Raw genomic sequence first — 288358 nt, forward strand, 5'->3', positions numbered from 1 at the left:
GGATGAGTTCCCAGCAAACCCTCACCACACTTATCAGTTCAACAGTGTTGGAAGAAACAAGAGCATAGTAAGACTATAAGACAGAGGAGTAGAATTAGACAATTCAGTCCATCAAATCTGCTCTGCCATTCCATCATGTTTTATTTATTGTCCCTCTCAACCCCATTCTCCTGCTTTCTCCCCATAACCTTTGATGCCCTGACTAATCAAGAACGTAACCTCCACTTTAAATATACCCAATGACTTGGCCTCTACAGCCAGCAGTGGCGATGAATTCCAGATTCGTCACCTGTACAGAATATATAGTCCTAGACTCCCCCTATATAGGAAACTTCCTCTCCACATCTAATGTATCTAGAGATCTCTTTTGTTCTTCTAAACTCTAGTGAGTACATGTTGTGAAGGCCCTGGTCTCTCATACACTCTAGACAGTAGCACTGTAAAAAGCTCGACAGTGTGGTGGTGTAGAGGACTGAATTTGGGATATTCTGCATATGAAACAGCATCTTCACCCCATCCTCGAGGCGAGCTGTTTCTATCTCAGCAAGAACAGACTGCTAGAGGCACTCAGTGGGTCAAGCAGCATCTGTGGAGGCAAAAGGACGGTTTATGCCTTGGGTTGGGATGTAAGGTCTCAATCTAAATTGTTGACCATCCCTTTGCCTCTATAGGTGCTGTTCGACCCGGCGGGATTTTCAGCCGTTTCCTGTTTGTTCTGGATTCTGGCGTCTGCAGTCTGTTATCTCCAGTCCACAATGGACATCATTCTCCTCCCAGCCCAGACTCGGTGAGCTTTTAGCTGCGTGGCATTCATCTGGCAATGTATTCCCAAGTCAATCAGAGGGCTTTATCAGAATCAGATTTATTGTCACTGACATGTGACGTGAGATTTGTCCTTGTACAGTTTAAAGACATAAAAATCTATAAATTACAAGAATAGTGCAAAAAGAGAACAATGAGACATGGACTGGTCAGAAATCCAATGGTGGCGGGGAAGAGGCTGTTCTTAAATTGTTACATGCTCCTGTGCATCCCCCCCGACGCCCGCACGTAATACGGAGAGCACACCCAGGGTCCTTAACGATGCAAAGTTATTTCTTCAGGCACAGCTTGTTGAGGATGTCCTTGATGCTGAGGAGGGTTGAGCCCATGATGGAGCTGGTTGTGATCCTGTGCACTGGAGGCTCCATACCAGGCAGAATGCTCTCCACCATGTATCTACAGAAATGAGTAAAAGTCTTTGCTGACACACCAGATCTCCTCAGACCCAGTGGTATGCTTTCTTCGTGATTACATCAATGTGTTGGGTCCAGGATAGATCCTCTAGGATGTCGACCCTCAGCAACTTGAAGCTGCTCACTCTTTCCACTACTGACCCCTCGATGAGGACTGGTGTGTGTTCCCCTGACTTCCCCCTCCTGAAATCCATAATCCAAGTCCTTGGTCTTGCTTGACTGTGACGTAGTTGTGACACCACTCAAACCGTTGATCTATCTCACTGAGTATTGTACCAACAATCTGCCACCCGTTTATTTCAATGTGGCCACGAGGCAGAGAGCTGTTACTGTGCTGCTTGACAACCTGGGGTTCCCCGACTATAACACAGATCAAACAGCTCCTGCTACCCCACTAAGCACACAGCTCGATGGCTGGGGTGATCCTGGCCTCAGTGATGTAGACTCATTCATCCTAGGCATTACTTCCAGCCCAGCTGGACCTCAGACCCACCAACGTGGCTGACTTTTGACTTACAGTCCTCAGTTCTGGGGTGAGTAGAAACAGACAATAAATTCCTCCAGCATTGCAACAGAAGCCAATCTACTGGAGGTGCTCTGTTGCTACAGTTTGTTAATGATCCACAGTACAGCAGTGTACGAGACCAATCAGGATTACATCAGTCCCGATCTGGGACACCCCCGCTCTCTCCAACCCTGCTCAAATCATAGTGGAAGTCCAGTTGATTCCTCTGGAAACCTCAGAACTCGACCTACAGTGGTGAGGTCTGACCACAGGAATTAATGTACCAATGAATGTTCAGGAGATTGAAAACAGGGCCATTCAGCCAAAATAAAGGGAGTGCATCCTAATCTCCCTTTCTCCAAAACCTTCCGTTGCCCATTTTGCCAGGTCATGTCTTGGATATGATTTCACTTCAATGACAAGCCTTGGATGAGAGGACCAGTGAAGTAGCTGAGGTCCAGGTGAGTTTGGGGGGGGGGGCCTGTAGTGGTGGAGAGGTCCACGGGGCTGAACTGGTTGGTTCTAGGAACCAGGTGGACTTGGGTTCCTGCTGAGGGCAGAGTTCATCACTCCCTGGGTATGCGACCATTGGGAAGGGGTCAAAACTCAAGGTCTTAAAATCACAGTGGCACACGAAGACCCTCGGTACATGCTAACCCATTGTAGATAAAACCCGTCAGTCCCATTCCCCCTAATCTCACTTAAGAGCCCAGCACGTTAACTCCCCCTTTGATCCCTGGAGGAGCCGATTCTGTCCACAGCCCGATCCACCCGATTCTTGGAGCAGCTTCTAGCTAATCAACATCCCTCAGCCAGTCGGCCCCAGTAGACCCTAGGGCTGCTGAGAGGGCCAGAGGTGGTGCAGGCCCCGTGGTCCTGTCACACACAGAGCAACAAGGAGGGAGAGGCAGGAAAAGCAGAGGGTGAGCAACGTATCAGACGGTAAACAGAACAGAGAAACCAAAAAGGCAAATAAAGTGTTAAAAGGAATTTAATCATAGAAGGGTAAATATGAGAATAACTACAGGTCAATTTTAAACCTCATAAACATTTATAAAATGGGGAAAAAAAACATTTCTTTTTTTAATTAAAAAAGTAATAAATTAGGCAATAGTTTTTCTCATGCACACACAGCCTGGTCAGGGGCAGTACACCTTGAACTCAACGGCCACTGAGAATCCACAGACAAGGATGGCCCTCTGCGGCCTCACCCAACACCAGCCCGCCTGCACCCACACAAGTACCCCCCCTTGTACAACAGAGTGGCTTTCACGCTGCCTGTGAGATGCACATCAGCCGCGCTGGAAATGTCGGCACTTTGAACACTCGGACGAAGAACTTCCACTGCCTGCCCCCAGCCGCACTGTTGACACCCTCTACCTCAGGAAGTCTCCTGCCACCCCAAACACCTGCTAGATGCAGACCAACATGGTGTTATGAGGTTGGGGTGAATGAATCCAAGTACATTCATGAGTGAAAATAGAGCCTTTATCATGAAGGCACAGGTCTACATAAGTGGGCAAAGAATACAAACAGTAAGAGAGTCTTTTTAAAAAAAACACACAGGCATTGTCACCCAGAATGTTCTAGATGGTTGAAGAAAATTCATTTGCACCTTTCAAAATAAACTCCATAAGGAAAGGCTTGTGGGGGATCTGAATGACCAATGGGCAAGCATCCACCCTGTGGGCCAAATGGTCACCCCACCCCAGCGTGAGGTCCCGTGCTCCCTGAAGCTGATCTTGTGAACGTGAGTCTGACAGAAGTGGTAATGGGGCCGCAACGCCTGGCTGTGAAGACAAGATTCGTAAAGCGACGCTGTGGAGGGGCAGCTGTTTACAGAAGCAGCTCTGACTGCATTCCCCCCCCCCCCCTCTGGTCACTGATCACAGCGCAGTCCCTGGTCAGTCTGGGGGTGGGCTAACACTCGCTCTGGTACACACGCGATCGTCCCCATTCACATGGACCCCGCTGCGTTCTCAACCCACTCCCTGGCTAAGAGGTTTAGCTGCCAACATTCTCGGAGTCTTTAATTTACTTTCCCTTGGCTGGCGATTAAGAAAGGCAAGTGGTCTCGAGGCTGTACAACAGCTGCGCATGTTATTGCCTGCAGAAACACAGTAAGGTCACTCCTTAGAAGATGCAGACCGACGATGATTCAATTACTGGGACTGTGATCGATGCAAAGACCAACATTTCTGCTGATGGGGGGGGGGGGGGGGGTCCAAGGCAGGAGTGAACTTTGGAAACTCTTTTACACGCGCGTGTGTGTGTGGAGTGGGACGAAGAACTCTTCCACCATGGCAAGCACCGGTTCTGGGTCTGAGTCTCAGACCAACAGTTTCAGGCACTAAGGGCGAGGCAGCCGATCAGAAGTCGACAATGGATCAACCTTGGTCTCATTAGAAGATGGGACAGGCTGAGAGGCCACGTCTGAACCTTCCACCACCTGGGAACTTGGGGCACTGGGGCGGATTAACCTAAGCCTGCTGACTCTGCGGGGAGGGGGCAATGTCTGAGGGAACGCCAGCCGATGCTTGTGCTCCTGACTCAGGAGTTGCTTGGTGTCTGACGGTAAGTGGTGTCTGCCTGGTGGAGGAGTATGGGGTTGGTGGTCACCAGGGTGATGTGTGGGGGCTGGGTTGGGCTACAGATCAGCCGGTCACCTGGGTGAGGTGCGTGTGTGTGGGGGGGGGGGGGGGGGGATGAATTTGTGGTGAGGAGGAGGTCAGCCAGGGGAGGGGAAGAGATCAGCAGAGTGAGAGGAGGTGATCAGCCCTAGTTCGGCACAAAAGTTGAAGCTGATTGACCTCCACAGTCACCATGGCGACCAGTCTACCATCAGGGAAAGGACAAATCCACCCCCTCGCAGAAGAAAGATTTTCCTAGAAAACTGGGAGAGCCGGCTGAGAAGTGGCAAGGTCAGGGTGGTGTGGTAGGTCACACCCTGTGGGAGAGGGGCAAGGGGTACGGATGGGGCTAGGATGGAGGCTCAGAAGGGATGGACAGGAGGTAGGAGATGGAACTGGGAGCGGGAACAGGCTGGAGATGGGGTAGAGAGTCTGGAAGGGTCACAGGTAGGGAATGGGAGAGGGAAGGGATGGGATAGAAGGTATAGATAGGAGTTGGGAAGAACGGAACTGCAGATGCCCCTTGGGCTATCCTACTGGTCCATACCATCTCAGGCAACACAGTCCTGGCCAGTGGTAGAAAGGACACCAGAACTAGACCCAGTGACCCAACAGTGAAGCCAGCCAGGAATCCCTGGTCTGACACACTGTTCCACCACGTCACAACTCCATTACCCTAGCTTCAGCAGCAGGTAGGACGAGATCGTCACACCCTCCTCTGTGAAAGCAGGGAGGAAAGCCTATGAGCTGGACAAATGCACGAGACAAGCCCACTCTTCCAGGAGGATCACGGTAATCTGCAGCCACAATATTCTGGCAACAATCTTGTTAACTTTACAAAAAAAAAATTCATGTAAATATATTTATATTTATACATATTTGGCCATATTTACAAGGCGTGCTCCCTCATCATCTGCGCTCATGTTCCTGCCTTTAGCTCTCTCTCTCCAAAGCACGCAACACATCTCCGAGCCACGAGTCCCCTGTTGCCCCACTTCAGAGGCTGGGCAGCGGGTACAGTGCATCTCCCCCATGCCCACCCGAGGGGCGGGGAACAGGTAGGGAGTGGGAGAGAGCTGGCAGTTGATCTACTCTGCTGGGCCGTTGTCTGGTGCCAGTCACTGTTAAGCCCAGTAAGGTCCCGACTGACGGTTCACCCAGGGAATGGCTCATTTCTTTGACTTTTGTATGCAGTTGTCGGTTCGAGGACAGGAACCACCGAGTGGACGAGGCTGCCGTACACACAGGTGTGTGTAGAGACCAGTTCGGACCCGTCGATCGGCGGGATTGACTTCATGGAATGATGTCCTGGGGGAGTTCTGCTCCACCAGATCCAAGGGGCCCCCACCTTTAATGCTTCCTCTTCAGGCCCCCGTTGGCACGTCCTGGGTACTTTGGGAGGCACGGCTCCTCGGGTAGAGGGTCGTGGGAGAAGACCGAATCCTCACCGGAGGAGCAGGTAGAGCTCCTGGTGTCCGGGAAGCTGGGGGAGTACTGATCCAGAGACACCGACAAGTCAAGGTATTCCTGCAGAGTCAACAGACAAAATAAACCGTGAGCAGGAACTCTGAATGCCCCTGACCAGGCGGGAACTAAAAATCTCCGCTGGGATGTCTGGTGCGCAGGGTTTTCTGAAGTGGGTTGGCCGCGAGCAGCAGCCTCTGTGTGCTTTCTAACCGCCACCATCTCTCTGTAAAATGCTTTCTATTGACTCCTTTCACAGCTGCACAGTTAATCCACTCTCTGCAGCTCTGTTCATGGAGAACAGAAAGCCTGCTTAATTCCCTTTTCCAAAACCAAATATTATTTCAAGAAACTTGGGAAATGGAAATTTTCCTTGAGTGTCGGGGCTGAGGACGGTGGGTCAGGTACAGACGTTATGTGCCTTCTTTGCTCTCCTGAGCTTCCAGAATTCCTGCAGGCTTGTTACCTTTGGGATATTTCCCTTTGAGCCTCAGCCCAGTGGGTCTCAGACCGCAATGCCCATCAGCACTGCCCCAATTGAGGCTTAGAGGAATCAGGTCCTCATCCCACTGCAGAAGTAGCTGTGAAATACCTAAGCAGGTAGAGTGGAGGAAGTTAAAGTTCCTTATTAATCAGTATCAAGAAAATCAGAGAACTGAGAACCACGTGTGGAGGAATAGGAGAAGAGACAGGGATCCTACACTTCCTATGGGATACTCCGAGGATGTTCACGGATGGGACAAGCGTTAGCCACGTCCTACCGTGGCCAGGCATTAGGTCACCTGTCAGGCACGGGCTCAGGAGGGGTGCGCGCTCCCGGAAGGGTGACCCTCTCCCCCCTCCTCGGCCCCGCGCTCTCACCTGATTCGACGTCATCGCCAGAATCCTGTCCAGGTCTTCGACCAGCTGCTTGAAGGTGGGGCGCTGAGAGGGCATGACGTGCCAGCAGTCCCTCATCGTCATGTAGCTGGGCAGGAAGAGAGGGAGGCAGCTCAGTTAACAGCGACCCGCGAAGGAACAGTGCATCCCCAAGCAGCAGCCTCAGAGAAGAAGGCACTCCATTTAAATTGTGATGGTATCCCAGAAAGGCCTTAGCGTTAAACTGGATTCTATAATAGATGCTCTCAGGTTGTTAGGGAACCAATTTAACGAGGAAGGTTAAGAGGGAACCACTGCGAGAGGGGCTGTGTATTGATTTTTTGGTTTATTTTTGTCACATCTACCAAGACAGTGAAAAGCATGCCATCCGGACAGATCACACAAAGAACCTTCAGGTAGAAGCTGTTACAGGGAGAGTGTATTGCAGGCAGGCAAACTGCAAGGGTCACGGTGAGGTAGACCAGGAGATCACAAGCTCACTTTTAAATGCAAGAGAAGCTCGTTCAAGGGTCTGATGACAGAGGGATAGAAGGTGGTTCATCTTACCCCATCCCCCAGCCACCCTCCTTCCCCCTCGTCTGGTCTCACCTACCACCTGCCAAACTTGTACTCCTCCCCTACCCCACCGTCTTCTGCCCCCCTCCCATTCCAATCCCGATGAAGGGTCTCGTCCCAATATGTCCACTGATTATTCACTTCCACAGATGCCGCCTGACCTGCTGAGTTCCTCCAGCATCTCGTGTGTGTTGCCCCGGATTTCCGGCATCTGTGGGATCTCGGGAGTTTATGGCCTGCTGGCTCACACTCTCAATCTTTTGTATCTTTACGCAAAGCGGTGGGGGAGAGGGGAGAAGTGCGAATGACCATGTGAGGGAACCACTCTCACGGAGGATGTAAGAGCAACGATGTAATGCCCAGGCTTCCTGGGGCACTGATGAGACCTCACTTGGAGAGCCGAGCAGCTTTGGCTGCCTTATTTAAGAAGGGATGTGCTGATGTGAGGGTTCGGGAGAATGGTTCCGGCTTATCGTATGAGGAACCACTGATGTCTCTGGACAGGATGCTTCCTATTGTGAGCGAGTCTAGGATCAGAATCGAGAGACGCCCATTTCGAATGGAGATGAGGAGGAATTCCTTTAGCCAGAGGTGGTGAAACTGAGGAATTCATTGCCACTGGTAGCTGTGGAGGCCAAGTCATCGGGTATGTTAAAGGGAGAGATTGATAGGTCCTTGATTAGTCAGAGTGTCCAAGGTTACAGGGAGAAGGCAGGAGAATGGGAAATCGATCTGCTGTGATGAAATGGTGGAGCAGACTCGACGGGTTAAACGGCCAAATACTGCTCCTGTGTCGTATAGTTATGTGGTCTCCCTGGAAGGGCCTGCTTTTGAGCAGACTCTCTACGCCCCTGCCACCTGGGAGTGTCTGGGCCTCCAGAGGGACTGTGGTTGACTGATTTGTGTCGGACCCCTGCTCACGAACGGATCAGGCCCCACTCTCTGTACTCACAGCTCCTGGGTGCAGTTCGAGGGCTTGTCCATCCGGTGCCCCTCCTTCAGCAGCTTGAAGAGCTCTTCCACGGGAATGCCAGGGTACGGCGACCCCCCCAACGTGAAGATCTCCCATAGCAGCACCCCGAAAGACCAGCTGGCGAGCAAGAAGAGTCGGGGTTAGCAGACAGACGGTCATCGAGCAGCTCCTCCCCTGGCTCCCCAGTCCACGGGCAATCACCTAGACCGATCTGGCTGGGCCGCCGAACGTGGGGGTGTGGAGCGACTCTACCCTGTTCGGGGAGGAGCACTGAGAAACGCTGTCGGTTTTCAGGTGGCTGTTCCCCCTAACAGAGTCTCGCCCTCCCATTCCTGAACAGCAAAACCCCACTGGGAATTTGAGGTAGAACAGCCCTTCCCCACACACCCCTTCAGCGATCCCCACGGTGGGCACTAACCGGAGTACAGATACGTCACTACCTGTGGGACTCCTTCAATCCTAACCGCACGGTTTGGTCACGTGCCAGCTTCCCTGCATCAGAGTAACTCCGTGAGTCAAATGGCCCCCTCCAATTGTGAAATGTGCCGGCATGTAATTGGTGGAAGTGAGCTGCCAGCTGGACGGGCTGAACTGCCCCTAGAGCAATCCCATTGGCTCCTATTCTGCCTCAATCCCAGCAGCTTTCTCCACACTTCCACCACCCACCTAAAACGCAAAAGCAACTAACGTGGACAATTAATGTCTTTGGGATGTGGGGGGAAATCGGACCACCTGCACAACACCCACATGGTCACCGGGAGAACGTGCAAACTCCACGTAGACAGCACCTGAGGTCAGGATTGAACTGTGGAGCTGTGAAGCAGTGTTTTTTTTTAGCAACACTGCCACTCTGCGCCCCCTCGCTGTCTATCTCTCTATGACAGCCGCCTTGAGCTCTCCCTCTTTTCAGGGGAACTCTTGGTCGCACCCTCACTGGTGGCACGTCTCACCGTCTACCGCACAGCCAGGACGTACAGACTGCACCATCACCGGCCGGCGGGTCAGACGCCTGTACTTACACGTCACTCTGGTGAGTGTAGATCCGGTCGAACAGAGCCTCTGGGGCCATCCACTTCACAGGAAGACGGCCCTGGAAAACAAAGACAGCACATGACAGTAGGGCGAGACTGAAAGGTCACCCCTGGGCTCCCATACACTTCTGCACCCAGAGCCACAGAAACAGGACGCAGCAAGTTGGAAGATCTCTTGCAGGGAGATTTATGCCGGTTAGAAGAATGGGCTGAACGTTGGCAGATGGAGTTTAATGCTGAGAAGTGTGAGGTTCTACATTTTGGCAGGAATAATCCAAATAGAACATACAGGGTAAATGGTAGGGCATTGAGGAATGCAGTGGAACAGAGAGATCTAGGAATAACAGTGCATAGTTCCCTGAAGGTGGAGTCTCATGTAGATAGGGTGGTGAAGAAGGCTTTTGGAACGCTGGCCTTTATAAATCAGAGCATTGAGTACAGAAGTTGGGATGTAATGTTAAAATTGTACAAGGCATTGGTAAGGCCAAATTTGGAATATTGTGTACAGTTCTGGTCACCGAATTATAGGAAAGATATCAATAAATTAGAGAGAGTGCAGAGACGATTTACTAGGATGTTACCTGGGTTTCAGCACTTAAGTTACAGAGAAAGGTTGAACAAGTTAGGTCTCTATTCATTGGAGCGTAGAAGGTTGAGGGGGGATTTGATCGAGGTATTTAAAATGTTGAGAGGGATAGATAGAGTTGACGTGAATAGGCTGTTTCCATTGAGAGTAGGGGAGATTCAAACGAGAGGACATGATTTGAGAGTTAGGGGGCAAAAGTTTAAGGGAAACACGAGGGGGTATTTCTTTACTCAGAGAGTGATAGCTGTGTGGAATGAGCTTCCTGTAGAAGTAGTAGAGGCCAGTTCAGTTGTGTCATTTAAGGTAAAATTGGATAGGTATATGGATAGGAAAGGAGTGGAGGGTTATGGGCTGAGTGCGGGTAGGTGGGACTAGGTGAGATTAAGAGTTCGGCACGGACTAGGAGGGCCGGAATGGCCTGTTTCCGTGCTGTGATTGTTATATGGTTATATGGTTATATGGTGAGTAACTGTTCCTCTTAAAACAAATCCCTTCTTCCCAGGAATCAATCCAATGCCTGTGAGCTACCTCCAGTGCAAGTGACTGCTCCTTAAGCAGTGCTTCAGATGGGTTGGAGGAGCCTGGAGACATGAGAGGGGAGAGATTACACGGGAGGGGACACAAAGAGGACATATTTCCAGCAGATGCTTTAGTAGCATTTGTTAGTACACCCCCTCCCTTTTCAAGGGCAGTTAGGGCAATAAATGCTGGACTTGCCAGCAGCTCCACGCAGTGCAGAATGAACAAGATGCAGCAATAATCACGTTGTTTTGATGGTTGTTTGCCGGACAGAAGGGACCTGCCCGGTGGACACTAGCCTGCTCCCTCCACCCCGTGCCAACAGGACACTCACGTTTGTCGTCTTCTTGTAGTAGTCGATGTGATGGATGTCTCGTGCCAGCCCGAAGTCGGCAATCTTCATCACGTTTTCTTCCGTCACCAGCACATTTCGAGCCGCCAAGTCCCGGTGTATGCACTGCAGAGAGGAAAATCCGCCGTCACCCTGGACTTGATGACCCAGCGGAGGCGACACTTCCACCACTAAAGAACCAGAAGGCCATTTGGCCCTCAGCCTGTTCCTACTTTACAAGAGCATGGCTGAATCTTCCACCAAACAATGCTCCTTCCAGACCAATCCCAATTACCCCTTACACACGCATCACGTCATCAACACTGATTTATGGATTTTTGCTAAAATGCCACTCAATGCTTGGGGTACATAATTTCTCGTTGCACTGAATAGCCTACTGTTCTCCGTACAAAGGAATACTTCACAGCTAAAGCTGCACGATGCATTCTGTCTAGCCTTGCTTTCATGTAATTTTGTTTAGCAGGATGTTTTTCACGGACAAACCCCTTCCGCAAATTGAAGAATGTCTCTTCAGCAACTCCGTCAATCTCACCCTCGAGCGAGAAAACCCCGGAGATCCACAACCCTTTGCTGAGAAATTCCTCACGTAGATACAGAACACCTTGAAACCTCACCTCCTGCCTCTAGAAACACGAAGAACTATGAATGTTTCAACCTAAAATCCAGACGCACTTTCCAGTCAGTCTCTCCACTGCATTCCCTTGAGGCAAGTAAAACCTTTATGGAGTCCAAATCAGTATACAGTACTCCAGATGTGGTTACAACATGCTCCACATAAATCACTCTCATTAAACATTAGCAATAAAGAATCACATACAAACCTGACTACTAATTAGTGGCCGTACCCAATGTTGACTCTTGTCTGAGCCCCAGCTTCTCTGGGTCTCTCAATGTGTAAGAAATATTTTGCTGTTTTCCTGTTCTTACCGAAGAGGATAATGGCACTTTTCTCTCAACTTGATAGGTTAATGGGTCAGACAGCAGCTATACTAACATGCCTTGAATTTCCCAGACGCAGAGCACCCAGCATAGCAGGCTGGCATGAGGGAGGCCTTGTTGAGCGACTGGGCAAAGTCTTGTCAAATGAAGTTTAATGTGGGGAAATCTGAGGCTGTGCGCTTTGGTAAGAGGGGTCAAAAAGTGGGTAATTGTAAAAACATGGGGAGAGTGCAAGTGAGTGAAGTTCGGAGGGATTTAGGTGTTCCAGTGTATGAGTCAAGTTAGCAGGCAGTTCAAATGGCAAATAGCATGCTGGCCTTTATTGTAAAGGAGTTGGAGGTCATGAATAGGGAGGGTGCATTACAGTTGTACAGTGTTGGTGAGGCCACACTTGGAATACTGTGCACAGTTTTGGTCACCTTTTCGAGAACCACTGCAAATTGTCCAAAGGAGCCCAGCTCCTGGGGTGAGAGGGTTGTCCTATCAAGAAAGGCTGGACAGCGGGTCTGTTCTTCTTGAAGTTTAGAAGAATGATGGGGCGACCTTATTCAAGCACCCAAGATCCTCAGGAGCTGGACAGGGTGGCTGAGGAGATGCTTCTCCCCGTTGAAGAGCCACGTACAATCGGATGTAGCTATCAGATAAGCGGCTTCTAAGGTCATTTAAATTTGGGGTGAGTATGAATTTCTTCTCCCAGACAGCAGTAAATCTGGAATTCCCTGACTCAGGATGGTGAATACGTTAAAGGTGAGAGATAAATATTTGGAAGGTTGAGGAACTGAGTATTATAACAAACTGATGCAGAAGAGGAGTTGAGACTAGCACTTACCACTAAACCCAACGCATCACACCCCCTGTGCATGCACGCAATGTACACATTGCTGTACACATCTCCAAGTCCCTCCTCATATAACAAATTGCCTAGAACCAGGACATGCCCAATTAAACTGACACAAGGAGGAATTTCTTCTCTCTGAACATTGTCGACCTTCGCAATGCATGATTTATAATGTGGAGAAAAGTGTCCTGAATCACTCTAGCAGAAGAGTCTGACCCAGCAATTTCCCCCTCGTTGTCACTGTGGACTGACTGGTCCTTTAAACCTCAAACGTGCTGATCTGACGTGTACACCAGTGTGAGGGACACGAGGTACTCGAGGCCAGCTTACCAACTGAAACCACATGGGACCTGACAACAACTCTCAAGATGGCTTGTACATTCAAATCACAAACAAGGGAGAATTTGCAGATGCTGGAAAGTAGTAGATGTTGCCTATATGGACTTCAGTAAGGCCTTTGACAAGGTTCCACACGGAAGGTTAGTTAGGAAGGTTCAATCGTTGGGTATTAATACTGAAGTAGTCAAATGGATTCAACAGTGGCTGGATGGGAGATGCCAGAGAGTCGAGGTGGATAACTGTTTGTCAGGTTGGAGGCCGGTGACTAGTGGTGTGCCTCAGGAATCTGTACTGGGTCCAATGTTATTTGTCATATACATTAATGATCTAGATGATGGGGTGGTAAATTGGATTAGTAAGTATGCAGATGACAGTAAGATAGGTGGCGTTGTGAATAATGAAGTAGGTTTTCAAAGCTTGCAGCGAGATTTAGGCCAGTTAGAAGAGTGGGCTGAAAGATGGCAGATGGAGTTTAATGCTGGTAAGTGTGAGGTGCTACGTTTTGGTAGGACTAATCAAAATAGGACATACATGGTAAATGGTAGGGCATTGAGGAATGCAGAAGAACAGAGTGATCTAGAAATAATGGTGCATAGTTCCCTGAAGGTGGAATCTCATGTGGATAGGGTGCTGAAGAAAGCTTTTGGTATGCTGGCCTTTATAAATCAGAGCATTGAGTACAGAAGTTGGGATGTAATGTTAAAATTGTACAAGGCATTGGTGAGGCCAAATTTGGAGTATCGTGTACAGTTCTGGTCACCGAATTATAGGAAAGATGTCAACAAAATAGAGAGAGTAGAGAGGAGATTTACTAGAATGTTACCTGGGTTTCAGCACCTAAGTTACAGAGAAAGGTTGAACAAGTTAGCTCTTTATTCTTCGGTGCGTAGAAGGTTGAGGGGGGACTTGATAGAGGTATTTAGAATTATGAGGGGGATAGATTGAGTTGAAGTGGATAGGCTTTTTCCACTGAGAGTAGGGGAAATTCAAACAAGAGGACATGAGTTGAATGCTAAGGGGCAAAAGTTTAGGGGTAACATCTTTACTCAGAGAGTGGTAGTTGTGTGGAGCGAGCTTCCAGTAGAAGTGGTAGAGGCAGGTTTGATATTGTCATTTAAAGTAAAATTGTACAGGTATATGGACAGGAAATGAATGGAGGGTAATGGGCTGAGTGCAGGTCGGTGGGACTAGGTGAGAATAAGCGTTCGGCATGGACTAGAAGGGCCAAGGTGACCTGTTTCCGTGCTGTAGTTGTTATATGGAAATCCAAGTGACACACACAAAGTGCTGGAGGAACTCAGCAGGTCAGACAGAATCTGTAGAAAAAAAGTACAGTTGACGTTTCGGACTGAAACCCGCTGAAGGCTCTTGGCCCGAAACATCAACTGTACTTTTTTTTCCCCTTTAGATGCTGCCTGGCCTGCTGAGTTCCTCCAGCTTTTTGTGTGTGTTGCTTGGCTTGTACATTGTTGGGATGGGGCCAGGAGGGGCTGGGCCTCTTCAATAAATCTGCTACTGCTTTGAGGTGTGTCTGTTGAAAATATTCTAATATGTGCACATCTATCCCACTGTTATCAGACTCATGAACTGACTTCTTGTATAAGACAAGCCTCACGATCTACCTCATTATGATCTTGCACTTTTTCAGTAGCTCTGATACTTTATTCTGCTTTGTTATTGTTCTCCCTCAATGTGTAATGATCCAATCTGAATGCGAGACAAGCTCATTGCTGTACCTCGGTACTTGCGACAAGAATAAAACAAATGCACCTGCCAATTCCTCTTTACCTTTAAAGTATTCTACTTTATCTTTGTTGCAGAGTTTAGCAAAGCTGACGTTAAACTTACAGCAGGAGCTCGTACCTTTTTCGAGGCCAGGTATTCCATACCCCTGGCCACCTGATAAGCACAGGACACCAGGTCCTTGAAGGAGAGCTGCTCTACAGGCACGTGGGAAGGGTTATAACAGTACTCCATACCAGGCGGACGTCGGGCTCGCAGGTACTCACGCAGGTTCCCCTTGGAAGCAAACTCGACAATAACGTAGAGCGGACCTGCAGAGAAACATCGAGGTCAAACACACACGCCAACTGGGAGCAGGAGTAGGCACTCAGCCACTGGTCTGCTTTGACATTTAGTAAGACTGAGGTTGATCCGACCGTAACCTCAACTTGGCATACATGCCCAACCAGGCAACTCCTTGCCCAAAAAATTCTCCTCAGGATTAGGCCATTTGGCATATTTGGACCCTGTGCAAAAGCATTCCAAAGCCCCAAGACACCCAGAGAAATTTCTTTTGCCCCATCTCAGTTTTAAAAGAGCAATATTTATTTTTAAAGTGACCCTACTTCTAGATCAGTGGTTCCCAATGTGGGGCGTATGCCCCACAGGTGGGTAATTTGATTTTTAAGGGGGGCAATTTGAGAATGAGTTATTAACAGTGAATTTTTCCTAGTAAGTCTGTGTGAGTATGAGTGTGTGTGCGAGTTAATACATATGTGTATATACAGTATGCATACATAAAAATACTTGTGTGTATGTACATGTGTAATTGCGTATGTACTGTATATATAGTGTATCACCATCATTACAACCATCAAATGGCTTTCATAATTAAATTAATGAATTGACTGATGTAGGAAGGAATGAATGAACAAGTCCAAACGCGTAAGAAACTCGTATGAGGTCGTGCCAATGCTGCTTTTTGCAGTAGCTTTCGGTTCTTGGTGGTGTGAAGGTGTGTACATTGCGTCATCTCTTTTAAACGGCGTATCTGTCTTTGTGTGCTGTAGAAACGAATCGGCATTGTTTTATTTATTTATTTATTATTATTATTTTAATATCACTTAATGTTCTTTTTTTTTTTACAATTTCTTAGTAATTTCTTCCTCAGAACTTTAACAGTCCTTTGGTTCTTTTATTTTTCTCTTTCATGAATACCATGTTCTTTGGAAGCTTGTTTAAACCAAGTTAATGGTCTTTTAGGCTTCCTCCAGGTGAATAGGAGTTCACTTTTTGAATAATAAGAATTATATATCACCACAGGGGGCAACAGGATTTTAGAGGTGATTAGGTGGGGCATGGCCAAAAAAAGGTTGGGAACCACTGTTCTAGATTCTCCCTCAAGAGAGAGCATCATGCTAACATCTAATGTCCGGTTCTCTCAGGAACATGTTTCAAGCAAGCCTTTACCATTTTTCTAAACTCCAGATTCCTTCCACCCTTTCCTATCTTTCCCAAAGGAAAGTCTGTCAGTTTGTGGTACTAATCTGGGAAATCTTCCTTGAAAGGCTTTCGACACATTAACATCCTTTGCTAACTAGAGAAACCAATACTGCGCGTAAGCCTCCAATTGGCAGGTGCAATTTAGTGCAGACAGTTGCGAGGTTTTTGCAGTTTGGTAGGACCAACCAGGGTAGGTTTTACACACTGAACGACAGGGCACTGAGGACAGCGGTAGAACAAAGGGATCCAGGAATACAGGTCTACAGTTCATTGAAAGTGGCGTCACATGTAGATAGGGTGGTAAAGAAAGCTTTTGGCACATTGGCCTTCATAAACCAATATATGGGTTACAGGAGATGGGATGTTATGTTGAAGTTGTATAAGACATTGATGAGGCCTAACTTGGGAGGACTGTGTGCAGTTTTGGTCACCTACCTACAGGAACAGGTCCTTCAGCCCACAATGCTGTACCGAACCAAATAAATTAGTAATCAAAAGGCCAACTAAATTAATCCCTTCAACACACACAAAATGCTGGAGGAAGTCAGCAGGCCAGGCAGCATCAGGCCGAGGCCCTTCATCAGGACTGGAAAAAAAGATTCACCTCTTGCCCATATCCCTTCAATTTCCTCACACTGATGTGCTTATCTAAATGTCTCTTAAAAGTCCCTAATTTATCTGCCTCCACCACCACCCCAGGCAGTGCATTCCAGACACCCACCACTCTCTGCAAAAAACCTGCCCCTCACATCTCCTTAAAATTAACCCTCTCACCTTATTAGACACTTCAAGCCTTGGAAAAAGATACTGTCTCCCTGTCTAATCTATGCCTCTCATTATCTTATAATCTATTTTTGATAGAGATCTCCCGTCAGCCTCCTCCGCTCCAGAGAAAACAACCCAAGTTTGTCCAACCTCTCAGTATTGCCAATGCCCTCTGACCTTTATGTTCATGTCTGAGGAGGGACTCGAACCCACAACCTACTGCCTCAGAGCCAAGTGGGCAGCCCGCTGGTCTTAGATGCTCTCTGTCCCAAACTCCACCCCCCCCGCGCACCTCGGAACGTGCCCTTCCCTCACCTCAGCTGTTGAGGCCCTGGTCTCAGCTCTCCCTATCCTTGTTCCACTAGCTCGACAGCTCTGCAGTCCACAGTGTTTCTCCAGCTCTGGCTCCTTACCACACGATATTTTTCCACTTTGTCACTGCAGCCTGAGCCCAACCTGAACCCCACTCACTTCCTGCTCCAAGATGCACCTGAAAAGCCCAGTTCATGACCATGTTAAAACTCACCTGAACTAATGCTATGTGGTTCACTCAGCTTGGTTTGATAAGCTCCTGCAAAGTGGTTCGTGATGTTTTACTTTCTTAAAGGCCCAACATAAAATATCCCAAAATGAGCTTGAGATATCTCGTGTGATAGACTAGATAACCTGCACAGACAAGGTCTAGCAAACAGCAGATTCAAGCCCGTTCTTGTTCTGCTGCAGTCTGTCTGGAGAAAGCACAGTGCACCCAGCACCACGTAGGGTTGGTGTTCCAGGAATCAGACCCAGTGACGATAAACACCCAGGAATGTACTTCCCGGTATCCGAGTCTGACGGGAAGGGCAGGAGCCTGCAGGTGGGGGTCGACCCTTGCAGCTGCTGCCCTCGACCTACTGGGCTGTAGAGTTGGTGGGTTAGGGAGGGGCTGTCACAGTTACCTGGATGAGTAGCTGTAGTGCTCCCTGCAGCCACGGTGTGGCGGTAGTGGGGCAAGTGAGAGAAGAGGATGCCATTTCTATGCAAGTAGTCCCAGCATAGGCAACCCTTTCCTGTGTCCCACAGTTGCACAGAAAGGATTACAGAGTGAGAGAAAACAAAATGGGAGGGTCCTGAGGAGCTGTCATCCAGGAAGCAGGTTAATGGGATTGTGGCACAAAAACCCTGAAGCATACAGGAGTGGTTTAGCTGGGGCGGTGACGGTGTAGTCATCGCACTGGATTGTCGCTTGGTACACACCGTCCTGAGTGCAGGCTCCCAGTAGGTTAATGATGTTCTTGTGTTTGCCAATCATCTTCATCATCTCCATCTCCGAAATGAGGTCCGAAAGGTCCTTCTCCGTGGCGTCGGCTGTACAAAGAGAGAAGCGGGAAGAGGATGAGTCCGTCGGCCAGAAGCTCCAGGGAAATGACTCGGGGGGCAGACAGATTGATGCCCACTCAACCTGGCACAGGGCAAACCCAGCAGTGACAGGGAGCAGGGCAGAGTTCCCACTATTCCCCACCTGACATCCTACACGATGAAGGGCCACCAATCACCTCCAACATTCTCCTTGCTCCGTTTTAACATATTTTTACGCGATGCGGATGTCACTGGCAAGGCTGGCATTCACCTCCCAACCCTAAACGCCCTCTGAACGAGTTTCCCACATACATCAGCACTTAGGGTGAAATGCGTTGCTGTATCGATCAGCAACTCAGTCCGAGGACGTGCAGTGGAAAGCCATCAAATGTTACCACATTTCTGGCACTGATGTACCATGCTCGCAACTTACTAACCCTTACTAACTCGTAAACCTTTGGAATGTGGGAGGAAACCCGGGCAACCATGGGGAGAACGTGCAAACTCCTTACAGACAGGCAACGGGACTGAACCCTGATCACGGGTGCTGTAAATCGTAAGTCAGCCGCTACGCCACTGTGCTGCTGGTACTTGTACTGTTCATCACCGTTTGCGCCCTGGTTGCCAGCCTTAGCTCATTTCTATAATTATTCATAAAATTCCATTGTATTTCTTTTTGCCTGTACTTTCCTGCAAGAAACTGAATCTCAAGGTAGTTTATGGTAACAAAGACATACCCTGGTGATAAATTTGCTTTGAATGACAATCTGCCACCTCCATGGGCACTGTTACTGAGTGGCAGTCAGTGGTTCTCTGAGAGCAGAGATGTCTGGGATGGGCTGGCACTCACCTTTCAACATTTTGACGGCTACAGTGACCGGTTTGCTGGGCTTCTCCTTGTCGATGCCAACGGTTTCTCCCATCACCACCTGCCCGAAGCAGCCTTCGCCGAGGGGTTTTCCCAAGGTCAGCCTGGGGGTGATATGCAAGAACACACAGAGGCTGAAGTGTCTGCAGATGAGCTCTGCTGAGTAACCAATGCCACGTTTATCCACCCATCCCACACCACAGCGTCAGGCAGGGAGGACTGCAGAGGAGCAGCTGGTCACAGCGGGCTCCTGTAGCAGGTCACGCACTCAGGGGAATAGGACGCTCCACATCACTGGATTTGGAATCGGGGACACTGCTGACGTCCAAGAAACTTTTCACCGAAACATCACATGGAGATGTGAAATTAATGATAAAAGGCTCTCAGACTTCGGTCTCCCAGCTCCCTTTGGATCAGGAGTTCCCAACCTGGGTCTACGGACTCCGTGCTTAATGGTATAGGTTCATGAGAGAGGTTGGGAACCCCTGCTCAAGATGTTCTACACTGTAGCGTAATCCAAATATTTTTCACTTTATGAACAATTTTCTTCTTTACCGTCATACCCACTTGACTACTTCTCCCTCTGGGCTGCGTTTGCTCATCTCGTAGGAAGCCAGTGCAGCATTCAACACTGGCCCAATTTCCAACCGACCACAGAGAGGAAGAGCGAAGGAAAACAGGAGTAGGCCACTTGGTCTTTCAAGTCTTCATTGCCTATGATGACGGCTGACTCGCCCCAGTGTTCCAGCTCCCCAAAGACAAGCATTCCATGATCTTTGAAAATAACACCCTCACTGATCTGGCCTCTACACCTTCTGGGTTAGGAAATTCTGGAAATTCAACCCCCTCCCCACCCATGATAAGAATTTCTGTGCCTCTCAGTCTTAACTAACTGCTCCTTCCTTACTACTACGTTCCCTTCTGCAAGACTCTCTCAACTAACCGCGTGCAGTTCTGGTCTCCTCACTTGCGGAAGGACATTACTGGCTTTGGAGGCAGTGCAGAGAAGGTTCACCAGGTTTATTCCAGAGATGAAGGAGTTAGACTTTGAGGAGAGATTGAGTCGCCTGGGACTGGACTCGCCAGAATTCAGAAGAATGAGAGGAGATCTTATAGAAACATATAAAATTATGAAAGGGATAGATAAAATAGAGGCAGGAAAGTTGTATTTCTTTGATAGGTGAGACTAGAACTAGGGGATATAGCCTTAAGTTTTGGAGGTGTAGATTTAGGATGGAGGTGAGGAGGAGCTGCTTTTCCCAGAGAGTGGTGAATCTGTGGAATTCTCTGCCTAATGAAACAGTGGAGGCTAACTCAGAAAATATATTTAAGACAAGGTTGGATAGATTTTGCATATTAAGGGAATTAAGGGTTAATTCCCCTCGGGGAAAAGGTGGAAATGAGTCTAAGGCCAGACCAGTCTTAATCTTATTGAATGGCAGAGCAGGCTCAATGGACTCCTGTTCCTATTTCTTATGTTGTCATGACTTCCACCAGGATATAAACATGTTTCAATAACATCACCCCTCGTTCTCCTTAGCTGCAAGGAGTACAGATCCAACTTCCTTTGTTGTTTGTGACAATGTTCTCAACCCACATATTAGCCGAGTCTTATCTCTTTTGGACCAGTGTGTCGTTTTTCAGATAATGGGACCAAAACTGTGCACAATACTCCGGGTGTGACCTCACCAACACCCTGTACAGCTGGAACCCAACCTCCCCTGTACGTAAACCCAATCCAAGAAAAACTAACATGTCATTTACCCTAATTACTCAGAACCTCCGGCTAACTTCTGCTTTACACCCTCTAAAATTGCAACAACAGTATTTCTAAACTCCAACCCTCTTGCAAATAAAGACCAACATGCCGTTTGCCTTTGTAACCACTTGCTGCATTGGTCATTTATTTGTACAGGAACAGCGAGACCCTCTGTACACTTGTTTGCAATGTACCTCCTTTTATATAATAGTCTATCTTCTGAAACGCCTGACCTCACATTTTCCTACATTAAAATCTGTTTGCCAAGTTGTCACCCACTCAACTCAATCTATTTATATCCTGTTGTGGAGTCCAAATATCCTCATTGCTACATGCCCTCCCACAAGTTCTATGTCATTGGCAAACTTGGACATATTAAACTCTACCCTCTCGCCCACATCATTAATGTAAATAGCAAATCACCGAGGGCCAGGAACTGATCTACTAATTACATCTTTCCAGTCTGAAAACAACATATTTATAATGGCTCTCTGTATCCAACTTCAAATGGCAACACATTCCCACAGCGCCTTGCTGCTATAATCTCCTCGATCAACCTTTTATGAGGCACCTTGTCAAGAGTTCTGGAAAACCAACTACAATTTAACTATGGTAACACTTACAAAATGCTGGAGGAAGTCAGCAGGCCAGGCAGCAACTATGGAGAAGAGCAAACAGTCGACGTTTCAGGCCAAGACCCTTCATGAGTCCTGATGAAGGATCTCAGCCCAAAACGTTGACCGTTTACTCTTTTCCGTGGAGATTGCCTGGCCTGCTGACTTCCTCCAGCATTTCCAGCATCTGCAGATTTTCTCGTTTGTGAAGTTACCTATGGGTTCTCTCCATCAGTTCAATTTGTATTTGTGTAGAACTTCTGCAGATATGTCAATGAAGGAAGATTTAGCTGGTATAAAACCACACTGATCTGACTGCATTCAGCTTTTATTTTTATTTAGCTATACAGTGCAGAGAAGGCCCTTTGGCCCTACGTTCCATGCCGCCCCAGCAATCCCCCGACAAACCCAATTAACCCTAACCTAATCACGGCACAATTTGCAATGACCAACTAACCTACCAACCGATGTGTCTTTGGACTGCGGGAGGAAACCAGAGTACCGGGGAAGAAACCCATCCATTCCACAGGGAGAACGTACAGATGGTGCCGGAAGTGAACTCTGAACTCTGGAACGCCCTGAGCTGTAACAGCGCTGCGCTGAACACTATGCTACCAAGGTACCCTTTTCTAATGACTATACTTCATCCTTGATTATAGACTCCAGTAACTTGCCATCAATAGACGCCAAGTTTAACAGGCCTATAGTTAGCTGCTTTTGGTCTCCAGTCCTGCTTGGACAGGAGGTCACAACTGTGGTTTTCTCATCTGTTATTCCCCCACAGGAGTTACTAAATTCTGCAGAATTTCATCTAACAGTTCTATTACAGATGCAACCACTTCCTTCGAAACCCTTGGGTGCCAGCAATCCCTTTAGTTATTCCAATTCCTTGTGTTAGACTGTAAACAAGTCCTTCCCAACTACTTGAAACCAGCCTATCTGCTATTTTTGAGATACTGGCAGCCTTCTCCATTAGGTACTGAATTACCAGACATTTCCTTTTATTAGTTTTCCTGTCTCACCAACCAGGACTCCCACACCAACCCCAGCTACCCACTTTCTATTTTTATCTATCTGTGTCAGTTTTCTTGCACCATCAATTTATGTCTTAGCCCTCTAGCCACACCCTGCTGGCTCCTGAGAAATTCTCAGCCCTCTGGTCTACCACCAATCCTTTCTAAATCTGTAATCTTTCATTTTTGATTTAGCATTTTTCTTGAGCCCCGCCCCTCCCTTGTTAAGCAAGGATAGTTATTTTATGCCTGGGACTTCTCTTTCAAATTGGGATAAGTCTCTGCTGGGCATTAGGTACAACCTGAATAAATATCTGCCACTGCCTCACCTTTGAGCCCCTGGTGGTGTGAAGCAGGGCGGTCTGTGGGCACTGAAAGAACTCTCGAGAAGCACAAACTGTGGTGTGCAGCAGAGCAGGCAGCCAAGAAGAATGATGCACGGAATGTCACATGCATGAAGCAGCTGTTTGTGCTGGATTTTATCAGCTGAATTTTGGTACGTGAAAAGTAAACAGCAGTAAGTTTTGTCGTGCAAAGAGCTCCAAGTATTTGGAATAATCAGGCAGTGGATGTTCGGAGGCAGTTGGATGATTTAACTCAGGAGATGGATGGTTCTGAACCACAGTTGATGGAGGAAAAAAGGTTTAGCACACTCACTCAATGCCAATTCAGTCTGTAAGTCCCATCTGGGGGCTCAAGACATTCAATTTTTAATACCCCTCACAATAAATTCTGCATCCAACATCCTCCAACTACACCCTGCATTTAACCACTTCCCAAAACACCCTGCATTTAGCTACCCCCAAAACACCCTGCATTTAGCTACCCCCAATACATGCTGCATTTAACACCCTCTCAATAAATCTTGCATTTAGCTACCTCTTAATACACCCTGCATTTAACACCCCCCATTACATCCTGCATTTAACACCCCCCAATACATCCTGCATTTAACACCCTCTCAATAAATCTTGCATTTAGCTACCTCCTAATACACCCTGCATTTAACACCCTCCTGATACATCCTGTATTTAACAGCCTCCCATTATATCCTGCATTTAACACCCTCCGAATACACGCTGCATTTACCACCCTGATACATCCTGTATTTAACAGCCTCCCATTATATCCTGCATTTAACACCCTCCGAATACACGCTGCATTTACCACCCTGATACATCCTGTATTTAACAGCCTCCCATTATATCCTGCATTTAACACCCCCCAATACATCCTGCATTTAACACCCTCTCAATAAATCTTGCATTTAGCTACCTCCTAATACACCCTGCATTTAACACCCTCCCAATACAACACCCCCATGTGTTGTACATTGAATGGCACCCAATATTCTCCCCATTTATCTCTCTGCCTACAATGCATTACTTCCAGACAGGCCCCTGTACTGAGACAGTTTCTCTTCCCATTCACGCTGAGTATTTCTCTTTATCAGCTGGCTGTGTGGAAAGATAGCTGCAAACACGAGAGAATCTGCAGATGCTGGAAATCTGAGCAACACACACAAAATGCTGGAGGAACTCAGCATGCCAGGCAGCATCCGTGGAAAGTCGTACAGTCGAAGTTTCGGGCTGAAACCCTTCGGCAGGACAGATAGCGGCTGACTACTGTGGTCCTTGCTCTGGCTGCCAGCACTCTTCAATAACCCCCAAAACAAGGCCATTGGCCTCAATCACCATGCAGCCAACAAATGCCGCTCAACAAGAAGCTCAGAAACGTAACCCATTATGCAGGAAAATCAGCTGTTTCTCCTCAAACCTCAGGTGTCACGGTCAACGTAGCATGGCTGTTTTCATGTAACCCCACCCTGGTAAACACAGGACAGCCCCAGGCACAATACTGTGCCACACTGTTCACATTACAAACAGGAGCCAGCGCTTGGGAAGGAGGTCATCACCTTTGGTCACAGAGTTTGGGAACGCTCACGCCTTACCCTAACTCCAAACCCAGGTTTGCCCCAACAGTGCACCAGTTCCCTGCCTACAAACGCGTCCCAGACCTGCCACCTCCTAATTCAGCGACACACACACAGTCCCATCTTGGGTTAAAAGCTGGGATCGCCTACGTCTGACAGGATCAGAATCATCACCTTTTCTCACTGATGGATTAACAGTAATTGCTTCTTCAACAAAAATTTTAGTTTGCTTAGTTACAGTTTTAAGGCTTTAAAAGCTCGGGTTCCTAACCTGGGGTCCACGCCATAAGAAAGGTTAAGAACCACTGCTATAAAGACACATTTTAGTAAAAAAAAAATCAGGATTTCTTATCCTTGATCCACTCAATTGTCTGGGATCATGCTGGCTGCCATAGATACAATGCCCTCTCTATTTCCCTGTTGCCCTGTAAATAACTCTCCCTCACAGACGCCCCTCAACATCTTTGCTGTAAAACTAAGAAAAATCTACAGTTGCCAACTCACGTTCCAATCCATGTCTTTCGAAAGTGGGAGGAAACTGGTGAAAGACCCAAATGGTGGCAGGGAGAACAGGCACGCTCCACACGAGCAGTCCCAGACTGAACCCAGGTCTCTGGCAGTGAGGAAACTTTTCTACCTGCTGCAGCTCTGTGCCGCACAGAAGTCAGGCTGGGCCTTGTGCTCCCAACCCCGCAGGCCGAGGCTGACCAAGCAACCCAGTCTTGTGGTTTGGGACATTCATCAGCCCTGCTGGACAATGACCGACTGACCAGCTGTGACGGTCACTACCATCCTCGATGGACCGACCAGCTTTGACAGACACTGACACTGACCAGCAATGGACGCTGACCGATTGACTGGGCTTGAAAGGACACTGACTGACCAGCCTCGCTGGGCACTGACCGACAGTCCGCGCTTGAAAGGACAGTGACACTGACCAGCGATGGACACTGGCTGATCGACTGGGCTTGAAAGGACACTGACCCGTCTCGCTGGATGCTGGCGGACCGAACGTCTGAGGTACTCACTTGTCCCGGGAGAACTCCCAGCGGGGGTCTTCAGGCAGCTCGTACTCCGAGACTCCGGCCAACATGGGAGTACCGCTGGAGGAGTGGCGGGTGGTCCGCACCAGTAGGACCCCTGAGTGCATGGAGGAGCTGGAGTCGACGGACACCTGTAGGGAGAGCAGGTGAGAGGGTATGGCGGTTAGAGTCTGCAGCAATGGCCTCTGACCTCAAGACTGCGCCCAGGGAACAGGTGCTTGGAACTTTAGCCCCTATGCCACTCCCCCCACCGTCTAATTTCCAAAGGAACAGTGCAGGACAAAGCCTCGGGACAGGAGGGTTACCCTTTGGACAGCTGTGAGGAGGATCTCAACCCTCTGCAGCCACCCCTTTCACTTATTCCCAAAGTCGCTGCGTCACACTCCGATTCCAGACCCAGGGGTCACTGCTTCTGCCGGCTGTCCACTTACGTGCATCGTTGGGTCTTCTCGGCATCCGTGGGGGGGCCAGAGGCTTCCAACTAAGCCTGTCCTTGTTGTGTGTTTGTGCCACAAATTAGGGTGTAGGTGTATGCACGTGAGAGATGCATGTATGTAACGTGTGCACGTGATGGGTGTGCATGACATGCATGAGATGCACGTGTACATGTATGATATTCATGCAGGTGCTTACACTTGACTTATGCCAGTAACTGAGTGTAAGATATGCCCATGTTTAGGGTACATTTATTTACATTTATTGAGATACAGCGTGGAACAGGCCCTTCGAGACGTGCTGCCCAACTTAACCCTAGCCTAATCATGGAACGATTTACAATAACCAATTAATTTGCCAACCAGTATGTCTTTGGCCTGCGGGAGTCAACTGAAGCACTTGGAGGAGACCCACACAGTCATAGGGAGAACATACGAACTCCTTTACAGGCAGTGGTGGGAATTTGTCGTAGTCACCCACCTCCGATACTTTGTGAATACGATGTGAGGGACAGGGGTGTGATGGGTCAGGGCGAAAGCAGATTAGCTGTGAGTGTTTGGGGCCTAACGCTACTGCCAGGACCCTCACCCCCGGCCGCGGTTTTGGCAGCCCCCTTCCTTCCTCCGGATCGCTTCCCGATTCAGTGCTGGGGCAATCATCGCTCACACTGCATCATGCCGCCCGCTGGGAAGGCCAAGGTCAGGAAGGTTGATGGGCCACAGTGCTAATCCCACCTCCCCGCGGCAGGCTGCAGCTGGATGGCAAGGTGAAGCTCTGGAGTGGTGCCAGAGAAAGGGAGGTGGTGGTGTCCATGCTCCGCTCAACAGCCCCAGCAAACCAGGCACTGACTACAGGTAACGCACGCACAGTGCTGGAGGAAGTCAGCAGGCCAGCCAGCAAACTATGGAAAGGAGTAAATAGTCAATTTTTTGGGCCGAGACCCTTCATCAGGTCTGTCTCTGTCCACCGAGGGTCTTGGCCCATAATGTCAACTGTTTACTCTTTTCCATAGATGTAAGCCTGGCCTGCTGAGTTCCTCCAGCATTTTGTGTGTTATTACTTTGACTTCCGGCACCTGTAGATTCTCTCTGGTTTGTGAGGTGGCCACCCTCAGCTCTCCTGCCCACTGAGACACTCCGGACTGGCCGAGCGTGGGCAGACTCCCCCGGCTGCCGTGAATCCCGAGATCAGCCCTCCCTCCCTATCTGTACCCACTGAGATCCCCGGTGTGGCAGGGGCATTTATTCAGCGACACAGCGCAGAGTATGCCCTCCCAGACCTCTGGGCCATGCCGCCCCAGCAACCCCATTGGGGGGGGGGGTCAGCCCAAGCTGGAGGTCAGCCACAGCCGGGGCATTTGTGAAGGCTTTGATAGGGATGCTCTGCCCTCTCTGGGGATGGTGGACAAGGACCAAGGTGGGGAGGCTCACTGACTGAGGGATCAGGCATTTGGCACTGAAGTGGGAAGAAGTCTTAAAGCGTAAGGGATTCGGCAGAAGCTGGAACTCTTGAGCAACATATCCAAAATGCTGGAGCAACTCAGCAGGTTGGGCAATATTTATGGAAGGAATAAACCATTGAGGTTTCAGGCCAACACCCTTCTTCAGAACTGGAAAGGAAGGGGGACAGAAGCCGGAATACTGTAGAGGGAGGCAGGGGAAGCAATTCAAGCTGACGGGGGGGGGGGGGGGGGGTAGGTGAGACCAGGTTGGGGGGAGGGGGAGTGAATGGGGGAAGGGGCGGTGATAGGGGGAAGAGATAAAGGGATGAGGAAGGAAGAATCCAGTTGGAGAGGAGAGAACCCAACAGGAGGGGAAAAGTCTATCAACTTGCTTGTGCATTCCGGCAGGACCTCCACCCAGATGTTGGAGAGAATGAGGGAATCTGGGCCCTGACCACCGCCTCTATCCAGAGAAAGCACCAGCTCTTCACCAGGGCTGAGGAGGTGTGGGAGGGGGTGAAATCCGTCTTGGTTTACTCCTGGGCTAGGCCACGTTGGTCTGGGTGATGGGGCTCAGAAGGCTCTGCCCAAGCTGACTGCCTGCCCTTCTTCCAGGCTTTTGTCTGGGCCTGCGTATCCCTGAAGAAGGAGCACACCATATCCATGGACACCATGGGGAATTTCTGGGAACGGTGGGCCCTTCCTGGGCTCAAGCGTGCTTGTAGATAGTAATAATTGCATTTTATATTTTTAACTATAAAGCATTTATGAAGGCCTGGTTATTGTGCAGTGCTTTTGCTGTTTGAATAAACTTTTGTAAAAAACAACGGGCGGGGTGGAGATTTAGCTGAATGACATGGCCATGGACTCCTGCCTCCTTCACTGCAAGAAGATGGAGGGAATCTTGAGCCAGGAGTAAGTCAGACTAAATATAAATTTGCGGAGAGTGAAATAAACGCGATTTGAGAATTATCAATCCATTAATTTTAGTGTGTTAACGGGACAGAAATACTGCAGATTCAGCAGCAGCCGTGGGTGGCGGTTCCAGAACTCCCTGGCTCCTCCGGGTCCTAAAGTCCACCCTCACGGCACAATTTCTTTGTGTGCTAGTAGCAAGAGACGTGTGTGTGGCAAACACCTCAGAGGGAACACTGCTTGGAAGAGATGCATTAAAAAACCAGTAGATTAAGGTTGGGCCAAACGGCCTGTCACTGTAGACCAAATCTGACACCTCAGATGGGAGCTGTGTGCGTCACCGCTGATGGGAGACCATTCCCTCTTGGCTTGGGGCTAGTCCAGTCTGGCATTGTGTAGCACTAAGTCAGCTCTGGGCCAACCAAGCCATGAGGATCCTGCCCCTCACCGAGGATCCTCATCACTGAGAGCCTGCGGGTGGCTGAGGGCACATGGTGGGATAGGGCAGGTTTGTCCCTACGAGGTCCAACAGAGGAATGTGGTCCTCAGCGATCCTATTGCTCTCCACCGAATGCTGCATTCACCACCAGTAACAGAAGGAGCCCACCGGATGCCCTAACCCTGGAACAGCCGCTCTGCGGGGATTGACCCTCAGGAGTCAGCAGACAGCGTTTCCACACTAGGCTTCCCACCGCTCAGCAGTACCACCCCCACAACCCGAGCCTCTCCCTAGTCTGGCCCCTTGCCGAGTCCTCCTGCAGGACTACTCGCAGACGTAGGGAACTGGGGCGAGCTCCTGTAGGCAGCTTGTGGATGGGCCAAAGGGCCCTGTTTCACTGATGCACGACTCCAACCAGCAGCAAGGCCCAGTCACAGCCGCTTGACCAACGAGAGTCACCGCGGCCGAGTCCATCCCACCACCATCAGAAGCCGGACTCGATGCCCGGCGAGGCAGGAGGAGCAGGGGAGAGACCCAGCCCAAGCCCGGTGGCACACACACAGCCCCAGGAGGTTTGGTCCCTGCTTGATGCAGGCCCAGCTGAGCTCAGTTCCTTGGGGGACCTCAGCTCCAGCCGGAAAGAGCACCTGGGGGCCACAAGCTGGGCCTCCCATCGAGGTGCCTGCTGAACTGGCGAGGCCTCTCCATCCCACCCGTAGGGGCCACGCAGCAGGTCAGCTGGAAAGCCAGCTCAGTGGGGGCAGGAAAAGGGGGAGGGAGGGTTTAAAAATTTCTTGGACTCTTTATTTACTTTCTGTTACCTGTCTGCGCAGGGGGATGCTCTTGGCCAGTTTGTGCACGGCCAGCTGGCTGTTGAAGTCAGGCTTCTTGGCCGTGCTCTTCATGCGGATGACGATGGCCGTCACAACCATGCAGGACGTGAGGAAGGCCCCGGTGCAGTAGATGATAATCTCCAAGTAGACCGGTGACGACAGAGTGGAAGGCTTCTCCTCCGTTTCTGGTGGGGTGGGGGTGTGGGGAAGAAGAGCTCACTTAGTGGAGGGGGACACAGGGGGAGACCAAGAACAGACAACCGCGGCTGCAAGATTTTAATGCAGGAGAGCGACGGTCACATAGCAGACCAGCATGCGTCAGGTGCAAGCTTGCAGGACTGAAGGGGAGCTCGCTGCAATGGACAATCAGCCCACTACTGCTGTTCACATCTTCTCCCGCCCTCCGTCACCCCTTACACATGCCATTTCATGGGACTCGCTGTCTTATTGGGGTGGGTGATGTGACAAGTCCAAGGGATCTTTAACTTCCCACTGCCTTTCACTTACCGTTATTAGAAACATAGAAAACCTACAGCACAATACAGGCCCTTTGGCCCACAAAGTTGTGCCAAACTTATTCTGTAAGACCATAAGATATAGGAGCAGAAGTAGGCCATTTGGCCCATCGAGTCTGCTCTGCCATTCAATCATGGGCTGATCCAATTCTTCCAGTCATCCCCACTCTCCTGCTTTCACCTCATACCCTTTGATGCCCTGGCTGATCAAGAACCTATCTATCCCTGCCTTAAATACATTTAAATATTCCTGACCCCCCCCCCCCCCGCCCGCCCGGCGTTCGCCTCCCGAAAGTACGGGACAGGAACTGCCTAGCCAGCTGGGCTCACTCCAAGGGCAATTAGGGATGGGTCAGTAATGGGAATGGCAGTGGGCAATAACCACCTTGGTTTTTCTGCTCCTGTAGACACGAAGGGAATCACGGGGGTTGATTTAGCAGGGTAGAGATGTGGCGGGACTGAATGAGAGAACAGGTTTGAGCAGCCATGTTTCTTACGTTCTTGTGGCTCTGCGGCAAGGTGAAGCACTGTTCCATTCACCTGCCTCAAAGCCAGTAATGGCAGGCGACTTTGCACGTGCTCGTTCTTGCAGGGAATCTAGTAGGCCAATCGCTCCTTGCCCAAAACCAGCACCACCCACAGTCCCTCCCCACCAAATCTTCCCTTAGGGAGCTGCGTGTGTCGGCTTTTACTGTCTTGCCGGGCCATTTCACATTGCTGAGCAGCTGAAGTCACAGATGGGCCAGACTGGCAGGGATCCCTAGCGGGACCCCGGGTGGTTGACCAACAGTGAGCTGGCCTGCAGGTGAGAAGGGACGCGCTGGCAGGGATCCCTAGCGGGACCCCGGGTGGTTGACCAACAGTGAGCTGGCCTGCAGGTGAGAAGGGACGTGCTGGCAGGGATCCCTAGCGGGACCCCGGGTGGTTGACCAACAGTGAGCTGGCCTGCAGGTGAGAAGGGACACACTGGCTGGCCAGTGACAGACGCCTAGGGAAGGGACTAGATCTCCAGGAATTGGTCCTGCAGACTTGGCAAAGCACGTCACCTTTCTTGAGGAGGGTGCGTCAGGTATGTCTCCACTCTGCTGGACAGGTGATGCGAGTGGCTGGGGTTTGTTACTTTCTGAGGAAGGCTGAAGCCACAGATTCCCTCACCGAGGTGCATCCTGCCTGGCCCCAGAGGTGCCCCATTCCCATTCCTTGGGAGGCTTCGCTGTTCCTCTGCCCACAGCTCCTACCCGGCCCGCTGACTTCTCCCAGCATCCTCCAATGACCACTACATTCCGTTCTCCTCTCTTCCTCTCCCTACCTCCTCTTCCACTCAGATCAGATGGAACCCACCAGCCTCCAGCACCCTCCCTCAGAACGTCTTCTTGCCCTTCCCCCACCTTCTCAGTCTCTTTACCCTCTCCATCACCTCACCTTTCCTTTCTACAGTATGTTTGATTTCTCACTTATCCTTGCATGATGGAGTCATCACTCTGAAATGTAAACTGCTTCCATCTCCACAGGTGCTGTTGGACCCACTGGGTATTTCTACCACTGCTTCTAATCCTCCATTTTGTCCCGTCTCGCACCATTACCAATTTTGCTTAGTTCCTCCCACTTCCTCCTCTAACTCAGCCTTCCTCTTGACCCGACTGAAGCCCTGCTCAGCTCTACAGTCCCCCTCCTCGCCCTGTCCCTGCTAAACTTGAAAGCTTTGAGATTTACGAGCAGCTGACACTAAACACATTGTGCAGATGCATCGATGAGTTGCCCTTTGTCACCAGGGTTCACCCCATTGGAATCAATGGGGCAGAGCAGCAGAGAACGATGCTACAATATGGGGCGTTGGACATCAGGGACCAGAGGTCAATCTCCAAAGGAAGGGGGGGGGGGGGGTGTGTGGTTTCATTCTGCCCACGTGGTGACATCTTCTGATGTTACTGGGGATTAATGGTGCCGTCTCTTCAGCTCTTTTGGGAGTCTGGCCACATGGTCACCACTGTGCCTATCTGCCTCCGTGGTAGGGTTACTGCTGCCAAGGCTTTGAACGACAGCCGTCCCTGCAAGTGGCAAAATGCATCTGGGCTCCCTCCAAGAGCTGGCAAGCGCTGGGCACGGGAGGTGGCAGTAACAGTGAGAACAGAGTGCACTGGCCCTCCAGAGGGTCACAAGCAGGAGCAGCACCCTGCACGGCCCAATATCACCGCGACACCCGAAGGACTCCGCCCAGGAGCAGAGCTCACTTCCAAAGGGTCCAGGATGCGGGAGTGGCATCTCTACTCCTTAAACGAATATTAACTCAGCTGCGAGAACAGATAGGAGACGGTACCTGGAAGCAGGAGTCCAACCCCGTAGGTCGACCTTTGCAGTGAGACACTCCTAGTCTACGTTTTAAAAAGTTGCCCTCAACGGAGAATATGCAAGATTCAAAATACAACACGGTACAAAATGCAAATACCCACCCCCACCCCTGCCCCCACCCTCGGCTCAGGTTGCAACGAGCAGACCTGGAACGTAGGAAGTGAAGCGAACCCTGTAGGTTAGAGGCCCGCCCCTCCCTAACCCCAGAGAGGCCCACGTTCGGCAAGTGTGACAGACGCTGCTGATAATTGAGGAAGATTAGCCCATGCTGGACCCTGCATGGCAGCTTCCCCCTGCTGCCAATTATCAGCCCTTGCCAACGTGCCATTGATTGCCACTTGCACAGAGGACTGAAGTGGTATCAATCGGGCATGCCCGGGAACTGGGTATGCTTTGCAGGAAGCAAGTCAGTTTGCACAGAGATCATGCATAATAAAACCCACAACAAATTAAAGAAAATGCATTTATTACTTTTTTTTTCCAGCAAAAACCACAAGCACTTCAAGGCAAGCTAACTGACACGGTTTTGATAACTTGGTCCAGGAGTCAGGCGGCTGTGGACACCAAGCCACCTTCCTCGTGGGCCAAGTTACCTTTGCCGGCTCTGTTGAGCGCCGAGTTAGCTGGCCTTGGAGTCTGCACACTGCTTCTTGAAGCAAGGAGCTCACATTCACTGGTGCTGAAGGCAGCAGATGTGGTCAGTTTGGTCCCTGCGAAAACTTCCATGGTGTACATCTTGGGAACCGGCTACTAACAAGGGGCTGAGACTTCTAACTGAAGTCGATGTGGCTTTTGGAAGTTCGCCCTGTCAAAGTAGGAGCCTACCATGGCAAGTCAAAACTTTTGTGACGCAGCTGAAACTTTTCAACTGCTTGGGCATTTTACAATCCCCTGGCTCTGATTCCCGAACTACACAGCTTCAACTGGCTGATGCCTACCGAGTCCTATTCAAGCTTCATTTCCCCAGAATTTCTGATCCTCATGTACTAACCCTCAAGTCTGAGCCTAGTTCGGTCTAACACTGTGTTGGTAGAATCCTGAACCCTCACTGTGGCCTCCAGCAGTTATGGAGGAAGGAAATTAACCTTATAGCTGCCTGTGACACAAGTTCAACAAGAATCCAGAAGCAAAGAAACAAACTGCTGGAGAAATTCCAGCAGGTCAGGCAGCATCTGTGGAGGGAAATGGACAGTCAACATCTTTCCTTTCCATTTATCTCCTGAGATGCTACCTGACCCACCGCTTTCCTCCCGCAGTCTCTTTTTTGTTCCAGATTCCAGCATCTACAGTCTCTCGGGTGTCCAGGAGACATCTGATGGGCTGAATGGATATCCTCTTTCAATGTAAGGCAAAACTTTTGCATATTACTAATCTTTTGCATATTAGTTCACTCCACATCTGTCAGTCAGTGCACTGAGGCATGGATGGCAGATGGCTGGACTTCGGGGTTTATCTGACTGAGCTTTCGCCCTGACCCATCGCACCCCTGTCCCTCACATCGCATTCACAAAGTATTGGAGGCAGGTGACTACGACAAATTAAATGGCAGACCGTGAGCAAAGCAAATACTCAGAATAAGACCTACAATTTGTAGTAATAATCCTTGGGCATGTCACAGTGTTCAGTGGAGCGCAGCTGACTTAGGAAGTGGCCGTGGACTTAACAGAACACAGATGACCACCCAGAAATGTCACTGGTCTTTTAAATCTCCAGATAGAAGCCAAGGTAACGCACGGGGGGGGGCGGCTGTTCTGCGGAGTAAACAGCAGCACACACTGTGCTAGTTGTGGGAGCACTCAGTTTGTCAAGGAGCAGACATGCTGTGCTGGCTTACGACCAGGGAACAGAGGCCACAGAATGGATGGTAAAACGAGTAATTTTTTTTGGAGAAAGGTTTTATTTTTTTTTCTTAATGATCCGCTCCCGCTTTAGAAGCAGTGGATAACATAGGCTTTTGCTCGAAGTGTTAATAGTACAGAAAAGAGCCATATGTACCTTGAAGAACTGTCAACCATGCAGAGTGATGGGAAATCCCAATAGAATTACCCGCCAAGCACGTATACTGCCCTGCATCCTCAAAAGTAACATTCCGTAAATAGAGAGCTTCCATTTCTTTATCCGTTGTATTAACACCAGCCGTCTAGAAGAGAGAACGGAAGCAAACGGGACAAGCAGACCAGGTGAGAACTGTGGAGAGACGCAGCTAGAGAAACCATTTTATTAGTCTCATTGGCCCACCCCTTGTGAGGTCCATGGGCTTTGAGTTAAGGTGACACCTGGTTCACAGGTGACCTTCCAGGACTGCAGGAGTCCACACCTGTCCTAGGAAGCAAAAAAGGTCTTCAGTTACGTGTTAAACCCACCACCATTTTGTTTGACCATGCCCATCTCCACATGCGAGCGATGGACCTCATGGAGAAAATGGACCCACAATGCACAGAACGAGCCAGGGAATGAGGTGGAGAGGTGGCAGAGAATGGAGAGAGGGAAGTACAGGCGGTGGGGGCTGACAGTACACAGATCAGAAAAGGAAAAGGGGAGACAAAGAGCAGGGCAGCTCATCAAAACATGGATTGGATGAAATCTGAGGATTAGCTCTTGGGAATTTTTAGATGCATTCTCATTGCTTCCTTTGGGATTAGTGCCAGTTGTCACCTCTGCACCCACTGCTGATCGATGCTCAGAATGAAACAGGCCCACGATGCGGGTCTCTGTGCCAGCAGCTCCCCTCCATCACACTAATCTTGCAGGCATGGTTAACCTCCAAAGTTCCTCACACCTTATTTGGTTTTAAGAGGTACCAGCTTGTTTGGGGAGAAGAATTTAAAATTCTGAGAGCCCTCCTAATTTAGAGGGTGAGCAATAACCACAGAAGGCTAATCTTCTACCTCAGGATCCCTCTTCCCTTCCAATACTCATTACCCTCAAAGATGCCTGAAGCCCTACAATCATATTGTTGATCTTCACATCCATCGAGGGGACAGAGTTCCACCCCATTGAGTGAAGAACACTGAGAAGCCTCAGGTGACCAGTTCTTGAACCTTTGCTCCCAGCTCAGCAGCCAAAGGAATCAGACTCCCGACATCGAACCCACCAACCCCTGTGCATCTCCTCTCTCATCATCTTAACAACGTGCTTTAATGGTGTGTGGGGCTCACCCGATGCTCTGAGCTACATAACCCCAATGCCTCAGTAGCGTCAGGATTCGGCCCTGACAGATTAACTAGCTGATCAGAGACACAAGCAGGACATGGACTGGGGAATGCCAGGGCAGTTGCTGGCTCAATGGAGACGGAAAGTTCTAGGGCGATGTTGTAGCTGGTTGTCTGATATCATTGAGGCAGTGAGTCTGAGGCAAGTCTTCCTTTAGTATTACACAGCATGATAAAAAAAAACACTGATTTCTCCAACTTCCGGTAATTTACTCCCCCCCCCCCCCCCCCCCCCCACTTCTTCAACTCTGCAATCTGGCCTGCATTACCTCTTCTCCTGATCTACCTATCACCTCCCTCTCCTCTCCCCGATACCACTCCTCCTTCCCTTTCTCCCATAGTTCACTCTCCTCTCCTATCAGATTCCTTCTTCTCCAGCCCTTTACCTTTCCCACCCATCACTTCCCAGCTTTTCACTTCACCCACCCACCCGGCTTGTACCGCTGCCACAAGACAACACATGCCAGTGATGTTAGACGTGACTGCGATTCAAAAGGCTTCAGCTTCTTACAGAGCGGATCCCAGTAGCACGGGGACCCTGGAAAAGCAGAGGAAAGCAAGGGAGGTGGCAGGAGCAGATGGCCGTCCTTCAGAATTGTGGGCATTTTTCCATGATCATCATTGGGTTTGCACATGAACAGCAGAAAAAGGGGAAAGAACAAAGACGTATACCACCATTACAGAATGGAACAGTTCACCCAACTCTCTCAAGACGAGTTAGCCCTCGCTAGCCCCTTTCTGTGAAGTGTTTCTAGCTGAGGGTTTACCTTCCAACTTTGGCCTGGTTACTGTGAGCCACGCTGACTGATTGGCCTCACCAATATAATTGGAAACTTTACAAATATACTCTCCGCTGTCAACTTCAGTCACATTGAACAGGGTCAGCAGTTCCGCATCCGAACTATTAATCCCCGAATGCTAGAACAAATCAATGAGAGAACGATGATCGGACCTGCGAACAAGAGACTTCAGTGAAACACATCCCTGGGCCGCCCTCCACTCACGGGTCACCAGCGAGTGCTGGAAGCTCTCCCTGCCCGTTTTGCTTCGCGGGGATGATGGAGAGGCTGTCTACACGGGTTAGTCATGGGGTGACATACTCAATGGTGGACTGGGACAAGTGAAATCTGATGTCAAGTCTGCTTCTGGGAGACGGTCTTCCCTTTGCGACGGCATTCCCACTCAACATGGCTGCCACTGAGGTGACCCAGTAAATCACCTGGTGCTTGAACGGTCATCGCTCGAGTGAACTGTCCAACTCCACCACCGTTTCAGCGCATCAGGGATGGGGCAAAATGGGTTCTCACCAAGGGCTCCTCTATATTGATTGGGCAGAATCAACCCTTCCTGTTCATCTCCCGGTGCCCTTTACCTGAGTGTAACATGAACACACTCTCCCCACAGGTACAACCTGACCTGCCAAGTGCTTCCAGCTTTTTGGGCCGTGTATGGTATTGCCCAGATTGTGTAAGGATTACGGGCTTCCAGTCCTAAAGGAATTCACTGAACCAGATAAATCTGGATCTCTGGATTTAGGTTATCTCCAGTGATGAGACGTAAACTCACTGCCAGAACCCTGGGTACCAGGGCAGTATCCTCACCAACTGGCTACTGTGCCCTCCCTTAGATATCCCGAGATCTTTAATAAAAAGCCATGGTTAGGACATTGAAGTTGGCACAACCAGTCAAACACGACAGAGGGAGCTTGTGTCTGTGCAGACATATCACCCACTGTTCCCAAGACACAGGTCGATGTCAGCGCAGAGTCCAGACTCTGAGGATGAAAATGACTGTCCTTGTCTAGTGAGATTACCTGATGAGTACAGGGTCAACTCTTCCAATATTAGTGGAAGTGAATCATTCGCTTAACTAGTGGACGCTTGGGGGAGAGATGGGGACACGTGACTTCACTGAGCATGGTGGGACTGCAAAACTCAGTGCCTGAGAGTGGACTGGGGGCATTAACCTTCCCACAGGTTTGGGGGTGTCCCTGAAGAACTGTGACTTGCAAGGCTGCTGGACCCAGTGGGTTTGGGGCGAGGCGGTCCTTCTTGGTCAGCACAGAACTGGATGGGCTGAATGTCCTCCGTGGGTGTTGTACATTTTTCTACGATTCCACGGTCACGCCAGAGTGTGGTGGGGCTTGCTGAAGCCATGTGAAGGCACAGCCACAGTCCTGGCAAGGTCGCGGACTGTCAGAAGGACATCACGGGTCACTAGGACTGGGCTGGTTACCACACCCACCTCCCCACCAATGTCACTGGGAAGACTGACCATCTAAAGTTAACTAGCAGGTGAGCAACGTCACTGACATCCGAACAACCTGGCCACATGACCCTGGCTGCTGGGTGCAGTCAAAACAGAGGCTCATGAGGTTTAATGACTTAATAACCTTTGATGCAGCTTTATCCGAACCCAGGCTTTACAGCCGGGTAAGTAGGCTGCAAACATCCAGTGCATTTACAAAGAACACAGCTCAGTTAGAGAGAGAAATGGAGTTAACTGACAGGACCAAGACTATTCTGACAAAAGATCATCAACCTGCGACGTTCTCCCTTCACGGATGCTGCCTGACCTGCTGAATACTTCCAACTGCCTCAGATTTTATTTTGGATTTCCAGCACCTGCAGCTTGTCTTTTTAATTTAAATTTTATTTTAGAGACACAGCAGGGTAAAGAGCCTGCACCACCCACGTGACCAATCAACTCGTCTATACGTGCCCTTGGAACGTGGGTGGAAACCAGATCACCTGGAGGAAATCCAGGGAAATGGGGAGAAAATACTACCTCAATACAGTCAGTGGCGGGAATTGAACCCAGATCGCTGGCACTGTAGTAACTTTGTGCTATAGAGCCACTCTTTGGCTGTCTGCTCGCTGAGGAGTTTGTACAAACTCCTACAGGTGCCATCTCGCACTGCTGGGCCATTTCCATGCAGACACCCTTGGCTGACGTCTCCAAGGAGTCGTCGGTGCTTCCAGGACAGAGAAGGGAGGCGGTGATTTTGGGTACAAAGGGAAGTCCAGTGCCGTGGTGAGTTGAGGTGTTGGGGAGGAAGGTCTCAGTGTGCTGAGGAAGTCCGAGTCACCCAGCTCTCAGCAGGAAGGGACTTGAAGGCACTGACATCCCAAAGGGGAATAAAACCAAAGTCTCCATGTGCTCCCTTAACACTGAGTGAGTGCAGCTGCTAATGTTGAGAGAGGAATGCTTTAACTCTCTCTCTCGCATTAAAGGGTTAATGTCAGGGTTTGGTGTGTCAGAGAAAGCAGCAATGTGACGATTCTCTTGTAGCTTTCCTGCCAACAGGGATCGGAGGAGTGGATGAAGCACTCCGGCCAGTCTGTCCCCTCCTGTACCCCAACGACAGGCCAAAGAAGACTCCCGGGTAGTCTTTACACCAGAGTCATACAGCATGGAAACTGGCCCATCGGCCCATTGCTTCAATGTTGGACGGTGAGCACCCATCTGTATTCACTGTGCCCCCCCCCCGGGGCCCCTGCTCGTCCGCAGACAAAGACGCACCTTGAGCACCTGGACGTAGGGGGATCCGTCAGGGCCCATTCTGCTGCCGTTCACCCTCACGTGCTTCAGCCACTGGATGTGGGGCTGGGGGTCACTGTAGACCTTGCAGACAAACTCCACGTCACTGCCCACCGTCACCGTCTTGTTGGCGGGGAGGCCAGCCTGTAGGATTGGTCGATGAGGAGAGCGTTCTGAGAGAGAGAGAGAGAGAGAAAAAAGGAGAAGGGGCACGGATTGAGAGACAGGATGGCACCATGACCTGCTTCGATACTGGATGCTTGGCAGGGCTCCTGGGCAAGGGAGCAAGCAGCTGAACTAAATCCACCCCCCACACCAACGGTGGGTACCATCTGCAATCGCGGTAAGGTGGTGTTGCTCATCAGGAGGGGAGGAAGAGAGGGAGGGGAGGGGGTGAGAGGGAGGGAAATGGGGGCACAGGGGAGAGTGGGGGGGAGAGAGAGGGGGAGGTGGGAGAGAGGTGGGGAGAGATGCATGAACGAGGGTGGGTGTGTAGGGGCGTGTGGGTATGTGTTGGAGGGGAGTGTTGGTATGTGTTGATGTGCTGGAGGGGAGTGTGGGTATGTGTTGGGGGAGTGCGGGTATGTGTTGGGAGTGCGGGTATGTGTTGGGAGTGTGGGTATGTGTTGGGAGTGTGGGTATGTGTTGGGGGGAGTGTGGGTACGTGTTGGGGGGAGTGCGGGTACGTGTTGGGGGGAGTGCGGGTACGTGTTGGAGGGGAGTGTGGGTATGTGTTGGGAGTGCGGGTATGTGTTGGGAGTGTGGGTATGTGTTGGGGGGAGTGTGGGTACGTGTTGGAGGGGAGTGTGGGTACGTGTTGGGGGAGTGCGGGTATATGTTGGGAGTGCGGGTATGTGTTGGGAGTGTGGGTACGTGTTGGGGGGAGTGTGGGTACGTGTTGGGGGGAGTGCGGGTACGTGTTGGGGGGAGTGCGGGTACGTGTTGGGGGAGTGCGGGTATATGTTGGGAGTGTGGGTATGTGTTGGGGGGAGTGTGGGTACGTGTTGGGGGGAGTGCGGGTACGTGTTGGGGGGAGTGCGGGTACGTGTTGGAGGGGAGTGTGGGTATGTGCCGGAGGGGAGTGTGGGTATGTGCCGGAGTGGAGTGTGGGTATGTGTTGGGGGAGTGCGGGTATATGTTGGGAGTGCGGGTATGTGTTGGGAGTGTGGGTATGTGTTGGGAGTGTGCGTAAGTGTTGGGGGGAGTGTGGGTACGTGTTGGGGGGAGTGCGGGTACGTGTTGGAGGGGAGTGTGGGTATGTGTTGGAGGGGAGTGTGGGTATGTGTCGGAGGGGAGTGTGGGTATGTGTTGGAGGGGAGTGTGGGTATGTGCCGGAGGGGAGTGTGGGTATGTGTCGGAGGGGAGTGTGGGTACGTGTTGGAGGGAGTGTGGGTATGTGTTGGAGGGGAGTGTGGGTATGTGCCGGAGGGGAGTGTGGGTATGTGTCGGAGGGGAGTGTGGGTATGTGCCGGAGGGGAGTGTGGGTATGTGTCGGAGGGGAGTGTGGGTACGTGTTGGAGGGAGTGTGGGTATGTGTTGGGGGAGTGCGGGTATATGTTGGGAGTGCGGGTATGTGTTGGGAGTGTGGGTATGTGTTGGGGGGAGTGTGGGTACGTGTTGGAGGGAGTGTGGGTATGTGCCGGAGGGGAGTGTGGGTATGTGTCGGAGGGGAGTGTGGGTACGTGTTGGAGGGAGTGTGGGTATGTGTTGGGGGAGTGCGGGTATATGTTGGGAGTGCGGGTATGTGTTGGGAGTGTGGGTACGTGTTGGAGGGGAGTGTGGGTACGTGTTGGGGGAGTGCGGGTATGTGTTGGGAGTGCGGGTATGTGTTGGGAGTGTGGGTATGTGTTGGGGGGAGTGTGGGTACGTGTTGGGGGGAGTGCGGGTACGTGTTGGGGGGAGTGCGGGTACGTGTTGGAGGGGAGTGTGGGTATGTGCCGGAGGGGAGTGTGGGTATGTGTTGGGGGAGTGCGGGTATATGTTGGGAGTGTGGGTATGTGTTGGGGGGAGTGTGGGTACGTGTTGGGGGGAGTGCGGGTACGTGTTGGGGGGAGTGCGGGTACGTGTTGGGGGGAGTGCGGGTATGTGTTGGAGGGGAGTGTGGGTATGTGTCGGAGGGGAGTGTGGGTATGTGTTGGAGGGGAGTGTGGGTATGTGCCGGAGGGGAGTGTGGGTATGTGTCGGAGGGGAGTGTGGGTACGTGTTGGAGGGAGTGTGGGTATGTGTTGGAGGGGAGTGTGGGTATGTGCCGGAGGGGAGTGTGGGTATGTGTCGGAGGGGAGTGTGGGTATGTGTCGGAGGGGAGTGCGGGTATGTGTCGGAGGGGAGTGTGGGTATGTGTCGGAGGGGAGTGTGGGTATGTGTTGGAGGGGAGTGTGGGTATGTGCCGGAGGGGAGTGTGGGTATGTGTCGGAGGGGAGTGTGGGTACGTGTTGGAGGGAGTGTGGGTATGTGTTGGAGGGGAGTGTGGGTATGTGCCGGAGGGGAGTGTGGGTATGTGCCGGAGGGGAGTGTGGGTACGTGTTGGAGGGAGTGTGGGTATGTGCCGGAGGGGAGTGTGGGTATGTGTTGGAGGGGAGTGTGGGTATGTGTTGGGGGGAGTGTGGGTTTGTGTTGCAGGGGAGTGCGGGTATGTGTTGGAGGGGAATGCGGGTATGTGCCGGAGGGGAGTGTGGGTATGTGTTGGAGGGGAGCAGCAGACAAATAGGAGAAAAGACAAAGTCTGAGCAGAACAAAAAGTTGAAGAAATATCTGAATCTCTAGATCTCCAAACAGTTTGAAATTAGTGACTGATTGGGGATTGAGACAGAGTCCCAGAATTGGAGTCCTAGTTCCGATTCCCATGTACGCACAGACGATCCCCACACACAGCATTGTGAAAACCAGGCAATCCCTATCGTCTAGCGCATGCACCGCCCAACGGTCGCCCAGAACTTTCTCCCAAACGATTCCTACGTTCTCGAGCATAGACTGCGTTCAGGATTGACGTCTCCCTCGGATGGTGGTACTCTCCCTGCTCTGCAAACTTTATGCTCACACCTGTGGAGTGGCGTTCACGCGCGTGTGCGTGTACACACACCACACACACACCCCCCCCCCCCCCACCCCTCAGTGTTACCGGAGCACTGACAGACAAACAGACACAGCAAAGACCAGACACTTTGTTGTAAACACTGATGAAGAGGTGACGGAGAGGAGGAGGTGGAAGCTTCCTGACAGTTGAAGATAAGGCTGAGCAGAAGTAAACTGCAAGCAATGAGAGTCCATTCAAACACCAGCACAGCCAAACATTAACACAAATGCTTCCTTTCCTGATACCAGCCAGCAAGTGACCCATCAAGGACAGAAAATAAACATCCTACTGATTCATGGGGAGGGAATGGTCAAAGGCCAAACCAAGCAAACACAGGCACAGTCATTTCACAAAAAGCCTGTCCGAGTTGCATCTAATCAGCATTAACAAATAGGCTTTTTGCCCTGTTTGGGCCAAGAATTCCTTGCCTTAATGGAATGCAATAAAATTCAAATCAGTTTTAACTGGCTCGAGTGTGCTGCTGGTGGCAGCAGCCTGCACGTGTGACGAACATTGTTACACACCACGCCAGCTTTGAGCACATTGTTTCACACCACACCATTACATCCACTCCGCCTCAGCCTTGCATACATTATACACAGCACTTTTGCACACAACATTAACCACCAATATCATTCCATATCATCAGAGTATTACGCTCCAATCCAACCTTATACACCACACTCTTACACACTTTGTCACGCATCACTAGTGTTACACACCACTGTTACACACATTTTCGCACACCACTTCACTGTTACACACATCATTACATACCAGCAGTGTTACACATTATCCACTCATTACACACCACCTCACTGCTATACACACACTATTATACCTCACCCTCTGTATACCCATGACTGTGTCATCTCCCACAGCTCCAATCTGCTAATTAAATTTGCTGACGACACTACACTGATTGGCCTAATCTCCAATAATAATGAAACAGACGACAGAGAGGAAGTCATCACCCCGACACGGTGGTGTAAAGGAAATAACCTCTCCCTCAACGTCACAAAAACAAAGGAGCTGGTTGTGGTCTACAGAGGGAATGGAGACAGGCTAACTCCTATTGACATCAGTGGATCTGGGGTTGAGAGGGTGAACAGCTTTAAGTTCCTCGTCATAAACATCACTGAGCATCTCACGTGGTCTGTACCTACTGGCTGCGTGGTGAAAAAGGCACAATGGCGCCTCTTTCACCTCAGACGGTTGAAGGAGTTTGGGATGGGCCCCCAAATTCTAAGAACTTTCTACAGGGGCACAATTAAGAGCATCCTGACTGGCTGCGTCACTACCTGGTATGGGAACTGTACTTCCCTCAATTGTAGGACTCTGCAGAGAGTGGTACGGACAGGCCAGTGTATCTGTAGATGTCAATTTCCCACTATTCGGGACATTTACAAAGACAGGATAGAAAACGCCCAGCATGCGGTCCTGCTCTGGCCAACTGCGGTCTGTGGAGGACAGGCTGAGTTGGAACTCTACTGTTCAGTACGTCCTGACTCAGGAATGGAACAGAACAGCACCAAGACAGGCAAGGTAGGGGAAAAGATTCAAGACTGTTAAATGCCAGTTTCAGTACACAGCTACAAAGGAGAACAAAACAATTGTTACTCCGGATCTGATGCAGCACAAAGCCTCACAACCACAGTAAGATAAAGAACACAATGATGAAACAAAACCCAGAATCAATATAAACACATTAGATAATAATGATGCAGAAGGGGTCCTTAGCTCAATGTTGGTGCATCCATGCATCAGACATTCTGCACTCACTAGAAAGAGAAACAATGCACCTGGGCTTGGAGGCAGAGAACAAGCTGAATGTTCGGAGATCAGTAAGGCCAATGCCGTTAATAAACAACACCACTTATTCTGTTAAAACGAATGCCCGGGTTTCCTACCGACAACGTCCAGCTGGTAGGTGTGGTTGATGCTGCCGTACTGGTTAACCACCACGCAGGTGTAATTGGCCTTGTCTGAAGGTACAACCCCCTCCATGATGAGACTCCAGTGCTGCCATCGGACCTGCGAGAGAAGGCAACAACGTGAATACTGGAGGCAGCCGGGTTAAACCAGCTCACCCAGGAGCTAACAGCCCTGACCCGGCCCAGCCGAGCTTCCGCTCCAGTGCATGCTAGTGCTCTGGGGCCGGCTCAGGGCCGTAGGCATCGCACTCTCCTTGTAAGGAAAAGGGCCCAAGCCTACAGTTAACAATCAAATGAAACAAGAGGGAGGGTCACCTTCATTTCTGTGAACTACTGAAAGACAGTATCAAGGTGAAGGTGCAGAAACTGCTCCTCATTCTCAGTGGCCGGAATCTTGCAGGGCTCAGCACTGGGTCCAGTGCTATCCAAGTACACATGCTCTGGGCACAAAACAGTAAAAGAACATCTGGAGAAGCAAGAGGTCATGGATTTAGGGAGGGGGAACGGTAGAATGGGAGAAATTTTGGTGAGGGACTATATGATAAATGGTTGAAGACTTGAGCATTGAGCGATCAGGGACAACTTATCATAGACCTCTGTAACAAGACAGTTAGATGGAGTGGATAAAACGGCATACAGGATACCTTCCCTTTATTGCTCTTAGATGAGAATACAAGGACCACACGAAATACAATGAGACTGTGTCTGGAGGGCCATCGATGGTCTTGATCACCTCACCATGGGAAAGGGGTCGGCTCGCTCTGGGAAGGGTGAGGGCAGCAGGGAGACAAACAAGGATGCCGGAAATGCAGGAGAGTTACGAGGATGTAACTGGTTGTTCTGTGAAGGAGAAAGGACCATTAAATTGTGGTGTATAAGCATGACCATCTCCATGAAACAGATCAGGAGGCACAAGCTTGACAGGATCAAACAGGAGTAGGTTTTGTTCCGACCTAGATGGCCAACGATCAGGAGGCGGGGAGAGCATGGGAAGTTCCAGAATGGCAACTACAGTCTGTAGCTGTCCACGTCTCGAGGATGGCCGGTTACAAGGCACTCCAGAATCTCGCCGTGGACACCTGGAGCTCTCCAACTTCATCTCAATTCCAACAGCCACACCTACACAACTGTGCGTGAGCTGCAAGGAGCAGCTGGCTAGTTTATGCTTCATTGCCTTGTTACAGCGTGACAATAGCAGGTTGCTATTATGGTACAAAGGGATCTAATGTAAAGATCCAAATAAACCTAGGGAACTGAATAGCTCTCCCTGGGATCAGCAGAACCCTTCAGGAATTTGTAACTTCTGAGACATACAGTATATTTAAATATCTCACTTACTTCCCAGCAAATTAAGCTCCTATATATTCTGGTTTGACGGTGATGAGAGCATAAATTTTAATGACACCAGGGAAAATATTGGCCAAGGCCATGGGGTGGTGAAGGGTTAGTCCTACAAAGCCTGTCCTGCAATGAAATCAGTAACTCGCACCCTTGGGTTACTGGAGACACTGCAGTGCTCCCTCTGTCCTGCACCTTAAGATAGCTGAACACATCTCTATAACGGGAGCCAAGCCCATAGCTCTCTCCTTCACAGAGGGGTGAGGGTGAGCCAGAATAAATCTTGAAAGCTGCTGGCCTTGCTCAGCCCCACCAGCTGGCTGGAGCAAAGAGAGGGCTCCAGCGTCCACGAGCAGGTCAGGGGAAAACTCACGGAAATGAGAGCAAGAACTTCAGAACATACTACAAATGCCAACACAGACAGACAGACACACGTTAATTCAAAACCTGCTCTACCGAGCTCCCAGTATCCTGCTTTATGACTGAATCAACTCGGAGTTAGAGAGCAGAAAAGGCCCTTCTGCCCACTGTGTCAATGCTGACTGCCATGCCACGTGATTACACGGTTTTGATGTCCTGCCCATATGCCTCTCAAATATTGTTACCATTCCTGCCTCCACCACCTCCTCTGGCAGCTCACTCTGGATAGAACTACACTGGGTGAAAAATGCACCTCTCATATCTCCCTTAAACTGCCACTCTCTCACTTTGAGCCTGTGCTTGCAGGAAGGAAGCCAATGGGCACTGCAGGGAGCCTCTGTCACTGGGCGACCAAGGCTGCCACTGAGGAGATGACAGCTGGTGTAGCTTTCTTTCTGTTGTGATTTGCAACTCCAAAATGTTAAACTAATTAGAAGAAAAAGGGAGCTGGAAGATAACTCATGTATGTTGGCATGCACCAACATGTGAGGCACACGCGTATGACACATGTGGTGTGATGATGTATGCCATTTTCATGTATTTTGCACATAGAACCATAATGAATTAAGTATATCACAAATAATGCATAATCAAACAACATATTTACAACATTACTCAGGTATTACTGAAATATTGAGTTGGAATTTATGCTTCGCTATTAAGTTGTCCCATTCAGGCCTAAAGATTTAATCACTGTGGAGGCTTCCTTACTCTTGAGGGATGTTACTCTGCTTGACAGGTGAGTCTTGTGGCCGTGAAAACTATTTCAGGTTCTGGGGCTCCTCCATGGTAGTTGCAGGAGTTGACTCTGAGGTTGCAGGAAGTGGTTTTGACAGTTCTGGATGTACTTCGATCTTTGATTCTGTCCGGTCTGGCTTCTTTCTCCTTATCCCAATCTTTTTCTTTCTCACTTTCCTTCTCTTTCATGCCTTTCTGTTTTGCTTCTGTTCTTTCTCTCTATCTTGTCTCTTTATTTTCAACTTCTTGTCTTTTTTTCACCTTTTTCTTCTTTGAGTTTCTTGAGAGTAACTCTGCATTTGTTAATTTATCAAGAAATAAGGTCACGTTTATCCTTTTTTCTTCCCTCTGGGATGTGCATCTTGATCTTGGGAAGCATTCAGCTCACTGGAGTATTCTCTTATTAATCCCTCTATTGCTCCCTTTACGATCTGATCTCTGCTCTTGGTTTCCTCATCCACAGCATCATCTGATGAATCCTCTGTTTTTGATTTTCCATTAACTCCATTTACTGCCCCTCTGCTGTGCCTATTGTCTTGTTTATTATTTATTGTACTGACTGCACTGTTCTCTGTATTTTATGCAGTCCTGGGTAGATCTGTAGTCTAGTGTAGTTTTTGTATTGTTCTTGTAGCACCATGGTCCTGAAAAACGTTGTCTCATTTTCACTGTATACTGTACCAGCAGCTATGGTCAAAATGACGATAAAAAGTGACTCGACTTGATTTTTACTGTATTCAATATACATATACTGCAGCTGATTTATTTACTAATTAATTTTTTATCTTTTTTTCTCTATTATGATTTGCATTGAACTGCTGCTACTAAGTTAACAAATTTCACAACAGATGCCAATGATAATAAATCTGATTCTGATCTCAAGGGTGGGTAGGTGGACTTTTCAAAGGCCTAAGCCTTATGAATGGAGGCACTTCACCCATCTCTGAGCTGAGGTGGGCAGCTGCAGCAACCCATCTCCTCGACAGACCCTGGACAGGGCAAAAGGCTGTGGAGGAGCAGTGTAAGTTCTTAAACCTTGGCCGCTGATGTTCAGCACAGAGGGGTTAAATGCTGCAGAGGCAGACCGAATGGAACCTTACTGCTCCCTGGGAATGTACTGGGGGTTGAATGCGACACTGGACCACCTTCCCTCTGACCACCCCCTCCCCACCCTCCGGCCGGTGACCCTGGCTCTGTCTGTGAGCGACGGAATAATCTGTTTCATCCGCCATGCCACAGGCCTGCTGTTGCCAGAGCTGTGACTCCAGCACATCTGGCTGCTGCTGGTGTCAAACAGCTGAGCCTGTAGAGCAGGGGCCCTTTCATCCCAGCCAAGCTGTAGAAACAATCAGTCTCGAGGCCAGTGTTAGGTTTCACCTGGGTCTCCGGCTGAGGCAAGGCTGCATGGCTTCCGAAAAATCTTGCTGGATTAGAGACTCGGGGGGGGGGGGGGGGGGTGGGGCGGTTAAAATTGGCTGCGTGTTACTGGGACAGAAAACGTCTAGTCCTCATTAAGCATTCCATGTCCTTCTGGGGGAAAAGAGTACTCTAACTCAACATCCACAAACTTCCCCTATGGCACTCAGCATCTTCGATCAACATTGCTATTAGTTCAATATCGTGCAGAACTAATTAAAAGCCGAACCAAACTAATCCCTTCTGTCTGCACATGGTCTGTATCCCTCCATTTTTAGCACATTCATGTGCCTATCTAAGATCTTCTTAACACCTGCATGGTGCCTTCCATCATCACCACACCTGGTAGCGCAGTCCAGGTTAAAAAAAAACCCTGCCCCGCACATCTCCTTCCAACTTATCCCCCTCCCACCTCAAATCCATGTCCTCTGGTATTCGACACTTTGACCCTTCGTCCACTCTATCCACGCCTCTTGTAAACTTCTGACACTTCACAGGAAACAACTAGAGTGTGTCCAACCTCTCCTTACAGAACATAACCTCTAATCTGGGCAGCATCCCGGTAAACCCTTCAAAACTCTCCCCAAAGACTTTTTCCAAATCCGTCCTATAAAGGGGCAAACAAAATTGAATGTAATACAGCCCCACCAGAGTCTTTAATAGATTGTGTTCCTGTTTCCATCTGCAGGAATGCACTGGGTCCGAGTGCATTTGGCACAGCGGGGAGTTTGCACGTTCTTCCTGTCACTTCACGTTTCTCTCAGATGCTTCAGTGTCCCCCACCTTTTTTATTCTGGTGTCTTCCCCCGCCCCTTTCCAGATCTCAAGAAGGGTCTCCACCCGAAAAGTCAACTGTTTGTTTATTTCCGTAGATGCTGCCTGACCTGCTGAGCTCTTCCAGCACTTCGTGTGTGTTGCTTTGGATTTCCAGCACCTGCAAAAGGTTCTTTATGGTCTAGTTTCTGTCCGTAAACCAAAGAGGTGCGAGTTGTTAGAGTGATTGGCTGCTGTAAATTGCAACCCCACCCCTCCCGGCGATGTGTGAGTGAGGAGTAGAATCTGGGGGGAGTTGATGGGAATGTGGGGAGGGAAAAAAATGGGATTAGTGAAAACAGGACAGTATGGAGTCAGTGGGCTGAAGGGTCCACCCATATTCATAAATACAACAGAGGAGTGGTTTTCAGGATACAAGAATCCTGCAAAGTTCCGGCAGTCCAGATGAAACACTCTCACAGGTAAAGGCCACCAATTTGAGTGGCAATGAAGTGCATTACAGATTTCAAGGGAGTTTATTAGAAATGGTGAAAGGGCACACCATTTTTAATAAAATCCCTTCACATCCTGAGTGGGGTGATCCATTATCTGGATTATCTCAGCCGTGTCATTATACAGAAGTAATCCAATATCATAACAATTGGATTTACTCTTGCATCTGCGGAGCTGTGGGAAAAGAACTTGACAAGCGGAGCAAATATGCAGCAAGTAGCTAGTAGAAGTATGAAGGGACTCTGGTGTTGTTATTTGAACATGTGGACCCTCCCTCAGGATGACCCAAGTCCCACTTGGAGACTCACTAATGATACCTCCAACATCAACACCAAATGTGGACCCAGCAACACTGTTCCCAGCCCTGTCAAACTTGCAACTCCCTTATAAACATCACAGGACGATGCCTAACTGGGAAATCTACAAGAGGTCACTGTTATCCTGCTGTCAGCAAACTCTTGAATGGACCTCTTGATCTCCCAATCTAACTCATCATGGCTCTTGTACTTTATTGTCTACCTATACCGGGGTAGCTTTCTCTGTAACACTCTACTCGACAGTGTTATTTTTCACCCTTTGTTATACCCTCATCAACACTCCCTCTGATTTTATTTTACAGATGCACAGACTAACCACTGCTCTGAGCAGGAAACTTCTACATGGCCTGAAAACTCTGTGACTCTTTAAATGTTTTATTATTATTATTTCAAAAATTGATGGATTATTTTCATTAATACAAAATTAATGACAGGGTATTTGAAAACTATATTAACATGATATAAAAGAAAATTCTAGCCGCATGGCAACAAAGGCTATGTGCACGGGAGTATTTCAGTTACTGTGGGGCCATGCACCTACGCAGATTGGAGGGAACAGTGACTTGGACTTGTTTAGGGAAAGATGTGGGTGGACAGTATGCAAAGTCTTTTCACTGTATCTCAATGCAAGTGATAATGATAAACAACTTACTACTGCAGTTATTTGCCAAAACTAATCTGACACTCTTTCCGACTTGATTGCTCATTTGATTTATTTATTATTTATCTGATGTTTGTTTATCTGCTTATTTAGAGATACCACATCGTACCAGTTCTTTCCGGCCCACTGAGCCCAATTACACCTATGTGACCGATTAACTCAAATCTTGGGACGTAGGAAGAAACGGGAGCATCGGGAGGAAACCGTCACGGTCATGGAGAGAAGTTACTAACTCCTTACAGACAGAGGTGGGAATTGAACCTGGGCTGCTGGCACTGTAAGGCGTTGCACTAACCGTGCCGGCCCAATATGTTGCTGGCTCTTCATTGTCACTGGGCCAAACTCCAGGAGAACTGAGGGAGCACCTTCACTGTCACCCTTCTCAACATAACCTCGGGAGAAGCTCTTTCCAGAGGTGACGCCATTCTGAAAAGGGAATGCTTTCAAAATTATTGAGCGCCATCTGCGGAAGCTTGCTGCGCGCTCTAGCCACCTCCGTTCCTGCAGTACGACAAGGACCTGTGCTTCTGAAACAGCTCAGTGACTTCTGGGAAGGATTGCGAAAGGTGTTACGGAAACCCAAGAACATTTTGCTTCACTTAATCCCTTGTTATGTTCGCCAGCAGAGAAAAAACAATCCAACAGTCTCAGTTTCAGCCCTGTGGGCAAGGGAGCTCAGGGCTGCTGCGGGGGAGCCAGTGCAGGGCACCAAACACATCACTCTACGCCGGCACTCAGTCCGGCTCGCCAACGCTCCCCACAGCACCTCTTCGCCAACCTCCTCATTGCTCAGATTTACGCGCAGAACAGGCGCTCAAGTACCTTTGAAGAGTTAAATAAAACAAAACTCCGACAGTTCAGCGCAGCACAGATCAATTCAAAGAGTTGGCGGGAATGCAGTCCATTAAAATGAAACAAAAGAAGTTGGCTCATTAAAGATGAGTGCTTTTTATGGAGCACTAAGCCTTTGCTGGAGGCACTGATATCTGATGCACAGAGCTCAGCAGCCAGACAACTCTACAGCAAACCTGCTAGGATTTGCTTTAACTGGCACCTGGGATTTTATTACTGCATCCTTGGCTTTCAGAACACTTAATCTCCTCTTACACCTGGCTGCTAAGATCTATACAGAAGGCACTATCCTCCGCCACTGGCCCCTCCCACCTCCAACACCTCCTCCACTTCCCCAGCCCCCTGCACCTCTTTTGCCAAGGCAGAGCAAACTATAGACCATGGGATTAGTATAAATGGTGCAATTATATGTAGAAATCTCTTTCCTACCTACATTTCCCACCTGCCCCCAGACCTGGAATTCTCTCCCCAATCCTCTTCAGTGCAAGATGTTCCTCAAGCCCTCTTTGACCGATTGTTGGACCATCGCTAAATGTGACTCAGTGCCAATCCTGTCATTGAGTCCCATATAGAAGCTGGCTCTTTCAAAATTAGATACAGAACACTCATTCTAACTAATAAAACTCTTAGAGACCACGGTGGCGTAGCTGTTAGCGCGTGCTGTTACAGCTTGGAACGGAGTTCAGAGTTCAATTCTCCCCATGACCGTGTGGGTTTCTTCTGCTCTGGCTTCCTTCCACAGTCCACAGTCAGTTAGTTGGTCATTGGAAATTGTCCTGTGATTGGGCTGGTTTTAAATTGTTGAGGTGTTGGGCCGGAAATATTGTTCCACGGTGTTTCTCTAAATAGGTAAATAGATGGACAGATGGCACACATGAGACTGCAAACGGTGGGATCAGGAGCAACAAACTATCTGCTGGAGGAACTCAGCAGGTTGAACAGCATTCGTTGGGGGTGGGGTGGGGAGGGGATTGTCAACGTTTCCATCTGTTCTGAGGGCTCCCCTGACTGAGGACTCTACAGCCAGGGAAACAGAGAAAGGGGATGGCCATTTGAAGACGGAGGTTTGGAGAAATTTCTTCACAAAGAAGGCAACGAACCCTTGGATTTCCCTAACTCTCGAGGGAGGAGGAAGTGAGATCAGGAGTGTAAAGCTATGCCAGTTCCAGAACGGTTCCTACAGATGCCATAACCACAACTTTTAAAGGCGGAGGAGAGAAAACCATCGGATACTGCTTGTGAGGAAAATGACGGAATATGTGTCACTTAGAAAGTAACACAAAGATTGGACAGAGTCAGCATGTTGGAAAGGGAACCATCATCTGCTGGGTTTTTTTTGGGATTGGAAAATATTTGATAAATGTGATGCGGTGTATTTGGATGTTCTAGATATCCGGAGCTACTGGGAGTAACGTAGCTTTGAGGATCGGTCAATGGGCAGAAAACAGAGAGAACGAATCATTAGCTGGCTCTCAGGTTAGGAGACCGTGACCAGCGGGTGCCACAGGATCAGTGCTGAGTAATATATCCAAGCTCACTGACATGATCAATAACGGGCAGCATGCAACATGGAAGGATATGAAGTTATCCACCATGAAACATACTATAAAATATTATAAACAACACCCGTCGAACAAAAAATTTGTCAGATGCAGTACTCTTTAAACGCCAAGAGATTGAAAAGTGTTGGTGATCCAGGGAAACCAAAGGTCACTGCATAAAGGGCTGGCGGTAAAATACCAACCACCATCTTATTGAAGAGCAGAGCAGCTGAAGGGGGCCACATGCCAGTTCCTGTGACTGAGCATCTCCTCCAGGTAACAGGGTGAATTTCCCACAGATGCTTAGTCATTCAAAGCTGGCTTCAGCCTGAAGTGTGTCTGCGGGCAAGGCTGCTGCTAGAACCCTACCTTGTATCCACCGATTCGGTGATCTGGCTTGAAGTCTTTGCCATTCTTCAACCAGCGGAGAACAGGTGGTGGGTTACCAGCTGCTGGGCACCGGAACTTCACCGTCTTCATCGCCGGCACAGCATGGAGTTTCTTCTCCATCTTCTCCGGTTGAACCCAGTACGGGGACCCTGCCAAGAACAAGGAGACATGTCACTTAGCGAGAGCTCATGGGTCCTGCCTGATGATGGCACGTGCTGACACCAAGACATGCTCATCCAGAGCCAACAAGGTTCACATTTTAGCTGTGGGGTGCGCTTTACATTCAATGCTGATTTTTGTAATGGAGAGAATGATGTGTAGGTTACCACCGGTTTGGAGCAGGTCACACAGGATGTCATTGTATCAAAACTGGCTGAGGTACAAGGGCTGTCTCCTGTTCCATTGAGTCAACAGCAAAACACCTTCCTCTCACCAACCTTCACCACCTTTCAATTCGGTGCCCGCTGGTGTGCCCTTCTTGCCCCCACCTTCAGTAGTCCTGTTGTCTAGCCACCAAGCTGCTTCCCCCCTTCCCCCCCCCAAACAAAGCTCTTTGCCTCGCCCTCCTCCCTCAAAACCTGTGCCTTTCAGCCAGCTGATGGCTCTCATTTGGACGTGGTGAGTGAGCACCCATGGAGAGATGACTGAGGGCGTTCTCACACTGACACCTGCCTCTTGCACTGACATGCGCTCCTCATAGAATTGTTCCTTCCTGCCATGATGTTGCCTCACTCTGATCAGGCTGCCTCATCCCAGAAAATCCAATGTTCTTTCCAGCCCTACACATCCCTTTGGTAGAAGATCACATCAAGAGCCTCAAGAGCCACCTGGGGGTGGGGGTGGGGTGGGGTGGGGGGGAGAGGATTAACCTGAGCAGAGCTGAGTGGGGCAGCCTGGGCCTAGTTACAATCGGCTGTGTAAGTGATAGCCTAGAGCAGGGATCATGAGTCTTCCTGGCCCCTTCCCCCACCTGCCATTGATCCTTCTGACATTCCTGAAATAGTATTGGGTTTTATTTCTGCACTGATACGTGATTAAGATCAGGAGATGACAAAGCTGGTTCCAGCTCGGCTCCTGAGCCATCAGTCAGAGCTGCCAGCGGCTGCTTGCAGCTGTCATCTTCAGCGAGCACAAGGAGACGGTTGTTTTAATCCGTCGCTGGACGGGTTTACGCGTCCCAGCTTGCATTTTAAACCGCAGCCTTGCCGTGCGAGATGGGCAAGAGCACGAACGCAAACCCTGGGGCTCCGTGCACCCGAGACCGTGTTCAGCGGCTGCTTCAGGCCCTGGACGGCAATCAACTGCACAATACAGGAGCAATGGCATCACATGTGGGTCAAACACAGGCAGACGGGCGGGCATCCTGGTCAGCACAAGTTGGGCTGCACTGTACGACTATGACTACCAACAAAGAGCAAGAGGAAGCCCATAACACTTTCTCTGTAGCTTTTACACTTTATTTGGCACAGTTATTGCTTTACCTTGTTCAATTGCAGCGTACTGTGGAATGAATCGATCCGTGCGAACAGAATTGAAGACAAGCTTTTCACTGTATCTCAGTACAAATGACGATAGAATACACTGCCCATGCTCCACACTTCAATAATATTGTAGCCAATCCAACTCTGCATTCCTGCCTACTCATGGTAAACTTTCAATCCCTCCCCAAGAACCCACCTCCCTCTGCCTTAGAACACCCTGCCCCTGACGCTTCTAACACAATGGAGCTCCAAAGGTTCTTAACTAACAGGGGATAAACTCTGTCCCAGCTCAAAGTAAATTTATTATCAAAGTACAAATATAATCACCATATACAACCCGTGAGATACTTGTTCTTGTGCTCATTCACAGTAGACACAAGGAAACACCATAAAATCACTGAAACAACGCACACAAGACGAGCAAACATAACCCGTGTGCAAAAGACAACAAACTATGCAAATACTATAATAAATAAATAAGCAATAACTATTGAGAACATTTGATGGAGAGCCCTAGAAAGATGGTGAATTCGTGGAATTTGTTACCACAGGCAGCTGTGGAGGCCAGGTCATTGGGTGTATTTAAGGCAGAGATTGATTGGTTCTTGATTGGGCACGGCAACAAACGTTATGGGGAGAAGTCCGGGGAGTGGGGCTGAGGAGGGAAAAAAGGATCAGATGGGCCAAATGGCCTAATTCTACTCCTACGTCTTATGGAAAGTGAGTCCATGGGTATTGGTAACAGTTCAATGTTGGGGTGAGTGATGTTAACCCCCCTGCGGCTCAAGAACCTGATGACTGAGGGGTAGTAACTGTTCCTGAACCTGTTGGTGTGAGTCCTGAGGCTCCTGTACTTCCTCGCCGGTGGCAGCAAGAAGAAGATAGCATGACCTGCGTAGTGGGGGTCCTTGATGATGGATGCTGGATTTCTGCAACAGAACTCCTTATGGATGCGCTCAATGGGGGTGGGGGGTGAGGAGGGCTTTATCCATGATGGACTGGGCTGTATCCATTATTTTTTTATATAGGCTCTGCCTACTGGGCAACTGTTATCTGTAACCAAGGACGCACTGGCAAGGAGAGCTTAGCCCATGGGACAGGTGTTTTCAGTCAGTTCCGGAACTGTTCCAATCCCACTGCCAGAACTTAAGGCACTCAGGGAGGCAGGTTGAAGCTTTCCTGGCCCCAGCACTGGCTTCCATCCTTCCACAGGATTCCACCTTGGATAGGACGTTTCCAAAGAGGAAACTCCAGCGTCTTCGCACTTTTTTTTGATTCCCCCCCCCCCCCCCCACTAAACAATGGTACAGAAGAGGGTCACACCATTCGGTGTCTTTGCCACCAGCGCCAGGATCAGCTCCAACAAACGGCTCACGGTCACCCGCAGGAGCTGTGGGCGTCCAGCAGAAGTTCACGGGAATTCAGAGCCGGAAGCTCCGTCTGGGAAGCGGAGCCCGCCTGTGGCGGGGCAGCAGGACAGCTGCACGGGGCACGGTGGGCTGGGGCTGAGCTGTCAGCCGGGCACCAGGGCGCACGCACATTCGTTCCTGCCCAGACATGGTGACCAGCTGAAGCAGGAATCCAGCCTGCTTCAGCGGGGCAGAGTGGGCACCAACAGAAGAAGGGAGGTGAATGGTCAACCCAGAGGGAGACCGGTGCCATTGGCTGGTACCCCCGATGAAAAGCCTCCTCAAGTAATCCGGTGCCTGACCTGCTCCCTGAGATTAAAAGCTAAAAGCACACTGAGCGCCAGAGCGTACTGACGGGGCTGAGCTGGACGTAATCTCATCACTGAAAGGACCATCTTCTCCACCCAATTCACCACCGTGTGGTGGTCAAGACGGTGCAGCATTTAGAGCTTCAGCCCCACCTGGGTTCAGTCCTCAGCTCGGATGCTGCCTGAGTTTGCATGTTTTAAATTTTAAATCTTACTCAGAGATACAGAGCGGAACACACACTCCCAACGGGCCGCACCAGTCAACATCCCACCTATTTAACCACAGGACAATTTGCAATGACCAATTAACCCACTAACTTTGGACTGTGGGAGGAAACCAGAGCACTTGAGGAAACCCATGTGGTCATGGGGAGAACGTACAAACTCCTTACAGACAGCGCTGGAATTGAACTCCAATCCTCCGGGCTCTAGTAGTTTCGCGCTAACCATTACTTCTCTCAAAGACCGTGTGGGTTTCCTCTGAGCTCCGGCTTCCTCCCACATCCTTACAACGGGGGAGTTAGGTGCAGTTGTAGAGCACAGAAACAGGCCCTTCGGCCCATCACGCCCATACCGACCACTTTGTCCACCTGCACTATCCCTGTTTGTTTGCACCAAGAATCGGTACTACGTCCTGATGATTCAAGTGTCTGGGCTGGTGCTTAATTGGTTACTGCTAATTACCCCTGATGTAGGTAAGTGGCAAAGAACTCCAAGGGGAATAAATCTATTTTAGTTAAGCTGCAGACGTACAGGGAGATGAGAGGTGTTACAGAGTGAATGGGAATACTTCTCTGGAATCCAGGGTGGAGTCTCCGCCAGGTTTATAATAATTAGCTGCCACTGGACCCAGTGGCCTGGATCAGTGAAATTACTAGCAGACAAGGTGGTCAAACCAGCATACCGATGGGGCAGTCACGTTTCAGGTTCCATCTGGACAAGTGTGCAGGCTCTCAGTCCAGATGGAGGTTCTTGACCCCCAGAACACCGCCTGTCCATTTCCCTCCACAGATGCCGCATGACCTGCCGACTCCTCCAGCGGTTTTGCTCGTTGCCCTAGATTCCAGCACGTGAGGTAAAACTAGGCTCAGTGACTTCCACTGGGAAATGAAGCTGGCCATCCTTACGTGTTATGGGCCTGTGCGTGAACCCAGATCCTCAGCGTCTTAACTGCCCCTGAAACAGCCCCTGTATCCACACACAGTTCAAGGGCAATAAACAGACCCTTCAGTGACAAGACAAAATTAATAAATTCCCTTTCACTGACAAGCAGGTTTCCCTGCGGCAAGGTGGGAGACAACTCGTTTAATTTTTAACCTTAGTGACGAGCTTTAAATTGCCATTTCAGGCACACTAAACAAGGATTCACTGTGCACCTGTGAATGCCATTGTCTCATCTCTGCATTCATTACGGAAATCACACACTTCAGAATGGGCTGACCTTACGAAGAACCAACAGGCAGATTAATCAAGAGAGCCAGAGGCACAGTTAGGTATAGAGTTCCAGCGTTCGCTTCTGAAGGCAATGAGCATTCAGTCAAGATTACCAGCCACCTGGTAGGAATCATCTGGCGGGGAGGGTGAGGGCCGGGAGATGTAAAATGGGTCACCTAAGATCAGGTCCCTTCTCCCCTATAGGTGGAATACGTTACATCCGATAACTCCAGCCAGCATTCATGTTGGGAGCTGTTCTCGGTTTTAGCCGCTGCTCACTTGAGAGGCAGCTTTGCTGGTGGCGACTGAGCCCCTCTTTCAGTGGAAAGGCATCGGTATCCCGAGAAAGACGAAATCTGCAGATGCTGGAAGTCCAAAGCAACACCCACAGAACGCTGGAGGAGCTCAGCAGGCCAGGCGGCTCCTATGGGAGAGAGTAAGCAGCTGGCACCCCGATGAAGAGCCTCTGTCCGAAACATTGGCTGTGTACTCTTCTCCAGAGATGCTGCCGGGCCTGCTGAGTTCCTCCGGCACTTTGTGCGTGTTGATGAGTGTCCTGAGCTGCCTCAAGAGGTCCGGTTGGAAAGCAATGATAGACATTGAATTCAGGTCCCTGATTCTCTGCTGTAGGGGAGCGATGCAAACCTCTGGCCAAAACTGTGAGAACTGACAGGTTCGATCGATATTACTCAAAGACACATGCCTGCACGCATATGAACACACAGACAAGCATGGTTTTCCACTAACAATTTGATAATCAGACGTGTAGATCTCAATCCCATTCATAAGCCAGCGCGGGCAAGATTCCAGACAATGTAAGAGTTCACCATGCAATGAGCCCCTCTCCCTACGTCACAACTGGGTTTCTGTAATGATGACCCATCAACTGATCGGTAAGTGTATAAAAGCCAAGTTTCGTCACCGTGCGAGGACACACCCAAGTGACCAGCGCACTGATGATGTCTCCTCGCACGGTGACGAAACGTTTGCAAATGGATTGCCAACCCAACCATCAACCACCCGAGCTACACGTTTACCAAGTTACTTCCATAAACACAAACACACTGAATAAACCCATTTCCCTTCAGCTTTTGGCCATCCCTACCACGGTCTTCCCGGTTATGACGCGGACCCCGTGGTACACCTGCTGTGGTTCTGTGGCATGTGCTTCCACTTCCAAGTCTGATGGACCTAGGCCCAAGGCCCACTGTTGTCTCTAATATCCAGAGCAAGATACCCAAAGGTAGGCCACTGACACTACCTCAAGGAAACAGAGGGGGTTCTCCTTGGCACCCCATCTAACATTTAACCCTCAGTAATGCTTTATTTTGACTGTGGGAGCTTGCTGTGCACAAAGCGGTTGCTATGATTACAGTGGTCACTGCACCCATTTTTTGTAACCGGCTACGGGCCATCCCAAGGCGAGGAAGCTGTCCGGAGGCAGAAGCCGCCGCACGTCTCCCCCCCCACCCCACCCACCCCGTTAACGAGCTTGCTTCTACACCCACTGGCTCAACAGTTAACAATTAAGTGAGAGTGAACGGCAGACATCAACAGACCCAGCACGTTCCCACCCAATCCGGCTTGAAACAAGAAACACGACACCATCATCTGTCAGCTAGTGCAGCGCGGAATTCTCTTCTTTTGTTTCAAATCTCTGCTGCCTTCCAAAAAAAAATCAGTCTTGGGTTTTGTGGCGTTCTCCTGTCTGAGCTCTCCAGCTATCACCTGTCAAGGCTTCCCACCTCTGTTGGTTGGAAACTCTTGAGAATTTTAACTTGAATGCGTTAATGATTAATGATAGAGTGGCATAGCAGTGTAGCAGTTAGGATGACACTTCATGTGTCACAATCACCAATCAGGGCTCAGTTGTAGGAGCTTGTATGTTCCCTCTAGGACTCCATGGGTGCTCCACTTTCCTCCCATATTCCAGAGGCGTACGGATGAGGGTTAGGGATTGAGCTGTGGGAATGCTACGTTGGTGCTGGAATTGTAGCAACACTTATGAGCTTCTCCCAGCACAATCCTCAGAGTTGGTCGTTGACGCTAATGGCGCATTTCACTGTGTGCTTGGATGTGCGTGTAACAAATAAAGCTAATCTTAAACACACATAAAGCTCAGCAAAGTGAGGTCCGCTGCGTTGCTTCTTTATAGCCCTCACGCCGACTACTGCTCATGCTCCGATCATACTTGGTAAACATCCGCTATCGTCCTGTCACAGTTCAGCACCGGTGTCGGGAAGTACAGAGCACTGTGACCTGATGCTCCACAATCCTCAGCTCTCTTAGAACACAAGCAGAGCAAAGTCACTCTACTGAACTCCCCAGGGATCAGATAGTCATCTCCCACAGCGTGACTGGGACCCAGGACCCAGAAAGAAATAGAACAAGGGTGCAGCAAAAAAGTGGACAAAGGTTTAAGGTGCGATGGAAGAGGCTTAGTGGCGGATTTGGGAATATGTTTTTCACCCAAATGATAGATGGATCAGAGAATCTCACAATACTGAAGAATCTAGACAAATACTTGAATTTCCAGGGCAGAGCAGACTATAGGCCATGGGATTAGTATAAATGTGCATGGTTTTTACTTGTTTTATATAGAGATACAATGTGGAGTAGAGCCTTCCGTCCCTTCAGGTCACGGTGGCACCTAGCAACCCCCGACAACTCTACCATGGGACAATTTACAGTGACCAATTAACCTACCCAGTACGTCTTTGGTCTATGAGAGGAAACTTATGCACCCGGGGAAAACACATGCATTCAACTGGGAGGACAGGAAGAGATTTCTTACAGAGGACGCCAGAACTGAACCCCAAACTCCCACACCCCGACCTGTACTAGTGTTTTGCCAACAATGGTCAGGATGGGCTGAGAAGCCAATTTACCTGCAGTATGGCTCAATGAATCAATCCATGATCGGATGATTCCTATTGATACCTTTGATGCTTTTTGTCACTTACCTACACTGGGGTAACTTGCAGTGGCTATTCGATCCAGGGAGCACCCAGGAGAAACACATACAGTTGTAGGGAAGAGGAACTGACTCCGTACAGATAGTACTAGATGTCAGGATTGAACCTGCGACACTGGAGCTTCAAATTAGCAGCAGTAACAGCAGTACCACCAGTCCATCCTGGGATGAAGGAGCTGCCTCATCAGGAGCTAAATAACGCGAGGCTCCTTTATTAAAACACACAAGATTCCAAGGGAGAGAGCAGGTTGGAAGCTGAAAAAGAATGCTTTCACCTCATGGGTGAGTCTAAAACTTCGGGACGTAGATTCAGAATATGGGCTGCCCATTTTACAGCATGGAAACAGGCCCTTGGGCCCAAATGGTCCATGCTCAACAAAATGCCCAAACAAGTTGGTCCTAATCGCCCATGTTTGAGGAAGACTTTCTCCTCTCAAGGGGGAGTTCTTGGAATCCTGAACACCAGAGAGCTGTGGAGATGCAAGTCCCTGAATAACTTTATGGCTGATTTTTGGTTTGCAGTGGGACAGGGAGATCACCAACACTGAAGGGCCAAATGGCCTTCTCCTGACTTCCTTTCTTCTGCTCACAACAGCACAAGTGGGCTGACCCTGTTTTTCTTTCCGGAGCTGCTGCATTTTTTTGGTTTTTGGGGAAAAAAGATCTAGAACGTTCCCTGCAAACAAATGGGCTCTGCATGCAAAGTGTTACGGGAAACCATCCAATATCCCGGCAGGATTACAGAGAGCCCTGGAATCAGAGAGCACCGACAACCATTCAAGTGCAAACACGGCTCTGCCCTGAGTCATAAGTGCCAAGTTTAGCACTGTAGCTTGAAAACAAAAAGAAAAAAAAAGTCATTGTTGCTTCACTGACACACCTTTAGGGGCTGAGAATGAGATCAATTTTTAATCAATCACCTTGGAACAAAAGAGGCTGTTGTGTCAACAGGCTGCTCGCAGCAACAGTTGAGGGGCAACAGGGAGAGGAGAACGAGCACGACCCCGAGACGACGAGAAGCTCAAGAACTTCACTATCACCCCCCCCCCCTTTTAACTTGCATCCTCCCAGAGCTGCAACACCACTTCACAACTCGGTCAGATCCCCAGTAACGTTATTACTTAATACCTGAGGTTTTTTTTTAATAAGTACATCGAGGGGATGAAAATAGGTAGAGGGGAACACATTAAGAGACAAGGAAGAGTGAAACATCAAGGCGAATGCAGAGGGTAAGTGCCGGCTGCCTGTCTTTTGATCGCTGGTGGGATCGCTCTGCTGCCAGGGAAGGGAGACTGCGTGTCCTGCCACTGTGCCTGAAGAATGGTACCCAGGCACAGTGTTCTGTGTTTTCTGTGTTTTGGATATGGTTATGGATAAGGACTTTTTCAGTCTTATAGTTTTTTATATTTTGTGTTTTTCTTTCTTATATCTCTCTCTCATTGTGTGTGTATGTGCGTAATGTGCCTTTTCCATTTTTGTTTGGTTTTTGTTGTGTGGGCAGGGGCGGGTGGGTTGATGATCATCCTTTCTTGGTTTCATGGCTATCTGGAGAAGGAGAATCTCAGAGTTGTGTACTTTGGTAATAAATGGACCTTTCAGCCTTTGAAAAGAGAGTTGGCAGAGGGATTGGAATTGGTATTAAGGACCCTCACTTGTCACTTCTCAGTACTAGCATGAGGAAGGAGGTCTGAAGACCTACACAACATATTAGGAACAGTCCTTCCCCTGTCAGTCCGTGAACTCTATCTCACTATTCCTCTTTTGCAATATATATTTTTTAAACATTGTAACTTATAGTAATTTTGTATGTCTTGCACTGTGTAGTTGTCACATAACATATTTCACGACATATATCAATGATAATAAACCTGAATCTGATTCTGTTATTGTCACTTGTACTGAGGTATAGTGTAAAATTTGTCTTGAATAGTTTTCGAGCAAATTAATTCATTACACACTGCACTGAAGTAGAACAGGGTAAAACAATAACAGAATAAAGTGTAGAGATCATAATGAGGTAGACTGCGAGGACAAGAGTCTAGCTTATTATACTAGGAAACAATTCAATGGCCTGATCAGAATGGGGTAGAAGCTGTCCTTGAGTCCTGGTGCTGTTGTGCTTTCAGGCTTTCTGCCTGATGGGAGAGGGGAGAAGAGATAATGTCTTTGGCGGGGGGGGGGGTCTTTGATTAAGCTGGCAGTGAGAAGTACAGACAGAATCCATAGAGGGGAAGTTGGTTTTCGTCAAGTGCTGAGCCGTGTCTACAACTCTCTGCAACTTCTGGTGGTCAGGAGCAGAGCAGCTGCCAAACCGAGCTGTGACGCACCCTGATAGGTGCTCTCTAAGGTGCATCTATAAAAACTGGTGAGGGTCGATGAAGTGTTGGGGGTGGGGGGAGACAGGGAGAAAGGTAGAGTGATGGAAAACAGTGATAGGTGAGAGGGAGAGAGGGGAGGGAGGAGGAGGGAGAGAGGGAGAGTGTGTGTGTGTGGGATATGAGAGCGAAGTAAGAACAGAAAATGCAGGTAACACTCAGTAGGTCAGACTGCACCTGTGGGAAGAAAAATTGGGTTAATTTTTTGGGTCGAAGACCCCTCATCAGAACTGGGAGGGAGATAAAAGGTGGGGGAGGGGAGGTGAAACTGACTCCAGCAGGTTGAAGATCAAAGATTGAAGTCAGGGTGTCTGGAAGTCAGAGGTGCAACGTACACAAGTCTGGGCCAGTGAATGAAAGTTGGAGGTCTAGAGGCAGCCTGCCCCAGAAGCGTATCTGTGTGTGAAGGTGGGAGAGAGGATAGGGGCTAGCATTATTGTAGTTGCTTGTGTGGTTCTGCTGAACATTGTGGGTATTGTGGGTACCCAATTTCCCTCGGGATCAATAAAGTATGTCTGTCTGTCTATGCTACATTGGTGGCAGAATGGTTGATGGCACTAGCGGGCTGCCCCCAGCCCTCCTTGGGTGGCGTTGGCAGTTTCAATGCTCAAGTGATAAATGAATGAATCTGAATCTGTAATACCAGGGTGATTTGTACTTCTGCGTATGGGCTATACCGTAGCCTATGCTGTAACGAGCATGTGTTGGTGTGTGCCAAAACGCTAGTTGGTGGTAAATTCATAGTACACTAGAATGGAAGAGGTGCAAGCCATTTGCAGCTTCACCTGGAAAGACTGGACGGTGGGAGTGGAAAAACTGTAATGTAAAGTGTTGCACTGCGTTTGGGGAGGGGCTGTGATGAAGAGAGAGGCTGATGGGAATGGGAGAATGAGTCGTGAAGAGAATGGTCCCTGTGAAATGCTGAAAGAGGAAGATGATCTCTGAGAGGGGAGTGAGAGAGGGCAATTGGCCTGCACTAATCCTCTAACCTTGCATTCTCTTTGGAAGAGGTAGGGCATAAGCCTGCTGTGTTGCAAGAGTCTAGGCTCTTCGTCAGAGATCCAGGACTGCGAGAAGCTGGATGCTACCTGTGCCAACTTACCCCGTCCCTGCCAACTTGCCCAACTAATGCCGTGACATCAGCCACTCACTTGCTTCCTTCTTGCTCTTTTCATCTGACTCGTTCCTTTCATCATCATCCGTCTCTACATCATCGTCATCATCCTCGTCCTCATCATCCTCTTCCACCGAATACACAGCATCTGTTGGAGAGACAAGAACTGTGTCAGGGACCGGAGGTGAAAGGGGTCGCAAGCAGCACCCAGCTCCCTGCCCTGAGCCCAACCAAAGCAGAACCACATGCATCAACATTACATATACACACTGACAGGCCATTTGTATTAGGGACAAGAGGGTGTGAGTGTGTGCACAAAGTGAGTAAGTGTGCAAAGCCAGTGTGTGTTCAGTGTAATGACCAAGTTCCTGGTTTACAGGTGTCTATAAGCCAATTTTGCCTGTAGATCAGAAGGTACTCCAAAATCTCTGGGTATGGTAACCATACCTCCACAATACTGCAATGAGCTGCACCAGAAGCACAAGGGTGTTAAGGAGGGACAATGACTACAAGAAGCGAGAGAGAGAAAGAGGGAGAAAGTGTTAGAGAGAAAAAACTAGTTTTGTTGTTCGTAGCAATGTAAGTTTGCATATACATCAGACTCTTGAACTTGATATTGTGGAAGGTCATTCATATAAAGGGGTGTTTATAAGACAAGTCTTCACAACCTGGGGATGGCCTGCACTGGTGAAACAGTCAGGGTGTGTGACACCTTGTTGTCTACCTGCATTGGGGCCAGTCTGGTTCAGCATTCCATCCAAGTGAGGATGGTTTGGTTCAGCCTCTGGATTTTAGTTAGGCAGATGACTGAGATCGCTGTACTTATGGGTTAGGGATAACCCTGTCTCCTCATGCTCAGTTTAGGAACAACTGGTGGTTTGGACTCTAAACTCTCTACACCAGGGGTTCCCAACCTTTTTTATGCCATGGAGTCTTACTATTAACCGAGGAGGTCCACGGAAGCGTGGGTGAGCTTCGCCAGAGTGGCTCCTGGCGAAGCCTCCAGTACGTGGGGAACTCAGCCATTCCAAGGCAGTGTTCCCCTGAACAAAGGAAGTGAAGGGTGACTCCACTGACAGGAAGAAGCAAGGGTGACCGGCCAGGGAGTGCAGATCGAGAGACAGACACTGAAAATGAGGCTGAGGTCTTTCAGAAGGGAGGTTCTGAAAGAGTCAAGGTGGGGGTGGGAAGTAGAGTGGGGAACTGTCTCTCACAGCCGATGGTCAGCACAGGTTCAACTGCTGGTGTGAAAATTGAGATTGTTTTCCAGAGAGAGTGGCCACAAAGCGGAACAACTGGGTAGGTGGGGTTAGTAAGGGCTGGCACAATAGTCTCCCACTGTCCTTAAATAAGGCAGCAGTACCCACCGCTGGAAGACATGGCTTTCTGGTCAATGTCATCCAGTGAGGAGGCTCCCACCAGAGACTGACTACTAGTCCCAGGGAGCAGCGCCGATACCCAGGCATGGGGGCTTGGTTGGGACATGGACCTGGACAACAACTCTTCAATGTAACCTGCCCTTTCTCGACAACTGAAGAGCAACACTTCAGACTCTCATCAGGATCCCACCAGATCCAAAGACCCCTAGGATCCCTGACACCGAACACTAGGAACCCAGAAACCAGGACCTCAGGACCAGAGATGCCAAGATGCGAGAATGCCAGGAACCCAAGCACAAGAAACTCAGGACGAGAGATGCCAGAATGCCAGGAACCCAAACACCAGGATGCCAGAGTGCAAGAAATCCAGGCCCCAGGACCTCAGGAGCAGAGACGGCAGAATGCCAGAAACCAGGACCTCAGGAACAGAGACGCTAAGACGCAAGAATGCCAGAACGCAAGGAATCTCAGAACATGGGAACCACTTGCCCTGTCCCAGCTGGGCTCTCACGTACCGGAGACGTTGACGGCAAAGTGCGAGGTCTCGCTGCCGGAGGGGCCGCTGGTGATGCAGGTGTAGCGGCCAGAGTCCTCGCGCACCGAGTCGGTGATCTGCAGGTACTCGGCCGTGATGTGGGTGCGGTTGTTAGTGGGCAGCTGCACCCCGTCCTTGGTCCAGGCGATGCTCTGGATGTCCTCCCGCAAGCGGCAGCGCAGCTCCAGGGAATCCCCCAGGTGCGTGGAGTAAGGCTCTACTTCCCCGCTCTGCTTCAGAGACACTGTGGAGCCAGGGGAGAGGCAGTTAGCACAGGGCACACCCGTCCCCTCCCTAACGCAGCGGGTAAAGCCGCTGTCTCACAGTTCCAGAGACCTGGGTTCAATCCCGACCCTGGGCGCTGTCTGTGTGGAGTTTGCACGTCACCCCCCCCCCCCACCTCGCTGAAACCACATGGGTGCCACTGCCCCCGCCCCATAAGCTCGTTTCCCCTCTCATTTCAGAAACACAAGGGCTGGCAGCTTCACTCAATCTTCATGCCTGCAAGAAAATGAATCTCAAGGTAGTTATGATGCTTAGCAGAATAATGAATTTACTTTGAACTTTGAGCAGAAGGCTGTGAATTTTCCCAGCATGTGGTATGACCTGGAGGTGGGGGGGGGGGGGGGGTGGAGAATGAAATGCGTTTTGTGTAGCTACAGTCTGTGGGAGGAAGCAGCGTCTGTGGAGGGAGGAAAGGAACTGTTGAAATCTCAGGTTGGGACACTGTGTGTGCATGAGTGATGGGGGTGTGTGTGTGGGAGAGAGTGGGGGGGAGGGAGCACCATGGAAAGCATTCTATCTGGATGTGTTTATTTTTCGTACGGCAACGGTGCTGCCGTGACCAGAGGAAACCGCGGGGAGTTCTGCACACAGCCCAGCACATCATGAAAGCAGCCATCCCTCTCTGGACCCATCTACACTTCATTGAATTCAGTGATCAAAAACCCACCTGACTTGGACATTCCCCATTCTCCCCTCTCCTATCTGGCAGAAGGGGCAAAGGGCAGAAAACTCGTACCATTGGGCTCAGGAATAGCTTTTAAACCGCTGCTGTAAATGGCTCCCTAATGCAATAAGACAGACTCTTGACTCCACAATTTACCTCATTATGATGTTACACCTCATGATTCACCTGCACTGCACTTTCTTTGTAGCTGTTACCCTTTATTCTGCATTGTTTACCCTTGATTTACCGCAATGCACTGTGTAATGGTTTGACCTGTATGCAAGACAAGCTTTTTACTACACCTCAGTACACGTGACAATAATAAACCAATTCCAATTGAGTGGGGGGTGGTGGGGAAGAATATAGACCAGAGGGATGGCTGATGTACCTGGCCTGAACACACTGCGGGGCTGTAGTGACTGCACTCACTCACGTAACAAAGTGACCAAACTGCTTGCTCCCAACAATAAAGGCATTGAAGAACCTGCCCTCCCCCACCCTATTCTCTTCCAGGGGCTCTCGGCTGGGGAGCTGCTGAAGGCATTTCCTGACCTGAGGTGCACATGCCAGTGGCTCTCTCAATCCCACGACAGGAAGTGTGCTGCCGATTCAATGCGGCATGCAGTCCTTGTACAAATAGGCTCTGCGTGAAACAGCAGGTCGCGGCCAGCTTCCATACAAACCACAGTGTCTGACTCATTTAATTAAGGTAAAGTGGCTCTCTCTCTCTAATTCTCTTCACTCTATCACCATTCTTCTTCTCTTTCCTCTTTTAATGTCTCTTTATCTCCTCCGTCCAACTCTTCTTCTCCTTTTTCTCTTCACTTTTCCTCTTTTTTCTCTTCCCTCCCTCTCTGCCATCCATCTTTTCTGCCACCTCTAGCCAGAAGAACTTCATGTACCCTCCCCGACTCCTGTCCCAGTGATCACAGGTCACTGGAGGTAGCGACTGCTGGCAGGCGGAGATGGGTCCTCCATCATGCTTGGGCTTTCGAGTTTTTGGGCTTGGGAGAATCGTCAAGACACCCACACATTGGTAGCTGGTGGGCTCTCTCCTCCTGTGGAGCCGCAAAACCTGCCCACAGCTAGTCCTACTAGCAGCCCGAGGTACAGGACAGGAAGACACACCCCAGAACCACGAGGGGTCTCAGCCACCGAACGCACAGTGGAAGAAACATCACGAAAGTGAGAAGAGGGGCTGGGGGGATTTGTGGAGCAGCAGAGATGGAAAGGTGGAGATCACAGAGGATCAAATGGCTTTGAGAATCTTCAACTCGGAGGCCACTCGTCCCACCTTGTCCTTGCCAGACATAAACAGATGCTTGCTGGGATTTTGGAGAGCTGGAGATTTCCAGGGTCTGGAATCCGGTAAATTAGGGAATGCCGAGGATGGAGGGGCTGGCTAGGGGATCGAGTCTGGGCAGGAGCACCTGAATAATGCTGCTGAAACCCAACCGACAATGTGTAACCTGGCGATGGGAAGGCCATCTGAAGGACAGGCATTTTGGTAACTGATACACTTTAATCACAGGCCATGGACCCCTCTCAACTCAGTAAGAGGGCAGGCAAACAAGCACGATCAGTAAAGCAGTTTCAAGTATTTGTACAAATGATGAGGCTAACACATGAACTGCTCCCAGGATCTCACCGTGTATGGTATCCCCTCGAGTACCTACTCGTACCGTGCCAAGTCTGTCTTATGTTTGTGCCTCACGTATCTATAGAGAAGGCACCTGCCTTCTGAGTTCCATCAGCAAATGGGAACAGACCAGCCAGACACTTGATGGAGACACCAGTATCTCTGCTTCCTCTCAGCAGGACTGGGCACCTGAGAGGAAGGATGTACCTGTGTCTTGGGTCAGAGAACCCTGTACTAACTCCTCGCCCACTACTTTGGTGCTTTGTTTGGTCCAGTTGGAAAAACGCATCCTCCCCAAGTTACAACGGGGTTCCACTCCTCTGAGCTGTATGTGACCTGGACAGACTGCAGGTCAGAAACGCCACCGCGAATCGAGCGCCCAGCAGGCAGACGATGACTGCAGACCTGCAGCACTTCCTGCCCTCTCCCAAGCGCTCAGCCGCAAGTCAGGAAGTCCAATTTCAAACCAGAGTGCGCTCAGGTTGACACCTGGGGCTGCCAGAGAGCCACCTTGTCAGAGGCACTGTCTCTAGGGTAACACACTAACTGATCAAATTGGTTTATTACTGCCGTGTGTGCTTTGCATATCTTCAATTTCATTACAACACAGCAGTGAATGAAGCACAAGGGAAAATAGTAACAATGTGGAATAACATGTTACAGTTAGAGAGGAACTGCAGTGCAGGTAGACAATACGGTGCAAGGCCATAACGAGGTAGATTGTGAGGCCAATCTTATCATAGTAGGAATCTGCTGAATGGTCTCATTACAGTGAGTTAGAAACTGGTAGTATCTTGTGCCCGTTGGGAGGGAGGAAATAATGTCCGGGGTTTGATTATGCTGGCTACTTCACCAGAGCTGTGAGAAGTGTAGACAGAGTCCACGGAGCGGATTCTGGTTTCTGTGGTGTGATCAGATATGTCCGTAACTCTCTGTACTTTCCTGTGGTCTCAGTTAGGAAGTCTGTTTCTGTACAAAGCTGCCGTGCCTGGCGCAGAAGGAAGAATCTGTCACTCCTCTTGGGACACTGATAGCCCATTACTTGACAAAGTGATGGGCAGTCACTCACACAATGGTTAACTGGCAGAAGACCATTTGGCCCATACTGTGCATGCTGGCTCTCTACCAGACCAACTCAAGTTTCACCCCCTGACCCCGCTCAGTAGCCTTGAAATTTCTTTCCTCCCTTGAGGGCAACATTAATTGCTTCATTCAGTTGCAACACACAAGATTGTGGAGGAGCTCAGAAGGTCAAGCAATAGCTATGGAAAGAGACAAGCAGTCAACATCCTTTATCCGCAGTCTCGTGTCCCCATGTGTCGTTCAGTAATCCTACATTAATCCCTTCTTATTTTTAATCCCCCCCCCAACCCCTGCACTCACATTTTCTTTAATGAATACACAAGACAGAGAGGAGGCCAATTTCTTTCTCACAGAGTGGTCAAATTGTTGGAACTCCCCTCCCCAAAGAGGAGTGGGAGCAGAGGTTTGAATGTTAAGGCAGAGAGAGATAGATTATAGATAAGCAAGGTCACCAGGGTAGACAGGAACACGGAGAAAGTGACGTTATATTCAGATCAGCAGGGAAGTTAAGTGGAGGGGTAACGCAGCTTCTAACCCAGAGCTCGCTCAGCAGAAGACAAGCCCCATTGTGTTCGACTGCAGACTGCCGCAACACCCAGGGACTTGGTCTAGATTTATTTTGTGTGATTGTATTTTACTGCTTTGTGCTGTGTATGACTGTTGGTTTTGTGTTTTGCACCTTAGCCCCGGAGCAGTGAACGCTGGGCTGCATTCATGTGTATTCTTATATGGTTGAGATGTTTGTGTTTCTCACCCTTCCGGTTTCTAATACAGTGGACACCATTCGTCTGCCCCACTGGTCAGTACTGGTAAACATACACCAGGCTCTCCCCATTGTACTAGAAAAGACCCTCTTCATGAGCCATACAGAAACGGGTGCCCTCCTCCTCAGAAACTGCCCTACTCAGTATTCAGGTGAAACCCTTGTCAAGATGACCTTGACCCTTCCACCTGCACTCACCCCTCCCCTCCTTGAATCCCACAAAGTGCTTGCAATTTGGCCCACTTAGTGGGACGTCTTCCAGGCCAAACATCAACGGTCTGGTTTTAGTGGTAATGACTGGCCATGCTAATGGTGGTGGACAAACTATGTTGGCATTGGAATGTATGGTGCCCCCAGCACATCAGAAGGTTGTGTTGGTTGTTAATGCATCCGATGCACTTCAGTGTAGGATTCTCTCAATGTATATGTGGTAACTAAACAAATCGGAATCTGGGAGACCAGCACCACTTTCCTCCCGCAGAATGGTGGCCCTGACAACCATAGCAACACCTGATGGTGTTGCACTCCCTCTGCATGGCAGGGGGCAAAGGTCCAGTCTCCTTGGCTGACGTCTTCTCTGGAACGGGTCTTGAACCCACAACCTTCTGACCTTGAAGTGAACACACAGCCACAGTTGAGAGCACGTGTTGAGCGTTACGCACACGAGCCCCAACTGGGGAATACACAGGCTGTGCCGGAGAACATATGGAAATGGTTCCGGCAGAGTGGAGACTCATGAACACTCAGCCCCTTCCCACAGCAGCAGGCCCGAGTCCAAGCGGCTAATTGAGTAGGGTGATATATCATTGAGTGGTTGAAAGAGTAGGAAAGGGGGGGGGGGGGGGAAGAGAGCGCGAAAGGGGGGGGGGAGCAAAAGAGAGGGGACTAAAGAGAGTGGGGGTACTGAAGAGAGAGAGAACCTGAAGAGGCAGCAGTGTGACAGTGTGAGCTAGTGCTTTTTTATTTTAAAATAAATTTTTTAAATAACAAAGAATCCAAGAGTAAACCATGCATTCTTTTTCATTCGTACTAGTGCTGTTCCAGTCTGGCTTGTGAAGTCAGCTTCACCGTGCCAGTACAATTCCTGATGAGCAGGAGTGATAAACCGGTTACGTTGTTGTTAGGATCCAAACTCTGAGCTGCCTGGGGTGGAGTGAAAGAGAAAAAGAGATGAGGCCCCTCTGGAGGCTAATCTGAACGATGGGTGCCAGTGTGAGTGACGTCCATGGGCTCAGGAGTGTTGAGAGTACTTCCTTCAGGCCCCCGTTTGAGTATTAACCTGACAGCCAGTCCCTTGTTGATCCTTTACCACGTATCAGTGCTGCAGAACAAAAAGTCCCATTGTTTCGCTCAGCTAATCATTCTCCAACCCTCAATCAGTACCTTCACCCTCTGTTTACAGTGATGGGACACATTCCTCCTCCCCTCCCACCCCCGAAGGGCCCCCGCACTCCGGAACCATCTGCAGGGACTGCGTCACAAATCTTACAGCCCAGCCGCAAAGGAGGCCCCTGTCTCTTTGCTCCCCTCCTGCCCAATAACAACACAAAGCCCCTGTGCGAGGCCTGGTTGTTATTGCAGGCGGGCGAACACCTGGGAATTCCAGCCTTCCTCATGCATCAATGCCAGCAGATTATCCGGAGAGAGCAGTCTGCCTTAAAGGGGCCACGCATCTTCACCAAGTCCCAGCCTTGTTTTGGGGTAATCTCTTTAGCGCAGGCTCAAACCCAGCCGGGGAGATGGGATTCACAAAATATAAGTACAGGAGCCTGAAGACCAACACTCAACATTTTAGGAACAGCTTCTTCCCCACTGCCGTCAGATTTACGAAATTGTCTGTGAACACTGGTTCATTACGGGTCTGTTGCCCTACTTTTTGAACTTTGTAACTTAGGGTAAGGTTTATGTCTTGTACTGTACTGCCGTTACGAAACGACGACTCCACCACATATGGAGTGATACAAACTTGATTCCCATTCCTCCGAAGGGTCCCGTTTACAAAATGCTGAAGGAACTCAGCAGATCAAGCGGCAACAATGGAGGTATATGGTTGGTCAATGTTACGAGTTGAGTCCCGGCGTCAGAATACAACTCCTGCTTCTCGCTCTCTCTGCGCGAGTCCTGATTCAGGATCTTAACCCAAATCGCCGACCATCCCTTTGCCTCCTCAGATGCTGCTCGACCTGCTGAGTTCCTCCACTGGTTTGTCTCTTTGCTCCAGGTTCCAGTACCTACAGCCTTGAGTCTTCTATAGGGCCAGCACGGGAGTAATGGCACAAATGGCCTCTCCTTTGTCACCCTTCTGGGCGCCTCCAGTTCAGACCTCCTGCATGATCCACAATCACCACCCACCTGATCTCTACCTGGCCCCTGACTGGAATACCCTCTCCACTCTCAGTCTATCACACCTTCCCTCCTCAAGCATTCTCTCTCCAACCAAGGTCACTGAACGTACTAATAAAATCTTAAGGGACACAGATAAAGAGTGGATGCACTCAGATTTTCTCCCCAGGGTTGGGGAATCAGGAAGTAGAGGGCATAGGTTTCAGCTGAGCGGGAAGAGAGTTGAAACACAGAGTGGCATGCATACGAAATGAGCCGCCAGAGAAAGTGGTAGATTAAAATAGGATCAGCTGTGATGAAGAGTTGGACCAGTCTTGATGGGCCAAATAACCTAACTCTGCTCCCATATCTTATGGGATTAACAGCGTTTAAAAGACAGTTGGACAGGTGCATGGATTGGAAAGGCTGAGGTGGTTATGGGCCAAACATCTGGGTTAGAATGGACTATTTGGGCCGAAGAGCCCACCTCTGTGCTGTATAACTTACGACATGGTCATAATATCCCCTCGCGTACCTGAGGATCACATTTTTGACGTGTTTCTAACTTGGTCCATGTGCATTATGTGAATTGGTAGGTTGGTTTATTAATGTCACAAGTACTTCCATTCAACCCCAGCACCGTTGCAATCGGCTGGATAATTTTACAAAGATACGCCTCCTCTGACAGCACTCAGTGGAGTTTAGTGTCTGCCATAAGACACATGGACGTAGGAAAATAAGCAGCAGCAACAAGCCCTTCGGTCCGTTGTATCTACAGTGACCATCATCCACCATGTACAACAGGGGTTCCCAACCTGGTATTGGTCCATGGCACAAAAACAGTTCAAAACTCCTGAGTGACTCTGATCTTAAATTAATCCCATTTTAATATTCTCCTAACATTCCTATTACCACCTGCCACCCCCCCCCCCCCCCAGTTTCTATCCCTCACCTACACAAGCTACAGTGTATTATAACCACTAATCTACAGTGGTTATTTCACCTACTCAAAGACATCTCACTTAAAAGACAGCATGTTGGCAGCATGGCGCTCCCTCAGTTCCACCCCTCCCACAACACAGTATTCACTCAGTATCGCTCCTCTGGCAGTGTGGCGCTCCCTCAGTGCCATCTCGCCCACAACACAGTATTCACTCAGTTCCACCCCTCCCACAGCACAGTATTCACTCAGTATCGCTCCTCTGGCAGTGTGGTGCTCCCTCAGTACCACCCCTCCCACTGCACAGTGCTCCATTAGTACTGAGCTGGTGTTTTGAACCCTCAGGTGAAGCATCAGGGAACCCCATCGACAGCGAAGAAAGTGACAGGAGTGTGTGGGCTTTGCATTGAGGCAGACAATCCCTCACTTATCCCCGGCCCCTTCTCCAAGCTCCCTACATCACTCATTTAGCCAGGCAGTTTTAAACAGCTCTCCTGACACGCTTAACATACTTGTTGGTTGATAAAGTATCAGAGAATGCGTACAGCTAGTTGGGGGACAGCGAGCCTTTTGTCTGCCTGTCCTGCAGTGAATTACTGGCAGAAATGATTGTAGTATTTACTGCATTCCTTCCAGCACACCTCAGCTACTCTCCACACCAGCCAGAGGTTTATTTGTCGGTGATCAGATTTCACTACGGATTCCAACTAGCAATGAGCTGGGCTGATGGCCCCTTCCTCCACCCTCCCTCTTGGACTCCAGCTGCATTGTTTCTGAAGCAGAGGTAGAAACCTCTCGAGTTCCTGCTCCAAGACCTGTACACTCTCCTGCCTCTCACTCACGTAGCTGGAAGCAGTACGCTTCTGCCATCGCAGATCTCCGCAGCCCACTCCGTAACGGAAGCCTGGGGACGGCCACCTAGAATGTTGGTGGCTCGTAGCAAGCGCTGGCCACTGCTGGTCAAGCACAAGGGCTTGGTGGCCTGCGACTGCCCAGCGCTGCGCTTTCTGCGTGAGCCTGCTCTGCCCATAATGGTTACGGTTTTGCTTTTTTGTCACTTGGACATCATAACACACAGTGCAATGCATTGCTTGTGTCAAATCAAATTAGTGAGGATTCTGAGCAAGCACACAGCTTACTAACCCGAACCCGCACGCCCTTGGAGCGTGGGAGGAAACCCGAGCGGTCACAGGGGAACAGGCAGCTGTGGGAATTGAACCCCTGATCTGACAGCTTGCACTATTGTGGCATTGCGCTAACTGCTGCACTACCATGCCAAGAGTGTCCGTGACCTGTAAGCGTGGGGGAAGCTGCTGAGGGCAAGGAAATGGCTCCTAGGCTGCACTGCTTGGTGAAAGCACAGCCCCTCCTTGGGGCTGCTGCCCCCACACAGCCAGTGGCGGGGGGGGGGGGGGGCGCTTTCAACATGGTGAAGCCCACTGGTGCTCATGGGCATACGCAAGGGTGACAGAGATTGCTGGGAATGAGGTACAAACAGTTGCAGGTGGGGTGGGGGAAGAAGGGGTGACTAGGATGACTGGGCGTCGTGAGGTCACTTTGGTACAGTGTGACCTGGGTTCAATCCTAACAGCCGGAGCTGTCTGTGTGGAGGCTGCATGCTCTCTACGTGACTACATCGGTTTCCTCTCACTCCCATGTGGGTTGACAGGGAAATAATAGCCCTTATTGTGTGGAATATGGTAGAGACGACGGGAATGTGGGGGAATAGGTAGAGAATGTGACTAAGGTCATGCTGAGAGCTGGAATAGAAGCAATTGGCCGAATGGCCTCCTGGCTCATTAGGATATGTGCGACGACAGAGACTGTTGAAAAGGGGAACTTGTATGTGCAGCCGGAGGCGTGTGGGGAATGGTGGCTTCACAACCTCACCCACTGAGCTTCCCCGAGGCCAACTGTGTTAGAGAGGTTTACACCCTGAGAGTACCCGAATAAGGGCCCTCCGTTTCCCAGCGGAGCCCTGCTCGATCTCCCGTCCTCTGCCGCACAACACGGTGATGGATGTCAGCGCTCGAAGGCTCACTCCCCCGGTGGCAATACCTCTGTCACAGATGGGAGACAAGCTGAAGAAGAGGGGCAGCACCCAAACAAGATGCATGCCAGGAGGGAGACCCCATGCTCTAAGACAGGGGTCTCTGCCAGGGACATCATAAGTACCCAAGAAGTTGCTCCTACCCATTACCTCCCGGAACCCCACGGATCAGAGGAATGCAGAAATTAACTGCATGTCCTCACCGGACACAAATCAGAAAATGCTGAGCTCTGACAAAGGGTCTTTGACCTGAAACATTAACCCTGCTTCTCCTCCTACAGTGCAGTCTGACCTATGGAGGATTCCCACCATTTTCTGTTTCAGTATACAGTAGCTGGATCAGGGATTTATGCACTGCCGCGTTATAGGCAGTACAGGAGAGTCTGCAGAGGAGAACGGAAGGGTTATTCTGCACCAGCTTGGCTCAATCGCCTTTCTGAGTAATGGTACTCAACACTGCTGGTAGGCATGACGATGGACAGGTCAACAGACGGTTGACAGCCAACATGGGAGTCAGTGGGCCAAAGGCCTGTTTCTGTGCTGCAGGGCTCCATGAATCTGCAGGCTCCCTTTGAGAAGGACCTTCCCATCACCGAGTGCCATCGATCCTTAAATAATCAAAATCCACTTAGGAGGGGCGAGGCTGTGGACACATGGAAACTTCCCCTCTCGAATCCAGCCCTGATCCTGTCCATCTACCAGTTTCCTCTTTGGTTTCCTAGGACAACCCCTAACTCCTCCAGCTGAACCTTAGAAGAGTTGAGAATGAGTATAAATTCCCTGATTGGAGAATTACTGGGCAAGAGGTCAGCATCTTAGGCAAGGCTGAACATTAAGAACCCCTACTGAATCTTGGCACAAAACTGGAGAGAGAAGCAGTCTTCCTTGGCATTGTAGCTCTCAGTACTGCAAGGAGTGTCCAACGAGATCCTGAGCTCTGTTTTGGGATCTGTACTCACAGCTGAGTGTGCCTTAGTGGTACATGTAGCAGATCATGCTACTGTTGATGGACATGGAACACATAGAAACCTGTATCAAGACCGTGCCTCTCCACAAGTTGGAGCAGCAGAGCCCGGGGGATCGCCAACCACCAGTCAGCACAAGTTGGGTAAATTTACCCAAAGCTGTCGCCGAATCCCAGTGGAGAGAGCGGATGCAGAATGAAGACTGAGAACGTCACGGGGCAATCTCAGAAGACTCCAGACAACTATTAATATCATTCAGATGGCAACTTCCTGACTGAACACCTTAGGCCACTTTTATCAGTGGTGCAGAGTAAACACAGCAACACGATCAATTTAACATATCTCCCATTCAGTGTGAACAAACTAACAGTGGATAAAGACCGTACAGCCCCTGTCAGCGATGCAAAGGTGGCTAATCCAACAGCCTAAGAAAACTCTCATTAAGATAGCCCCCAAGGCAAATCTGTAAACACGTTTGAAAGTTTAAATCTTGATAACAGATAACCTCTGACTCATACACCATACACCACTGTAAGCAATTCCCAACCCTATCAATCTTATCCGTCTCCTGCACTCTCTAACTTCCGCAGAGCCAGACCACAGTGCAGTGACAGTGCACTGCCCTACTCCATCAACAATAGCATGATTTGCTGGTCCCACATGTACTACTGAGGCAGTCTCACCCCTACAGTTGTGAGTACAGAGCTCAGAATCTCTTCACACACACTTTGCAGTACAGAGGGACTATAATGTTAAGGAAGGCTGTTGTACTTAGTGTCTCTCTCCAGTTTTGTGTCAAGACTTTGTCAGGGTTCTTGACATTCAGCTTGTAAAATACGGTTCTAGTCTGAGATGCTGACCCCTTGCCCAGTAATTCTCCAATCAAGGAATTTATCCTCATCCTCAACTCTTCTGAGCTTCAGCTGGAGAAGTTGGGAGTTGTCTTTGACTTTCTAACAACAAGAACAGGCAGGATGAGATAGTTTCTTCCCCCAGGCCATTAGGCTTCTGAACTCTCTGTCACATCGTATTCAAAGTGTCACTGGTTAATTTGCTCTGTACCTTACAATATTTAATATTAATGCACTTTAGTTTGTTATTTATGTGTGATTCATCTGTAGATTTTATCCTTAACTTCATAAATTGTGTGTTATGTGTACTACTGTGATTTACACCCTGGTTCGAAAAAATGTCTCATTTCTAGATACATTATATGGTTATACACGTGTATATAGTTAAATGACAATAAACTTCACTTTGTTATCCATGGAACAAGGTAACCACAGGAGAGATTGATGGACAGGAGCAGAACTGGTTTAGAGAGGGGAAGTTGTTCACATTAGTTCAAGAAGCACAGAATACAGATTCAGGACCTGGGGATGGGAGTTCAGGCATCCAAGTAGAAACTTTTCCTTTAACGCACAGGGAGAGTCAACAGTTCAGGTTGAGACCCTTCTTCAGAATTCCTAATGTTGAGTCTCAACCTGAGGCAATAACATTAGAGGTGAGACAGCAGGGACCTGTTTAAAGTAGGCCCAATGACATAAACCACACTGTGTGACTGGGATTGACATGTCATTCAAAATGCAAACTGCGTGCGAAGATTTGCACCAACTTCACTGTCCCGTATGTTATCGCGCAAGGAAGGTAGAAGTGAGAGGGAAGGGACAGAACTGAAGACCCTGAATTGGAAGAGCTGATCCCAGGCCCTGCTCCCTATAGCTTCCAGGTAAGTCGTCACTAGCTTCAGACAAAGAGCCAGGAGTCAAAGGGCATGAACTGAAAGCCCACCTGAAGCAGCCCATGCAGCCCCACCTCTCCCCACCAGCCCCTCTCCCAAATCCCCAACTATCCACTCTGACACACTGATTCACAGTCTGAGGCCACCACTTCCCATTTGCTTCCCGAATTCCGGAGCCTCCACCATCAGCCTGCTGCTGAATCCCAATCCTGGACCACCCACCCCATTCTCCCAATTCCCAATCTGAGAGCTGACCATTCCCACAGTTCCACAGTGTGGCCACTCTCTCAATTTCCCAAAAACAGGAGAGCCTGCTGTCCCTCAATCCCATTGCCTCCACTTCCTTCATTCCCAACAGAGTGGCCCTTGGCTCCAGGAGAGAACCTCTGCTCTTTCCTAGGATATATTAACCCATGGTAAACAAGGCTAGGAGTAACTGGAGTAGAGGAACAGAGAGGGCAGGAAGAGGATTGGGGAGGAGGTGGGGAAGCAGCCATGGGTGGGGGCAGCAAGCCTAGAGAGGAGTCCAGCATGGGGAGAGGGGGCAGAGCCGAAGATGCAGCGGGTAGGATCCGAGGGCTGGCACAGCAGTGGGAGGGGTGAGTGGGCCAAGGAGAAACTCGACGTGTCTTTCTCACCCTATCACAGAGGTTATTTGATGTTTCCTAAAATGCAAAACGAACTTTCCAACTATTCCCAAATGCTCACGTCGGAAGATGGCACAATAATTCTCAGAGAGAAGGGGGTTTGGAATCTGCCCTGGAAGTGCAGTAGGGTTTGCCAAGGCTACTTCAGAGCTGGGAAACACTTATTGAATGAATCCATGATAACCGCTGGCGACAAAGCTTCCTATGTCTTCTCCCGAGGCAGATGTCATTCCCTCCGAACTTTGTGGGAATCGCTTTGTCAAAACATTGCCCCAGCTGTCAAAGTTCACCTCTGACCCTGGGGGCCGCTCTGAGAGATAGTCAGCTGGCACCTCCCACCTTCCATCCCCTGGGGCTGTTCAATTAATCACAAGACAGTGTATGCTTCCAGTCTCCTCCCTGGCCCAACAGCACGCTCAGGAGAAACCCAATGAAGGCGGCTGTTTAACTCTTGACGCAGCACCGGGGCAGATGACAGGGGAAACTGCTTAAAAATGCAACATCTCTTTCTTCCTTCCCTTCAAATTTCCCCTTTCTTCTCTCCCTTTGCAGAGCAGCTGTACCCTCACATGGGCGACTTCTGGTTCAAGTCTCACCCTGGATACCCGAGCACAGAGAGATCCCATTCCCTGCTGCATGGCAGGGAGGGAGAATTTCATCTGCTGAAGACCTGAAGGACCCCATTCTACCGGTTTGTTGAGGAGCAGGAGAAACTGGAGTCCCCTGGGGCAAGCCTCATTAACTGGTGATTGCAATGCTGTTGTTTGTGGGATCTTGCTGGCTACAGACGAGCTGCCAATGCTTCCTACATTATAGGAGGGGTCACACATCAGGACGATGCATCGGGAGGCTCTGAAAGGGTGTGAGAGACAGCATGGATGTGGTGGGGGGGGGGGTGAGATATAGAGAGAAAGAGGGAGAGAGAGAGAGATGTGAGAGAGAAAGAGAAATAGAGATAGAGAGGAAGAGAGAGAGAAAAAGTGAGAGAGAGAGAGCGCGAGAGAGAAATGTGAACCAGTGTCTGTGAGTGAGGGTGTGTGTGAACCAGTGAGAGGTGTGTGTGTGTGTGTGTGTGTGTGTGTGTGTGTGTGTGTGTGTGTGTGTGTGTGTGTGTGTGTGTGTGTGTGTGTGTGTGTGTGAGTGAGAGAGTGAGTGAGAGAGTGAGTGAGAGAGAGAGAGAGAGAGTGAACGAGAACGAACCAGTGTGGGTGTGTGTGAGTGAGGGTGTGTGTGGTTTCTGCTGACCAGATTTGTCTTGCAGCTCCACGGCCACCCCTCACCTATAGCATCCTGCCCACCCAGCCCCTGCCACTAGAAGCCAACTTCCCTCCACCCGGAATACCTCCAATGCTGACTGCTCTGGATAAGTTCTCCTGACTGCTGCACCATGGTACAGGGTGCACTCGCAGCTACAAGGTCTCCGGTTCGATCCCCGCCTCGGCCGCTGTCTGCCTGGAGCTTGCATGTTCTCGCTGCGACCACATGGACTGGCGTCTGGAAGTTGTCCCTAGTGAATCACGGTGGGACAAGGGCTTGTGAGAGAGTAATGGGGGGGGGGGGGGGGGGCAATATGCTTGTGTAAACGGTTAGCACAACGCTAGTACAGAGCCAGTGATCCTGGTTTAGTTCTGCCGTTGTCTGTGAGGAGATTGTGGTTTTCCTCTGAGTGCTCTGGTTTCCTCCCAAATTCCAAAGACGTGTGGGGTAGTAGGTTAACTGGTCACATGGCTGTAATTGGGCAGCGGGGACTCAGTGGGTCAGAATGGTCTATGGTGGTGCTGTATTCACAATAAAATAAACAGCGCTCCGGCCTGTAACCTCTCACTTTTTATTCTGTCCCTATGCCCCAAACTCTCCAGGGAGAATGTTCAATTTATAACACAGCTTAACGGGTTTTGAACCTGCCTGTGAGGAGGACAAATTGGACAGGCTTTCAAATCGTCTGTGCCCCAGGCCACTGCCTTCATGATCCTGTACCCAGAGCACTTGTAACAAGGATTCCTTACGATTACCTGTGTTAAAGGTCAGAGCACATTCCAGAACTGCCTGCCACTGTTGTTTGAGCCCACAAAATGCAGCCCACCACTTGAAGAAAATTTTTCTACCCTTTCAGAGTACAAGCCCTCTCCAGAGTATAGCAGGAATCTGTTCCTGTGATCTGTCCATAACCCGAACAGTTTGCAAGATGGAAATGTGGCTGAAAACCAAGTTTCTACATGGCAGAAGTGCAGCCAGCAAATCTATCCCATCAGTTTCCTAAACACTCACAGGTAGGGCGTTGATAAGCTGGAACCCGCAACCTCACACATCCCCACTTTAAGTGCAGTACAGCAACAGGCCCCTTGATCCACAATGTTGTACTGAACTAATTAAATCAGCAATCAAATACCCCAGTAAACTAATCCCTTTTGCCTTCCATTTCCTACACATTCAGCTGCCTCCTCTTAAACCGTCTAAACAGCAGCCACCACCATCCTGCCCATCTGTTCACTCTGTTTTCCACATTTGCTATCAAAAATCTACCAATCTCCATTTTCAAGTCACCCATTGAGCTCGTTTCTAACTGTTTTATGGAAGAGAGGCCCACTCTCTCCTCTCCCTCCCACCCAACATGTGGAAGTCATATCCCAACAGTTTGCAAAACTTGTCCAAAACTCCTCTAAGAGGAAAACTCGTCCAGCCTATCAATTCCTCTCAGCAACACGCACAAAATGCTGGAGGAAGTCAGCAGGCCAGGCAGCCTCTACGGAAAAGAGTCTCGGCCCAAAATGTCGACTGTTTACTCGTTTCCACAGAGGTTGCCTGGCCTGCTGAGTTCCTCCAGCATTTTGTGTGCGCTGCTTGGATTTCTAGCATCTGCAGATTTTCTCTCGTTTGTGTACAATCAAATCACCCTTTTCAACCTCAGACTCATGGCGGGGGAGAGGGGGTGGGACACAAGGTAGTCGGTTCAAGAAGGCAGCTCATCTCCACCTTCTCAAGGGCAACTGGAGATGGGCAATAAATGCTGGCTTAGCTGGCGACGCCCACATCCCGTAAATGGATAAATATTAAACATCAACCTTGTCTTTTGGGGGGGGGGGGGGGATATGTGTGTGTGTGTGTGTGTGTGTGTGTGTGTGTGTGTGTTGTGTGTGTGTGTGTGTGTGTGTGTGTGTGTGTGTGTGTGTGTGTGTGTGTGTGTGTGTGTGTGTGTGTGTGTGTGTGTGTGTGTGTGTGTATGTATATATATAGATATCTGGAACACCTTGTGCTCACAGTGAGAACGTGCAATCTCCACATGGACACCACAGACCAATGGTGTGGGCTTGAGGAGCGCTACCCGTCTCTTACGTTTCCCTCTGTGTATACTGTAAAGGGCCCGTTCATGCAATCCCACTTCGAAACCTAACAATGCACACAGCGCACTTCACATACAGTCACTCAGATGGAGCGCTCCAGATGTGGTTAAGTACTTCCTCCTGATGAGCGGGGAGGGTGGAATTTCCTGTTAAGCATGCACCCTTCCCGGGTCGGGGCAGCCTGGTACATGGAGAAGAGTCACAGAGTGTCTCGACCACATCATAGCTCTGGAAAGGGCTCTGCCACCTCTCCGCCTGGGAACGGCTTGCCTTCTCAGCTCCTAATCTGGCACCCAGTCCGCAAGAGAGCCTTTGGGAATCACATTTGCATATGTCAGGGCTCTGATCTGGGAGGACTCCGAGCAGGTTCATCCCCGATCAGATACTGCCCCAGCGCGTCAGTGGGACTCAGCATTGGATCACCCCAGGTTGGGCATTTCTCCTGCCCTCCCACTCTCCTCCTCAGCCAGACAATCGGCCTCTCCCTCGATGACAGGGAATTTTAAATTTAGATTTCAGGGGTGGGACTCAAACGTGCAACTCTCTGACTCAGAGGTGAGAGCTTCACGGCTGATACACCACATAACATTGTGCATGCATCACTGATAACTAGCTCACTGGGCCTTTAACTCCAAACCAGTCACTGTAGTGAGCTACCTCACAGATGTGGAGTTCTTCCCTGCTTAGAAGGGATGGGTGGAAGGCTGATAGAAACCAGACAATGGTGGGATGCTCCCATTGGTCACTGAATGTCAACCAATCAGAATCAAGTTTATTATTGCTGTTGTGCAATTTGTTGCTTTGTGGCAGCAGTACAGTGCAAGGCAAAACAAGAAATATACTGCAGGTTACAATAAAAAATAAAGCAGAAGAGGATTGTGAGGTACTGCTCATGGACTGTTCAGAAATGTGTTGGTAGAGGGGAAGAAGCTGTTGGGTGAGTCATAAAGATACCATGCATGCCAATCTCCACGGCCACCATGAGACACAACAGCGTCGCACCCCAGGCTTCTGGATGCTCTGAAACACAGAAAAGGGAATTCCACGGGAACGCTCGGCAAATCTGGCAATCAATGCCAAGAGGGAAGGTCAGACTTAAAGCACAAACTGTGCCAGCCCCACACCCATGGCAAGGAGCAGGTCAGGAGTGGTGCCCACACGGTAGCCCGTCTTGCCAGACCGCAAAAGGCACAGGTCGGAACGCGAATACGGAATGCAATCTGATTCTGCCTACACTACTTTCAAAGGGATACAGTTTGTGGGCAGGCTGGGCACCGACCACTAGACTACAGAACAAACGCGGCCCGGCAGAGAGTAACGGACTGTACACTTCAGTCAGACTACAATCCCTACTTGTCAGGCTGTGCATACCATAAGCCCTACTCACTTCTATGACCGAGAAGCCGCCTTGCTCCTTAAAAAGCTCCACAGTCTCTGCAAAACACAGAGCCTCAACTTCATGAAGCTAGATGAGACAAAAGAATAATATTTACCGGGAAGGCTGTTAAAATGAAAAGACTGTGCGCTCATCGACCTGCTAACGACTGGGAGTGGGGAATGTATCTAGTCTTCAGAGGAAGCAAGGAGACTCAGGAGTAGAGTGACTGGACCTGGATTTCTGAGCCCTAATTCAAGAAAGTTTTCCATTTCAAAGTCTTACGTCCATAGTTTTAGCAGAAATATGCTTCCTCTTGTAAGTGTTAATGTACCCATTGCCCCTTGTGTCAAAACGTCATATCTGCACCATGACACATTAACATGGTAAATGTGAAGCCAGGTGGTGAAACTTGCAAGAGCCAAATCTGATCTCAATGTTTCTGATCCATTTATTTCCACCTGTGTATAAATATTTTTCCCCAAGTGTGTGACGCAAGGTTGAGAATTAGTGGCGACATGCTCTTTTAGCATTTGGAAATGAAAAGTCAACAACAGCAGAGTCAGTGGAATCTGTACAGGGAACTGGGCAGAGCGAGAACATTAGCCTTTCTCTATAATGGTCCTACTTGTAAATGGGCAGGAAAGAGCTATGCCAACTGGCCCAACTTGCACTGGGAAAGGACATCAGAGGCGGAAGAGGCCCACTGTGGTTCCGAAGGAGCTATCTCTCTGTAGCACTTTTCACAGCCTGAGCATATCCTGATCAAGTGCTTTTGAAACACAGCTGCTAATCTGTGCAGAGCAAGATCCCACAAAGAGCATTGGGATAACAGAGCCTATTGTTTCATGTGATGTTGGCTTGGGGTTCTGTCTGGGACACAAGGGATCAATCTTCACAGCACCCATGCACCCACTGGGACTTTGAAGAGACTGGATATGTCACCAAGACGCCTGCAAATTTCTACAGCTTTAATGCGGACAGCATTCTAACTGGTTGCATCACCCTGTAGTGTGGAGGTTGGAAAGAGCCCAAGAAAGTTGTAAACTCAGGCAGCTCTATTATGGACGCCTACCGCTCCCACCCCACCAACATCAAGGATGCCTTAAAAAGGCAGCATCTATCATTAAGGACCCTCATCACCCAGGGCATTGCTACCATCAAGAAGACACAGGAGCTTCAGGAGGCATACTCAACGTTTCAGGAGCAGCTTCTTCCCCACCGCCATCAGATTTCTGAGTGGATAATGAACCCTTGTACACGACCTCAAGATTTTGTTTGCTCTCTTATTTAAATTATTTTAATTATTTATTTTTAATACACATTTTTATTGTAATTTATAGCTTTTTTAAATTTATGTTATGCAATGTACTGCTGCTGCAAAACAACAAAAATTCACGATATCTGCCACTGAAACAAACAGGGCACATCTCCACCCACAGCGCAGCCCCCATGCCACACGGTACTCTACTGGGATAGGTATGGTGTCTCATCTTAAATGCTTGTTATGGGTCCAGCCTCCGAGTTAGCCCAAGAGCCGAATGAGGGTCTTACCCAACTGAACATGCCGGTGGAACAACAGGACTACCATGTCTGCAACATCCCAACCTGGATTAGGAGATACCCTCACTCCCCAGTAGCCACATTCTTCAAGCTTAATGAACCAAGCTTCACCTCACTGAAGGCACAGCCAAAGAAAGACCATCAGAATCCATCCCTGGTGCCTGGGAGTGTCCCTCCCACCCAGTGCCAGGAAGAGAAAGCTGCTCTTACCTTGTCCTGGTAGAGTGAGTGCAGGCCGTGCGACGGAGAGGGAGACCAGGCCAAGCACAGCCCAGCACACCAAGTGAGCGCAGCTGATCATTCCAATACTGCTTCCGCTCTCCCGCAGCCTGACCTATCACCGTCTGGGCTCCCGTCCCACTGGCATTCTTGGCCACCTGAAGGGGTTAGGTGGGAATGTTGCAGCTGAAAAAGAGGAGAATGCTCCCAATTAGTACAAAGGGCACCTCAGAACCAACACTCATTCCTGTGCCAGAAAAGGAGTGTGACTTGTGATAGGTCTTAGCCTCAGAAAGTGGCACCCATCATTAAAGACCCCCCCCCCCCCAATCCAGGACTTGCCCTCTTCTCATTACCACCATCAGGGAGGAGGTACAGGTGCCTGAAGACATACACTCAATGTTTTAGGAACAGCTTTTTCCGCTCTGCCATCAGATTTCTGAATTAATAAACCATGAAAACCACCTCATAACTTTGCTCTTTTTCAGCAATATTTATATATTCCTTATTGTAATCTATAGTATTTTTTATGTACTGCTGCCACACAATAACACATTTCATGCAATAAACCTGGTTCTGATTCTGATTTGAAGTTAAGATTCCAACAACTAGAAAGCTCCTTTAGGACACATCAAATGATAGGATGCCAGATGTGGAGACTGAGCTCATCAGTGGGATTAACCTGCAGGCTCAGCAAGAAGAAAGGCAAATGTTCGGGTGATGTGTGTAGCAAGAGGATTTGAGTACAGGAGATGCATTGTTCCAAATCTATACGTCTAGTCTCCCTAACTAATGATCTACTTATAATGGAAGCAGTGCAGCCAAGGTTCAGGTTGATTCCCGGGACGTGGTGCTTTGTTGTCTGAGGTTAAGCATGTTCATACACGCTCAACAGTTTTAAAAATGATTCTCTGAAACTTAAAACCTTCTTATGAAACTTGGCAGAGGAGATTCAAGTCTCTTCTGGCTGGGGTATCTAGAATCAGCAGTCGGTCTTGGCCACTCAGGACAGAGATGAGAAGAAATTTCTTCACCCACGGGGCTGTGAATCTTCAGAATTTTCTATTCAAGACATTGAGTAAGATATACTCAAGGCAGATATCAAAGCATGTTCATATATTACGAGATATGGGGTTAGCACAAGAAAGCAACATGGAGGTAAAAGACCAGCCATTATCTCACTGGACTGTGGATGAAAGGACCAACAGTACAGAAATCCTCCTAAAATAGAGTCCTATACACCACTTATTTCAACCTCACCATGGACGGTCCCAAACCCGGCTCAGACAGGAGGAGGGTTGCTCTTGTGGCTATTCACCCCCCCCCCCCACCCCCCATCCTGCCAGAATCGCCAACAGAAGCTCAAGAAAACTCACCCCTGAGAGAGGAAGGAAGGACTGGCCTAGGACAGAGGGCTCTGATGAGCTGCTGTCAGTGGTCTATACCCCTGTAGGGGAGATGGGTTGTCCAGTGAACACCACAAAACTTATTAGTTGTTTTCTTTCACTGATTTGTGAATGACACCCAATACTTTTCGATCCCTCACTACTAAAATAAACTTTTCTCAGCAAGAAGGCCTCAAATGAGAAAGTTTCCAGCACAGAGCACTGCGTGGAAGTTCTCCTGTATGATGAGACACTTGCAATGCTCTTGTACTCACCAGAGATCTGAATTCAGACCATGGGCTAACATCCGGACACCGTCTCACAGGGTCAGTAAAAATCACAGCGGCAGATTACTGCGTGTGCACACACACACACACACACAATCAAGATCAACTTATCATCTCTGTGTATACACAGTCATCCCAAGGCTATTGACCACAATTCCAACTCCTACAGGAATGAAACCCACCAGTGTAAACGATTGACGTCACATACTTCACAGTTGGACTGTTGTCCTGAAGCACTCGCAGTGATACGACAGATGCCAGGAATGTGTGCTGTCATCCGTGCCTGCTAAGTCAGGTCCTGAGTAATCCAGCGCTCCTTGGCTGCACTCCTGTTTTCCACTCTCCAGCGACTGCAACTCAGCCAAGATGCTGTTGCCTGGATTCCAGCTCGACTCAAGCCTCATTCACTTTGTCTCTGCCCAAATCTAACTTCCTCTAGCCCTGCAGCACACCAGTATATCTTCACTCCTCCTCCAAGCCCTTCTGCACGTCCAAAAGGAGTACTTTTTCAATGGTGGTACCACCTACCCATTTCTCTCTGGACCTCTCTTCTTCCTCTCCTTGTTACCAGACCCTCCATACCTGAGCTCACCTGTCCCAGTAGAACTGGTGGTTTTTTTCTCTCTACAGTTGAGGCTCCTACAACATTCCACAGAATACTTTGCCAAATTATGGGTGTTGGATCTGGAGATGTTTTGATCTGGAGAGTCCTTTGGAATTCAAGAATGAAGCACAAAACGTGTGGTTGCGGTCTTTTTACTATGTATTCAAAACAAGGAAATGACAATAGCCAACTCACTCCACTATAGTGAGAAGTGAGAACAAAACAACAAAAAGGCAAGAAGAGACAAGAAAAGACAACGGACAAAGTTGTTGCGGTCGCCTTATACAAGCTAGACAAATAAAAAGGCACTGCATTGAAGAGCCAGAGCAGCTTATGAGACAGTCAGGTTCAGTGGTGTGACACAGGCTGCAGAGAAAATAGCAGAAAAATACTGAGCAGCTACACTCGTTACTGAAAATTCCCTGAATGATTACACACAAACAGGTGATTACACAAAAAAAAAGCAAGCACAGAGAATGTTAAACTACATGAAAAATAACTAATTAGACTCTTATGGGTGCAATACAAATCTAACTCCTCATCACCAGAGGAAAGCCACATTAAGGAGCACAAGTTTGGGTTACCTGGAGAAATTAGTGATTGCAACTAATGACTGTGTTTGCAACAGTCATAGGACTGACAATGCGAAACTTCTGTGCCATGCTAATGGCTTTTGGGATCACCTGCCGAAGGAAGCCAGTGAAGTAAAACTAGAGGAAAAGAATTTTAACAAAAGTGAAGGTCTCACTCTAAGTAAGAACTGGAATTTGATTGTAAACATGGTGGGAGGGCGGAAACCTGATTGGATGACGGCTAACCAATCAGGAGGGACGGCTACAGGGCTGTAAATACCCAGGCATCATCCCTGATGAAGATGGAAGAACTTGTCATCGAAACGTCGGTTATAACTGATAACTGTACCCAGCTGGAAGCCTGAGAAGACTTTATTCATTCACCATAGGGTGTTGTTTCTAACCCTGCAACTTTGCAGAATATTAGGTTCATACTTATCTTCCTGCCTAGTCTCCATCACCCTTCACTACCTGGCAACTAAATAATAGCCAGCCTTGGGTAATATAAAGACTCGGTCTCCATACCTCTTTAGGATGAAGACCTTGAAGGCATCACGTTCCTGTGAGAGAGGTTCCTCCAACTCAGACTCTACTCCATGAGCAAGGAACCCTTCACTCCCACCACTCAACAATAACTCAGCCACCACTCTGCCAAACCTCTGCAGGGCTTCAGACATTCCTTTTATGTCATGACTCCGGATTTCCAAACTCTAAGGAGTTTAGGCCAAACCTTTCACAAGATGACAGGGGCAAGACATTCTATTAAAGCCCACCTTCCGATGGTCTCAAAGTCTTGTGTAGCTGTAGAGATTCATCCTTACACTGCCGGCTTCCAATAAAAGCCGGCATTCTATGTTGGACTTTCTATCTATATCCTATTCCTTTTGCTTGCTGTGCCCCCATTGCTAACCTTTAGTTAACAGGTAGAGTACTGAGGCCAATTCAGACGGAGTTCTCTCTTGTACACTGACCCGTTTTATCCTCCCCACACTCCCATCAACTCTGCCCAGATTTGATCACTCACCTACACACCAGAGACACTTTACTGTGGACAATTCACCTACCAACCTGCGTGCCTTTTGAGTTGTGGGAAGAAATGGGAGACATGCAGTAATGAGGAGAGCCTGCAAACTCCACACTGACAGCACCCGCGGTCCGAATTGGACCGCAATCGCTGGAAACATGCCGTTCTTTAACCTACAGTGTTAATTCAACAATAGGCAAAGGTATGATAACATAGATGTAACATTTCATAATTTAAGTGAAGGATTCATGCTAACAAATAGCAGCCACTTGGAGAATATAATAGTAGTGCAATGTACAAATACACCCCAGTAGCACAAATAATTGTGGTTAACTCTCCATGTGCCCCCAGTCATCAACGGCAAACTAATCCACTCAAAGGACTGTTCCTCAATTCACTACCATTTGTGTTCAAGCTCCCTCTTTGGAGACATGGGTGAGACTTGCCAATGATCACCCCTAGTCCAATACTGTCTACATCTCACTGCCACGGGTTGTTCATTTTCTAATTAGCTCGCAGTGAAAACAACGAAAGACGGTGGCTCACTACTGCATTGTCAAGAGCAACGAGAGAAGGCAATAAACACTTGTTGTGAGTACTGAGAGCAGTTTTGGGACCCTTAACCACGAAAAGACGTGCTGGCATTGGAGAAGATCGCGAGAATGATTCCAGGAATAAAAAAGTTTCTGTATGAGGAGCGGTTTATAGTTCTGCGACTTTACCCGCTGGAGTTGGGGGGAGGGATACTCATTGATACTATCAAATACTGAAAGGCCTAAAGAATAAAGTGAACGTGGAGAGGATGCTTCCTATAGTGGTGGACTCTAGAAACAGAGGACACAGTCTCAGAATAGAGGAATGTCTCTTTGAACCTGTGCCAACCAACTAGCGGGAGTATTCAAGGACATTTTCAGCCTCTCAATGCTCCAGGCAAAAGTTCAAAAAGGCAACAATTATATTATTGCCTAAGAAGAATAATGTGGGCTGCCTTAATGACTATCACCCGGTAGCACTCACGTCAACAGTGATGAAATGCTTTGAGGTTGGTCATGACTAGACTGAACTCCTGCCTCAGCAAGGACCTGGACCCATTGCAATTTGCCTATCGTCACAATAGATCAATGGCAGGTGCAATCTCAATGGCTTTCCACACGGCTTTAGACCACCTGGACAACACAAACACCAATGTCAGGATGCTGTTCATCGACTATAGCTCAGCATTTAATACCATCATTCCCACAATCCTGACTGAGAAGTTGCAGAACCTGGGCTTCTGTACCTCCCTCTGCAATTGGATCCTCGACTTCCTAACCGGAAGACCACAATCTGGACGGATTGGTGATAACATATCCACCAAGCTGACGATCAACATCAGCGCACCTCAGGGGTACGTGCTTAGCCCACTGCTCTACTCTATATATACACAAGACTATGTGGTTAGGCATAGCTTAAATACCATTTATAAATTTGTTAACGATACAGCCATCGTTGGTAGAATCTCAGGTGGTGATGAGAGGGCGTACAGGAGTGAGGTATGCCAACTAGTGGAGTGGTGTCGCAGCAACAGCCTGGCACTCTAACTTGGTCTCAACATATTGATGATGTTATAAAGAAGGCAAGAGAGCATCTATACCTTATTAGAAGTTTGAAGGGATTCGGCATGTCAACAAATACACTCAAAAACTTCTATAGTTGTACCGTGGAGAGCATTCTGACAGGCTGCATCACTGTCTGGTATAGAGGGGCTACTGCACAGGATTGAAAGAAGCTGCAGAGGGCTGCAAATCTAGTCAGCTCCATCTTGGGTACTAACCTACAAAGTACCCAGGACATCTTTAGGGAGCGGTGTCTCAGAGAGGCAGTGTCCATTATTAAGGACCTCCAGCAACCAGGGCATCAGGTCGGAAGTACAGTAGCCTGAAGGCACACACTCAGCGATTCAGGAACAGTTTTTTCCCCTCTGCCATCTGATTCCTAAATGAACATTGAAGCTTTGGGCACTACCTCACTTTTTAAAAAAAATATACAGTATTTCTGTTTTTGCACTATTTAAAAAATCTATTTAACATACATAATTGAATTACTTGTTTATATGTTATTATTTTTATTTCATTTATTATTTTTTTTCTCTGCTCAATTATGTATTGCATTGAACTGCTGCTAAGTTTACATGCCAGTGATGATAAACCTGATTCTGATTCTGAACAGGGACGAGGAAGAATTTCTTTAGCCGGGGGATGGTGAATCTGTAGAATTCATTACAGACAGCTGTGAAGGCCAAGTCATTGGGTACATTTAAATGGAAGGCCAATAGGTTCTTGATCGATCAAGTATCAAAGCTTACGGGTCAGGAGAATGTGGTTGAGAGGGATAATTAATCAGCAGAGTAGGAATGGCAGAGTAAACCTGATGGGCAGAATAGCCCAATTCTGCTCCAATGTCTTATGGTTTTATGGTCTTTAAACGCTGGCATTGCCAGGGTTGCCCATACACAGGAATGAGTAAAAATATTACCATCACTGTATATGCCTCAATAGCTTGATGAAATAAACAACCACCACAGCATTGTGCACCATGTTAACCACAGTAGAGGGATCTCACAATCCCATTTCTCTGTTCCTTCCCTGCAACCGATAGTTATTCACCCTCCAGGCCCCACCCAACCCCATGTTGAGCACAGATCTTCACCCACCCCCGTGTAAAACGCATCTGCTTCACATCCGTTTATTGCGTCATCTTCATTCTGTACCCGTTGACTCAAGCCATCGTCAAGGAGAACAACTGCCCTCGATCAACTCCATCAGAATCTAACCTGCCCTGTTACATCCCTTCTTGGACACCCTCAGGAACAGTCTTCAACCCGAAATGTAAACCTGGCTCCTTGTCATAGTGGCTGCCTGACCTGCCGAGAATTTCCAGCCTTTTCAGTTTTCAATCAGCCTTCTTCAACAACAGAAGACCATGCTCCACTATGTGTAAAACGAACCAATCCACACCAATGTGCCACAATGCTGTGTTAACCCCCTCAGTCTAAAACCCGACAACCCTGGCTTGGAGATGAAACCTATCAACCTTGTTGGCAAGTCACCTCCACATCTTCTGGGATCTTCTCATCCTTCCTGAAATGCAGTGACTGCACTTGAGGAATACAGATAGTTCTGCTCTAAACGAGAGAGTTACATCCCAAATAAACTTTTGATGAGGCACCTCAAGGAGGAAGCATCCACTATTACGGACCCTTACCATTCAATAGATCCCTTCTTCTCATTAGTACCATCAGGGATGAGGTCCAGGAGCCTGAAGATTTTAGGAACAGCTTCTTCCCCTCTACCATCAGATTTCTGAACAATGATCACTACCTCACTATTCCTTTTTTGCACTATTTATTTTCTGTGTTATTATAATTTACAGAATTTTTTTTAACGTATTGCACTGCAGTGCAGTCACAAAACAACCAATTTCCCAACACGTTAGTGATGATAAACCTGATTCTGAAACCCCACATTATAGAAAGTTGTGGTGCAGCAGAACGGGCTGAAATTGCCTTCAAAGCACAGATCTGAACAGGCTTGCCCGATGGTGCTATAACCAGTACAGCCTGCATAATGCAAATAGCGTTCCTTAACCCATCAAATACTTTGTAACCAACTCACATTATGGAAGCATGTAATGTGGTAACCGCAGACGTGGTCTGACAAAGGTTTGACACAACTTCCCTCCACGTGCTCTCAGCTGTTTCCGAAGGCCAGGGACACTCACGTGCATACAACTGATCCACAAGATGTACTTTCAAGAATAACAGGAGCCCAGACGTATTGTTCAATACTTTCTTTACCAGGTGCCAGAAGCAGGAAAAATTCTATCAAGTGCAAACCGCGCCTACTTTAGTTAATTTTCTTCCCGCAGTCGCGATGCGCTGATGACCTGAGTGCCTAGTAATTCGAGCTCACATTTCTGCTAGCTGGCTGCTGCGAAGTCACCTTCTACTTGGCGTCAGCCAGGCAGTCAGAAATTCGGAAAGTTTCAGCATGTCAGGAGGCTCGGGAACGGGCTACGAGCTTTGCGGCTGCGCTCCGAGGGGACTGATCCACAGGAAGCCCCCTCCATTCTGGTGGTGGTGGGGGACGGGGACGGGTGTAGGGATGAAGAGAGCAGTAATGGTCCAGCAGCACAGGTGTCTCAGGCGCCGTGCTGGCCTGCAGATGCTAAATCCGCACCTCACTGACGGGTTGCGAGAGGCTGGGGAAGTGCAGCGACGACGCATCTGAACTCGCTCGTCTCTGGGAACTCGGGGAAGAGCAGGGAACAGAGGCTGGCTGATTTCACAAGCGGCTGTTGTGCAGATTGCTGCTTTAAGTCAGTCAACTCCACAAAATAAACAAGAGGCGGGGAGAGCTCAGAAGCACTTTCCACCCTGAAGTATAAATTTTCTGTGCACAACTGTTAGAGGCAGACTCATGCCCACCCAGTCTGTGAAGATCCTCTTGGCAGTGAGAGAAGCCACGTAATTATTACAGCCCTCCTCTGACTCAGAATGAGCTACACAGAAAGCCTGCTCTTGGCTGGGGACACTGGATATTGAATAATCTGGCGAGTATTGCTTGGTCTCTTGGTCCCTCGAGAATAGCCGTGTCAGAAGCAGATTAAATCGTTCTTTCCCCAGCTTCCACCTAAGTTGGCACTTGCCCAGCATACACCATCCTCACCCCTCGTTCCATCTACCCCCAACCCCACACTCCCTTAACCCAGCAATCACTGAATGTCCCACTGCCAGGATTGGGTCAGGAACCCAAAGTGTATGTATGTGCGCGTCTGTAGGAGGTATTGGCTCAGCCCTCAGATCTGGAGGTGGAGGTGGCTTCTACACTTTACCATCAGACTGCTGACCCCCCACCCCCCCCCAGTCCATACAGCCACCAGTGTTAACACCACCCACAGTAACCTCTCTGTCTGAGGAAACGGGATGGCGCCTTCAAGAGAATGGGTGGAAGTTGGGAGGGTAGGACTGAGAATGGTGTGGGAGGTGGAGGCAATGAAGCCATCGGTAACATCTCCAGCCTCCACTGGGTGGAAGGGGTGAGTGCATGGAAATCAAATAGGTGCCAAGTTTCAAGAGGCTGGCTGACCCCTGCCTCTGCTGGTCCGAACCCCTCCTGGACAGGAGGGGGCAATGAAGGGCAAGACTTGCTATCGGGGTGAGGGTTGAGTTGGAAACATCCCAAATGGCAGAGAGCTGGAAACATCCTGACCTCATAGCTCCACAGAGCCAGGTTCAATCCCCACCTCTACAGCAATCTAGGTGGAGTTTGCGCTCTCTGCTCAGGAACACGCGAGTTTCCTCCGGGTGCTCCGGTTTACCCCCACGTCACAAAGTCCTGCGGGCTGGTCGTTTATCTTGCCCCCCAGGATAAGCAAGTGGTAGAATCTGGGAGAGACGACGAGAGTATAAAATAGAATTAGTGCTGAATCGGTGCAAATGATGGTCGAAGCAGGCATGCAGGGGGTTGGGAAACCACCAGTGTGAAGATACTCAGATGAGCTGAAGATTTCTGGCATATGGTAGACACGTGAAGGATCCCATCTTCTCTCCGAACTTCTCTTTAAAGCATTCCCCCCCCCCCCCCACAAAAAAAAACATTCTATTAATAGCTCTCCTACTTCCTCAGACTGGCGCCAAGAACAGCAAACAGTTAAACACGAACTTCTCTTGTCTGACAGATTAAAAGATAAACTGCGGTTATATAAAGATACGTCCTTCTTCTGCAGACGTCCTGCTGGAACCCACAGCACTATTTACACAGGAAATTGGAAATCGATCTGGATTAGTTTCAAATTGGAGCTCTGTTGCACTGGAATGGAGAGTAGTGTTGAACAACAGAAACAAGTGGAGTCCTCCAACACTTGACCTTGAACAAGGTATGGAGGGGCCACACTCCATACATTCCCGCTTCACAAGTCATCAATCACCCAAAGCTTTGACCAGACAAGAGGGGCAAAAGAATGGACTGAACTTTGAACCCACTATCCTGCTGCTCAAAGTACAATTCTGCCCACAAGACACTGTGCCACAAACCCCATTGTGGTCAACAACCTCCCAAACCCTCAGACTCTACCCAAGGGTGACAACAGCTTCAGACTTGTGGGGACATCCCCATCTCCAGGTCTTGCAACACACCGACTTGGAAATGTACCGAACTCCTTCCTCATTGGATTCCTGGACTTCCCTCCCCAGCAACACTTTGAGAGCTCCTTCACCAAGGACTGCACCGGTTCTAGAAGGCACCTCACTCCCACCTTCACAATGGACAGTTTGGGATAGACAATAAGTGCTGGCCTTGCCAACGATGCCCTGAGTTATAGCTTTGTGGATACACACAGCATGGAAGAAGGTCCTTCAGCCCATCAAATCTGTGTCAATCACCAATCATATCCTCAGCAACACCCCCAATGTCTGCATCCTGAAACTCCCTTCCTACCAGCACTGTGAGAACATCTTCACCTGGTGGACTGTGGTGATTCATAAAGGTGACTCGTCCTCACCTTCTGAAGGGGTGATTGGGAGTGGACATTGAATAGTGGCCCTCGTTTGATCATTGCCAGCCAAATACAGATTTAGTTACAAATGAATCTTTTCTCAGATGACTTTTCCAGTGCCCCATTCAATCTGCCAATGGGTCCTCACTAGAGTGGCCATATTCCTGGCTTGTGGCCCCCACATTGATAATTCAAGGGAGTCAGGCAGAATTGGCAACAGAAGGACGGAGGGTCCACTCATCATAAACACAGAGATTCTGCAGCTGCTGGAAATTTTTAATAACACACACACACACACACACACACACACACACACACACACACACACACACACACACACACACACACACACACACACACACACACACACACACACACACACACACACACACACACACACACACACACACACACACACACACACACACACACACACACACACACACACACACACACACACACACACACACACACAAATGCTGGATGAACTCTGCAAGTCAGGCAACATCTATGGAGAGGAATAAGTAGTCAACGATTCGGGATGAGACTTAGTGAAGGATCTCAGCCTGAAATGTCGACTGCATTCTCCTCCCCAGATGCTGCCTGACTTGCTGAGTTCCTCCAGCATTCTGAGAGTCTGGGTCCACGCATCACTGCTGACGGCAGAGGGCAGCCGATGTCACAGAAGTGAGCAGCATCCTGTGGGAGAGTGCGGTGCAAAGATGGGGAACTTTAGCTCAGTTGAAAACGAGAGCAACTGAACAGGAGAACCTTTCCAGGGACAGGTTAAAAATCTCACAGCACAACATAAGAGGGGATGTCAGACCAGGAAATGCTTTAGCTTGGTGCAGCTCACAGAACAGAGCCTTCAGGTAAGAGAGGGAGATCTTGGTTAATTGGTTACAACCACAGTTAAACCTGCACTTGGTTAAATCAGACACTTTAATTTAAATTCTTTCTCAGCTGCCCCAAGGAAGTGACTCTGGAAGTGCCCAATGGAAGTTCCCATTCTTCTTCACATCTTACAATCCAAATCGTCTTTCCAACCAAATAGCCTCTTGAGGGAGCACGGGTCAAAGCCGCAAGATGGGAGCCAGTCTCGACTCAATGGGCTGAACGGCCCCCTCCTGTGCCGTAGGGGAGACAGAGCAGAATTGGGCAGTGTAGGTGTAGCTAGTACTCCCCTCCAGCATCCAGGATGCCTCAAAAAGGCAGCATCTGTCTTTAAAGACCCCTAGCATCCAGGGCATGCCCTCTTTTCATTGCCACCATCAAGAGGGAGATACAGGAGTTTCAGGAACATTTTCTTCACCTCCACCATCAGATTCCTGAACGACAACGAACTCATGTACACTACCTCACTATATACTTTTTCCCCTCTTTAATTTAATTTTAAAAATATATTTCTGTAAAGACAAGCAAGAGAAAAACTTGCAGACGCTGGAAATCCAGGCAACACACATAAAATGCTGGAGGCACTCAGCCGGCCAGGCAGTATCTATTGAAAGGAGCATGGTCGCCGTTTCGGGCCGAGACCCTTCGGCAGGACTTATGAAGGGTCTCAGCTTGAAACATCGATTGTACTCTTTTCCATAGATGCTGCCTGGCCGGCTGAGGCCCTCCAGTGTTTTGTATGTGATGTGTCAAGAGTAACCTTGCCCAGTAATCTAGGACTGTGCAACAGCAGTGAGAGCGACATCGAGCGCCTGTACAATTTCCATTATACGGAAGCATAGCGGTAACGCGACGTTATTACAGCTCAAGGCGTTCCGGAGTTTGGAGTTCAATTCTGGCTCCATCTGTATGGAGTTTGTACGTTCTCCCTGTGACCGCGTGGGTTTCCTCCCAGAGTCCAAAGCCGTTCTGCTTACAAGATTAATACATCATCGTAAACAGTCCTGTGATTAGGCTAGTGTTAAACAGGTTGGCTGCTGGACAGTGCGACTCGTTGGGCGGGGAGACCTGGTTTCCGGTTACTCGGGCCAGGGACATTTGGATCAAGCTCAGCTCCGATACCGTTCCTCTGTGAAGCATCCATGGGCTTTGGGACAGCACAGTGCACACCGGGTAAAGTGGCACCTTTCAGCTCCAGCAACCCAGATTCAGTCCTGTCCCGACCGCTGAGGCACCATCTGTAGATAGATTAAACGTTCTCCTGGTGACTGTGCAGGTTTCCCTCGGGTTCACTGACTTCCTTGCCAATCTTAACACCATCAAGCTCGTTCAAGTTTATTGCCATCTGATTGTATACATATTTAAACAATCAAACAAAACTACGCTCCTCCAGACAACAGTGCGTCCACAAAACATACATCACACACAGCACATGAACCATAATATTAGCAAGGATAAGTTAATAAAATATAATTCAGAATGCAGTTGTAGGCAAATTGGTTGCTGCTACACCCCCCAGGGTGTAGGCGAGTGCAAGGATCAGTGGGCCATTGAAGAAATTGAGGGGCGAGTGAAATGGGATTGGAGTGAACTAGACTCAATGGGCTTCAAGCATAGAACAGTACAGCACTGGAAAAGGCCCTTCGGCCCACAATGTTGTGCCCAACCAATAAAAGTAGTAAACAAATGGCCAACTAAACTAATCTCTTCTACACATGCCCGTATCCTTCTGTTTTTGTGGCTCCTACCTGCTGACTGGCCACCCAGGGAGGCAGATCCTTAAAGGAGTCAAACTCACGCATGTGGCTTGGAACATCACGCTCATCCCAAAGGACTGGCCTTCCTGTCCATTTTTATCAGCCAGATGATTACACGCTGGAAATAGCACCATGAAAAGGTGGCTTGTTCACAGTTGTTATTTGAGCAAGACTCCACGAACTGCCTGTGCCAGTTACTTGGTTTGGGAGGGAGCTTGTCTCAGCTACCAAGTAGTTTGGAAGACGTTAAGTGAGGAAGTTGGGTTGCCACATTTGGAAACGCTCTTTGTCTTTGAGGTTCCCAGCATTTCAGGCCTCCAATGACCCTGCTATGTGAAGACACAGAACTGTTTCATTAGTGGCAGCATCAGTAAACAACATGAGCAATTTTATCTGCAGCCTTCCTCTGGCCCCAGCACCAACACTGCACCCCAATCCGATCTGGCGTTACTTTGATCTGAGAAGCAGCACAGGGAAATGGGTCAAGGGTACCCAGTGCCTCACTTAACCAAAACAACTCACTGCGTGACACAATTGCACCCCTAGGTTTCCTCACCGGAATATTTGCCGCTGTGGAATAACTCATCCCTCCAAGGAATTAGGCTTCCATCCAAAACGTCTACCTCCATCCCTTACCAAAGCATGCAACTGAGTGAGTTTCAATCTTAGTGGATCAGTCACTGGCATGGAGTTCTACCCCTCTCACTCTTCAGAAATTCATCAATCAACTCACTCAACTCTGGCTCCAGGAATTCCAGTCTGGGGCAGCGGGATGGGGTGTGGTGGAGTTGTAAATCATCTTCCAATGAAAGCTCCCAAGAAGAAATGCCAAATCCTTTTTTTCAAGACATGGCTCACCTGGGGTGGAGGGGTCGAGTTAGGGTTGGACGCTTGTCCCAACTAGCAATGCTCACACAGCCGCCTTCAGCGAGGTGACTAGGAGGAAACAGTACTGCAAAGCAGTAAAACACAGGCACGTCAACACGCAAGGAACCGTCGGCAGGTGGGCAGGGACAGTGGGCTGGACAGCAGGCAAAGTGATTCAACTGCAGGACATCAGAAGAGCGTGCGTGGGAGGTTTCCCTTCTGATCTCCACACAAATTCCTCCTCTGTGAAAAATGGCTGGAAGGTGACATGAGGCCAGGGCGTATGACTCAACAGAAACAAACAAGGCGAGTCGGTTCCAGGCCTTCTGGAGTCAGCCTGACACACTGGATGGGGTGCTGGGAGCTCTCCCCTCACTTGGTCACTGTCTCAGGATCCTTGGGTCACTTTCAGTAACATCCCCCTTCCATGTGTCTTCGTCAGCACAATTAATGGCGGGGGGGGGGGAGGGTGGCGGAGGGTCAGGCAATAGCTTGAGGAGGGCAACCCCAAAAGCAAGGCCTAGTGATCCTCCTCCCGGACACCATGGCTTGATCGCCAAGGCCGTAGCAAATACCCCACCACAGAGAAGCTGACAGCAGCCACAGGCATGTGCCACCATTCCAGTCCTGGTCAGCTGTCGAGCCACCACTTATTCAGCCCCTGCGGCGACTCAAAACAAGGCCTCCTTGTTCTGATTTGAAGACTGAAAATCACTCTCCTCAAGGTCTCCCGACGCAAGGGCGGTCGTTCTGCCGTACCTGCTCATTAGCCACGGAACACGAGCGGATCTGCAATAAATGCGTGATTTATAGCCAGGAATCTTTAGCCAGCCTCTAACTGTTTGCAAAGCTGCTTGCAGACTTCCTCCAGAGCACAGGGGACCTGCTGTAATTCATATTCTCAACAGCCTGGTATCTACACGGTGTACGGGATGCCAAACGATTACATAACTCCTTAACTCAGTGGACGATGGAAATGCGCAGGTCGTAATCAGGAAATAAGTGAAATTTCAATTCCCTGCTGATTCCGGCACAGAAAGCAAAGCAAAGAGAGTGAAAGGAAAATGAGGCTAATTAAAAATAAACCAAAAGCTCGCCTTGTTTAAGATCTCCAGTGATAGTTGAAATGTGGAGGAGTGTTTTCAGGATTGTTTTCCAGGGGTCGCTTGGCAGATTTCCCACATTGTCACGGGCACAAACAAGACTCATTTTCCAATAACCAGTCCACATTGAAACCAGTTATGCTCTCCAAATAGTTGTGGTCTCCACCCAATCGTAGACATGCCCCCTACTCTCCCTCTCACCCTCTGCAATTTAAAACATACTTCACTTCTCCTTTTCCCTGTTCAATGCCCGGAAACCTTAACCCTGTTTTTCTCTCTCCACAGATGCTGCCTGACCTGCATTTGAGCGCATCTGGTTTTTCTGAAGATATGCATAAACTCAGCACCCATACACACCAGCCAGAAGCAGCACCGGCTACTCCGCCTTTCAAACCCGCTTCGCCAATAATGACAGACCTAACTGAACCGCATTCCCACCTGCCTGATAACCTTTCAATTCCCCCCCCCCCCCCCCAAACTACATCTCTACTTCTGATGTCTATTGGAGGGAGGGAGAACTGGGACGTGCCAATGATGCCACTACCATCTCAATATCCCACTCCACCATCGTTTCCAGGGAAAGATGCCACTTGAAGTTGGTTAGAATATTCTTCAGCATGTTTAGTTGGTCCCTTTTGTGTAAGCAAAGCAACTTCAACTCCTCAAAAGCAAGGTTCAGCAGGGCAATAGGTCTTGGGGAATCAAGGCAACTCTCCCACCAACCCTGATACTATACTTGACTAAGCACCAGCAGCGTTCCAGTTCATTCACTAACAGTATGTGTCAAATCCACTACACAAACTAGGGCAAACTGTCCCACAACGGTGCTGGTTGTGCTGGACCAGAACCCCCCTCCCCAATGATTCCCCCCCCCCACCTTCTCCACAATTATTTTGCTAAGCTAACTCCCCACTGGGCTGACCTCAGCGGGTTCCTGCACTCTTAAACCCAGGCAAAATCTCAAGTGAAAACTAACCCTAACTTTAACAGTTACAAACAGCTCTGCACTCAGAAACATTAAAACTATTATAGTGGGGGGGGGGGGAAATAAATCAGCTTCCTTAATCTGCCAGAGTCTGGACTTAATTCTGGATTTATGAAGCACACCAGGATCAGTGATCCAGCCAGCTTAACTCTTCTCACAGGAAGATGGTGACTTGAGCAGTTCTAGCCCAAATCAAAGATTTAAACAGAACAAAGGTAGATTCTCCCCCCTCCCCGGGCATTAAATCAACTACATAGCTACCATTTTAAAATCCAGGTCGCTGCTGGGAGAACATCTGGTCACGGTTGTGTTTGTCTCTTCTCTGAGAATCAATCAAACTAAGAAGTTTGTTTTAAGAGAATAACTCTAGCTGCTCCAGAATACCAGGGCTAACAAAACATTCCGACAGAGCAAAAAGAGCCCGAGGCTAAACTGTGGCACTGGTGAGGAGTATTCAACACTGCTATTTACAAACTGTTATTAAACCGGCTACAACTCAGCCACAGTTAGACAGTAGGTTTCCTGCAACCACTGAAATAAATCACACTCACTTCCAACATATGAATCTATCTTTACTTAAATTATTTGCTCCCTCAAAGAGTGAATCTACACTTCTAGCTTTCTCCAGTAAGGCAGTTCAGGAGGAATCTCTGCACCCTTTCCCACCACCCTCCAACTCCTAATGAAGTAACACCATATTCTATTGTGACTATTATTCTATTATGGATTTATTGAGTACGCCCACAAGAAAATGGATCTCAGGGTTGTATATCGTGTTATGTAACATACTTTGATAATAAAGCACATGGTATGGTAGTGTCGTGATTAGCAGAACATTTTACAGCATAGGTAAACTGGGTTCAATTCCCCCTCCCCCCCCCCCCCCCCCCCCCCGCTGCTTGTAAGGGGTTTGTACATTCTCCCTGTGACCTCCAGGTGCTCCAGTTTTCTCCCAAAGACTTACCGATTGGTAGGCTAATTGCTCACTGTAAATTTGCCCGTAATTAGGCTAGGATTCAACCAGCGGTGGGTTGTTGCTGGCTTAGCTCAAAGGGTCTGTTTCGCTCTGATCTCAATTAAAAATTAAAATACAAATCTACTTTGAACAATCTCAAACCCGTCCAAACTTCCCCACTTGTCTTTCTCGCTGTTTTAACAGAATGAGCCAAGCACCTACCTACCTGCACACAGATAGAAGGCGTAACATTTGGGGAAGCTCTGAGACACTATTGTGTAATTTTCAAGGAGCCATTCTGCCCCTCGGTGTCTGTTTTTGGGGGTTTGATGTTATGTATTTTACTTCCATCCATACTCACGACCAGGATCCACAAATTTTAGAGCGAGCTTGTGTGGAAGTGGAACAGATTCCCAGCTCTCTCTGGATGAAGAAAGCCAGTTACCTTGCAGCTCAAGTCTAAGTTCTGGGACAACACCAGAGGAAGCAAAAAAAGGAACGAGAAGCCCAGGAGGGCAGTATTTAAAGAAACAGCACGAGTAGCGATCAGCCTTTCATACCAATTGTGTTAATCAAGGAGAGTGATATCTCAGCTTCACTCTCTAGGCCAATCCTCATCACCCACAACTCTCCAAAACCCCAAAATCAATCTCACCTATGAAAAAAGCTGAATTTCCAAAGACTTCTAGAACAGGTACAGTCAAAGACTCACTTTTTTTTCAATTCCACACCACAACAGCAGTAAGTACAAAATTCCTATTTCGGCCCAGAACTTTAAATTTGATTCAACCAATCGTCTCACAAACAAGGAAATAAATAGATATTTAATGTTTCCTCACTTCCAACTAGTTTTCAATCCTCTTTGCCACGAACCCACCTCTCTCAATTTTCCTCCCGTCTTGTAGAACCAGGCTCAAGAAGATCATGGCTGGATACCGCACTAACAGCCAGAGTCTTTCAGATGAGAAGCACAAGTTCAAATCTCACCACAATGACTTTAGTTAAATTCAAGTAAATTGACAGTCAAAAAAAAAGTAGGACATCTGGGGGGACAAAAAATAGATAATGCTGGAAATAATTAGCATCCCAGGCTGCTGAAATATTAACACTGTTACACCATCAGCAGTTGATAAATGACTAGTTGAGTGTTTCTGGTTTAAATTATACGTTATAAAAAAAGCTGAAGTTACTAATGGAACTACTAGATTACAATAAAAATTTGGGTTTGTAAATATTCTTTGGGGATATTTATGATCCCAATATCCCCAAGCACAGGGATTTATTACCCATCACTATACTACACAAAAATGACTGCTGACACATCCCCAAACATGATGACAAATCTTGCGGTGACACTTTAGCCACCTGCGCAAACCAATGCACGTGGCACATCAAGCGAAGGCACAAAATGCCAATGCACCCACTGGACTGCCCCAGTTCTGTGCCAGCAGACGAAGGGCCGGGCAGTAGTGAAAGGTAACAGCAGAAACCCTGCCCTCACCTCAGCAGCTCATACACCCAGCATGCCCTACACAACATCAACGCGTGATAAAGTGTGAATCAATACACAATACACTGCTTCTTCCGACAGAATTTCCTTCCCACTAATCAAGGCTAATATTCAATGCTAAAGTTGTGGCACCAAGTGCCAGTGGGATGTTAGACTGCAGAAGCTATTGCAGCTGGGCCTAAGGTGGAATACTTGTGAGGAAAGGGGAATGGGCTCTTGAAGTGGATGTGATCACTTTGATTTGCTGTGGTCCTTCTGCGGAAGGTGCGGGCAGGAGCTCCAGGGTCTCGACCCACTGATGATAAGGGAGAATGATGACAATGTCCAAATCAGAACGGTGTGCATCGCTGGGGGGAGCCTGCAGGCGGCGGTGTTCCCATAAGCCTGCTGTCCTTATTTTTCCTGGTGCTGGAGGTTGCAGCTTTGGGAACTGCTGCTGGTGCTGTGTGGGAGAGTAACTGCACTGGTACACGCTGCAGGCACTAGTTGGAGGGAGCAAGTGTTGCTGACCAAGCTGGCTGGATGGTGCTGAGCTTCTTGGGAGTTGGTGGAACGGCAATCATCCGAGCAAGTGTCGCGTCGCACTCCTGGCCAGTACCTCCGAGATGGTGGGAAGACTTTTATAGAACCATAGAACATTACAGCACAGAGACAGGCCCTTTGGCCCTTCATGGCTGTGCCGAACCATTTTTCTGCCTAGTCCCACTGACCTGCACCTGGACCATATCCCTCCAAACCCCTCTCATCCATATACCTGTCCAAGTTTTTCTTAAATGTCAAAAGTGAGCCCGCATTTACCACTTCATCTGGCAGCTCAGTCCACACTCCCACCACTCTGTGTGAAGAAGACCCACTAATGTTCCCTTTAAACTTTTCCCCCTTCACCCTTAACCCATGTCCTCTGGTTTTTTCCCCTCCCCTAGCCTCAGTGGAAAAAGCCTGCTTGCATTCACTCCATCGATATCCGTCATAATTTCCTACAATATCCTGGCCATTACTGACCCATCAAGATTTCAAAAACAAGGTTATCCCAGAAATGGTTTTATAATATGTGCAGCCTACGGTCCCTACTGTGCACTGTTCTCCCTCACAGGGATCCACATTAATGGGCACTCAGACTGCAGACATTAGAATCTAAAGCCAAAAGTCAGGTAGCACCTAAAGAGACAAAGGTATAACTAATATATCAGGCTGAGACTATGCACCTGTAATACTAAAGTAGAGTCATAACCCAAAACTTGACTATCCCTCTGATTTCACGGATACTGCTCAACCCACCAGGTTCTTTCAGTTTATTTTTTTTGCACTGGACATCCAGCACTGGGAGGATGTGTTAGATATTCTTTTTTTCCCCCTCTCCTGTCCAGAATCCTAGAGAAACCAATATTCCCTGCCAAGGCAGCAATGACTGAATCTTGAGGAACCAGCCAAGTCCAGAAATGGGACACACCTCACCAAAGGTGAAGGGGCACAGCCGACGAGGGTCTGAAAGATATCACACCCAGGATCCAGTTTTACCACCAGCATCGTAATGCTCGAGTATTTCCAGACACCTGCCTTTTCCGGCATTGCGCCGAGCTGGGGTCAACAAGGTTGTGGTCACATAAATGATCCAGACTACTGACAGAAGCACAGAGTTTCCTGGAAGTAAAATCTGTTCCTTCATGGAAAACCAGAGACAAGCACTGATGCCAACGCCGGAAACCTTGCAGGACAGGGACCGACAGAACTTAGCAGAGAACAGTCGAGTTGCTCTGGCAGAACGTGAACTGTTCAGTCCATCTTGTTGGGGCCCCTGCTTCATCCCTCGTTCCAGCAACAGGCTTTGCTCTTCAGGCCATGACCCTTTCAAGTACTGTAGAAATACAATGAAGGTCTCTGATCTCAGGTAACAAATTGCAGATATCCAGCACCTTCTGAGTGAAATTAGCTCTTCACGTCTCCCCTATGATTCTTACTTAAAATCTTTGACCTTTGGTTTTGATCTCTCCTCCAAGGTTAAATGAGAATGCCCTTCTCCGGGTGTGCTGTTGTAACACAAACGGTACATTTCACTCCTTGTTTCGATGTACACACAACAACTAGACTTGAAAATTGAAACCACCACCCACCACATAATTTTCAATTGATTTCTTCCTCCGACTCCCACCCTGTCAGAATCCTTCCTCACGACTGAATGTGTCTGATGCTCACAATGGGGGGGGGTGGGGGGGTGGAGAGAGATCCACAGTGCAGTCAAGGCTGCTCCACGGTATCGCAGCAACACAACGACACAGCAGCTACATCACCACTGATCTGATGACCTGCATCTCCCTGAAGTTGAAAGCTTTCCTTCTTACTGCCAATCACACCGACAATCTCAAATGGATGCACCCTAAAATATCAACACACTGTCAAAGTGAGCAGAACAAACAAAAAGAAAATGAGACCAAACCTTCCGCGCTTCTTTAAAACAAACCGCCAGTGTGCAGCGTCAGCCAAAGGACTGGTGCTGCTGGAAAACAAAGGAGAAGATAAAAACCCTGTAATGGGAGTGTGGGTTTTGTGATGGGATCCAGGAAGAGCACTGGGACTTAGGGCAATCAGAGCACACACAGTCACACGAAAGAGTGGGCTTCGTAGCCTGGAAGCTCTTAGTTCAGCACCACTCTTCCTTCACCGAGGCAGAGACCCTTAGGTGCCACTGCAGGCATAAGATTTACCGAAGCAAGATCCTGCAGGTTATGACAAGGTCAGCAGCTCAAAATTCCCCACACAGCACCAGAGACCTCGGCTCAGTCTTGGTGCTAACTGTGTAGAGTTTGGATGTTCTCCCTGCAACCTCCAGATCGGTCCCCCCCCCCACCCCACCCCCACATCCCAAAAAACGTGCAGGTTGGTGAACTAAATGGATGCAATAAGATGCCTCTAGGGTGCAGATGAGGGGTAGAAACTGGGCAGAATTGTAGATGATGTGGAGAATAAAAACTGAGACGACGTTTCTACTAGTGTAAATGGGGGGTTTACGGTTAGTATCAACTCAATGGGCTGAAGGGTCTGATTTTGTGCTATATGACTCAAAGTCACCGACTATCCTGACCGGGAAATGTCTCCAATCCTTTCCTACAGCACCGCATGAGCACCTTTTAACAGAACGACTACAGGCACTTCAGGCAGTGGCTCACTACCACCATCTCAAGGGCAATGAATGGAAAATGAGAGGCCGTCATTTTAGCATCAGGTCTTTAGTCAGACTCCTTCAATGCTGGCATCAACCCAACAATGCAGAGAACTGGTTATATCAGAAACCCCCGAAGTCCACTCTCACCCAGCTGGCAGTAATGGGGTTAAATGTGATTGCCTCCAACAAGAGATCACCTCTAACCTCTGAGCTCCCAGTGATAATCAGTGACATTACTAACATCCTCAGAGTCACCATTGCTGGACCGGCTGTATAAACACTAAGGCTACAGGAGGGGTCAGGGGTCAGGCATTCAGTGAGCAACTCACTCCTGATACTCCACAGCCTCCCCACGTGCACAATGGAGCACTCGATGTTGGTGAGGATGAGCTCATTTCTTACAACACTGAAGCTCGACGTTACTCAACACAAAGCATTGTTGTCCTCTCTGTCACCATCACATGAGGTGTATGACCAACAACTTCTCCAACAAAACCTCCCAAACTCACAACGTCCTGCGACCGAGGGAAGGTGGCAGAGGGGAACACCGCCACCTCCAAGCCATACATCATCCCAACTTAGATCAGCGCTCTTTCATCATTGGGTCTGAACCCCTTATCAGCACATAGACGGCAACAGTCCAAGCAGGGGGCTCACTGCCACAGTCTGACTGGGCACTGATCAGTGTTTAGTCTCCAAGAACAGCCTGTATCTGGATCACTCTCAGGAACCCAGTGGCCCTCCCTGCAAAGTGCGTTCCCTAAGTGTCAGGGAATTTGGTGCCATTTCCAAAAGGAGACTTGGGATTGGCCATTAAACACTGTCCGTTGATGTGTTCACTGAACTACTGAAACTCTAAACCATAAGCGTATTCATGGAGCCTCCGTCTCAACACGAGGGTGACGGTAAAACTTTTGCACATCATTGGTTTGCACTGAACCGTGCCAAAAGCTTCAGATGCCAGGGAACGCACACAAGGAGCCCTTAAATCCTCTGCCGTGCTTCTGGTTGTCATCATCAAGTCTTTGTTCGCACTTGGGGAATGCGAGGCTTGTTAGTAGAGTGAAAGGACCAGGAATGTGCAGTGGCCATGCCTGTTTCATTATTAATGTCCCACTCCATCCCCAGCTCTGCTGCGAGCTTTAATGAGGATCGCCAGGCTGAATCAATGCATGTGAGCTGCTGTGCTCCTGGTGTACTACTGGAGGAGCCAGCATCTGAATGGTGCTTGAACCGAGGCCATGCCTGCTTTCCTAGATGACGGTGGCAGTGGAGGGGGTTGGGTGGGAGGAGAACTGGGACTCTGCCAATACTTATCACTCAAAATGTGCCAGTTATCATTCTGCTCCCTTGAATTCTTCAGCCAGGGGGTGGGGAATCTGTGGAATTCATTGCCACAAGACGGACGCGGAGACCGAACTATTTGGTATATTAAAAACCGGAGAACAATAGGTTCTGGATGAGTAAGGGTGTCAGTACTTATGAGGACAAGGCAGGAGAATGGGGTTGAGAGAAAAAATAAGTCATCCATGAATGGCAGAGCAGATTCAATGGGCCGAATGGCATAATTCTGCTCCTGTGTCTTAGCTTCTGGTTTCTTGCTGTGTAAATTATTGCCTACACGTCAACATCTCTCCAGTGTCTCTCCAACCCTTTGAAAGACCTGCAAAACTCTTACCTTTTTCCACTTCCACTCTCTTCCCCAAACTACAGTCTATTTTTACCGTGAACTCCATCCCCCAAAATCCTGAGAGACTAAAAGCTCTTCTATACACCGAGCTCTAATGGTGCTGGCAGGTCCCACACATCTACCACTCTGAGAGCCTCAGCGACTCCGCAAAGTCTTCCCTTGCTCTCCACTAATACTGAACGTTCCCCTGGTGTTCTGAAATTGAGGTCACTGTTGTAAGAATGGAAAGACCCCCCCTCTAGGTCTACTAGCAACTGAAGGCATCTCTAACCCTGCTGGTGCTCTGCTCACATATGTATGTCAGATGAAGGGTCTGGGCCCAAAGTGTTGACCGTTTACTCTTCTCCATAGATGCTACCTGGCCTGCTGAGTTCCTCCAGCACTTAGTGTGTGTTGCTCGGATTTCCAGCATCTGCAGAATTCCTCCTCTTTATACATGTCAGAGGACAGTCAGGGAGCAGCCTAGCCTCAGTGTGAGGACCCCAATGTTCACCGCTCCTGTGTGCACTGAGAAACAAAGGCTGATCAACCTGTGAGCGGCAGGGTAGCACAATGCTTGACACCACCAGCGACCCGGGTTCAATTCCCACTGCTCTCTGTAAGGAGTTTGTATGTTCTCCCTGTGACTGCATGGGTTTCCTCTAGGTGCTCCGGTTTCCTCCCACATCCCAAAAACATACTGATTAGTAGGTTAATTGGCCAAATGGGTCTGATTGGGTAGCATAGGCTTGTTGGGCTGGAAGGGCACCACAAAGCTAAATAAATAAATATAAAATTTAATGATGTTTAGCTCTGAGTTAATCCTCCAGCAACCCCCTTATCACAATATTCAACTCGATCTCATCAGCCCCATACCCTTCTCCTCTATTCCCTGCGGTTTATTCTCTCTGTAATGACCCGGTTAGGATTTCTACTGCTATGCTGAGAAGTATTTTATTTTCGCTGTTTTCTGTAAAAGCAAGTGTGTTCTGCTGGAACGACTGTTTTGGTTTTGGCTAAAGATAAGGAGCCACCTTGTCCAACTTAGGAATGTTGTGTCAGCCAATCAGGAATGTGGGATGTGAGTGAAGGTTCTACAGAGCTGAGGGTAAGAGTTTTCTGAAGGACAGGAGTCTGGTTTGGGGACCTTTGGTGGGGGATGCAGAGAGGGAAGACCTCGATGCAAGGAGTGCTTCGTGAGATGGAGTCCGAGAAGAGAAATTATACCCGCAATTGGTGATGAGAATTCAGCGCCGTGAGTAAAGAGACTACTCCAGAATGAGCTCCCATGTTTAAGTGCAGATTTAGAGTGGTTTAACTGTCATGGGCCCTTTTATTTTTCCCTCTTTTCCTATTAACTGCTTGTTAAAGCTGAAATTGGAAAATATACTTTCTTTATAATTTTATGCTGGCATACCATCCGTTATTTCCTGGTGATTGATAATTGCAGGATTTACACAGCATTCGCTCACCTTGAGGTGCTTTTGATCGGACTATCACTGTTTAGCTGAACACCAAATCGTACCCACCCTAGACGTGTATTGTTTATGAAAGGTGGCCCTCTCACCACTGTCATGCAGCTGTAAGCAGAGTCAGCTAATGAGCCAAGTTGGTACATGAACCCCAGTGAGAGGGCTGCATCTCTCACACCCAACCATCAACTCCCTTTTGATTCTTTTACCACTTAGCCACATGATCCACAGCAGCCAATTAATCTACCAGGACAATTTTTTTTTGGATACTGAAGAAAACGGGGGGGGGGGGGGGGGGGGGACGGGACTCTATGTGGTTTAACATGCTTACTCCACACAGACAGCACCAAAATCGCTGGAGCGGCAAGCTAGCAGCGTGTGGCCCATCCTTGTGTTTGCTCGACAGGACTTTTTGGAAGCTGGACATCATCACACCACCTCAACTGTGCAAGGCTCTCTCAGACCCAGCCTTGCCAATACTTAATCATTTCAGGTATCCCCACACCTATCAAGTCACTGTCTCCTACCCCTTGCAGAACACCATAACAAAGGGAAAAATAATCTGCAACAAAAACACGGTCAGGCAGCATATGCAAAGAAACAGAATATGTGGAGAATCATTTTGGGCCAGGACCTTTCTTCAGAACTCTTAGTTCACAACTAAGCATCAATGACCTGAAATACTGACCCAATTTCTTTTCCCTGCGGGTAACGACCAATCAACCAAGTGCTTCCAGCTTTTTTTCTATTTTTGCTTCAGGCATCCAATCAAGGCCTGGCAAGCCAGTGCTGGCTCGGTACCAAGCTCTCTGCGTCACGAGTTCAAGTCCCATCACCGACACAAGAATGCAGCTCGCAGTAAGTGGAGCTCTGACAGCACTGAGAGACATCGTTACCTAGACTTTAATTAATTGAACTGAAATTCCTCAGTTCCTGTTGTAAGGTTTAAACTCCCTGGATACTTGTTCTGTAACTTATCATGGTGATAGCGTACTACATTAACTGGATAAAATTGCTCGGTCTCCACAGAAAGGGGAGTGACCCAGGAGCTTCCTCCAACACCAGCCAAGGCTCTTTAGTTGCCCTGAATACCAATGACTGGTTAGTGTGATTGTGACTGTAATAACATGGGTTGGTACACTAGTGTAGTGGTTAGTGCAACACTTTACAGCGTTAGCGATCACCCGTTGGGTTCAATTCCCACCTTTGCCTGTACTTTCTCCCCATGACTGCGTGGGTTTCCTCCAGGTGCTCCTGTCTCCTCCCACATCCCAAAGACGTACAGGTTAGAGTCAGTGAGTCGTGGGCATGCTATGTTGGAGCCAGAGGTGGTGGCTATACTTACGGGCTGCCGCCAGCACAATCCTCGCTGATTTAATTTGATGCAAATTACACACTTCACTGCACGCTTTGATGTACATATGGCAAAGAAAGCTGACCGCTTTCTTTAACCCTTTACGTGTTTTGACCCCTGTATCACACATGCTGTCACAGAGCTACTGCCTGATGGCGCCAGAGACCCGAGTTCAATTCTGACCTTGGCTGCTGCCTGTGTGGAGTACGTACATTCGCCCTGTGACCGGTGGTTGATACAGGTTACTGCAGTTACCTCCTACATCCCAAAGAGGTGGGTTAACTGGTCACTGGAGAGGCGAGGGTTAGATCCTGAGGAAAGCAGACAGGGAATGCGAGGAGAATAAAAGAGGGTAGAATGAAGAATCACTGTAACTGGGTGGTTAAGGGGTTAATATGGACTTAATGGGCTGAAGGGCCTCTTTGTGCACTGTATGACTCAGTGACATACTCTAGATCTCAGACTAGACATTTACCTAAACACAACTTACTGACACTCTGCTCCACTGAACCAATGAATATTTCGAATAAGGAACTTTAATTTATAAGCACAAGTGCCTGTAGTCTAGACAAACACACACACCAGGGGGAGCAGATTCAACGGCAGCTTTCAATAGGTAACTGGATAAGCATCTGAGAGGGCAAAACGTCAAAAAAGTGGGGTAAACCGGATTGGTTATTTTTCTTTTTGCATATGTCCAGTCAAGGCTCACTGAGCCAAATGACCCCCTTCACTGTTGCAACTGTGGTGTGACTGTGGGACTGAGGGAGGATACTGAACTGGCAGTTCTATGCCATGGATGAGGGCTCAGGAGACCACGTGCAGGCGCTGGGAGCAGTGCTGCCAACAGCCCTGTGCTCACGCAGTCTCACACACACATCTGTGGACAGGCTGAGCGTGTGGACTAACACACACAAAATGCTGGAGGAACTCAGCAGCACCTACGGAGGGGAATAAAGAGCCAACGTTTCAGGCCCTTCAAATCAGGGCTGCCACCCCAGTGACAAACCCCACAGGCCGATACAAGGGATGGTGTGATAAAGATTCAAAATAATTGGCTATCAGACAAGGGAGCACTTCCCTAGGCTTCACAGCCCAGCCATGTACCAATTGCCAATGAGTTCTGCAAAATTAATGATGACAGAAGTGATTATGAGAGTCTGAATATGAAGGGCAACAGACTGTGGGTGGATGTATGCGAGGGAGCATACACGAGAGACTGTAAGTGTGTGTGGGAGAGTATGAGTGAACAAGTTCGCTTGTGTGAATGCATAGGTGGGACAGCACATGGGTATTTTATCAGTGTGTACGTGAGAATGTCTCCATGCCCAAGAAGCCATACCGGATCCTTTTAATAACCAGCAAAACTATTAACTGCAGAAGCCTTTCACACACAAGCTGCATTAGTGAACACAACACGCACATAATGAACCAATGTTAGCACAACCAATAACCCGAAGGAAAACATTGCCGCTTTAAAGCCACCTGAGGTGGGGCCCACCGGCGGAGCAGCGCGCATTACCAGCGCACAGCTGTCACTCTCGACACCCGGCTCCCGGGACGGAGCAGCCCGGCGGGGGTAACGGCAAACCCGGATTTTAAAAACAATTTCGCCGCCCTCTGGGAAGGCAGCGACCGATCCGAGCGAGGCAGAGAGTTTAAATTAAAAACAGGAACACAACTGACCGACAAATGCTGTTTAAACCGAGAGGGCGAAGAGAGGGAGGAAAGTTTCATGGAGGGGAGGGAAGGAGTAGCTCTCGCTCCCCTCTCCCCGTGGAGCGGGGGTGAGGGATGGATTGGCGAGGGAGTGAAACGTTTTCCATCAGCCGGCGGCGAGTAATTTACCTGCGGCGGACAGCAATTCTCCCGTACACCTCACGGAGCCTAGAGTCAACGGTGGGGGCTCTCTCCCTTCTGCCCCCTCAGTCCGAAGCGACCCCCTGCCCTCTTTCCTCGGGTGGGGGAAGGCGCCGAGCACCCGGGGCTCGGAGGAAAGTCCGGCGAAGCGAACACGCTGGTCTCCCGTGCGCGCACACGCAGAGTCCGAGTGAAAGAGCACAGACGCTTTCCTCCCTCCGCCCCTTCCTCACTCCTCCGCTCCTTCTCTCCTTCCCCGCCCTTCCTCACTCCTCCGCTCTTTCTCTCCTTCCCCGCCCCTTCGGTCCTTCCCTCCCTCCCTCTCTCGTGCCTCTTCCTCACTTCTCCTGTCGCCCGCCCCTCTTCCTCACTCCTCAGCTCCCTCTCCCCTTCCTCACTACTCCGCTCCCTCACCCCGTCCCAACTCCTCACCCTCCGCTCCCTCCCTCAAAGCCCCTTTCCTTTTCCTCGCTTCCCCCCTCTCTCCCCCCCCCCCCCGCCTTCTTCACTCCAACTCCAACACAAAAAAAACTTTTCGTCCGGGTAGGGGGGGAAATACCGATCGGCAACAGTTTCGGCCGCCGGAGCTCAGCTCCCTCTTCAGAGCAGATGGACACCTCCTCCTCACCCCCCTCCCACACACTGAACGTTGCAGGATGCAAACGCTGCAGCCGCCGGCGCTGCCATGCAGCCCAGAACTTTCTCTGGCACTCGGAAGTGTGCGCTTTTTTGTCAAGATCTTCTGCGGCTCTTTTGTTCGCGAGGATTAGGGGATTTGCGAAGCAGCCGGAGAATCGCCCGCCCTCCCGCTCACAGTACCCTGTCTCTGCCCCCTTCACTCATACCATCCAGTCTCCTCTCTCTCCTCCATTCCCTGGCCCTCCTACCACCTTCCCTACCCCATCCCATATTTCTCTTCACTTCCAATCGGTCCCACACTCTCCCCAACCCATTACTTACCTCAGCATCCCCACACAAAACCCTCCCCTCCACACTCACTGCCGACTGCCCCTAGCCCCAGACCCATCACCAATCCCCCAACTCACTGCCCACTCCTCTCACAGGTTTAATCCTGACCCAGGCTTCAGTTCAGTTTGGAGTTTGCACATTCTCCCTGTGATCATGCACCCAATGCTCTGGTTCCCCCACTACACCCCAAAGGTACGCAGGTTTAATAGGGTACAGTAACTTGCCCCCAATGTGTAGGTTTGAGGGGGGTAGATTCTTGGGCCAGGGGAAATTGATGTGGGGAGAATAGGGTTAACGAGTACTTGATGACTGATGTGGGCCAAAGGACTAATTTCTTTGCTCTGGTGACCACCTCCCCCCACCCAACCATTGGTATGGAATCCCCAGGATCTGAATCATCCCCCATGTAATAGAGCAGTCATCAAGAACAACAGGAGGCAGCCATTTGGCCCCTCAGTGCTGCCCTCTCAGTAAACTCAAGGCTGACATCCTGCCCATCCCCATACCGATTCCCTTCATGTCCAAAAACCCATCACTCTCAGCTTTGAGTAATATCAATTGGGGAGGTGGGGGTGCAGAATTCCACACCAAACAGTCAGGAAACCTCGGCTCACTTTCGTCATGTATGCTTGCCCTCTGAATTGAGCCCAAGATGTCTGGTTCCAGGCAACTGAGAAACTATGTGCACCCTGTCAAACCCTTCAGGATTAATGCCCCAGGACATCCCTCGTTTTTTAAAACACAATCAAGTTCATCGGACCCCATCACCCCATATCAGAATCAGGTTTAACACCTCTGGAATATGTCATGAAATTTGTTGTTTTGCAGTAGCTGTACAGTGCAATAAGCAGTAATGAAAAAAACTATAACTTACAATAAGAAAAATATATTCAAAATTAAAGTAAGTACTGCAAAAAGAGAGCCAAAACAAAAGGATGTCATGGTAGCACAGCAATTAGTGTGCTGCTATTACAATAGACAATAGGTGCAGGAGTAGGCCATTTGGCCCTTCTAGCCAGCACCGCCATTCACTGTGATCATGGCTGATCATACACAATCAGTACCCCGTTCCTGCCCTCTCCCCATATCCCTTGACCCTGCTAACTATAAGAGCTCTATCTAACTCTCTCTTGAATGCATCCAGAGACTTGGCCTCCACTGCCTTCTGGGGCAGAGCATTCCACATATCCACCACTCTCTGGGTGAAAGAGTTTTTCCGCATCTCTGTTCTAAATGGCCTACCCCTTATTCTTAAACTGTGGCCTCTAGTTCTGGACTCACCCATCAGCGGGAACATGCTTCCTGCCTCCAGCGTGTCCAATCCCTTAATAATCTTATATGTTTCAATCAGATCCCCTCTCATCCTTCTAAATTCCAGTGTATACAAGCCCAGTCGCTCCAATCTTTCAACATATGACAGTCCCGCCATTCCAGGAATTAACCTTGTGAACCTACGGTGCACTCCCTCAATAGCAAGAATGTCCTTCCTCAAATTTGGAGACCAAAACTGCACACAATACTCCAGGTGGGGTCTCACCAGGGCCCTGTACAGCTGCAGAAGTACCTCTTTACTCCTATACTCATTCCTCTTGTTATAAAGGCCTGCATGCCATTAGCTTTCTTCACTGCCTGCTGTACCTGCATGCTTGCTTTCATTGACTGATGTACAAGAACACCTAGATCTCGTTGTACATCCCCTTTTCCTAACTTGACTCCATTTAGATAGTAATCTGCCTTCCTGTTCTTGCCACCAAAGTGGATAATCTCACATTTATCCACATTAAACTGCATCTGCCATACATTTGCCCACTCACCCAACCTGTCCAAGTCACCCTGCATTCTCATAACATCCTCCTGACATTTCACACTGCCACCCAGCTTTGTGTCATTGGCAAATTTGCTAATGTTACTTTTAATCCCTTCACCTAAATCATTAATATATATTGTAATCAGCTGCAGTCCCAGCACCGAACCTTGCGGTACCCCACTGGTCACAGCCTGCCATTCCGAAAGGGACCCGTTAATCACTACTCTTTGTTTCCTGTCAGCCAGCCAATTTTCAATCCATGTCAGTACTCTGCCCCCAATACCATGTGCCCTAATTTTGCCCACTAATTTCCTATGTGGGACTTTATCAAAAGCTTTCTGGAAGTCCAGGTACACTACATCCACTGGCTCGCCCTTGTCCATTTTCATAGTTACATCCTCAAAAAACTCCAGAAGATTAGTCAAGCATGATTTTCCCTTCATAAATCCATGCTGACTCGGACTGATCTTTCTACTGCTATCCAAATGTGTCATAATTTCCTCTTTTATAATTGACTCCAGCATCTTTCCCACCACTGACGTCAGGCTAACCGGTCTATAATTCCTTGTTTTCTTTCTCCCTCCTTTCTTGAAAAGTGGGACAACATTAGCCACCCTCCAATCAGCAGGAACTGTTCCTGAATCTATAGAACATTGGAAAATGATTACCAATGCATCCACGATTTCTAGAGCCACCTCTTTAAGTACCCTTGGATGCAGACCATCAGGTCCCGGGGACTTATCAGCCTTCAGACTCAACAGTCTATCCAACACCGTTTCTTGCCTAATATAAATTTCCTTCAGTTCATCCTTTACCCTAGTTCCTTTGGCCACTATTACATCTGGGAGATTGTTTGTGTCTTCCCAAGAGAAGACAGATCCAAAGTACCTGTTCAACTCATCTGCCATTTCCTTGTTACCCATAATAAATTCACCCGTTTCTGTCTTCAATGGCCCAATTTTGGTCTTAACCATTTTTTTGCTATTCACATACCTAAAGAAGCTTTTACTATCCTCCTTTATATTCTTGGCTAGTTTACCTTCGTACCTCATTTTTTCTTGGTGTATTGCCTTTTTTGTTATCTTCTGTTGCTCTTTAAAAGCTTCCCAGTCCTCCGGTTTCCCGCTCATCTTTGCTATGTCATACTTCTTCTCTTTTATTTTTATACTGCCCTTTACTTCCCTCATCAGCCACAGCCGCTCCTTACTCCCCTTAGGATCTTTTTTCCTCTTTAGAATGAACCGATCCTGCATTATTCCCAGAAATACCTGCCATTGTTGTTCTACTGTCTTCCCTGCTAGGGTATTGTTCCATTGAACTTTGGCCAGCTCCTCCCTCATAGCTCCATAGTTCCCTTTGTTCAACTGTAATACTGACACATCCGATTTTCCCTTCTCCTTCTCATATTGTAGGTTAAAACATATCATATTATGGTCACTAACTCCTAATGGTTCCTTTACCTCGAGGTCCCTGATCAAATCCGGTTCATTGCACAACACTAAATCTAGAACTGCCTTCTCCCTGGTAGGCTCCAGTACAAGCTGTTCTAAGAATCCATCTCGGAGGCACTCCACAAACTCCCTTTCTTGGGGTCCAGTACCATTCTGATTCTCCCAGTCTACCTGCATGTTGAAATCCCCCATGACAACTGTATCATTACCTTTGCGACATGCCAATTTTAACTCTTCATTCAACTTACACCCTACATCCAGACTGCTGTTTGGGGGCCTGTAGATAACTCCCATTAGGGTCTTTCTACTCTTAGAATTTCTCAGTTCTATCCATACTGACTCTACATCTCCTGTTTCTATGCCCCCCCTCGCAAGGGACTGAATATCATTCCTCACCAACAGAGCCATCCCACCCCCTCTGCCAGTCAGTCTGTCCTTCCAATAAGATGTATATCCTTGAATATTCATTTCCCAGGCCCTGTCCGCTTGAAGCCATGTCTCTGTTATTCCCACAACATCGTACTTGCCAATTTCCAACTGAGCCTCAAGCTCATCTACTGTTTTCCTTATACTTCGTGCATTCATATATAATACTTTTAATTCATTACTCCCCTCTCCTTTCATATCAATTCCTATTTCATTTGGCCACACTGAATGATCTCTTCTTGAGCTTTCTACTCCATTGATTCTGTTGTCCTTTTTAACTTTTCTTATTTTCACTTTCACTTTAACTCCATCCTTATATTTCCAGTTCATCCCCTCCCCCCCACTACTTAGTTTAAACACATCCATGTTGCAGTGGCAAACCTGTCTGCCAGAATGCTGGTCCCCCGCCTATTAAGGTGCAACCCGTCCCTTTTGTACAATTCATCCCTACCCCAAAACACATCCCAGTGGTCCAAGAATGTAAATCCTTGCTTCCTGCACCAGTTCCTCAGCCACACATTCAGATCCATTATCTCCCTGTTCCTGCAGGGAGTTACCAGAAGCAAACCAGAGATAACCACCCTGGAAGTCCTGCTTTTCAGCTTTCTTCCGAGTTCTCTGAAGTCCCGCTGCAGAATGTCCTTCCTCTTCTTCCCAATGTCATTTGTGCCAAGATGCACTACCACTTTCAGCTGTTCACCTTCACCCTTGAGGATTCCCTGCAATCGGTCCGTGATGTCCTGGATCCTAGCACCAGGGAGGCAACACACCATCCTTAAATCTCACCTGTTGCCGCAGAAACCCCTTTCTGTACCTCTAACTATGGAGTCCCCTACTACCACGGCTCTTCCTGATGTCTGACTCCTCGGCTCTGCTTCTGCACCAATTTTCGGCTCGCAGACTGGCAGTATCTTCTGTCCTGACAGCTTCCAAGAGGGTGAACCTGTTTATGAGGGGTACATCTCGGGGCATTCCAGAGCTCACCTTTATGTTAGCAGTCTCTGTACATCTTTCCTGTGGAATCTATGGGTTTTCTCCCACAGCCCACAGGTGGGTAGGTTAATCGGTCACTGTAAATTGTCCCGTGATTACGTTAGGGTTAATCAAGTTTGTTGGAGGTTTCTGGGCACTCTGCTCTGCATTGCTAAATTAATAAATATAGTGAGGTAGTGCTCATGGGTTCATTGTCCATTCATAAATCTGACGGCAGAGGGCAGAAACTGATCCTGAAATGCTCCTCGAAGGTAGCAATGAGAAGAGGGCATGTCCCAAGTGATGGATGCCACCTTTTGAAGGTGGCCTTGAAGCTGGGGAGGCGACCGCCCATAACGGAGCTGGCTCCATCGTGGGCACAGAACTGAACCTGACCCTTTTTCTGAGATGCAGTCGTTTGGATGGGAGTACCCAGTTACCCTTCTCTAACGCAAGGGACAACTCGGTACCACTCACAGCGTCCAGCGAGCAAGGTCACAGTCATAAAACAGAGCAAGAAGCCCTCACACACATTGAGTCCACGTTGACCCACATTCACCCTGATCTCAGTTCATTCTTCACATTCCCATCAACTCTCCCCCACCCCCCAGATTTCCCTGCACACTACATGCAATTTATAGTCACTAATTAACCTGCCGAACTGCAGCTCCTTAGGATATACACACTCAGTCACAGGGAGCGCATGTCGACTCCACACAGACAGCACCCAAGATCAGGACTGAACCCAGTTCCCTCGAGCTCGGATGCAGCTGGCTTCCTTCCTTACTATTTTTTGCTCTCACTTTGGACTATATATTAATTTAAACTTTTTAAAAATCATGTATTGCATTATACCGCTGTCGCAAGACAACATATTTCACGACATACGCCAGTGATAGAGAACCTGATTCTGATTCTAGCTGCACCACCGACCCCCCCCCCCCCCACCCCCGTGGGGCTGCAAACCCCGGATCCGGCTTTACCCTGGCAAGTACGAAACAGACAGCGCTCCAGGGCGTCTGTTCACATCTCTGGGGGAAAAGGAAAAGCAAGAGCCACCAGGGTTCCTGTGGCTCAGCCACGACCTATTACTGCGCGTGAAAGAGATGCCGCATGAGCTATAAAGTGATCAATGTAAATTGGTTTACTGTTATTGTTGCAAGTAGCGGGTGAAAAATCTTTGTTATGCATACCAGCCGTACCGCTCATTATAACGGCACAGAGGCAGCAGAAGGGAAAGCAATAACAGAATGCAGAATAACATGTTAGTTAGAGATGAACTGGCAGTACAGCCACACAGTAACGTGCAAGGTCATCTCAGAGTCATTAGAATTTAGATTTAAAAGACGAGAACAATTATGGAAGTAATGAGTAGATGCGCTAGCAAGGAGTCGCCACGCTCCGGAGCCATTGATAAATTTTACAGAAAACAAACAGCTTGCCACCATCTTTAGTTTGTTATTTTATTTAGAGATACAGTGTGGAATTAGACCCTTCGAGCTATGCCAACAACCCACCAAATTAACCCTAGCAACACACACACACACAAAATGCTGGAGGAACTCAGCAGGCCAGGCAGCATCTATGGAAAAGAGTACAGTGGGCGTTTCGTGCCCAGACCCTCCATCGGGGCCCTTCAGCTGTCCTGATGAAGGGTCTCGGCTTGAAACGTTGACTGTTTACTCTTTTGGATTTTGGATTTCCAGCATCTTCAGATTTAACCCAACCATAACCACAGGACAATCTACAATGACTTACTGACTGCTTCGTCTTTGGAAACCGGAACACCCGGAGGAAACTCACACACTCCATAGGGAGAACATGCAAACTCCTTACAGGGGGTGCTGGGATTGAACTCTCAACTCCAATGCCCTGAGCTGTAATAGTGTCATGCTCACTGCTACACTACCGTGATATTGCTTTTTTAGATGCAGTGACCATGGTTGACGTACAGCTGGTGTCAGATGAGACATGTTTCCAACTCTCAATGTCTCTTGACTCAATGTTAATAATTAGTGTTTCAAACTTAAAAAGATAGCACCCCTATTTAATATTCCTCCTTGTTTTTAATGCTACTGGTTTGCATATTAGCAGCTCGTTACGTGTGCATCTGAAAGAAATGTCTACCAATTCACAGGTTAAGCATCCTTTTAACAATGTGGTAATTGCTGACAAGTACTCATCAATCACTCTTATCATGAAATAAAGAGTCAAGAGTTTCATTCTATCAAGTTAATAATTGTTGGGTGGATTTTAAAATGTTCAATTCTGCTTTTTCTCTCTCTCACTCTCTCTGCTTTTTCTTTCTCTCTATCTTATTTTCGTCAAATGATTTAACTTCAAATGCATCGACCTTTTCGGTTCTTCCACCATTCAACCTTGTTGGTTAGTAAAAAAAAACAATGCACCCTTGCTCTACATCTGTTGCTGCAGTAACATTAGCCAAGAGCTTGAGCATGTTTGCAGGCAAAAAGGAATCAAAATTTAAATGAGCACCGAAAGTGCACGGTTGGCATAATGGTACAGGGAGGAGAGACAGTCTGACAGTTCCATAAAAACATAGAAAACCTACAGCACAATACAGGCCCTTCGGCCCACAAAGTTATGCCGAATACATCCCTACCATAGAAATTACTAGGCTTACCTATAGCCCTCTGTTTTACTAAGCTCCATGCACCTATCTAAAAGCCTTTTAAAAGACCCTATCGTATCCACCTCCACCACCACTCATTCCACGCACTCATCACTCTCTGCGTAAAAAAATATACCCCTGACATCTCCTCTGTACCTACTCCCCAGCACCTTAAACCTGTGTCCTCTTGAAGCAACCATTTCAGCCCCGGGAAAAAGCCTCTGACTATCCACACTATCAATGCCTCTCATTATCTTGTACATCTCTATCAGGTCACCTCTCATCCTCTGTCACTCCAAGGAGAAAAGGCCAAGTTCACTCAACCTATTCTCGTAAGGCATGCTCCCCAATCCAGGCAACATCCTTGTAAATCTCCTCTGCACCCTTTCTATGGCTTCCACATCCTTCCTGTAGTGAGGCGACCAGAACTGAGCACAGTACTCCCAAGTGGGGTCTGACCAGGGTCCTATATAGTTGCAACATTACCTCTCGGCCCCGGATTTGGCCCCAGTCACCAGTAATGTCACTGAGAAGTTTACACATGTGGGCTGTCTTCCACATCAGAATTGGAATCAGAATTACTACATGTCATAGATGATGTGAAGTTTGTTGCTTTGGGGCGACACAGGAGTATAAACACAGAAAAATCTACAAGTTACAAAAGTAATTAATAAAAATAACAAGGGCCGTTCAGAAATTTGATGGCAGAGGGAAAGCAGCTGTTCCCAAGTCCCCAAGTGTGGGTCTTCAGGTTCTCATACTCCCTCCCTGATTTTCAAAACAAGAAGAGGGCATATCCCAGACATCCCAGTGATGTGCAGATGGCAGCAGCTCTGTATATAGATCGGGGTAGAATTGGTGGTGGGGGGGGTTGAAAGCTGTTGTGAATTTGGGACGAGAGTTTACAGTGTAAATTAATGGAGAACAGAATTGTCCTGAGAGCATCAAGTTGATATAGCAAATGACCTCCTCCAAAAAGTAATAAGGAAATATGAATGAAATGTTGACATATTTTCAAGGATTATGTTGTTAGGAATTAGATTTGTGGTGAGAGGAAGTTACAGAGAGGTTGAATACGTTGGATGACCAATTATGGGAGAAGGGGACAGAGTAATTGGAGGTCATGAGGTGTTAACTTGGGGAACAAGGATCATTCCCCTGTGACCATTGCCCAAGTTCGGCCCACATGAGGAGAGTGGGCAGAGGACTTGCCCTCATGGTACAGATATCCAGAGCTGTAGGGTGACTAGATCAATCTAAAGATTTTGTTGCCACATGCTCTCTGAGCTTCTGAGTTGGGGAATGTTTAAAAGGAATGAGTAAAACTATGTTTGAACAGTTTTTCTGTCTTCCTCTTTCCCCCAGAGAACTGGGAAGTGGTGGGAAAAAGTGTGGAGGAGTGTCAGGAGATGAGTAGGGAGAAGGGTGGAAGTATGGGAGCAGGAGAAAGTGGGTTGAGTCAAGGAGAAAGTATGGTGGGGAGGAGATTAGAAGGGACAATGGTGCCTAACGGCGACTCCTTTGCTTGTATCTTCGGAAACAGCTCCAGTTCCATCTTTAATATCTCTATTTTTCCCTTTCAGGGTTCTTTTGAAGACCGACCTGAAGTTACACGCTTCTTTGCGTGTAACTTCACGCTTCTTTCGGTTCTTTGGGGGAATAGAACCCGCTCTTGGGGTTTCACGACTGACCATTATTTGATATGCCAAGGATGTGGCCTAGGAGATTAGCTCACCTTTGGAGTTCTGGGATTTCGTAGCTCTGGAGGTGGGCAGACCAAAGGCTGGTGTCTCTGCAGAAATTTGGTGTTTCGTGGGAGACGGAAGATCAAAAGCAGTGAGCTGGCTGCTGGCTGTGTGCCCAGAGACCCGAGTTCTTTGGGCACATTCCCAAGCAACGGACTTTTAACATCGTAAATCAGCGAGATGTTTGTTACGTCTCACTGAAACGGAGACACCTCTTTTTCCCTAATTGGGGGGGGAGGGGGAGAGAGGGGGGAGAGGAGGGGGAGGGGGAGGGGGAGAGAGGGGGGAGAGGAGGGGGAGAGAGATAGATATAGTGGTATTTGAATACCTGGTGAATGAGTAGTCTTTGGGGGTACTGCAAGTCTGTGTCTTTTGTGATGTTTGCTGCACGCTTGAGTGCTTGGTGGAGGGTGCCGATGCTTTATTTTGCTGGGGGTGAGAATGTGAAGAGGGTAAGGGGTACGTGTAGAGGGGGTGGGCGAGGGGTAAGTGTAGCAAAATATGTAGACAGGACAAGAGAGAGGTACGTCATTGGGGAAGTAAGGAGAGGTGGCTAAAATAAGGTGCCAGGCCAGATGCGGAGACCACAAGGAAAAGGGAACCTGCGACCACAAGACAATGTGCTTGGCGAAGTATTCTGAGTCATACCTATTTCAAGTGTTTTGAAGTGCTTCCAAGTATTACGCTTTAACCTTTGCTAATTCTGAGTATTTCGCATGCTTAGCTATGCAATAGCCAATCAATTGATGAAATCGAATCGGTAACCATATTTGCGAATGTAGTACCCTGCTTTTGGGTATAAGTATGACCTTTGTAAACCGACATATTGGGAGTTGGCTACCTTACGCCCGAAGTGCGTGGGGCTGCGAACTCCTCTCTGAATAAAAACCGTTTCAGAGGTAATTTTGTGACTCTGGTGTTCTTCCTCAACTGAGCAGGTTAATAATTTCAGGTTGACAGAGGGGGAGGGGGGATCATTGCTTTGCTGCTGCTTACATGTGGGGGGAGCTGTGGGGGGGGGGGTTTGGGGTTCTAACATTTAACTGTCATTCATTCCTCTGTTTTCGTGGATGGGTGCAAAGAATAAAGCATCTCAGGGTGTATATTGTACACATTTCTCTGACATTAAATGTACCTTTGGAACTTTGAAAAACAGGTGCAGAGGAAGTGAAGAAAGGAAAAGGTGATGGAAATGGAATCCATAATTCCCATGTACCTCTGGATTTCATTCCAGTTCTAACTCTCAGAGTCCCCAATCAGAGGAAGCAGCTTCTCTCCAATCCTTCAACCAATATCACATCTCAGTTTCATTAACACCTTGAGCTACACACTTGGGAAGAATTCCAAGTGTACCATTCCGCTCGATCTTCCACCGGGGGGCAGTGACTCTCAGCCGAATTTACTCCAGCAAGAGCAAGCACCTGGGGCAGTCAAAGTGAGGGCAGGGGCAAGTGAGGGGGAACACCTGGGGCAACAGGAAAACCCAGAGGTGTAGATTATCCAACACACCCCTCCCGGCTGCTGACGGTTACCCCGGCAACAAGTCGGGTGCTAGGCCAGGTTTGATCCAGTGTAGAGAGTAATGACTTGTTGTTTGCTTTCCTTGCACAGCAACAGAGTCCACTGCTGTAAATGACTTTGTTTAACAAAAACATTCCAAGATCTATTCCCAGCTGAGGGCAAACAGACCACGACAATCCTTCCGTGTGGTGAGTCACAAAAGGGCACATGATAGTGGGAGGGCACTTGGCCAAAGATGCTTCTCAGAGATCTAGAATATCACATGAAGAGTCTTGTTTTCAATCAGATTGATCTACTTATCCATCGATCAATTTATTTATTTAGAAAAACGGTGAGGAACAGGCCCTTCTGGCCCTGCCCAGCAACCTACCTATTTAACTCCAGCCAAATCACAAGACATTTAAATGACCGGTTAACCTACTAACCAGCATGCCTTTGGAATGTGGGTGGAAACCGGAGCACCCGGAGGAAACCCACACACTCACGGGAAGAACGTACAAACTTTCTTACAGAGGACGCCGGATTTGAATTAAAACTCTGATGCCCCCAAGCTGTAACGGCGTTGCGCTAACCACTACATGACCCTGGCACCATCTTTTCTAAAAAGCACTTTGTTGCATCTAGTTTTGTTTCAACAGAAGGTCATGCCATCAGCTTCAGTTATGAAAGCGCACAGGAAAATGGGATCGGAAGCCCTTCGACCCTGTCCCACCATTCACAAGATTCTAGCTGATATACCCCAGGCCAGTTCCCCATTGTCTTTAATTCCCCAACGTGTCAAAAATTTATTTACCCTCATCCTTACGTAACCCCATTGATCAAACCTCAACACTCCTCCTCAATATGCAGATATTCCTGCATATGTTGTGTAAAGGGGGTTTCTTCTTTTTTCTTTGTTACTGTGTATGTAATCAAAATGGCTTCTTTGTTTTGTTAAAAGCAGGAATGCTTCTTTGTTGCGAGAGAGTGCTGGAAGCTTGTCTGGGTTAAAATTTACTGATAACGAGAATTGTATTCCTTTGTAAACCAATTGGGATTAATGTTGTTCTTTCTTCTGAGTCTGTAAGCTATTGTTGGCGAGCTTTTGGGGAGATCGGCGAGAGGGGTTGAGAGAGAGAGGACGCGATGCTGTAAGCTGGGCGAGGAACGGACCCCAAGCGGGGGTCCAAGGCCAGGAGGTACCCCGAGGAGAGGAGACGACAATAGATGTGCTTGGTTGACCACTTCGGGTGGTCCTGAGCTGCGAGTCGAGGAGTTCGGAGGGGATCGAATGGTGGCCAGAAGACTTCAGTAATTGAGCTCCAACGGTTGTGCACGAAGTGGTTTGGACTTTGATAAGTTTGGCGCCTTTTCTTTATTTTTTTCTTCATATATACTGTATTGTTATTAATCACTTAGTTATAGTAACCTTTATAAATTGTACTCATTTAATCGCATATGGTGTACTGTCTGTTTTTGGGCGAGGCGGGGACATCACACAGCATCCACACCAGCTGATTACCCAGTTTGGCGGGGCCGAAGGCTGCTCCCCCTAGATGAGAACGAGCTGAGCGAGCCTGAGGCGACCCAGGGGGTTACAGTTGCAAGAACGAAGCAGGCACACTAATAACATTTCAGAGTCACCTTGGTAAGTACATAGGTGGGAGAGGTTTCCAGGGCAATGGGCCAAGAGTGAGCAGATGGGCCCAGCTTACCGGCCACGTGGTCACATGGACAACTGGGCCGAAGGGCCAGTTTTCATGCTGTATCACTTTATGAAAGTTTTAAATGACAGCACCACTAGTTCCCACTAGTGGCAAACTGTACTTGGCAAGTGGGAGGCCTTCAAAAGTGAAATTTTTCGAGAGTATAGAGGGCAAGAAAAATAAAGGGGTGCATAGCAAGAACAAATGAGGTACTCGAGGAGCATAGGAAATGCAAGCGAATATTTGAGAAGGAAATCAGGAGGGTGAAAAGAAAGCATGTGGTTGCTTTACCAGACAAGGATGGAGAATCCCAAGGGTTCTACACATATATTAAGAGCAAAATGATAGCAAGGGACAAAATTGGTCCTCTGGAAGATCAGAGTGGTAATCTGTGCTTGGAACAGAAATAGATGGGGGAGATCTTAAATGGATCTTTTGCATCTGTATTTACTTGGGAGACTGGCCCAGAGTCATTAGGTTTGAGTTAATGCAGCAGCAAGGTCATGGCCCCTATATGGATTACAGAGGAGAAGGAGTTTGCAGTCTTGAGGGTCAATAAATTCCCAGGGCCTTACAAGGTGCTCCCTCGGACCCTGTGGGAGGCTAGGTTAGAAACTGCAGGGGCACTAAGAGAGATATTTAATACATCCTTAGCCACGTGTGAGGTGCCGGAGGATTGGAGGACAGCCAATGTTGTTCTGTTGTTTAAGGAAGGCTCTAAGAATAAACCAGGAAATTATAGGCCAGTGAGCCTGACATCAGTAGGGGGTAAGTTATTGGAAGGTATTCTAAAGGACCGGATAGATAAGTATTTGGATAGATGTGGACTGATTAGGGATAGGTAGGATAGCTTTGTGCATGGTAGGTCATGTCTAATCAAGCTTATAGATTTTTTTGAGGAAATTACCAGGAAAGCTAATGAGGGCTGAACAGTAAATGTTGTCTATATGGACAACATATCAAAGGCAAGGCCTTTGATAAGGTCCTGTATTGGAAGTTGGTCAAGGTGGTTTAGATGCTTGTCATTCAAGATGAGGTAGTAAATTGGATTAGACACAGGCTTTGCTAGAGAAGCCAGAGAGTGGTTGTAGATGGTTGCCTCTCTGACTGGAGGCCTGTGACTAGTGGAGTGCCGCAGGGATAAAGTGTTGGTCCAGTATTGCTTGTCATCTGTATCACTATCTGGATGATATATGTGCTGAACTAGGTCAGCATAGTTACAGGCGACACCAGGTTCAGGGGTATAGTGAATAGTGAGGAAGACGATCAAAGCTTGCAGTGGGATCTGGACCAGCAGGGAAAAAATGGGCTGAAAAACATCTGATGGAAGTTAATGCAATTGGGAAGGGCGTTTGGGAGGACCGCCATGGGTAGGTCTTACACGGCGAAAGGCAGGCACTGTGGAATGCGGTAGAACAGAGGGATTTGGGAATACAGATCCTGATTCCTTGAAAGTAGTGTAACAGGTAGCTAAGGTAAAGAAAGCTTTTGGCAAATAGTCCTTCATTAAAAGAAAATGTACTGAGTCCTGGAGTTGGGATGTTACGTTGAAATTGTATAGGACAATGGTGAGGCCTAATTTGGAGTGTTGTGTTCAGTTTTGGTCACCTGCCTATAGGAAAGAAGTAAATAAGCAACACACACACAAAATGCTGGAGGAACTCAGCAGGTCAGGTAGCATCTATGGAAAACAGCAGTCAGCATTTTGGGCTGAGACCCTTCCCCAGAACTGAGAAGGAAAGGGGGAGATGGCCTTACCCTTGCTCACATTAAACTCCATTTGCTGCATTTCACTCAACCTATCTACATCCCATTGCAAAACTGAAATGTCCCCAATTCCTCATGAAAGCTCTAACTTTCATGACGGAAAATAGTTTTGACTGTGTCCATGTGATAATCAGCTTCCAACCCAGATTCCTCCAATACCTGCCTTTTATTTGGCACTTCATCAATATTTTCTTGAAACCCCAATGTACCACGTCTACAGATGCCCCTGCATCAACTCTGCTTGTTACATCTTCAAAGAAAGTATGCTAATAATGGGTTTCATGCAAGGAAAACATGTGATTGCATTAAATAACCAGCTATTTCTTCCCTGATTATAGACTCCAGTATCTTGCCAACAGCAGAATTTAAACTAAGAGGCCTGAAGTTTCCTGCTTTTTGGCAGCCCCCCTTCTCGAACAAGGGAGTCACATTTGCACTTTTTCCCAGTCTGCTGGTTGTGGAAAACTTCAAGCACTGGCTCTATCCATGCAGACGTTTCCTTTAAAACCCTTATTGACTCCACGTGATGGTGACGTCTCCCCTTGGACACATCAGGTTTGCTGACATCTTGTCCCTTGTGATTGTGATTTGAGACTATCCCATTCATTAGGGTATTCACAGTGTCCTTCACCATGAAGATTGATGCCAAGTATTGATTTCAATTATCTGCCATTTCTTTTTTCCCATCACTTAGCTTCCACACTTACCCCAGTCAGCCTCTCACCCCCTCCCCGCGGTGGTGAGATTGAGGTGAATGGGGGAGGCTGGCCTAAGGAAACTAGTGGTGAGCTGCTCCCTTGAGCCACGGGAGTACTTGTGCTGAGATCACCCCACGTACAGCGGGCAGTTCTGGTGACAACAAACGAATGGCTAGGAACATCGATGGGAGGCTCTTCAAACAGCGTGAGCCACCTCCTCCCCTTCTCCCCGACGGCTACACACAAGAGATAATCCACACAGCTGTCACTTTGTGCACTTGCTTAATCCATTTCCTCTCCGTGTTTGCTCAAGGTACTGTGTTCTGCTCACTGGAGTGAGACAATCGGCTGGCTTCTCGCTTCTTAATGTGATTGGTGGAGAGTCTCGGCAGGCACGGCTCACCTCTGCCCTCGTGTGGTGGCGTCCACACCCAATGAAATGGTGGTGGTGGGGAGGGGGGGGGGGGAGTCATTCAATGCCAGCTTTACAGAGGCTCCCAGGCCATCACTGAACTTCAGAAAATGGAACAAGGACATTCGGTCCACACTCTCTCTGGAAGAGTCAGCAGATTTAGTCCCTTACCTCAGGTTCTGCTGTTTTTGACTGGTTAAGTCCTCTTCAGGATCCTACTTCCCACATCTGGATGCTTACGACGAGCTGACCCTTTGTGATCTCCTAGTTGAGAAGAAGTGCTCCTTCCCGTGAAGTAGGTGACCACATCACTAGCCAGGCAGAATCACCAAGAGAGTAAGGATCACTGGCTTATACCAACATCCCTCTCACCACCTGTACTCCTACCAGCCCCAAAGAACAGGTGGGCATTAGTTCAGAGGGCAAATACATCCCCCACCCTCCTCACCAACAGACCACGTTTCAAACAAACATTCGGGCTGCCACTGACTCCTGGCTCAGTCTTCCAATGCACTCTGCGGGCGGTTCCTTTCAGCTATCTCCTTCTCGGTATCAGGATGTTTGTTCCAGCCACCCAGGGGGCTGGGGTCCACCGACTTGGTCACTGCAAGTTGAACCAGAGCTCCAGGGAAAGGTTCCCCTGGATGGAAGATGGTACTCCCATCTTCCACTGAGAAGTTTGAAGATTCAGGTCTCATCCAGTGACCCAAGGGTGTTGCAGTGCTGATGGTGCCACCTTTCAGCTGAAATGTGTAACTGTGGTCTTTCGCTGATTCTATTATGGATTTATTGAGTATTCCCGCAAGAAAATGAATCTCAGGGTTGTACACGGTGACGTAGATGTACTTTGATGATAATAAATTTGCTTTGAACTTGGCCTGCCCTCTTGATGGCTGCAGAATATGACGCCCCACTACAGAGGAAGCGCAAACCATTTATTGTCACAACTGAGGGAGCTTCGTGTGCTCAAACCACTGCCGAGTTTCCTACATCAAGACATCACCGTACTTCACTGTCTGTAAAATGCTGGGGTACAAGTTCATGTTATTTTATTTAATGAAATAACTGTAACATCAAAACACACTGAGGTGGCAAGTTCTGGAACTCTAGGGGTTTCTTTCTTCATCGGATAAAGAGGTTGCTGGCAATGTGAGGAATGACTGTCCACCCCTTCTTGACCCTAAACTGTGGTGGTGGTGGTTAAGGGTGACCACATTGGTGCTTTCGGAGTCGCATACGGGTTGAGGAGGGGTTAAAGATTCCCTGAAGGTAATCAGTGAACCAGCTGGGTCTTTGCAACAAACCAGAGGTTTCACGATGATGGTCACTGAAGATAGCTTTTTCACTCTACCATTCCAGATTTATTCAATTACTGTACTTGCCTCACTACAGGAAGGATGTGGAAACCATAGAAAGGGTGCAGAGGAGATTTACAAGGATGTTGCCTGGATTGGGGAGCATGCCTTATGAGAATAGGTTGAGTCAACTCGGCCTTTTCTCCTTGGAGCGAAGGAGGATGAGAGGTGACCTGATAGAGGTGTACAAGATGATGAGAGGCATTGATCGTGTGGATAGTCAGAGGCTTTTTCCCGGGGCTGAAATGGTTGCCACAAGAGGACACAGGTTTAAGGTGCTGGGGAGTAGGTACAGAGATGTCAGGGGTAAATTTTTTACTCAGAGAGTGGCGAGTGCGTGGAATGGGCTTCCAGCAACGGTGGTGGAGGCGGATACAATAGGGTCTTTTAAGAGGCTTTTAGATAGGTACATGGAGCTTAGTAAAATAGAGGGCTACAGGTAAGCCTAGTAATTTCTAAGGTAGGGATGTGTTCGGCACAACTTTGTGGGCTGTATTGTGCTGTAGGGTTTCTATGTTTCTATGTACCGTAGATTCCGGACTACAGAGCGCACCTGATTAAAAGCCGCTGGCTCTAATTTTAGAAAGAAAATCAATTTTTTACTTGTACAGGCCGCACCGGATTTTAGGCCGCACCGGATTTTCGGCCGCAGGTGTCCCACGTTGTAATATGAGATATTTACACAGAAAGATATTACACGTGAGGATTTTTTAACTTTTAATTAAATCCATATGGTAACATAAACAAATACATATTGCAAATGCTTTTTTTCGAACCGTGCCTGTAACGCGGCTACTTTTAAATATACGTTGCGTATACTTTTTTACTGAACAACATTCCAATATCTCCTAACGACTGGTAAAAAATATATATACTGCAGCCTACCAGGAAAAGTTATTGATCGCCTTTAACTTAAAAGCAGCGTTCGCTCAGATCCAATGCCGCTCGCCCCCCCTCCTTCCCGTTTATCGCAAACTGGCATTTTTCCCACAAGACGCGGCGAAACCGGGTGTGACGTCATAGCATCCCGTGATGTAGTACAGAAAACAAATATAGTTAAAACACTTCTAACTTTAACTAGAAAATGAATTACTAAGCGAAAATATTATAAACTAAATAACTGCCATAAAGGCAGCACAATGCTTTTCTTCGAGTGTTTTCCATGTTGATGAGGGTGAGTACAAATGACTGATTTACAATAATTTAATTGTGAAAGTGCGCTTGATTTATCGTACAATTTCATTGGACCTCTGTGAACTACTCATCAATTTTACTGGTCTACTGTTACGAGGCAAAATGTTTTTGGCGGCATGAAAAAAATCATGCATTAGCCGCACCGTAGTAAAGGCCGCAGAGTTCAAAGCTGTTCAAAATGTGGGAAAAAAGTAGCGGCTTATAATCCGACATCTACAGTAATTCAAATTCCCCAGCTGCCATGGTGGGATTTGAACTCATGTCTCTAGATCACTGGTCCAAAATTCTGGCTGCCAGGCCAGTAAAATGAACCCTTGTACCGATCAATGTCAAATTAGCATTGTCATTTGCTGCTGAACTGTTCTGTGGTAAACAATTTAGGTAACTTGCTATTCAACAGGGTCACATCTGTCCTGTATTGGCTCTATTTGACTGTGTATTTGACTGCACTTCACAAATAAACTTTCGGTTTGCAAGTTTTTTGGTCACAATCTCTCCCAGGAAGGCCCAGATTTCATTGCCCTTTAGGCAGAGACCTTCTGGTCCTTACTGTGAATGGACTGACCTTCCCCCCTCTCCTTTACCGAAATAAAAACATTTCAGGATTGTTTAATGTCATTTCCTGTACACAAGTGTAAAGGAGAATGAAATAACTGTTACTCCAGATCCAATGCAGCACAAAAGATTAAGAACAAAGTAATAAAAAGGCCAATATATAGTTTACATAAAAAGATTGTATGTCCATCAAATGACCTTAAGTTGTACTTAAGGGGATTGACAGGAAATAATAAAGTAGTGGGTGGAGTTGATCAGCCTTACTGCTTGGGGAAAGTAATTGTTTTTGAGCCTGCTGGTACTGGCATGGATGCTACATAGCCTCCCCCTTGATGGGAATGGGGCAAACAGTCCATGAACAGGGTGGGTGGGATCCTTTACGATGTTCTGGCCCTTTTCCTGCACCTTTCTATATACGCCCTTGATGGCAAGTAGGCTGGTGTCAGGGAAGCATTGGCAAGTTTTGACTATTCATTGTCCGCCGCGGTGTAGCTTCTGTACCGGGTGGTGATACAGTTTATCAGGATGCTCTCAACTGTGCATCTGTAGAAGGACACGAGTATCGATATGCCAAGTCCAGCTCTCTTCAGCCTCCTCAGAAAGCAGAGGCATTGGTGAGGTTCCTTGACCGTGCAGGACGTGTTCAGGGACCAGGAGAGGTTGTGCAAGCCCAGGAGCTCAAAACTGCTCGCAGTTGCGTGCTGCCAACGCAAAGAGCGGTGTGAGAGGTGCGAGTTCTCCTGAAGTTGATAACGTCAACAAGGAAAGTGGTTAAGGAAGAGGTTATTTCCCTGGAACCAGGCCTCAAGCTCTTCCACCTCCTCTCTGTAGGCGGTGAGCCCCACCGCTGTCGTGCCATTGGTGAACTGACAATGTGATTACTCACACGTGTGAGCAAAGTGTACATGAATGGGCTCAGCACACAGCCCTGTGTTGAGAATGATGGGGAGGGGAGGAACGGTTGTGCATTCTGACTATCTGAGGTCTGCTGGTTAGGAAGATAGAGCAATGCAGCACGGATACCGGCCTGCAGCCCAATGAATCCTCGCTGGCCACATTGTCCTCCTTTCTGGTCTCAATTTCCTGCATTTGGCCCATAACCTCCACGTATCCCGCCAGGCGCTTCTTAAATGACACTGTTTTACCTTCCTCTGGTAGCTCGTCCCATACACTCCCCACCCTCTGCGTGAGAGAACTACAATAGCCTTCTTCTGTGACAAGTGATTTTCAACAACTGCGGGAGCTGGAAACACAGAAGGCGATGCACCCTCTGCAGAAAGAAACGAGAACTGGAGTCCAAGACCTGAACCGTTCACGCCCTTCTTCTTCTCACCGAAGCTCCATCATGGGCATTAGCCCCCTCAGCGTCGAGGACACCTTCAAAAGGCAATGCCTCAAAAAGGCGGCATTCATCATTAAGGAACGCCATCGCCTAAGACATGCCCTCTTCTCACTGCTACCATCAGGGAAGGGGTATGGGAGCCTGAAGACACACATTCACGTTTCAGGAGCAGCCTCTTCCTCTCTGCCATCAGATTACTGAATGGACAATGAACCCACGTAGACTACCTCACGATATATTTTTTCCTCTCTTTTGGAACTACTTATTTAATTTTTACATGTGCATATTTCACATTGTAATTCATTTTTTAAAATCATGTATTGCATTGTACCGCTGCCACAAAACACCAAATTTCACAATGTGTGCCAGTGATATTCAACCTGATTCTGAATCTCAACCAGCCAAGCATCTGCAGAACTTTCTGCTTATTTATTTGGCCTCCGGTCAGCAACCCCCCCCTCCTCACTGCAGTGATCGACCAGCCCCGTGGTCCTACCTCCTTCGTGAGGACAACACCACCCCCCACTTCTCTATGGATGCTTCAGGTTTGAAGGTGAAACAAGTTTAGGCGACACAAGTATAGTCACCTGCAGTCTCTTGTGGGTGCAGGTCGAACTTCTAAGCAACCATCTGCCTTGTACCTCACCCCTGCTCTCTCCTGAATGAGGGCGCTACAGATTGTATGGTTCCTTCGTGGTGCCCAACGTCAGCCTGTGCAGCCAATGGTCCCATCAATGCCGTTCCATGCAGATACGTAGAGGGAGCCTCCGTTACACATGTAAGTAACTGGGGAGGGAAGAGCTTTAGAAACTGTCTCTGGGCCCTGGATTGCCGGAACAATGACTGGAGGAAGTTCACTAGATAAAGGGCCAGCTTTACTTAATTCACAGTTAACCATTCAAACATGCCTTACCCCCATGGAGATTCCCATTCTTACTCCAGCTGTTCCCCCCTCCTCCACCTCCCCACAACCCCTACCTCTCCCTCCATTCACGCCTGCTTCCAGGCAACAGGGCCAGACTTCGTTACTTGTTTCTTCCTGGATTTCTCATTTCCTCACTTCCCGTCAAGTCCCAGAAGCGGTGAAAGGTAAAAGATGTTTATTCAAAAGAGGCTGTGTAAATGCTCTGTGGGCCGCTGTTCGTTTGACAAATCCCCGAAGCCAAACAAAAGGTGCCTGGCACCGTTCCTGTTCTGCTGCTCAGCATGTGAATGCCAGAGGAAAGCCACTTAACAAAGGCGGCGGAGTTCTACAATAAGAGAAGCCCCCCCCCCAACCCCCCGCAAAATCTAGCTGCTTTATTAATGGAGGAAGTTGGCACCTCTGCACCAGTGCCAGTGTCTCGCTCCTCATGCTGTTGTTCGACAACTCCTTGCTGTCCCCGACTCCTGAGTCCCCCAGTAGATCCGGCTTTAGATGCCTCTCCTGACCCTCAAACTGACAACACACACCTCCGCTTCCATTCCCCCACCCCTGGTACGGGGCTCCAGTCACCAGGATAGGAGGGAGACCCAATACATCTGACCATGGATTGAGACTGGTTCTCCTGCAACGGTCTTCACAGCCAACAGCCGCAGGTCTCAGTGACTGTAAAGAAAAAGTCACACCTAGGGTATACTGCTCTGCATTAAACCCTGCGCCACACCGTTGTTAAAGCAGCCATCAGCAAGGCACTAGGCGCCTATCAAACGACCAGAAGATTCAGGAGCAAAGTTAGGCCATTTGCCCATCAAGTCTGCCCCACCATTCAATCATGGCCAATGCACTGAATCTACCACCTTTGCCCTATAGACCTTAATCCCCCAACTAATCAAGAACCTACCAATCTGCCTTAAATAGACCCAATGGCATGGCCACTCGAGCTCTCTGTGGCAATGGGTTCCTCATATTCACCAGCATCTCACTGGAGAAATTGCTCCTCATCTCAGTTCTAAAAGGTCAACACACACAAAATGCTGGGGGAGCTCAGCAGGCCAGGCAGCATCTAGGAAAAGAGGGAGGCCCACCTTTTTAATCTACTCAACATTTTTTCCCCTCTAGTCCTGCCAAAGGATTTCGGCCCAAAAGTCGACTATACTCTTTTCCTAGACGCTGCCTGGCCTGCTGAGCTCCCCCAGCATTTTGTGTCTGATACTTGGATTTCCAGCAGCTGCAGATTTTCTTGTTTCTAAAAGAACAATCCTTAAATCTGAGGCTATACGTTGAGATTCTAGACTCTCCTACTAATGGAAACATCCCCTTCACGCCCGCTCTATCCAGGTTTTTCAGTACTGGGAAGGTTTCGATAAGGTCGCTTCTTATCCCTCTGAGCTCTATTGAATGCCATCAAATGCCTTATTTAAATTTGATGACGACACCACTTTCGTCGGCCAGACTCAAAGGTGCTGGCAAATCAGCATACAGAAGGGAGACTGAAAATCTGGCTCAGTGGTGCCAACACGAACCTCTCACTCACGGTCAGCAAGACAAAGGTGCTGATGATTGACTTCAGGAGGAGGAAACTTGAGGTCCATGAGCCAGTCGTCATTGGGGGAATGAGACATGTACATGGTGTTGTATTTTCAGAGGACCTGTCCTGGGCCCAGCATGCAAGTGCAATTACGAGAAAAGCACAGCATCGGCTCTTCTTCCTTGATGTTTGTGAAGTTTTGGCAAACTTCTAAAGATGTGTGGAGGAGAGTATATTGACTGGCTGCATCACAGCCTGGTGAGGAGATACCAATGCCCTTGAACGGAAAATCCTATAAAAAGTAGTGGATTTGGCCCAGCACATCATGGGTAAAGCTCTCCTCACCACTGAGCACAGGAAATCAGGGACCCCCACCACCCAGGTCATGTTCTCTTCTCGATGCTGTCATCAGGAAGAAGGTACAGGACCCTCAGGACTCACACCACCAGGCTCCGGAACAGTTATTAGCCCTCAACCATCAGGCTCCTGAACCAGAGGGGATAACTTCACGCAGCTTCACTTGCCCCATCACTGAACCGTTCCCACAACCTATGGACTCGCTTTCAAGGACACTTCATCTCCTGTTTTCAATATTATATGTTTATTCTTCTGTATTCACACAGTTTGTTGTCTTTTGCACACTGGTTGTCTGCCCTGTTGGTACAGCTTTTCATTGATTCTATCATGGTTATTGGATTTATTGAGTATGCCCACAAGAAAACTCATCTCAGAGTTGTATATGGTGACATATATGTACCTTGTTAATAAATTTACTTTGAACTCATTGTAGGTTAAAGCTTTTATTCCCAAAATCATTCTTGTGAACGCTCTCTGGACCCTCTCCTGAGCCAGCACCTTTCCCTTGGATAAGATTCCCAAAAATTGCTCCCCAATATCCCAAATGCAGGTAAACTGCATTATAAAGCCTCAACAGTAATTCCTTGCTTTTTTAATATTCTGGTCCTCTTGAACTGAATGCTAACATTGTGTTTTCTTTCATTACTCCTGACTCACTTTGCAAGTTAACCTTGAGAGAATCTTGTACTATTTCTCCCAAGTCACTCTGCCTGAAAGGCAGACAAGAGGCAGGCCCTGGGAGCTTCACAAGCTCCATCTTGTCCCACATCACTTTTGACTCCACCTGGCTCCATCTGTCCCACAACACAAATGACTTTTAAGTCCTGCACTGCAACGAGAAGTAGAAAGATTCAACGGGTAACGTACAAAGCTACCATCCGTGGGATTACAACTAAACATTCACGAGTCAGAAGGTTCATAGGCCACCCAGCAGCCGGCTACAAGACATAGGCTATAATTCTACCCAGTCTGCTCCACCGTGGCTGAGTTGTTACCACTCTCAACCTCATCCGTCTGTCTTCTTCACCGTAAACTTTATTGATCTTTACTAATCAAGAACTTATCAACCTCTGCTTTAAATATATCCAATGACTTGATCTCCACTGCTCCCTGTAGTAATAAATTCCACAAATTCACCACTTTCTGGCCGAAGAACTTCCTCCTGTTCTCTGTTCAAAAAGGGATACTGTGCCAGCAACCCGGGTTCAATTCCCGCCGCCGCCTGTGGTGAGTTTGTACGTTCTCCCCGTGACCGCGTCATTTTCCTACAGACGCTCTGGTCTCTTCCCACAGTCTGAAGACATACCGGTCGGTAGGTTAACTGGTCATTGTAAATTGTCCAGTGATTAGGCTAGGATTAAAGCGGGGGATTGATGGGCAGAATGGCTTGAAGGGCCGAAAGAACCTATTCCGCGCTGTAGCTCGACAAATAAATAAATTAATACTTTTCTAATCGGGGCTGTGCCCTCTGGTCCGAGACACTCGCAGGAATGGCCATTTGCTAGAACCACAGCTGATCTGCCTGAGCCCCAACTCCACCTTCCCACCTACTCCCAAGATCTACTCATCTCCTTGCTGAACAGAAGTCTTTCTCTCACTCTTTCTCTCCCTTAGTCCTAAAAATATTTGAATGCTGTTTCCTGCAGACCAGAGAGGGAATTCAAAATACTCGCCACACTCTGAGAGGGAAATGACCCCGTTCTGATCTACTCACCAGTGGACGGAGCTGATACCAGGCCATGAGTCACAGCGTGGTGGTGACACAAGCCCAGGAGGGCAACAGGGCCAATGGCAAAGGTGAAAGGCTGGGTGGAGGGACCAGGGTGTTCGAGGGAGCCTGAGAGCAGGACAAGGGGCTGGGGGCGCAGAGGTTGCTGGAGACCAGTGCAGATGGAGGGGCTGGTGGTTGTGAGCAGCCTATGGCACTGACCACAGACGGAACAAGCCCAACCTGTCTCATCCCTTGCCCACGGCAACTCGAGGGGTTACACCTCTCTTCATGCTGTCATCTCCTGTGGAGCCACAGACTACAGAGTTACAGATGGGTACTCAGCCCACTGTGGGCAAGGCATCTGCTGCTGGGTTCTGTGGCGATCAGACGGTTGTGGGCTTTGAGGCCCTTGTCCGGAGCAACTGTTGAACAGGAGGCCATTATAGGGGGGAACATATTATTTGGGAAGGGTTTGCAGAGTATGACTGGTACCACAGTGGTTATGGAAAGTTCTAGAAGACTATAGACCAAGTACAAGAAAATGGGATCGGCATAGGTGGCTGCCCACTGACGATGGATGTCAGACTCGGCAGATTCTTTGTTCCTCCATGATAGCAGCGTGTGTGATGGGCTGAATGGTCTGTTTGTGTTGTGTGACTCAGTCCCTGAACCCTGGAAATGGCAGGGCGAAGTGGGCAGCATCTTGCTGCTGCTATTCACACACCTGACGTGGCACAGTGCCAGGGAAACAACGGAGCCCTTACCCTGAGAACAACAACCCTTCCTGCCGCGGAGCAGAGAATCAGCCACATCTGATGGCCTGAACCCGCTCCAGTAGCAACGTCTACACTCCGGTTGCCACACTGGCTCACCACAGGCAGAACCTGGACTAATGCTGCATCTGAGGAGCAGACGGTTCAAATTGCAAATGGACACAGCCAATTCACGGCATTCTGCTGTTGATTTTCCTTCCGTACTACCTCGGCGACCTGTGTATAGAATGATGGCATGCAAACAAAAGCTCAGAATATGTGACAAGAATAAACCAATACCAATCGCTAAATTACCCTTTAATTGGCTGTTTATTAAGTATGGTTAAGTTTCATTAAGCCAGTAGACAATGCATGACCTGATATTCCCACTGAGGCCTGAACATCAGGGGAGAATTCACAGGCAGGGAAAGCTCATATCGGTGATATCAACACCCCCACCAATCACCCGGGAGAGGCAAACACATGCTGCCCCTCGACCAGGGCAAGCCGTGGCTGCTTTGTGCACAGGTTGTCTGCTGGATTTCTCCCTGCGCTGACGGAGGCGAAGGCGCGGTGACACACAGCGCCCCAGAAACACAGACAGCACGCCCAGATTCCTGAACAGGGAGAGCTGTAAAACGTGCCCTGAAGGAGAGGATGCTGAACCACAGCTGACAGAAATCACCCTCGGAGCATGTCCAACTTCTGCAGATGCATAGCGGAGAGCATTCTAACTGGTTCGTATGGGTCGCACCAAAACACACAGAGTGGCGGGACCCAACCAGTTCCATCACAGGTATAGCTCTCCTCACCTCTGACAATATCCACAGGAGGCAATGTCTCAAGAAGGTGATGTCCAACAGTACAGTCCTCTATACGCCCTCTTTTCATTGCTGTCGTCAGGTCGGAGGTACAGGGGCCTGAAAGGCCTCCACCTCAAGAGTTCAACGACAGCTTCTTCCCTGCTGCCATTACATTCCTGAACCAAACTTAACATCCCTAATTCTACTTCAACTAGCATTAATGTTATTATGTTTATTTTGTCATGTACAGTAAGTTATATATAGTCCTGTTCAAAAGTGTTACACACACACACACACCCTCCCCCCTTGGGTGCCCAAGACTTCTGCACGGTACTGTCTTTGTCAATGTGGAGCGGAGAGCGAGTTTGTAAATCTGACGGGAGCAAAGGATGTTGGGAATGGTGAGGGTGGAGTGCCACAGGAGGGGTGTGGGGCAGGAGGTAGGGAAGTAGTGCCAGGGTAGGGATCACACGGGTGCAGAAACACTCAGCCTGAGACAATCATTTGAGTCCAAACAACTGGTTTATTGATTATTACAGAATGTCTCTTTGGTGCTTCCCGCTCCCTGCTCTCTCTCTCTTCCCTTTTCCCCAGCCACGATTCCCCTCTCCCTGCTCCCTTCCCACTCAGTCCACAATAGAGACCCTGATCAGAGTTAGGTTATTTCTCTCTCTCTCTCTCTCTCTCACACACACACACACACACACACGCCTAAGATTTTGCACAGTACTGTATAATTCATATTCATTTAAGTTTAGGCCATTTCTGTTTTTCATTCAACATAGAACATTACAGCTCAGTACAGGCCCTTCAGCCCACAATGTCATGCAGACCCTGTAACCCTTTCCAAGATCAATCTAAAGCTTCCCTCCACAAAGCCCTCCAATCCTCTTTAATCCAAAGAGCCTGTCCAAGTGACTTTTAATGTATCTGCCTCTACCAGCCCCCCTGGCAGGGCATTCCACAGACTCACCACTCTGTGTAAAAAAAAAAGCTTACCTCTGGCACCCACCCTATACTTTCCTCCAATCACCTTTAAGTGATGCCCCCTTGTATCAGCCATTTCTGCCCTGGGAAAAGCTCTCTGCTGCGCACTCGATTTATGTATTGTATCACCTTGTACACCTCTATCAAGTCACCTCTCACCTTCCTTTTCTTCAAAGACATCACGTTTGTAACATTCTGTGCTGCTTTTGCAAAAATCTAATTTTCGTAGCACTTATAACCAGAGTACGTGTGCCAATAGCAATATAGTTAAACTTGACGTCTCTGTGCAGCATCACACAGGAGACACCCTGTATGGTGGAAGCGCCCCTAACTCTACGGACTCCCGCTCCGAGGGGAAGGTTTCAAAGGGAATCACGAGGGTTTCCAAGATGTGGGATTCCTGGAGTGAAGGAGGAGGGAGAAGAGAAATCATATACCCCAGACCTAAAGTTTTCTGTGATTCTCCCCGTAGTCATCCAGCCCACTAACACTCCGGTGGCAGGTGAAGAACGACAAGTACAATGGCAGGAAAAGAGCAAAGCGTATTGAACACCAACCGGAGTGAGGAGGAGATTAGGAACAGATAGAGGGCAGTGCCTGCAGAAACAGAGTTGATTCCTCGGACAGCATGTGTGGGAGAAATAAACAAAACTGCATTTATTGCAGTTTTGATAAATATAGATAAAGATAAATATTCTTGTTTTCACTCACACTGTCCATGCCAAGCTCTAGAGACAATGAAGTACTTTTAGAAAGAGCTGTCAGTACTATAGGGTGGGACACCCCAGCTGATATTTACACAGCAGAGCCCACACACAGCATGTAAATGTTTTTGTTAGTAACAGTGACCGAGACACGTACACTTGCCAAGGCATCAGGGCCAACAAAGGCAGAGTTGTACAGTATGCAAACACATCCTCTGGCCCATCACGTTCAGAGCAACCTTCCTACCCAATCTCCACTATTTTCTTTTAGATAGTGCTCTGGGATTTCTTAAGAGACGTACAGAATGGAAACAGGCCATTGAGCCCATCACTCTTATGTTGGTCAGTGGGTAACCACCCATATTTGGCCCAGAGCCCAGCCAACTCAAGCACTGCAAAATTTCTCTGGTGTCTAGGTAAGTTATAGAATCTGGGACGTGGGGGTGAGAGGAGAATTGGTTATAGAGAATTTAAAAAAAAATTTATTCAAGCAATGTGGGCTTCACAGAGAGTAACTCACTTCCCATTGCTGAGGTGGTGGACAAGCTGCCTTCTCAAATGGCTGGAGGGGATTGTTCTATAAGCCAGCCGAGGCCTGATGGGCCACATGGTTTCCTTCTGTGGTTGTCAGGAAGCATCTTTTTAGGCATCCATTAGTCTCGACAGACCATGGATTTGCGCCTTGGAAGGTCTCCAGGGCGCAGGCCTGGGCAGGGTTGTGTGGGAGACCGGCAGTTGCCCAAGCTGCAAGTCTCCCCTCTCCACGCCACCGATGTTGTCCAAGGGAAGGGCACTAGGACCAATACAGCTTGGCACCGGTGTCGTCGCAGAGCAATGGTTAAGTGCCTTGCTCAAGGATATAACATGCTGCCTCAGCCTTACACCAAGAGTTTAACTGGCAGAGAACTTTCAGGTTCGCAGCTGCAGCGCTACAGCTTACCTAATGTGTGAGGGCCGACCCGGTGTGCTGCATGGCTTCTCTCTACACTTCTTGTTCAGCCCTGGGGAAATCCTGCACACCTGCAATGTGAACAAAAGTTTGGTTAATACTCAGTGAGAAAACTTCCTCTCATCTCAGCAGAGAAAACAGAAGCAAAGGAGCCGGGGCCACTTACAGCTTGTCTCACCCCCACCCCGGAAGATTTCTGGCTGTAGTGGGCAATGAGCAAAGACTTTCTCTGTCCTTCTCTTACCTAGAATGATGAATTACGACTAATAAACAGAGGGAAGGTCAAAAACAAATGCCTGTAGATGTGGAGAGCATTCTGATGGCATCACAGCCTGGTGTGGAGGCTCCAACGCACAGGATTGAGAGAAGCTGCAGAGGACTGTTAACTCAGTCAGCTCCATCACGGATACAAACATTCCCAACGTCAAGGGCGTTTCCAAAAGGTGGTGCCTCAAGAAGGCAGAATCCATCATTAAAGACCCTCACCATCCGAGACACGTCTTCTAGTTATTATCACTGAGCAGGAGGTACAGGTGTCCGAGGACCTAGACTCTCCTCCCTCTTTGCCCTCATTTTTCTGAACATGCCCTCATTGTTTCTTCTAGGAGTGTGGCCCGTTCAGTTTTACAGCTTATAGTAAGTTTTGCATCTTTGAACGGTACTGCTGCTGCAAAACAACAAATTGCATGTCGTAAGCGATACTAAATCTGATTCTGGACTAGACACAAGTTACCAAGTGAAAGGTTTGAAATGGCCACGAGATTTAAGCTGCTTCACTCTAAACTTCTCCTCCATTCAGCAGCCCTGACCTGCAGTCTCCTTGTCAATCCGTTACCACCCAAGTAACAAAAATAAACAGATAATCTGCAGTTAATCTGCTAACCAAAACCACCCTGGAAATATTTTCCACATGTTGCTGCTGTTTCTTTCCTCATGGACGCAGCCTGACCTGCTGTTAATTCCCCACTTTCCCCCACCCCACCAACACTCTCCATGTCAGATTCCAAACAAACATTTTCCTGAAAATGCATCCAGTGCTTTCCTAGCGTATACGACAAATAAACTCTTCTTAGACTTCCGGCCAGGTACGGGTGTCAATTTTCGATGATAAACTTTGCCATTTTCATCGAGGATGATGTCTGGACATGTCTAGTCCGGTGGTATTTATACCCACATCATCCATCCCTCCTGACTGGTTAGTCCTCATCCAATCAGGTTTCCGCTGTCCCGCCTTGTTTACAATCAAATTTCATTTCCTACTTAGGGCGAGACGTTCATCTTTGTTAAAACTCTTTTCCTCTAGTTTTATTTCAACGACTTCCTTCTCCAGGCAGTCCCAAAAGCCATTGGCATGGCAGAGAAGTTTTGTGGCATTGAAGTCAATCCTATCGCGATTGAGATTGCAATGTTCTGATTGCCAATGAATGCCAATTTCTCCGGGATAACCCGAACAGATACCCCCCCCCCCCCCCCCCCATTGTCCTTGATGCGGGTTTCCACTGTCTGCCCAATATACACTGCTCTGCATTCACAAGCACAGGCATTAATTACCATGGGTGTCAGAGGCCATGGTGAGAAGGCAGGAGAATGAGGTTCAGAGGGGAAATTAATCAGCCATGATTGAATGATAGAGCAGACTTAATGAGCCAAATGGCCTAGTTCTTTACCTTTGTCTTATGGTTCTACCCGACATAAAATCAGAAGTTATACAGCCCATCATTTCTATGCCTTACCTATTCACAGTAACCCCATTTACCTGCATTATATCTCCAGGCTTCTATGTCTGCGCAGCTCAAATACCGTAGATTCCGGACTACAGAGCGCACCTGATTAAAAGCCGCTGGCTCTAATTTTAGAAAGAAAATCAATTTTGTACTTGTACAGGCCGCACCGGATTTTCGGCCACAGGTGTCCCACGTTGTAATATGAGATATTTACACAGAAAGATATTACACGTGAGGATTTTTTAACTTTTAATTAAATCCATATGGTAACATAAACAAATACATATTGCAAATGCTTTTTTTCGAACCGTGCCTGTAACGCGGCTACTTTTAAAAATACGTTGCGTATACTTTTTTACTGAACAACATTCCAATATCTCCTAACGACTGGTAAAAAATATATATACTGCAGCCTACCAGGAAAAGTTATTGATCGCCTTTAACTTAAAAGCAGTGTTTTCGCTCCGCCGCTCGCCCCCCGCCTTCCCGTTTATCGCAAACTGGCATTTTTCCCACAAGACGCGGCGAAACCGGGTGTGACGTCATAGCATCCCGGGATGTAGTACAGAAAACAAATATAGTTAAAACAGTTCTAACTTTAACTAACAAATGAATTACTAAGCGAAAATATTATAAACTAAATAACTGCCATAAAGGCAGCACAATGCTTTTCTTCGAGTGTTTTCCATGTTGATGAGGGTGAGTACAAATGACTGATTTACAATAATTTAATTGTGAAAGTGCGCTTGATTTATCGTACAATTTCATTGGACCTCTGTGAACTACTCATCAATTTTATTGGTCTACTGTTACGAGGCAAAATGTTTTTGGCGGCATGAAAAAAAACCATGCATTAGCCGCTCCGTATTAAAGGCCGCAGAGTTCAAAGCTGTTCAAAATGTGGGAAAAAAGTAGCGGCTTATAATCCGACATCTACGGTATATCTGGATATTGTAATTGTATCTGACTCCACCACCTCTTCATGCAGTACTTTCCAGATCCCAGCAACCCGTTTTTGAATTAAAATAAAAATCCCTTCGTATCCCACCTGAACCTCTTACCTCTCGCCTAAAACCTATGCCCTCATCTTGGACTCCCCTGTCCAATGGGAAAATGATTTTTACTATGTCATCTCTTGACCTCATCCCTCACTTCATAATTATGTATGAGAATGTGAAGAGGGTAAGGGGTACGTGTAGAGGGGGTGGGCGAGGGGTAAGTGTAGCAAAATATGTAGACAGGACAAGAGAGAGGTACGTCATTGGGGAAGTAAGGAGAGGTGGCTAAAATAAGGTGCCAGGCCAGATGTGGAGACCACAAGGAAAAGGGAACCTGCGACCACAAGACAATGTGCTTGGCGAAGTATTCTGAGTCATACCTATTTCAAGTGTTTTGAAGTGCTTCCAAGTATTACGCTTTAACCTTTGCTAATTCTGAGTATTTCGCATGCTTAGCTATGCAATAGCCAATCAATTGATGAACTCGAATCGGTAACCATATTTGCGAATGTAGTACCCTGCTTTTGGGTATAAGTATGACCTTTGTAAACCGACAAATTGGGAGTTGGCTACCTTACGCCCGAAGTGCGTGGGGCTGCGAACTCCTCTCTGAATAAAAACCGTTTCAGAGGTAATTTTGTGTCTCTGGTGTTTTTCCTCAACTGAGCAGGTAACAGTTACAGGTTGACATGTATACCTCTATAAGGTCCCCCCTCAGCCTCCCAAGTTCTAAGGAAAATAAACCAAACCTATCCAGGTCTCTCCTTATAACCAAGACACTCTAACCTACACAACATCTCCTCTGAATCCTCTCCTGGGCAATCACACCAATGCATCAATTCCAGTTCAGCTAATGGGGCAGGTACCTTACCTAAATACCACACAATGTCTTTGTGTTCTCAGCATATGTTCACTCAGAGGGTCTTCCCTCTCTTCTCCAATCCTCCTCTTGAAGGAAAAACACTTCCTCCAGCAACGTTCATCCACTCAACTGTCTCCAAACCTTAGCCCTTACCCTCTGAACTCTGCTCCCAACCTACCAGCAACTACCTTCAAGTAACAATCTTCATACTGCAGCGGAGAAGGGGATTTTCCCAGATTTAGGGCGACGTTATCAAGCAGAAGTGACAGGACAGCAGGCTCCAGTTGTTTGTCTGTCATTATACATGTTAGAGCCTTTGTTCCGAAGTGTTCCAAATGGAGAAACTTCTGAATGTGGTCAAAGTGTGGCTAAAGGAAATGGCTGAGTGCATGAGAGACTGAGAGATCAAAAAAGAGATAGCAGGAAGCTGAGGGCAAGTGCTGGAATGGAAGGTGGTTCTTGTATCAAGGCACCACCAGGGATGATTTGGGTGGAATGGTAGGGTGCTGAGCTGTGTGCTCTCTGAAATTCTATATGCATTACTCAAACATTGCCACAAAACTATCGTCACTATGGGCATCTCAGCCCATCAGGAAATATCCAAGAAAAATTCCCACGCCAATATGCCAAAGAAAATGGGGGGGGGCGTGGGAATAACAAGAGGAGACAGAAGGGAAATAAAACAGGCAGGAATTGGTACAAACTATATGTTAAACAACAGACTCCCCAGATTGTCAAGTAAAATGCTGGTCTGCTTGTAACCAGATAATCACTCAAAACTCCTCTCCTGTCACAGTGCACGTGAACAACTTTCTTCTGGAGGTTTAAATGGTGACCCTTCAACACCGAGGCTCATCCTTCTGATGAAAACACTTTCCTCTACAGTTCCTGTCTGGACTTGAAGGTGCATACACACTGTTCTCTCCCACTACCAACAGGAGACTAAAAGGCCCGTATTACCTCCAACTAAAGTCATCAGTGCCACATTCACAAGCAGTCCGTGTGTCTTTACACTTCCACTTACAAAAGAAAGCAACAAATACTGGACTGAAAGTGTTATATCTGAATGCAAGCAACATAAGAAATAAAATAGATCATCTTAAAATTCAGCTACAGATTGGCAAGTATGACATTGTGGCCATCTCTGAAACTTGGCTAAAGGATGGCTGCCATTGGGAGCAGAACATCCAAGGATATACGGTGTATCGGAAAGATAGGTTAGTAGCAGAAGGGGTGGTGTGGCCCTTTTTATAAGAAATAATATTAAATCATTAGAAAGGGATGACACGATCAGAAGGTGTAGAGTCTCTATGGGTTGAGTTAAGAAATGGTAAGGGTAAAATGACCCTAATGGCAGTTGTATACAGGCCTCTAAACAGCAGCCAGGATGTGGTTTACAAATTACAGCAGGAGATTAGAAAAGGCGTGTGTAACATGCTGTAATGTTTCACTGCTAAGGTAATGGTTTCTCTGTAGCAGCAATGTTTGGGTTATGACTAGAGATAATGGAAGCTTTGGAATGTGCACCATCTAATGACAGGCGTGTTGTTTCTTTCTTGTGGGGCTGAGAGAAGGGGTTCACGGTCTTTTGTTTGGCGGAAGATGGAGAGAGAAGTTGCCAGAATAGGGAAGTCAACAGAGTGGACTTGGAATGGAGTCAGGAGTCGACACCTGGGGGGAGGGGGGGTAAGAGAAAAAAAAATCAGTGGAGAACGAACAGACGGGAAAACCGCGAGCTTCAACGTTGCGCATTAGACTGTTTCACGAGAATGGGCCCTTTCTCTTTTTGTTTCTTTACTAACCCTGTAGTCAAATTAATAATTACCAGGCTCAATTGTTTAATTGCATATTATGTAGCGTTTTATTATTTTGGGGTACAGGGGAACACATCACACAGCATCCACCCAAACGATTTCTCAAGTTTGGCCTGGCCGCCAGCCGAACCTGAGGGTTACACGTGTCAGAAGGGCAATGTCATGATAATCGTTGGGGATTTCAACATGAAAGAGAATTAGGAAAATAAGGTGAGTACTGAACCTCAAGGGAGAGAAGTTCTAGAACGTCTAAAGCTTTTTAGAACAGCTTGTGGTTGAGCCCACTAAGGGATTGGGTGTTGCGCAATGATCTGGAGGTGATAAGAGAGCTTAATGTTAAGGAACCCTTAGGGAACGGTGATCACAATATGATTAAGTTCAGTTTGAAATTTGAGAAGGAGAAACTAAAGGCAGATATATTCCGAAGAAGGAGAACTTTTTGAATGGAAGGACACTACTATGTCTGATAAATGAAGTCAGAGCCAAAAGTCCGGGGGGGGGGGGGGAGACAGAGAGCACACAAGGAAGCCAAAGCTAGTGGGAAGATAGAGGTATGGGAAGCTTTTAAAAACTTACAGTAGAAATCTAATAAGGTCATTAGGAAGGAAAAGATAAATAGATGAATTAAGAAAGGAAGCCCCCGACTAATATCAAAGAAGATACTAAAAGCTTTTTTTAAGTAAAAAAGTATATAAAGGGTACAAGAAGGTTGAGGGTAGATACAGACCAATAGAAAGTGATGCAGATATTGTAATGAGAGATGCAGAGATGGCAGAGGAACTGAATGCATATTTTGCATCAGTCTTCACAGTGGAAGACATCTGCAGTATACCGGATATTCAAGAGTGTCAGGGAAGTGAAGTTTGTGCAGTGAAAATTACGACTGAGAAGGTGCTCAGGAAGCTTAATGGTCTGAGGGTGGATAAATCTCCTGGACCTGATGGAATGCACCCTTGGGTTCTGAAGGAAGTAGCTGGAGAGATTGCGGAGGCAATAACAACGATCTTTCAAGAATTGACAGATTCTAGCATTGTACCAGATGACTGGAAAATTGCAAATGTTACTCCGCTATATAAGAAGGGTGGGAAGCAGCAGAAAGGAAACTATAGACCTGTTAGCCTGACATCAGTGGTTGGGAAGTTGTTGGAATCGATTGTTAGGGATGAGATTACAGACTACCTGGAGGCACATGACAAGATAGGCCAAAGCCAGCATGGTTTCCTGAAAGGAAAATCCTGCCTGACTAACCTACTGCAATTTTTTGAGAAAATTACAAGTACAGTAGACGAAGGAGATGCAGTAGATGTGGTGTACTTGAATTTTCAGAAGGCCTTTCGACAAGGTGCCACACATGAGGCTGCTTAGCAAGATAAGAGCCCATGGAATTACAGGGAAGTTGTTAGTGTGGGTGGAGCATTGGCTATTTGGCAGAAAACAGAGAGTGGAAATAAAAGGATCCTATTCTCACTGGCTGCCAGTTACCAATGGAGTTCCACAGGGGTCGCAGCTGGGACTGCTGCTTTTTACAATATATGCCAATGATTTAGACTATGGGATTAATGGATTTGAGGCTAAATTTGCCGATGATGCAAAGATAGGTGGAGGAGCGGGTAGTGTTGAGGAAACAGAGAGCCTGCAGAGAGACTTAGATAGTTTAGGGGAATGGACAAAGAAGTGGCAAATGAAATACAATGTTGGAAAGTGTATGGTCATGCACTTTGGTGGAAGAAGTAAACAGGCAGACTATATTTAGATGGGGAGAGAATTCAAAACACAGAGATGCAAAGGGACTTGGGCAAGATACCCTAAAGGTTAACCTCCAGGTTAAGTCGGTGGTGCAGAAGGCAAATTCCATGTTGGCATTCATTTCTAGAGGTATAGAATATAAGAGCAGGGATGTGACGTTGAGGCTCTATAAGGCAGTTGTGAGATCACACTTGGGAGTATTGTGTACAGTTTTGCGTTCCTTATTTTAGAAAGGATATACTGACATTGGAGAGGGTTCAGAGAAGATTCATGACAATGGTTCCAGGAATGAAAGGGTTACCGTATGAGGAACGCCTGGTAGCTCTTGGGCTGTATTCCCAATGAGGGGGATCTCATAGAAAGATTCCGAATGTTAAAAGGCCTGAACAGATTAGATATGGCAAAGTTATTTCCCATGGTAGGGGAGTCTAGGACAAGGAGGCACAACTTCAGGATTGAAGGACGTCCATTTAGAACAGAGATGTGATGAAATTACTTTAGTCAGAGGGTGGTAATTCTGTGGAATTTGTTGCCATGAGTGGCTGTGGAGACCAGGTCATTGGGTGCATTTAAGGCAGAGATAGACAGGTTCTTGATTAACCAGGGCATCAAAGGGTATAGGGAGAAGGCAGGGGAGTGGGGATGACTGGAAGAATTGGATCAGCCCATGATTGAATGGTGGAGCAGAGTCAATGGGCCAAATGGTCTACTTTTGCTCCTATATCTTAAGGTCTTATTCACCGCACTGAGGTACTGGCGCTCAGGAAATGGAGGGAAAGCTGGCAGGAGGGTGGGAGTTGTAGCAAGACTCCCTATTTAGCAGGAGACTGAAAGGAAGGTTTTACCTCATCTCTAAGCAGGCACAACGAGGGAGACAGGCGGATACATCTTACAAGCTAAGCCATCACAGGTAGATTTCAAAGACTTATTTTTATGATTAAGGTGTTGCTGGCAAATCCAGCATTCATTGCCCATCCAGACTGTCCTTGAGGAGGGAGTGAGCCTCTGCAGTCCCCATGGTGAAGATGATTCCAGAGATCACCTTCACCACAAGGAGTTCCATGAGTCAGATGTAGCAACAATAAATGACAAAGACAATAAATGGACTGAATAACTTCTAGCTGTAAAGAAGAAGAGTCGGCCAATGTCATACAGGGAAATTAAGTTAGATTTTAATTTAATAATCACATTCATCAACTTTGTCTGAGTTACTCCATGCCAAGGCTGTTTTGATCAAATAAAGACATCTGGTTAAGCAATAAAACTGTGTTTAAATTGGGATTTATAGTTCACATTTATGTCTTTGGCGACAGGAAAGGTGGGTGGTATCCTGGCCAGAAACCTGCCACCTACATGCGGTCACAGCTGGGGTGCCTGGGTCAGGAGCAGGTCCTCACCCTGGTGCCCCATGAAAACATGCTGTCCAACAGTGGCCAAAGCTTCACTGCCCACGGACCTAGCGTCACTTTGTCCATATGCAATCAATCTAGGTATACAAGCTATCTTATGTATTTATATTTATTGCATCTTTTTATTATCATCGTGTTCTTTCTGTGCTGCATCAGATCCGGAACAACAATTATTTCTTTCTCCTTTACACTTGTGAACTGGAAATGACTTAAACCATCTTGAATCTTGGAAGCCCTCCAGATCTGCACTCTTCTCATCCCTCACAGGACGCCTCAAGGCGAAGGAAGCAGCTTATGAGGTCAGGGCTATAAGCCAGTCTCTGCACAGAATGATCCCACAAAGAGGTCCAGCTTATCTCTTTAAGCAATGGCCAGAATAGCAGGGGCTACCCCCGTCTCCGCCACAGGGGACAGGGTGTTGGTTTAACGTAGTGGTTGCCAACCCGTCAATCGTTGAGACTTTCCCAGTAGATCCCAAAAAATAAATACACAAATACTGTTGAGAGATTGTTTCCGGGTTGCGGGGTTTTAGTTCCGTTCTTTCTGCCCAGTGCGCATGCGTGTAGCTCCCCCGCACTACACAGTGTAACTCAGTGGTCCCCGAGGAAACGATACGAGTCAGCTGCACCTTTCCTCATTCCCTGTTACGCTTGAGCCCACACGAGGACATCAGTCGCCTAAACGCAGTGATACCCTCGCACCAGGGACCACTGGTTGGTCTCGGGCGGCCGGCGAGAAGTGCCGTTGCTACATGCCCGGAGCGCAGACAGATGGGCGCCACCTCTAAACCTGTTTACCACACCGAACATTCATAGAGAAGCCGGTGCTAAAATATTCGCAGACGACTTAATTCGGGTTCAAAGTTTCGTAAGTATCAGAGCAGCTACCGCGCTGCGATCTGCTGAAACAAACTTTTGTCGGCCGATAGATCCTACGAGCGGGGTGGGCGCTTTCGCACTCCTTGCTCAGTCGGCCGGTCTCTCCGGACTGCAACCGACGCAGCCCCGGCACGGGGACCTCCGGCCCTGACCTTGTCCTCTCACCCCACCCGTGACCAGCCGCACCTGGCTGAGGCATCTGGCGGCAGGCGGGCGGAGGCCGCAGTTCGGGCCGGGTGGCTGTCCAAGGCAATGAAGCCCTCAAAACAGCTTCGGCACCTTGAGTCCAGCACCCTGCACTTAAAGACAAACATGTTGAGATTTTTCAGCGGAAAAAACGTGAGCAAGCGGGACCGAAACTAAGTGCCGAGAACCGCGAATTGTGGAATAGACTGGACATAAGGAATCTGTATCAGTGTGTTCCGGTCCTGTTTAACACAACATCCCCCCATCCACCGTCGGCCGGTCCGCAAGAATATTGTCAATATTAAACAGGTCAGTGGTGAAAAGAAGGGTGGGCACTGCTGGTGTTTATACATTATTTCTACTTCCGGGTTGCGGGGTTTTACTTCCGGTCTTTTCTGCCCCAGTGCACATGCGTGTAACTAGTCGATCTCGCCTTTCACTAAGGCTGAGGTAGGGGATCTTGGGCGTAAAAAGGTTGGTGACCACTAGTTTAACATTTCATCTGAGAAGATGGTTCCTCTGACAGTGCAGTACTCTCTTGGTAATGAGCTGGAGACCTGGAGTTGGGAGTCTATGAACTGGGCGTTGAACCTGGAATCTCCTACCCCAAACGCCAATTTGTAAAACCTTCGCTGCCGTATCAAAAAGATTATAAGATTAGCTTTATTTGTCACACGAACATCGAAACATACGATGCAATGCACCAATGACCAGTGCGGTCCGAGGATGTGCAGGGGGCAGCCCGCAAGTGGCACCAACAGAGCACGCTCACAAGTTACCAACAGGAGACCCCCCCCCCCCCCCCATAGCACAGGAATAACGCACAACCTCCTTGTTAAGAAGGTGTATAGTGTGTCAGCCTTCATCAACAGTGCGATTGAGTTCAAGAGGTAATGAGGTAATGTTACGCTATAAATGATCTTCGTTAGAACCCACGTGGAGTACTGTGTTCAGTTCTGGTCACCTCACTACAAGAAGGACGTGGATACTATAGAGAGAGAGAGAGAGCAGATGTGATTTACAAGGATGTTGCCTGGATTGGAGAGTGTGCCTTAGAAAAAACAGGTTGAGTGAACTTGGCCTTTTCTCCTTGGAGCGACGGAGGATGAGAGGTCACCTGATAGAGGTGTACAAAATGATGAGAGTCATTGATCGTGTGGGTGGCCACAGGCTTTTTCCCGGGGCTGAAATAGCTAACATGAGGGGGCATAGTTTTAAGGTGCTTGGAAGTAGGTACAAGGGAGATGTCAGGGGTAAGTTTTTCACTCAGAGAGTGGTGGGTGTGTGGAATGCACTGCCAGCAACGGTTGTAGAGGCAGATACAACAGAGTCTTTTAAGAGATTGTTAGAGGTACATGGAGCTTAGAAAACAGAGGGCTGTGCAGTAGGGAAATTCTTGGCAGTTACATGGCTGGCACAACATTGTGGGCTGGCCATGCTTCTAAACAGTGGTGGGAGTCAGTGCTCACTAATTGTGCCGCTCCTAGCAGTAACTCCGCATCTCTCAACTGTAAACCCATTTCGTCAAGCGCCACTCCTCCCCACGGCCATTCTCACCTCCCCAGCTGCAACAAGAGCTCCTGCCATCCCTCATCATTGGGGCCAAACCCAACCCTGGATGTTGTTACGGTGAACCCATCGGAGGGGAGATCTCCATCAACACCCCCCCCCCCCCCCCGAGGACATGGAGAAAGGGGGATACAGGAGTGTGGGGGCTCTATGGAAGATGGAAAAAGTCTGGTCCAGGTATCTGTGCCTGGCACAGACTTTGTGAGCCTCTCCTCATCCTGGCCTAGACTGGCATAGGGACCTTCCTAATGGGTACCCAATGCCTTCCTACCCCACTGACCAGGTATTTCAGAGCCCTCATTCAGCCAAAGCAAACGGGAAAGTAAGAGGGAAGACAGTTTTGGGTGAGGGGTGCATTGAATTTGCAAACGAGGGTGGATACCTCATTTCGTCTGACACTGTGCTTTCAGAAAGCAGCCACAGGGACAACACACACTGAATGCTGGGGGAAGTCAGCAGGTCAGGCAGCATCCACGGAAATGAGTAAACAATCAACGTTCCGGGCTGAGATCCTTCCTCAGGACTAAAGCCAGAATAAGAAGGTGAGGAGAGGGCGAGGAATACAAGCTGACAGGTGAGAAGCAAGGCGATGGTTGCCGGGGGGGTGGCAGAGGTAAGGGGCTGAAGGAGGAAGAATCTGACAGGAGACGACAGTGGGCCATGGAATAAGAGAAGGCAACCAGAGGGAGGAGATGGGCAGAACGAGGACAAGGGAGGCGAAGAGAAGGGGGCTAGAGAGCCTCCAGATTTGCTCCAGGTTTCCAGCATCTGCAGAATTTCTTGTATCAAAGAAACACAACAGGTCACTCAACCCTTCCAACCTGTTCTGCCATATAACACTATTATTCTATCTCTATACATATCCCCCCTCTCTCCCAACACTGCAATGCTTTTTCTCTCAAAATCCCTTCTCCACTTTCAGAAATCTATTCAGTACCCTGACCTCCCTACCTCTGGAGATGAGAATTCGACAGGCCCACCATTTCTCATCCTAGTTTCAAACACCCAACCTGCCCTGAGAATGTGATTTACGACTTTGTCCGCCTGCCCGATCTTCAATGAGCCCTAGACTAGTTAATCCAATCTGCCCGTAAACAGCCGTTCCATAAGCAGCCCAACTGGGTTGCTGCACTGTTGAGCGAGCTGACCGTCAATGGTTCAAGAACAATAAAGCCACTGCGAGCACAGGTCGCCATCTCTGGCGCAGACTACTTTGAACAAATGATCACACAGCGAACCCCATGGTTAGCAGCGAGCATTCCAAAATGTTCTGGAGCTGAAGGGAAATGAGAAGCGGGCATTCTGACTGATGTAGCTCTCCCAGGACAGATGGGAGAGATGGTGACATGCACTACCAGGGCAGGCTCACTTACCGGTTCAACAAGGAAGCACAAATACCCCGTCACACCGTGCTCTGGGCTAGAAGTAACTCCGACATTCCTTCCCACTGGTGAGCTCATCCAGATCCATAATGGAAAACGGGATCGAGAGGAAAGGAAGGGGATATTTAGTCCCTCGTATGAAGCAAAGTACACACATTCACTCTGGAATGCCTGCCGACAGTATGGACTCCTCAGCATCCAGAACATCGGCTGACTGCTGCCCACCCCCAGGTAGAGGGTCACCAGGCGTGCCCACACAGCCTCCCGCCCTACTCTTAGGGCATGCCATCAGACCACCCAGATCCCGGACCCCCACCAATTTACGCAGCAGGCCGTCGGGAACCAAGCCAATCACGTCCTTTGATTGGATGAACAGCAGGCTATCAACATGAGCGGGGAATTCCAAAGCTTCGAGACCCCCCCCCCACCCCCCAAGGATGAGGGAATATCGTTGCATCTCAGTCCACCGCTGTGAATCCCTTATCCTGAGACTGGAGCCCGAGTTGCAATCTCACTAGTCTAGGCATTGCTCAGGCACCCTAGGCCGAGGCTCCTCCAGCTGCTGGCCTGGGCTGAACACCGTGGGTCTGAGTGTCGAGGACGGGCTTCTCAGTGGACAGCTGAGCCACCAAATTGGTGAAGGTTTCTTAGGCAGAACAGTGTTGAAGTGAGTAGAATTATCAGCATGCCATAGAGAAACAGGTCCTACGGCCCATCTATAGCCTGCTGAACTATTATTCTGTCTAGACCCTTTGACCTGCTCCCAGGGCCACCACCTGCGCTGGCCGCTCGTTCCACACGCTCACCAGCCTCTGAGTGAAGAAGTTCCCCCTCATGTTCCCCTTAAACTTTTCACCTTTCATCCGTAACCCATGAGCTCTCATTCTAGTCTCACCCAACTTCAGCAGAAAAAGTCTGCTTGCATTTACCCTGTCTGTACCCCTCATGATTTTGTACACCTCTATCAAATCTCCCCTCATTATTTGCTCTAGGGAATGAAGTCCTAACCTATTCAACCTTTCCCTGTAACTCAGGTCCTCACATCCCAGCAACATCCTTGTAAATTATCTCTGTATCCCTTCCATCTTATTGGTATCGGTCCTGTAGATAGATGACCAGAAATGCACACAATCAGACCTCAACAAGTAGGCCTCATGTGACCCAGGTTCAGTCCTCACTTTGGTATGTCAGTGTGGAGTCTGAACGCCCTCTTTGTGACCACGTGCATTCCCCCCGCCCCCCCCCCCCCCCCAGATGCTCCAGTTTCCTCCTTCAGCCCAAAGATGTGCATTGGTAGGTTAAATGGTCATTGTAAATTTTCCCTAGAGGTGGAATCTGAGGGTGTTGATGGGAACATGGAGAGAATTAAGATTGTTAAATGTGTGTTTGATCTCTTAGGGCTCTTTCTGCGCTATTAGACTGACCGTGACAAGAACAGGCAGTATGGGTTCAACTCTGAGAAAGAGTCCACAGCCGACATTCCAGCACTCCCAACAATGAGCGACCACTGAATATTCCAAGGATTATCTGCCTTTTGCCACTGATTTCCAACCCCTGCGCTGTCCTGCCTTCAAACTGAAGCTGGGCCTCGTTTGCAGAACATTGGTATTTCTGTCCTTCACTGGTCACGGAGAGAAAGTGGACTTGTCCACGTCTCCTTCCACAAGAGCTGCCCAACTTCGAAAAGTGCCTGTTTTATCTGTGGCGTCAAATGGTCTCCAGTAACTTGCCAGGGCCTTGTGAGAATAATGTTTACATCTCTCCTCCTGCTTACCAGGGCAGGCAGGAGGTGCAGTGGAGGCCTGGAGTCAGCAGAAGGATTGGACAGGTGAGGAGAATGTGGAAAGAAATGGCAGATAGGAGACTGATGGATCAAGCCTATGGTCGTGCACTTTCTGAAAAGGGAGAAGGTTCAGAAATCAGAGGTGCAAAGGGATTCGGAGTCCTAGTGCATGATTTATGGGTGGCTGGGTATAGGCAAGCCTCTAGCATCTGCTTAGCCCCCCCAATCAGGGTCACTAAAGCCATGGGAGCTGGTGGTGGGTGGTTGTATGAGCAGCTGGTGCATGTCACAAGTCCTGGTTATGCGACCACTGACAAGCTCTGAAGCGTATTGACAATAGCTGGGGTCACGTATCTATTCAAGTCACTGCCCAGAAGGCAATGGCAAACCACTTCTGTAGAAGTATTTGCCAAGGACAACCATGGTCCTGGAAAGACTATGATCGCCCACTTCACATGACTCGGCACATAGTTAACAAACGAGTGCAGGATTCATTGAAGTCTCACTTCCAGGTTGAGTCAGTGGTGAGGAAGGCAAATGCAATGTTAACAGTCACTGCAAGAGGATGAGAATAGAAAAGCCAGGTTGTAATGCCGAGGCCTTACAAAGCACTGGAGGGGGTCCAGAGGAGGTTCACCAGAACGATTCCAGGAATGAAAGGGTTAGCGTACAAGGAGTGTTTGATGACTCTGGGCCTGTACTCATTGGAGTTTAGAAGAATGGGAGTGGGAATCTCATTGCAACCCACAAAATACCGCAACACTGAGATACAGTGGACGTGGAGAGGACGTTTCCTATGGTGGGGGAGACTACGACCAGAGGGCACAACCTCATAATATTTGTCCGTTTAGAACAGAGGAGGAAAATTTCTTTCACCAGAGAGTGCAGTGCATCTGTGGAATTCATTGCCACACACAGCTGTGGAGGCCAAGTCTTTGGGCATATTTAAAGTGGAGGTTGACAGATTCTTAATTATTCAGGGCGTCAAAGGTTACAGGGAGAAGGCAGGAGAATGGGGTTGAGAGGAATAATAAATTAGCTACGATGGAAGAGCAGAACTACAATGGTATTTTTAAACTGCTCCAGCCAATTTCCATTGCAACTATCAAAGTAGGTCACAATACGTAACTCCAACCAAGATAAATAAAAGTTTAAAAACAGCGTTCACATTGTTCTAATTGACTCCATAAGCCTCCCCAATCTCACTGCTCAGTCACAGCAGAGTACAAGAGTTGGGATGAAATGATACAATTGGTGAGGCCATGTCTGGAATAGTTTTGGTCACTCACTCTTCCATAGGACAGATGTCATACAAGATGAAAAGAGCAAAGAAGATTTACGAGGATGGTGCCAGGACTCGAGGGCCTGAGTCATAGGAGCAGGATAGGATTTTATTCTTTGGAGTGTAGGAGACTGCAGAGTGACCTTAAGGATTCATAAAAATCACGAGGGCTGGAGATAGGATGAACGCGGCTTTTCTCCCCCTGGGGAAAGAGAATCAAGAACTAAGGGGTATAGGTTTAAGTGAGAGGGGAAAGATTTAAAATGGACTCCAGGGGCATCTTCTTCACGCAGAGGGTGGTGGCTACTGAACTAGTTGCCAGAGGAAATGGTCGAGGCAGGTACAATAACAACATTTAAAAGGCATTTTAATAGGTAATTGATGAAAAAGGTTTATAGAAATACAGGCAAAATGCAAGCAAATGTGACTAGCTTGGGTGAGCACCACTGAGATGGACTGAAGGGCCTGCGTCTGTGCTGTATTATTCTATGACTTTAGCAACACTGAACCAAATATTCTATTGGCTTGAAGCCTTCCCCGGTTGCTTCTCAGATGACAGCAGCTGGACCCTGTTCCTGAAACAGGACGAGGCCATTCGACCCCCTTTCCTGCACCACCATTCAGTCTGATCATGGCTGCTCTTCTACCTCGGCACCACTCTTTGACGCTAACCTCACGTCCCTCAATGCCCTCATGAATCGTCTCTTTGCTTTGTCGAAGAACGTGCCCATTCAAAGCCCTTCCCATGACACTGCTCACTTCTTCCCCCTTGCTGGGCTTCACTCCAGGGCACGCTGGCCAATGATTTACAGAGACGCACAGAGTGATGATTGTTATTTTAATTTGGTGAATCACAAGCTTGGGTCTCTCATCTATCGGGACTTTTATAGGTCAAAATCGTGATGCAAATGTTGAGAGGAAGAGATCATGCTCGCAAGCGTTTAACCCTTCGAAGGAACTCGCTGAATGGGCTGAGGTAAAACCCAGTAAGTTTCACCGTGACGCAGTGGTTAGAGCCGCAGCCTCACAGGCCCAGGGGCAATCCCGACCTCCACCATCGTCTGTGTGGAGCTTGCATTTTCTCTTCACAGCCACGTGTGCTTCCTTCCACAAGACACAGGAGTAGAGTTAGGTATTTAACCAATTAAACCACAGAGAGTGGCAGTGAAGTGCTATGGATGGGCTTCTAAAGGGAATAAGTTACAGGTGAAACAGATGAGGGAATGGGACTGGCTGGAGCGGTGCGAGAGCAGGCACACTTAATGGGCCGAACGCCCTCCTACCAAGACAGAAAAGCCATTCAGAATTCCGAAAGACCGGAAACACTCAGCAGGTCAGGCAGCATCTGTGGGGAGAGCAGCAGTTTGTGTGGCCAGGGAACTGGCGGCCGTACAGTTTGAATTGTGGCTGTAGCCCTGTGCACCAAACCGTCCCAGACAGACACAACTGCAGCTGTCTCACCACCCCTAACCGTGCATCTCCTCTGCATAGAGTCTCCCCCCTCCAGCACGGGCACAGTAACTACCGTGCTGTTTAAGGAGCACCTCCTGCTGAGGATCCCTCTCCCTGGACAACATTTTGTTGGGCACATCAAGGCTGTCGACACCTGGCACGTCTGAGTCAAAGCTCCCAGACTGGCAGTCACCAACACACGATGCCAGCAAGTTCCCCTCTCCCACCCTCTACATAGGCAAACACTCACCTCAGCCCACATGGACCCCAAGATTCAAAAACACAACGGGAAATAGAAGAGTACAGCACAGGAACAGGCCCTTCAGCCCATGATATTGGGCCTAACTAAATGAATCATTTGCGCCTGAACATTGTCCATATCCCTCCACTTCCTGAACATTATGCGCCTATCCAAGAACCTCTAAATCACCTTTATCGCTTTTGTCTCCTCTGCCAGGTAGTGCACTCTAGCTGCCCACCACAGTGTACAAAAACTTGTCCGACAAACCTTATTTGAGCTTGCACCTATCACCTTAAAAGCATGCCCTCCTTAATTAGACACTCCAACCCTAGGAAGAGATACTGGAAGTCGACTCTGCCCACGCCTCTCTCAGCCTCTGGCAGTTCAGAGAGAACACAACCTTATCTGTCCAACCTCAGGCCCTCTAATCCAGGCAACCTGTTCTGCACCCTCTCCAAGCTTCCACATCCTTCTTATAAAGGGATGACCGGAATTGAATGCAATTCCCTTAAGAAAGCAAAAAGAAAAAAACCCACAGGCGCTGGAAATCCACGTTACATTTCCCTAGCACCTTCAATGTCACACGACGCCTCAACAGTGACAGCCAGGTTTCCATGCTCCTGGCTAAGATCATTTGAGGACAAAACACAGTGGAGTTGGCATCACTTAAATCCCGGATCCAGGAAAAGAGCGTTGTAACGGATGACTCTGGAATGTTGAGTGCACACCTACAGGATTCAGAAATGCCCCTGCCAGGGGTTATTCCCAGGCTGGGGATGAAGTGGGGGGGGGGGGGTAGTAGTGATTCCTACGACACCGGTTTCACATGCAAACAGGACAGGAGGAAAATAAAAACCAGTGATTAAAGAAGTTCATCCTTTCCAGCCGGAATAATGAACAAACTCACAGGGAACTCTGGAAAGAGGCCGCACTAGAGCCAGGCGTTACGTATCCAGCAGTACACTAGTGAGGAGACAGCCTCTTCCTGGTTAACAGGTCCCTGCACTCTGCTGCTGGCTACCTCCTGTAGTGTGGGCCCCACACTGCCTGTATCCCAGGGTGACATTTGCTTAAGCTGCCGCAGTGGCCACAGGCCATCACTGATGTCAAATCCTCAGGGTCAACATGATTCCAACACCCCACCCCGGCTGGGTGATTGAAAAGCTGGCAACACTTTATACTCCCAAGGACCACAATCACCAGATTATCTGCTTCCCGGCTTTAAGTATTGCTATGACACCAGCAACTCTCTGTTCTCCCAGGGGTTCCTACCACCCACCCCAGAGTGTGGACCAGGGTCTCTGATGTCTCATTCCGAACGGGCACCCAGGACAGTGCAGGACTCCCTCAGCACTGCACAGGGGTGGGGGGGGGGGTCGGCCCGGATTTCACGAGCAAGTCTTGGATGTGAATTGGGAGACTAATTTCTTGAACTGCTGGTACCTAGGCATCTCACAATGCCCCACGAATACACGCTGGAAGGGCACCTAAACTGAAGCCCCGTCCGATCAAAGCAAAGAAAATCCTATACCACTCTTTCTGAGTGATTCCTGCAAAACTGGTCCGTGTACAAATAGGTGCAAGGGTAAAAAAAAATCCAGAGATTGGAAGCCGAGAGGAGACCTGATAAGAGGTGTACAAGACTACGAGAGGCACAGGTAGAAAAGACAGCCGGCAACTTTTGTTCCCCCTCCCAGAGTTAGAATAACTAAAACTAGAGGCCATGCACTTAAGGCAAAAGGGGGTAATGCACAATATTAAGCCCTCCATCAAAACCACTGAAACAAAATAACAGAAAGTTGTGTTTGTGGAAGCTTGTTTCTCTCCAACACATGAAATGGTCTTGGGGGCCTTGAAAGTGATGAGAAGGTTTAAATGCAGGTTTTCAATCACCGATGCTGATTTTGGACGGAAGATGGTTGAGCCTTCTTTTCTCTGATCCTCGAGATCCATCCGCCCTTTCCAGAGGAGGCCAACAGAAGTTTGGGAGGCGGACTAGTGCCAGATCCACCTTGGTGATATCACCCGCCAGTCACCAAGAATGCGAGATTCTGCCTGTGTATCTAACAGGAACGGGAACCTGGAGGCAGTACATCTCCAGCCGCATCTCAAAATGAAAATGGATCTCAAGGTAGTACTTTGATAATAAAGTTTACTTTGACTTTGAAGGAGGTGCACCTTCAGAACTGAGAGACATTCAGTACAGCCAGGAACTGAGATATCTCAAGAGTTTGGACCCTGGATCAAGTCCAACCAAGACCAACTAAAGGAAAACATTCCTCACTTATTGCAAGGACAAATTAAATACTGAAACCTTAGCACGACGTGTCTAAAAATGTGATATCAAAATAACTAATTGCTCTTTACCACAGAAACCACTTTGTACGTACAAGGACTTCCACAAGGACAACTCCATTAAGGTGTCAGGGTAAGAGCCAATTCTGTCAGCTTTATGAATTCCCCCTTAAAATTACTCTGATTGGACATCTGTAGCAGACACCCTATTCTGAGCTCTGCTGCGGAAAGAGACGACCAAGTGGACTTACAGGAAGACTAAAGGATGTACTCAAAGCTCCTAACAACCCAGGAACTCCTGAAAATCTATGACTGCTGACTACTCAGATTGGAAATGGAGCTTTCAGTTGGCACAAGAGATTTTGCAGATGATGGAGATTTCTAGCAACGCACACAGAACGCTGGAGGAATTCTCCAGGTTGGGCAGCGTCTACGGGGGGAATTTCATTTGACTACGGAGTCGACATTTCAGCTGGGACCTTTCATCCTCGTGCAGCGCTGCAGTGTCTCATGTACAAAATGCACTGCAGTTAGGTATCCAATCAGCATCACTAAAAGGCCATGCCAAACCTTTGACCTCTGCCACTAAAGGATGAAAGGCCTCGAAATGTTGACCGTTTATTTGCCTCCATAGATGCCGCTGAGTTCCTCCAGCATTTTGTGTATGTTGCTCGAGGGAGCACTCGGGTTGCTATGGGGATTATTTGAGGTCATGTCTCTGGAGGGCACAGGCATCCAGTGGAAATGGCAGGAGGAGTGCTTCATGTCCCAATCTTACCCCATAAGGTACCTCCTGTCCCACTAGTCTGTGGTCCCAACACTGGCCTCAGATCCACCAGAACTGGAGTGTGAGCAAGCCAGCCTCAATCCTCAAGAGAAGGCGATAAAGAGTGCCACGGTCGCGTAGTTTTTTGTGTGATGCTATTACACGAAGTCGGGGTTTGGAGTTCAGTTCCAGCATCCTTTTTAAGGAGTCTGTACATCCTCCCTGTGTGGATTTTTCTCCTGGTCTTCCAGTTCGTACCGGGCAGGTTAATCAGTCACTGTAAATTGTCCTGTGATTAGGTTAGGATCGGGGTTGCCGGGCAGTGCAACTGGAAGGGCCAAAAGGGGCCTATTCTGTACTGTTTCTCTAAACGAATAAAGTGAGAATTCCAGTCAGTTGCATTCCCGGTGGTCAAAAGCCTCCAGTTGGAGGCTGCCCCTGACCGAGCCCTCAAGTAGGATGGCTGTAGGGAGCCGTGGGAAACACTGTTAACGAGGGATCTCAGCAGAGCAGGGGACCCAACCTCTGAAGCAAGGCTGTGAGGGAGCCCTTCCACAGCCCCAGCCAGCCCTCAGCCAACATCAAAATTCACAACACAAACTCAAATCTGCTCAAAGGGAAAAAGGCATGTGCAGCTCAGTGGCGGTGCGGAGAAGAGGAAAACCACGAGGGAGCAAGTCTCACAGCTAGCGGCAGCACGTTATAATCTAGGGAGCAAGTTTCGCAGGCAGGGACCCAGATGTGTACACGCAGAGAAAACCCATAAAATTAATCATCGGCAGGAAGTTGGTGCCTTTGGAAAGTGAATTTGGCACCGACTTCTATCGGCAGGACGTGCCAAATGTTCCACACGTAGAGAGGAGGGAGAGGAAAGGGAGCAAGAAAACTCACATCTTTGTCCCGTCACCTGACCTTCCTGAACTAGTCCCATTTGCCTGTGTTTGGCCCACCTTTCCCATCCGTGCGCCTGTCCAAATGGGTTTCAAACACTGCAAAACGTACCCACTTTTACCACTTCCTTCAGCAGCCCGCTCCACATACCCACCATCCTGTGTGGGGAGAAACTTGCCTCTGAGATCTCCCCAAGGATCTGAGAGCAGAAACTCTGCAGAGTTTGGCCATTTCAACTGACCGGCGGTGTGGGTGGGTGGTGAGGAAGGGGGGGGGGGGAGGGGTCACTGCTTACTCCCCAGTGTCAGAAAGGGGAGGGGGGGGTTGTGGAAATGCAGGCTAGGGCTTGCAGACGTGGTCCAGCCAGAACACTAACTCCCAGCCCAGCACAGACAGGAGAAGGGCCAGGGCCAGTGACACTCCCCCCACAGCCGCATCTGGTCATCAGTATGAAATCCGGGATCGGGCTGCTGAAGTCCTGTCACACAGACTGAAGGACTGCTCCTGTAACTCCTGCCTATGCACAGAAATGAGCAAATCCATACTATCCAAGACATCTTCAAGGAGTGGTGCCTCAGAAAGGACCCCCACCACCCAGGACATGCTCTCTTCTCATTGTTACTGTCAGGAAGGAGGTACAGAAGCCTGAAGGCACAGACTCAGCGATTCAGGAATAGCTTCTTCCCCTCTGCCATCCGATTCCTAAATGGGCATTGAACCTGTGAACACTACCTCACTTTTTTAAAATGTTACTGTTTTGCATTATTTTTAATTTAACTACTTAATATACATTTATATTTACTGTAATTGATTTTTTTCTCTATATTATCATGTATTGCATTGTACTGCTGCTGCTGTTAACACGTTTCACGACACATACTGGTGATAAATAAATCTGATTCTGGAATCAAATCCTCCGGGTTCTGTACCCGTCACTGTCCGTCCCTGCCAGTACAAACTGGGGGCGTTTGCAGAGACTGGCAGTGACATCACTGACCAGCCACAGGAGCACCATTCATTCTCTCTGCACAATGACGGTGCTGGCAAGGTCAAAGTTTACTGTCTGTCCCTAACTACCCTCGTGGAGGTGCTGATGGCCCCTTCACGAACTGAGCTGTTGGGTTGGGATTTCAAGATTCAAAATTGCTTGATGTGTTCTCCAGTACACAAGTATGAAGGAGAAAAGTAACTGTGACTCGGGATTTGATGCAGCACAAAACATAAACACAAAAAAATATAAATACACAAGATAGCTTATACTCATAGATTGTATGTCCAGAAAGCACAGGAGTGTCTGTGCAGAAGGTGACTGACAGGAAATGATGGGTGCTGAGGGCTGGGTGTTGATGGGTGCTGAGGGCTGGGTGTTGATGGGTGCTGAGGGCTGGGTGTTGATGGGTGCTGAGGGCTGGGTGTTGATGGGTGTAGAGGGCTGGGTGTTGATGGGTGTAGAGGGCTGGGTGTTGATGGGTGTAGAGGGCTGGGTGTTGATGGGTGTAGAGGGCTGGGTGTTGATGGGTGTAGAGGGCTGGGTGTTGATGGGTGTAGAGGGCTGGGTGTTGATGGGTGTAGAGGGCTGGGTTAGTGGGTGGAGGTGTTGATCAGCCTTACTGCCTGGGGAAAGTAACTGTTTCGAGTCTGATGGTCCTGGTGTGGATGCTACATAACCTCTTCCCTGAAGAGAGCAGATCTTCACGATGTTTCTGAGTACATGTCCTTGCTGCCAGGTAGCCTGGTGCCAGTCTTACGTTGGGCAGTTTTGACTACCCGTTGTTGGGCTTTCCCGTCCGTCACAGTGCAGGGATACAGCACGTTAGGATGCTCTGTATTGTGTATCTGCAGAATGACGTGATTATAGCGGTGCTTGGTCCTGCTCTCTCCAGCCTCCTCGTAGTATAGAGGAGTTGGTGAGCTTTCCTGTTTGTATACAAAATGTTCTGGGACCATGGGAGCTTGGGCAACATTTGCACTCCCAGGGGTTTGAGACTGCTCGCGGTTTCCACTGCTGTGCTGCCGATGTAAAGAGGGGTGTGAGTGCTGCGAGTTTGCCTGAAGTCAATAACCATCTCCTTTGACTTGCTGACATCGAGGAAGAGGTTATTTGCCCGGCACCAGTCCTCGAGCTCCTCCACCTCCTCTCTGTAGGTCTTCTCATTGTTGACGGTGATGAGCCGTGCTCTGTCGTGTCACCGACAAACTTGACAACATACATAAGGCCAGCTGGTGGTGTAGTGGCATCAGTGCTGGACTTCGGAGAGAAGGGCGTTCGAATCCAGCCGGCTCCCTTACACACTTTCCATTTGCGCTGGGTTGAATGTCAAGCTAGCAACTCGGCCTCGTTAAAAACAAGAAAGCCTGCTAAAAGAACGCTGTCATGACGGCGTGCCGATGACTCCACTCAGAGTTAAGGGCTTTCTTTTTCCCTTTTTTTAATATAAATACATAAGATAGCGTGTACACAAAGAATTGATTGGATGTCCATAAGGCGATGCTGGGCACAGGAGGGCCTGTACATAAGCCGACCGACAGAAGACGATACGGTAGTGGTGGTTGCTGGTGTAGAGGGTGGAGGTGTTGATCAGCCTTACTGCGACTGGGTTCCACGTTTGACCCAATAACAAAGGAGCTGTGATATTGCCAGAGGGATGGGTTGCTGCAGGTAATGGCGTCTCCGTGCATCGGCTGCCCTCTCCTCCTTGGCGGTAGAGGTTGCAGATTTGGAGGTCCTGTTGAAATGATCTTTCAGTGATGCTGTTTGGCTATCTAACCACAGTGCATTCTGTGGATGGGATACAGCACAAGACGTTAGTGAGACTACACCTGGAATATTGTGTGTACTTTTGGTCGCCAACTATAGGAAGGCTGTGATTGAGATGGAGAGGCTGCAGAAAAGAGACACAAGGATGTTGCTGGGACTGGAGGGCTTGAGAGAGACTGGATAAGCTGTGATTTTTTCCCCTCTGGGGGGTGGGGGCTGACCAAGGTGAGGTTTATAAACTCCTGAGGGGTGAACCGTCATAATCTCTTCCCCCAGGGTAAGGGGGTCTAAAATCAAAGGGCTTTGCTTGAAGATAGGAGGAGAAAGATTTAAAGGGGACGTCAGTGCCAAGTTTCTCCCGCACAGAACATGGAACGAGCTACCAAAGGACATGGTAAAGGTGGCTATAATTACAACATTTAAAAGCCTCACGGATAGGAAAGTTTCAGATGGACATGGGTCAAACAGAGGCAAATAGGACTAATTCAGGAAGGCAACTTGGTCAGTGTGGGTGAATCAGGCCAATGGTTGTTTCCAGTGGTGGTGGCAATGAATTGTTGGATGGGGCTCTGATCAAAACTTCAGGCAACATGGGACATGGATGACATGGGACAGCTGAGCTCCGATATCAACAAATGGACTCCATTCTTGGTCAGGCCCTTACCAGAGCATGGTCTACGCTGCTGGGCTTTGGAGGGACCCTGGCACCCGTCGAAGCCTGGCCAGGATGCGGTACTATTGCCAGAAGTCATGGTAGTCAGGCGGGGGGCGAGGGAAGGGACAGGGCAAGATGAAAAGCAGGAACAAGAGGCAGAATCACAAGGAAGAAATAAGCTCAGATTAACTTCTTCTGAATAACAAGGGGGAATAAATAACGCAGAGTGTCAGAGTGAGTGCCTGTTGGGCTCACACAGATCCACATGGTTGACCACTGAGCACTCTGGGATGTCCTGAAGTGGGGAAGGGTAATCTCATTCTTTCTCCAATAACAGAGCCATACAGCTCAGAAACAGGTCCCTCGGCCCATTATGTCCATGCTCACCTTTGTAGTTTCCCGTTTACCTGTGTGCGTCCCATGGCTTTCCGAGCCTTGGATTTACAAGTGGCTGTCTGGGGAGCTCAGCAAAAGCAAAGTGCTTGGAAGAAGGTGACACCCTTCACCAACAGGCACAAAATCCTGGAGGAGGATCAGGCCAGGCAGCAACCATGGAGGGAAATTAACTGCTGATATTTCAGGCTGAGACCCTTCATCATGACCCAAAAGGTTGATTGCCCATTTGCCTCCATAGATGCTGCCTGACCTGGGGGGTGGGGTGGGGAACGGTGTCAGTCTGTCTGTGGAGGAATAGGAGGACTTAGAATTTCCAGCATCTACAAAAGCTCTTGACACCCTTCTGGATTGACGGATTATGTATTGGAAAAATGGCAACATGTACGCAGTAGAAGGCAAGCGTTTATAGGGAGTGGCAATCACATGGCTCAGATAAAGGGCTAGTACAGTCATAGTGGACTGAATAGGTAAAGGCCCTTATGACTAATTCCACCATAGTTGTTCCACCACTTTCATTTTCCTGTCTGAGTGACAAAGGGTGGCGACAGTGTCACACCTACCTGGTCAAGTGGACAGAGGGCCAGTGTGGACCCTCAAACACATGTCCTGTTGCCTTCTTGACCAGAAACAGCCATGCGAGCCATAGGGAAGGGAGCAGGGGCGATGGGACAGGTGCCATAGCTTCACAAGCAGCCAGTGTGATGGACTTTCACACTATTTTTGTAAAACATACTAGTATTGTTAATGCCTTGCACGGTACTGCCGCCACAAAACTGTACGTCAATAATTTTTAAAAACTGATTCTAATTTAGATGTTGGTACTGTTCCACACACAAATCCTGGGCTGCGTCACTACGAAACGACTCGTTATATTCGAGGTGCAGAAAATAAGCATTCCACACGGGTATTGGGGTCTGATACAGGTTTTAAATAAAACTTCGGCAGCTCCTTTCCTCCCACAGAAGCTGCTCGGTCTGCTGAGTTCCTCTAGCATGCTGTTTGTGCGAGCTCTAACTTGGCCCATGTCCCTGTGACCTGCCCCATCTTGCACTCTGCTTGTCCATCTACTGCCTTCCACCTCAGTACCAGAAATCTCACCTCACTTGTCATTCACTATTAGAAGCCTATCTTCTGGGACTTCCTGATCTTATTACCCCAGCTACTGGAACATCCCAAGCTCTCCAGTTGCCTCCATTATCCTCCCCTCTTCAAATGAAATCATTTAATTGTCATTCAAATCATACAGCCAAATGAGACAGCGTTTCTCTGGAGCCAAGGTGTAAAAACATACCTACACATTCAAAATAACGAGAAGGGAGAAAATAAAAGAACATAGTCAAGGAAGAAAACACATTCTTAGTCCAGGACCCTGAGCAACGAATCCCGCAATCCAGCCCTCTTCCATTAAAGCAATTCCATAAAAGTGTGTCCTTTAGTTTTACTTCAAGGATTAAAGTCTCCTCCTCCATCTTTTGCAAGATCTCACAAAATACTCTAGCCCCCACGGCGGCTCCTCTCCAAAGCACCAATTTACTCAAGAGAAGTGGGCAAGTGAAAATTCTGCCCAAAACATCTGCTGGCAGCTTCATGACCATGGCAGATTTAGTCAGTATAGGCAAGGGCCCTTCAGCCCACTGTCTATACTAGCCCGTTATCTGATCGCCCACCCCTACCTACAAACACGTTCCCACTTTTCTCATAATCACCCACCAATCCAGAAATGTGAGGTTCAATCAGACGGAACGCTCACGATATTAAACAAATCTGGAAATTAAAAACAGACCGACTGCAATGGCTACCACATGACTGCTGAACCGCCATAAAGACCCACCGAATTCATGAATGCTCTTCAATGGAGGGAACATCATCACATTTCAGGTGATCCTTTCTCTGCAGCTCGAGGGGGGTCCCTGCATTTTCCACATCCCCTACACGGACAACAAGAGATGGAAGTTCTGTCTCTGATAGCACGTTCCAGAGCACAACTTGATACACGAGAAAGCTCTTTTAATCTGCCTTCTTGATCTTTCGCCAATGAATTCACCACGACTTCAATTCTTAAACTATGGGAGCTCTCAGACTGTCCTGATGAAGGAAGGGTCTCTGCTCAAAACACTGTTTCTTTCCCTCCATAGATGCTGCCTTGCCTGCTGAGTTCCTCGGGGTTGGCTATCTGTCGTGGACCTACACTTACACCGCATCCCGCTCCCTCCCTCCATTCACTAAATTGTCCAACAAGGCCAGAACGCGTCAACATCAAATGCAAAAGCCCTGAACGGATAAGGAGGAAAACAAGCAGAAATGATTGCACGTGTTTTCGGATCAAGTTTCATGTCACAACTGAACCTGCCACAAACTCCCTAAAGAGAAATAAAAGCTGAAGAGCTGTGATTTTAGCGTTGTGGAGTCGCAGGCAGAGACAGCAGAGAAACAGGCCCTTTGGCCCATCATTCCGTGCCAGCCAGAAGGTAGAAGTGAAAACTCGCTGTCAGAAGGAAGAACAAGCCACCTGAGGATCAAGTTTGGGTGCATTGGGCGGTAAAGAAGGCGCAAGGCATGCTGGCCTTAATTAGTCGAGGAACTGAGTTCTGGAGACTTTACTGTAATTTACTTTAACTTAACAATCCTGCTTCCACTTACCCAGTTCTGATCAGGCCTCGGATCTGTAACTATTGCCTGTTCTCTCTCCACAAATGCTGATTGTTCCAGCATTTGCAGCAACAACTAATCTGCGGGAAGAACTCAGCAGGTCGAGCAGCATCTGTGGGAGGAAAGCAATTGTCGACATTTTGGGTCAAGACACTCATTTTGACCCGAAACGTCAACAACTCGTATCCTCCCACAGATAGTTTTCAAACACCACTAATCCCCCCCCCCCCCCAGCAGATTGTTTGTTACCCCAGATTCCAGCATCTGCAGTTTATTTTGTTTCTCCGGTTATTACCCCTCAACCATCAGGCTCCCGAACCAGAGGAGATACCTTCACTCACCCCACAACCTAAGGACTCACTTTCTAGGACTCTTCACCTCATGTTATTGATATTTATCACTTATTTATTCTTATTCTTCCCTCCTTTTTTCATATTTGCACAGTTTGTTATCTTCTGCACATCGGTTGCTTGTCCATCTTGTTGTGTGGAGTTCGTACACTGATTCTATTATGTTTGTTTGTATTTACTGTGAACACCAGCAAGAAAACAAATCTCAGGGCTGTATAGGGTGACACACATGTAGTTTGATAATAAGTTTACTTTGAACTTTGAAGAAGAAGCATTGCCATTGTTTTTATATTAATAAAAAACAAATAAACTGAACGAAGTCTGAAAGGCAAAGCTCAGGAAGAATGAAGGTGACAGAATATGGAAAGGGAAGTACAACATTCTCACAACACAGCCCAGAGAGAGCACAAGGAAAGCCAAACAATGGCCAGGGTGCTGCCTGAAATGTTGTGCAAATAAGATTTGAATAGCTTTTAATTCGCACCAAGTTTTCTTTGTGTATTTATGCAGTGTTGGGGCATTAATATCAATTGGCAAGTGAATTGCTTCATAATTGACACCTTTAAGGAATTTCAACGTGAAGCGGGGATCTTGGCAGCAGGGATGCCCCAGAGTGACAGAGCTCCACTGTCTATGCGATGGGGAGCAGCCTCTTCTCACAAACGTCCAGCTGCCCTCACTCACACCGGAAGGTAGAGGTGAAAACTCACTGCCGGGAGGAGGAACAAGCCGGCTGAGGAACAAATCTAGCTGCACAAGTAGATAGGGTAGTAAAGAAAGCCAACAGCATGCTGGTCTATGCTAGTCGAGGAACTGAGTCAGGAGGGCTGTAACTTTATAGAATTGGAGCACTGCACTCAATTCCAGTCACCTCATAGCAAGGAGGACATGGAGGAAATGGAGAAGGTGTAGAAGGGGTTTACCACACCTCCACTACTACAGGGCATGTCATACAAGGACAGGCTGGACTAACTTGGGGTGTTTTCTCTGGAGCAGTGAAGAAAGACTGAGGCAAGACCTAACAGAAATTTATAAAGATTATGAGAGGCATGGATGGAGTAGATAGCCAGTACTTTTTCCTGCTGGGACAAGATGTCTAATACAAGAGGGTGTAAATCTCAAGATTTACTCAAGAATCAGGTTTAATGTCACCGGCTCTTGTTGTGAAATTTGTTCACTTAACAGCAGCAGTACAATGCAATACATGACGAAAATATAGGAAAAAACAATTACAGCAAGTATATATATATATATATATATAAAATAGTTCAATTCAAAAATAGTAGTGCAAAACCAGAAATAATAAAAAAAAAGTGAGCCCACTGTGTTCCTGTAGCATTTTGTGTGTGTTCGAAAAAAGGGAGGTAGTGTTCATGGGTCCAATGTCCATTTAGAAACTGGATGGCAAGGCGGAAGAAGCTGTTCCCGAATCGCTTGCGGTAGCAATGTTCAGAGGGCATGTCCTGGGTGACGGGGTCTTTAATAATGGACACCGCCTTTCTGAGGTACCATTCCTTGGATACTACGGAGCAACACACACAAGTGAACGTTGCTGAGATTTCGAGCATCTGCAGATTTCCTCTTCTTGTTTTTGTGACTGAATACTACGGAGGCTAGTACCCATAATGGAGCTGACTAATTTTACAACCTCCTGTAGCTTATTTTGATCCTGTGCAGTGGCACCAACCCCCCCCCCCCCATACTGGTGATCAAAGGAGATGTGTGAAGCAAGGTTTTTTTTCATGATATGCAGAGAATGGAGGGATATGGACCATGTTCAGGCAGAAGACATTCGGTGCCATTGGCACAACATTATGGGCCGAAGCGACTGTTCCTGTGCTAAACCACTCTATAAGCAATCTTCAGGATGAACTCATGTAGCATCTGCTTAGCCCCCTGATCAGGGTCATGGGAAGCCATGGGAGCAGATGGTGGATGGTCAGTATGAGAAGCTGGTGCACATCACAAGTCCTGGTTATGTGACCACTGATGCTAGGCAGACAATCTCTGAAGAGTATTAATAATGGCTGGGGAAACCTGTCTTGTAAAGACTTTGCCCAGAAGTTTCATCTTATAGAAACATATAAAATTATGAAAGGGATAGATAAGATAGAGGCAGGAAAGTTGTTTTCCACTGGTAGGTCAGACTACAACTAGGGGACATTGCCTCACGATTCGGAGGAGTAAATTTAGGATGGAGATGAGGAGGACCTGGCTTTCCCAAAGAGTGGTGAATCTGTGGAATTCTCTGCCCAGTGAATCACTGGAGGCTACCTCAGTAAATACACTTAAGACAAGGTTGGATAGATTTTTGCATAGTAGGGGAATTAAGGGTTATGGCGAAAAGGCAGGTAGGTGGAGATGAGTCAGATCAGCCATGATCTTATTGACTGATGGAGCAGGCTCAACGGGCCAGATGGCCTACTCGTGCTCCTATTTCTTATTGGCCTACTCGTGCTCCTATTTCTTATGTTCTCAACTTCTAAAGGCAATGGCAAACCACTTTGGTAGAAACATTTGTCAAGAATAATCAAGTCAAAGACCACGATTGCCCATGTCAAATGACATGGCACATAATGATGATGATATTGATGATTCTTTCCATGACAGACAGTCATAGATCTGTTGACCTACAGCAGAGAAATGGGCCTTTCCATTCAGCACATCCATGCTAACTGTTTCTCCCCAGCTAAAGTAATGCCAGCTGTCACACATTAGGTCTCTCTCCTTATACGCCTTGTTCATTTCACGGTTGTCCAAATGTCTTGTAAACACAGTGACCGCATCTTCATCCATCACCCCCAGAGGCAGGAAGTTCCAGATATCAGCCAAACCGTGTGAAATAAAACTTACCCCTCAAATCCTCTCCAAAATCCCTTCCTCTGATATTAAACCTATGTTAACTTATTTTTACTACCATGGGAAAGGAATTCTGACTATCTGTCCTAGTTATGCCTGTTATAATTACATACAACTCTATCAGGTAACCCTTAATCTCCTTGGCTCCAGAGGAATCAAACCCAGCCTATCCAATCACTCTGTACAAGTGAAGTCCTTTAATCTGAGCAACATCTAGTGAAACAGGAGAGACATTATCCCTGCATCTATCCTGTCAAACACCGCAGGAACTGGGTTTCAATGACATCCACCCTTATCCCCTTCTTTTACCCTTATTTTTCTTGACCAGGCATTTGGGATTTTTGAGAAGAACTATGCTTTCATGGTACAATTCATTTGCAATGGGAAAGCGTTGCTTAACAATATTTGAAGGTGAAGGGCCTGAGGCAATGGGAATGAACGCACACTCTGCTCTTCAAACATCAGAAAGTTTAGCCGAGTGGGGCCCACCGTGCCACCATCCAAATGCACCAGAAAAACACCAAGAAAATTGGCCTGAGAGCCCAAAAGAGAAGGCGATCTTGAAAGTTCAAACTACATCTATTTCAAAGTATGTACATTATATACAACCTTGAGGATCATCTCCTTACAGGCAAAGACAAAGAAACCCAATAGATCTAATTTTTCTTAAAAGCCCCTAACACCCAATGTGCAAAAAAAACCCCAAATCATACATACAAGTAAGCAACTAACATTCTGAACCAAATGCACGACAGCAACTTCACAGCAGGGTCTTCCCCTGAACCGATAGTGCTTGGCTGAGACAATAAATCAACGGTTTATTGGAGAACCGGACTGCTTACTTTGCAGGCTGAAACCCTGCATCAGAAAGTTGTAAACTCAGCCAGCTCCATCAACGGCACTAGCCTCCGCAGCATCGAGGGCACCCTCAAAAGGCGATGCCTCAAAAAGGTGGCGTCCATCCTCGAGGAGCCATACCCTCTCCTCGTTGCCACATCGAGGAGGAGGTAGAGGAGCATGAAGTCACACACTCAATGTTTCAGGAACAGCTTCTTCCCCTCCGCCATCTGAAAAAACACTACCTCACTATTGTTTTCCTTTTTTTTGCACTACTTGTTTAATATAATTTTAAATATTTCTTATTATGTTCTAGTTAAAAAAAATACTACATATTGCAATGTACTGCTGCAGCAAAGCTATGATTCCACAACACGCGCCAGTGATACAAATGTTGATTCTGATGATGTGAAACATTCAACAATTTCTTTCTCTGCCACAGAGGCTGCTTGACCTGCTGGTAACAAACAATCTGCTGGAGGTGTTCAGTGGGTCGAGCAGCATCTGAGCGGTTGGGGAGTAAGGGAGGGGGGGAGAGAAGGAACTTCAGAAGTCTTGATTCCAAACCCTGCGCAAGGGCAGAAGTTCCTCCAGCAGTTAAGTTTGTTGCTCCAGATTCCAGCATCTGCAGTCCCCCATGTCTCCGATCGACTGCTTTTCATCTCTCTTCACCCCCAGACAGCTAACACTGTCCTTACAACTGGCTAGGGTTGACAAAAACAACCTTGTGCAAGATTTACTGCGCTTACATCGAGACTTTTGAGGGCAAGCTCCTTGCTGTGCTGCAGTCTGTATCTCCTGGAACCACGGCAGTGCGGGGAAGGGAATCGCCGACATTTCTCAGCATGTGAAAACACGCTCGGTCTGTGCACGCCAAACAATCAGCTCAGGAAGTCTGTACTTGTGCGTCTGGGGTATGATCATCCAGGCTGTAATTAGCTAATTCTATATAACCAAAGGCAACAACACGTCAGAACACCGGGATTTGGAATCTTGCTCAAGCTTTACCCCTCAGCCGGCAGCATCAAACTCGGAGGGGCGGCCATCAGCATTTTCCACCCCGTCACAAACCCCTCCCGTTGTTCAGGTGGGGTCTGAGCCACAGCCCGCCTTCGTGCCCCGTTCCCAGAGGGGGACTCGAACCCTTGACCCACAGGCGAGCACGCTACCTGCCAAACCAGCGGCAGACTTCCACTCACTGTTTCTCCAATGGAGTTTGCTCTGGAGGGTCCTCAGGTGAGCTCAGCAATGCTCGGTTCACATCCAGTCAGACAGAACCCCACCCCAGCCCGGAGACCCTGAGGCCAATTCTAACATGAGCAGCAGATGCAATCCAGGCGACAGTGCCCTATACTGGGAGACTCAGCTACTAGTAAAGAGGCTCCAATGCTTAGGATCGAAAGCGGCTGCAGAGGGTCGTCCTCTCAGTCAGCTCGGTCATGGGCAAAACCTCTCTGCCATCAAGGACACCTTCAAAGGGCGATGGTGACTGGGGGGGGGGGGGGCATCCATCCCGAAGGGCCCTCACCATCCTGAACATGCCCTCTTCCCATTACTACCACCAGCAAAGAGGTACAGGAGCTTGAAGACCCAGGCTCCATGTTTTAGGAACAGATTCTTCCTCTCTGCCATCAGATTCCTGAACGGTCTGTGAACGCTACCTGGCCTTTCATATTTTGCACTGTTTATTTGTTAATTGCCAGTTATAGTATTTTTTTAAAGTATCACAGGAGAGTCCAACCTTAAATGTATGGATGGAAATTACAATGGACATTTACAAAATGGAGAAGATAACAGCATCTGTTAATCGTAAGTTGGAACAATTTGATTCATACTGGGAAACCTCATACTAACACCTCATATCCCTGATTTTATTCTCACAAATCAATGGATATGTTGTATAAAAAAAAGATCCCCCCTTCTTATACATAGTTTTCTCCTTTTGCTTGTTCTTTCTTTCCTGTCTTTACTCAGATAAATATTATGTGGGGATTTGTGGAAAATATGATATATATGTACAGTATCTGGAATACATGTTATGGAAATGTTTGTTTGAAAATGAACTTCAATAAAAAATAAATTACAAAAAAAAAATGTCACCTTCTGTATTGCGGCCACAAAACACCAAATTTCCTGCCATGTGTCAGTGATAATAAACTCAATTCTGACTCAGTATGTAGCTTCCTCCCCCTTGCTCCCAGCTCCTGCCTCCTCCATTAGATGCTCCGCACTTCACAGACACTGTGTGGGGTCAGCACGCCCACACCTGGCAGCCGTCTGTTTATCCTGGCACAGTCAGAAGGCACCAGAGGAATCCGAACCCTAGGCTATGCGAGCTCCGCGGCCTTCCCAGGCCCGGAGAGGAACCCGACAACAGATCGCTAGGCGCCACAAAACACAGGCGAAGACGCCAGCAACGCCCAGTAACCTCGACACCCACCCAGCCCGACATGTTCCTCTCAACTGCACGGTGGCGTCTTCTTGAAGTGCGGCAGAAAACGCATCACAGTTCAAAAGGCAGGATTCCACAATGATCTTCAACGTGTGCAGGCAGGCAGGCAGGCAGCAGCAGCACAGGCTCAGTCGAGCATGGGAGCCAAGAGGCCATTGAGCCCTGCAGCACGTCTGCTGTTCAATAAGATCATGGTCGATCTGGTCTCACGTCTCTCCCCGGGTCTCCTGCACGTTCCCTTCGTCTCCCAAGGCCACTGACCCACTCACCCAGTGTCCCAGCCCACCCACAAGTCAGCTGATGCCCGCTGGCTGGAGACCGACTTAGTTACAAAGTGGTGAAGGTTAGGACACTGATGACTCCCCCCAAAGCTGAATTCCCCTCGACAAAACCCCACCCCCTCCAAACACACATTCTTCCTCAAGCACCACGTCTCCGAGGTGCCTCACTACGTTCGGTGGGCAGTCACCCCTCCTCCAAATGACACCCAAATTGGCAGGATGCTGATAGACTTGCACCCGGCTTTGTGGGGACCACTAGCTCAAGAGTTCAATCCCAGCCTGGGAACAGGGAGCCCCCATCATTCAGACTGCTCATTAAATTGTGCCTGCTCGCTCCCCAGCCCTCCACCTCAGGCTCACGAGAAGATCCCAGTGATTTGAGATTTGAAACAGAACAGCACCTGTAACTTGATTTGGAACATCCTGTGATGCAGGTCGTGGAGACACAGAGCACACAGCATAAAAACAGGCTCTTTGGCCCATCTAGTCCATGCTGACCTGGACTTCTGGCCTAGTCCCATCTGCCCACACCCAGACCATAGCCCCCCATATCAGTGTATGTACCTATCTGAATTTCTCCTAAACTGCATCTAACGTTTCCTCTGGCAGCTCGTCCACACTTGTATCACCCTGAGTGAAGAAGCTCCCCCTCAATATTTCACCTTTCAGCCGAGACCTAATTCTCGTTTCACCCAAGATGGACTTTGACTCTTTCTCACCATGACACCCAATGTAAGCACCGTGCACTCTCGGGTAAAACTTTCCACAGGCTGAGCTCCATATCTCTCCTGTCTCCACGTGACACCTTCCCGATGTCCCGGCCAGCAAGCCGGCATTCCCAGATTCCCTCCCTCGGCAGGGGCCGACAGCTCCCTGCGGTCCCCAGCTGTTGGGGATAGGCTGGTACCAGCCTACAACGGCCAGTTGACATTCCAGGGGACAACACTGAACACCATCACAGACCCACCCAGCAGCACAGGAGAAGTTTCAGCTGGGCCCTTAAATCACTGGAGTGTTAGCAGTTCAAAAGCAACTCCTCCCTCCCCGACACTCGGAAACGTTCCTTAGCAGTTCCACATCCAATTTCCCAGAGCAGTACAGCACAGACCCTTCCAGCCTCATTACACATCCCTTTTGCCCATCAGATTGGTATCACTTTCCTATCCAAGTGCTTCCAATACTTCCTGCGGCAGCTCACATTCCAGATATTCAGCGGTCTGTGTGTTCATTAGGGATTCAGGGGATTGAGCTAAGAGACAGGAGGGAATGTTGCAGCTCCTTAAAACTCTCATTAGACTATTGTGCTGGAGTATTGTGGTACAACACTGGAGTGCTGTGCCAGGTTCTGAAGAAGGATGTGGAAGTTTTAGAGGGGGTTCAGGGTGATTTGCCAGGACGCTTCCTGGATCTAAGAGGACAGGCCGAGCGAGCTACAGCTTTTCTCCTTGGATTGAAGGAAGTGTGACATGATGAAAGTGTACAAGACGATAAAAGGCTTAGATTGAGTAGATAGCCAGAGACTTTTTTCGCCCCCAAGGTAGAAATGGCTAATATGAGAGAGCACAGAATAAGTGAAATGGAAGCTTCATAAAAAGACTGTGGCAACCTACCACTTCCACCGCTGGCTGGTAGCTTTGCCAAAACAGTACACAGCCTCTCCAACAGCAAGCCTCATGTAGTGCCCCCCTCGCTGGCAACACACGGAAACTGAGCTCCTTTCGGACGCAGGCTGAACTACGGAGGACAGGGAGGAGGTCTGGCCCCTGCACACGTAGCACGCAGGCCCACCGGCGTGTGGACACGTCCTGGTGCTCACGAACCAGATTCCGAGCTATGGGTAAATAGCCCCACTGCCTTGTGGCCAGCCTCGGGACAGACAAAGGCTACGGGAGTAAACCCATTCAGCAAATCCAGAGTGGAGCCCCTAAGGCGGCTGGACGTCATTGAACATCCTCCCGGCAGCTCCTGCAGTCGAGCTGGTGCCACACACATTGCTTCATAAGCTTTCCTTTGGACTACACTGGTGAGGTCGAGAGGGGGACCCTGGCAACCGGGCATCTCAGGATCTCCCTACCTTCCACCCAGGCTTGTGATGATGATGATCACCCATTGTCCTTCGAGACAAGATGGATGCCGACCACAATTTTAAGGTGTTTGAAGTAGAAGGGGGATGTCAGAGGTAAGTTTTCTACAGAGATTTGCAGGTGTATGGAATGCACTACCAGGGGTGCTGGTCGAGGCAAATATATGGGACATTTAAGATATTTAAGGATGAAAGAAGAATGGAAGGCTATGTGGGAGGGAAGGCTTAGAATGATCTTACAATAGGCTGAAAGGTTGGCCTTTCATGGGCCAAAGGGCCTGGACTGTGCTGTAATGTTCTATGTTTTATCTTGTCCCTCAGATCTTTAAATTACTCCCACATACCTTAAACCTACACCCTCAGCGGCAAACCTGACCTAGTGATGTCGAGGATAGGTGAAATTTTGGAGTTGTTCTTATCTATAGCTCTCCCTCAAAGTCCCGGCTCCAAACTCTGAGGAAGCTCGTCAAACAAGAAAGGCACTGCCTACGTTCTGTATCGAGTGTTAGCCCGGACGTGCGTCCACAGGGACGGTGGGACCCACGGCTTGTTGACTCGGCAAGAGACTTGCCTCTCCCTGGGCCGGAGCCAACACTCAGCCTCTGCGCAGTCCTGCTCCGAGCTCTTCCTATTCCTCCAGCAGTTCACAGAAAGTTCAAACGAGCATATTATTTTTCTGATCAGTCTACCTGCACAATATGTTTGCACATTTCCACTGGTCCTTGACGAGTGTGGATTACACCGGCATCAAACACGGAGGGCAGAAACGTTGGGGGGGGGGGGGGGGGGGGGGGTGGTGCTGGCTGCTCAGCGCAGCTGGAAATGAAGAACCCACAGACAGCTGAAACCCGAGCTGAGCGAACTTCAGTCAGAAACCCACAACACCTCACCGGCTGAGCAGCATGGGGGAAAGAGGGCATCGCCTGCCTCAACTAATCGGCTCCCGTACGCAGCCCTGCGGGACCTGCCCAGACTGATGGCACGGCTTTGCGGAGCCGCGTTCGATCCCGGCCTCGGGTGCTGTCTGTGTACAGACTTGTGACTGCACAGGTTTTCCCCGAGGACTCCAGCTTCATCCCACATCCGGAATCCGTGCGGATTGATGGGGAATTGGCTGCCACCAATTGATCATCGTGTTGACAGGTGTTAAAATTGATGGGAATATGTAGAGCATATTAGAGTGGGGCGAGGTCGATCTGTGAGCCAGCGCACACTCGACGGGTCAAGTGGCCTTTTTCTATGTTGTAAAGACACGTGGCGTAAATCCTGAGAAATTCTTACACTGAGACAGGCCTGCAGAAGGACACCCTTTTCCATAAGCACCTTCAACACCAGAGCATTCCTCTCGTAAGCAACACCATCCCAGCAGAGACAGCCAGTCCCTCAAACACCGGGCACGGTGCTCCGTCGCAGACTGAAAGCATTCTCTACACCCCCGCCCCAACTCATTCTCAACTGCACAGAAGTTCTGGGTGCCAAATGTACTCCCCTCTACACCAAAGGATTAAAAAAAACACCAAACTGCTTGGGGAAGTCAGCAGGTCAGGCAGCACCTGAGGTGGGAAGGAGGCAATCAACATTTCAGGTCAAGATCCATCAGACCAGAAGCATCACTGTCCATTTCCTTCCACTGTTGCTCCAGCAGTTTGGTTTTCTCGCTCCAGATTCCGTCATCTGCAGTCTCTCTGCATCTACGCAACCGGGTAACCCTCAGTATTGCTGAAAATAATGGACTGTCAAGTTTATATTGCAAGTGCAACTAGCAAATACTTGGGGAAACCAGCTCCCTCCCGTTTACCGCTTAGGCTGGGCCCTGGGTCCTCAAGGTAAGGTGGCTGACACACTGCCTGTAAACCCAGGCACCCCTGCTGCACAGGTTTTTTCAGCCTGTGACTGAAGTGGGGAGGGTAGCACCTCGAGCAGGGGAGGGAGCACTACCTGTCCAAGAGGGGGTTGGGTAATAGGTGAGGCTCACCTTCTTGAGTGGGCATCAGGGCGGCCACCAACTACCCCACCAACCCCCCCCCCCCACCGCAGGGTCCAGCAATGAGATTGGGAGGAGGGTGAGGTAGAGGGAGGAAGACCAAAAGAGAGAAGAAAGTGCACATCCAGGCTTTCATCACAAACCTCCCATCGGCCTCCAGTGTGGCCCAAGCCCCAACATGCATTGAGAAACAGAGGGTGAATGCTACTCCTGCTGAACAGGCCCTGAACTCACGATTACTCTTTTGCACTATATATGGAAATTTTTATGTCGTCTCATTGTACTGCTGCCAGAAAACAACAAATTTCACAACATATGTCAGTGATAACAAACCTGACTCTGATTCTGACATCTGCAGCCATTAAATCACAGGCTGCTTCAAATCTGTGTTCCACGCTGCAGCCCGGCTCCATCTCATCCGGCTCCTCTGCTCTGCTCCCACGCCATGTGGCTCTTGTTCCGTCCGGTTTGGAAAACACAGAGCCCCCAAAACCAGATGGATGCTGGCTCCACATCAGGACCGACAGCCGAGGAACATCCTGGATCACCTCCCTCACCCGTTGGGAATGCCAGTGGGATCGGAGGCAGCCTAAATCACCAAGGGAACTTAGCAGTCATGACCGGCTCCCCCAAATCCCATTCACCACTGTCCGTGTGCTCCAAACTCCTTGACCACAGAGCTACCTGTCTCGGTATCTGTGATGGCGAGAGAGAGAGGTGGCAGCAAAAGAGAACTGCCATTTCCAGTTCTTGTAAAATAAATAAGCATTTTCTTTGTGTCGGTCCATGCACGCGAGGACACGTGCTGTGTCCATGCAGGATCTTCTGTGTGTGACCATGTGCTTTGTGCCTGAGTGTGCACTGCTTGTAGGTTTGCCTGTGTGTGGCAAAAAAAGAAACACTTTTTGCCCGAGGACACACTTTTCCGAGGCATCTTCCTTCTCTAGTTTAAAGTTGGATCGCAGCCTAAGTACCCACCATTATACATCTGGAGCCTGTCATTGAGATTTCATTATATGCAGAGCAAGCCAAGATCTCGGGCGCGAGGTTGTGCCAGGAGCTCAAGACTGTGCCTGTCGCTTATACCTCCCCAATTCCCTTCCACTCCCACTGAAAGCACTGCTCAGCCTGGACAATGGAGAGGGTGAAGTATCTGTGGCAGCTGTCCCTGTACCCGCTTCCATCAGAACAACTGGACTGAGGAAATGGAGTACAACGAGCAGCCACGTGTATGGCCAATGCTGCCGAGAGAGATTTGTAGAATCTGTTTTTGCTAGGAAGGAAGGGCAAGAACTACCCACATATCAGTCATGTGACGCTTACATCCACTCTGATGAAGTCCTTTGAGAGGTTGCTGATGAAATACATAAACTACTGCCAAGGAGCAACTTGGATCTGCTCCAATTTGCCTAGCGACACAGCAGCTGCCATTTCATTGGCTCGTCACTCAACATCTGGACAGACGATGCAAACATCAGGATGCTCCACATTGACTACTTCCTCAGATGCTTGCCAAGATTTGGAATGTCATCTAAAACCTCAACAAACTTCTACAGTTGTGTGGTGGAGCATACGCTGACAGGTTGCATCACGGCCTGGTATGGAAACACCAACGCCCTTGAACAGAAATGCCTACAAAATGTAGTGAATATAGCCCAGTAGATCATGGCTAAAACCCTCCCCACCAATGAGTATTTCTACAAGGACTACTGCCGCAGGAAAGCCACATCCATCATCAAGGTCTCCCACCACCCAGGTCACGCTCTCTTCTCGCTGCTGCCATCAGGAAGGAGGTACAACCGGAGCCTCAGAATGCGCACCACCAGATTCAGGAACAATTATTACCCCTCATCCATCAGGCTCTTGAACCAGAGGGGATAACTTCACTTACCCCAACACTGAACTCACATTCAAGGACTCTTCACCTCATGTCCTCAATAGTTATTGCTTATTAATTAATCATTGTACTTGCACAGTTTGTTGTCCATTGCACATTGTTTGGTTCTCCATCCTGTATGCAGGTTTTTTCAATGATTCTATTGTGCTTCTTTGTATTTACTTCAAGAAAAACAATCTCAGGGTTGTATACGGTGACAAATGTGTACTTTGATAACCAGTTTACTTTGAACTTTGAACCGAGAAGCCTGCTCCAGGTGACACCAGGAGAAATTCCTTTACGTGGGGAGCAGGAGCTCATTCCACAGGGATGAGTGAGAAACAGGGAAAACGACATCAACATTTGGGAACGGAGGGAGGCGGCAGAGAAAGGGTTGGATAGTGACTGAATTCCAGCACGGACAACTGGCTCTTCCCTCCCGCACAATCATATCCAAATCAGATTTATTATCACAGACTTATAGGATGTTGCTTGGTGCAAGAACACAAAATTACTGCAGAATACAAAATAATTGAGTAATTCACAAAGGATTAATGAGTTTTTAGACCATTTAGAAATCTGATGGCAGAGGGGAAGACGTTGTTCCTACATTGTTGAACGTAGGTCTCCATGCTCCCCGCTCCCCAACGGTAGTGGCAAGAAGAGGCAATGTCCTGGATGGTGACGGATGCCACCTTCTCGAGGTGTCACCTCTTGACGATGTCCTCAGTGGTGGGGAGGGTTGTGCCCAACAGCAGTAGGGTGACCAGCAAGCTCAGCTGCCCAACATTTTGGCTGCTGTATACACCCCAGAACACGAGAAATAGGAGCAGGAGTCCGCCATGTCACCCATCGAGCCTGCTCCGCCATTCAACGAGATCATGGCTGATCTGGCCACGGACTCATCTCCACCTACCTGCCTTTTCCCCATAACTGTTAATTCCCCTACAATACAAAAATCTATCCAACCTTGTCTTAAATATATTTACTGAGGTAGCCTCCACTGCTTCACTGGGCAGAGAATTCCACAGATTCACCACTCTCTGGGAAAAGCAGTTCCCCCTCATCTCTGCCCAAAATCTACTCCCCCAAATCCTGAGGCTATGTCCCCTAGTTCTAGTCTCACCTACCAGTGGAAACAACATTCCTGCCTCTATCTTATCTACCCCTTCCATAATTTTATATGTTTCTATAAGACCTCTCATTCTTCTGAATTCCAGTGAGTATAGTCCCAGGTGACTCAACCTGGTGAACCCCCTCTGCACCGCCTCCAAAGCCAGTCTATCCTTCCTCAAGTAAGGAGACCAGAAATGCTCACAGTGCTCCAGATGAGGCTTCACCAGTGCCCTGTACAGTTGAAGCATAACCTCCCTGCTCTTAAATTCACTCCCTCTAGCAGTGAAGGCCAACACTCCATTTGCCTTGATAGCCTGCTGCACCTGCAAACCAACCTTTGGTGATTCATGCACAAGCACTCCCAAGTCCCTCCGCACAGCAGCATGCTGTAATTTTTTAACCATTTGAATAGTAATCTGCTCTTTCATTTCTCCTTCCACAGTGGATGACTTTGCATTTACCAACATTGTACTCCATATATGTCAAACTCAAGGCCCGCGGGCCGGAATTATCTTTGGCCCGCGAGATAATATCTAATTACTATTAAAGCTGGCCCCAGTAATCGAAGCGCCTATGGCGTATGATATGGCTAATGCTGAGTTTATTCAGGTACCAGGTTTTCAGGGTTTTTAGTGTTTATTTGGCAGTCTTCTTCATAAGAAACGGAATTTGTAAAGTGAAACACTTTGTAGTTATAGCACAGACTGAGACACATGAGAGCAGGCTGAAAAAACGGAGGCAACGAAAGCTGCGTTCGCACATGTCCGACTGATCCGGCCCGCATGAAGCTGCATTTTGCTCAATCCGGCCCGTGACCTAAAATGAGTTTGACACCCCTGTCAATGTACTCCATCTGCCAGACCCTTGCCCACTATCTCTCTGCCGACTCTCTATATCTTCTGCACAATTTGCTTTTCCACTCAATTTAGTATCATCAGAAAACTTAGGTACACTACACTCGGTCCCCTCTTCTAGATCGTTAATGTATATTGTGAACAGTTGCAGGCCCAACATTGACCCCTGTGGCACACCACTCACCACTGATTGCCAATGAGAAACACCTATGTATTCCAGCTCTCTGCTTTCTATAAGTTAACCAATCCTCTATCCATGCTAATACATCCGACTCTATGCATCCTTATTTAACAGATAAGTCTTTTATGCGGCACCTTATCGAACGCCTTCTGGAAATAGTACAACAAACAGTTTGCTTCCCCGTTTCAATCCTGATCTCCGGTGCTGTCTGTGTGGAGTTTGCACACTCTCATTGTGACTGCATAGTGTTCCCCTAGTGTTCTAAATTCCTCCCACATCCCAAAGACATGCTGGCAGATTGTTAACTGTATATTGACCTGATGTGAAGGGAGGCAGATGGGATGGAGTTGATGGGTCTGTGAGAGAGAATTGATTACTTGGGGAGGAGGGGGAAACAGGGGTTCTCAGAGAACCAGCAGGAACTCAGTGGGCTGAATGGCCTCCATTAGAAGGGAATGTAAAATGCAAACAAATTTTCTCCTTTTATCAAAAAACTTTAAGTGTTGATCTCACCAATATACTTGGCGACAGTATTCACGATCCTCTAGATCAGGGAGCTCCAGAGAATGACCGCCCTCTAACAGAATCACCGCTGCGCCCAGATCAAAAAAAAAAGCTGCAGGTGCTGAAATTCTGAAGCAAAGCAAAAAGTGCCAGAATCAACCAGCAGGTCAGGCGGCTTCTGGACAGGGACAATGCAGAATTAAACGTTTCAGACTGACGATCCTTCATCTGTTCTGGGAAAATGGCTGCCAGTTTTGATGAGGGGGCCACGGTTCTGAAACGTGGACTCAGTTTCTCTCTCCATAGCTGCTGCCCGACACAAAATGAGCTCCTTGATTCTGACAGTACAAGTTACAAGAGCCACAGGCCATGCCAAGAGCTGCCAGTCAAAGGAGATCCTTGCACTGGGATCGCCAGGAGGAGAGGAATTTCACTGGGACCAAGCTGGTCTTGAATCTCACGTGATGTTATGTATCCAGAAGGCCAATAGAGAGAAAACAGATAAAACTCCTGAACCTCCCTCCCCACGAGTTCCGAGGAGCTTCTTCACCACATAGACAGCCGCAGCTTCCCCAAGGTCTGGACCAGCTTCACCCACATTTCACGAGAGGCTACAGAGAAAATAATGGGCCGGGTGTAAACTAGAGATACACGAGAAAACCTGCAGACGCTGGAAATCTGAGGCAACACCACACAAATTGCTGGAGGAACTCAGTAGGTCAGGTAGCATCTATGGAGGGAATAAACAGTCACCGTTTTGGGCCGAGGCCCTTCTCCAGTACTGAGAATGGGGGCAGAAACCAGAATAAGAAACTTCCCCATCCTCACCTTTCTATTTACCCCAATTCTGGCAGCCCTCTCATTCCTTCTCTTCTTCTTCCCAACCCTCATGACGTGTCCATCACCTCAGGTTTCCCCACATCTTTCACTCACTTCCATGGTCCACTGTACTCATGTGACAGATTCATGTTCAGCACTTCACCTCTTCCACCTATCATCTCCCAGCTTCTCACATCATCCCTCCCCCCTTTCCCCTCACTTGGTCTCACCCATCACCTGCCAGCTTCTGCACCTCACCCTTTCCCCACCTTACTCTGGCTGCTGCCCACTTCCTCACCAATCCCGATGAAGGGGCTCGGCCCGAAACCTTAATTTTTTAAATTTCCCTCCATAGATGCTGCCTGACCTGCTGAGTTCCTACAGCATTTTGTGTGCATTGGACAAGGTACAAAAGCAGCAATCCACCCAATTCCCAGCCAAAAAGCCTGATCAAGTTGGACCACTTCCAACACTCAACACTGCAATGGAGAAAGAGTTTTGCTGATTGCTGGGTGTAGAGAGGATCTATCTCAACATCTCCAAGCCTCGTATCTAAGAAAGAATATGCTGACATTGGAGAAGGCTTACAAGAATGACCCCAGGAATGAAAGAGTCAAATTATGAAGCTGGCTACTCGCTGAAGTTTAGAAGAATGAAGGGGAAAACCTACTGAATATTGAAAGGCCTAGGGATGACTCTGTAGTGGAAGAGTCCAGGACCAGGAAGCACCACCTCAAAACAGATGGACATCCCTTTAAAACAAGCACGAGAAGGAATTTCTTTAGCCAGAGTGCAGCGAATCTGCCAAATTCATCGCCACAGTTGGCTGTTAGGCCGAGTCATTGGCTTTATTTAAAGCAGAAGTTGATTGGCTCTTGCTTAGCAAGTGTGCCAAAGGTTACAGGGAGAATGAGGTTGAGAGGGATAATAAATCAGCCATGATTGAATGGCGGAACAGAACTGACTGGCAGAACGGCCTAATTCTGCTCTTACGTCTTATGGTTTTGTTTACAGTACATGAAAATAAAGAAATAGAATGGAATTTATTTATGAACAAACACTAACCAAACAACCAATGTGCACAAGAAGATAAATCATGAAAACAATAAAAAAATACAGAGCAGACGAGTGGCAGAGCCCTTCGTTTATCCAGAACCAAACCAAGTGTGACTCAACAGCTGCCCAGATGAGAACGAGGGGCTGGCAGGCTTACCAATCATAGCTCCAAACAGTGCCGGGGGAAACAAGTGCCAGTCACTGAGTTGGTATATGGAGCCCACAAAAAACAAAACACAATCAGACAACAGGCCCTTCCCCTTCCAGAATTCACCGACAATTTGGACACAGCAGACTACTTGGCCCCTTCGTCGGCCAGTAGAAGAGCACTCCTCCCCTTTCTAGCCCTCCCTCCCTTCAGCTCTGAAGGTCCTGGCTCTTCAAGGACACATGCGGTTGAGGGATCCTGCCAGTTCCAACTACCAAAACTTGGGTGAAAACTTGTTCCTGCTCTCCCCTCAAAACCCTTTTACCAACGGACATCCTGCAAAGCCACTGCTGCAAGCGACTCGAGTTCGATTCCGACCTCCGGTGTTGGCCGTGTGGAGTCTTCATGTTCTCCCTGTGACCATGTGGGTTTCCTCTGGGTGCCCCGTTTCCCTTACAATATGTGGGGTTGGTAGGTTAATTGGCTAATGAAAAGTACCCCGGTGTGGTAGTACCTATGAGGTTGGAATTCCAGACAAATACATTACCATTAAATTAGTGAAAATGGAAATACGCTGTGGGCTGGTAGAGACTTGATGTGCCGAGTGGTCTCTTTCTACGTCATAGTACAGCACAGAAATGGTCTTCAGCACTCTACGTCTTTCCCCATCCACACTACGCCCATTTACCTGGATCAAGTCTTTCTACGCTATTTAAAGGCTTGCCTGAGTGCCTGTTAAGCATAGTGATATTTGATTCCAGCACCTTCGCTGGCAGAGAGTTCAAGATATCAACCACATTGTCTTTAAATAAAACCTAACCCTTTAAAACTCCTTCCTTTCATCCTAGATCTACGCCCTCTCATTTTGATACCCTTAGATTTTAACTATTTTCCCATTGAAGGAAATATCCATAATTAAATTAATTTTAGACATGCAGCACGGAATAGCCTTGGGCCGACGAGTCACCCTGATTATTTAGCCCTAGCCTGATCACAGGACAATTTACAATGACCAGGTTACCTGCTAACCAGTACACCTTTGGACTGTGGGAGGAAACTGGAGCACCCGGAGGAAATCCACACGTCATGGGAAGGATGTTAAACACTTTCCTGCAGAGGAGGCCAGAACTGAACTCCAACACTGTAATAGCATGCTAACTGCTACGCTACCGTAGTTCCCCTGGTTTTATGTTCCCTGTTTTTTTTTAAATCTCTCTGCTGAGGGCAACAGGTCCTCCCTGTTCGCCTCTTTCATGGTCCTCAAAAACGTGTACACATCAGTGGTCGCTACGTTGCAGGGAAGAGGCGATTAGGATGGTAAAAGTGCATTGAAGATGTCACCTGGATTGGAAGGCTTGAGTAACAAGGAGAGATTAGAGAGTCTGGGTCAATTTTCTCCAGAGCAAAGGAGGGCAAGGGATGTCATCTTGATGTATAAATTTATAAGGGGCATAGATAGGGTGGACAGTCAAAGCCTATGGTAGCACTGTCTAAAAGTAGAGGCTTGGATTTAATGTGAGGGAGGAGGCTAATAAAGGGCACAAGAATAGTTGGTATCTGGAATGAGTTGACAGAGCAGGTACCGAGGTAGGAACAGTAACAACAATTAAGAGGCATTTGGACAGATAAGTAAATAAGGAAGGAATGGATATGGAATTAAAGCAGGTGAGTAGAATTAATATAGATAGATAGGAATGATGGTCAGCATAGACACAGTAGGCTGAAGGGCCACTCCATGAATCCAGAAAGCCTACCTTCAGCTTCTGAGGATCCACAGAGAACAATCCCAGCCTCTCCAAGCTCATGCCTACAAATCTCCAGAAACACCCTGATCCTCAGCAGATGTGACAGATGCTGGAGAACATAAGCCACACACACAAAATGCCGTAAGAACTCGGGCAGCATCCGTGAGGGAAAATGCACAGTCGATGAGTCAGGATGAGAGTCTTCAACCCTGATGAAAATCTAGCTAGGTCCTTAGACCTACCTGATCCAAACAATCAGCTCAGGAAGTCTGTACTTGTGTGTCTGGGTTATGATCATCCAGAAAAACCTGATCCTCTCACAATTCCAGTTCAGAAAAGGTCAAGTGACAACTGAACATGTTAACTAATCAGTAATCCCAATGATGATTCAGGATTGATGGTACAAACCCAACATCTACTGCCAACCTAGCTGGTCCACAATGCCACCATCTACCCATTAAACAGGTAGTGCCAACAATAACCATCTATACATCTCCAACACCTGGGCAAGTTCTTTCAAGAGAAAGAGGAAGCGAGCTACTTACAGAACCAAAGAACCAACACTTTGTCGAAAAGGAGCTAGACCTTAGGTACGTCTTAAAGAGAAGCGGAAAGACTGAGGAACCTCCAACGGTCCTGGTACAGGCACCGATGGTAAACTCCGGGGGAGGGGGGGGGTCTTAAAAAGCCCCAACTTCGGGGCAGATTTGGAGGGAGCGAGATTTAGCAGGGAACGATTTCACACTGAGGAGCTTTCTAACCGCGAGCCAGTGAGGCCCTGAGCATTAAAAAGTAAGACTTTGTATAACCATTACATTTCCAGGAACAATAGATAAAAATTCAATGTCGCGGCTGAAGTCTTTTCGCCGCCTCCCTTTCCACATGATGTCAAGAAAGCAGCGAGGTGTGCAGACTTCCAGAAAACAGTGCGATGCAAGGGATATCGTCACAATAAACCTCCCTGGAGGAAAGAAAAACCGAGGGGGTGGGGGGGGGGCTGGAGAGGAGGGAAAGCGGCTGGAAGCCATCTAACATTCTAACATAAAAAAAGGGTTTCTTCAAATTCCATCCACATTCGAAACGGGATCGAGAAGGGATGGGGGAATATTTAGTCTACCCCCACCAAAAAAAAAAACAGCTTCGGGGAGAGACTCGCGGCGGCCGGTTTGATACAAAGCCCAGCGGTGCACTCGGAAAGTTTGCAACACTTCTCGCAAACTTTTCACCCTCTTTCGGCGGGTTCACCGCGAGCAAACCCGCACAGCGCAGAAACTCAACTCACCGGCGCAGTCCGGGTGAGAGCCCCACTCCCGGCGGGGACCTTTCCAGAGGGTTTTGAGGTCCTTTTATGAAGTATCTTCTGCTTTACCTTTTGTTCACTTCTGTCTCCGTGCCCATCGCCACCTTTCTCAGAGCTGGAGAGAGGGAGGGGGGAGTAGGGACACGTGATAACCGAAACCCAGACACCCAACACCCTGCTTCTTCCAACCTTTTCAGCAAGTTCCTTTGAGGATTTCCAGGACTTGCGGCGACTTGGAATCGGTTTTAGAATCATTTATTTTGGACTCGCAGATGTTATTAAAACATGACGATGATTAATATGTCAACAATGCTGATGCTCGAGGTTACATTTTTAAATGCATGCAAATGAGCTGCTTTTGCACATCTGTGCGGAACCGAATTATTAGTCACCACGATATATCAAACAGGTCAGCTTACCTTAAGAAGTGCATTATATACGAGCTTCCCACTAACGTTTTACAGCTAATGAGGTGCTTTTGAAGTGCAGCTGTTGTAAGGTCGGGGGAAATCTCGCACAGCAAGCCCCCACGAACAACACTGGTCTAGTGTGGCCCGGGAGACAGTATCGCCCGGGAGAGGCCCAGGAGATCCTGCGGATGCTGGAGATCTTCAGCAACACACACAAAATGTTGGAGGAACTCAGAGATGAAGGGTCCCGGCCCGAAATGGCGGACTTCCCTCCATAGACGCTGCCCGACTTGATGACTTCCTCCAGCATTTCGTGTGTGTTGGTCAGGAGAGAGTCCCTGTACCCTCTCCAAATGTTGCCCTCTTATTGCCCTGAGGGGGACTTTCCTGTCATAATAGCACCTGACACCCCACAGTACTCCCTCGACACCACTGATGCACATGCCAACATTTCCTGACAAACAAAAAAAAACCCAGAACAATATGTTCAGATCACTGGGGCACTCTCACAAAAGTACTTTAATGTCCTCCAAAACTTATCTGTCAAGGGAAATAAGTCATTCATCATTTTATCTGTTACATTCCCCCCACCCCCCAGCCTCTCAACACTTGTGTTTCCAATCATTCCTCCTGAGTAAACTTCTCTACCTCTGGCAGGCTCCTTGGATTCCTCTCTGATTCCGTCAGCTACTTCCTGTCATGTTTTCTTACTGTCGTTTCTTGTTAAAAATATATTCAAGACAATCAAGGAACAGTGCAGGTCTCTCTTTATGTTTGTGGTGTTGTATATGCAATCTAGACTAACTGCCATTGCTGGTTTAATAGTGTCAGCAGATTTTGTGCAGAAAGCACCACTGGCACTTGGTTCACCTCATGGCATGAACATCAAGTTCCCAAGTTTCCAGAAATACTCCCCCACCCCTTTTCCTTTGCATTCTTTTCTCTCTTCTGATTCACCTGCCCCTCACCCTCTCTGTCCTTCCCCAACCTCTGCCCATTACCCAGACACACTCCTCCCACCCCAACCAATCCCCTTGATCCATCCTCCACTGCCCTCTCCAATCAGATTCCACCTTCTTCGGCCTTTCCACCTATCACCTGCCAGCTCTGACATCCTTCTCCTTCCCTCAGCACTCCCATCACCCCCTCACCTGAATCTACCTATCACCTGCCAGCTCTCGCTCCACCTTCTCCCTCCAGTTTTTAATACTAGCTATCTTCCCTCTTCCTTTCCAGTCCAGATGAAGGGTCTTGAACTGCAGCTTTGGCTGGTCATTTCCTTCTGAGGTGCTGCCTGGTCTGCTGAGCTCCTCCAGTGCCTTTGTAGGCTGCACCACATTTCCAGTATCTGCAGTTTCTCTGTCCACAGGGAGGGAGGTGGATGATGCACAGGAGGAGGGCATTTAGTATAAATTGGCATCAAGGTTGGCACAACATCATGGGCCAATTGGTCTGTCCTGTGCCATACTGCTGTATGTTCTACGTTCTTGCCTGGGACAATGCAGATGTTAAATGTTTTATGGCTTCTACATGGGTCTCAGCCCCTCAACATGTAGTGGAAGTGAGACCTCAGACTGCAGTCTTCCCCACAGACACTTTGTGTTGGCTACACTAAGCTTCACTGCGACCCTGGCACATACACATACTCCTTCAGCTCGGAATATGCGAGTCAGCGGTACTCACTGACGGACTGGAAGACAAACAGGTTTCCGCCAGGCCACGTGGTACAGTACCTTTCACTGAACTGAAGATTTTCCAGCTCCTCTCATTTTGTGTCCTTAGGAACAGCCTGTAGATCAGAGGCTTCTCTGTTAGGCAACCGCTTGCAATGAAGTGAGAAAAGGACCTCGCATGCTTCTCCAGACCTTTATTGGAACAGAGTCATAGAACACTACAGCACAGAAACAAGCGCTTTGGCCCGTCTGATCCATGCTGAACCATTAATCTGTCTAGTCCCATCGACCTTCAAGATCACAGCCCTCCATACCCCTGCCATCGATGTACCTATCCAAATTTCTCTTAAATGTTGAAATTGACCACACCCATCCACCTCTCGCACTGACACTCTCACTACCCTCTGAGTGAAGAAGTTCCCCCTCATGTTCCCATTGAACCTTTTACCTTTAACCCATGACCTCTACATGCAACCTCAGTGGAAAAAGCCTGCTTGCATTTACCCTGTCTGTACCCCTCATGATTTTGTATACCTCTATCAAATCTCCCCTCATTCTTCTATGCTCTAGGGAATAAAGTCTTAATCTTTCCCTCTAACTCAGGTCCTCAAGTCTTAGCAACATCTTTGCAAATTTTCTCTACACTCTTTCACCCTTATTTACATTTTTCTTGTAGATAGGTGACCAAAAACTGGACACAATACTCACCAACATCTTATACAATGTCATAACATCCCAACTCCTGTACTCAATGCTTTGATTTATGAAGGCAATGTGCCAAAAGCTTTTTTTACAACCCTACCTACCTGTGACTTTCAAGGAATTATGTGTCCCTCGATCCCTCCACTCTATCGCACTCCACAGTGCCCTATCTTTCACCATGTTGGTCCTCCCAAAGTGCTACACCTCACTCTTGTCAGCATTAAATTCCAGCTGCCATTTTCCAGCAGGACCAGCTACCACTGCAAGCTTTGATAGTCTTCCTTGCTGTCCACTACACCCCAACTCTTGGTGTCATCCGCAAATTTCCTGATTATCACCCAGATTATCACATTATCACCCAGATCATTGATACAGATGGCAAGCAACAACAGACCATGCACCAATCCCTGTGGCACGCCACTAGGCACAGGCCTCCAGCTGGAGAAACAACCATCTACAACCACTCTCTGGCTTCTCTAGCAAAGCCTGTGTCTAATTCAATTTATTACCTCATCTTGAAAGCCAAGCGACTGAACTTTCTTGACCAACTTCCCACGCGGGACCTTATCAAAAGCTTTGCTAAAGTCCAGGTAGATAACATCCACTACCTTGCCTTTATCAACTTTCCTTGTAACATCCTCGAAAAGCTCTATAAGATTGGTTATACATGACTTAACACACACACAGCCATGTTGACTACCCCTAATTAGTCTCTGCCTATCCAAAAGCTATTATATATCTGGTCCCTTAGAATACCTTCCAATAACTTTCCCACTACTGATGTCAGGCTCATTAGTCTATAATTTCCTGGTTTATTCTTATAGCCTTCCTTAAACAACAGACCTTAGTTATCCTCCAATCTTTCAGCACCTCACCTGTGGCTAAGGATGTTTTAAATATCTCTGTTAACGCACCTGTAATTTCTGCACTCAGCTCCTATAGGGTCAGGGGGAACACCTTGTCAGGCACTAGGGATTTATCTACCTTAATTTGCCTCAAGACAGGAATCCCTCCTGCTCTATATATAGGGTCCATGAACTCGCTGCTGTATTGCCTCATGTCTATAGAATCTGTGTCTATTTCCTGAATCAGTACTGATGGAAAAAATCCATTTAGGATCTCCCCATCTCTTTGAGCTCCATGCTTACCACTCTGATCTTCCAGAGGACCAATTTTGTCCTTTGTTATCCATTTGTGAGACGAGAAGCCCAGGTGAGGATGGTAAGGACCCAAGCGCTGGAATATCTGAGACTAGAATCAAGACACAATTTCGAGACTCTAACGAGAACAGCTTTCTTGACTAGTTGCAAGATGAGAATCCGAAGGAGACAGAAATCCTAAACGCAACTGCGAACTGAACCAAAGTTCAGCTGATGATTGAGCTCCATACCTGAGTTCAGGTGCTCTTTAGATATCTAAATCTGGGCACCAGGACGTGGTCGCCAATTAGCGGAGCGGGCCAGAATCGTTAAAGGGTCTGCGCCAGCTATCCATACGCTGGAGAATCAGAGTACTGTATCTAAACACTGGAGCACAGTCGAGCATGCATTGTAACACTTTGTGCTCTTGGTATATCTGTAGAAGCAATCAGGATTCTCCTTCACCTTGTCTGCAAACTCATGTCTTCTTTTAGCCCTCCTCATTTCCTTCTTAAGTGTTCTCTTGTATTTCTTATACTCCTCAAGTACCCCATTTGTTCCTACCTGTCTATACCTGCTATGCACCTCCTCCTCCTTTTTTTCTCTCAAAACCAAGATTCACTATACCTGTTACCCTTGCCTCTTATTCTGACAGGAACATACAGACTCTGTACTCGCAAAATCTCACTTTTGAAGTCCTCCCACTTACCAAGTACACCTTTGCCAGAAAATGGCCTGTCCCGATCCACACATGTCAGATCCTTTCTGACGCCATCAAGATTGGCCTTTCTCCAACTTAACCTGAGGACCAACCTATCTTTTTGCATGATTACTTTGAAACTAATGGTATTGTGGTCACTGCATGTAAAGTGCTTCCCAAACTTCTGTCAACTGCCCTAATAAGAAGTCTAGTATCTCACTCTCTCTAGTTAGGACTTCTACGTACTGATTAAGGAAACTTCCCGGAACACTATCCCATCTAAACTTTGTACAGTTTGGGAGACCCATTCAATGTGGAAAGTTAAAATCACCCACTACAACAACCTTATGTTTCTTGCAACATTCTGCGATCTCTCCGCAAATTTGCTCTTCTACATCCCTCGGACTGTAGGGTGTCTATAATATAATCCCATATATAGTCCCAATAGCATGGTCACACCTTTCTTTTTCCTCAATTCTACCCATAAAGCCTCTAGTCTGTCCTGACTGAGCACTGCCATGACATTTTCCCTGATGGTAATAGCACTCTTTAATCCCTCCAGCTTTATCACATCTAAAACAATGGAACCCCAGAACATTGATGCATTGTCAGTCCTGCCCCTCCAGTAACCAAGTCTCACTAATGGCTACAACGTCATAGCTCCTCGTGCTAATCCATGAAGCTCATCTGCCTTTCCTACAATACTCCTTGCATTCAAATATATGTACTTCAGAACATTGCTCGACCCTTTGATTCCTGACCTTGTAGGTAGGCTTAACAACATCTTTCTCCACAACCATTCCACTATCTGCTCTGGCGCTGTGGTTCCTATCCCCCTGCAGTTTTTATTTTACCTCCTCCCCACCCCATGCAGTATTAGCGAAAACCTTCCCACTAGGATATTAGTCTCCCTCTAGTTCAGGTGACACAGAACAATAATGCACTATACTGTGTCTTTGGCCCACTGTGTTATGCCATCCTTTTAACCTGATCCACTGTCAGTCTAACACTTCCCTTCTACACAGCCCATAACCCTCCACTTTTCTTTTATCCATGTGCCTATCTACGTCCTTAATATCAGTCTCGACTGCCAACCTCAGCAATATATTCCAGACCCTTACCACACTCTGTGTAAAAAAACTATTCTACCTCTGACATCTGCCCTAAACTTTCCTCATTCACCTTAAAAATATGTCCTCTGGTTTAAATCATTGCTGCCTTGGTAAAGAGGTGCTGGCTGTATACTCTGTCTGTACCTCTCACCACCTTATGCACCTCTATCAAGTTGCCTTTCATCTTTATTCACCCTGAGAAAAGGCCTAACTCACTCAGCCTTCCCTGATGTGATATTTTTAATCCAGGCAGCATCCTGGCAAACCTCTGTGGTTTCTCTAAAGTGTCCTCATTTCCTATAATGAGGTGATCCAAACAGAACATAATATTCCAATATCGTCGAGCCAGTTTTATAGAGCTGCAACAGTACCTCTCGGCTTTTGAGCTCAGTCCCCGACTAATGAAGGTCAACACACCATACGCCTTCTTAATGGCCCTCTCAACTTGTGCAGCAACATTGAGGTATCTTTGGAATTGGATGCCAAGATCACTTCATCTCTTTGCACTGCTAAGAATACCATTATTAACCCTGTACTTTGTTTTCACGAGGGGATGTTTGATCACCTCATTCTCATCGCAGCCAGTGCTGAGAGTAAGACTGACGTAGAGGAATGATGTGATGGGGAGAACTCCTCTCACTGACACCCAGGTGAGGTTTTGGTGCTTGTTAGTGAGCTCTGCTGATGAGGCATTCTGTCAGATGAATTAGAAAGGCTACTCAGGAACCATTCCACAGGATCCATCGAGTCCATATCCCTCAGTGTCTTCAGGATGTTGCATGCTGATGGCTGCCTGATCGACTTGTGTTCAAAGGTTTTGTTTTTTGCAAAAAGTTTTCAACAAGGGCCAGGTAGTGTGGCAACAGGACATTATACGACAACAGGGCTAATCCGTCATCAGCACCTAGAACCTCAGCGTGAAGCAACACTTGATGCCCATGTACTTTGGTACCACACACAGCCTGATGCACCCTTATATGAAGATGATCTTCAGGATTAGGGCAACATCTTATGTTCCCAATGTGACCCATTGGACCTGCTCCATCCTGAAGAACTGAACAAACTGGTAAATGGTTCAAGTGACTGCCAGGGCAGAGAAGCAGGAATACTTCACACCCACCAACTGAGAGCACCTCACACATGATTTAAACCTTTTGCTTCTCAGGTTGGAGTCCTTGTGCAGAGCACCCTAAAGGTTAACTTGCAGGTTGGGTCGATGGTGAGGAAGGTAAATGCCATGTTAGCATTCATTTCAAGAGGTCTAGAATACAAGAGCAGGTATGTGATGCTGAGGCTTTATAAGGCACTGGTGAGGCCTCATCTGGAGTATTGTGAACAGTATTGGCCCCCTCATCTTAGAAAAGATGTGCTGGCAATGGAGAGGGTCCAGAGGAGATTCACAGGGATGACTCTAGGAATGAAACAGTTATCATACGAGGAACATTTGATGTCTCTGGGTCTGTATTCACTGAAATTCAGAAGAATGAGGGGGGATCTCATTGAAACCTTTCAAATGTAGAAAGGCCTAGACAGAGTCGATGTGGAAAGGATGTTTCCCATGAGGGGAGAGTCTAGGACAAGAGGACACAGCCTCAGGATAGAGGGGTGCCCTTTCAAAACAGAGATATGGAGACATTTCTTTAGCCAGAGTGTGGTGAATTTGTGGAATTTGTTACCACATGCAACTGTGGAGGCCAGGTTGTTGGGTGTCTTTAAGGCAGAGATTGATAGGTTCTTGATTGGACATGGCATCAAAGGTTATGGAGAGAAGACCGGGAACTGGGGTTGAGGACAAGATAGAGGAAAGGATCAGCCATGATTGAATGATGGAGCAGATTCAATGGGCCAGATGGCCTAATTCTGCTCCTATGTCTTATGGTCTAATCATCGTACGATCCTGGATACAGTAAATGTCCTTGGCCTTGTTAACAAACAATGAGAATTAACAAACTCATTCGCAAGGCCACTGATGTTGTGGGGGTGGAACTGGACTCTCTGACAGTGGTGTCTGAAAAGAGGATGCTGTCCAAGTTGCATGCCATCTTGGACAATGTCTTCCATCCACTCCATAATGTACTGGTTAGGCATAGGAGTACATTCAGCCAGAGACTCATTCCACCGAGTTGCTACACTGAGCGTCATAGGAAGTCATTCCTGCCTGTGGCCATCAAACTTTACAACTCCTCCCTCGGAGTGTCAGACACCCTGAGCCAATAGGCTGGCCCTGGACTTATTTCCACTTGGCATAATTTACTTATTATTATTTAATTATTTCTGGTTTTATTTTGTTCTATTTCTACTCTATTCTTGGTTGGTGCGGCTGTAACGAAACCCAATTTCCCTCAGGATCAATAAAATATGTCTGTCTGTCTGTCTGTACTTGCGGGACTCCAACAAAATCTTCCTTATGGAGACATCCTGGTTGAAGATAACCTGTCATTCAGACTCTATTTGTAAACCCCTTGACCTCCTCCTGGGGGGTGGTCATCAGGACAGCTGTTATGATGCAGTAGATCAGTTTATGGCAGGTTATTTTCTGGACAAAGGTGCTAGGTTGACCTCTGGGTTGTCAGGTCAAGCTCTCACTGGCCAGCCACCTGATCAGGAAGGGTCCTCAAAGTCTCCTTCCTTCCCTTCCTCTTCTTCTTCAGAGTGCTTGTCCATGGAGATCCATCCCCAATCTGATAAGCACCGATAGCTGGCTTTATTTTAGTCTGAAGGCATTAACCACAGCATTAATGACCTTTCTTGAATCAGTCACTCTGGGACTTGGAGGAAACTATCCACTCAGAAGTGGAAACTAGCAGGTTTCCCCAGTGCTGCTCCTGAGTGGCCCCATCTATGAGATAGATTATCTGACCAGATTGCCTTTATTTGCTGCACGTATATTGAAGTTTCTGACATGCAGTGAGATGTGTCATTTTCTTCACCGACCAATGCGCTCTGTGCTGCAATTGTCACCATGGCTCTGGCACCAACGTAGCATGCCCACAACTTACTAACCCTAACTCGTACACCTTTGGAACGTGGGAAGAAACTGGAGCACCCGGAGAAAACCCACACAGTCACAGGGAGAACGTACAAACTCCTTACAGACGGAGGTGGAAGCTGAACCCTGATCTAACAGCTGGTTCTGTAAAAGCATTGCGCTAACCGTTACTCTACCCTCCCACCCCACAGGCAATAATGATGCGCAGACAGTCGAGCAGTTTGATGATGCTCTCAGTCTGGGCTTGTGCTGAGTAGCATTGACAAAGGTCCCAGCGCTGGCTGGTTTCGGTGCAGCCACATGCGACTGAGAGATGTGTCCCTGCAGAGCAGAGGTGAATCGGTTCAGTGCTGGGACAGCAATTGCATTACTGCATTAGCACTGCGGGGTGTAGGACTGATAACCTGGAGAGTTTAGTTCAAATCCCCCCTTTTAGTAGCTGCTGAAGTTAAACTGGAACTTAAAACCCTAGTCATTAGTAAAAACAGCCACAAAACTGACTGGTGCATTGCAGAGACACATTTAGTTCACCACTGTCTTCCGGGCGAGGAGGAATCCTGCCTTGCCACCCACTACCTGCCTTATCTACCAGTTGCCAGCTTCTAGTCTTCCCCCTCCCCCCCCACCCCCACCTTCTTATTCTGGCTTCTTCCCCATTCCTGATGAAGGGTCTCGGCCTGTTTGTTTCAGCCCAGCTGACCTGCTGCGCTTCACCATCATTCTGTGTGTGTCACCCATTGCCCTGTGTGTTACTCTGGCCCAACAACGTGGTGGACTCTTGGCCCACCAAGCCACTCAGACCGTGGGCTATTACGGTCAGGGAAGAAATGCTGATCTTGCCTGCAATGCCCAGATCCCATCATGAATTATGAAAACAATTCCCACTTGTGCTTCCGATTCCACTCTCGTTCCAAGGGCTAGGGTTGCAGAGCGATCCTGAATTTCCCATATTTCTAGTTTATATTGGTCCAGCCTGGATTGGAATTGAGGATGGGAAAAGAGCTTTCCTGCTTTTGTGGCAGATGACAGGACTTGACAAGAAAACTTGACTTGAAGACTTCACTTGAAGACTTGATAAGTGGACTTAACTTGAAGATGACAAGAGGACTTGACTTGGAGACTTGACAAGAAGAAGCTGCAGTGTAAGTTCCCTGAGCCAGAAGTTCAATCCGTGGAGATTCACCGATCCTGTGCTACTGCTCAAAGAAGAGCAGGTGTGTTCCTATTCCTTACTCATCCTTCCATCAACATGACTGGAAGATTCAAATTTATTTATCATGTGAAATTTGAAACATACAGTACGATGATCACTTGCGTTGACAACCAACACACCTGTGAGTATGCCGGGGGCAGGCAGCAAGTGTTGCCACACATTCTGATGCCAATATAGCATGCCCACAATGCTCAGCAGAACAACACAGAGCACACCAAAACAGAACTCCACCTCTACTCAAAAGACCACAAAAAAGCAACCAAACCGAGCTGTAACCTCAATGGAGTACGGAGCTATTTGAGCTCCTGTATCACCTTTGACTTTCCTCCCAGAGCACAGCAACATCTGCAGAACAACAAGTTCAAGTTTAGTTGTCATTCAACCATACATGAATGCCCACGAATACAGACAAATTGAAGTGTTACTCTGGGGCCAGAGTGCAAAACACAATACTACCAGTCACGCACAGCACAAGGAACATGTATCATGTATAAGGTAGTTGGCACTTACAAGATAGCAGTAAAATTCAGCCACACAAAGAAAAATATAGTCCAGGTCCCTGAGTCCATGAATGTTGCAGTAGTCTACAGTCAAACACAATACAGCTTGTCTTCTGCCAAATGAACACTGGGGGCAGCACTGACTCTAGTTTGGATGCCCCGCCACACCTCCTCCGGTAGAGCCCACCAACTCTCACGTTTCTCTCCGGTGGCTGTAAACAGGTGAGACTGCGGCTTGAGGCCTAGTCCTTGCTACGATCGAGCCCACGCAGCGCCTTCGGCATCTGTCCTTGCCTCCCGCCAATAAATCCGTGAGTCAGATTTGCAGCATTCTACGTTAACAATGGCCAACAGGGTCCTGCGACTAAGATGACCGCTGACTGCTAGAGTGCACACCACCTTTGCACACTGACTCCTCCGACACCTCTCCGATGCAGACAGCAGCATTATCCACACCAAGTTCAGCTCCTTCATCTTCTCTGCCAATGAGCAACTTGCTGTTGAGGTAGACCTGCAGTACCTTAAGTTCATAAATTTTGGCACAGTCTTGCAATCATAAAAAGTACATTTATAAAAGACAATAACACCTGTGGTTGACCCCATAGAAGCGACTGCGATCAAATGCACTGCCATCTTACTGGAGACTTACAAGCAGTTGCATGCTTGTTTGATGTAAAGCGCTCCAGGACATCTGAAGGCTGGGAGAGGTGTTTTAAAATGCAGATACTTTTTTGACTTCTGATCGCTTGTTAGGTTGGAAATCTGGTTGGAGATTGACATGCACGATACTTCTGCAATGCAACGGAAGGACATCACTCACCAAACCAGCAGCTCCAGTTTAAGGTCCAGGGCAGAATTAGCCTCATTTTTATTCGATGGAATCTCAGCTTGTGTCACGGTCTGGTCCATGGATTCCTCACTCCAGTTTTTTCCTTTTCCCCGTGTTCCGTTGGGCGCCTTGATTAAGGAACCTGATCTTCATTCCCTACCGGCAACATAAAGGCTCCGGAGGTTGCAGTGGTGATTGCTGGACCAATCATCAGAAGTTCATCACCGGTAACCAGTCACCGGAAGCCAGTCATCTCAGCAAGGCGGCTATGCTCGTCTCAGGGCCGCCGAGAATCGTGGACTCTAGTTGCTTCAGTGCCGTGGCCGCTTAGTAAATTCAATTGTTTTCGTGTCCAGCTGGGTTGCCGGCCGTTTTGCCGATACTCCAAGTAAGATACAAATTCTGTTGCTTTCATGGCCAGCTGAGACTGGGTCAAGTCAGGAGCCTGCCGTGTGCATTTCCTGGGTTGAGTTGAGAGCCTGTCGTCCGCTGTTCCTGGGTCGAGTCGAGAGCCTGCTGTCCTAGTTCTTCCAGCTGAGTGGGTCCGGCCGTTGGCCACTACTCCAAGTTGGGTATTCTGTCTTTTCGTGGTCCAAGTCCAGGCTCATGGTCCTAGTACAAGTTCCAGGCTCCAAGCCATATTCCAGTTCCAGGCTCCAAGCCAAGATCCAAGTTCCGAGTACAAGCCGAGGTCCAGGTTCCGAGTCCAAGCCGAGGTCCAGGTTCCGAGTCCAAGCCAAGATCCAGGTTCCGAGTCCAAGTCGAGGTCCAGGTTCCGAGTCCAAGTCGAGGTCCAGGTTCCGAGTCCAAGTCGAGTCCAAGGCAAGTTCAAGTTCAAGTCCAGTTTCCAAGTCCAAGTCCTAGTCCAGGTTTTACTGGTTTGTTATTCAACATTTACGTCTATGTTGACATTTTGTCCTCGCTCCCTGGCCTCCCTAGTAACTATCAATAAACACTTCTGTTTATAACAACCTTTGTGTCTGTGTCCTGCACTTGGGTGCGCTCCCAACGCCCCCTTGTAACAGCTCGATGTGGTTGGTGTCAAAGGTCGTTGCAGAATGTTCCTGAGGAAGTGGAGCTCATAATCTATCCCAGCACTTCATTATTGTTCCGAGGAATTATCAAAACGGTTTTGGGTGGGTGGGTGGGGCATCAATCTTTCCTTTTCTGAGAGAACCTAGAACTAGGAGATCACCATTTAAAAATAAGTGGCATCCCATTTAAGAATATTGAATATTAATGAATATTTTGAACTCTAGCTCCCAAAGGGAAGTTGAACTGGAGTCCCTTAATTCTCCAATTTTAGGTAACCTCTCCCATTGTCTCTTTTCTCACTCCTCCTAGTCTTCCTCCCAGTCCCTATCACCCGTTTTTTCCTCTCCTCCATCAACTCCTATCATCCAAATGCTCCTCCTACTGGCTGAACAGGCCATTCAGCCCAACACATTCATGCTGTCTCTTTTCTCATCTACTGACTGTGTAGCTCTACCCTTCCTTATTTGGTTCTGTGCTTCTGTTAGATCCCATAATCAGTAGCCCTCCACCGATCACCTCCCAACCTCTGTTGCTATTTTCCCTCCTCCATCTGCCTATTATACCTCCTTACCTGGATCCACCACTTACAAGCTCTTGCTTCATCCCTTGCCCTCACCTCATTCTACTGGCTCCCTCCCTCTGCCTTTCAGTCCTGATGAAGGGTCTCAATCTGGAACATTTGGAGGGTGATGTAAATGGTGAAAATGTACAGAGTTTACAACCACCAACATTGGGTCTGGGTTCACTTTAAGGGGCAGGTCTGACCTGATGAGGTAATTATGTAAAGGACTTTTAACGCACTTTAGTTTCAGTTTTTATTGTTCAATGAATGAGTCGTTCCTGCTTTTCTGAATCATAAAACACCCCCGCCATTTTATTTGTGAAAACCTACATTGTTGATCCCGATGCTCTAGGGCAATTCCAGAGTTATTGAACATGTCAGCCAATGCAGTCACTTTGAAACTGCTGGAGATCTGCGAACAAAATGCCATTGCTTGATTTGCACAAGCTGAGGCCCGATTTATGCTGCGAGAAATCACTGGCGACGGCACCAAATAGTTTTATGTAGTAGCTTTGCTCCAGTTCGCCTACCAGCCCCGATTAGGAGTTGAGGATGCCTTCGTCTACCTGCTGAACCATGTCTACGTCCACCTGGACAAGTCAGCTAGCACAGTGAGGGTCACATTTTTTGACTTCTCCAGTGAGTTCAACACCATCCACCCTGCTCTGCTGGGTGAGAAGCTGACAGTGATGCAGGTGGATGCTTCCTTGGTGTCATGGATTATTGATTACCTGACTGGCAGACCACAGTACGTGCACTTGCAACACTGTGTGTCAGACAGAGTGGTCAGCAGCACTGGGGCTCCACAGAGGATTGTCCCGTCTCCCTTTCTCTTCACCATCTACACCTCGGACTTCAACTACTGCACAGAGTCTTGCCATCGTCAGAAGTTTTCTGATGACTCTGCCATAGTTGGATGCATCAGCAAGGGAGATGAGGCTGAGTACAGGGCGACAGTGGGAAACTTTGTAACATGGTGTGAGCAGAATCATCTGCAGCTTAATGTGAAAAAGACTAAGGAGCTGGTGTTGGACCTGAGGAGGGCTAAGGCACCGGTGACCCCTGTTTCCATCCAAGGGGTCAGTGTGGACATGGTGGAGGATTACAGATACCTGGGGATACGAATTGACAATAAACTGGACTGGTCAAAGAAAACTGAGGCTGTCTACAAGAAGGGTCAGAGCCGTCTCTACTTCCTGAGGAGACTGAGGTCCTTTAACATCTGCCGGATGATGCTGAGGGTGTTCTATGAGTCTGTGGTGGCCAGTGCTATCATGTTTGCTGTTGTGTGCTGGGGCAGCAGGCTGAGGGTAGCAGACACCAACAGAATCAACAAACTCATTTGTAAGGCCATTGAAGTTGTGGGGGTGGAACTGGACTCTCTGACGGTGGTGTCTGAAAAGAGGATGCTGTCCAAGTTGCATGCCATCTTGGACAATGACTCCCATCCACTCCATAATGTACTGGTTAGGCACAGGAGTACATTCAGCCAGAGACTCATTCCACCGAGATGTAACACTGAGCGTCATAGGAAGTCATTCCTGCCTGTGGCCATCAAACTTTACAACTCCTCCCTCGGAGTGTCAGACACCCTGAGCCAATAGCCAATAGTCCTGGACTTATTTCCACTTGGCATAATTTGCTTATTATTATTATTATTAAATTATTTATGGTTTTATATTGCAATATTTCTACACTATTCTTGGTTGGTGCGACTGTAACAAAACCCAGTTTCCCTCGGGATCAATAAAGTATGTCTGTCTGTCTGTCTGTCTGTAATTCCACGGCTGTGAGAGTGGTGAGTCCTGCCTGAACACGATAAATACTGATCGCTGAAAACTCAGCTTTTACAGAATTTTGGACAATTGGAGTCTGAGCACATCAAACAGTTGCTCTCTTTGCCCGGCCTCGATGGCACTAAGCCATTGGAGCTAATGGACCACATGCTGTCTCTGCTGGGAAATCACCATCCATTTTTTTTATTTTTAAAGAACTCTTCATGCAGTGAATGCCTGATCAGGTTCACATAGCCCTCCCTAATGCACCCATGGAGAACTATAGAGAGCTTGTTAAAATGGCTGATAGTCTGCACATAGCCAGGCAGCGATGCGTAATTCCTCCTCATTTCCCTGCCTTGATAAGCCCGGTTAACGAAGCTTTCAACATAAAGACACCTGTCCTTGTGAAACAGACAATACAGGGCCAGTGTTTTAATCACTCTCGCTTTGTAACGAACGCTAGGAAATGCTGACCGCCTTGCAGCTTCGAATCATCAGAAGGCTGTGAACACCGTGGGTTCCAACTGCCAAGGCTGCCTACTGTTCATTACGGACACCCATTCAGGGTGTTGAAGGGAGTGTGCTGCCAGGATCGCCTACTGATGAGAAGGCAAAGCGCGACATAACCTCGATGGGTGCCACCAAAGGCAGCAGGATCCAGACCTATGGGACATGATGGGTGATGTTCTGCTTCAGTGGGTGATGTTACACACGGGACTTTGTCCTGGCTAAAGTGGCTAGACTGCTGCTTGGCGAAGATGTCTTGTGTGCTCAAGGACATCTTGACACTTAAGAATCCTATCTTAAGAATTGAAGAATTGATCTTAAGAATTGCCAGCTTGCGGATGTCTAGGACTTTGGGTCATTACCCTGCTCCCCCAGTAAGTTCCCACAATGACTCCATCGAGGGCATGCACCATCACACGTGAGTTTCCTTGACTGTTGGATGAATTGCCAAACCTCATCAAGCCCCCATTTTCCACTACAGTCAACAAACCTGGGGTCGAGCACCACATTTCTACAACTGGCCCGCCAGTCCGTGCCTGCACACGCAGTCTGGATCCAGAAGAGCTGGCAGTGCGAAGGCTGAGTTTGCCGACATGGAAAGACGTGGCATTGTAAGCCGGCTGAATAGCCCCTGGGCTTTGCCCCTCCATATTGTGGTTGCCACTCATGTGGGGATTACCTTAACGAGACCACCAGCCCCAATTGTTACCCTGTCCCACACTTCCAGGACTTTTCGGCACACTTAGCTGGAAAGTTAATTTTTTCCGGAGTTAAGGGATACCATCAGGTGCCTGTGTGCTCGGAAGACGTTTCCAAAATGGCTGTGATAACCCCGTTAGGCCTCTCTGACTTTCTGTGCATGCCGTTTGAGCTGAAAAAAATGCAGCACAGACTTTCCAATGGCTGATAGACTCTGCGTTAAATGACTTGGATGTTCTTTTTGTTTACCAGATGTCACCAGGGCATCCAAATCCAAACACGTATCTCATCTCTGCACACTTTTCGAGAGTTTCAGCCGACACAGGTCGATTATTAGCCTTGCTAAATGCCAGTTTGGGTTGTCAACATTGACTTTCTGGAACATTGCATCTCCACAGAAGGTGCAAGACCCCTTCCATCAAAGGTAGCCGCTATTATGGATTTCCCACCGCCCCACACTACTAAAAAACTACAGGAGCTTTTAGGCACGGTGAACTTCTATCACTGTTTCATTCTGTGAGTTACTGAACTTATGCTTCGCCTGTATAGTGCGCTTAAAGGCAATACCCTAGTCAGGTGCTTGACCGGTCTGTGGACACGACCAGGGCATTTGATGATACCAAACAAACTCTTTCCAAATCGACCTTATTGGCACATTCTCTTCCCAGCGCTCCTATGGCCGTTACCACTTATGCTTCAGACTAGCTGTGGGTGTTATGCTTGAACAGTCAGTTTCTATCTGGCTGTCTGCCAGCTTTGTTTTCTTCTAGAGGGTCTCCATTTCAAAGTGTTTGTTGACCACAAACCCCTCTTGCACGCAATAGCCAAAATATCAGACCCCTGGTTTTCACGGCAGCAGCGCTACCTGGCCGACATAGCCCAGTACCCAATGGATATATAACGTATCAAGGGGAGAAGTAACGGCGTGGCTGATTGCCTCTCACAGCCAGCCATTGAGGTTGTCTATGCTGGCATGGCAGCCGACCAAGCCGCTGACCCAGAGGCCTAGGCTTACCGAACAGCAGTCACGGGCCTGCGGTTGGCTGACATTAAGTTCGGGAAAGCTGAGGTTTCTCTCCTGTGCAAGGTTTCAACCGGTCACCCTCGCCCAACTGGAGGCGGACTATTTTTGACTCCATACTTGGCCTTGTGTATCCGGGCCGGAAGGCCTCATAGAAACTGGTTTCACTGAAGCTTGTGTGGCACGGCCTTCGAAAGCATCTGTGAGAGTGGACTGCAGCCTGTGTGGAATCCCAGTGGGAAAAATTAAACGTCGTGTCCAGGCGCCATTGGCACCTTTTGAGGTCCCTGACTGACCATTTGTCTATGTCAATGTGGACCTTATTGGTCCTCTTCCCCGCCTTCCTGCAGTTTCACGCACCTCCTTACCTTGGTGGACCAGACCGCCAGGTGGCCAGAGATTGTCCCTCTAGTACTGCTGATGGCCACAGACATGGCTCGGACATTCATCAGCACCTGGGTGTCTCGGTTTGGCACCCCATCTGATATTTCCACTGACTGCAGTCTCCAATTCATATCAGACCTCCGGGCTGTGATGGCCCACAACCTTGGCTTACATCACACCAGGGTGTATCACCCACAGTCCAGTGGCCTACATGAGCAGTTTCACTGCTCCTTTAAGGCTGCTCTGAGGGCTCCCCTGACAGCTGACTGTTGGCATGATCATCTCCTGTGGGACCTGCTGGGGCTCAGAACTGCTCCAAATGAGGTCCGAGGCTGAGATGGTATACAGACAGCGGTAACTAGTGCCAGGTGATTTCATTCCTGATGTCACGGCTGCCTGGTCGGCCTCTCAACAGCATTCCACCCTCCTCAATAAATCCAATTCCTCTGCACCGTTCCTACCTCCCATCATGGTGTACAGCACTCTAGGGTTCCCGTTGCTCTACATTCCCCCTCATTTGTTTTCATCTGCCATGATGCACACCAACATCCCCTGAAGCCCCCTTACAATGCCCATTCCAGTTTGGAGCGAGGAGAAAAGACTTTCATCGTAGATAAGAGAGGTAAACTTGAGTGTGTTTCAGTAGATGCCTTAAACCGGCCCATGAACCTGCTAATCTCAACATGACTGTGAGCGTGTCTACGCACCTCTGGATGAGCCAGAGGTACCTGCTGTTCCTCCACCCACGGAACAGGGCCCAAGCCAGGGGTACCTGCTGTTCCTCCACCCACGGAACAGGGCCCAAGCCAGGGGTACCTGCTGTTCCTCCACCCACGGAACAGGGCCCAAGCCAGGGGTACCTGCTGTTCCTCCACCCACGGAACAGGGCCCAAGCCAGGCAGCTTGTCCGAGCTCCAGACAGGCTCACAAAACCGGCTTTAGTGAATACTGGGGGGGAGGGGGCTAATGTAATTCGTGGAAATGTATTCAATTCACAACCACCGATGTTGGCTTGGGGTTCACTTTAAGAGGGGAGTCTGACATAAAGAGGTAATTACTTAAAGGATTTTTAGCGCGCTTTGTTATCAGTTTTTGGTGTTCAGTGAATGAGTTACTCCTGCTTTTCTGAAGCATAAAATGCCTCCACCGTTTTATTTGTGAAAACCTACAGACTGAATGCTTATTTCCCTCCGCAGATGCTGCCTGATCCACCCAGTTCCTCAAACAGCTCTTTTTTAGTTTGTTTTTGCTTCAAGTTCCTGTATGGGCAGTCTTCTGTGTCTGTCGTCATCATTTCTGAGGCAACCTCTGGATCAGAGATCTATCTATAATCGGCTGTTGGTCGAGCCATTTTAATTCCGTACCTTAGCACTTCATGAACTGGCGTCCCAGGACCCAGTATTAGCTGCTTGAATTCTGTGGGGTCGCTATATGAATGCAAGTTATTGTCACTGATAGGCTGCAATACCCCATTGACCTTTTGTATCGAAGTTATCCTTCTCTACACTGGAACTTGGAACTGAATGTTCTGCCAACCTTCTTCAGTTCTTGATGATTCAATACACACTTGCTGGTGTATAACCCAGTTCCTTAAGTTTCTACTTTCTACTGATGTGTGCTCCCTTTCTTTATTTTGCCCTCTCATCTCATATAACCCAGTCAGCCGCATATCTCATTACATAAACTTTCGCCCTTGGCCAGCTTGAGGGAACACACGAAAAATACATAAAAGAGCAGATGGAACAATCATTTATCATATAAACAGCGGCGAACCTCGGCTTCCCTTGGCAGGCTTCAGAGAATCATAGAGCAGTGTGGCGTAGAAACAGGCCATTCAGCCGACCACACATATGCTATCCCTTTACCCATCTACTTCAATCCAACTTGCCTGCATTAGGACTGGTTCCTTCTATATCTTACCTATTTGTTCCTGTCTAAATGCCTTTTAAACATGATAATTGTATTTGATTCCATCCTCCCCTCTGGCAGCACGTTCCAGATACCACACGCAAAATGCTGCCGGAACTCAGCAGGTCAGGCAGGATCTGTGGAGAGGAATAAACAGTGGATGTAAGGAGCTGAGACCCTTCATCAGGATGGGAAAGGAAGGGGGAAGAAGCCGGAATAAGAAGGTGGGGGGGGGGAGGAGGGGAAGAAGTACAAACGGCAAGGTGATAGTGAAGCCAGGTGGGTGGGGGAGGCAGATGAAGTAAGAATCTGGGAGGTGACAGGTGGAAAAGGTAAAGGATTGAAGAAGAAGGTATCTGATAGGACCATGGGAAAAATGGGAGGAGCAGGGGCACCAGAAGGAGTGATTGGCAGGTGAGGAGAAGAGGGGAGCCAGAATGGGGAATGGAAAAGGAGAGAAGGGTTGGGGGGGGTAAAGAAATGATCAGAATTTGATATCAGATTGAAGGCTACCCAGATCGAATATGAAGCGTTGCTCCTCCAACCTGGACCAATCACTGTGGCATTACGGTCCGTAATGTTAGAATAGGAATGGGGATTACAAGTAAAATTGCTGGCGTCCAGGAAATCCTCCCTGTTGAGGATGGAGTGAAGGTGCTCGACAAAGCAGTAGCCCAGTCTACCTCATAGATCCTCTTTAAAACACCCTCCTTTCACCTTAAACCTATGCTTTCTTGTTTTTGTATACCCCTACCTTTGGAAAAAGATTCTGACCATCTGATCTGATCCCCTCATTACAGGAAAGATGGGGAAGGGTGCAGAAGGCAGCACGGTAATGTCATGGTTAGCACAACGCTTTATAGTACAGGGGACCTGGGTCCACTTCCCACCTCTACTAACTATAAACACATTTTATTTAATATGCTAAACGATAATATCCATGTGGTTCTGCAAGCTTCCTTGAACTAAGCAACTTAGAGTCAGTCTGAAGCCAAATTAAACAACCCATTGTCTAGTACTGCACCTTGATTGCCAAAACGCAGGTACAGGAGTTTGCACTTTCTCTCCGTGACCACGTGGGTTTCCTCCCACAGTCTGAAGATGGACCGGTTGGTAGGTTAATAGGTCATTGTAAATTGTCCTGCCATTAAGCTAGGGTTAAGTTGGGCGACTGTTGGGTGGTGTGGCTCAAAGGGTCGGAAAGCCTGTTCCATGCTGTATCTCAGTACATAAATAAGAGGTTCACTGAGGGGTTCCCTGGATTGGAGGGTGTGCACTAAAAAGAGAATCTGGACAAACTCGGGTTCTTTCTCTCTGGAACAATGGAGGCTGATAGATGGGGTCTAATATAAGCTGTTAAAACTATGAGAGACATAGGTGGAGCAGAGGGCCAAAATCTTTTTCTCAGTGTCAAATACTAAGGGACTTGCATTGAAGATGAGAGGGGGAAAGTTCAAAGGGGACATATGGGGCAAATATTTTACACAGGGAGTGGTGGGTGCCTGAAATGCATTGCCAGGTGGAAGCAGATATGACTGTGCATGTAAAAGGCTGTAAGATATAAGACGTATGAATCTGCCGGGAGGGGAAAGATGTGGATCTTGTGCAGAACAGATTTAATGGAATGTAGTATCATGTTCAGTACAGATGTTGTGGGCTGAAGGGCATGTTCACATTCTCTGATCCATGCCTCTGATAATTTTATATGAGGAACACAGGAAATAAAGCACATAAAAGAGCAGATGGAACAATCATTGAATAAATAAACAGAGACATCATATATCATCTGATAAAAAGGAAATAAATATCTGGAATATAAATGCATGAAGATCCTGTTCCTCTGACAGCAACTCAGAGCTTCCGTCACCAGCCGGTTAACTCCTGGACTCTGCATCATGTTGGGATTTCATTGCCAAGGGGTTGTAGTGACCCTGGTGAGCGGGCCAGATCTCGGGGGGGATGTGACAGGGTCCAAATACATGGACGCCACCACATCATGCTGTAATCCACTCAGGCAGGTGAAGTACGGGGGCACGCTGCAAGAAGATAAGACAGCAATGTGTAAGAGTTGTTTGGACAAACATGTAGGCAGGCAGGGAATGGAAGGATGTGGTTACTTGTGATGGTATTGGGTTTGCTGACCGTGAAGTTCTAAACTCAGATGAAGATCCTATGTCCTATTTGACATCGAAAACCATGGGTTATACTGTAACTAACTACCCCTCAATGACTAGTTCACTTCCTCCATAGCCTGTTTGTCTGCCAATACCCATTACTTGAGTGGTATCTCCTACTAAGGAGGAGATAGCAACATAGTTTAATCACAGTTCATTTATGTTCAGTGAGACCTATTTAAATTTAAATACAATCATTAAAAAACATTTAAAGCTCACAGGTGTTTTCTATCTTATAAAAGATACCCAAATTACTAATCATTTCTAAAAAAACACAAAGGATTTCCAAAACACAGGTACAATTCTTATAAACAAAAAAAACTTACCAATAATGCGGACAAGTGTATCGTCCGCTGCAGAAACCAAAGCCAGAGGACTAGTCTGAAAGAGGCTCAATTAAATAAGATGTAAATAACATCTTCCTTTGCATCTTTGAGCAGATAGCCTCATGCTGCGGGATAACTAGTCTGTTTATAGACAGTGCTCGTTTGCAAAGCTGTCCTTTTAACTTCAGATTCATTAATGCTTGCAATTCCTACTAAGAACTAAAGACTGGCTCCCATTTATGACAAGAAGCTAAACAAAGAAATTTAACTTACTCAAAAATAACCGTTTGATCTCTAGAAGTGTCAGTTGCTGTGTTTAGAAAGCTGAGTTTGGCAAATAAATAAAAGGCCTCCTGGTTCTGGATACTGAATATCCATTGTGGCCTGTGCAGGCAGTTGGGGTTAGTTGAAACTTGTATTATGGTCATCATGGACCAATGGGTCAGTTACTGTGTTGTACTGTCCTATGTTGCACACCATAATGCTGCCTGGTTCTGTGTGCATTTGGATCTCATGACATCACCCCTACATTCAGTCTGTTCACCAGCATCACTGCAAACCCTTAGCTGGAAGTCTTGACATTACAGTGCATCTGGAAGGTTACTGAAGCGCTGTTTTAATGTCAGAGAAACAGGGTTTTTATGTATTTATATTCCAGTGGGTGAACACGGTCCACGAAGACCTACAGCAGCTTAATGTCAGTTTAATTCAGTTTATAACCAATGGATTCCCTGAGTGTTTTCAACGTGGGGGACACAGGAGATTTAAGTTTGCTGACAACACTACTGTTGTTGGCTGAATCAAAGGTGGTGACAAATCAGCATCTGGAAGGGAGATTGAAAATCTGGCTGAATGGCGCCACAACAAATTTTTACTCAACGTCAGCAGAACGGAAGAGTTGAATATTGACTACAGGAGGAAGAAACTGGGAGTCTATGAGCAAGTCCTAGGGGATTTAAATTCTTGTCCCATGGCCAGCTAGTAAGTGCAATTACAAGGAAGGCGTGGTAGTACCTTACTTTCTTTGAAGTTTGCGCAGATTTGGCATGCCACCTAAAACTTTAACAAACTTCTGTAGGTACACAGAGGAGAGTATTACAAACACCATGAAAACACCAATGCCCAAGAAAATGAATCTCAGAGTAGTACATGGTAACATATACATACTTTTCTGTTAAATTTACTTTGAAATTGGCTTTTGCACACTGTAAACAGCAATGCATTACTGTTCAGATCATCCACTTTATAGCTGTCGATTTATCGGCAGGGTATGTTGTGGGATCTTTTACCTCTGGCTCAGGAAGCTGTCGTGACCCTAGTTTGCCGTCCATTTGAGAAGCAGCATCGCTGACCGTGCAGCACTCCCTCTGTGCCACACTACAGTGGGATCCCAGGTATCGGTCCCTGGAGTAGACTTGAATCTACAACCTTCTTTCTCCAAGGCTGGAGTGCCAAAGAGGCCACCACAACATTTTGTTCCAGTTTACAAACTTGACACAGACATTGAATCTTGCGTCAGAAGCCCCAGTGGATGAATGTGTCATCTACAGCATATTGGTGTTAGATGGCTAAGTTTTGGGCCAAGCTACTGAATGCCAGGACCATGGGGCAGAATTAAGACACCCAGCTTACTAAGTCTGTTCCGCCATTTGACCATGGCTCATCTATTTCCCTCTCAACCCTATTCTCCTGCCTTCTCCCCATAACCTTTTACACCCCAACTTATCAAGAATCTATCAACCTCCACCTTAAATACACCCAGTGATCTGGTCTCCACAGCTGCCTGTGGCACCAAATTCCCCAGATTCTCCATCCTCTAACTAAAGAAATTCCTCTTAATCTCTCTTCTGAATGGGTGCCCCTCTATTCTGTGGTTGTGCCCTCTGGTCCTAGACTTCTGCACTATAAGAAACATCCTCTCCACATCCACTCACCTAGGACTTTCAACATTCGGTAGATTCAACGAGTTCTGCCCCCCTCCCATTCTTCTTAATTCCACTGAGTACAGGCTCATCAACACTCCTCATATGATAAGCCTTTCATTCCCAGAATCAATTTTGTGAACCTTCTTTGACTTTCTCCAATGTCAGCATATCCTTTCTTAGATGAGGGGCCCAAAATTGCTCATAATACTCTAAGTGAGGCCTTACCAGTGCCTTATAAAGCCTCAGTATTACATCTTTGTTTTTATATTCTAGTCCTCTCGAAATGAATGCTGACATTGCATTTACCTTCCTCACCACTGACTCAAAGTGCAAGTTAACTTTTGTGAATCCTTCATGAAGACTCCCAAGTTCCTTAGCATCTTATATTTTGGAATTTTCCCTCTGCTTAGGAAGTAGTCAGTGCTTTTATTATTTCTACCAATGTGCATGACCATAGACTTCCTAACGCTGTATTCCACCTGCCACTTCTTTGCCCATTTTCCTAAACTGTCTAAGTCCTTCTGCAGCCTCCCTGCTTCTTCAATGCTATCTGCCCCTCTACCGATCTTCGTATCACCCAGAAACCTGGCCACAAAGCTAACAATTCCTTCATCCAAATCATTGACATACAACATAAAAAGAAGTGGTCGCAACACTGACTGCTGTGGAACACCGGCAGCCAGCCAGAAAAAGCTCCCTTTGTTCTCACTCTTTGCCTCCTGCCAATCAGCCAATGCACTATCCATGCTCGTATCTATCCTGTAATACTATGGGCTCTTATCTTGCTAATAGCAGCACTGTATCAAAGGTCTTCTGAAAATCCAAGCAAAAACATCCACTAATTCTCCTTTGTCTATCCTGCCTGTTACTTCCTCAAGGAATTCCAACAGATTTGTCTGTTAAAATTTTTCCTTAAGAAAACCATGCTGACATTGGCCTATTAAACCATGTGCCTCCAAGTACCCCGAATTCTCATCTTTAACAGCTTTGCGATCAATGAGGTCAGGCTAACTAGCCTATAATTTCTTTTCTTCTGCTTCCCTCCCTTCTTGAAGAGTGGAGTGACATTTGCAATTTTCCAGTCCCCCAGAATCATGCCAGAATCTAGTGATTCTTGAAAGATCATTACTATGCCTCTACAATCTCTTCAGCAATCTTTTTCTAAACCCTGGGATGTAGTTCATCTGGTTCAGGAGACATATCTATCTTTAGACCTTTTAGTTTCCCAAGCACCTTCTCCCTAGTAATAGCAATTGCATTCACTTCTGCCTCTTGACACTTTTGAACTTCTGGCATATGGTTGGTGTTTTCCACAGCGAAAACCAAAGCAAATTCTTATTTGGTTTATCCACCATTTCCTTGTCCTGGATTACTCTCCAGTATTGTTTTTTAGCGTTCCAATATCCATTCTTGCTTTTCTTTTATTATTTATATATCTGAAAAAGCTTTTGATATTATTGGCAAACTTGCCTTCATATTTCATTTTTTCCCTCCTCACGGCTTTTAAATTGCCTTCCGTTCTGTCACCCTGCCTTTAAGATACTTCTTCTTCCTTGGGATGTATCTATTCTGCACCTTCCAAATTGCTTCCAGAAACTCCAGTCGTTACCACCCTGCTGTCATCCCTGTTAGTGTCCCCTTCCAATCAACTTTGGTCGGGTCTTCTCTCATATCTCTGTAATTCCCTTTACTCCACTGTAATACTGATACATCTGACTTTACCTTCTCCATCTCAAATTGCAGAGTGAATTTTATCCTATTATGATCACCTCCCCTAAGGGTTCCTTTACCTTAAGCTCCCTAATCAAATCCGATTCATTACACAACAATCAATACAGAATAGCTGATCCCCTCGTGGGCTCAACCACAAGCTGCTCTAAAAAGATCTTGTAGCCATTCTACAAATTCTCGCTCTCGGGCTCCAAAATCAGCACCAACCTGATTTTCCTAATCTACCTGCATATTGAAGTCCCCTATGACTATCGTGACATTTCCCTTTTGACAAGCATTTTCTATTTCCCATTTAAATTTGTAGCCCATATCTTGGTTAATGTTTGGAGGTCTGTATATAGCTCCCAGCAAGATAATTTTACCATTGCAGTTCCTTAGTTCTACCCACAATGAATCTACATCTTCCGATCTTATGTCAACTCTTTCTAAGGATTTGATTTTGTTTTACCAACTGAGCCACATGAACCCCTCTGCCTACCTCCCTGTCTTGATACAATGTGTATCCTTGGACGTTAAGCTCCCAATCATAATGTTCTTTCAGCCATGACTCAGTGATGCCCTCAATGTCATACCTGCCAATCTCTAACTGTGCTACAACATCATCCACCTCATTCTGTATACTGTGTGCATTCAAACAGAACACCTTCAGTCCTGGATTTGTCACCCTTTTCGATTTTGTCCCGCTTTTACACTCTAACTCATCCCACTGACTGCAATTGTGCCCTGTCATCTGCCTGTCCTTCCTGACAGTCTCACTACGCACTGCCTCTGCTTGTATAACATCTGCCCCATCCTCAGCCCTATCACTCAGTTCCCTATCCTCCTGCCTAATTAGTTTAAACCCTCCCCAACAGCACTGGCAAACCTACCCACAAGGATATTGGTCGCCCTCGGGTTCAGGGGTAACCCATCCCTTTTGAACAGGTTGTACCTTCCCTAGGAGAGATCCCATTGATCCAGAATCTGAAGCTTGGCTTTCTCTCTGTACTGGTTCCTCAGCCACGCATTCACCTGCCAAATCGTCCTATTCTTATCCTCACCAGCATGTGTCACAGGTAGGTTACTACCCTGAGGTCCGGCTTTCCCGCTTTCTACCCAGCTCCCCAAATTCTCTCTTCAGGACCTCCTCCCCTTATCCTAGCTATGACACTGGTGTCAATATGTGACTTGGCCACACAGCCTCCCCCTTTAGAATACTGTGGACCTGATCTGAGACATCCCTGACCCTGGCACCTGGGAGGCAACTTGCCAGCCTATCATATCCACAGAATCTCGTGTCTAGTCCTCTAACTATGGAATCCCTGCTATCCACTGTGGTCCCTATCGTCGTCCCCCCCCGCCACTTCATTCTGAGCCCCAGCCGCAGACTCAGCGCCAGAGACCCGGTCACTGTGGCTCTCCACCCCCACAACAGTATCTAAAGCAGTTTACTTATTATTGAGGAGAAGGTCCACCGGGGTACTCTGCACTGGCTGTCCATTTCCCTTCCCTCTCCTGACAACGTAGGGGTGACTACCTCCCTGTAGTTCCTATCTCCTCCTCATTTTCCCGTCTGAGCTGAAGGTCGTTGAGCTGCAGCTGCAGTTCCTTGACACGTATCCTGAGGTGCTGCGTGGCTCGGTGCGCCTGGTGCAGACGAGAGGCTGGAGGTCTCCCAGGATTCCCACATCTCAAACGAAGAACACTACACAGCCCCTAAAGCCATTGTTACTGATCTAACAGACGAAGAATGAAGAAAAAGAAACTTACCAGGTCCTTACATCGCCCAAGCCTATAGAGCCAAAGCCTCCCCACTCTGACACTGGTCCTCTCACACAATGGCCATTCCACTTGTCACTACCTTAGTTTTATTTGCCCTTGCTAATGAATTGCTATTTGATCAGGCCACCTGAAAACGCCAAGTCCCTGCAAATGCTCGTTTTTAAAATCTCACTCACAGACCTGTGAGATGCCACCTTTTTTCGCTCCTGATTCGATGGGACTGCCAGAAAAACATTGAAAGCCTGCGAATGCTCCTTTTTCAAATCTCACTCACAGGCCTGTGAGTCGGCTCCTCTCTCACGCCTGATTTGATGGGGCTGTTGGATCTTGCAACCTTCTGAACCAGCCCAAATAGAAGGCCACAGCCAATGCTACAAGCTGAACTAGGGAGCTCATATATTGGTTTATATACCGCACTGGAGATTTTGGAAACTAAGTTACAAGGACAGGAGCGCTTGGCACGTTACAACTAAATCAGCGTGGAAAATAGCTGAGTTTTAATCATCTGACCATCCTAATTCATAAAAAAAACATGAAACTCAGCACTGACTGACTGAAAGCATTGACCTTTCATCTTGTTATCTGTCAGATGTCTACAGCTAAATTAAAGATATTAATCTCAATAAGTGCACGAATCCATGTCCAAATTGTAATCCACTAAAACCAATTCCTGTCCAGCTCTGCCTCTGACGTCAGGGAGGCGGCAGAGGCCCTGCAGGTAAGGAGCGCGTCCACACCGCGCCAGTTTAAAGGCTGAAGGGGACAGGCTGTGCTTTATCTGAATCTCAAAAAGAAAATGCAGATGTTAAAACAAAAACAGAAATGCTTGAAACACTCAGCGACATCTGTAGAAAGAGGGGACACTGTTTGCATAAGGAGTGCAAGGTTTAGGGAGGATCTGAGGAAGATTTTTTTCCCTCAGAGGGGTTTGGAGTCTGGAATGCACTGCCTGAGGGAGTGGTGAAGACACAGAATCTGATGACATCTGAGAAGTATCTGGATAGGCACTTGAATCAACAAGGCATTGAAAGATTTGGGCTAAGATTTTGTAAATGATATGAGTGAATATGGGTGCCTTGTGAGTAAATTCATGATGGGCTGAGTGGCCTGTTTCTTCTTCTTCTGCCTTTTAATGGCAGCTGGCAGTCCAACTTAAAGGTGCATTAACACCACCAACTGGACTGGAGTGTGGTGTAGAGAATTAAGAATACTAGTTCTTTATCAAATGAAAACTAAATTACCCCAACAAGCCCTATAGATTGTAAATAATGAAAGACAATATTGTGAATTAAATTAAAGTCACTTCCATAACCTAGCAAAGTTTTAAAATGAAAACTATCGACCCCAAAGCTGGTGGTGCAGCCTGCATTTGCTTTCTTTCAACCTTGTATGCTTCACATTGTAAAAGAATGTGTTCAACTGTTTCATAATGATGCCAAAACCCACACATCCCAGAGTGATGTTGTCCAACGAGATACAAGGAGTAATTAAGCATAGGATGCCCAATTCTAAGTTGAGTCAATATAATTCCTTCCTTTCTTGTTTTACCCCCTAATGGCCAGTTTCTGTGTTGTGTGACTCAGGAAACAGACCTGGCCAGTGAAATGCTTTGGTTCACCTCACTGGCTTGTGCTGCTTTACTTTCACACTGATGTGAAGCCACAACCTACTGGCTCAAAAGTGAGGGAGGGTCCCACATGACCACAGCCAACACCATTACATCTGGGAACGAATCTGCACTTCCGGTTTAAAATGTCTGCCTGATTTCATCTGGGGCCTAATGTACTTCTCTCTGGATTTAGCAGACCCAAGGATTGAAATTTGAATCAGAGCATTCTGGGCTCAGGCCATCTCGGTAGCGAAATGGCAGGTGAAGTTTACCCTTTGGGAAGTCAAATGTACGGAGCAAGTATACAGTTAATGTCAGGACCCTTAACGACACTAATGTACGGAGTTGGTCTTGGGATACCCAATGCAAGTAGATAGAGTGGTAAAGAAGGCATAGAGCACATTGGTAAGGACAGTGTAAGGTCAAGAAGTCATGTTCCAGATTCAAAATTGTTTGATGTCAGCTCCAATACACCAGTGTAAAGGAGAATGAAATAATTGTTACTCCGTCTCTGATTAGCACAAAAAAGCCCACAATGCAGTCATCGATGTCGCATAGGAAAAGTGCCAGTGTGGGCTTGGAACATAGCCTGTTCCACACAGCCGGCAAACGGACAGGAATAGCTGGGACCCATGCGACTCTCTATTGCTACCTCTTTTGTTTGAAGGAAGTGGGAAGAGCCAAAGGAGAAATTATTTAGAGTGAGGACAAGTTCCACTAGATGGAGGAGAGTGGCAGTGGAGGGGAACTGGTTGGGTCTGCTGTCCAGAAACATACGGAGAGCCTTGAGGTCTTCCTGGTGGGGGAGGTGAATAGCTACTGGACATCCATTGTAAAAATGAGACGATGAGGGCCAAGGAACTTGAAATCCTTGAAAAGATCATGAACACATGAGGTGTCATGGATGTAGGTAGGAAGGGACTGAGGCAGGGGGGATAAAACAGAGTCGAGGTATGTAGATATGAGTTCAGTGGGGCAGGAACAAGCTGAAACAATGGGTCTACCTGGACAACTGTGTTTGTGGATCTTGGTAGGAGGTAGAAACGGGAGGTGCGGGGTGCAGGAACTATGAGGTTGGTGGCAGTGGATGGGAGACCCCCAGGTTTAATAAGGTTGGTGATGGTGTGGGAGCCTGGTGTTCCATAGTGGGGTCCTGTTTGAGGGGCAAGTAAGAGGAGGTGTCCAAGAGTTGGCGCTGGGCCTCAGCAAGGCAGAGGTCAGTCCGCCAGACTACTACAGCACCTCCCTTATCTGCAGGTTTGATGATGAGGTCAGGATTGGTGTGGAGGGAGTGGAGAGCTGAGCATTCAGAAGGACTGAGGTTGGAATAGGAGAGAGGTGTGTTAAAGACTAGACGGTTAATGTCCCGTCAGCAGTTGGCAATGATTAGGTCCAGAGCAGGCAGAAGACCAGGTCGGGGTGTCCAGGAGGAGGAGGAGGAGGGTTGAAGACAGGAGAAGAGGTCATTGGTGCAGGGTGTGGAGTCCTTGCCAAAGAAATAGGCTCGGGGACGGAGGTGGCGGACGAAGAGCTTAGCATCGTGGCGGGCACGGAACTCATTGAGGTGAGGGTGCAGGAGGACAAAAGTGAGGCCCTTACTGAGGGCAGAACACTCTGCCTCAGAGAGGGGATTGATTGTACTGTATGTCCATAAAGTGATACTAGGCACAGGAGTGTCTGTACAGGAAATGATAAAGTAGTGGTGGTTGGAGGTGTAGAGGGGTGGGTTAGTGGGTGGAGGTGTTGATCAGCCTTACTGCCTGGAGAAGCAAACAGTTTTTGTGTCTTTTTGCCTTGGTGTGGATGGTATGTAGCCTCCTCCCTGACGGCAGTGGGACAAACAGTCCATGAGCAGGGTGGGCGGGATCCTTCATGATGTTGCTAGCCCTTTCTGAATATATGTCCTTGGTGCAGGGGAGGCTGGAAATGCCAGAGATACATTTTGACTACCTGTTCTAGAGTACGGTGAGACGGTGCTTGAAATGATGTGCAGTTTTGGATGTCCCCATTACAGGAAGGATGTGGATGTTGTGGAGAAGTGACAAAGGAAGTTCACCAGACTGCTGCCTGGATTGGAGGGTAATCCAGGAGGGGTCAGATAATCTTAGGTAGTGTTCTCTGGAGTGTTGGAAGCTGAGAGGAGATCTGAAAGAAGTTGATAAAATTACGAGGGGCACAAAGTAGGAAGCCAGAATACTTTTCTCAGAGTAAAAATGCCGAATGCTGGAGGGCATAGCTTTAAGGTGAGAGGGGGATAATTTAAAGAGGAGGTCTGGTGCAGGCTCAAACAGGCAAAACACATCTACAAGGAGCTCTGCTACACGAAAGCAGCATCCATCATCAAGGGCCCCCATTATCCAGGCCATGCTCTCTTCTCACTGCTGCCATCGGGAAGGAGGTACAAAAACCTTAAGTCCCACACTACCGGCTCTGTAACAGTTGTTACCTCTCAACCATCAGGCTCCTGAACCATCGTGCATATCTTCACTCAGCTCAACTTTGAATTGACTCTATGACCTTCAAGCTCACTTTCAAGGACTCTACAACTCATGTTCTCAATATATTTATTTATTTTTATTTACACAGTTTGTCTTCTTTTGCACATGTATTGTTTGCCAGTCTCATTGATTCTATTGTATTTCTTCATTTTACTTTGAATGCCTGCAAGAAAATAAATCTCAAGGCAGAACATGGTGGTATCTATGTCCAATACTTTGATAATAAACTTACTTTGAACTTTGACGCTTATTGCACAGAGAGTGTAAAATGGCTGCCAGGGATGGTGGTGGAGGTAGATGTGACAGTGGCGTTCCAGATAGACGCATGAATAAGCAGGGAATGGAGGGGCATGGATTATGTACAGGCAGAAGAGATTAGTTCAATTTGCAGACATCCCACCCTGCAAAAACTCATTTCAGAGAGGTAGCACCCTCGCCCCCTGCAACCCCATATCCCCCCTCCCCCGGTCGACCTCCAAGTGTGTATGTAATACTTCATTTAGTGATTTTGTCTAATCTTTAAACCAAGTTGGGGATATGCAGAAAATGTGACATTAAAATATGTACTTACATTATCATGGAGTCGTTTTTTTATTCTATTGCAACTTTAAGAAGTCTACAGGGAGTTTGGTCTCATCACGTAGGATATCAACAGAGTAGCTCCTTAGCAGCTAGCCAGCTAGTTTAAATAACATTAGCTATGCTAATAAATGAATGGCACCTGTTAAACTCACCTCAATATGTCTTTTACATTTTAACCCACCATGGGCAATAGAAAAGTCACTGTTCCAAACAGTTCAGCGAGCAACACTGTCATTATTTTTGGGGTCGACTGTAAAGCCCGCCCACAGAGAAAACTGATAGGTCTACTTAGCACGAAGAGGGACCAATCAGGATGCTCCCTCTCACTCTCACTCTCCCTCTCCCTCTTCCTCTCCCTTTCAAAAAACTGATTTCCGGGATATTGTATATAATTTGCGGGTATCAGGGAGCCGCTATCAATATGCGGGAGACTCCCGGAACTTCTGGGAGAGGCGGGGTGTCTGAATTTGGCATTGTGCTTGGAATGGACATAGTGAGTTGCAGGGCCTTGTCCTATGCTTCTCTGTTCTATATGCTATGTTCTGTAATCAGGAACTCAAACACAGGAAGCTGGACTTGCTCTTGATCTTCAGGATCTGGCAGCACTGCCAGAGCAACTGTTTTTAGAGGAGATCTCAAACCAGAGCCTCGGTTACTTCTCAGTCCAATGCACACTATCTAGAGGAGGCTCTGCTTCAAGAAGCCAACATCCATCACCAAAGATCCTCACCATCTGGGATATGCCGTTTTCTCACAGCTATCATCGGGTAGGTGGTAGAGAAACCTGAAGTCCCACACCACCAGGTTCAGGAGCAGTTCTGAAACCATTCTGTTCCTGAACCAACTGACACAACCCTAATCACCGGAGTTTAGCAAATCTGTGACCACTTTGATCGCCTTCCTCGAAAGTGGACTTTTTTTTATCTGGTTCTAATTGTGTCCTAAGTACATTTATTATCAAAGAACGTATAAATTACACAACCTTGAGATTTGTGTACTGATAGGCAGTCGCAAAGCAAGGAACCCAAAAGAACCTGAGAAAAAAAGACCAACCTCCATTGCGCACGGAGGAAGAGAGGGGGAAAAAAACAAATCGTGCAAATAATGGAAGTGATCAACAAAAACGTCACTCCGAGCCAAATTGAGTCCTTAGATCCAAATCCCCAGAGCAGCCCGGAGTAGGCCCGAAGCCTCAGTATTCAGTTCATCACATTGGCGGGGCAAATCACTGCGACGCTCACAAACACAAAGCTTAGCGGCCAGGGCTGGTCTCACAGACTTAGTGTCATGAAGAGAGGATCCCCCAGTTTAACTGTGTTCTTTTTTATAAAGATTGTGTATAACTTATGTTCTTCTTGTGTAGGAGCATATATGATGCTCTGTGCCTGTGGTGCTGTAAGTCTTTCATTGCGTTTGTGTGGACATGTATTTGAGAATATGACAGTAAACTTGACATTGACTTTAAAACAGACAATCCTGACATTGTCATGTTGCTGTCTGGGGGAAACTGGCTGCTGGATTTTCCTAAAAGTTCTTCTTTGGCTGGAGGGTGCTCTGGCATGTGTGAAAGGCACCATGTAAATCTTCCTTGTACTTCTCATAATTCTCAAACTAGACTGGCTGATCTCTGAGGGCAAGTTCTTCTGTGAATAGTCTGTTTTGCACGTACTTGAAAGCATTTTCTTGGAACGCTTTCTTCAGAGAACAGAACTCCTGAAGTTGCTTTTCCCCCTCCCCTGTCTCCTGTCATGTACAAGTGCCAAGGGAGCCTGGCAGCCTGGCAGCCAAGTTGACCCTTGAACTCTGCCAACTTTGATCTGCATCCAACCACCAATGATTGTGGGAAGGCAGTGCAGGCTGGGAGAATTTTGTAGCATGGGTCAGGTGTCACATTTTCATTAAGAGTGCGTGACAGATCCTGGAATTGTGCAGAAACAAATAGCCATGAGCTTAAGAGTTACGAGTGTCTCGTCCAGTGGAGGCCTGCTGGTGATGTCTGAGACCGTGGGCTTTCTGAGACGCAGAACCTATAGTCTCAGAACATATAGTCTCTGTGTTATACTGGTGACCCTTTGTAACCTCTGACAAGCTGTGAGTCTATGACTCCTCTGAGCGGTGTGAAAAATTAACACACAGCATCTGGAGGAACTCAGGCACCATCTTGATCCGAAACACCGACTGGTCATTTCCCTCCACAGATGCTGACTGACCCAACGAGTTCCTCCAGCATCGTGTATGTTGCTCCAGATTCCAGCATCTGTAGTCTCTTGGGTCTTGATATTGTCCAGGTCAGGGGGCGGACATTTGTCAAGACACAAAGTGAGGATTCCTCCTACCCCCTCCTGCTGGCTCAGCATGTGCCTTTGTAGGAGAGTAGGAAGGTTCTCCCTGGAGCGGAGCAGACTCGATGGGCCAAATGGCCTAATTCTGCTCCTATGTCTTATGGTGTTATGAAAGTCTTTATCTTCCAGTCTACGTTGCAGATGAACCATAGGATCAGGTCATTGAAATGACAGTGGGCAAATCTACTGTCTCTCAGCTCCAATTACCCTCCGAGGATCTAACTGATTTGTGAGGTAGGTTCAAGCAGCTTGGAGGCCCGATCCCTTTGCTGTAAATGTACAGTATTTTAGTCCATAGATATAGTCGATCTCTCTGACAAGCCATGCACTTGTTTCTCTGAGATGTAGACAGAAGGGAATGATTCCAACTGGTTAAGTCACTGAAATCCGAATTAGCACTGAGGGTTTGACTAAATGTGGATTTATCAGAGGGAGGGCCCTTTAATTGGACAAATTGTGACATCACAGAACAAGCCTGACTCTCACGGCATCACAATTGGTTTGTAAATGGGGTCAGTCAGTGGCAGGAAACTGTACAATCAGTTCCCCTGACGGAAAGGAGACTGCACTAACAGAGATTCCACGGGCTTCCTCCTGCCCCAGGTGCTAAAACAGCATTGGGATTTTACTCCTCGGCAGTGACCCTGGAGCCTGATTGAGGGCAGCACCTGGCTAATTTAAGGCTCATTGCAGTGAGCCAGTAAAAATTCAATGGGCTGAATGGCCTCCAGATTCTAACTGGGATCTTGATGCAGGCTTGAACAGAAGCCCTGATTGTCGCTACTGGAAAACCAGGTCCGAGGAGTGTAACTGGAACAGGCTGTGCCAGAACAGTGTGCGAAAAGATGGAGTCACAGAGGAAAGGAAGACGTTGACAGGGGAGATTTGGAGAAGTGAAGAAAGCAGAGACAGAGGAATGAAAAGATCATGTACTACAGGTCTACCCCAGCAGAGTGTTTCTGTATAGTGTTGGAACTGGACTTGTGTACCCTTGTGTGGAGGAGTTACACGGTCCAGCGAATGACACAAATGATTGTCTTCGATGTCTTTATTGTGGTTGCAAGACCCTGTTGGACCCTGGTAATGCAGAATACTGCAAGATGGCTTCACTGGCTCATTAGCAAGACCAACGGTGTGGGAGCTACTTACACCAGGCCCTCATACCACAGTGTCACCTGGTGTAGCCAGGGGAAGAGTTGGTGGAGTGTGGGAGAGAACAGATACCTTTGCAGGTATGCTGGATTCATGCTGGGCTGGAGTTTGGCCCCTCCCATTGATGCTGCTCTCCAGTGCTCGCTCGATTGAAGACAAGCCAGATTGGTGTACATTTGAGACTTCACTAGTGCCTGCTGAGTGGTTGTTCTTGCAGAAACCTGGCTCGTGTGCAACATCCCATGCACCGTTAAGATTCAGATTTACTTATCACCAAAACATACAGTGAAATGCATTGTTTAGGTTAACAATCATCACTCCCAAGGGCATGTTAGGTACTGACGCAAATGTCACCACACATATGCTCACAATGCTTAGCAGAGTAACACAGAACACAATAGGTACCAAGCCAACAACAGCAAAACAGGACCAGTTTCTACCTCCCCTCCCAGGAGGTACAATTCCCAGGACAGACCATCTCCTTCAACGTCCAGTCCCTTGAGGACTTGGACTCAGATCTGGACTTGCAGTCACTGGGTTTCGATTTCCACAGTAGACTTGTAGAGATCACCAGACTCTGCTCCGGCTAAAGGATCTTGACTTCCTGGCTTCAGATGTGACTCTCAGACTGATTCCTTGGCATTGATCCCAGGACACATGGATCATTAATATTAGGCCTCGATATTTGGACTTGCCGACTTTAAAACCCTGAACACTAGGGCCCAAACTCTAATGTCAATGAATCTTGAACCCAGGTGGTCATCAGACCTCATTCCTTCTGCCTGCATGGAACTTCGAATCCGGAACCCGCTGACAACTTGCTGACTTGGGTTGGGGGGGGGGGGGGGTTCATCACCCACTTTCCGTCAGCCTAATGTCCAATGTTTGACCATGGATGTGATTTGTTAGCATCCTAGCCTTCAACTGCGGAGTAGTGATAGACCTCTAATTTCCTACCAACTCCCTCACATCTCTGACCCTACGCCCTAACCTCACCCTAACTCCACTCTCTCTCCACAAATCCGTTCTTAGGAACCTAAAAAAAGAACTAAATCTGAGAATACTCAACAGAGGCTCACTGTGCATTGAGATAATTTCTCAGACTGAATGATGCAGCTGTCTCAAGGTGATGGAGTGGAAATGGGCAGATTAGTCTCGACCGTCACCTTCTGTGGCTGTGACCACCCAATGCATAAAGCTTTGGGTCACACACAAGAGACAGAAAATTAAGGTGTACTGACTAAGGTCAGAGATGCTATAGAGGAGGGAAGTGAGCAAGCGACCTAATTTCTCCTGGTATTAGTGGTCAGTACGGTCTCCATGGGTTAGAAGACCCTTCTCCATGTTCTATGACTCTCAGACTCTCTGAGATGAGACAAAATGTCCAGAATCATGGAGGGATTGGATGGTGCAGTGCTTTTGCAATGAAGTCCGGGGCAGAATTCCTAGGATCTAACTGATCAGCAAACTCCGGAAAGACGGCGGTGTGCACTGTTGTAGCAGCTTCTCCAGCACCAAACAAAGATGTAGTTGTTCATCCTTTTCATCTTTTTCTACAATTACAAGACATTGCTAGATATTAAGAACATGGTGTAATGCAGGTCGGCCTCTACAAACGAGCTGGCTAGTGATGGAGCTAGATCTGTTGCATACCATTGTGGTGCAGAGCTGGTATGCAGTCTAACAAAAGGTGCACATGATTAATGGGCCATGAGATTAATATTGATAAAAATTACAGCAATTGTAATTTATTATGTTACATGAACCAAAATACAGTGAAAAGCTTGTATTGCACTTTGCTTATGTAGACCAACTCACTGCACAGTTCACTGAGCTGGAATATAAAACAATAACAATGCTGAATGAAGTGTAAAAGTGCCGAGAAAGTGCAATGCAGGTAAATGATAAAGTGCAAGAGGTAGATAGTGAGGCCGGGAGTCATCTTTATCGTACACGAGGCACGTTCCAGCAGTGGGATAGAAACTGACCTTGAGCCTGGTGGACGTGAAAACAAGGGATGCGTTAGAAATATAGAAATGCAAAGGAAGGGTTTGGGGTTTGCTTTCCTGATGGATTATTGACGAAGCTTGCGAGGCCTCTGTCAGTCAGGGTCGACCGTGGACGTTGCGTCCCAGCTGTCTCGAAACGCAAGCCTGGGCAGAACGATATTGAGAGCGAGCTGTTGCCCATGTAGCAAGCTCCACCTCCCCAAGCATCTGATGAACCCAAAGGAACAGCAGAGCCCGGTACAGTTTGGTACCAGTGCATCGCAGGAGTTGCCAGTCAGTGTTGGACTCAACATAAGGACTTCATCTCCTGGTCTTTCCCTTGATGTTTACTCCCAAAGCCTTCCCCATGAGTGGGTATATCTGCAGGGCAGCGGAGGTTTGAGATCAGGGTTTACCGTCTCCTAGATGAGCTGCCAACCACAGCTGACGAGCCCCTTCTGTCCCAAGCGACTGGTTTTAAGGTACCAGTAACCTGGCTTTGTCCCTTCTCCTATCAGTAGAAATGGCTCTGCCGGGCTCAATGGCTAAGTCACACATAAAGGCCAGGAACTGGACTTGGCTGTCAGAAGCTATTTGAGACACATGAGCATTTAATAGGTAGCGGGAGTTTGTCTCCATTACCTCATCTGGCTACAGCAACCTTAAGGAACCAGCCTAGGTTCCTTAGTGGACAGAGTTTAGTGGAAACCAGCGTATGTTCTGATTGAGAACTTCTCGACGTGACCGTGTTATTGACACAGGGAGCAATGCTGCTCACTGCTCTGCTCTCCCTTCACCGGATATTAATGTCACGTTGCAGGAGACTCAGAATTGGCTGGACCGGTCTTGGTGATTTGAGGTATCAGTCCTAGCAGCAGTTAGTACACTAGCAGCTGGTGTGCCAAAGCCCAGGAACCCTGAAGAATGCTGTTGGCTCAAGGTGCAGGGGAGAGCTGGGTCGAATGTTAATTTAATTAAGTGAAGAAAGGGAACGTCTTTACTGCATCTCCAGGATGTCCCTGACGTGCTTTACAACCTGTGTTATTTTGTAGACAAGAGCTGGCTGCCAAATTGTGCACAGGCAAATCCCGCGTGTGAAGCTGCTGCCATTTATGTGGTGGCTCTGACACAGGAGGAGCGCACCTTAAGGCACTTTGCAGGAATATCAGCAGAGAACAGCTGGCTCGGAGGCACAAAGGAGACATTCTGGACAGATGGTGAATGAATTAGGTGCGAAGGAGCATCTTACGTGGGGGGAAGCAGCAGAGAGGAATTCCCAGAGGCTCAGAGTTCTGGCCTCCTGTAGACAAATATCTTGGCTGAAGGTGTATTTTTGGTCCAGACGTCAGCTTAAATTCTGTTGTTCTACGATCTTATTTGCCCACTCAAGTTGGCAGTGGAAAGCAGTTTTGGATTAACTGTTCAGTACCTATGCTGCTGCTGTTCTGCACTGATGCACTGTGTTAAACCTCAGGGTTAGCTCCTCATATAGAAGGCCCCTCGTCTCTACACTACCTGGCGGTGTCATTTTCCTGGACGCAGTGGGCTTCTGGTACACGGGTGATCAGTCGCTTATGTTCTAATTCTCTTCGCTGAATTCTCTTCAGTGCCTGGCAGTGTCCGGGAAGATGGGAACCCAGTCACCTTCCCTTCAAATAGACCTTGAGGTCCTTCAGTTCATGGGCTTGGGTTGCCACAGTTGTGCCGGTGGGTGCTCAGCTGGAAGAGGATGCTGGCTGGGCAATGCGGAGTCCTCCCTGCCAGTTCGGGGAGATTCCAACATGAAGAAGAGACCATGAGCCAGCGGAAGCTTGATTACACCCCTCCCTCCCCCCCCCCCCCCAATTTGACATCAGAGGCAAATAATGCAAAATACTGCAGATGGTGGGAAGCAGAAGCAAAGACTGAAAGTCATTGGAAAGGTTGAGCAGCTGAGGCGATGTCTACAGAAGGGAAAGAGAGGTGACGTCTCGGATGGCGAGACTCTAATCACAACTCAGAGAGAAGAAACTCTCTGAAAGTGAAAGTGTGAAGGTGGGGAAAGGAAGATAGGGCACAAAGAAAGGTCAGAGGTTAGGAGGAATCCAGAATGGATTTGGTGGAAGAAAGAAATGATTGGACAAGGCAAGAGGTCATGTATGCAGTCTTATGTATGAAGAAATATGAGGCTATTTGGCCCAACTGATTCATGCTGTTATTTATGTTCCACTCAGACCTCCTCCACATTAGTCACCAATGGAACTCCCTAATCTTTCCTCTGTCTCAAACCTTGTCCTACCTCCTTAAATTCATCTACACTGTTTCCCTGTGGGAGCAAGTTCCATGTTCCAGCTGGGCTCTGAGCAAAGAACTTCCCTCTGAAGACCTAACTGGATTTCTGGGTGCTTGTCTCGTGCTGATGGCTCCCAGGTCTGTCCTTCCCCGCACCCCTCCACCTTCTTGACTTTAAAGTCTCCATCTAGGTCCCTGCTCAGCCTTCTTTCCTCAGGAGATTCTATCCATGTGCTGGTCCTCTCTTCTCTGAGGAAAAACTGGCAAGAGTTGGGCCAACGCCAACTGCTCCAGCCTGAAAACATGGCCCCATGGATATGATGGAACCAGCTGAAGCCATGTAGGATCCATAGAATGTAAAAAATCCCAAAATAAAGATCAGTTTCTTCTTTCTAGTCTTTTGTTGACTAAAGCAGAGAGGGCAGAATGAGGGAGGAGCAAAGAATGCTGAACAAGAAAAAAACTGTTGAAATTACTCAATTCTTTCGAAATGTTAGTTGGAATCTGTTTGGTTCTGAATCCAGGTTGTATGCACGATGCAAGTAAAATCCTTCTATAAATTGGAAGCCAAGGACAACAAGCTTCATGTTTATGATTTGACATGACGGGCAATGTACTCTGATCAGGAATGAGGAAAGCAATTGACTGGAAGGCAACCCAGGAAGTGGGCAATCACTCCTTACAAAACACTCAAAATGCTGGAGGAACTCAGCAGGCCAGGCAGCATCTACGGAAAAAAGTATAGTTCATGTTTCGGGCTGAAACCCATCTATGGAAAAGAGTACAGATGATGTTTCCGGTCGAAACCCTTCGGCAGGGGTTCAGCCTGATAGGTTAACTGTACTTTTTTCCATAGGTGCTGCCTGGCCTGTGTGTGTTTCCCGTATATACAGCATCTGCAGATTTTCTCTCGTTTGTGATTTAATCACTCCTTACAAATCCCAGCTACTGTGATGAAGGTGTTTAACGTTGATCTAGCTCACTGAGGGACACTCTAGCGTTTCAGGCACACGGAACCAATGCAAGTTGTCGATGTTGGGACCAGCCAAAGAGTCTTGGACTGAAAGGTTGACTGTATTTTTTTTTCCATTGATGCTGCCTGGCCTGCTGAGTTCCTCAGATTTTCTCGTGTTTGCCACAGGAGAGCTTGGAGTTTCGTGAAGTCATAGAAGTCAAGTCAATTTTATTGTCATACAGGTAAGTCATTTGTGCGCAGGTGCAAGGAAACACTTACCTGCAGGAGCATTACAGGCACAACATTCACAAGGAGAACATGAACTGGTATAAAAGCTTATTATTGTCACAGTGAAAAAATTGTTCTGCATGCTATCCATATAGATCATTTTATTATATCAGTATATCAAGGCAGTTCATGGGAAAAGCAGCAACTAAACATCTGAATATAGTGTTGCAGTTACATAGAAAGTTCAGTGTAGGTAAACAGTAAGGTGTAAGTCTATGATGAGGTTGATTGAGGACAAGGATCTATCTTATCATCCAAGAGGTATCAGAGGAAATTAAACATAAATTATACAAGAAAGAACATAATTGGAACAAGAAGACAAAGTCTATTGTTATGTAAAGTGGTCAAAGTGGTCATAGCATCACAAACAAGAGATAATCTGCTGGAAGTCCAAAGCAACACGCACAAAACGCTGGAGGAACTCAACAGGCCAGGCAGCAACTATGGAAAAGAGCCCTGATGAAGTGTCTCGGCCTGAAATGTCGACTGCTTACTTGTTTCCATAGGTGCCTTCAGTGTTTTGAGTGTGTTGCCTTAAAGTGGTCATCATGTTGCTATACTGAGGCAATGATGAGGGTTGTGCGGGTTGATTCAAGAACGAAATGTTTGAAGGGAAGTGGCTGTTCATGAGCCTGGGGTGGGGGACATCAAGTTTCTGCACAGCACAGAAACAGGTCCACATTGACCATCAAGTGCCCATCTATACAATTCCACTTGCCGACAACCAGCTGTAATCTTCTACCCCTTGGTGATTTAAGCGCTTATTTAGATAGTTCCGAAATGTTGCATTATTGGTTGTAGCCAGAGACTGTGAAGGGCAGTGTGACCCTGGTTCCCTACACCAGTGGCTATTGCCTGGAGTATTTCCTACAGTCGGATCAGCACACCAGCTGCTTTTTGTAATGCTGGATCGGTAGCTGCTGTTATCATCAGCCTCCCTGCTGCAGGACAGCATCATGTGAGAGCTACGAGTAGGCCATGCAAGCGGCCTTTAACGAGAGACTCCTGGCTTCCCTGCACCGCAAGAAGGGGAATGATTTAGACTGCAGGGCGGAGCGTGGCCCTAGTCCTGGCCTGTGGAGGATGTGAGTCCCAGTTTCAAGCCGGCCATAACTCAGCGCTAATTGGCACTTAATTGGCAGCTGTGTTCGGAATAATAGCCAGCCAGGAAAGCAGCAGGCGTGGGCTGTTGAGTGGAGGGAGGAGGGAGAAGTCTGTGGTCGATTCAGCTGAGGGTCAGGGAAAACACTGCTTAAGCAGAGTGCGGGGAGGCTCACTGTAAGCGGACGCAGAACCTCGCAGAGCTGACGGATCCTGCGCAAATCGGCAAGTTTGCAGATGATTGTACTGGACCGTATCTCAAATAACGATGAGTCAGAGTACAGGGAGGAGTTAGAGAGCTTAGTGACATGGTGTCATGATAACTACTGTATGTTTCCCTTCATGAAACCGCAGCTAAAGAGCAAATCATGGACTTCAGGAAGGGAGGTGATGCACATGCTCACAATAAAGTTGAAGCTGAGAACGTTGGGAGTTCCAATTTCCTGGGAGTGAACACCACCAAGATTCTGCCTTAGTCCAACCAGTAGATGTCACAACTAGAAAAGCTCACCAAAGCCTCCTCATCCTCGGGAGGCCTAAGAAATTTGGCATGCCTACATCAACCCCTGTCAATTTTTATTGATTCACCATAGAAAATACTCAATCTGGATGCATAGTGACTCGTTATGGCAACGGCTCTGCCTGTGACCACAAGACACTGGAGAGAGTTGTGGGCACAGCACAGCACATCCGGGAAACCAGCCTCCCCTCTACGGACTCTATCTGTACATCTTGCTGCCCCAGTAACATAACTAAAGACCACACATCCCCAACATTTTCCCTTCTTGCTTGCAGAAGATACAAAAAACTGAAGGCACCTGCCACTAGGCTCAAGGACAGTTATCCCACTGTTATCAAACTCTTATACAATAGATGGAGTCTGGACCTCACAGTTGACCTTGTTCTGATCTTGTACCTTATCATTTACCTGCGCTGCAATTACTCCGCAGTTTTTACACTTTATTCTGCATTCTGTTCTTGTTTTTACCTTTTTCTACTTCAATGCACTGTGCAGTGAGTTGATCTGCATGAACAGTATGCAAGACAAGCTTCTCACTGAATCTTGGTGCATGTCATAAGAGTGAACCGATAAACCAAGTTGGTCAGTCCCAGGGGAACAGAGGCAGCTGTGTACTGCTTGACCCAGTTGCTCCACTAGGCATTAACATCCATTGTCTGGGCTTTCCCAGAACACACTTATGCTCTGCTAGCGCAGTGCATAGAGGAGACACCATGAGTTACTCCATCTCACGTTGTTCCAGGCTCCGCTCCGGGCCAAGTGCCTTGGAGTTGCAAGCGGACTCTGCACCATTGGATACTGTTCGGGCTCGATGCTCTGTTTCACCAATCATAGCCGCAGGTGATTCACGTGTTTCCTCCCAGGCCAAGGCTGGTCTGAGGTACCCTGGTCCAAGCCCACCCTCTTGACTGGTGTGGCCAAGAGGTGAGCTTGGGACTAATTGCAGGGAAAATTGTCCTGAACTAAATGCAGGTGGGTTTAGGGGAGTTGGGGGCCCCTGAATTGGCTTGTGTTCATCCCTCACGACCAGCGAACACAGCAGGTCTCCAGCCATTGGGAGGCCAAAAGAAGAAGCACGAGGCCCAAGGCTTTGATCTTGTGTGTAACACCCTGGGAAAGGTTTCACAGCTAATGTGATGGTTTTTCTGTAGAAACCGTGTTTGGGTTATGGCTAGAGATAATGGGGGGCTTTGGAATGGGCGCCGTCCAATGAAGGGGGTGTTTTCTCTTGTCGTCTGCCTGAGACCGAGGTGATCCGGCTCTTTTATTCGGTGGAAGATGAAGAGAGAGAAGATGCCTGAAAGGTGAGGTTGTAGACAGCAGGACAGAGTGGACTTGGAGTGGGGCCAGGAGTTGACAAAGCCTGGGGAAATCGATGGAGGACCAGTGGAAGGGATGCGTGAGCTCTAACAAGCACATTGGACTGTTCCATTAAAATGGGCCCTTTTCTTTTTGTTTTACTTTAATTTAGTCAAATTAAGAATTATAAAGCTAAATCGTTTAATTGCATATAGTGTACTGTCTGTTATTTCGTGGTACTGATTCTTCAAATGAAGAATGCTTTAAGGAAGTGCAAGATCAGACCTGAGGACCTGGAGGATGTTGCTGCTGACCGTAACACTTGGCAACAGCTGTGTAGGGACGGGGTTCGTATTCTGGAGATGGAAAGAGCAACCAGAAGACAGCAGAAGAGAGCCGGGAGAAATGCAGCCATGGTTGCCATCACTACCACCACCACTACCACATGTACATGTCCCACCTGCAATAGAGCTTGTGGGTCCAGGATAGGACTGTATAGTCATCAAACATCTCACTGTTAAAGGGGTGGATGTCGTCATCGGATTCCAATGGACAACTGAAGAAGAAGGTACTGATTTGTAACGGGGTAACACATCACACAGGAGGTTTAGCAGCTCAATCTCACACATTTGGTGGGGCCAGAGATTGTCTCCCCCAGACTTACGCAGGCGACAGAACCTGAGGGTCACACGTGGAACAGTTCCAACACTTGTAAAGAGAGAACCTGCATCTTTAACATAGCCTTTGCCATCATGGATGTCCCATAAACTTTACTGCCTTCTGAAGTGCAGTCACTACTGCATGCAGAAAATACGATAACCAATTTACACACACCATCTTCTCCTGCACATTTACACTCTCCACCATCTTCTGCTGTACATGCGTATCCCCAATTTAATTGCTCCCCCTCCCTCTCAGTTTCCATGGCATTTCACCCCTCCCAGTCAGCAAAGTGATTCACCTCATGTCTCCCCTCGGCCTTTGCAGTGTCAGGAGCGTGAAGGACCAGTCCCTGCTTGCCTGGATGAGTACAGCTCCAAGAACAATCAGAATCAGATTCAGGTTATTATCCCTGATGTATGTCACGAAAGTTGTTATTTCGTAGTGGCAATATGGAGCAAGGTATCAAATTATGTTAAGTTACAAATGTACAAAATAAATAAGAAATGTAAAAGATAAATAATAGGGTAGGTCCCATGGGTTCACAGACTTACAGGAATCTAGTAGCAGAAAGGAAAAAGTTGTTCTTAAAACATTGAGTGTGGGTCCAAAGTTTAGATGGTACTAAGGTGAAGAGGACATGTCTCAGGTGGCATTGGTTTTGGAATTGCTTTATTATCATCACATGGACCAAGATACCGTGAAGAGCTTGTCTTGCATACTGTCTGTACAGATCATGGATGCTGCCTTTCTGAGGCACCGCCTCTTGAAGATGTACTTGACGGCAGGGAGGACTGTGCCCGTGATGGAACAGGTTGCGTCTACAACCCCCTGCGGCCTCTTGGAGGCTTGATGCTACTAGCCAGAATGCTTTTCACTGTAGAAATATTCCTGAGTCTTTGGTGAAACATTAAATCTCCTCAAACTCCTGATGAAGTAGGTCCTTCTTCATGAGTTCATCAATGTGTTGGGTCTAGCATAGGTTCTCAGTGACAAACTGAAAGCTGCTCACCCTTTCCACCACACCGATCCCCTCAAGGAACACTCGTGTGTGTTATTCCAACTTCCCCTTACCGACGTGGACAATCAGTTTCCTGGTCTTGTTGACGCCGAGGGCAAAGTTACAATACCACTCAGCCAGCCAATCTTTCTCACTCTTATACGCCTCCACATTGTCGTCTGAGATTGTGATCTTGCAAGCAATCCAGAGCCAACCTAACCAAGTGTCCCTCCCTCCCTGGTCATTCTCCTTTCTCCCCCTCCCTCTGGGCAGAAGGTACAGAAGTTTGAGAACATGTACAGACAGACTCAAGGTTAGCTTCCAGTCCTGTTGTTATAAAACTCTTGAATGGATCTTGTGTGGTTTACAGGTGAATTCTTGATCCCATTGTTATGCTTGCACCTTAGTTGGCTACCTACACTGCATTTTCTCTACAACTGTAACACCATACTCTGCACTTCGTTTTCCTTTTGTACAACCTTGATGTACTTATGTGTGGAAAGATCTGTCCGGATGGCACACAAAGAAATGCTTTTCATTTTCAACGTGGTTGGTTGGCATCCGTCTGTCTTGAAGGACAATGAGTGACGATGATCCTATTCACAAGCCTGGACGGAAGGTATGGAGATCCCGAAATGCCCAGTTGTCGAGATCCCCCTCTCAGCCTCACCAGTGTAGTCCAAAAGAAAGTTTATGAAGCAATACGTTTGGCACCAGCTTGGCCGCAGGAGCTGCTGGAAGGATGTTCAATGACGTCCAGCTGCCTTAGGGGCTCCACTCCAGATTTGCTGTCTGGGTTTACTCCCACAGCCTTTGTCTCATAGCTGGGGATCTGGTTCATGAGGACCAGGGTGTGTCCACAAGTCGGTGGGCCTGTGTGCTGCGATCTCTTTCCCATTCTCTGTAGTTCATCCTGAGTCTGAAAGGAGCTCAGTTTCCGTGTGTTGCCAGTGAGGACGGACTACATGAGGCTTGCTGTTGGAGAGGCTGTGCACTGGCAGGGAGAGACTTACACAGTCAGCTCTCCTTTCCATTAGACTGCTAGCCAGTGAAAGCGTGAACAACAAGCACTACTCACTACACTACCACACTAGACGCATTACAACAGCCATTAGACAGACACTGTCAATTTGATTGTACATCTGACAGTAATAAACTAATACCCAATTACCAGGTTATAAAACAGATATGGAAGCAAAAGGGGGCGTGAGGTGCATTTACCTGTACAATATGAAAGCAGGGATTGCCAAGGCCAGGTGTTACCCTCCTTTGGGAGAAAAGACACCAATATGGTCCTACCTAACGGTGAACTGTTATGAGGTTCAGCCAAATCAGCCATGATCTTGTTGAATGGTGTGCAGGCTGAAGAGGCAAATGGCCAGTTCCTCCTGTTCTTCATGCCTTGACGGGATTGATGTAGACAAGGTGTTTCCAGGCATGACCAATGGTGTAGGCAATGACTGTGGTACTCCCATGAAAAACTTAGGAGAACCATCCTTACTGGGAGAACGTGCATCTAGCTGATGAGTTGCAGCTGTGTAAAACTCTGGTTAGGCCGCACCTGGAGCACGGCCTGCAGTTCTGGTCTCCCTGTTATAGGAAGGATGTAGAGGCTTTGGAGAAGGTGCAGGGAGGTTTATCAGGATACTGCTTGGATTAGAGGGTATCAGTGATATGGAAAAGATAGATAGAGTTGGGTTGTTTCTCTGATTTAGGGCTGAGGAGAGATCTGATAGAAATGTGCAACATTAAGAGAATCAGAGATAGACTAGATAGTCAGAATCTTTTTCCCGTGCAGAAATATCAAAAGATAGGGGATCAGAGGTGGAGGGTCATCAAATTATCATTTCAGAGGATCTGTCCTGGGACCAGCGTATAAGTGCCATTACAAAGGAAGCATTGCAACGCCTCCACTTTCACAGAAGTTTGCGAAGATTCGGCATGCCATCTTAAACTTTGACGTACTTCTATTGATGTGTGGTGGAGAATATATTGACTGGTTTTATCATGCCTGGTATGGAAACACCAATGTAAACACCTACAAAAAGTATTGGACATGGCCCAGTCCATCACTGGTAAAGCCCCCCCCCCCCCTCCCCACCACTGAGCACACCTACACGGCGTGAGCGCTGTCGCAGGACGGCAGCGTCCAGCATCAAGGATCCCCATCCAGGCCATGCTCCTTTCTTGTTGCTGCCACCAGTAAGAAGGTACACGAGTCCTAGCACCCACACCACCACGTTCAGGCACAGTTATTACCCCCCAACCATGAGGCTTTTGACTTCACTCAACTTCATTCAACATATGGACTCACTTCTTTTTCTTCATCTCAAGCTCTCAATATTTATTGCTTTTTATTATTATTATTATTTTTTTTTCTTTCTTTTTTCTACTTGCACTGTTTGTTGTTTTTTTATTTTGCACATTGTTTTTTTTTGTCCATCCTGTGGGGTGCAGTCTTTCATTGATTCTACTGTGTTTCTTGTGTTTACTGTGATTGCCCACAAGAAAATGTATCTCAGGATTGTATAAGGAGATATATACAGTATATATACTTTAATAATGAATTTACTTTGAACTTTGATCTCACCGTTGGTCCCCTTTGTTGAAACATCTGGGATTTGTGAGAAATTGAGACAACTCTCCCTGGCGTTTCTTATTTATGCCGGACAGTGTTGGGTAGGAGGAGGAGGCATGACGTTGGCAGATGGTGTTCCTGAGGTTGCTCTACACTTTCTGCCCATTCCTGGACCGAGGTTTCTCACTTCCAACAGACAAGTATGTGTCCGAAAATCACCCTCTTGCTTTCCCCTCCTACTTGAGGCCATCACGGTGTGCAGGCCTGCAGTCCATTTGGTCCACTAGTCTGTGCATTCAACTGTTCAGATGGGGAAACTGAAGGGTAACCGACTCAGGTTACAGAGCATAGCTTCTAGGACCGAGATGAGGTGAAACTTTCTCACACAGAACAATCTTGACTTACCATGGAGTGCTGTAAAGGATGTGAGACTGTGCACATATAAGAAGGCAGCAGATATATTTCTAGTTGAAAAATGCATCAAGGGATAGGGAAAATGGCAGTGGACTGGAGGATCAACTGTGATCATGTTGGATGCTGAAAGGGTAGGGTGGACCAAGCCTGTACAGCACACAAAATGCTGGAGGAACTCAGCAAGTCAGGCAGCATCTATGGAGGGGAATAAACAGTAGGCATTTTGAGCAGTGACCCTTCATTAGGGCTGGAAAGCAGGGGGGAAAGAATCCAGAATAAGAAGGCTGGGGTGGGGAAGGAGTTTATTCCACTCCATAGATGCTGCCTACGCCAGCTGGTGGCATAGTGAAATCAGCACTGGTCTTTGGGATGGAAGGTCCCGAGTTCGAATCCAGCCGGCTCCCGTGCCGGTGCTGGGTTGAGCGTTGAGCTAGCAACTCGACTTCGTAAAAAAGAAATTGCCTGCTACAGAAACATCAACAGCAAAAAGTTGATGGCCTATGCTTTCTCACGAGTTGAAAGGCAATTTCTTCTTCTATAGACGTTGCCTGACCTGCAGAGTTCCTCTGGCATTGTGTGTGTTGCTCTATATTTCCAGCATCTGTAGAATCAGAAGATATGCTAGACTGATATCTAGGACAGGCAGGCTGACTTGGGAGGAAAGGTTGGACAAGCAAGGCTTGTATCTGCCAGACTTTGGAACAGTGAGACAAATTCTCAGTGGGGGCTCACAAGTTGGATGTGGGAGAATTTAGAACTGATACTGTATCATGCTTTAAAAAAAGAGGTTATTCCATTCAAGACGGAAATGAGATGGAACTATTCCTCACAGAAGGATTTAAATCTTTAGCGAGCTCTTCTGGAGTGGTGTCCTCGATTAAGACAGGTGGAGGAAGATTGTCGATGAGTGAGCGAGAGATCACCGGGGGTAGTTGATGATGCTGATTTGAAGTTTTAATCCAATCTGTCGTGACCTTAGAGACTAATGGAGCAGGTTTGGTGAGCTGGTACCTGATACTGCTCCTCGTTCCAATATTTACGTATTTGTAGGTAAACATGTTTCTCTCGCCACCGATGTAGCTGACTGCCTGAGCATTCCGAGAACTTTCCTGGTGTTTGCAGCCAGTAACTTGGATACCTTTGCACAGGAATGTTCTCAACCTCAGTATTGGTTTATTATTTATGTAGTTATTTACTGAGATACAGCTCGGAATAGGCCCTTCCAGACACACTGCCAGCAACCCACCGCTATTGCATACCATCCAGACTGATCCCACGTACATCGAGGCTGTAGAAAGAAAACAGATGAACAATATAGTCTTACAGTTACAGGAAAGTATGTATATTGCAGATAGACGTATAAAGTGTTAGGGCCACAATGGGGTAGATTGGGAGATCCAGTCAGTCATTGAGTCTGTCCTGTGCACCTCCATCATTGTGTGGTTTGGAGCTGCCACCAAGCAAGATAGAACCAGACTACAGCGCACAGTGAGGACTGCCGAGCGCATCATTGGAGCCTCCCTGCCCTCTATTGTGGACCTGTACTCTTCCAGGTTGAAGAAGAGGGCGGGGAACATCATAAAGGACTCCTCCCATCCTGCGCACGGACTGTTTGATCTGCTTCCATCTGGTAGGCGCTTCAGATCCCTCTAGACTAAGACTAATAGGCATTGGAGAAGTTTTTTCCCTACTGCGGTCACTTTGCTGAACAGTTATGTCGGTTAACTATTACTTGGATTGCACTACCTGTATGTATAATCTATATTTTCATTTATATTTATCATTATTATTGTTATGAGCAGAGAGACAACATCTGCCGGAAGTAAATTCCTTGTATGTGCATAGGTACTTGGCGATTAAAGTCTGATTCTGATTCTGATTCTGATTCTGATATTTTAGTGTATGAAAGTGCATTCAAGACTCTGAAATGAAGCTGACCTTGAGCCTGGTGGACTGTGCTCTCAGGCTTGAGGCTCAACAGGAGAGGAGAGGAGAGAGAGTGACTAGGGTGGCAAGGGTCTTTGATTATGTTGGCTGCTTATGTATCACACCCATTCGTAATACTTCATGCCTTTATTTGATTACCTCTACTAGGGGGAACTCAGGGCTCTCGGTCTGTTGCCAATAGTCCTCTGCTGGGACCAGTGTTTCACAGCTGGCCCCATCACAATGCAGGAGTAAGGAGAATCACCCCAACCGCTCAGCCTTCCCGTTACTGAACCAAGGAGGGTGCTCTGACACCTGTAAGCTCACAGCCCTGGCATCACCCTTGCAGAATCAGAGATCCCAGGACGGACCCCGGACAGGCGGCGTCTAAAGCTTTATAAGCAAGCCTTTGTACCAGGAGACCCTGGAGTATCTTGCTTCTATCAGTCTTGTGACTGGAGTCTGCCAAAGCTCTCCACAACTGCAGCTAAATAAGCAGTTTCAGAGATGTCTAATTTCTAATTAGCAAGGCTATAATCTTCTTTGAAATGGTTTAGTGTTCCAAGGCAGTAGCGCACACCATGTGACAGGAAGTATAGACGAAGAAGACGGTGCTTGAACATTTTGTTTAATAACATATCAGAGTGTTTAAACACTATTTATTGTTGGAAGGATTCTGTTCATTTGGCTTGTGGTTGGAATTCAATAAGCTGGCAATTAAGTCCTTCCTATGAAAAATGGACCAAAGTTTTTACTCAGGGAGCGAGTTGGACTGACCGTTGTAAAAGTCAGTAAATCGCAGGACTGCGGATGCTGGAAATCTGCAAAAAGCAGGAACTGCTGGGGATGCTCAGCGGGTCAGGTAGCATCTGTGGAGAGGAACACAAGAGTTAATGCTCAAGGTCCATCAGAACTAACAAAAATAGAAAACAAGCTGTATTAAGTTAGCGATAAGCGAGAGTGATGAGCAATGCATTATGCAGGTGATAATGAATTAAACAAGATGACCAAAAGGACTAACAGAAGACCGGGGTGGTTAGAATTAACAGGGGATCCTCCTGCTGCCTCACTTTGCACATTACATGTTCGTCACCACCAGCACAGTCCTGCCCTGACTCTTCCTTCCCCACTGTGATCCAACCCTCAGCCCCCTCAACAGGTAAACCTGCCTCACAGGCACGTTTGAGACTTACAATTAGTTCTCATCACTAACTTCTCACAGAGGCAGTGGCAGCTGAGTTCCAGGAAAGGATCAGTGTGGTGGAGGCTCTAATCAGTACAGATACCACCCCACCCCTCTGCCATCCTCTCACTGCGTAATCGACATGGCAACTCCAACCTCACCTTATCAGAGGTACTCCCCTTTTCCCCACCCCTACCTACCATACCCTCTCCCGCTTAAAACTAAAGCTGCTTCATCTCCTTTTAGGTTTGAAAAATTGTCACTGACTTGAAATATTAACTCCGTTTCTCTTTCTGCAGCTGCTGCCTCACCCGTTGAGTGCATCTTCTGTATTTGAAGTGGGAGGTGAGTAAAAACCCGATGTCCCATCAGTCCGGAGAGAAACACACCCCGAGTAGAGGCACTTCTTGTGCTTGAGGTCCAGGCTGTGCCTTAGACCGCCAACTGAACTCCAGCAGAAGATTCACCGATGGTGGCCAAGAAGGTATCTGGTACGCCGGCCTTCATCAGTCAGGGCACCAAGCTACGCAGGACATTGTTGAGACGACACCTGGAGTTTTGTCTCACATTCTTATTGGAAAGACATTAAAATGGAAAGAGTGCAGAGTGCAGAGAAGATTTACAAGGATCCTGCCAGGGCTCAAGGCCCTGAGTGATAAGCAGAGATAGGTCACGATAGGGCTGTATCCCTTGAGCAGATTAGGACTTCATTCACTGGAGCATAGGAAAATGTGGGGCAGTAGTATAAAATCATCAGGGCCATTAACAAGGTGAACACACACAGTCTTTTCCCCTATGAAAAGGGAACTCAAAACTACAGGGCATAGATTTAAGGTGTGAGGTAAAAGATTTAAAAGAGACCTGAGGAGCAGATTCTTCATTCAGAGAGTGGTGGGTATATGGATTAAGTGGTTGAGGCAGATACAAAAAGAAAAGGTGTTTAAAATATATTTGGATAAGCATATGCTGTAGATAGAAAAGTTTTGGAGGGTGAGGGGCCTAGTGGGCAAATGGGACCAGCTTGGTAGGCATCATGGTTGCCATGGACACATTAGGAAGAAAGGCTGTAGTTCCATGCTGTCTTGCTCTATGACTCAGATGAAGAAACACGAGGGGCTACAGATGCTGGAATCTGGAGCACAGTTGAAATTACACATGTTCTGTCAGAGTGAGTGGACTGCACCTGCAACAGAGCGACAGGCGGACATTATCAGCCTTGAGTCTGTTCCAGCACTCCATTTGAGGTCTAACTGCATTCCTTTGGCTCAGATCCTCCCATAACCCTGGCCAACTAAGTGCATTCCAAGGTTTAAAACTAACAATTGACTCAACATTAGTCAGCATTATGAGCACGAGTCCTAAATCTCTCTCTCCTTCTCTTCATGTAAACTGTTATCTTAAGTCCTGAAAGGGTTTGCTCCAATGTTAGGCTCGTCCGGAAAAGCAGAAGTACTTGCCGCCCATTCAGAAACAATTCTGAAGTGAGTTCCAAGATTATAGAGCCTGCTGGGTGAATGGTGGTTTGGCTTGGAGAGGGACTTCACCTCAAGTGTGTGGAGTGGATGTGGGAGAATCTAGAATTAGGTGTCACTGTTTAAAATAAGAGGTTTCCTATTTGAGGCAGAGGAAAAGTGAAATTTATTTCTTTATGAAGGCTGAGAGTCTTTGGAAATCACTTCCCCAAACAGGTGGAATTATGGTCTGGTTATTTTTAAAACAGAAGGGAGACAGATTCTTGATACGGGTGAAAGGTTACTGGGGGGTCATCTACAATGAAAAGTCGAGGTTTTGCCCAGCTCAGCCACAAACTCATTGAATGATGAAGCAGGTCCACTGGACTTCTGGCTGACTAGGATTCTTGGTCTGAGCTCAATCATTTGCATGTTTGTGACATACAAATGGGCAGAGTTAAAATCTTCTGGTGGCAAGTAATTGATTACCCCTCTGAGGAGTGCTGATGGGGATGGGTGGGAAGGAGTAAGGAGGTGAAGGAGGGTATGGGGTTGGGTGGGGGTGTTGAGGGAGGATAGGGAAGAGTAGAAATGGGTGAAGTGAAGCTGTTGACAGAAGCATGGAGCTCCATGTTGGTAAGCCATGGTCATGTGCCCCCACCCCAACCCCTCCCCCCGCCATCCATGGTACATCTTGCCAGGTGGCAGCACTGCATAAGCCAAAGCCCTTGCTGGCATTATGTCTGGAATGGTCATTGCCACTGCTGTGTCCGTACTGGAGTCCATTCGCCACCTGTGGTGTGCACGAAAAGGGTTCTAAAGCCTGGTCAGTCTTCTTAGACAACACAAGAAATAGATCAGGCCATTCTGCGCCCCCCCCCACCAAGCTTTATCCAACATTCAACAAGATCATTGCTGATCTTTTACCTCAGTACTACTGTCTTGCACCAGCCACATTTCCCTCAGTTTCCACAAATTTATCAGTTCCCACCCAGAATGTACCCAGCATCTGAGCCTCCACTGATCCCATAAATTGATGTTAGTGCGTAGGTGAGTGGTAGAATCTGGGAGGGGAAGCTGATGAATAGGTGGGGAGTATTATGCAAAGTTAGTGTAAATGGATAGTGGATAATGGTGACTTCACTCAACTTCACTTGCACCATCATTGAAATGTTCCCATAGCCAATGGACTCACTTTCAAGGACTCTTCATCTCATGATCTTGATCTTGATATTTGTTGCTTATTTATTTATTATTAATTTCTTTTTGTATTTGTACCGTTTGTTGTCTTTTGCACACTGGTTGAACACTCAGGTTGGTGCGGTCTTTCATTGATTCTGTTCTGATTACGATTCTATGGATTTATTGAGAATGCCCACAAGAAAATGAATCTCAGGGTTGTATTTGGTGAATATATAGAATCAATAGAGAAGTACAGTACAGAAACAGGCCCTTCAGTCCATCTAGTCCATGCTGAATCCATTTAAACTGCCTACCTACTTCCATCGACCTGCACCAGGACCATGGCCCCCCATACCACTACTGACCATGTACCTATCCAAACTTCTCTTAAACGTTAAAATTGAGCTCACGTGCTCCACTTGTGCTGGCAGCTCAGTCCACCCTCTCACGGCCCTCTTAAACTTTTCACCTTTCACCCTTAACCCATGACCTTGGCTGTATTCCCATACAACCTCAGTGGAAAAAGCCTGCTTGTATTTACCCATCTATACCCCTCATAATTTTGTATACCTCTACCAAATTTCCTCTCTATCTTCCATGTTCTTAGGAGTACAGTCCCAACCTATCCAAACTTTCCATATAACTCAGTTCCTCCAGACCTAGCAACATCCTTTTCCTGTGCTTCAGTGAATAAAGTCCTAACCTATTCGACTTTTCCCTATAACTTAGATCCTCAAGTCCTGGCAATATCCTTATATATTTTCTCTGTACTCTTTCAACCTTGTTTACATCTTTCCCGTGGGTAGGTGACCAAAACTGCACACAATTCTCCAAATTAGGCCTCACCCACATCTTTACAACATGTTTCCTTCAACAAGTGGTGTGATGTGGAACTCATTGCCTGAAAGAAAGGAGCTGGCAAAAAAAACCTGAGCACGCTTCGGAATCACTTGGCCAATTGGAGACGAAGGTGGCCTGGAAGGAGGAGCCAGAGGGTGGTGGTGGAGGGTTGTTTATCAGACTGGAGGCCTGTGATCACCAGTGTGCCACAGGAATTGAGACTGGGTACACTGTTGTTTGTTTATTTTGAGATACAATATGGATTAGGCCCTTCTGGCTCTTCCATACTGCCAGAAACCCACTGATTTAACGTCAGCCTAATCACGGGACAATTTAAAATGACCGCTTAACCTGCTAACCGGCATGTCATTGGACTGCGGGAGGAAATGCACGCATTAGTGGGGAGAACATACAGATAGATAGATAGATAGATAGATAGATACTTTATTCATCCCCATGGGGAAATCTGAACTCCGACGCCCAGGGCTGTAATAGTGTCGCGCTAACCGCTACGTTACCATGGTACCCAGGAGAGGTTTAGAGTTCTGTGGGCAGATGGGACTGGCTTGCTTGTCAACTCAGTCAGCGTGGATGAGCTGGACATGTAAAGTGCCAGGTGAGATAATGCAAAATGGGAAATCCAATTTTGGCTGACATTGACCTAATGGGCTGAATGGACTCCTGTGATTTTCGTAATTCTAGTGACTGCAGGACAAAGGGTCACAAATCCCCTACAATCAGAGGCTTCAGAGTGGGGTCAGCAGCTCTAGCATAATGGGTTGGCTCCTCAGCAAAGCTCTCCCAAGTCCAGACTGCAGCAGAGTGGAGTGCTTGGTCACTGCTGCTCCATCTGTGCCGAGAGCCTCTCCGTTCTCCGAGGGTCTGAAACACAATGTGACCTTCAAAGTCCCAAGTCATGGCTTAGGGGAAGGTCTGCCAACCCGGAATGCCAGCTCATCATTCTGCACCAGTCCTGCCTTAATTGGTAGGCGCTGTATCTCCGTGTTTGTCCCTGTTGCTAGATTCCAGATTGAAGCACGATAGGCACTCACGTTCACTGCTCCCAGCAACAAGCACCCCATGGGGTTACAGGAGGAATGTAGGCATTCCTTTTTAAGACACTTGATGATGGCACTTGGCCAGATAGCAGAGTCAACACAATCTTAGTTCAAGTCTCTTCAAGTCATAGAGTTTAAAGAGGAGAAGCGAGTCCTTTTATCTCCTGTTGTACTGGTGTGTGGGATTCTCTTAAAACAGAGCAGATACAGGAGTTGTACCCACTCCTGACCGAGTTATCAGCCTGAAACTCAAGCAATGGAGACATAACAGACTAGAGGATCACAAGACACAGGAGCAAATTTAGGCTATACGGTTCTCTGAACTGCTCCAGCATTCAATCATGGTTAATTTATTTTCCTTCTCAACTCCATTCTCCTGCCTTCTCCCTGTAATCTTTGATGCCCTTCCTATTACACGACATGTTAACGTCCACTTTAAATATACCCACAGACTTAACCCGAACAAGGTCTGTGGCAATGAATTCCACAGATTCACCACCCTCTGGCTAAAGAAATTCCTCCTCATCTCTGTTCTAAAGGGGTGTTTTTATATTCTGAGGCGGCTTTAGACTCTCCCACTATAGGAAATATCCTCTCCACATTCACTCCATCTGAACCTTTCTATATTCAGTAGGTTTCAATGAGATCCCCTTCATTGTTTTGAACCCCAATGAGTACATTCCCAGGGCCATCAAACTTTCTTCGTGCATTAACCCTAAGCGACTGCAGTTATTGGAACCTGGAGCATCCAACCATCCTGCTGGATGAATTCAGGAGAGCAGGCAGAGTCTGAGAATCTGAGAGTCTGAGAGTAGGCAGAGTCTGAGAGGAGAAGGAGAAGAGGAGAATTAGATAGGTATCTTATGGATAAGGGAATCAAGGGATATGGGGACAAGGCAGGAACCGGGTATTGATAGTAGATGATCAGCCGTGATCTCAAAATGGCGATGCAGGCTCGAAGGGCTGAATGGTCTACTTCTGCACCTATTGTCTATTGTCTATAGGAGAAGAGAGATTGAGAGAGATAGAGAGAGGGAGAGAGGGAGAGAGGGATATATATATATATCCAAAGTAGAACTGTATTAGGCCAGAATCCCGAGGGGATTATTCAGCACAAGTCAAGTCGTCACTTTTTATTGTCATTTCGACCATAACTGCTGGTACAGTACACAGTAAAAACGAGACAATGTTTTTCAGGACCATGGTGCTACATGAAACAGTACAAAAACTACACTGAACTACGTAAAAACAACACAGAAAAAAACGACACTAGACTACAGACCTACCCAGGACTGCATAAAGTGCACAAAACAGTGCAGGCATTACAATAAATAATAAACAAGACAATAGACACAGTAGAGGGAAGTAAGTTGGTGTCAGTCCAGGCTGTAGGTATTGAGGAGTCTGATAGCTTGGGGGATGAAACTGTTACATAGTCTGGTCGTGAGAGCCCGAATGCTTCGGTGCCTTTTCCCAGATGGCAGGAGGGAGAAGAGTTTGTATGAGGGGTGCGTGGGTCAGCAGAGTGAACAGCAGTGGACTGAGCACACAGCCCTGGGGGAGCCCCCATCCTCAGTGTGATGGTGTTGGAGATGCTGCTCCCGATCCGGACTGACTGAGGTCTCCCAGTCAGGAAGTCTAGGATCCAGTTGCAGAGGGAGGTGTTCAGGCCCAGTAGGCTCAGCTTTCCAATCAGTTTCTGAGGGATGATTGTGTTGAATGCTGAACTGAAGTCTATGAACAGCATTCAAACATATGTGTCTTTTTTGTCCGGGTGGGTTAGGGCCAGGTGGAGGGTGGTAGCAATGGTGTCATCTGTTGAGCGGTTGGGACGGTATGCAAACTGCAGGGGGTCCAGTGAGGGGGGCAGCAGGGTCTTGATATGCCTCATGACGAGCCTCTTGAAACACTTCATGATGATGGATGTGAGTGCAACGGGACGGTAGTCGTTGAGGCAGGACACTGAAGACTTCTTCGGCACGGGGACGATGGTGGCGGCCTTGAAGCATGTTGGAACGGTGGCACTGCTCATGGAGATGTTGAAGATGTCAGTGAGAACATCTGCTAGCTGGTCTGCACATCCTCTAAGCACTCTGCCAGGAATATTGTCTGGTCCAGCAGCCATCCATGGGTTGACCCTGCACAGGGTTCTTCTCACATCGGCCACGGTGAGACACAGCACCTGGTCATCTGGAGGAGGGGTGGGCTTCCTCGCCGCCATGTCATTTTCCGCCTCAAAACGAGCGTAGAAGTTATTCAGCGCATCTGGGAAGGAGGCATCACCCCCACAGTTAGGTGATGTTGTCCTGTAATTGGTGATGTCCTGAATGCCCTTCCACATGCGCTGCATGTCACCGCTGTCCTGGAAGTGGCACAGGGAAGAGGGATGAGTGTAGTGTTCCAAAATTATCATCATCACTTCTCCTTGGACCCAGAAGCTTCGATTAACTTTCACCAGACGGGACCTGAGCCTCCTGTTACATGGCACAATTCCACCTCCTCCACCCGCAACTTTGATTACTCAAACTCATTTCAGAGCAGTCACCTCCAGGTTATCAGTGTACAACCTAGGACAACACTGCCCATCATCCTGGAGGGAGTAGTATCTGGTTGGAGGTGGATGTTTACGGGTACACCGTGAAACTGGGACCTTGTTAAGCAGCTTGGGTTTAAAGTTGAAGATAAGTCTCAGAGAGCCATGTGGATTTTTGGATCACTGGGTCAGAGTTACACCGGACAGTTCCTTCAGCCCAACTAATCCATGACAAATGTGTCGTCCAGCAATCCAGTTCCATCTGTCTGTGTTTGGCCCATATCCCTCTAAACCTCTCCTTTCCACATACTTATCCAGAAGGCTTTTAAATGTTGCTAATGCGCCTGGCATGACAACTATTTCTGGCAGCTCATTCCAAATACAAATCACTTTTTGTGTGGAGAAGCTGCGTCTGATGTCCCTTTGACATGTCCCACCTGTTTCTAGTATCCTCTCCCTGGGAAAATGATTATGTGCCTTCACCCTATCTATACCCTCATGAGCTCTGTCAGGTCATCCCTCAATCTCCTACGGTCCAGAGGATAAAGCCCAAGTCTACACAACCTCTCCTTGTAACTGAGACCCCAAAATCTAGGCAATACCCTGCTAGATCTTTTCAGCACTCTTGCTGGTTTAATAAAATCTCTTCTACAACCGGGTGTCAAAAATGTTCACAATCCTCCAGGTGTGACCTCTTTTCTGGCACATTTTCTGAGCAACATCCCTCCCACCACCAAAACACATTAACTTGACACTGATCTTCACTTGCTGGTTGCTGGGCTGCCCGCTGATCCACATACCTGACGTGAGCACGTGGTGCTAAGTAATTCTTTGCAGGTGATGTCAAGGCAAGGTGATAAGTACACCTAGTGGCCACTTTATTAGATATCCTGTGTACCTGATAAAGTGGTGACAGGAGCAGAATCTAGTGCGGCCTTTTGCTGCTGTGGCCCATTCGTTTCAAGGTCTGATGTGCCTTCTGTTCAGAGATGCTCTTCTGCACACCCACTGTTGGAAAGTGAGCTACTGTCACCTTCCTGTCAGCTTGAAGCTGTCTAGCCATTCACCTCTAACCTCTCTCATTAACAATTTGTTTTCATCCACTGAATTACCACTTACTGCATATTCTTTTGTATCTTGCACCATTCTCTGTAAACCCTTGAGTCAGTTTTGTATGGAAATCCCAAGGGATCAGCAGCGTCTGAGATACTCAAACCACCCAATCTGGCACCAACAAATCATTCTACAGTTAAAGTCACTTGGATCATATTTCTTCTCCTTTCTGAGAATCAAGTATGAAAGAGTTGTCATATGAGGAATGTTTGATGGCTCTGGGTCTGTACTTACTGGAATTTAGAAGGATGAGGGGGGATCTCATTGAAACCTTTCGAAAGGTCTAGACAGAGTAGATATGGAAAGGATGCTTCCCATGGTCAAAGGGTCTAGGACAAGAGGGCATAGCCTCAGGATAGATGGACACCCTTTCAAAACAGAGATGTGGAGAAATTTCTTTAGCCAAATGGTGGTGAATTTGTGGGGTTTGTTGCCGCATGCAGCTGTGGAGGCCAGGTTATTGGGTGTATTTAAGGAAGAGATTGATAGGTTCTTGATTGGACATGGCATCAAAGGTTACTGGGAGAAGGCCGGGAACTGGGGTTGAGGAGGAGATAGAAAAAAAGGATCAGTGATGATTGAATGGCAGAGCAGACTCAATGGGCCAGATGGCCTAATTCTGCTCCGATGTCTTATGGTCTCATGATGTTTGATCTGAACAACAACTGAACCTCTTGACCATGTCTTCATGCTTTTATGCTTTTATGCATTGAGTTGCTGCCACATGATTGGCTGATTAGACATTCGAATAAACAAAGAGGTGTACAGGTGTATCTAATAAAGTGGTCACTGAGTGTACATACTGCATCATGGTATGCAGTTGTGGAACAAAGTTATGAATTATTGGGTGGATTTTATATCAACATGTTGCACTAGAATCCCTGGCCTCTTCTAACTTCATCAGAGACAAGTGTTTTGCAGATATAATGGGCACAAGCATAAAAAGGAAGTGTTGCCTGACTAAATATAGAGTGACATCTTTCTCTAATTGACTGGAGTGTCATTGCGGGCCAGAGGCTACCTCAGCCCACATCCAGTGGGAACATCTGCCACCATGCTGTGTCTGTGGTATCCGCCTTGTTAAATTATCGGCTTGCATCTCAATGGGGCCTCTTCCTCCCCCTTCCTTCCTTCATCCACTCAGAAGACCCATCCCCCCATGTCAAATGCTGTCTTCCCTGCCAAGGGGGCATAGCAACAATCTGCTGACTGGCTTCTGAGTGTCCACCACGAATTGGGTGAGGCAGGATCCGCCCTCGCCCGTCAACAACCCCATTGGAATCAGGACGGGAGTTTGGGAAAGAGTTGAGGTCGCCTTTCACACTCATTGAAACATCAAGAATGACTTCAGAATTTGGCCTTACTCATTCACAGGATGTCCACCCCTAAATGCCATTGACAAGGTGGTGATGAGTCCTCTTCTTAACCCACTGCAGTTCTTCTGGTGAAGATCTCAGGCTTCCAGGAATTTTGGTTGGGGACAACAAGGCATGACTAATCTTCATTCTGTTTCTGAAGCCCCAGGTCTGTGGGATCTGAACCAATGGGTCTCCCACAGACCAATCCCAATGCTAACAGGGGCTTGGCAAGGCTATGCTACTGCACCAAACTTTCCTCCCCACAATGCAGTAAGTCACCTCAGCAAGGTCCTTGATATGAAGTTATTCAACTGGATAAAAAGGACTCCATTGACATAGGGTAGATAGGGTGATAAAGAGAGCTTTTGGCACATTGCCTTCATAAATCAGAGCACTGTGTGCACAATTCCTCCACCATCGATGCTGCCCTCACCCACATCTCCTCCTTTCCTTGGACATCGGCACTCACCCAATCTTTCTGACGCCTTAACAGGGATAGAGTTCTTCTTGTCCTCACTTCATGAGCCTCTGCATTCAACGCATCATTTCCCGCAACTACCGCCATCTACAGGGATCCTACCACCAAACACATTTTTACCCCCCCCCCCCACCCACCTTTTCAGGGATCTCCTTTGTCCTGTGACTCCCTTGTCCATTCTTCCCTCCTCACTAATCTCCCTCCTGGCACTTAATCCTGCAGGCGGCCTTAGTGCTACGCCTGTCCATTCAGGGCCCCAAACAGTCCTTTCAGGTGGGGCAATACTCCACCTGTGAATCTGCTGGGGTTGTCTAATGTGTCCGGTGCTCCCGATGTGGGCTCCTCTACATTGGCGAGACACGTCATAAATTGGGGGAGTGCTTCGTTGAGCACCTCTGCTCCATCCGCCTAAAGCAGAATATTTTAGTTCCTATTCTGACATGTTAGTTCATGGCTTCCTCATGTGGCATGGTGAGGCCACCCTCAGGGTGATGGAGCAACACTTTATATCCCATCTGGGTAGCCTCCAATCTGATGGCATGAATATCAATTTCTCCTTTTGGTAAAAAAAAAAATTCCCACTCCCTCTCTTCTTCTATTACCCACTCTGGCCTCTTACCTCTTCCCCCTGGTGCCCCTCCTCCTTATTTTCTTCCATGGTCTTCCACCCTCTCCTATCAGATTCCTTCATCTCCAGCCCTTTACCTTTCCCACCCACCTGGCTTCATCTATCATCTTCTAGCTATCCTCCTTCCCCTCCCCACTCCTATATAATTCTGGCATCTTTCCCTACCTTCAGACCTGAAGCAGAGTCTCAGCCTGAAATGTCGACTGTTTGTTCATTTCCATGGACTTGAGGGTCTGAGTTGAAGGGAAAGTTTGAACAGGTTAGGACTTTAGTCGCCGAAGCACAGGAAAACACTGGTGGATTTTATAGAGGCATGCAAAATTAAGAGGGGTGTACACAGGATGAATGCATGCAGGCTCATTCCCTTGTGGTTGGATGATACGAGAGCTAAATATCATTGGTTTAGTGTGAAAGGTGAAATATTTCAGGGCAATCTGAGGTAGAATGTTTTCACTCAGAGGGTAGGTGGAAAAGGGTTAAAGGGCTATAGGCCAAAGCTTGCAGATGTGCAATTCTCACTCAATAGACTGAACCCACTTGACTCTTGCAGGCTCGAATGGGGCTTAGTGGACAGACATCATATCTCTGGCTTCAAGTCCTACAGCAGACCAGGATCTTTTGGCCCCACCTTCATGTCCTGCCCTGTTTTTGGCACCACCCTTCAATCTTTGGTCGCCATGGGAGCATAGTGGTTAGTGCGACGCCATTACTGCTTGAGCACTCTGGACTTCGGGGTTCGATTCCGGCACTGTACGTCATTCCCTTGGAATGTGTGGGTTCCGCCTGGGTGCTACGGTTTCCTCCCGCAGTCCAAAGGCATACTGGGTAGGCTAACTGGTCGTTACAAATTGCCTGTGATTAGGTTAGGGTTAAATCGGGGTTGTGGGGTTCCTGGGGCAGAGTGGATTGAAGCACCAGAAGGGGCTGCTTTGCGAAATAAACAAAGAAGCTGTCAAGCCAAGGCCGAGCTTCTCCCCCAGATGCTTTTGGAAGATCTTTTGGCATCGCCTTGGAAGTTCTTCCCGTATCCTGGCCAACACCTGCCTGCCGATCAGCCTTACCGAAGCAGATGACCGGGATCCTAAAGAGCCATGTAGCCAGTTTGCTTTCACGCTCGCTGTAATACAACTTCCGGACAACCTCATCGTCTGTAGAGCGCTTGGAACTATCCTGAGATGAAAGCATCGTCTAACTTCAGGATTGCCATTCTGTAGATCATTGTCTAGAAGAACATGGTTGTTGTGTTAGTGCCCCACTTAGACAGTGGGCAATAGAATCTCAGCAGCCTCACTAACATGGAGACACAGGAGACTGGAGACATTGGAATCTAGCAAGAAACAATCTGCTGGAGGAACTCAGTGGATCGAGCAGCTCCAGCAGATATTTTTGTATTCCAGGCTAATTAACAGGTAATCCACAGTGAATTTCACTCACCCTGTAGTTAAAATAGAAATGTGCTTCACTCCTTAACCTGCCTTTTATGGGGCAGTCTGGTGGGGTGAACGTCTCCGGGGAGTCAAGGATTACAGGGAGCAGGCAGGGAAGTGAAGCTAAGTTAAAGAGGGCAGAAACCCTGTCCTTATTGATGGTGGTGAAGGGTGGAGAGGCTGAGCTGTGTTTTCCTACTTCTCTTTCGGACCATCTTGGTCCAAACCGTAGATTTGCACAGGTTCAACGCGTGCCTGCACACCAGGGGACCTCACCCCCTCAAGATCCCCACCATTCAATAATGTTGGTGCTGATTTGACTGTAATGTTAATTTTGCACTCCTCTCAAATGACCATAACCTTTCACCTGCTTGCTTATTGAGAATCGAATCCCCCACCCCCCCAGCCTTCAGAATATTTAAAGATTGCCCTTTGAGGAATAGAGTTGCAAAGACTCAGGACTCTCTGAGAGAAAGAATTTCACCTCACTGTTGTCTGATATGAGTGATCTTTTATTTTTAAACCTCTAGTTCTAGGCTCTGCCATATGAAACGTCCTCTCCACACCCAGCATCAAGATCTACTGTTTGTTAGTGATATGGAGGGGGGGGATTCCTTTAAGAAACACACACAAAATGCTGGAGGAACTCAGCAAGTCAGGCAGCTATGGAAATGAATAAACAGTTGACTTTTTGGGCTAAGATCTTTCATCGAGGCTGATGATAGATTTTTGACCAGCTGAGCTCCTCCAGCATTTTGTTTGGGTTGCTTAAGATTTACAGCACCTTCAGAATCTCTCGTGTCCAGGATTCCCTTAATTGGTGCTTGTGTGTTTTAAGAAAATGTTTATGGCAGAGGAGGAGGCCATTCAGCCCATTGAGCCTGGTGCATCAATCTTCTCTGTCTCGTTTCCCCCACCTTTTAATCTCATTCCCTGTTCATCAGCCATCAAATTATTTTCCCCATCCAGTTCTTCTTTAAAATTGTTTAGATAACTTCCAGTTTTTACACCAGCTGTGGCCATGATAGTGCAGGGCAGCCATGAGATCACAGGATCTCACGACAAAAAAAGGAGGCTATTTGGCCCATCATACCTGGGCTGGTGCTTTGGAGATCTCTCCAATTAGTTTCTGCTCCTTCACTTTGGTCCTGCATTATTTAGTAGAAACTGATTAAGCAATGCATGCACCTCAAAAACTGTGACAGCTATCACCAAGGAAAATGGAGCAAGGATGCACAGCCCCTTGAAGGTTCACCTCCACCAGGCATCACTCTACATCATTGTTCTTTAACAGTGATTGGTCTAAATCCTGGAACTCCCTCCCCAACAGCACCGCGGGGCACCTTACTACAAGGACTGCAGTGGTTTAAGATGGCGACTCTCCACCACTTCTCCAGGGGCAAATACAGAATAGGGAATAAGACCATAAGGTATTCAGCCCATCAAGTTTGCTCTGCTAGTCAATCACAGCTATACTATTTCAATCCCATTCTTCTCATAATCCTTAACCCCCTTACCAATCTCTGCCTTAAATATACACAATGACTTGGCCTTGTGGCAATGAATTCCATAGATTCACCACCATCTGGTTGAAGAAACTTTTCCTCATCTCAGTTCTGAGGAGATATCCTTTATCCAGACACTGTACCCACAGATCCTAAACACTCCTTCCTAATGGTGACACGTCCAGTCCATCCAGTCCTTTCAGAATTTGGTAGGTTTCAATGAGATCCCCCTTCTCCCACCTGCATCTTAGCCTTCTGAACACAATCAGAGCCATTAACTGCTCCTCATATTTAAAACCTTTCATTCCTGGGATCAGTCATGTGAAGCTCCCCTCAGACATCCCAACCTGCAAAAACTCATTTCAGGGAGGTAGCACCCCTGCCCCCCACAACCCCATATCCCACTCCCACCCCCAGTCAACCTCCAAGTGTGTATATAAGATTTTGTTTAGTGATTTTTGTCTAATCTGTAAACCAAGTTGGGTATATGTAGAAAGTGTGACATTAAAATATGTACTTACATTATCAAGGAGTCGTTTTTTTATTCTATTACAACTTTAAGCAAGTCTACAGGGAGTTTGGCCTCATCACGTAGGATATCAATAGAGTAGCTCCTTAGCAGCTAGCCAGTTAGTTTAAATAACATTAGCTATGCTAATAAATGAATGTCACCTGTTAAATTCACCTCAACATGTCTTTTACATTTTAACCCACCATGGGCAATAGAAAAGTCACTGTTGCAAACAGTGCAGCGAGCAACATTGTCATTATTTTTGACCCCTATTAGGCAGGAGTATACTTTAGTGTAGTCTGGGGTGAAGTACGTTTCATATTTTCTTTTTTTGGAACACTCTGCCATGGCACAGCAGGACACGAAACTTAACTGATGGACAATGAAAGAGAGAGAGAGGCAGGTCGACTGTAAAGGCCGCCCACAGAGAAAACTGATAGGTCTACTTAGCACGAAGAGAGACCAATCAGGATGCTCCCTTTTGCTCTTGCTCTTGCTCTTTCTCTTCCTCTTCCTCTACCTCTCAAAAAATTTTATTTCTGGGATATTGTATATAATTTGTGGGTGTCAGGAAGCTGTTATCAATATGCTGAAGACTCCCAGAATTTCCAGGACCAGCACATTTTCCCACAGAAATGATGGCCATCCTGGGTGTCAATTTTTCAATGGATCTATTCTGGGCCTAACACCTTGATGTAATTATGAAGAAGGCACACCAGTGGTTATACTTCAGTTGGAGTTTGAGGAGGTTTCAAGATTCAGGTATATTATTATCAAAGAATGTATAAATTGTGCAACCTTGAGATTTGCTCGCTCACAGGTAGCCACAAAGCAAGAAATCTGAAAGAACCCAATTAAAGAATGAAGAAAAATAAAAAAAAATAAAAAAAATAAAAGACCAACACTCGATTCAGAAGAGAAAGAAAAAAAATACAAGTCATGCAAACAATTGAAATGAACAACTGCATTCTGGGCCAAAATTGAGTCCTCAGATAAGAACCCTGGAGAAGCCCAGAAAAGGCCCAAAGCCTTGCTTATTAGTTCATCACATTAACAGGCAGGGAGCACAACAGCTGGGGCAATCTTCATAGCCTCAGCGCCATAGACAGGGAGGATTGACCATCATGGAGAATGAGCAAAATTGGCTCTTGATCTGGATTCTGACACCCTGTCTTTTCAGTTTATCTGTGCCAGCATTTAAATTGACCCACGATGAAGCAGCAAAAGACCTGGAGAGAGGAGTGAACGTCGTTGAGAGCCAGTGAAATTGGCTCTGATCTGTCTAAACATTGCATTGTACCTCGTAATAGGACCCAGGAACTGCTGCTGCAAAAGGCCACGGGCCTAAACCATGTTGCCTAGCAACATGCTCCAGGCCTAGATTTCACTGCCCAGTGACTCACTCTGGGCCCAGATTTTGTGGCCCAGCCCAAAGTCACTCTCAAGCGCTTCAAATTAGCCTGGCCCCAGACTGATCCAACCTCGCTCCTGGGTCAGTTGTACAGGCACCGGAACTCCAGCTGCAACAATTTATCCCCTTCACTGATTGCGGTGATAATTTAACACAATTTACCTCAGAAATGGTGCTTTTTAGTGATGTTTTTAGTCAGATTCCTTAGCTTTTTGACTACTAGGAAGCAGTCGCAAACATTTGGTAGTGCCATCTTAACAGGAAATGTTGTATGTCACTGACGGCTCTAGCAAATTTCTGCAGATGTTGAGAGTATTCTGAATGGTTGCATCACTGCCTGGTATGGAGGTACCAATACACAATATGGAGGTGCAGAGGATTGTAGACTCAGCCAATTCCACCATTGCACAACCTTCCCCACAATTTGGGATTTCTTCAAAATGGGATACCTCAAAAAGTCAGCATCCATCATTAAGGACTGTCACCATCCAGGACATGCCCTATTCTCTATTCTACCCTCAGGGAGGAAAAGCAGGAACCTCAACACACATACTCAGCATTTTAGGAACAGCTTCTTCCTCTCTGCCATCAGACTTCCGAATGACCCTTGAACACTCCCTCACCATTTTGCTCTCTTTTTACACTGTTTATTTTTAAAATATACTCTCATTGTAACCTAGAGTAATTTTTTTAGACATTGCACTGTACTTCTGCCGCACAACAAACCTTGCAGCATATGTCAGTGATGATAAACCCGATTCGGGTTTGGATTCTTGCCAGTAGCGTTCATATTCAGTGAGCGGGGGTGAAGCCACACCACCCATCATCTTCAGTCCCTCTGGGAGAAGGTAGTGTTGGAGAGGCTGAGGGAGGAAGTAATCCTGACAGGAGTGACTGAAGTCTGCTGAAGAGGTGGCTGCTCCTCACAGGAGTAGTTGGATCTGCGGACGGTACCTGTAGCAACTGCCAGACCATTGCGCAGGGTCCCTTGTTTGCAATGGTCTTCATTTAGAAAAAAGGCACAAAGGGTTGCAGATACCAAAACCTGGAGCAACAAAATCAGCCCGGGAACTCAGCCGATCGGCATGCTCCTGATTGATACTGATGCAGGATTTTGGCCGAGACGCCAGCAGTCCCTTTCCCCCACAGATGCTGCTTGATCCACTGAGTTCCTCCAGCTAATAATTTGCGGCTTCATTCGCTCACTAGGCTCCAGTGGAAGCTCACAGCCTTGAGTTTTGGACATATTCCAACTGTATATAAATATTCTATTTAAATATTAAATCAACAAGTCAAGTCACAAAATAGCCCAGAGAAAAATAAACTTCCCTTGAAAATAACATCAGTGGCATTTAATGACTAAAGTCATGGCACTGAGAATGGGTTCAAAATTCACAAATGCCTTTGATTTTTTTGCCTAGGTTCATATGGGCAGCCTCAATTTAAAAAATTGACATTCAGTTCAGGACGACACAATAATCTTTGTTTAATTCCACGGTAACATTTATTTGAGTAATTGGCTTGTGTTATATCTGAAATTCCCCCGAAACTTCAATGCTGCTTTCCTCCTTAAAGATACTTCTCAAAACCCTTCTCTTCTTGATTTTGGTTATCTGCCAAAACATCTGTGCAATGAAGACCTACAAAAAAAAACAGAGAAATTGACCACTTTAGAACGTTATTTCTGCAATCCCTGCATCTCAAGGGCAGATAACGGAATTTTGGACCTACAGCTGGGAGACTAAAGATGTGGAGGACCATAGCTGCTGACTGCAGATGGTCAGACCAAGTAGGTCCTTGCGCGTGGAATCCAAAATAGTTGACAGCATCAGTCTGCGTGAATTGAACAAAGAATGTTATCACTGGTTTTTGAATCTTCATTTCAGATGTTCTTCATTGCACTTTATTGCTCCCCTGCACTTCACTTTTTAGGTGGAGTTTACATGCTATTCTGCATTGTTACTGTTTTAGCTTATTCTATTTCAATGCACTGTGTAAGGATTTGATTTGTATGAACAGTGTGCAAGGCAAGCTTTTCAGTGAATCTTGGCTTGTGACAATAACAGACCAATACCAAAATTCATTTCACCAAATGTTCCACTTGCCTTTCTGTTGCCGAGGCAGAACAGTCCATGTTCCAAAGCTTTCCTGATAATGCTCCCCAACTCTTCCTCTGCAACACTGACAACTGCATTGGTGCTGCTTCACACACCCATGCTGAGCTCGTCAATTTCAATTGCCCTCAACTTCCACCCTCCCCTTAAACTCACTTTGTCCATTTCTGACATCTCCCTCTCCTCTCTCGATCTCTTTGCCCCCATCTCTGGAGCCAGCTGTTGATCGGTATCTTTTATAAACCTGTTGATTTCCACAGCTATACTGGCTATACCTCTTTCCTCTGGAAAAAATGCTATTCTCTTTTCTCAGTTCCTTCATTTCCACTGCATCTGTTCCCAGGATGAGGCCGTCCTTTCCAGGAAATCAGAGATGTCCTCTTTCCTCAAAGAACAGGGTTTCCCTTTCTTCGCCATTGATGCTGCCCTCATCTGCATCTCCTCCATTTCCTGGACATCCACTCTCAACCCATTTCCCCGCTGCCTTAACAGTGATAGAATTCCTCTCGTCCTACCTACCACCCTGAGCCTCCACACCCAACAGATTACTCTCCACACTTCCGCCAAGTCCAAAGGGATCCTACCACTAAACACATCTTTACCTACCTCGACTCTCTGCTTTCTATAGGGATCACCCACTCCGTGATTCCCTTGTCCGTTCATCCCTCCCCACTAATCTCCCTCCTGTGGCCAAAGTACTACACCTGCCCACTCACCTCCTCCCTCACTCAGGCCCAAACAGTCCTCGCAGGTGAGGCCACACTCCACCAGCGAATCTGCTGGGCCGCCTATTGTACCTGATGCTCCTGAGGTGGCCGCCTCTGCACTAGTGAGGCCCGCTGTACGACTGGGCTGCTTCACCTCTGTTCCATTCGACAGAGGTGGAACTTCCCGGTGGCCCAGCATCTTAATTCCCATTCGCTTTCCCGTTCCGACATGTCCGTCCACGACCTCCTCTAGTGCCATGATGAGGCCACCCTCAGGGTGGAGGAGCAACACCCGATATTCCGTCTGGGTAGCCTCCAACCTGAGGGCATGAATATTGATTTCTCCTTCTGGTAAAAAAAAATTCCCTCCCCCTCCCCTCTTCCTCTATTCCCTACTCTGGCCCCTTACCTTTCTATCACCTATCCCTGGTGACCCTCATCCTTTCCTTGCTCCTGTGGTCCACTCTTCTCTCCTGTCAGATTCCTTCATCTCTGGCCCCTTATCCTTACCACCGTATTACCTCTAGCTATCCTTCTTTCCTCTCCTCTACCTTTTTATTGTGGCACCGCCTCCCTTCTTTTGCCTGAAATGTCGACAATGGGTTCATTTCCATAGGAGCTGCCTGACCTGCTGAGTTCCTCCAGCATCTTCTGTTTGTCCCTTTGGATTTCCAGCATCCGCAGAATCTCTTGTGTTAATGGTTTCCATTTTAATATCTGGGTAATTCCCCATAGCGAAGCTATCTCCACCTGTGCCTCCATCTCTTGAAACTGCTATGGCAGGAGAACAACTCTGGACACTTACACAATGACCAGTCGCACAAGGGGGTGGGGGGGGGGGGAACAACGTTGATGCACAGTGGGGTGCCATTTCATTGAATGAATGGATGATTATCTTTTGGTAAGCGGGAAGCAACAGGCTCCCTGGCCTGCAGACCAAGCTGTGACGTCATTGGGGAGAGGGGAGAGGGACAAGGCCTCAGTTATAGTTTTCTGCACTAGGTTCCCCCCCCCCCCCCCACTTCCTCCTCAGTGATGTGTCAGTTTGATTTTGGCTCGCGTCCACCTTGGAGTTCCAGTCCCTGAGTTCAGTGAGGCTGAATACTACGGCCAAGTTCCGTGCACTATGTGCCGTGACACATCCATGCCCCGAGGAGTTCACAATCCACACAGGACTCCTCACCGCACACGATCTCATTCCTGAAGCGATCCCAGAACTAACCCTTTTAAAACATCCCCAACAACGCATTTTGGCCGCCTTCGTGGGTGAGCGTTTCTACACCTCCTTCATCGGGGGAGAGAGTGAATCTTCATGTTTGCTGAGGCTTGATTATCTCATCAATCTCATCTTCTTAATTTCCAGTTCTCTGGTCCAACCTAAACACCAGCCTGAGAGGATGTAGCTTGACATTGCAGGATGCAGGTGGGAGGGGCAGGCTTGAAATAGTCTTGTTTCAGAAACCAGCCCATGGCTGAAGGGAGACCTATTGAACCAGACAGAGTTGGAGAGGCAGCAGCAGATAAGATCTTTGCAGTTCCCTAGCTAGGAACACACTGGGCCAAAGGAAGGAATTGAGGAAAACAATCTGTTCCGTCAACAGAGGAAGACAAGAACTTTTCCTGGACTTTGTAAGTTGGAGCTTATTGTGTGCTGGTAATTGTCTTATTTTTGTTGAAGGAAGCAATTAAATAACAATTGAGCTAATCTTGGTATTCTATCTTGTAATGTTGAGTGTTATAGGCTGACTCTCTCTGCTGCACTGAACAGCTGGAGGCTTTTCAATGCTTAGACTTTGCAAATTGTTTTTTTAATATTTCAGACTAGGGAGAAAGTGAGACCGTGACCAGATCCATGTGAAAGGGAGAAAAGAAAAATATTGTCAGGAAGATTAAGATTCAGAATAATTTACCACACGTACATCGAAACATACAGTTAAATGCATCATTTTTGTTAACAAGCAACACAACATAAGGATGTGCTGCCCACACATTCCTGTGCCAACGTAGCATGCCCAGCAGAACAACACAGAACACGACAAGCAACAAAACTAACACTCTACATCTCTCCCACCCCATGGACATACACTGTCCTCCAACCCCAGGCCAAACCATTTCTGCCTCCAACAGACTCATGGATTCACAGACGTTGGGCTTTGACTTCCCCAGCAGACTCGCAGAGAATCGGAGACATAGGCTTCTGCAGACTTCTGGAATGTCAATTGACCATCAGGCTTCGATCATTGGTGTTGACCCTGGATAAGGAGCCTGAACACTAGGCCTCGACCTCCAAACTTGCTGATGACAGGACCCAAAACACCAGGCCTCGAACTCCAGACATAATAATGATACGACCCTGAACACTAGGCCTCAAACACCAGATTTGCTGATGACAGGACCCTGATCACTAGGCCTCAGACTTTGGACTTGCTGATGACAGATCCTGAACACTAGGTCTTGCCAATCTTGCCGACCTGAATGGTTTTGCTGATCTCTCCAGTAGATATCAGCAGCACAAAACTAGATTTGCTCTGACACAAAGTCAGGCTGCTGGAGTTCGTATTTCCCATCACCCTTTTTCAGTCCATACCAATATTGTGTCCCCCTTTACCTCTCTCCACTGAGTCACAGTCTGTGCTGACCACCAGCCTTCCATTTGCATTTATTTTGCATTAATCCCATTAATTTATCTGTCTACATTTCCCCCTGATTTCATCACTTATCCACCACGAGCAGCCATTTAACATTGCCCAGTTACCCTACCAACCTGCATGTCTTTGGGATGTGGGACAATGCCAGAGCATCCAGGGGAATCCCACACAGTCACACGCCCATCGGCTCACCCACACAGACAGCACCAGTGGCTGGAATTGAACACAGGTCTCTGGTGCAGTCAGGCAGTGGCTCAGCTACTGTGTACCATATCCTGTCACTAAAGCATCTTTACGTCGGCCACGGTCAGAGAATTCCTGATTCTCACCGCTCTATGGGTAAAATTCCCCACTCCGTTTATTACTGACTATCACTGATACCCCACACCACCGGGTTCAGGAATAGCTACCTTCCCACACCCATCAGGTTCTTGAACTGACTTGCACAACCCTAACGCTACCTCAGCATGGCAACTCTATGGGCCACTGTGGTCTTGCCTCTGTGTTAGCTTTTCATTAATGTCTTGTTTTGCACACGTTTTTTTCCTTCACAGTCTGAAAAATGTATGCATAATATACACCCAGCGGCCACTTTATTGAGTTGATCTGGACGCCTGCTCGTTAATACAAATATCTAATCAATAAAATCACATGGAAACAACTCAATGCATAAAAGCAGGCAGACATGGTCACCAAGTCCAGTTGCTGTTCAGACCAAATATCAGAACAGCGAAGAAACGTGATCTAAGTGACTGACCATGGCTGGTGCCAGATGGGGTGGCTGATCTCCAATCATTTTCACACATAGCGGTCTCTGGAGTTTACAGAGAATGGTGCAAAATGCAGACAAAAAACTCTAGTAAGCAGGAGTCCTGTGAAAGAAAACACCTCATAAATGAGAGAGGTCAGAGGAGAATGGTCAGACTGGTTCAAGCTGACAGGAAGGTGACAGTAACTCAAATAACCACGCGTTACTACAGTGGTGTGCAGAAGAGCATCTCTAAATGCACATCACGTCAAACCTCAAAGTGAATGGGCTACAGCAGCAGAAGACCATGAACGTATGAGGGGTGATTGATAAGTTCATGGCCTAAGGTAGAAGGAGTCAATTTTAGAAAACCTAGCATATTTATTTTTCAACCTAGTCCCCTCCTACATTTACACACTTAGTCCAGCGGTCATGGAGCATACGGATCTTGGACCTCCAGAAAGTGTCCACAGCATGGGTGATTGATAAATTCGTGGCCTAAGGTAGAAGGCGATGAGTTATTAACTTCAAGCTTTCTGCATAATCACTCAAAGAGTTGAACTGCACGTGCATGTAACGAGAGCTGTATAACTCATCTCCTTCTAACTTAGGTCACGAACTTATCAATCACCCCTGCTGTGGACGCTTTCTGGAGGTCCAAGATCCGTATGCTCCACGTGTGTGTAAATGTAGGCGGGGACTATGTTGGAAAATAAATATACTAGGTTTTCCAAAATTGACTCCTTCTACCTTAGGCCACGAACCTATCAATCAGCCCTCGTACACTCAGTGGCCACTTTATTAGGTGCAGGAGGTAGGTAATAAAGTGGGCACTGAGTGTACGTTCTGTGTGTTACATGCCCGTGATGCTGCAGCAAACGTGTTTCTCAGTGTACTTGTGCACGTGACAATGAACTTGACTTGACTACGGACTCACGTTTCTGACTCTGCAGGTCCCCTCACACAGAACATGGGGATTGGAAGTAGAAGGCCATTCAGATTCAGATTTAATAATCACATGTATGTCGAAACGCACAGTGAAACACACCATCTGCATTAACTGCCAATATGACTAATAATGTGTACTGGGCAGCGTGCCAGTGTCGCCACACATATCCACCCACAATGCTCAGTCGAGGTCTGGATTATGGATGTCCTTAGTTGCACATCCACGTTACTGGCCTTTTGAGCGCAGAGCACAGGTCTGGACTCTGGACAGTGGAGTCTGGATTATGAATGTCCTTAGTCACATGTCCACATTACTGGTCTTTTGAGTACAGAGCAGGGATCTGGACTCTGAATGTCTTTTGTCCCATGTCCACTTTGCTGGCCTTTAAACGCGGAGTGCAGAGTGGAGGCCTGACCTCTCGTTCCTCCACATCACTGTGTTATGATACCGGCCCCCTCCTTTGTGAGAATCGCAAGAGCCCTAGTGAAGGGGGGGGGTCAATGACCCGAGAGAGAGAGAGAGACGTGCTGAATAGACACAGGAAATGGGAGAGAGAGAGAGACGTGCTGAATACCGCGTTCCACCGGGATGCAGAATAAGGCGACCTTGACTATTGTCTCATGAAGACCACGTGTAAAGCCCTCGGGCAAAGTGGGCTGGTTGAGAGAGAGATTGACACCTGCGATCCTGTGAGGAAGTATAAAGGAGGGTCTGGGGGGGATGACCCCTCCAGACGCACCAAGGAGACACGATAGCGATCCCGTCGTAGCGGGAAGCCATTTTGAAGGAAGCCACGTGCGTTAGATTCCGAATCGGGAGTCTGTGGCTGGAATCACGGAAAACCGCTTTTAACTAACAACAGGAAAGCCTGCTCCCCTGATTCCACAGCTTTGCTTCGTAAGGACCCGGGCAAGTGTTCCTTTTCTCACCAATCTCTCTCTCTCTCTCCAACACGGGAAACCCAGCGGTTCCCAAAAGGCTGAAGCCTGCAGACTTTTGAATGACTGTTATATTTCCATCGGACAATCGTTTAACCCCTAGACAACGATAGAGCTTATTTCTTATTGATTATTACTATACCTGCGCTTTAGATTGAGTATTGACGACGTATATTATCTGAATGTTTGTATTAACCTTTCTTTTGTGCCCCTTTATAAATAAAAACGTTTGAAAAGGGTACCATCAGACTTCAGCGGACCTCTCTATCTTTGCTGGTAAGTGATCCAGTTACGGGATACGTAACAACTGTCCTAAACCCGAACCTGAACCCTACCTCCATGAAACCATCCCTATGAAATTAAAAGCCAACCAACTCTGACCCATGATCTCGATGGAAACTGGAGCTTGGCGCCATCTTGAAGAACCTCTCAAGCTTGTCCCGCCAATGCTCAGCACCAATTTCCTGCACTAACCCCACCCACATCTCTTCACTCCCCATAAACTATATGTGGAATAGAATGTTTACAGCACACTCAGCTCATCATGCCCATGTTTTCTGGCCAGGATTTGGAGACAACAAATGGGACACTTTTTTTCAAAATCCTTTCTCCTCCTCTTGTGTCCCACTGCATTCCCGTGTAGCGTGGTTCACACCAATTTAGAAAGTGTGACTTTCTGTTTGAGGTGTGCACATTGTATGTCATGCTTTACTTTTCACATGTCTGTTCCCATCTCTTTCTAGTTTAATGCTTCCATCTGTGCTGCCTCTCTGTGTCACAATGTATGCTGGCAAGTGTGGAGGGAAAACAACCAGCGTTTGTTCATAAGAATTCCAACAGAACATTGGTGGTTCAGTTGAGTGATGCCACGAGACGAAACATTCTCAAAACTAGGACCCCGCGATTGGCGCTAATCAGGCATCTGCTTAAGTAATACAAATAGCATGGAATCCCTGAGCCATCAAAATAAATTTAACCAGGTTAAGCAGAAAGCACCAGGAGATTACAAAGAGCGTGTCGCTCGAGAACACACAAGGAACTCTAAACAATGAATGACTTTTGTTAAACAACAATTAACCAGTTCAGGTGCTCTAAAACCTCGGAGCCCAATGCTCTCCAGCTTCTCACACAGGCTCGAAGAACTGGTTACACTGTGCCTTCAGGACATTTGGATCTGTGGCTGTCTAACCCATCAGTGGAATCATTTACAAACATGAACAGATGTGTCCCCAACAATCCTGCCATTATCAATGACCTCATTGCCTCTCCTCTGGCTGAAGTATTCAGCCATAGATCTAACTTGGCCAATGGTTTGCTTTGAGTGTAATGGTATAGATATTAAACAAGGAGGAACAGGTACAGGAGCCCGAAGACACACACCCAACTTTTTAAGAACAGCTTCTTCCCCTCCGCTATCAGATTTCTGAATGGATGATTGACCCATGAACATTTCCTCCCTATCTCTTTTCCTTATTTTGCTCTCTCTTTGCACTACTTACTTAATTTAATCATATATATATATATCCTATTATAATTTATAGTTTTTAAAAAGTATGTATTATAATGTACTGCTACTGCAAAACAACATATTTCATGACATATGCCAGTGATATTAAATCTGATTCTGATTAAACATCAAAGAAATACTGGAGTGAGACAGATGAGTGGTATCACAACAAAAAAACTTTGCACTCAGTGTCAGCAAGACCAAGGAATTGATTAAGGACCAGGAAGGGGAAGTCTGGAGAACACACACCTTTCCTCATTGAGGGCTCAGTGGAGGAAAGGATCAACGGCTTCAAGTTCCCGGGTGACAATGTCTCAGAGGATCATTGCTGGGCCCAGCGCATTGACAGAATGATGAAGGAGGCATGTTATGTGGCTCTACTTCATTAACGGTTTGAGGAGGTTTGGTATGTCACTAAACTCTCTTACAAATTTCTATAGGACTGCAGCAGAGAATATTCACAGCCTGTATGGAAGCTACAATCCACAGATTGGTAAGAGGCTGCAGAGGGTTATAGACTTATCCAGCGCCATGATAGGCACAATTCTCCCTGTGATTGAGGACATCTTCAAGAGGCAGTGCCTCAAGAGGTGGAATCAACCACGAAGGACCCCCTTCTTGTCACTATTATCCGGGAAGAGATACAGGAGTCTGAATGCCCACACACGATTCAAGAACCGCTTCTTAATCTCCTCAGTCAGATACTGGAACACTCCATGAACCATCCATCTTTAGCATGTGTGAGGACGCTAGAATGCTCACGGGAACCCGCAGGATCGCAGGGAGAACGTGCAAACTCCACACAGACAGCGCCGAAGATCAGGATCAAACCTGATTCTCTAGAGATGTGATTTATACCACTGCAAAACAATGAATTTCGCATTAGTTCTAGATATCGAACTGAATTTAAATCCAACCATTTCTTTTGTGGGATTTGAACAGGTGTTCAGAGTGCTATTCAGAATAATTAAACCACTATTCAGAAAACCATAAGACATAGGAGCAGAATTAGGCCATTCAACCCATCATGTCTGCTCTGCTATTCCATTATACTGATTTATTGTCCCTCTCAACTCCATTCTCCTACCTACTCTCTGTAACCTTTGACATCCTGACTAATCAAGAACTTAGCAACCTCCGCTTTAAATATCTCCAATGATTTGGCCTCCATAGCTGTCTATGCCAATGAATTCCTCAGATTCACCACTCTCTGGCAAAATAAATTCCTCCTCATCTCTGTTCTGAATGGGTGCCCTCTGGTCCTAGATTTCACCACTATAGGAAACATCCTCTCCATTTCTACTCTATCTAGGCCTTTCAATATTCAACAGGTTTCAGTGAGAACGCCCTTCAATCTTCTGAACTCGAGCGAGTGCAGGCCCAGAACTATCAAATGCCTCTTACATGTTAACCCTTTTATTCCCCGAATTATTCATGTGAAACTCATCTGGACCCTCTCCAATGCCAGCACATCTTTCCTTTTAGGCTACATCCACACTAGACTGGATAATTTTGAAAACGCCGGTTTTGAGTGAAAACAATAGGTGTCCACACTATGCGTTTTTGAAAATATCTCTATCCACACTGAAACAGAGATTTCGGCGAATCTCCTCCTCCTGCACATGCGCAGGACACATCTACCGAAAACAAGTGACATGTTTGGTGTTGAGTCTCGCCGTAAAAGTGCGCGTTTGTGTAGTTACAGACTAGAAAAACTTAAAACGACGGACAGCTGTTGGCTCTCGCGCAGGAGAACTTAAAACTAAAAAAACACAAATACTGGAGCGTACAGCGGCAACCGACAGAGTTCACGGACAGATTGACCTGGCTGATGACGAACATTGAAAAACTGACTAACTCTGTTGCATTAATAAAGCACCTTGTTAAATGTATAAAACATGTCTGCATCAGTGTTATCTTGTACTTCCATACAAAGTTACATTAGGCTGTTACACATCTATTGGCAGAGAAGTACTTGTATAAATAGGTAAACCACCTTCATACGAGCAAGGACAGAAAACAGGGCAAAGTGAGTACAGTATACTTATTTATTCAGTAAGTTATGGGTCAAAGTATTTGGTGAGTACATTTCTAACTCTTCTGGCTTCAGTCTCATTGCCGTCTGTTCTGAAATTGTTAGGTTGCGTTCAAGAAAACAATGAAATAATGTGCTGCCGTCTGATAGCGTTTTCAGAAGTCTCCGGTTACGCTGTCCACACTGATCTGCCCGAGCAGTGTTTTCAAAAATAACCCACCCTGGAAAGTGTTTCTGAAAAGCTCTGTTTTCGGGGGACAAAAACGCTGTTTTAGTGTGGACAGAGGGTAAGAACGAAGAGAAAAAGCTTTGGTTACGGATTTATCCGGCGTAGTGTGGATGTAGTCTTAGATAAGAGGCCCAAAACTGCAGACAATATTCGAAGTGCAGTCTGATCAATGCTTTACAAAGCCTCAGCGTTACATCCTTGCTTTTATATTCTAGTCCTCTCAAAATGAATGCTAACATTGCATTTGCCTTCCTCATCACTGACTCAACCTGCAAGTTAGCCTTTAAAGAATCCTGGACAAGGACTCCCAAGTCCCTTTTTACCTCTGATGTCTGAATTTTCTCCCTGTTTATGCCTTATTCCTTCTACCAAAGTGCATGACCATACATATCCCTACACTGTATTCCATCTGCCAGTTCTTTGCCCGTTCTCCTAATCTGTCTAAATCTTTCTGCAAACTCCATGCTTCCTCAACACGACCTGCCCATCCACCTACCTTCATATTGTCTGCAAACTTGGCCTCAAAGTCATCAAATCCCTCATCCAAATTATTGACATATAACGTTGGGAGCGGTCCCAACACCGGACACTGCAGAACATCACTTGTCACGGGCAGCCAACTCGTTGACTCCTATCAACCTTCTATCCATGCTAGTGTCTTTCCTGTAGTACCATGGGCTCTTAACTTGTAAAGCAGCCTCATGTGCGGCACCTTGTCAAGGCCCTTCTGAAAATCTAAGTAAACAACATCCACTGACTCTCCTTTGTCCATCTTTCCTGAAAGAATTCCAACGGATTTGTCAGTCTTGTCTCCTTAAGGAAATCACATATGCACCCAGTGTAAAAGTACTTAGAAGATAAACTGTTAATGAAGCAATTGCAACCTGAACTTTTAAAAATCCATAAAATCATGGTTCTTTTTAGAGCCATCACTTACAGATCTCCAAAGCAGATCTCACCTGACACCTCTCGTGGAAGACTATGTGAGCGAACGTCGAAGCCCTCCTTCCAGTGACAGCCACAGGGAAAGTGAGTGTCTCTTTGCCGGCTGTGGATCTGAGCAGGGGTTGTGTTACGGTGCTGCGGACGACTGACTCATCGAGGTTTCCAGCTGCTGACAGGGAGCTTCCTCTGTTGCAGTGATCGCCTTGGCACCGACGGCGCAGGGCCGCAAAGCGCAGCATTGCTGGCAGGTGCGTCACAGTTGTCGCATGCATTACTGGGACCAGCTGCATGCACACACAGTGAGACCCGGGTGACAGCTGCAGTCCAGGTTCACCTGTTCTGATCTACAGCCAGGCCTGCTGAACCTTTTGGAGAGCATGAGCCTAAATTGGCAATAATCTTCTAAAAATTCAGGGTAATGTTGAGCAGAGAGTAATGAACTAGTAACAATAATTATGGGAAAGGCCTGTTATTTCGTATCCCTATCCTCAGGTAAACCCTTCTTTAGGGTGGGAGACAAAATCTACACACAAGTGAACAAAATTACAAGCAGGCTGCTGAGGGATTGTCATCAGGAAGCACAAACCACACTCAATGAAAACTGTTTATAATCGAGACTGCTAGATTTTCACTTGCAATGATAAGGAGCCAAGCTGGTTCTGGGAGTTAAGAGACGTATCAGATACCATCTCATTGAAAGATAGAACTATGTCGAGGGGCTGAGTGGCCTGCTCCACTGATTTTTTTTTTCCCCATGTGACTGAACTGATGGGCTTTGGCACAGGAGAGTTAATCGCCTGGCATTGTGCCGCCGCAGAGGGTGACTGGACTGGCAGGGAGTCGGGAGGTGAGGGGCGTTCGGACCAAGTGTCTCAGGTTGCAACCTCAGCTCCCTCCGGCCCAGCGTTGGTCTGAGTAGTGGCCTCACATCCGCTCTTGCAGCTGAGCTGCGAGGTGTGCAGAGGCTGTGCCTGACTTCAGAGCGATGCCTGTGAACCAACCGAACTGACCTCATCCTTTGTGAGCCTGTCATAAAGAAAACCCGATCTCCAGCACATGATGGATTAAATTGCACTGAAAAGCCCGCTCCTTCAGCCGACTACGTCAGCGCTTTGCTTGTATAACATGCCGGCTGAGGGTAACGAGCATCCTCGAACTGTCGATCATTCTGCTATTTGTGTGATTGGACGTGTCAAAAGCCCTGAGAGAGACAGGTTAAACAGAGATGATTGCTGCTCGCTCCCTGTTTGGTGCATATTGTTCGCTTCCTCAGGGCATGTGGCCTCACAGGCAAGGAGCTGGTGGTGGCGAGCTGCCTTCTTGCACCCTCGCAGTCCGTGTGGTGAAGGTTGTACAACGGTGCTGCAGGGGCGAGAGTTCCAGGACTGAGGCCCAGTGACGATGAAAGGACTGCGATACATTTCCCAGCCAGGAGAGTGTGTGGCCAGGCAGGGAGCTCACGGGGAGGGAAGTTTTCTTGCCCTGCTTGGTGGCCCAGCTGGCAGGCTTTGGGAGGTATAGCCACAGTGTACTTGACAAGAGAACGCACTGCATTTTGTAGATGGTGCAAAATGCAGCCACAGTGGACCAGGTTGTTATGGTATGCACCCAATCACGCCAGCTTCCGGAGTTTAGGTGCCCTGATTCTCCAGAGTATGGATAGCTGGCACAGTCCCTTTAAAGATTCAGGCCCTCGCCACTAATTGGCGGCCATGTTTTAGCGCCAGGATTTTAACTCGGGTTCAGTGCTCAGTCATCAGCTCAACTTTAGTTCAGTCTGTGATTATGTTTCTGGATTTCTGTCTCGTTTGGATTTTGATCTAGCATCTAGACAAGAACCCTGTTCTCGTCTCAATCTTGAAATTGTGTCTCGAGTCTAATCTGGGATACTCCAGCACTTGGGCCCTTACCATCCTGGCCTGGGCCCCTCGTCACACAAGGTGGAAGGGGTGAATGCATCTGGAGGTCGATGGTTGCTGATTGATATATTATTGTTATTATTATAGTATTTTTATTTTTTTCTCAGCTCAAGCTGGTAAAACCTGAGGTAATGGCATAGCCAAGCACGCTCATTGCGGGGAGCTTTCGGAGTATTCTAGTGGTGTTTAGTATTGTGGCTTTCTCAAGATTTACAGAGACATTACTTTGTAGCCCTAATTGTTTCATGCTATTTTGCAGTGACTTTGGGATTACTATCAGGGTGATGTTCATGTTCCAAGGTCTTTCAATTTTTTCTTTAAATTCAGCATATTTCTAGTGTTCTTCACTTATTGATTCCTGTAAGTTATGTGTGTTTGGAATGGCGATATAAGTTGTTCTTGCTCGTTATTATGGATTGTCCCGTCTGTAATAACTGATCAGTCATAATATAATTTGTGGTGTTCTGACACTAAAACTGGATCAAGCTTGTATCTATAGTAAGATGTGGTTCCTTTTATGAGTTTGTATTTTAAAGCAAGATTTTGGTGAATGATGTTTGCCATTTGATTGTGCCTGTGTAAGTAATCAGATTGTGTTCAACTGCTACAGGATCCTGTAATGTGTTGGGTTGCTTCTGTTTTTCTCAGCATTTTCTACATGCATCATCTTGAAATTGTTGATCGTTTATTGTGTATTTTGATAATTTTTTGTGTTAACCACCTGGTCCTATATTGTCACAAGGTACCCTTCTGTTTCTGTCTCTAACTCTGACCCAGGTATTTGACGCTTCCTTGTTGACATTTCATCTGCTAAGAATGTGGAGATGTCTTCCGTGGAGGGTCATGCTCTTCCATTGCTGAACTTTTTCTTCAATAGTGATAATTTCTTCATTTTTCTGTGTTGCGCTCTCATTTAATTTTCGTGGTGTATACTTCTTATCAGAATTGCATAACGTCCAGTGGAGTGCTGAGTCCTGCTTTCTTTGATGAAACTATGTCCTTAGAGGTTTTATCTGATTGTTGTGTAGATTTTTAATGTCTGTTATTCCTCTTCCCCCTTCTGTCCTAGGTGCATACTTGAATATAAGTGCATTCAAGTGTACATAATGTTTTCTGAAATTTGTCATTTCAGTTCTTATTTTTCTCTATAAATTTTCCAGATTAGTTTTGGACCAAGGTATTATGCCAAAAGAATACTTTAATATCGGTATAGTGGAAGTGTTTATTGCCTTTGTTATGTTATTATCAATACTGGTTTATTATTATCACACGGACAAGATGATAAGCGGCATAGATCAAGTGGATAATCAGACTTTTTCTCAGGGTGGAAATGGCTAATGCAAGGTGGCATAATTTTAAGGTGATTGGAGGAAGGTATAGGGGGCATGTCCGAGGTAAGTTCTTTACCCAGAGAATGGTGTGCAGTGCCAGGGGTGATGGCAGAGTGCGTGGCCAAGTGGATAAGACGTCGGTCTAGTGATCTGAAGGTCGCTAGTTCGAGCCTCAGCTGAGGCAGCGTGTCGTTCTCTTGAGCAAGGCACTTAACCACACATTGCTCTGCGATGACACCGGTGCCAAGCTGTATGGGTCCTAATGCCCTTCCCTTAGACAACATTGGTGGCGTGGAGAGGGGAGACTTGCAGCTTGGGCAACTGCAGGTCTCCCATACAACCCTACCCAGGCCTCAGTCATCATCGAAAATTGAAGAAGAGAAGATGGCAGAGCACATACATTAGGGGTGTTAAAGAAACTCTTAGATAGGCACATGGATGATAGAAAAATGGAGAGTTATGTAGAAGAGAAGGTTAGATTGATCTTAGAGTAGGTTAAAAGGCTGACAGAATATCATGGACCAAAGGGCCTGTACTGTTGCTGTAATGTAACCATCTAACAATTACAGCAGGGTAACAGGCCATCTCGGCCCTTCTAGTTTGTGCCGAACGCTTACTCTCACCTAGCCCCACTGACCCGCACTCAGCCCATAACCCTCCATTGCTTTCCTGTCCATATACCTATCCAATTTTACTTTAAATGACAATACCAAACCTGCCTCTACCACTTCTACTGGAAGCTCGTTCCACACAGCTACCACTCTCTGAGTAAAGAAGTTCCCCCTCGTGTTGCCCCTAAACTTTTGCCCCCTAACTGTCAACTCATGTCCTCTTGTTTGAATCTCCTCTACTCTCAATGAAAAAAGCCTATCCACGTCAACTCTATCCCCCTCATAATTTTAAATACCTCTATCAAGTCCCCTCTCAACCTTCTACGCTCCAAAGAATAAAGACCTAACTTGTTCAACTTTTCCCTGTAACTCAGGTGCTGAAACCCAGGTAACATTCTAGTAAATCTCCTCTGTACTCTCTCTATTTTGTTGACATCCTTCCTATAATTCGGTGACCAGAACTGTACACATACTCCAAATTTGGCCTCACCAATGCCTTGTACAATTTCAACATTACATCCCAACTCCTATACTCAATGCTCTGATTTATGAAGGCCAGCATACCAAAAGCTTTCTTCACCACCCTACCCACATGAGATTCCACCTTCAGGGAACTGTTCTGTGTTCTATGGGTACCGAGGCACATTGCGCACACCAATCAATTCATTACACAGTGCAGAGAGGTACTGTGGTACAAGGTGAAATAATAACAGAATGCAGAATAAAGTGGAACAGCCACAGAGAAAGTGTAGTGCAGGAAAACAATGAAACGCAAGATGATAACAAACTAGATTGTGGGGGCAAGAGCCCATCTCGTTTTACTAGGGAACCATTCGATCATCTTCTAATAGAGGGGTAGGAGCTGTCCATAACCTCCAAGAGGACCACAACCCTGACACGGTTTGAAGGCTTGTGCACCTGATTGATCCAGAGAGCTATGGCTGGCTGGAGTCAGGGACTTAACACTTTGACTCTAGGTTGGGTCACCGATGCCAAACAGGTCAAAGGGTAGAGGTCAAACAGGTCAAAGAGTTGAGGCCAAACAGGTCAAAGAGTAGAGGTCAAACAGGTCAAAGAGTTGAGGCCAAGCTAAGAGTGGCCCATTGGTCCTCCAGGTTTGGGGGTTCAGCTCAGAGCCAACAACCCTGACTGGTCAAAAAAATAAGGTTATGGAAACAGCAATGAAGAAAACCTTCACTGCTGCCGTAAACACCAGTGGCATAACGGACAGTAAGTAAGTAAGCAAGCCTGGTAATACATGCTTACAGGCTTTTCTATCTTCTGCCCGATGGGAGAGGAGAGAAGAGGGAACGTCTGGGATGGATAGGGTCTCTGATGGTGCTGGCGGCGTCACTGAGGCGGTGAGAGGTATAGATAGGATTCACAAAGGTGAGGCTGGTTTCCGTGATGTGCTGAGCTGTGTCCACAGCTCTCTGCAGGTTCTTGCAATGACAGGCGGAACATTTGCCAGACCAAACCGAGATGTGGCCAGGTAGGGACGCATTCAACGTGCATCAGTAGAAGTTGTTACGGGTGAAAGGGTTCAGGCCAAGTCTCTTGAGCCTCCCAGAGGGTTAGAGGTACGGCCGAGCTCTCTTGGGTCCAGTGGCTGCTTTGTTCTGGGTGAGCGTTGCTGGTGAGAGATTTAACGTTTGCCCAGAGGATGGACGAGCTTCCCTGTAGGGGAACTGGGAGGGTGGTGGGCTGCGCCTCCCCTTCTGTGTGGACCGTAAGGGCAGAAGACGGAAGTGAAAACGTGTGAATTGAAGGAGGGTTGGGTGACGTGCAGAAGGGAGATCTGGACAGAGTTAATCTCTTGTGAAGAGGAAGCAGAGATAAAGCCAAATCTGTCTACGCCAAGGGTTCCAACCTGGAGACCACGGACCCTTTGCTTAATAGTATTGGTCCATGGCATAAAAAGGGTTAAGAACCCCTGGTCTAAACCCTGCCTCCTCAGTGCACCTAATGTCAGAACAGAAATCAGACTGCATCTACAGCCCAATAGAGCAAGTTGACCATTCTCTGAGCCAGAAAGGGCCAAAGGTAAAACAGACACAATGCATGACTCACTCTTAGCGGAGAGAATTCTCTGGGGAGGGCTAATGGTGGACTAATAGAGATTTGACCCGTTGATGGGTTTGAGGGATAACGTGGAGCTACAGCTGAACCGAACAAAGTGCTTTCATGGCATTCAGGGAGAATGAAAAGAAAGTTTAATGAAGTTTACCAGCAATATTATATAATTTGTAGTCCATTGTTGCTCATGACGCTTAGGGATGGTGGCTGTCTGTTTGTGGTACCGGTGCGTGGTGACACAAGCTACCAGTGATAAATCACTCTGACTCGAGTCAGAAGCACAGTTCATTGATTGTCAGGGAGTAAAGTGGTTAGCGTGTACACATCAAGGGGCTGTTGGGAGAGCTAAGAGCTCACAAGCACACTATGTGATTCCCTCTCCAACAAGTTATGGACAAATTTACATTTTCTCGAGCAAACTGCTGTCAGGACTGATGCATTGGTAAAGGATTCAGAGCAGAAGCTCCATGAAGCTACAAGACTGTAAGAGATAGGAGCTGAATTAGTTCATTTGGCTTCACTATTCCACCATTTATCGTCCGTCTCAACCCCACTCCTCTGCCTTCTCCCCTAACCTTTGACACCCTTACTAACCAGGAACCCATCAACCTCGGCTTTAAATATACCCAGTGACTTGGCCTCCACAGCTGTCTGTGGCAATGAATTCAACAGCTTCACCAGTCAGGTTCAATTCCCACTGCTGCCTTTAAGGAGCTTGTACGGCTTCCCTGCGACTGCGCGGGGGGTTTCCTCCGAGGGCTCCGGTTTCCTCCCACATTTCGAAGATGTCCGGGTTAGGGTTAGTGAGTTGTGGGCATGTTGTGTCGGTGCTGGAAGCATTGTGAAGCTTGTGGGCTGCCCAGAACTATGTTCGCTGATTTGATTCGATGCAAACAAAGCATTTCACTGTGTGTTTCGTTGTTTCGATGTACATGTAACAAATAAGGATAATCTTTCATCTTTCTGCATCTATCTCATCTCCAGCATTTGACTCTGCCTCCCAGGTCACACGGTATCAGAACAGGAGTCAGACTGTGTATCTACATGCTAGAGCCACATCAGTGGGCTGAGGAATGGCAGACAGAATTTAATTCAGCTAAGTGTTAGGTGTTGCATTTTGGGGAGTGTGGTGAACTACATATACCTGTCCGGACACGCCCCCCCCCCCCCCCCCCCCCGCTAACTGCTCCTGTGGCTCCTCCCACAGACCCCGATATAAAGGCGATTGGAGGCACGGCTCCTCCCTCAGTCTCCAGGATGTCGTGTGGGGATCTCTTGCTGCTGACTGCTCTCTTCCAGCGAATAAAAGCCTATCTCTCGCCTCACGTCTCCGAGAGTTATTGATGGTGCATCAGGGAGTCAAATCAGACTAGGACCTTCACAGAGAATAGTAGGGCCCTGAGCAGTTTACAGAACAGAAGGAGCTAGGATTACAAGTATATAGTTCTCTGAAAGTGACAACACAGATAGACAGGGTGATGAAGAAGATATTGGGGCAATTATGGCACTGAGCACAAGAGTTGGGTTGTCAGGTTGAAGTTGTACAAGAGGTTGGTGATGCTGCATTTGCAAGTTCAAATGTCAAAGTAAATTTATCATCAAAGTAAATATATGTCACCATATTCAACTCTGAGATTGACTGTCTTGTGGGCATTCGCAGTAAAAATACTGTAGAATCAATGAAAAGCTAAACACAAACAACCAACTTGCAAACTGCAAATACAAAAAATGATAATGATAGTAATAAATAAAGACTAAATAAGGAACATTTAGAAAATGAGTTGAAGAGACCTTGAAAATGAGTCCACAGCTTGTGGAATCAGTTCAGTGTTGGGATAAGTTATTCAAAATGGTTATTTTGGAGTATTGTGTAGTTTTGGTCAGTCTACTGCAGGGAAAATGCCGTTAAGCTGAAAAGAGTGCAGAAAAGGCTTATGAGGATTTTGCCACAACTTGAGTGACTGAGTTTTAGGGAGAGTCTGGGCAGACTAGGATTTTATTCCCTAGAGCCTAGGAGATTGATGAGTTGTTTTATAGAGGTGTATAAAATCATGACAGGCATAGAAGGGTGACAGGTTTTTCTTGCCAGTGCTGGATGGCATAGGTTTAAGGTGAGAGGGAAAAGATTTAGTAGGAACTTATGAGCAACTTTTTTACACACGGTGAGTGTACATATGGTCTGAGCTGCCAGGGACGTGGTTAAGGCAGATATCAGCATTTAAAGGAAACATTAAAATTTGCAAACAGAGCAAATGAAAGGAAGGCAGAGGAAAGTGCAGCAGCCGTTGTCGGAGTGGACAGAGACAGAGTGGTGACCTTGAGGCTTTAGTTCTTCGAGGCTTCCGCGAAGAGAGGCTTCAGTCAGAGAAGGCAAAGAAAAGCTCTAGGTTAAGTTTCTTTTTCTTCGCTTCTTTATATCTGCTCAGCTAGGACAGTAGAGATGCCAGGCAGGATAGTTGAATTCTTGTGGGATGTGGGAAGGCAGGGAGGCCTCCAGTGTCCCTGACAGCTGGAACTGCAAGAAGTGCACCCAGCTGCAATTTCCAACAAGGAGCTGGAGCTGGAACTGGATGAACTCCGGATCATTCGGGAGGCTGAGGGGGTGATAGACAGGGCATATAGAGAGGTAGTTACACCTAAGGTGCAGGACACAGGAGACTGGGTGACAGTCAGGAAGAGGAAAGGTGTTAAGGAGCCAGTAGTGAGTATCCCTGTGGTCATCTCCCTCAACAACAGATATACAACTTTGGGTACTGTCCATGGGTGGTGGGGAGGGGGGAAAGTCACAGTGGTCAGGTCTCTGGCACTGAATCTGCCTCTGTAACTCATAAGGGAAGGGGGGAGAAGGTGCTATTGATTGCGAGGCCTCTGGTCCAGATGCCGTGCTAACGTTCTGCGTGGGCCTTTTGCATATTTACAGGCATGTTTGTTCTCTTGCTTCTGCAGTTGATGTTCCCATCTGCTTCAAAAAGACGTCTATTGTACTTTGATGTCCAAGAAGAACATGGCAAACTATTTCAGTGACTAAAACTCAGTCTCTCAAGCATCCTCATAAATCTTCGCTGCCACTCTTTGCATCACAGAACTGATTCCACAAACTATGGGCTCATTTTCAAGGATTCTACAACTCATGTTTTCAGTATTATTTGTTTATTATTATTTTCATTTTATTGTTATCAATCATAATGAAATGCTTCTTGAGGTTGACAATGCCATGAATCAAATCCTGCCTTAGAGGTGACCTGGACACACTCCAATTTGTCTACTGCCTGTTATGACCTGCACCCATCCACACCAGTTTCCGAGGTTTAGACGCTCTAACTTCCTGGAGTATGGATAGCTTAGGACAGTCCTGCTAATCGGCAGCCATGTTTTGGGCGCCAAGGATTGAGCACTTAAGGAGTGCCTGAACTGAGGTTTGATGTTCAGTTGTAAGCCTGCTCGTGATTCTGTCTAGTGTTCGTTTTGTGGTCAGGTTCTTGACCCAGTTTGAAAGTGCGTCTCGATCCCAGCCTTGGATACTCCGACATTTGGGTCCAAGCCATTCCCGTCAAGGACTCTGGTCATACTGCCACAAGAGGTCAACAGCAGATGCAGTTTCTCTGGCTCTTCCCTTTGCTCTGGACAATCTGGTCAAGGGGAACTCGTACGTCAGGTTGTTCATCATCGACTACTGTTTGGCATTCAACACCATCATCCTATCCAAGCTCATCATCAAGCTTGAAGACCTGGGTCTCAGTACCTCCCTGTACAACTGGATACTTGACTCCTCATTGGCAGACGTGGGTCCGGGAGGATTGGTAACAACACCTCCTTTTCACTCATTATCAATAGGGGAGCATCTCAAAGCCGTGTGCTGAACCCCTGTTCTACTCTGTATACATACATCGACAAACAGTTGCAGCAGTGTGTACTATCTACAAGATGCACTGCAGCAACACACTGAAGTTCCTAAGGCAGCACCTTCCAGACCCACGACCATTACCACCTAGAAGGAGAAGAACAGCAGATACCTGGGAACACCCCCACTTGGAAATCCCCCTCCATGTCACTCACCATCCTGACTTGGAGACATATCGCTGTACCTTCATTGTCACTGGGTCAAAATCATGGAATTCCCTCCCTAACAGCACTGTGGGTGTACCTACACCTCAGGGACTGCAGCGGTTCAAGAAGGCAGCTCATCACCACCTTCTCAAGGGCATCTTGACACCCATATCCCGTAAATGAATAAATAAAAAATATACACGATTGTGTAGCCCAGCACAGCTCTAATGACACCTTCAAATTTGCCATTTGCAGTGTTATTGTTCAAATCACAGGTGGCAATGAGTCAGTTTACAGGTGTGAGGCAGGACACCTGGTCAGGTGTTGCCAACAACAACAACAGCAAAACTAAACAGCTGGTTCTTTACTCCAGAAAGGGGAAGGAGGGCAAACGAGTGCCAGTCTATATGGGGTGGACTGGTGGAGAGAGTCAGCAGCTTTTAGTTGCCGGGTGGTAGCATGTTGCATGATGTCCTGCACGTAGATGTAATTATAAGGAAATCATACCAGTGTCTTTACCTTCTTAGGAGGTTAAGGACATTTGGCATGACACCAGACATTCTAACAACCTTCCACAGACGTGCTGTTGAAAGTACCCTGACTGGTTGCATCATGGTCAGGTATGGCAATAATTGAATGGGCAGGAACACGAGAACATCCATCCTCACCATAGGTCATTTCAACAAGAGGCAGTACCTCAAAAAGGCAACGTCTATCATCAAAGGGAATAAACGGCTGACAATTGGGGTTGAAACCCTTCAACAGGACTGGAAAGGAAGGGGGGCAGAACTGAAGTAAGAAGGCTTCTATCCCCTTCCTTTCCAGTCTTGATGAAGAGCCTCAGCCCACTAAGTAAACTGTTTATTCCCCTCCATAGATGCTGTCTGGCTCACTGCGTCCCTCCAGCATTTCGTGTGCGTTACTCAAGATTTCCAGCATCTGTAGAATCTCTTGTGTTTATCTATCATCAAAGATTCTCACCATCTGGCCTTTGCCATCTTCTTGAAATTACCATGGCATAGGGAGCACAGAAGCCTGAAGTCCCACACCACTAGGTTCAAAAACAGTGGCTTACCTTCAATCATAAAATCATATAGGAGTAGAATTGTGCTTCCATTTCGTTCCTTCAACTAACACACCCTGAATCACTGCAATTTATCAACACCGAGACCACTTTGATCAATTTGCACTAAATGGACTTTTATTTGTCCTAATTTGTTCTTTCTTGTAAAAACTGTGAATAGTTTACATCTAATTTATGATTTTCTTGTTTTTCTTGCTGCTTGTATGTGCTATGTGCCTGTGACGCAGCTTCAAGTAAGGTTTTCTTTGCACCTGTGCATGTAATAAACTTGACTTTGACTTTGAATTTTATTTTATTTATTTGTTTAGGGATACAGTGCAGAGTAGGCCCTCCCAGACCTGCGGCCTGCACTGCCGGCAAGCCACCAATTTAACCCTTAGCCTAATCACAGGACAATTTAGAATGACCGATTACTAATCGGTAAGAAGAAACTGGAGCACCCAGAGGAAACTCAAGTGGTCACATAGAGAACGTACAAACTCCTTACAGAGGATGCCGGGTTTGAATTCCGAACTCTGACATTCTGAGCTGTAATAGCGTCATACTAACCGTTCCGCTGCATTGGCGCCCAATTGTACTTTCGGCTGACGGACTCCATCCCATCTAGACCATCGGTCTAGACGTGGTCCTGTCTGCATGGTCCCTCACTTCTCACCCGATACTTCACCAGTGTTAACCCACATCCTTGTGCACCAAATCCAAATTCCTACAAATCAAGCTGTGTTCTGTAACAGTCTACATCATGCTGTGACCCTGCTTGCACGTCCTCTTCCATTGACCTGTGGTGCCAATAGTTCGCCTGTTCCTCCAACCTGTAACTGGCATCACAGCTTTCAACCAACTCAGTGCCACACTCTCACTCGCCCATTGTACCCTGTTACTCACCCTTCCACCTGGAAAATCCTCCTCCTCCAAGTCATCTTACCTCCTCCCTCCTCCTCTTTTCTATGTGGATATCTGGATCGAACAGCCTGGAAGGAATTCAGAGACTCAGAAGGCAACAATTGGACTGAGAGGAAGAGAGGCATCTGGCAGAGAAACATGAAGTCCAGCAGGCTGTGAATCATCAGGTCTTGCATATGATCATCTTTTGACTGGATTGTGGGGCGGACAGAATTGAGAAAATGACTGAGCAGCTCTAGTTCAATTTAATATCAGAAAAATGTATGCAAGGAAATTATAGACCAGTGAGTCTTACTTCAGTGGTCAGTAAGTTGATGGAAAAGATCCTGAGAGGCAGGATTTATGAACATTTGAAGAGGCATAATATGATTAGGAATAGTCAGCATGGCTTTGTCAAAGGCAGGTTGTGCCTTACGAGCCTGATTGAATTTTTTGAGGATGTGACTAAACACATTGATGAAGGTAGAGCCGTAGACGTAGTGTATATGGATTTCAGCAAGGCATTTGATAAGGTACGCCATGCAAAGCTCATTGAGAAAGTAAGGAGGCATGGGATCCAAGGGGATATTGCTTTGTGGATCCAGAACTGGCTTGCCCACAGAAGGCAAAGAGTGGTTGTAGACAGGTCATATTCTGCATGGAGGTCGGTGACCAGTGGTGTGCCTCAGGGATCTGTTCTGGGAGCCCTACTCTTTGTGATTTTTATAAATGATGAGGAAGTGGAGGGATGGGTTAGTAAATTTGCTGATGACTCAAAGGTTGGAGGTGTTGTGGATAGTGTGGAGGGCTGTCAGAGGTTACAGTGGGACATTGATAGGATGCAAAACTGGGCTGAGAAGTGTCGGATGAAGTTCAACCCAGATAAGTGTGAGGTGGTTCATGTTGGTAGGTCAAATATGATGACAGAATATAGTATTAATGGTAAGACTCTGGCAGTGTGGAGGATCAGAGGGATCTTGGGGTTCGAGTCCATAGGACACTCAAAGCTGCTGTGCAGGTTGACTGTGTGGTTAAGAAGGCATACAGTGTATTGGCCTTCATCAACCATGGGATTGAGTTTAGGAGCCGAGAGGTAATGTTGCAGCTATATAGGACCCTGGTCAGACCCCACTTGAGTAATTTGAGGTGGGGGGTTATATGGGAGACAGGGTTTGAGGGTTGGCACAACAATGTGGGCCGAAGGGCCTGTAATGTGCTGTACTATTCTATATTCTAATGTGCTCAGTTCTGGTCTCACTACAGGAAGGATGTGGAAACCATAGAAAGGGTGCAGAGGAGATTTACAAGGATGTTGCCTGGATTGGGGTTTTTCCCAGGCTTTTTCCCAGGGCTGAAATGGCTAGCATGAGAGGGCACAGTTTTAAGGTGCTTGGAAGTAGGTACAGAGGAGATGCCAGAGAGTGGTGAGTGCATGAAACAGGCTGCCGGCAGTGGTGGTGGAGGCGGATATGATAGGGTCTTTTAAGAGACTCCTGGACAGGTACATGGAGCTCAGAAAGATAGAGGGCTATGGGTAACCCTAGGTAATTTCTCAGCTAGGGACATGTTCGGCACAGCTTTGTGGGCTGAAGGGCCTGTATTGTGCTGTAGGTTTTCAATGCTTCTAATATACATCCTGAAATTCTTATTCTTCCCAAACATCCACAAAAACAGAGGAGTGCCCCAAAGAATGAATGACAGTTAAACATTAGAACCCCAAAGACCCCCCAGGTCCCCCCTCCCACGCAAAAGCAGCAGCAAAGCAATGACCCCCCCCCCACCAGCAAAAAAGCATCGGCACCCTCCACCGAGCACGAGTGTGCAGCAAAGCATCAATAAAGACACAGACTTGCAGTACCCCAAGGACTACTCGTTCACCCGGTAATTTAACATACCACAGGCCCTAATAAGGGAAAAGAGGTGTCCCCATTTCACAGCGAGAGGGGAGGCATAACATTAAAAGTCTGTTGCGTCGCTTTATCCGAGCTCTGTGACCAGGGAGTCGGCCCCAAGGCACACCTCTATGGACGAACAATCCACGGCGACTAACCTGCTGCTCCCGATGTTCTCCCGCGACGCTTCAGTCAGGGGCACCGGCCTAGAATCAGCACGCCTCCAGAACCAGGAAAATCCGGCGCCCTGCAGGTGTGCTAGTCTTCCAGGCCACGTCCTTGGGATATCGAAAAGCCGCCGGTCGTGAGGCCCGGAGAGCGGGTCCCGTTCCCGCAAAGAACTGATGTCAGAGTGTAACTCCAGGTCAGGGTCTTCAAAAGAACCTTGAAAAGGAAAAAAAAGTTATCAAAGATAGAAATGGAGCTGTTTCCGAAGATGCAAGCAAACGAGTCGCCGTTTAGCGCCATGGTAACTTCGCTGCTATTAGTTGCACCTATTATAAACACAAGAGGTTCTGCAGGTGCTGTAAATCCGAAGTAACACACACCCAATGAACTCAGAAGGTCAGGCAGCATCTATGGAGGGGAATAAAAAGTTGACATTTCAGGCCAAGACCCTTCATCAGGACTGGAAAGGAAGGGAGAAGAAGCTAGAATTTGGAGAGTGGAAGGAGTACCAATGAGAAGATGATAGGTGAAGCCAGGTGAGGGGGAAGGTAGGTAGGTACACATATTTCTTATATTTTCATTTTATTACAATGAATTGGTTAATTCAAGTGAATGAACAGTGGCTCAGAGGACATCTGTGGGGTAAATGGAGAGCTGGTAAATGAGGTGCTTCATCTGGACTGAATCAACCTGGAAGGGTCTCGGGCTAAAACTTCACCTGTGCTTCTCCCTCCACAGGCGCTGCCTGACCCACTCAATTCCACCAGCAGTTGTTGTTTTTTTTGGCTCCCAGCTCCAGCACCTGCAGTCTCTCATGTCTCTGAGACAAGTAGGTGTTTCATTCACGGGTGATTCAGAAACAGTACAGCCGCGGAAACAATCAGCAACTTATCAGAGACACGAAGGAGAAACGGAGTATTAATTGTGTGCCCGCTTTGCAGAGAAACTCTGTTCAGCCAGCAAGCTTACCCCGAGCTTCCAGGCACCCATCACTTTAATTCCCTGCTTTTGCCCTCTGACCTCTGTGTGGCTCCGCCTCCATCAATGTCAGAGGTCAGCTCACCCCATCAACACCTGTCTGGGCACCTTGCAGGTCACCAGGTCTTGTTTGAATCTTCAAAGATGTGGCTTTAATGCTTCTGGTTGAGCCTTTTCTCCACTTGTTTTCCAGCTACTAGTTTAATTTATTTGTTACCTCGACAACTTTAATCTGAGCTCTATTCTCTCCATATTCTATATTCTATCCTCTCTTCTCCCCATTGATTCCGCCCTCAGCAACTTAAAACGTTTGGAGTTTTTGCACGTTACCGACCTGAACCATTGACCCCGGCTCTCTCCCCACAGATGCTGTCTGACCTGGGGCCTTAATCTGAGCCCTGGTCGCACGGCTGAGGGAGCGGGCACTGAAATCTCCTGGACGGGAGACTGAGCAGGAAAACTGGGAAGTGTCCTGTTCAGCGTTACGGGACTGTGACTGCTGCCGTGGATAATTAAACCATTATTCTTCCGCTGACTGGCACCAAATGGAATCTGAATGTGTCACAGACCTGTCAGGAAAACCTTGGAGGGGGGCTGGATCAGAAAGGTCCCAGCCTGGCGATTTTTCAAACAATAATCTGGTTCCATTTTGTCTAAATTTGGTTGTGTTTCCTGCAGCACTGTAATGCTAATAGGTTAATGCAGTTTATCGGCAGTTTGGGTGCAGGTCAAAACGCACTTTGTACTCGACCATATATATTAATTACCTGGCTGGCTTCTGTTTATTTAATTTAACCAGTGAATGTGCTTCAATACTACCTGCAAGTGAGCTGAAAGCCTGCAAACCATTAATGGGTGCGTTCACACTTTGTTCGTGTTGCGATGAAAATGGCTTACGACTGGATCACTTATAAAGTTGAGAGCTATACTCACAGTGCGTTCTGCGTTGGTTACTGTTAACTCTCTTTTAGTGTGTTTTAATCTCAGAAACAAGTTCCTGTGACATAGATCAGCGCACGCTTGAGCACCGTGTGAACTGTCCGCCTCCCCTCTGCCAGGAGCACCTCAGGGGCTTTACGTTTGCTGCATCAGTCCCTGAATTGTGGCCCGTATTCGTCGCCCCAAGTGAAACTATACTGTCGCACCGCTCCTGATAATCACTTTACATTCTGCAATTAGTTGAATGTACTTTCCTCACCTGCTAAGACAGATTTCAGACTCGCGGGCATTTGTTTAAAAAAAAGTTCCTCTCACGCCTAATTTGGGGCATCGGGCGGCAATTTTGCTGTTTTTTTTTAGCATTTGGCTGTTTATTACGAGTTCCTAGCTCGACGCTCAACCCAGCACGGGTGGAAGTTGTACAAAAAGCCAGCCGGATTTGTAACTCGAAGTCCGGGTGGAGCTACCACTTCACCGTCAGCACGGACACCCATGTGATCGGACTGGGTCAGTCCACTTACCCCTTGACGACACCACATCTCTCATTCATTATCTGTACCCTCCACCCTCACTGAAGACCAGGAGACACGATGTCAGACGCACACAGCAGCAGAAAATAAGTCCTCGGGCAAAGCGACTCTGTCGTCCATCATCTGAAGCCAACTGGTTTTCCAACACACTGGTCATGCTCCAGAAGCTGTACAAAACATTGAAATTATGATCTACAAAATTAAAAAGCACGTACAGTACTGTGTAAACATCTTTAGGTTATATATATAGATATAGCGATATATATATATATAGAGAGAGGGGGAGAGAGAGAGAGAGAGAGAGAGGGGGGGAGAGAGTGTCCTAGGGTGCCCAATACTTTTGCACAGTTCTGTAGTAATTTAATCTATTGCACTGTACTGCTGCTGCAAAAAAAAACAAATTTCATGATATGCGTGATGATAAACCTGATTCTGATCTGGGTCTCTATTGTAGACTGATAGTGGGAAGGGGGCAGGGAGAGGGGAATCATGGCTGGGAAAAGGGGAAGGGAGAGGGGAGGAAGCAGGAAGCCCCGGAGAGGCATTCTGTATTGACAAATACAGTACTGTGCAAAATGTTGAAGGCACCCTAGCTATATATGTATACGCCTAAGACTTTTGCACGAAGGTGTAGATAGGGTTAATGCAAGTTAACATGCATATTTAATATGCATGGATAGTGTTAATGTAATTTCCACTGAGGTTGGAGTATGCAAGCGGAATCTGAGGGTGAACTTCTTCACTCAGAGGACTGTCCGAGTGTGGAACGAGCTGCCGGTGGAAGTGAAGGATGCTGATTCAAGGGAAGTTTGGATAGGTGCGTGGACTGGAGTAGCACCTCCATGGTCCAGGCGTGGGTCAGTGGGACCAGGCAAAATAACAATTTGCCTTAGAATAGTTGGTCTGAAGGGCCAGTTTTTGTGACTCTAAGCAGTGGCCAGTGATGGCAAATGCTCAATAATGTCCTTTTCTTTTATGAGGAGGTCATGTGTTAAATGTGGTTCTGTGGGCAGCCGACTGGCCTTTGTGTGTCCGAGTTGAGTTCAAGAGCTATGAGGTAATGTCACAGAAATATAAGACCACTTGGAGTA

General features: G+C 47.7%; 1 protein-coding gene across 8 annotated transcripts; it reads right to left on the bottom strand.

Annotated features, from left to right (window-relative positions):
• Positions 1 to 2715: 2715 nt before the first annotated feature.
• Positions 2716 to 191192, bottom strand: LOC140734219 (fibroblast growth factor receptor 1-like). Of its 8 annotated transcripts, none has more exons than XM_073057905.1 (19): positions 191034 to 191192; positions 142862 to 142941; positions 85626 to 85820; positions 66018 to 66281; positions 64161 to 64271; positions 53008 to 53177; positions 44066 to 44189; positions 39065 to 39255; positions 36310 to 36460; positions 29448 to 29651; positions 25389 to 25533; positions 19024 to 19145; positions 18072 to 18182; positions 14709 to 14899; positions 10712 to 10834; positions 9261 to 9331; positions 8221 to 8358; positions 6696 to 6801; positions 2716 to 5897 (listed from the first exon to the last, which is right to left on the bottom strand). In XM_073057905.1, the coding sequence occupies exons 3-19, from the start codon at positions 85714 to 85716 to the stop codon at positions 5721 to 5723; spliced, it is 2490 nt and encodes an 829-aa protein (XP_072914006.1). In that variant the 5' UTR covers positions 85717 to 85820; positions 142862 to 142941; positions 191034 to 191192; the 3' UTR covers positions 2716 to 5720. The 8 variants fall into 8 exon arrangements, with proteins under 8 accessions (XP_072914006.1, XP_072914047.1, XP_072914038.1 ...); XM_073057946.1 differs by having other exon boundaries at positions 25389 to 25534; positions 29455 to 29651; positions 191034 to 191190; XM_073057937.1 differs by lacking the exon at positions 36310 to 36460 and adding an exon at positions 34326 to 34470 and having other exon boundaries at positions 191034 to 191188.
• Positions 191193 to 288358: the final 97166 nt, after the last annotated feature.

This window comes from Hemitrygon akajei, chromosome 1 (assembly GCF_048418815.1).
Source record: "Hemitrygon akajei chromosome 1, sHemAka1.3, whole genome shotgun sequence".
In the NCBI taxonomy this organism is placed as follows: domain Eukaryota; kingdom Metazoa; phylum Chordata; class Chondrichthyes; order Myliobatiformes; family Dasyatidae; genus Hemitrygon; species Hemitrygon akajei.

What these genes read in the sequence shown, in the direction of transcription:
- LOC140734219 (XM_073057905.1), bottom strand. Translation starts at nt 85,716, where the DNA reads ATGATCAGCTGCGCTCACTTGGTGTGCTGGGCTGTGCTTGGCCTGGTC. An exon ending in AAAGAGCAAGAAGGAAGCAA is followed by an intron (nt 53,178 to 64,160) that starts GTGAGTGGCTGA and finishes TGTTCTTGGCAG; the next exon opens with GGTCCCCGTACTGGGTTCAA. An exon ending in ACCGAATCGGTGGATACAAG is followed by an intron (nt 44,190 to 53,007) that starts GTAGGGTTCTAG and finishes CTTCTCTCGCAG; the next exon opens with GTCCGATGGCAGCACTGGAG.